The following is a 276,584-nucleotide window of genomic DNA, read 5'->3' on the forward strand; positions in this document are numbered from 1 at the left end:
CACAGTTTTGCTCGTGCTGTGTTGCGGGTCGGAGACTAATTAGAAAGTTAATTAGCGCTATCGCTTCTCGGCCTTTTGGCTAAGATCAAAGCGATAGTTCTGGTGAATTACCTGGGCATCTACCGCTGGTCCACCTCGGATCGGCGGGGATCCACCCCCCCCTGGAGCCTGGTCGACACCCCACCGAGAATCGTCCAGTTGCATGGGCTTGGGCTGCTCGCAGCCACCGCATGTTATCTGCACGTTTGCATGCGAAGTGTGATTGCCTTTTGTAAAGTGTATTGCCGCTTCCCAAACCCCCCCCCACCCTACCCGATTCCTGACCCCCCCCTCCTCCTCCCCACCCTCGGTGGCGCCTGGTTGACTCGTCTGGCCTGGGACTTCGGTTCCGGGCCAGCCTGGCGTCACTGTCCTGCCCTGTGGTCCTGAACCTGTGAAGAAAAGACTGCCCCAGCCTCGGCTGGGGTTACAACATCCTCTGGGGCCCTCGTCGGCCTCAACCACGGGAAATCATGCCTCCACCCAGGAGTAATGCCTTTACCATCAAGCTACCCGTGGGCTGCACCGCCGATGACATCATCGACGGGGTGGCCCGCATTGTCACCATACAGGAGGTGTACTGTGTTCAGCACATGGGTGCGAAAAACTACGAAGTAACGGTCAACACAAGAGCAGCTGCCACCACACTGGTACAGTTCAAGAATGTTCGTCTCGGAGATCAACTTGTCCCCCTCGTCCCCATCGGCCCGGCTTCTACCAGCATCACTTGTCTGTTCCTGCCAGCAGCCGTTACCAATGAAGCACTCATCCGTTCACTAACCCCGTACGGCGAAGTCACAGCGATCAGGAACGGCACATTTAAAGGGCAACCCACCGTCCTCACGGGCACTAGGTACGTCGAGATGAGAATGAAAGAAGACAACCCGGTACCCAACTACATCAGGGTGGCCGGGCATCGTGCTGTCTTCGACTATCCTGGTGTCCGTCGGGTGTGCCGCCGCTGCAGACAGGAGGGCCACATTTCTACCGAGTGTTCAGCCCCCTTCTGCGAGCGGTGCGGCATATTCGGCCACGAGACTGCCCCGTGTGACCTGCCGTGCCGTCGCTGTGGCCAAGCCCACGCCACCACAGCCTGCGAAGTCCCCCAGCTGTACAGCTCGGTGGCTGGAGGGTCTAGCAGCCAAGTGACGCCAAACCTCAACAACGAATCCTTCCCACCACTACAGCAAGATCAAGACCTGGCAAACAAGAACAGCCCGCCAACATCACAACCAAGCCTCACCGCAGAAGTCCAAGCCGTTCAACCCCAACCCCAAGAAAAAACCGCTCAATCACCACAGGAAGACAACCTACAGACACCCGACAAACTCCCATCTGGAACAAGCAACGCAAAAGAAAACAACACCACCCCCGACTTCCCCGAGCCAGCCACTTTGGCGGACGTCAACAGGGATCTCCTGCTCAGCGAAGAATCGGAAGAAGACATGCAGGGCATAAGTACGGAAGCCAAGAGACAAGCTTCAAGTGACGACACAAGTACATCAACGAAAAAAAAGAAAAAACCCTCCCGTTCCCCCAAGAAGAAGTAGAACTCAACATGGACAAATCCCCTACTACAAGCTTACAACGGAGCCTGGATGCAACAGAGTGCCGCACAGTACTGTACGGTCGTGTGCTGGGCGACGGTGTGCTCCACGGCGCAACGAACTCAGTGCTTCAGGACTCACTCCTAAAGATGACAGACTGGACTACAGACTACCCCATGGACCTTCCCAAAGCTTTTGTGACTGTTCAAGCTTTTGGAACAGTGCGGTGCGGTGCGGACAAAGTGTGTGTGTGCAACTTAGTGCGGCAGGACTTACACTTCTGCAAGCGACGCCAAACTGAGGACCACACCGCACGAGCCCCACCTGCAACAAAAGTAAGCGGCCAAGAGGTTTTGTTGTTGGGAGAGTACCTGGTGATAGGAAGTTGTTGTGGCCCGCGGTTTAAGGTTGCCCAGTGGGCATGCGGGTGTAGTAAGGATGCAGAATACCATAGTACTATACGTGTATTTGCATTTCCTCTTACACAGCGTCTTGTTGTCGAGCCCCCAAGTACGGTCATTCACAACCCACTTAATGAAGAATCACGGTCGGTTTCAAGAAAGGGGTAGAAGAGCAGTCATGTCACTAGCCCTCTTGCTAATGATCACTATCCTCACTCTTAATGTCCAAGGGTTTAGAAACCCGGACAAGCAGAGAGAAGTAGTGCATTTCCTACGACAAAACCGAGTGGATATAGCGTTCCTGCAGGAAGTGAACTTCTACACGTCTCAAGACGTCCTGAGTTTCCAGAAAGCGTTTAACGTATCATCGTACTTCTCCTTAGCGTCGTCGCGATCGTGTGGAGTTGGTATCTTGGTAATGAGTCAACGTGTCTGGAGTTCGGGTTTCTGTTCCGTTGACAGTGAAGGCAGGTTAATATCGTTCACAGTCAACATAGGAGACAAGCAGTTCAAATTCATAAATGTCTATGCGCCTGCCAAAGTATCAGCCTCGAACAGGTTCTTTCGGTCAACTGGTGTATATCTTCTTCATCCAGGTCCGGTCATCTTCTGTGGTGATTTCAATTGTGTGTTAGACAGCCACAGAGATGTCAGAGGCCCAGGTCAGGGCAGGCCCATATGGAATGCGGCCGAACTGGGTCTGCTGGTGAGGGATTTTGGTTTAGAAGATGTGTGGACCCTCAAACAGGGAAGCAACTTTGAGGCCACGTGGCGGCGGGGTGCCTCACAAAGCCGCATAGATAGATACTACGCCAATAACCAAGTACAACCCCATATAATAGGCATAAAGGTAGCTAACTTTCCAAGTGGTGCCGGCTACGTGTCGGACCACAAGCCAGTCATTCTTTCCCTCAACTTAGACTTGCACAACTCTTTAGGTCAAAGACATTGGCGCCTCGATACGAGAATTTTACAGGACGAGACTTCACGGATGGCAATACAACACATCCTTGAGCAGAGCGCTGAGTATCCCGTGGATGCTGCCAGCTGGGATCTGCTCAAGGAAGAGTGGAAAGCACACACACAAACACAGGCGAAGGAGAAGAAAACAAGAGACACGGCACTTTTAAATGACACTCTGACCCGAATACGCATCATAAAAAGAGGAGGCACACTTACACCCGAAATGAATGAATACCTTGAGGAGTTGAGGAGGAGGTATTTTCTGTGTTTACAGCGGCTGTCCCCGCCAGGTACGGCTTTTAATAAGCACGGGCCCTGTGGAGGAAGCAGAGAGATTAATCGTTTCCAGGCCACGCAGGAAAAGCCAACCGTAATAACAACAGTTACGCTTCCTTCAAACACACAGTCATCTGACCCACAGGACATAAGAACGTGTTTCAACGATCACTTTAATGAACTCTATAGACGGGAAGACACACAGGTAGGGGGCAGTAACAGTTTAGAGGGAACTGCCCTGCTAGGAGGTCAGCTCCCTCAGGTAGATAAAGACGTAGCAGACAATTTCCTACAACCGACAACCAGTGAAGAATTACATGGGATCTTGCAAAGCATGAAATCAGGCTCGTCCCCTGGACCCGATGGATTGCCCACAGAGTTTTACAAGGCTTTCTGGCACATAATAGGTAAACAAATAACAGAACTCATAAACCACATCTTGACAACAAATAGCATTCCACCATCGTTTAGGAGAGGAAGACTGGTACTCCTTCATAAAGAGGGGAAGGACCCCACCCTTCCTGGCTCATACAGACCCATTACCGTACTGAACAGTGACTACAAGCTATTAGTGTCCTTGATGGTGTCTAGGATCAAATGGGTATGGCCCGACTTAATCTGCCCACAGCAGACAAGCTCGGTGCCAGGTCGGAACATCTTCTCAGCCACAAACTTAACCCGAGACATCTTCCAATACACAAACACAACAGGTAACACAGGCATATTTCTTTCACTTGATCAACAAAACGCGTTTGACAGAGTATCGCATACATACCTATATTGTGTCCTAGAAGCATATGGCTTCCCAGCAGAGTTCATAAGTCTCCTGAAATCCTTATACAACGATGTGTCTAGTGATCTTGTAATCAATGGCGTTATCCAAGGCACGGTCAGGGTGGGAAGGGGAGTGAGGCAGGGGTGTCCCCTCTCACCCTTGATCTTCGTACTAACCATTGACCCGTTTATTCGGAGGCTGGCGGATAACGAAAGGATAAGAGGACTGCCTCTCCCAGGAAGTGGGTCAGTGAGGGTGTCCGCATACGCTGACGACGTGTCGGTGTTCCTTCGGAATTCGGAAGGGGTAGGAGAAGTCATCCGAGATTTTGAGTGGTACGCCTCACTGTCTGGGGCTAAGCTAAACGTAAGCAAAAGTACAGTTCTTCCAATAGGGATGGGGGTCATCGATCTTCCGTCGGCTTTTCGCCAGGTGTCCGAAGCGCGTAGTCTAGGGATTCTGTTGGACAGGAGTGGTGTTTCACCCAACATGTTTCCAATTATAGTAAGTGACGTAGAGAAGCAGATACAAAGAGCCAATTCCTTCCAATTTTCGTACAATGAGAAATGTTTCCTCATAAAATGTGTTCTTTTGCCGAAATTCTTCTACGCTGCAAGAGTGTCGCAGCCGCAGGCCCACTGCACGCAGAAGCTCACCCGCTCCATTTTTAGTTTCTTTTGGGGGGGTGGGACGGAGAGACTGGCACGGGACGCAGTCCGCCTCCCTAGGCGTCTAGGGGGCTTCGGCCTACCGTGCCTCCAGACAATGGGCGAGATTCTGGCACTAAGGGCCATTATGAGCACCTTAGATGATGTGGACGCTCCGGGCAGGGCCTTGGCCCTGTATTTTCTAGGTCAGGCCAGAAGGCTTCTGGTCCCTCATCTGTCCAATAACCTCCTCCCCAGCGCGCTAGTGATGCCGCCTGTGTATAAAGCGTCTATGGGGCTCTACAGGGAGCTCATGGGCTTAGACCCGACCACTGACGTCCGCCAAACTCAGCCGTCGAGGCTATGTGAAAATCTCGTTGTTCACAGAGCGGCGCACAGAGTAGAGCCTCCCGAGTTCCCATGGAGGGCCCTCACAGTGGGGTGCCTCCCAGAGTCGGCAAAGGACACACAGTGGGAGAGAGGTTGGCGGATCCTCCCAACGAAGGACCGCCTCAGGAGGTGGGGGGTGACGGCTGATGCCAAGTGCCCCAATTGCAGCCAAAATGAGACAACTGAGCATGTGGTGGCAGGCTGCGGGGTGGCGAAGGCTTTCTGGAGGCTGGCCCACAGGGCTGCCCCAGGGCTAAGACTAGCTCAGTACTTTGCCAGGGGTCGGTGCCCCCGAGACGCCTTCGCGAGGTTGTGCCTGGTTGTGGGTGAACTAGTGTTATGGAGGAACCGCTGTAATGCGGCGGGGCAACAAAGGAGGCTGAGGATGCAGTGGCCACTCTTGGCCAAGTTCAGACAGGAGATTAGGTCGCACCTTGAGGCCCAGCTTTTCTGGCTGGGGGAGACAGAGTTCCTGCGGCGGTGGTCCTGCGCCTTCGTCACAGTGGCGAGTGGCAAAGTTTGCGTCGAGTTGAACTTGCCCGACATGTTAGTATGAAGGTAGTCATCATATTTCAATAAGATAGAAGATCCCAGCATAATGTCCTCATATAACGTTGCATACTAATCCTTTGGATCCTCCCCTGTCCTTTGATTATAAGTTTAGAGAGTGCGCAGTGTTCGCACGAATAAGTTTAGTTGAGGCGCTAGGTTTCAGCGCCAGTTTTAGTTGTTTAGAAAGGTGCTAGAGCGCCCCTTAAGTTGGCCCACCAGCGTGTGAGCTAATAAAGGGGATGGAAACACTGCCCTGCTCTTGTAGAGCAGTGTACTAGTGTTCACTGGATGTAGTACCTGTTATTGTGATGGGAATGGCTCTTGTAGGTTTTAGTGTTTTGTTCAGTGGTTAATGGCTAACGCCCCCCGTGGGGTGAAGCTAATGATGAAGAATTGTTCGGATTCTTCTTGTCTTGCATGAATTAGTGTAGATTGATATAACTTAGCGTTACATTTTCCTGCTCATAGTTTATCCAGTGTCTCTCCTTAATGAGAGAGCGAGGGATAATGTTGTGGTGTAGAAGGGTTTGTAGTGGTTGGTGTATTGTCTAGTGGGTAAACGCCAACGCTACTCGAGGGGCTGAGCCCATGATGTTATAGGGTCTGGAAACCCCCTGTCTTGGACTCAGTAATTTAGTATGACACGGGCGGCGTCTTGTCACACTCCCTTGTCTCATAAAATATAATCTGGGTCGATAAAATATCCTGTGCCCCCCCCCAAAGAGTGGGGGAGGACTAGCGTTGAGGTGACGGAGGTAATGTAGTGTTTAGAGTAATGTTAGCGTATAATTATGTACGCTGTTTGAAGGGCTAAGCCCGTGATGACGCAATGTTATGAAACCCCATGTCGTGCACTGATTAGTGTAGGTTGACACATACAGCATCTTGTTGCAATTTCTTGTAATTTAGTTTCCTCTGCCTCCCCTACAGATAAGGGCGAGGATGAGTTTTGAGGTGACAACGGTATTAGAGGATATAGTGTGTTGTTAGCATGTAATTATGTAAGCTATTTTGAGGGGCTAAGCCCGCGATGACTCAATGCCAAGAAACCTTAAGTTTGAGCCTGATCAGTGTAGTATGACTCATGCAGAAACCTGATACACCTTCTCGTCATCTAGTATTTTATGCCTCCCAGTATAATTAAAAGGGACCACGGTATAATGTTGAGATGAAGAAGGTATTGGAGTGTTTGGTGTACGGGTAGTGTATAATTATGCACTCTAGCTGAGGGGCTATGCCCGTGATGACGCAATGGGCTAGAACCCCACGTGTTGTTGATTATACACGTACAGGGCTTGGTTACACTTACGTTGTTGCATTACTTAGAAGGTTTTGTTATGTATTCCTCCTCCCCCCTAAGAGAAAGGGCCAAGAAGAGGTTTGAGGTGACAGACTATGTTACCAATATTCATTGTATTGTTGAGTGTATAGTTGCTACTGTTACTTGAGGGGTGCGCCCCGTGATGTTACAATGTTTGGAAACCCTATGTATAGTTTCGATAAGTTCAGTTGAATGTATACTGTGTTTTGTTAAACCTGCTGTTTGCAAAGTGATTATTGTGTCTCCCCGAAATGTAAGGGTGAGGATTTATGTTCAATTGTAAGAGTGGAATCGTGGTCCAATAAATTTATCTTTACAGTATCTGTTCTTATCAGCTTAATATCTGATACGAGTCCTATTTGGACTCAAGATATTAAACTAATTTTTTGCCACTTGGCGCCGTGAAGGGGCTTGCTCCTCCGGCGCCGCGGGTTGTCCCGGCGTTGCACTGATGCCGGGTTCGGCCCACGACCCCCTTCGGGGGGCCTGTAAACAAACCCAAAATGAGAAACGAGCACTTTAGGGAAAGGCATTGAACGCTATGCATTGGATTTCATGTCTTTTTCTAGCGCTGAGTTCAAGTTTCTTGCTTGATAGCCAGTAGGTTTCTGCAGCCTATGCGCACTGTAATGTTATGTTCTGCTGCTACTTTCGTGTGCCGAGGTGTTTTTGAAGTGCCATTCTCTTTTTTTTTCGAGCAAATAAACAGTACAGTGGCGTCCAAGACAGGTGTGTCTGTGTATTCTGGAGCCTCCTAGCAGCGCGCAAAGTACCAAAACAAACCTCATTAAACCCTACACGACGGCCGCTGTCGTGTCTTGCCAAAATGCTGTGCTGCGTCCTGTACGCGAGAACGATGTCTCTCTCTCTCTCTCACACACACAAACGCACACAAGGGGGGGAGGGGGGAAGGTCCAACGCGCGCGCGGGGTTTACAGGACATGCAGAAAGCGCCAATGTTTGCACAACTGCCCGAGCTAATCGCTTTGTTTACGCCGCCCTTCATTTTTACTTTCACACTGTAAACGGAGCGCTTTCAGCTCATTTTTACCGTGATCAAGAAAATCTCCTTGCCGCCGGCTACACGCGATAGTAATGTAACTCTATGCTACGTCCCGTCGTGTTTCTGCAGTGTTTTTCGTGTTTTTTTTTTTCATTGCAATCACGGTCAGCTAGGCACCGAGGAAAGCGTGCGCGCGTACTCTGAAGCCTCCTAGCAGCGCGCAAAGTAAACACAACACTGAGCCAAGAAGACATTCCAGAGCTACCTGCTCAGGGGACGTGCGCTGCGTCTCACGTTCTCGATACGCAAACACGTACGCGCCAGCGCTCGCGCGTTCCACAGACCAAGCAAGAAACGCAAATGCTGGAGGAGTTAACTGCATAATGATTTCGTTGATTTTGGCATTGAAGTCGCTCTCCTCTGCACGGGCAGTGGTGCGCGCACCCGTCATGTGTACAAGTGGCGCGCAGAAACCGGCTCGCGAGGCATTTTCAAAGCGCCGAAAAGAGTTGTGCCGCGCCTCCGACAGATGGCGAAAGGGGCACTGCTATGCCGTGAAGCGCACCGCTCTGCAGTCGTCCTTCGGCGTCCAGCCCCGAGCCCTCGCAAATCGTTCCCCAGCAGTGTGTTGGCGGGCGCGTTACATATCGTCGGATCTCTGCGACGGCTGCCCCAATCGCGCCACGCCACTAGAAGAAACGCGCTCCCTGACTGTGCACTTTTGCTTCCGAGCCGCGTCTGCCATCGTCGTTTCGTTGAAACGCGAGTGCTAACACCCGGCGACACTGCAGGCCGCTCGTCTACATAAGCAGCTGTCTCGCTGCGAGTTTGTTTTCACTTAGTGGTTTGCCCGCGTCCCAATCTCTGTGTTTGCATGTGCGTAAGTGTTTGCATTGTACTATAGTGGTGTGTGATCATTATGTATGTATGGTGTGTTTTTTTTGCGTTTGCCGTGTGTTTACTAGCGAGAAATGCATGCTGCTGCTCGCTGCCGTATCTTGGGACGCGTTCCCGGGCTCGTTACATATCGTCGGATCTCTGCGACGGCTGCCCCAATCGTGCCACGCAACTAGAAGAAACGCGCTCCCTGACTGTGCACTTTTGCTTCCTCCGCGACCGAGTTGTTCGAGCCGCGTCTGCCATCGTCGTTTCGTTGAAACGCGAGTGCTAACACCCGGCGACACTGCAGGCCGCTCGTCTACATAAGCAGCTGTCTCGCTGCGAGTTTGTTTTCACTTAGTGGTTTGCCCGCGTCCCAATCTCTGCGTTTGCATGTGCGTAAGTGTTTGCATTGTACTATAGTGGTGTGTGATTATTATTTATGTATGGTGTGTTTTTTTTTGCGTTTGCCGTGTGTTTACTGGCGAGAAATGCGTGCTGCTGCTCGCTGCCGTATCTTGGGACGCGCCGCGTCCTTCCGCAATCTTGCGTAAGTGTGCTCGCTGAGCGAGCGCATTTCTGCTTGCGACAAGCTTTTTTGGTAATCGTTAGCTGTCGCCTGCGGGTTGAATGCAGAGAGAACATACAAACGAGTGACCGCGTGCCCTGCGGTGAAGCTGGACGCGTGGCGAAGGCCGCCGCGGGGCGAGTGCCGGCTGCCAATGTTTGGGCTCGCCTTGTGGCCACAGTTTTGCTCGTGCTGTGTTGCGGGTCGGAGACTAATTAGAAAGTTAATTAGCGCTATCGCTTCTCGGCCTTTTGGCTAAGATCAAAGTGTACTTCAGGTGTCTTATTCGGACCTAGTCGCTGGTCCTACCCGGATCGGCGACGTTCGACCTCCCCCTGGAGCCTGGACGACCCCCTCTTCGAGACCTTCGAGACCGTCCAGTTGCATGGGCACGGGCCGGCTCTGCCAGCCATCGCATGATTTTGTGCATGTTTTTGCATAAGAAAGTGTGCCTGATTTGCTGCTGAGTTGCCTGTGACGCTTGGGACCACATCCCGAACCCCTGACCCTCACCCTCGCCCCCTGGGGCGGGCGTGGGAACTGCTGTCCCTGGACCTCAGTTCCGGGTCACCCTGGCGGCCCGGGGCTTCCTGGCGTTCAGGAGCACCGCACTATCAACCAGCCCTAGCCTCGGCTAGGGGTACATCACCGGCTGGGGCCTCTGCTGGCCCCAGCACCCGTCCGGAGACATGCCGCCCCCAAGGGGCCATGCCTTCGATCTGAAGCTACCCCAGGGCTGCACTGCCGAAGAGATCATCGACAGCGTAGCCCACATCGTCACCTTGCAAGAAATCTATTGCGTCCAGCATATGGGAGCCAAGAACTACCAAGTGACAGTGAATTCACGACAAGCCGTTACCACGCTCATGCAGTTCAAGAACATCCGACTAGGAAACCAAGTCGTCCCCCTGATCCCCGTTGGCCCACCAACAACCAGTGTATCCTGCTTGTTCCTGCCTTCAAGCGTAACAGACGAGACCCTCATTTGAGCTCTGCTGCCCCACGGAAGCGTCACCGAAATTCGTCACGGCACATTCAAAGGCCAGCCGACCGTCCTTACTGGTGTACGCTACATAACCATTAGGATGAAAGACGAGAACCCAGTGCCCAACTACCTTCGTGTCGGAGGCCACCGTGTGGTGTTCGACTACCCGGGTATTAAGCGAGTGTGCCGCCGGTGCAGGGAGGAGGGGCACATTAGCGCGGACTGTACTGCAGTACTGTGCGAGAGATGCGGTATATATGGACATCAAACACCCTGCGAACTGCCTTGCCGGCGCTGTGGGCAGGCGCATGCCACTACGAGCTGCGACACACCACGGCTCTACAGCTCGGTAGCAGGCGGATCGCAGGCTGCGCTCGCTTCGTCCGGGACAGCAGACATCAGTCACAACGAGTTTCCCCCCCTACACGAAGACCAACTGACGAAGACGGGACCGAGCGATGCCAAAGGTGACTCCCCCATCGCGCCCTCGCAGCAGCCAACGGCCAACGACAGCATCTCAGCCCCGGCTGTAGGTGCTGCCAACAGTCAAAACAAGCCCCTCGAGCTATCACCTCAGCCCGGAAAGGAAAAAGACAAACAGTCAGATGCCACGGAACCAAAGGAAGTAACCAACCCAAGAGCAGACGGAAAGGTCCCCAACTCACCCGAGTGGCCTCACTGGGAGGGAGTCGATAAAGAACTCCACCTTAGTGAGGACTCGGATATGGAAGCATCAACAACCAGTGAAACAAAGCGAACACGGTCAAGCGACGACACGTTGGCAGAAGCAACAAAGAAGAAGAAAAAGGCACAGAGGTCCCCGAAGAAGAGCTCGCCTCATCATGGTGCTAAAGCTAAGGCAAACTGAACAAGCGGTGTGTGGTGTGTGCAGTGCCGACTGGTGGGGCGCGGGAGTATTGTGCGCGTGTGCGTGGAGTGCTGTGGCTTCACCAAGGGGGCCCACCACATGTACGGACCAAAGTCAGAACTTCAGCCGCCAGCAAAGACAGCCTGAACTGGTACGGTGTTACGGGAACCTGACAAACTCAACCGTGATAGTGCCCTCGGACTCACTACCTCCCGCACCGCAGCGAACTAAAGACCCCAGCCGGAAGCGACAGCACGTAAGCCAGCGCCTTCCCCTGTTAGTTTACCTAACAAAGTGTATCTTAGAACAGAGCCTACTTGAGCAGATCGTATTGGGCCCCCCCCCCCGGATGAGACTTTTTTTGGTGCATGGTCAATCGTCAGAGTACCTGTGAGTGGTGTTGTATCCGAGTTTCACTGGGATGTTTGGGGCTTGAACCGAGTGTCATGTGCACATGCTAGCTGGGTATGTCTGTTGGTGGTATAAGTCCTAGGGCAGGTGTCCTCCTTTGCCCCTTATCTTTCATCATGTTAAACATCCTATCCCTGAACGTTCAAGGGTTTAGGAACCCGGATAAACAGAGGGAAGTTGTTCACTTCCTACGAGACAACAGAGTAGATTTAGCTTTCATCCACGAAGCAAATTTCTACACCCCCCATGATGTTCATTCATTTCAATCAACACACGGTATCCCCGCCTATTTCTCATTAGCCTCGTCCCGATCATGCGGGGTAGGGGTGCTAGGTTTAAACCCAAGTCTCTGGAGAACTGGCTTCACGTCGACAGATAGCGAAGGCAGGCTCTGTATGTTTGACTTCACGAAAGGAGGGAAAAAATTCAGAATCGTTAACATCTACGCTCCGGCAAAGGCTACGGCCTCAAACCAGTTCTTCAGAAACCTAGGTCCGTACCTGTCGCGTGCTGGGCCTACTATTCTCTGCGGCGATTTTAACTGCGTCTTGGACAGTAGTAGGGATGTAAGGGGTCCAGGACAGGGCAGGCCAACCTGGAATGCAGCTGAACTTGGACTCCTGGTGAGGGACTTTCAGCTAGTAGATGCTTGGGAGGAAAAACACAAGAATGAGTTTCAGGCCACCTGGAAGCGAGGCAGTTCTGAGAGTCGACTAGATCGGTTCTATATAACACGTGATCTAGTGACGGCAGTGGCGAGTATAGGCAGGGTGAACTTCTCTGAGGGTGCCCCCTATATATCGGACCACAAGGCTGTTCTACTAGCCCTCCGTACGGCGGACGGGCTCTATGACGGGATACGACACTGGAAAATGGATTTGCGGATCATTTATGACGAGACTGCTAGGCAGGCACTCCACACGGAGTTAGCCGAGTTGGTGCAGACTGAAAGGGACCATTCCTCCTGGGATCTGCTCAAAGAGGCGTGCAGGTGCCTAGCACAACGAATGGGTAAATCCTTAAGAGGAAGACTGTCCCAAGAACTTGCAGACACTTTGTTCCGCATCAGATTGGTTAAAAGGGGCGGGCAGCTGACGGCAGTCATGGAGGAATACCTTAACGAATTAAGAGAAAGGTATCAGCTACAGTTACAAAAGGTGGTATCCCCGAACATTTCCTACAACCACAACGGGCCCTGCAACGGCAGCGGGGCAATCAAGCGTTTCTTGGACGCACGCAAACCCACAGTAAACATTACACAGGTACAGACAGCCTCAGGAAGCATGTCGGACCAACCTGAGGACATCAAGGTGGCCTTTCTAGAGGCATTCTCGAACTTATACAAAATAGACTCTCAGTTTAGTTGGGATTCCCTGGTCGACGGGATTCGGGAACTTGCCGGTGACCTCCCACAAGTAGATCCAGAGGATGAGGAAACTATACTAAGAGACACGACCAACAAAGAACTATACGAAGTTGTCAGGAATATGAAGGCGGGTTCCGCACCGGGGCCGGATGGGCTACTGACAGAGTTTTTTAAAGAGTGTTGGATAGAGATAGGCGACACACTGGTCCAGGTAATCAATAACATCTTAGTGACAAAGAAGGTACCGGCATCATTCAAGCAAGGGCGCCTCGTGCTCCTCCTTAAAGAGGGGAAAGATGCAAACCTGCCCAGTTCATACAGACCTATCACTGTCCTGAATACAGACTACAAAATCTTCATTTCCCTACTTGTTTCCAGACTCAAATGGCTCTGGCCCGACCTTGTTTGCCAACAGCAAACAAGTTCGGTACCAGGCAGGAACATTTTCAGCTCGCTGAATCTTACACGGGACATGTTTCAATATACCAATCATACAGATAATGCAGGTCTCTTTCTGTCGTTAGACCAGCAGAACGCTTTTGACCGGGTATCCCATGAATATTTATATGCGACCTTAGAAGCCTACGGGTTTCCGAAGGCTTTCATAACCCTTCTTAGAGCAGTGTATCAAGGGATATACAGCGACTTAGTAATTAACGGCCTCATCCAAGGTCAAATCAAGGTACAGCGAGGAGTAAGGCAGGGATGTCCTTTGTCGCCCATGCTCTTTGTCTTGTGCATCGATCCTTTCGTGCGACGGGTGGCGGGTAACCCCAGAATCCAGGGCCTGCCATCCCAGGGCTGGGCTCGGTAAGGGTGTCTGCTTACGCCGACGATGTCTCGGTCTTTGTTAGAAATGTAGAAAGTGTAGCGGAGGTTGTTGGAGACTTTGACGTGTATGCCCAACTTTCTGGGGCAAAGCTCAATGTGGTAAAGAGTACGGTTCTCCCAATCGGAACCAAAGAAGTTGAATTGCCACCTGATTTTCGTGTTGTGTCAGCTGTACGTTGTCTCGGGTTGCAATTTAACCAAAGGGGCATTGATACAAACCAGTTCAGAGATATAGTTGACGAAGTTGAACATGAGATTGACCGAGCCAAGACTTTCCATTTTTCACTAAACGAAAAAGTGTATCTTATCAAGTGTGTACTAGTTCCAAAGTTCTTGTACGCCGCCCGGGTGATGCCTCCGCAGGGCCAGACGACGCAGAGACTCACAAGGGCAGTCTTTGGGTTTTTCTGGGAGGGGGGTACGGAAAGACTAGCTAGGGATGCAGTTAGATTTCCGAGGCGTCTGGGGGGCATGGGTATCCCGTGTTTTGAGACAATGGGGAAGCTCCTGGCGTTGAGAACACTGTTGAGCATCATGGAAGACGTGGATGCCCCTGAGCGGGTGTTAGCGCTGTACTTCCTTGGCCCGTCGAGGCGGTTACTGGCCCCACACTTAGTCGGTAATCTTTACCCTAGTGCGGGAGTCGTTCCGCCGGTGTACAAGGGTGTTGTAGGGCTGTACCAAGAACTTTTGAGTTCTGATCCCACTGTGGACATCAAAGGTACCCAGCCCTCACGGCTATGTGAACAGTTAGCTGTTCGCAGAGCAGCCCACCGAGTAGACCCACCGGATTTTCCGTGGAGGGCCCTGACGTCAGGGCACCTCCCGGAGTCTGCTATAGACGTGCAGTGGCAACGAGGATGGAGAATCCTTCCGACGAAAGACCGCCTGCAGAGGTGGGGCGTAACTGCTGACGCGGCTTGCCCCAACTGCGGGCGGCATGAGACAGTGGATCACGCCGTAGCCAGTTGTCCCGTGGCCAGGGCCTTTTGGAGGCTGGCACACAGGGCGGCACCAGGGTTGAGAGTAGCCCAATATTACGCACGAGGCTCGTGCCCCCGAGATGCTTTCGGGAAGCTCTGTGTAGCTGTTGGGGAGTTGGTTTTATGGAGAAACCGCTGTAAAGCGGTTGCCCAGGAAAGGCGTTTACGGTTGCAGTGGCCCCTGCTTAGTCACTTTAGACGGGAGATCAGGGCAGTTCTCTCAGCCCAGCTATTCTGGCTGGGGGAAGCAGAGTTTCTGCGTCGATGGTCCTGCAACTACTTGGAGGTGGCCGACGGGCGAGTACGAATCAAGTTTGACGTCCCCGATGTGTTTACATGAGACCTAAGCTTTAGGAAGTCCTCGGGCGAGTCCGTATGTAGCCCTCTTCGGGCAAGGAGACTGACGGACCGGTAGTGGGTCCTTGTAGCCGATAGTGTTTTTTTTTTCTTTTTTTTTCCTTGTTTGTGCACTCATGTAGACGCAAGGTACTTGGTAAATTTCAATGCCCCGGAGCTACCGGTAGGTGCGTTATATGTATGTGACTGGCCACATTGAGTGTGTTTGTAGTATTGAGTAGGATTGTATCATATTGCTGTACGTGATTGATTACAGTCCAGGCAAAGCAGTTGTCGTGTCAATGTAAGGGGCACAGCCCCGTGAAGAAACCCTTGTTGCAACCCCCGTGATTTGTTCTCTTGTCTGTGTGTTGCCGAGGTTTGAATGAGGCACGCGGTTGTGTTAGTTCATGATACATAAGTGTTTTCTTAGGGACATTCCCTTGAGTCAAGGGGGGCTGGTAGCCCATATATGTAAAGTGTTCACGTAGTGAATAAAGTTGTCCTTTCAGTATCTGTTCTTATCAGCTTAATATCTGATACGAGTCCTATTTGGACTCAAGATATTAAACTAATTTTTTGCCACTTGGCGCCGTGAAGGGGCTTGCTCCTCCGGCGCCGCGGGTTGTCCCGGCGTTGCACTGATGCCGGGTTCGGCCCACGACCCCCTTCCGGGGGCCTGTAAACAAACCCAAAATGAGAAACGAGCACTTTAGGGAAAGGCATTGAACGCTATGCATTGGATTTCATGTCTTTTTCTAGCGCTGAGTTCAAGTTTCTTGCTTGATAGCCAGTAGGTTTCTGCAGCCTATACGCACTGTAATGTTATGTTCTGCTGCTACTTTCGTGTGCCGAGGTGTTTTTGAAGTGCCATTCTCTTTTTTTTCGAGCAAATAAACAGTACAGTGGCGTCCAAGACAGGTGTGTCTGTGTATTCTGGAGCCTCCTAGCAGCGCGCAAAGTACCAAAACAAACCTCATTAAACCCTACACGACGGCCGCTGTCGTGTCTTGCCAAAATGCTGTGCTGCGTCCTGTACGCGAGAACGATGTCTCTCTCTCTCTCTCACACACACAAACGCACACAAGGGGGGAGGGGGGAAGGTCCAACGCGCGCGCGGGGTTTACAGGACATGCAGAAAGCGCCAATGTTTGCACAACTGCCCGAGCTAGTCGCTTTGTTTACGCCGCCCTTCATTTTTACTTTCACACTGTAAACGGAGCGCTTTCAGCTCATTTTTACCGTGATCAAGAAAATCTCCTTGCCGCCGGCTACACGCGATAGTAATGTAACTCTATGCTACGTCCCGTCGTGTTTCTGCAGTGTTTTTCGTGTTTTTTTTTTCATTGCAATCACGGTCAGCTAGGCACCGAGGAAAGCGTGCGCGCGTACTGTGAAGCCTCCTAGCAGCGCGCAAAGTAAACACAACACTGAGCCAAGAAGACATTCCAGAGCTACCTGCTCAGGGGACGTGCGCTGCGTCTCACGTTCTCGATACGCAAACACGTACGCGCCAGCGCTCGCGCGTTCCACAGACCAAGCAAGAAACGCAAATGCTGGAGGAGTTAACTGCATAATGATTTCGTTGATTTTGGCATTGAAGTCGCTCTCCTCTGCACGGGCAGTGGTGCGCGCACCCGTCATGTGTACAAGTGGCGCGCAGAAACCGGCTCGCGAGGCATTTTCAAAGCGCCGAAAAGAGTTGTGCCGCGCCTCCGACAGATGGCGAAAGGGGCACTGCTATGCCGTGAAGCGCACCGCTCTGCAGTCGTCCTTCGGCGTCCAGCCCCGAGCCCTCGCAAATCGTTCCCCAGCAGTGTGTTGGCGGGCGCGTTACATATCGTCGGATCTCTGCGACGGCTGCCCCAATCGCGCCACGCCACTAGAAGAAACGCGCTCCCTGACTGTGCACTTTTGCTTCCGAGCCGCGTCTGCCATCGTCGTTTCGTTGAAACGCGAGTGCTAACACCCGGCGACACTGCAGGCCGCTCGTCTACATAAGCAGCTGTCTCGCTGCGAGTTTGTTTTCACTTAGTGGTTTGCCCACGTCCCAATCTCTGTTTTTGCATGTGCGTAAGTGTTTGCATTGTACTATAGTGGTGTGTGATCATTATGTATGTATGGTGTGTTTTTTTTGCGTTTGCCGTGTGTTTACTAGCGAGAAATGCATGCTGCTGCTCGCTGCCGTATCTTGGGACGCGTTCCCGGGCTCGTTACATATCGTCGGATCTCTGCGACGGCTGCCCCAATCGCGCCACGCAACTAGAAGAAACGCGCTCCCTGACTGTTCACTTTTGCTTCCTCCGCGACCGAGTTGTTCGAGCCGCGTCTGCCATCGTCGTTTCGTTGAAACGCGAGTGCTAACACCCGGCGACACTGCAGGCCGCTCGTCTACATAAGCAGCTGTCTCGCTGCGAGTTTGTTTTCACTTAGTGGTTTGCCCGCGTCCCAATCTCTGTGTTTGCATGTGCGTAAGTGTTTGCATTGTACTATAGTGGTGTGTGATCATTATGTATGTATGGTGTGTTTTTTTTTGCGTTTGCCGTGTGTTTGCTAGCGAGAAATGCATGCTGCTGCTCGCTGCCGTATCTTGGGACGCGTTCCCGGGCGCGTTACATATCGTCGGATCTCTGCGACGGCTGCCCCAATCGCGCCACGCAACTAGAAGAAACGCGCTCCCTGACTGTGCACTTTTGCTTCCGCCGCGACCGAGTTGTTCGAGCCGCGTCTGCCATCGTCGTTTCGTTGAAACGCGAGTGCTAACACCCGGCGACACTGCAGGCCGCTCGTCTACATAAGCAGCTGTCGCGCTGCGAGTTTGTTTTCACTTAGTGGTTTGCCCGCGTCCCAATCTCTGCGTTTGCATGTGCGTAAGTGTTTGCATTGTACTATAGTGGTGTGTGATTATTATTTATGTATGGTGTGTTTTTTTTTTGCGTTTGCCGTGTGTTTACTGGCGAGAAATGCGTGCTGCTGCTCGCTGCCGTATCTTGGGACGCGCCGCGTCCTTCCGCAATCTTGCGTAAGTGTGCTCGCTGAGCGAGCGCATTTCTGCTTGCGACAAGCTTTTTTGGTAATCGTTAGCTGTCGCCTGCGGGTTGAATGCACAGAGAACATACAAACGAGTGACCGCGTGCCCTGCGGTGAAGCTCGACGCGTGGCGAAGGCCGCCGCGGGGCGAGTGCCGGCTGCCAATGTTTGGGCTCGCCTTGTGGCCACAGTTTTGCTCGTGCTGTGTTGCGGGTCGGAGACTAATTAGAAAGTTAATTAGCGCTATCGCTTCTCGGCGTTTTGGCTAAGATCGTCCCGGACGCTCTGTGTAACGATTCGGACTTAGTTTTTTCTTCGAACTTTGACGACGCGACCTCAGGTCGCAGAAGAAGTCCTACTGAGCCAAAGTTGCCCCAAGCGGAGCGCAAGTGCGCTTCCCCGCACGGCGCGCTGCGCTGAGGGGAAGCCAGCTTCGCCATGAAGTTCCGACCGCCGCCTCCTAAGGAGCATTGTTTTGAGTTCAGTGCTCCTAAGGAGGCTACCATCGACGACATCATCGATGGATTTCAACGAACCGTGGGACCTGGAGGGCTTCGAGCCCTGCAGCATCAAGGATCAACAAGGTTCTGCGCAGCGGTGGCTTCGGCGGCGGCTGCGCAGAAGTTGAACTCGACCGGGGAGGTAAAAATCCTCGCAGAAATGTGCCCCATTACGTGTGTTGGGCCGCAGGTGATCTTTATGACCGCCTTGCGGCTCAAATTGTTCGTCTCCAATGATGACCTGGCTGCAGCACTCGCCCCCTTCGGACGGGTGCTCAGCGTGACCGACATGACTTTCAAGGGCCACCCGACCGTCGACAACGGCACCAGGCACGTGAAGATGGAGATGGTGAAACCAGTACCCAACTTCATGTTTGTGCGCGGCTGCAGAGTGCAGTTCGAGTATCGGGGGGTGAGGCGTGTGTGCTCCAGGTGCGGTCAGTCCGGCCACAACCGCGGAGATTGCCAAGCCCCCTGGTGCGACCACTGTCGTGCCTTCGGACACGACTCGGAAAACTGCACTGCTGAGTGCCGGAAATGTGGTGCCCAACATCCAACAGCTGACTGCCTCAAGCCCCGCACCTACGCTGCGGCACTGGAAGAGTTCCCAGCCCTCCCCAGCGGACCAGCGGAACAGCCAGACGTCAGCAGCGAGCAGGAGTTTGAGACAGAACCAGACCGCACCGAACACGACACCACCGAAGACGACCAGGCGTCGTTTACACTAGACGACGTTTCTTCGCCGCTTTCCCCCTTCGGCGACGATGACAGCGTCACGGAAGACAACGCAGAGAAACCCGCCCCCGAAGAAGCCCGTCCCACCACCCAGGAGCAACGAAACACGGCCCCGCCTACCCCACTGCCACAGAGAGGCCGCGGGGTGCCCAGCCGCGTGAGCGCCCAGGCCGCCAAGCTGGCTTTGCCCGGCGCGAGCGGTTCGGGACACCCCAAGGCCCCGCACGCCACAAACAAGTCACCGACAGCCCCCACAGTGTCCCCCGCGAGTGCGCCGCCGGACTTTCAAGCGCCAGCGGCAGCCCCAGTCAACGAGAACGACCCCCCCCAACAAGACATGGACCTATCGAAAGACCCCGCCAAGCGAGGCCCGCCTTCGTCCGGCGAGTCGGACAGCACCAAAGAAAGCAGTAAGAAGTCCCGCCCGACCTGATTCGTGTTTATTTTAAAAGAAACAAATGTCAACGCAAGTAGCGCCATATATTATTCTAATGCTTGTGCATCTTATTTCTTTGAATGCCCAAGGCTTTCGTAGCCTGGACAAGCAAAGGGAAATTATGCACTTCGCACGAGCGCAAAACGTTGACGTTATGTTTCTTCAAGAGTGTAATTTTCGTTCGCCGCTTGATGTTTCCTTGTTTCGCACCCGGTTTTCAGTTGATGCTTTTTTCTCGCTTTCCAATTCAGTTTCATGCGGCGTAGGCGTTGTATTTTTACGTGCAGCACTTCGCCAGAAAGCACATGTTATCTTTGGTTTAGACGGTCGCACTATCGCCGTCGAGTTTCTACTTGGTTCGCGGCGTGTACGCGCTATCAACGTGTATGCGCCTGCGCAGCGCAATTTGTCCTCTGATTTCTTTCGTTCCCTCGATGTTTATTTTCTTGATCCTTATCCTTCGTTTTTGGTCGGTGACTTTAACTGCGTGCTCGATCCCGTGCGCGATGTTCGCGGGCCGGGGCAAGGCAGACCTTACCGAGGTGCGCGGGCATTAAGCGAGCTGGTGGAACAGTTTAGGCTGCGGGACGCGTGGGTTCATCTCCACGGGGATGAATTCGTTGCCACCTGGTCGAGGGGGCGATCGGGGAGCAGGATAGACACGTTTTTCTTGCCGCCTGATTTAATCAGGTTCCTTGATAGTTGTCAAGTTCTAGCTTTCCCTGACGACGCTCCGCGCATTTCTGACCATGCGCCAGTGTCAGTCAGGCTGCGATGCGCGGAGCTAGGCCCCCGCCCAGAGCTGTGGCGCATGGACCCATGCCTTACAACTGATCCCACGAGCGTGGCTAATATAAAAAGCGCGTTGGCGGCAGAGGTGCGGGAGGAGAGAGGATGGGACGCGCTGAAGGGGAGCTTTCGCGAGGTGCTGGTTAGAGAAGGGCGCGAGCGTAAAGCGCGCATAACTCGCGAGCTGAACGAGACGCTCCGCAGGTTGCGCATTGTGCAGGCCGCGGAAACGCTCACCTTCGCGATGCGAGACTTCGTAGCTCTCCTGAAAGCGCGTTACGACCGCCTGCTGCGGCAGTCGTCGCGCGCCGCTAGCCGTGCTCTAGTTCTGGGCAGACCTATCTCGGACCCCGCTGTGCTTCGGCACATTCGCGCAGGTTCGATCGACGAGAATGGGCCGGCTCGCGTACCTCACGTAAGGCTGCCAGGGGGGTTGTTGAGCTCTGATCCTGACGATATCCGCGCGGCCTTTGAAGGCCACTTTTCGCGGTTGTTTACGTCCGAGGAACGGGGCACACAGGAGGCGACGCGTTTCCGAGAGGCTGTGCGAGCTTTTTGCGGGGACCTCCCATCAGTGCCAGACCACTTGGCGGAGCGGCTGACCACGCCCGCCACGTGCGAGGAGGTGTGGGAGGTACTGAGGGGATTGAACGATGCCTCCGCCCCAGGGCCGGATGGCATTCCGCTCTCCTTCTATAAGGTGTGGTTCCCCGCGCTCAAAACACAGCTTCTCGGGATGATAAACGCATTCCTCGTACACGGACGTAAACCCGACTCGTTTAGCGCGGGTCGGGTGTTCCTGATTTTGAAACAGGGCGGAGATCCTGGAGAACCTAGTTCTTACCGCCCAATTACGCTCCTCAACGCCGACTACAAACTGGTGGCATCGCTGTTGGCGAAGCGCGTCAGCGCCACCCTTCCGCATGTCATCAGTTTGTACCAGGCTTGCAGTGTGCCGGGCAGGTCAGGATTCTCCGCCCTCTCCCTAACGAGAGACCTCTTCACGTTTGCCTCGCGCACGGGCATGGCCGGGTGCTTCGTCTCGATTGACCAGGCAAAAGCCTTTGATCGAGTCGAGCACCGGTACATGTTAGCGGCGCTGGACTGCTTCGGCTTCTCGCGTCTTTTCGTAGAGAGGCTGACAGTCCTATACTCGGACTTAACTTTCAACCTATTACTGAACAACTCGTTAAGCGACACATTCGCTGTCACTCGCGGCATTCGGCAAGGCTGCCCGCTTTCGCCGTTACTGTTCGTGGTGTGTATAGACCCCTTGCTTCGGCGAGTGGCCGACTCCATCGCGATCCGCGGGTTCCCACTACCCGGCCAGGGTCAGGTAAAAGTCTCTGCCTACGCAGACGACGTGTCCCTGTTCTTGCGGGACGAAGACAGCTACGCAGCGTTTCTACGGCTGTTTTGTATGTACAGCGAGCTGTCGGGTGCCCAACTGAACAGGGGCAAGAGTAGGGCGCTGCGCTTCGGTGCGTTCGCGTCAGACCTGGCCGGGGACGTGGAGTGGGTGGCAGCAGTAAAGGTGTTGGGCGTGACATTCCACACGTCCGGGGAAGTCGCGGACGAAGGTTGGCAAGAGCTGCTAAGAAAAGCAGAAGTCAGGCTGGAGGTTGCATCGCAGTTTCGGCTCTCGTTGGCTGAGCGGAGCTTCGTCATCAAGTCGTGCGTTTCGGCCGGCTTCATGTACGTGGCTCGCGTGGCACGCCCGCCAACGAGGGTCACGCGGAGGCTAGGCTCCATGCTATGCTCGTTTTTCTGGGCGGGTAAAACCGAGCGGATTAAACGGGCGCTGCTGCGACTACCACGCAACATGGGAGGCTTCAGCATCCCGTGTTTGGAAACGCTTAGTGGGATTTTGGCTTTGCGTTGTTTTCGTGGACTTGTCGAGGACGAGAATTACCCAGGGAGACCACTGGCCGAGTACTTCCTGGGTACGGCGAGACGCGAATTCGTGGTTGATAGCGCAGGCGGCCCGATGGCGGAGCAACCGCCTGCTTTCTATCGATACCTGATCCGACGTAACCGTCAGCTGAACGAGGAGCTGCCCGACGCATGCGTCCTGACCACGAAGCCGACGGAGCTTTGCGAACAGTTGGCGGTGACGCGTCTGAGCGCCGAACAGACTCGCCGAGCGCGAGGGGCAGATTGGAAGCGCCTCACTTCCAGCGTGCTTCCCTCTGACGTTCGCGACTTCGGGTGGAGGCGCGGATGGGAGGTGCTACCTACGCGAGAACAGCTAGGCAGGTGGGGGATCACCCCAAATTCGAGATGCCCGCAGTGTGGCGACAGAGAGACCCTCGAGCATGCTCTTCGTGACTGCAGAGTAGCCAGGACGTTCTGGCGTCTTATGAGGCGAATGTTCGGGGTGTCCCTCGGTGCGCACACCCGAACGCGAGACGCGTTTACTTGCCTACTCCTGGGGCTGGGCGCGCTAGTTCTATGGAACAAGCGGGGAGTAGCGTCGCTACGAGGACGGCCGCACAGAGCCATGTACCCCTTGCTTACGAAAGTCCGCGCGCGCAGTCTACAACACCTCGAAAACGAGCTCGCCACGCTTGGGGAAGAGGCTTTCCTCAGGCGCTGGTCGACTCGTTTTATCGAGGTAGAGAATAACACACTACGTGTCAGAATCACGGACTTCTAGAGCCAACGATAACAGCGCAGAAGACTGTTTAGCCCGGTTTGTTTTGGTTTCGCCCGTCACACGCGGCTAGCGGCGGAGGAGAATGTAAACATTCCTCCCTCGCGCACTGCGCTGAATAATGCGCCCTTCTGTGAGCATAATGAGCAGCGGAGGCGGGGCCACCTGAGAGCGCGCGCGCTTTGAAGCAGGGTACGCGGCGCCGGGCTTCTACGGCGAGCCTGTATTGCAGTAGACTACGCCGTGCGTACATAGTTGTTTACGCGCACGGAAATCAGCAAGATGCCCGGTTGATGCGCCCCAACTAACAGTGTAGATTGTGCCCGTTTGTGGATGCACACAAACAACGTAAATCGCCTTGATATTTTGTTAGAGGGAAACATCGTTTCGCCTCTGGGTTGTTGTCGTGTTACCCCCAGTAGGTCAGAATGCCTGAACATTCGCGAGTTGTTCCTCTCTAAGCATTAGGGGCCACACTACACGTATCCTGTACGCCCAAGGCGCTCCTGGAGAGCGCCGAGGGCAGGGAGCTGGGAATACTTGTTCTTTTCTTTGATCAACATTGTAAACTGTAGCGCCACTCGGAGGCTAGCGGGTGTGTCGCTAGCACAGAGCGCTGGCGTGTGTGTCGCGTCGCGCCCATAGGGCGAGTGAAGTGTACATACGACATGTATAGTGTAAAGATATTTGTATGTATGTATACGAAAGTTCAAAGTCGATGTGATATGTACCGTGTAACATGTTTTGGTATGCATGTACAGCGTTTTTTAGCACTGTTTACATCATGGCGTGAGCCCCACGAATCCGACAAGGTGCAGTAGGGCTCATGAGACTTGTGGTAAATCACAACAAGACGCGCAGCGTTATCGCTACGCAAGACCGGCTCAAGACCGCGCAGCAGAAGCGCGATTTCGAGTCTGGGTTTCTAAGCAGTACGCTTGTTATTTTGTACTCGCGAGAGAGCGTGTTGTTGTTCACATAGTATAGTTGACTGTAGCAGAGTTTTTGGTCATGCACAGTATTTCCTGCGAAAGCAGACGATTGTAATACTGTGTATTTGTTACGAAGATGAATAAACTTCTCTTTTCATCTGTTCTTATCAGCTTAATATCTGATACGAGTCCTATTTGGACTCAAGATATTAAACTAATTTTTGCCATTTGGCGCCGTGAAGGGGCTTGCTCCTCCGGCGCCGCGGGTTGTCCCGGCGTTGCACTGCTGCCGGGTTCGGCCCAAGACCCCCTTCGGGGGGCTGTAATCAAATCCAAAATGAGAGAAACAACCACTATAGGGAAAAAAGCACTGCACGCTGTGCGCCGCGTTTCGCGACATTCTCTGGCGCTGTGTTCAAGTTCATTTCTCGATACACCGTCTGGTGCAGGCGACGCACTGCTGCTTTTCGGTGCCGTGGTGTGTTTGCGGTGGGTATTTGTTTTGTATACATCGTGTTATATATAAAACTCGGAAATGGCGTCCAAAACAACTACGTGCGTGCATGCGTCTGCTCGCAGCGCGCAAAGTACCACAACGGTAAATACAAAATGATCGCTGCAGTAGGCATTGCTTGCCATACATAATGCTTCGCTGCTGTGTCCTATACTCGAAAACACTCTATCTCTCTCTGTCACACACACACACACTCTCGCTCGCTCGCTCGCTTGCAGCGTCTGAAGCGCTCGCGCAGTTTAGAGGTCAAGCAAAATAAGTGCCGATGCTTGCGCAACTGCCACGGGCTGACCCCTGTACCGCACTGGCAATGGGGCCTTTCTCCGTGTTTGAGGACTACTTTTACGCGATCGAGACAATCTGTTTATACAGGTGCGGCACGCGCGCACAGAGACACACAGCTAGTTGGCCCCGCATCTTTTCCGAGTGCTACGAGTTGTGCCGCGCCTCCGCCAGATGGCGCCACGGGTCCCGCGGCCGAGAGAGAAAAGCGCCGGCCGCGTCTCGTCGCTGCCACCGCTCTCGCCTCCCCGAGCAAACCGTCCCGCACCAGTATCAGGTCGACGCCATAGAAACGCGTCGGATCTCCGCAATCGCTGCCCCGAGCGCCTTCCTCGACTAAAAGAAGCGTGCGACCTGGCTGTGCACTGCTTTTTCCGCCGCCACCAAGACCTTGCAGCCGCGTGTGCTCCGCATATCGCCGTTGGAACGCGCGTGCCAACCCGTGCCGACACCCTGGGCCGCTCGTCGACATGTTCACTCGGGTTGCGAATGTTTTCCTTTTTTTTTTTTTGTTTGTTTGTTTTTTTTTTTTTTTGCTTTCTTAATGGGTTGGCTGTTGTCGATTTTTGTGCTTTGCTCACGATAAGCGACGCGCGCTGCGCCTCTCTGTCGTGTCTTAACGACTTTCCGCAATCTCGTTTCACTGTGCACGTTCGGCGAGCGCGTTTCTGCTTGCGACAAGCTTTTTTGCCAATCGCTAGCTGTCGCGCGCGCGAGGAACGTGCAGAAACCTATAAACGCGTGCCCGCGAGCCTTGCGGTGAAGCTCGATGCGCGGCGACGGCCGCCGCGGAGCGAGTGTCGGCTCTCAATGTTTGGGCTCGCCTTGTGGCCACCATTTTGCTCGTGCTGTCTTTGCGCGTCGGAGACTAATTAGAAATTTGATTAACGTTATCGCTTCTCGGCCTTTTGGCTAAGATCAAAGTGTAGTATCTGTTCTTATCAGCTTAATATCTGATACGAGTCCTATTTGGACTCAAGATATTAAACTAATTTTTGCCATTTGGCGCCGTGAAGGGGCTTGCTCCTCCGGCGCCGCGGGTTGTCCCGGCGTTGCACTGCTGCCGGGTTCGGCCCAAGACCCCCTTCGGGGGGCTGTAATCAAATCCAAAATGAGAGAAACAACCACTATAGGGAAAAAAAGCACTGCACGCTGTGCGCCGCGTTTCGCGACATTCTCTGGCGCTGTGTTCAAGTTCATTTCTCGATACACCGCCTGGTGCAGGCGACGCACTGCTGCTTTTCGGTGCCGTGGTGTGTTTGCGGTGGGTATTTGTTTCGTATACATCGTGTTATATATAAAACTCGGAAATGGCGTCCAAAACAACTACGTGCGTGCATGCGTCTGCTCGCAGCGCGCAAAGTACCACAACGGTAAATACAAAATGATCGCTGCAGTAGGCATTGCTTGCCATACATAATGCTTCGCTGCTGTGTCCTATACTCGAAAACACTCTATCTCTCTCTGTCACACACACACACACTCTCGCTCGCTCGCTCGCTTGCAGCGTCTGAAGCGCTCGCGCAGTTTAGAGGTCAAGCAAAATAAGTGCCGATGCTTGCGCAACTGCCACGGGCTGACCCCTGTACCGCACTGGCAATGGGGCCTTTCTCCGTGTTTGAGGACTACTTTTACGCGATCGAGACAATCTGTTTATACAGGTGCGGCACGCGCGCACACAGACACACAGCTAGTTGGCCCCGCATCTTTTCCGAGTGCTACGAGTTGTGCCGCGCCTCCGCCAGATGGCGCCACGGGTCCCGCGGCCGAGAGAGAAAAGCGCCGGCCGCGTCTCGTCGCTGCCACCGCTCTCGCCTCCCCGAGCAAACCGTCCCGCACCAGTATCAGGTCGACGCCATAGAAACGCGTCGGATCTCCGCAATCGCTGCCCCGAGCGCCTTCCTCGACTAAAAGAAGCGTGCGACCTGGCTGTGCACTGCTTTTTCCGCCGCCACCAAGACCTTGCAGCCGCGTGTGCTCCGCATATCGCCGTTGGAACGCGCGTGCCAACCCGTGCCGACACCCTGGGCCGCTCGTCGACATGTTCACTCGGGTTGCGAATGTTTTCCTTTTTTTTTTTTGTTTGTTTGTTTTTTTTTTTTTTTTTGCTTTTCTTAATGGGTTGGCTGTTGTCGATTTTTGTGCTTTGCTCACGATAAGCGACGCGCGCTGCGCCTCTCTGTCGTGTCTTAACGACTTTCCGCAATCTCGTTTCACTGTGCACGTTCGGCGAGCGCGTTTCTGCTTGCGACAAGCTTTTTTGCCAATCGCTAGCTGTCGCGCGCGCGAGGAACGTGCAGAAACCTATAAACGCGTGCCCGCGAGCCTTGCGGTGAAGCTCGATGCGCGGCGACGGCCGCCGCGGAGCGAGTGTCGGCTCTCAATGTTTGGGCTCGCCTTGTGGCCACCATTTTGCTCGTGCTGTCTTTGCGCGTCGGAGACTAATTAGAAATTTGATTAACGTTATCGCTTCTCGGCCTTTTGGCTAAGATCAAAGTGTAGTCCAAGGTATATTCCCTGACCCTCGGGAGCCCCCCTGCGAGCTCCTGACCCTCGTGGACGCCTCCAACCCCTGGAAACTGGACCTGCTGCCCTCGGACCCCTCGGACCTGCTGCGCTGCTGACCGGCCGCCATCTTGGAGGCGCCGGCCGCCTGGATCGTCGCTGGGATTCTCCAGGCTGCCTCATGGACTCCTGCTGCCCTGGAGGACCTGCTGCCTGGAGGACCTGCTGTTGTTGCATGGGCTTGCCCTTTTAAAGTGTTGTGCCGCTGCATGCCTGCATCCCTGCCTGCCCTTCTTTTTGTTTTTGGCGCATAATGGAGTGTTTTGCTGCTGAAGCTAAGTAGTGCCAGCTCGCTTCCAAAGCTGAGCAGTGCCTGCTAGCCTAAAACAGCAATAATAATAATTTAAACAAGTTTGCTGCAAAAGTCAGAAGAGTGCCTGTCCACTTCTAAAGCTGAGCAGTGCTTGCTTTCTTGAACAGCAACAATGAGTTAAACAAGCGCCTCTGTCCCCCTGTCTTTTCTTTCTCTCTCTTTTTTTTTTTTTTTTCCTAGCTTCCTTTCCTATGCCAACCGCATGATTCTTCGCTCCTCCCCCCCCCCCCTTTTTTTTTTTTTTTCTTTTTTTTTTTTTTTTTGACACTTTAGCATTCCTGCTGACCAGTAATTCTGCATGATGTTCGCTTCCCCTTTCGCGTTGCCTCCCTAGGCGTTTTTTTTTTTTTTTTTTTTTTTTTTGTTCTCTCTGTTCTATCTTCTCTTCTCATGCAGGAAAGACGATGCACCAAGCCGCCATCCAACCCCAACGTAGCCAAGCTACTAAACAAGGATGGTGACTGATGAAACTGCGGAATCCAGACGACGCAGCAGCGGAATTCCAGTGCCCTCACCACGGACCGCTGGAACACCTCCTGCACCACCACAAGACGAAGGCGTACAACCACGGCGGGAGGGGGACACCCTGTTTGTCTCCTTCCCCGCCCCAAACGTCTTCAAATGCACGGAGGGAAGCTGCTCGTCGGCCTACACCGCAACGGCATGGACGGCAAAGCGTCAGTCCCTGCAGCGGCACCTCGAGGGAGACCACGGTATGCGAATTCGCCGTACGGTCAACCTCTGTGCCGTGTGTGGGGCCACGCTCGGAGCAAAACCAACCCTGCACCCCTGCCTGGCAAACGGAAGAGCTGTAGCAGCACCCACCCAACAGAGGTACCAATGCAGTGAGTGCCCGCTGTCATTTCCGTCCAAAAAAGGCCTGAACAATCACCTCCAATGGCACAGCAAGGAGGAGGCCAAACGACTGCGCGCAGAAAGTAGCAGACCGGTCACAGACCAGCTACCTGCCACACCGGCCACAGCTGCCGAAGTTGACAATGTGGAGGGGCAGCAGAATGAGACAACCCCACATTCCAACAGCCCGCAAAGCAGCTCCACCCCTAATACCACGTTCAGAGGGGAAACAGGTGAGAGCCCCCAGGCCACAGGGGTAAGCTCCCAGGATGCCTCGGCCACACCAACCCGCCTGTTCTCCCAAGAAAGTTCCGGCCAAGGAGAAGATGACCAACCGGAAAACACCGAACAGGAGGGAACGCCAGAGACATCACCAGCCGCACTCGACGACAGCAGCCTGGTCCTGGCGGAGCATACCAAGCGACTCCGACAACTCCTCAAAAGCCCACCGGACGACAACAACTGGGCGGAGTTCGAGACTACACTTGAGGATGCCATCAACGTGGTGAGCGCAACAGTGAAGCTCCCCGAAGCAACCTCGGAAGGGCGACCACGGCGGGAAATCAATCCTGAAAACGCCCAGCAAATCCAGTCCCTCTACCGCCGCAACCGACGCCGTGCAGTTCGGCTGATCACGGAGGGTCAATCGTCAATGTGCCCCATTCCACCTGGCGAGCTGGAAGCACACTTCCGCACTGTGTGGGGACCAAAGGAAGCCGACACGTCGCTCCTCACACAACGGATGCCTGCCCCTGGAGAAATGAACCTGGCAACCTTCACGGAGGACGAGGTGGCCGGGCGACTCCGAAGGTGCGAAAACACCGCTCCAGGGTGCGACCGACTCACGTACCAGCACTGGCGGACCGTGGACCCAGAAGGACACTTCCTGGCGGCAGCATTCAACTGCTGCCTGCGGCATCAACGGGTTCCTGCCTGCTGGAAGGCGTCACGCACAGTCCTGATCTACAAGAAAGGCGAGCCCGGAGACCCCACAAACTGGCGCCCCATTTCCCTTGGGAACACGATCGCCAAACTGTATGCCGGGTGCCTAGCATCCCGGCTGCAGGGGTGGTTGTGTGAACATGGGATCCTGTCGCAATGCCAAAAGGGGTTCCTGCCGCACGACGGAGTGTTCGAACACAACTTCGTGCTGCAGGAGCGCCTTGACGCGGCGCGATCAGGTGGTGGTGACCTGTGCGTGGCGTTTCTGGATTATGCAAATGCTTTCGGATCTGTTGCTCACAATGCTCTTATTGACGCAGTTCGAGGTGCCGGAGCCGGAGATGCCTTCGCCAACATCATCCGGGACCTGTACGAGGACAACACCACAGAGATCATCTGCACCGGAGGAGCAACCGAACCCATCGCCATCCAAGCAGGGATCCGGCAAGGCTGCCCCCTCAGCGGGCTGCTCTTCAACATGGTCCTCGATCCTGTGGTCCGGGCGGTGCAGGGAGGCGAACGACAACACAAGATCCTCGCCTATGCCGACGACCTCACCCCCCTCGGAAACAGCCCAACAGAGCTCCAGGTCCGCGTGAACGTGGTGGCAGCCCTATCCTCGAGGCTCGGGCTGAAGCTCAACCCGGCAAAGTGTCGGACGCTGCACATGTCGGGACAGCAACCCGTGGGCACCAGACCCACCACGTTCCACATCGGGGAATCGGCAATCCCCAACATGAAAGACTTCGAGAGCCACAACTTCCTCGGCCGCCCCGTTGGCTACCGACTGCTCTCAGACACCGCCTGTGTCGACGACGCCATCGCCTTGGGGAAACGCCTTCTGACGTCCATGCTGGCCCCCTGGCAGAGGCTAGACGCCATCAAAACCTTCCTCTACCCGGCTCTTAACTTCGCCATGAGGGTGGGAGCCGTGGGAAAGGAGGAGTGGCGCCGGCTGGACGACACCCTGCGGCCACTAATCAAACACACCCTGTATTTGCCTGCCAACTCTTCTAACAAGTATCTTTATGGCAGTGCAGGTGCAGGAGCCGCGGGGATCCCGGAAGCAGCGGACATCAGCGACGCCTGCAGGATCGATGGCGCCTTCAAGCTGCTGTCATCCCCGGACCCCGAGGTTCGTGACCTGGCCCTGCAGGCGGTGTCCAAGGTGACGGAGAAGCGGCTGAGGAGACCAGCGACTACAGAGGACGTGGAGTCCTACCTGTCCGGCGACACCGAGGGCGACTTCCGGGCCACATCAACGCAGCTCCAGTCGGTCTGGACAGAGGCCCGCAAGGCCTCCCGACGTTCCGGCGTTACCTGGGAGCTGGTGCCCGAAGGAGCCAGGATCACCTGTGGCGGCACCACCCTGTCCCCGAAGCAACGCCACAAGGTGATCCGAACGCTACGAGGCATCACCACCGCAGCACAAGACGCAGCACTGCACCAACAGCCCAGCCAGGGGAAGGCCATGGAGTGTGTCGCCGCTGACCGCGCCAGCTCTCACTTCATGCGGTCAGGGCGGTACACTCGGTTCGCCGACTGGCGGTTCGTGCACAGGGCTCGGCTCAACCTGCTGCCCCTCAACGGAGCCCGCCCGTGGGCCTCGGCCGCGGACCAGCGGTGCAGAGCGTGCGGCTACCAGCAAGAAACCTTGCCGCACGTCGTCTGCCACTGCATGGTCCAAAGCCAGGCCCTCACTCGACGTCACAACGCAATAGTGAACAGACTCAAGGCAGCTGCGACGCCCAAGTTCACAGTGACGCACGAGAACCGCCCAGTCGGCGACTCCAACCTGCGGCCAGACCTGGTGTTGGTAAGAGGGGAGGAGGCCATCATCCTCGACGTGGCCTGCCCCTTCGAGAACCGACGTGCAGCACTCCGGGAAGCGCGGCAACAAAAACTCAGCAAGTATGAACCTATCCGACAGTACTTGTGCCGCCGCTACCAGCGAGTGACTGTCGCTGCAGTGATTGTTGGTGCCCTCGGCTCGTGGGATCCGGACAATGATGCAATCCTTCGCCGGCTATGCAGCAGATCATACCTTCGACTAATGAAGAAGCTCATAGTCAGCGAGACGATTGCACATTCAAGAGACATTTACGCCAAGCACATTGCTGGCAAACGCTAAGTGTATACTGTGCCGCTAGCATTGTATAATTTCTTGCCTTCTTTTTCCCTAGCATTGTATAACTTCCCCCCTTTTTTCTTTTTTCTTTCATGTATTATTGTGTCGTGCCGCTAGCAGTGTATAATTTCTCCTAATCAAATTCCTATGTGTATTCTCTTTTTCTCGTTAGCATTGTATAATTTCTCTCCTTTTGAATTGTATAATTTCTCCAAAATATTATCTTAGCATTGTATAATTTCTAACCCCATTCTGTTATTGACTGTTGTATATCTACAACATTTCTTTGTATATGTAATCAGCATCAATAAAAACTCTGTTCTTATCAGCTTAATATCTGATACGAGTCCTATTTGGACTCAAGATATTAAACTAATTTTTGCCATTTGGCGCCGTGAAGGGGCTTGCTCCTCCGGCGCCGCGGGTTGTCCCGGCGTTGCACTGCTGCCGGGTTCGGCCCAAGACCCCCTTCGGGGGGCTGTAATCAAATCCAAAATGAGAGAAACAACCACTATAGGGAAAAAAAGCACTGCACGCTGTGCGCCGCGTTTCGCGACATTCTCTGGCGCTGTGTTCAAGTTCATTTCTCGATACACCGCCTGGTGCAGGCGACGCACTGCTGCTTTTCGGTGCCGTGGTGTGTTTGCGGTGGGTATTTGTTTCGTATACATCGTGTTATATATAAAACTCGGAAATGGCGTCCAAAACAACTACGTGCGTGCATGCGTCTGCTCGCAGCGCGCAAAGTACCACAACGGTAAATACAAAATGATCGCTGCAGTAGGCATTGCTTGCCATACATAATGCTTCGCTGCTGTGTCCTATACTCGAAAACACTCTATCTCTCTCTGTCACACACACACACACTCTCGCTCGCTCGCTCGCTTGCAGCGTCTGAAGCGCTCGCGCAGTTTAGAGGTCAAGCAAAATAAGTGCCGATGCTTGCGCAACTGCCACGGGCTGACCCCTGTACCGCACTGGCAATGGGGCCTTTCTCCGTGTTTGAGGACTACTTTTACGCGATCGAGACAATCTGTTTATACAGGTGCGGCACGCGCGCACACAGACACACAGCTAGTTGGCCCCGCATCTTTTCCGAGTGCTACGAGTTGTGCCGCGCCTCCGCCAGATGGCGCCACGGGTCCCGCGGCCGAGAGAGAAAAGCGCCGGCCGCGTCTCGTCGCTGCCACCGCTCTCGCCTCCCCGAGCAAACCGTCCCGCACCAGTATCAGGTCGACGCCATAGAAACGCGTCGGATCTCCGCAATCGCTGCCCCGAGCGCCTTCCTCGACTAAAAGAAGCGTGCGACCTGGCTGTGCACTGCTTTTTCCGCCGCCACCAAGACCTTGCAGCCGCGTGTGCTCCGCATATCGCCGTTGGAACGCGCGTGCCAACCCGTGCCGACACCCTGGGCCGCTCGTCGACATGTTCACTCGGGTTGCGAATGTTTTCCTTTTTTTTTTTTTGTTTGTTTGTTTTTTTTTTTTTTTTTTTTTGCTTTTCTTAATGGGTTGGCTGTTGTCGATTTTTGTGCTTTGCTCACGATAAGCGACGCGCGCTGCGCCTCTCTGTCGTGTCTTAACGACTTTCCGCAATCTCGTTTCACTGTGCACGTTCGGCGAGCGCGTTTCTGCTTGCGACAAGCTTTTTTGCCAATCGCTAGCTGTCGCGCGCGCGAGGAACGTGCAGAAACCTATAAACGCGTGCCCGCGAGCCTTGCGGTGAAGCTCGATGCGCGGCGACGGCCGCCGCGGAGCGAGTGTCGGCTCTCAATGTTTGGGCTCGCCTTGTGGCCACCATTTTGCTCGTGCTGTCTTTGCGCGTCGGAGACTAATTAGAAATTTGATTAACGTTATCGCTTCTCGGCCTTTTGGCTAAGATCAAAGTGTAGTATCTGTTCTTATCAGCTTAATATCTGATACGAGTCCTATTTGGACTCAAGATATTAAACTAATTTTTGCCATTTGGCGCCGTGAAGGGGCTTGCTCCTCCGGCGCCGCGGGTTGTCCCGGCGTTGCACTGCTGCCGGGTTCGGCCCAAGACCCCCTTCGGGGGGCTGTAATCAAATCCAAAATGAGAGAAACAACCACTATAGGGAAAAAAAGCACTGCACGCTGTGCGCCGCGTTTCGCGACATTCTCTGGCGCTGTGTTCAAGTTCATTTCTCGATACACCGCCTGGTGCAGGCGACGCACTGCTGCTTTTCGGTGCCGTGGTGTGTTTGCGGTGGGTATTTGTTTCGTATACATCGTGTTATATATAAAACTCGGAAATGGCGTCCAAAACAACTACGTGCGTGCATGCGTCTGCTCGCAGCGCGCAAAGTACCACAACGGTAAATACAAAATGATCGCTGCAGTAGGCATTGCTTGCCATACATAATGCTTCGCTGCTGTGTCCTATACTCGAAAACACTCTATCTCTCTCTGTCACACACACACACACTCTCGCTCGCTCGCTCGCTTGCAGCGTCTGAAGCGCTCGCGCAGTTTAGAGGTCAAGCAAAATAAGTGCCGATGCTTGCGCAACTGCCACGGGCTGACCCCTGTACCGCACTGGCAATGGGGCCTTTCTCCGTGTTTGAGGACTACTTTTACGCGATCGAGACAATCTGTTTATACAGGTGCGGCACGCGCGCACACAGACACACAGCTAGTTGGCCCCGCATCTTTTCCGAGTGCTACGAGTTGTGCCGCGCCTCCGCCAGATGGCGCCACGGGTCCCGCGGCCGAGAGAGAAAAGCGCCGGCCGCGTCTCGTCGCTGCCACCGCTCTCGCCTCCCCGAGCAAACCGTCCCGCACCAGTATCAGGTCGACGCCATAGAAACGCGTCGGATCTCCGCAATCGCTGCCCCGAGCGCCTTCCTCGACTAAAAGAAGCGTGCGACCTGGCTGTGCACTGCTTTTTCCGCCGCCACCAAGACCTTGCAGCCGCGTGTGCTCCGCATATCGCCGTTGGAACGCGCGTGCCAACCCGTGCCGACACCCTGGGCCGCTCGTCGACATGTTCACTCGGGTTGCGAATGTTTTCCTTTTTTTTTTTTTGTTTGTTTTTTTTTTTTTTGCTTTTCTTAATGGGTTGGCTGTTGTCGATTTTTGTGCTTTGCTCACGATAAGCGACGCGCGCTGCGCCTCTCTGTCGTGTCTTAACGACTTTCCGCAATCTCGTTTCACTGTGCACGTTCGGCGAGCACGTTTCTGCTTGCGACAAGCTTTTTTTGCCAATCGCTAGCTGTCGCGCGCGCGAGGAACGTGCAGAAACCTATAAACGCGTGCCCGCGAGCCTTGCGGTGAAGCTCGATGCGCGGCGACGGCCGCCGCGGAGCGAGTGTCGGCTCTCAATGTTTGGGCTCGCCTTGTGGCCACCATTTTGCTCGTGCTGTCTTTGCGCGTCGGAGACTAATTAGAAATTTGATTAACGTTATCGCTTCTCGGCCTTTTGGCTAAGATCAAAGTGTAGTATCTGTTCTTATCAGCTTAATATCTGATACGAGTCCTATTTGGACTCAAGATATTAAACTAATTTTTGCCATTTGGCGCCGTGAAGGGGCTTGCTCCTCCGGCGCCGCGGGTTGTCCCGGCGTTGCACTGCTGCCGGGTTCGGCCCAAGACCCCCTTCGGGGGGCTGTAATCAAATCCAAAATGAGAGAAACAACCACTATAGGGAAAAAAAGCACTGCACGCTGTGCGCCGCGTTTCGCGACATTCTCTGGCGCTGTGTTCAAGTTCATTTCTCGATACACCGCCTGGTGCAGGCGACGCACTGCTGCTTTTCGGTGCCGTGGTGTGTTTGCGGTGGGTATTTGTTTCGTATACATCGTGTTATATATAAAACTCGGAAATGGCGTCCAAAACAACTACGTGCGTGCATGCGTCTGCTCGCAGCGCGCAAAGTACCACAACGGTAAATACAAAATGATCGCTGCAGTAGGCATTGCTTGCCATACATAATGCTTCGCTGCTGTGTCCTATACTCGAAAACACTCTATCTCTCTCTGTCACACACACACACACTCTCGCTCGCTCGCTCGCTTGCAGCGTCTGAAGCGCTCGCGCAGTTTAGAGGTCAAGCAAAATAAGTGCCGATGCTTGCGCAACTGCCACGGGCTGACCCCTGTACCGCACTGGCAATGGGGCCTTTCTCCGTGTTTGAGGACTACTTTTACGCGATCGAGACAATCTGTTTATACAGGTGCGGCACGCGCGCACACAGACACACAGCTAGTTGGCCCCGCATCTTTTCCGAGTGCTACGAGTTGTGCCGCGCCTCCGCCAGATGGCGCCACGGGTCCCGCGGCCGAGAGAGAAAAGCGCCGGCCGCGTCTCGTCGCTGCCACCGCTCTCGCCTCCCCGAGCAAACCGTCCCGCACCAGTATCAGGTCGACGCCATAGAAACGCGTCGGATCTCCGCAATCGCTGCCCCGAGCGCCTTCCTCGACTAAAAGAAGCGTGCGACCTGGCTGTGCACTGCTTTTTCCGCCGCCACCAAGACCTTGCAGCCGCGTGTGCTCCGCATATCGCCGTTGGAACGCGCGTGCCAACCCGTGCCGACACCCTGGGCCGCTCGTCGACATGTTCACTCGGGTTGCGAATGTTTTCCTTTTTTTTTTTTTGTTTGTTTGTTTTTTTTTTTTTTTTTTTTTGCTTTTCTTAATGGGTTGGCTGTTGTCGATTTTTGTGCTTTGCTCACGATAAGCGACGCGCGCTGCGCCTCTCTGTCGTGTCTTAACGACTTTCCGCAATCTCGTTTCACTGTGCACGTTCGGCGAGCGCGTTTCTGCTTGCGACAAGCTTTTTTGCCAATCGCTAGCTGTCGCGCGCGCGAGGAACGTGCAGAAACCTATAAACGCGTGCCCGCGAGCCTTGCGGTGAAGCTCGATGCGCGGCGACGGCCGCCGCGGAGCGAGTGTCGGCTCTCAATGTTTGGGCTCGCCTTGTGGCCACCATTTTGCTCGTGCTGTCTTTGCGCGTCGGAGACTAATTAGAAATTTGATTAACGTTATCGCTTCTCGGCCTTTTGGCTAAGATCAAAGTGTAGTATCTGTTCTTATCAGCTTAATATCTGATACGAGTCCTATTTGGACTCAAGATATTAAACTAATTTTTGCCATTTGGCGCCGTGAAGGGGCTTGCTCCTCCGGCGCCGCGGGTTGTCCCGGCGTTGCACTGCTGCCGGGTTCGGCCCAAGACCCCCTTCGGGGGGCTGTAATCAAATCCAAAATGAGAGAAACAACCACTATAGGGAAAAAAAGCACTGCACGCTGTGCGCCGCGTTTCGCGACATTCTCTGGCGCTGTGTTCAAGTTCATTTCTCGATACACCGCCTGGTGCAGGCGACGCACTGCTGCTTTTCGGTGCCGTGGTGTGTTTGCGGTGGGTATTTGTTTCGTATACATCGTGTTATATATAAAACTCGGAAATGGCGTCCAAAACAACTACGTGCGTGCATGCGTCTGCTCGCAGCGCGCAAAGTACCACAACGGTAAATACAAAATGATCGCTGCAGTAGGCATTGCTTGCCATACATAATGCTTCGCTGCTGTGTCCTATACTCGAAAACACTCTATCTCTCTCTGTCACACACACACACACTCTCGCTCGCTCGCTCGCTTGCAGCGTCTGAAGCGCTCGCGCAGTTTAGAGGTCAAGCAAAATAAGTGCCGATGCTTGCGCAACTGCCACGGGCTGACCCCTGTACCGCACTGGCAATGGGGCCTTTCTCCGTGTTTGAGGACTACTTTTACGCGATCGAGACAATCTGTTTATACAGGTGCGGCACGCGCGCACACAGACACACAGCTAGTTGGCCCCGCATCTTTTCCGAGTGCTACGAGTTGTGCCGCGCCTCCGCCAGATGGCGCCACGGGTCCCGCGGCCGAGAGAGAAAAGCGCCGGCCGCGTCTCGTCGCTGCCACCGCTCTCGCCTCCCCGAGCAAACCGTCCCGCACCAGTATCAGGTCGACGCCATAGAAACGCGTCGGATCTCCGCAATCGCTGCCCCGAGCGCCTTCCTCGACTAAAAGAAGCGTGCGACCTGGCAGTGCACTGCTTTTTCCGCCGCCACCAAGACCTTGCAGCCGCGTGTGCTCCGCATATCGCCGTTGGAACGCGCGTGCCAACCCGTGCCGACACCCTGGGCCGCTCGTCGACATGTTCACTCGGGTTGCGAATGTTTTCCTTTTTTTTTTTTGTTTGTTTGTTTTTTTTTTTTTTTTTTTTTTTGCTTTTCTTAATGGGTTGGCTGTTGTCGATTTTTGTGCTTTGCTCACGATAAGCGACGCGCGCTGCGCCTCTCTGTCGTGTCTTAACGACTTTCCGCAATCTCGTTTCACTGTGCACGTTCGGCGAGCGCGTTTCTGCTTGCGACAAGCTTTTTTTGCCAATCGCTAGCTGTCGCGCGCGCGAGGAACGTGCAGAAACCTATAAACGCGTGCCCGCGAGCCTTGCGGTGAAGCTCGATGCGCGGCGACGGCCGCCGCGGAGCGAGTGTCGGCTCTCAATGTTTGGGCTCGCCTTGTGGCCACCATTTTGCTCGTGCTGTCTTTGCGCGTCGGAGACTAATTAGAAATTTGATTAACGTTATCGCTTCTCGGCCTTTTGGCTAAGATCAAAGTGTCTAAGATGCTAAGTGGCTAAGATCGCTTCTCGGCCTTTTGGCTAAGATCAAAGTGTAGTCTAGGTATATTACCTGACCCTCGGGAGCTCTTTTGGAGAGCTCCTGACATTCCTGGAACGTCTACAAGCCATGGACTCGGCCCTGCTGCCCTCGGACCCCTCGGACCTGCTGCGCTGCTGACCGGCCGCCATCTTGGAGGCACCGGCCGCCTGGATCACCACTTGGATCGCCGCCCGGATCGTCTCGGCTGCCTCTTGGATTCCTGCTGCCCTGGAGGACCTGCTGCTGTTGCATGGGCATGCTATTTTGAAGTGTTGTGCCGCTGCATGCCTGCATGGTGTTTTTGAAGTGTTGCGATGCTCTAGTCATGGATTCTAAAGTGTTGTGATGCTTCTACCTGCCCATAAGGCATGTTGTCTTGAAGTGTAGTGCTGCCACATGAAAGCATGGTTGTTTTGAGGTGTTGCGATGCTTTAGTCATGAATTCTAAAGTGTTGTAATGCCTCTACCTGCCCACATGGCGCACCCTGGCGCTTCGGCGATGCTCAGAGTGTAGTGTAAAACACACACTTTAAAGCAACCGTCGCTCGTGCCAAACTTTGCACAAACTTCTGCCCAGAGCGGCCGCTGAACCTCGGCGCTGCTCGCAACAGCTTGCTGCCTGCTCTCAGAGGCAGAATGACCAGGATCAGCAGAACCTGATGAAGCGCCACAATGGCAAGCGACAGGGCGCCAGTTGCGAGGCGCCGCAACAGCGGGATCCCGGTACCCACTCCGCGGACCCCTGAAACCCCGCCCACTCCACCGCCAGACGAGGGGCACCAACCTCGCAGAGATGGAGATACTCTCTTTATCTCCTTTCCAGCCCCTCAGCCTTTCAGGTGCACAGAGGCGGGCTGCACGTCAGCATACTCTGCTGCTGCATGGACGAACAGGCGTCAGTCACTGCAGAGGCACCTCGAAGGAGACCACGGCATGCGAATTCGCCGTACGGTCAACGTCTGTGCCCTGTGTGGGGACACGCTAGGTGCAAAGCCCACAACGCACCCCTGCCTGGCCAATGGGAGGGCTAGCGCAGCCCCCACACAACAACGATTCCAGTGCACTGACTGCACGTCGTCCTTCCCTTCTAGGAAGGGCTTGCACAACCACACGCTTTGGCACAAAAAAGAGGAGGCCAAGCGACAGCGTGCAGCCAGCTCACAGCAAAGCACCACCCCAGGAGATGACGAGGGGCAGAGTGAGGGGCAGCCGCCGGCACAAGCCACACCGGCATCAGGCAGCACTGCGAGCCGGCTGAACGCCCAAGCTCCCAGCAGCCCAGAACCAGGCCTTGGGGAGGAAAGCCAGACGCTAACCCCCCACCAAAGTAACACCCTTGCCTCGCAGGCCACCGGGGACTCCACTCCTTGCCAGTCGGACCGGTCTGCCACACCCACCCAGCTGTTCTCGCAGGAATGCCCCAGCATGGGAGGGAGTCCGCAGATCGACGACAACGCAGGAGGGGAGGAGGGTGAAGGAGACAACCCAGCAGCCGCGCTTGTCGATGACAGCTCTGTTCTGAAAGAACACACGAAAAAGCTGCAGCGCGTGCTCAAACTGGAGCCAAATGACGAGGCCTGGGACCAGTTCCTTGAGGTTCTCGAAGACGCTATGACCACAGTGGCAAGCACTGTCAAGCTGCCCACTACCACAGGGGAGGGAAGATCCCGGCGCGAGGTCAACGCCGCAAATGCACAGCAGATCCAGACTCTGTACCGTCGCAACCGCCGCCGTGCGGTCCATCTGATCGCTGAGGGCCCCTCCCAAATGTGTCCAATCCCGCCGGGGGAACTGCAGGAACACTTTTCCGCAGTATGGGGGAACAAAGAGGCAGATACAACACTGCTGACGCAGCGACTGCCAGCCCCAGGGGAGGTGAACATGACCCCACTCACAGCAACAGAAGTAGCGGCAAAACTCCGCCGCTGTGAGAACACTGCCCCCGGCAACGACCGACTTACCTACCACCATTGGAAGTCCGTCGACCCTGAAGGTTGCTTCCTGGCAGTAGTTTTCAATGTCTGCCTGCAACATCGACGAGTTCCGGACTGCTGGAAGGTGTCCCGCACGGTACTCATCTACAAGAAAGGCGAGAAGAGCGATCCCACAAATTGGCGGCCCATCTCCCTTGGAAACACTATCGCAAAACTGTACGCCGGATGCCTTGCGTCCAGGCTGCAGGGGTGGTTGTGCGACCATGGGGTCCTGTCGCAATGCCAAAAGGGGTTCCTGCCACACGACGGGGTGTTCGAGCACAACTTCGTGTTGCAGGAGCGCCTTGACGCAGCGCGTACAGGGGGGGCTGACTTATGCGTGGCGTTCCTCGACTACGCAAACGCCTTTGGGTCCGTGGCCCACAACGCCCTCGTTGAAGCGGTTCGAGGTGCAGGGGCTGGAGACGCCTTCACCAGCATTGTCCGGGACCTGTACAAGGACAACTCCACCGCCATCATAAGCGAAGGAGGTATGACGGAACCAGTCAACATCAACGCTGGTATCCGCCAAGGGTGCCCACTCAGTGGCCTCTTATTCAACATGGTACTCGACCCAGTGATCAGGGCAGTACAAGGAGGTGAGCGGCAGCATAAGATCCTGGCTTATGCAGATGACCTGACCCCGATAGGCAGCAGCCCAGCAGAACTGCAAACACGCATCAACGTGGTAGCTGCACTATCAAAGAAACTGGGGCTGGAACTCAACCCGAGGAAATGCCGCACCCTCCACATGTCTGGGCAGACCCCCGTGGGAACCAGGCCCACCACGTTCAAAGTCGGTACCGAGGAGATACCGCACATAGGCGACTTCGAGAGCCATGCTTTTCTTGGCCGCCCTGTTGGCTACAGGGTACTACCTGACACGGCCTGCGTAGATGACGCAATCGCCCTAGGGAAGCGCCTCCTCACGTCAATGCTAGCCCCCTGGCAGAGGCTGGACGCCATCAAAACATTCCTGTACCCGGCACTGAACTTTGCCATGCGAGTCGGAGCCGTGGGAAAAGAGGAATGGCGCCGCCTCGACGACTCTCTGCGACCCCTCATCAAGCAGACGCTGTACTTGCCTGCCAATGCATCAAACAAGTACCTGTACGGCAGCGCAGGTGCAGGAACTGCGGGGATTCCAGAGGCAGCCGAAATCAGTGACGCATGCCGCATCGACGGCGCGTTCAAACTGCTCTCCTCACCAGACAGCGAGGTTCGCGACCTAGCACTGCAGGCGCTGACCAAGGTGACGGAACGAAGGCTGCGGCGACCAGTGACGGAGGAGGATATGGAAGCCTACCTATCGGGCGAAACGGAAGGAGACTTCCGGGCCACAGCGACCCAAGTCCAATCAGTCTGGACGGAGGCACGCAAAGCCTCACGACGCATGGGAGTGGCCTGGGAGCTCGGACCAGAGGGGGCGCGGATCACCTGTGGAGACAAGACAATCTCGCCCAAACACAGGCACCAGGTGGTCCGCACCTTGCGAGGCATAGCCACAGCAGCCAATGACCAAGCATTGCAGGAGCAACCCAGCCAAGGCAAGGTGATGGAATGTGTCGCCGCCGACCGTGCCAGCGCACACTTTATGCGGTCCGGTAGGTACACTAGATTCGCCGACTGGCGTTTCGTCCACCGAGCCCGGCTGAACCTGCTGCCCCTCAATGGCGCGCGCCCTTGGGCCTCCGCAGCCGACCAGCGGTGCAGAGCGTGTGGCTACCAGCAAGAAACCTTGCCACACGTCGTCTGCCACTGCATGGTCCAGAGCCAGGCCCTCACACGTCGCCACAACGCCATCGTGGACCGCATCAAAGCGGCTGCCATGCCGCGGTTCACGGTGAGCCACGAGAACCGGCCGGTCGGAAACTCGAGCCTGAGACCGGACCTGGTACTGGTCCGAGGGGAGGAGGCCATCGTGATCGATGTAGCCTGCCCCTTCGACAACCGCCGAGCTGCGTTGCAGGAAGCTCGACGGGCGAAAGAGGACAAGTACGCAGGCATCAAGGAATACTTGTCCCGGCGCTTCCAGCGAGTCACGGTGGAGGCGGTCATCGTCGGTGCCCTGGGGTCCTGGGATCCAGAGAACGACCGGGTCCTGCGCCGCCTCTGCAGCAAGAGCTACCTGCGGACCATGAAGCGCCTGGTCGTCAGCGAGACCATCATGAGGAGCAGGGACATCTACGCTGCGCACATTGCTGGGAAGCGCTAGGCGCCCTCAGATAAAGGGTCTGCCCCTGATGTTTTTTTTTTTTTTTTTTTTTTTTTTTAGTGTAAATAGCTTTTGTATAAATTCTTTGACAACCCTTTATAGGCACTTATAAATTGTATAAATTCTCTGACAACCCTTTTTAGGCACTTATCTTTCTCTTTTTCCTCTTATTTTTATACTGTATACGTTTAAAACATGTATAATTTAAATCATTTGCACCATCAAATGTTATGAACATATAATAAAAACTCTGTTCTTATCAGCTTAATATCTGATACGAGTCCTATTTGGACTCAAGATATTAAACTAATTTTTGCCATTTGGCGCCGTGAAGGGGCTTGCTCCTCCGGCGCCGCGGGTTGTCCCGGCGTTGCACTGCTGCCGGGTTCGGCCCAAGACCCCCTTCGGGGGGCTGTAATCAAATCCAAAATGAGAGAAACAACCACTATAGGGAAAAAAAGCACTGCACGCTGTGCGCCGCGTTTCGCGACATTCTCTGGCGCTGTGTTCAAGTTCATTTCTCGATACACCGCCTGGTGCAGGCGACGCACTGCTGCTTTTCGGTGCCGTGGTGTGTTTGCGGTGGGTATTTGTTTCGTATACATCGTGTTATATATAAAACTCGGAAATGGCGTCCAAAACAACTACGTGCGTGCATGCGTCTGCTCGCAGCGCGCAAAGTACCACAACGGTAAATACAAAATGATCGCTGCAGTAGGCATTGCTTGCCATACATAATGCTTCGCTGCTGTGTCCTATACTCGAAAACACTCTATCTCTCTCTGTCACACACACACACACTCTCGCTCGCTCGCTCGCTTGCAGCGTCTGAAGCGCTCGCGCAGTTTAGAGGTCAAGCAAAATAAGTGCCGATGCTTGCGCAACTGCCACGGGCTGACCCCTGTACCGCACTGGCAATGGGGCCTTTCTCCGTGTTTGAGGACTACTTTTACGCGATCGAGACAATCTGTTTATACAGGTGCGGCACGCGCGCACACAGACACACAGCTAGTTGGCCCCGCATCTTTTCCGAGTGCTACGAGTTGTGCCGCGCCTCCGCCAGATGGCGCCACGGGTCCCGCGGCCGAGAGAGAAAAGCGCCGGCCGCGTCTCGTCGCTGCCACCGCTCTCGCCTCCCCGAGCAAACCGTCCCGCACCAGTATCAGGTCGACGCCATAGAAACGCGTCGGATCTCCGCAATCGCTGCCCCGAGCGCCTTCCTCGACTAAAAGAAGCGTGCGACCTGGCTGTGCACTGCTTTTTCCGCCGCCACCAAGACCTTGCAGCCGCGTGTGCTCCGCATATCGCCGTTGGAACGCGCGTGCCAACCCGTGCCGACACCCTGGGCCGCTCGTCGACATGTTCACTCGGGTTGCGAATGTTTTCCTTTTTTTTTTTTTGTTTGTTTGTTTTTTTTTTTTTTTTTTTTTTGCTTTTCTTAATGGGTTGGCTGTTGTCGATTTTTGTGCTTTGCTCACGATAAGCGATGCGCGCTGCGCCTCTCTGTCGTGTCTTAACGACTTTCCGCAATCTCGTTTCACTGTGCACGTTCGGCGAGCGCGTTTCTGCTTGCGACAAGCTTTTTTGCCAATCGCTAGCTGTCGCGCGCGCGAGGAACGTGCAGAAACCTATAAACGCGTGCCCGCGAGCCTTGCGGTGAAGCTCGATGCGCGGCGACGGCCGCCGCGGAGCGAGTGTCGGCTCTCAATGTTTGGGCTCGCCTTGTGGCCACCATTTTGCTCGTGCTGTCTTTGCGCGTCGGAGACTAATTAGAAATTTGATTAACGTTATCGCTTCTCGGCCTTTTGGCTAAGATCAAAGTGTAGTATCTGTTCTTATCAGCTTAATATCTGATACGAGTCCTATTTGGACTCAAGATATTAAACTAATTTTTGCCATTTGGCGCCGTGAAGGGGCTTGCTCCTCCGGCGCCGCGGGTTGTCCCGGCGTTGCACTGCTGCCGGGTTCGGCCCAAGACCCCCTTCGGGGGGCTGTAATCAAATCCAAAATGAGAGAAACAACCACTATAGGGAAAAAAAGCACTGCACGCTGTGCGCCGCGTTTCGCGACATTCTCTGGCGCTGTGTTCAAGTTCATTTCTCGATACACCGCCTGGTGCAGGCGACGCACTGCTGCTTTTCGGTGCCGTGGTGTGTTTGCGGTGGGTATTTGTTTCGTATACATCGTGTTATATATAAAACTCGGAAATGGCGTCCAAAACAACTACGTGCGTGCATGCGTCTGCTCGCAGCGCGCAAAGTACCACAACGGTAAATACAAAATGATCGCTGCAGTAGGCATTGCTTGCCATACATAATGCTTCGCTGCTGTGTCCTATACTCGAAAACACTCTATCTCTCTCTGTCACACACACACACACTCTCGCTCGCTCGCTCGCTTGCAGCGTCTGAAGCGCTCGCGCAGTTTAGAGGTCAAGCAAAATAAGTGCCGATGCTTGCGCAACTGCCACGGGCTGACCCCTGTACCGCACTGGCAATGGGGCCTTTCTCCGTGTTTGAGGACTACTTTTACGCGATCGAGACAATCTGTTTATACAGGTGCGGCACGCGCGCACACAGACACACAGCTAGTTGGCCCCGCATCTTTTCCGAGTGCTACGAGTTGTGCCGCGCCTCCGCCAGATGGCGCCACGGGTCCCGCGGCCGAGAGAGAAAAGCGCCGGCCGCGTCTCGTCGCTGCCACCGCTCTCGCCTCCCCGAGCAAACCGTCCCGCACCAGTATCAGGTCGACGCCATAGAAACGCGTCGGATCTCCGCAATCGCTGCCCCGAGCGCCTTCCTCGACTAAAAGAAGCGTGCGACCTGGCTGTGCACTGCTTTTTCCGCCGCCACCAAGACCTTGCAGCCGCGTGTGCTCCGCATATCGCCGTTGGAACGCGCGTGCCAACCCGTGCCGACACCCTGGGCCGCTCGTCGACATGTTCACTCGGGTTGCGAATGTTTTCCTTTTTTTTTTTTTGTTTGTTTGTTTTTTTTTTTTTTTTTTTTTTGCTTTTCTTAATGGGTTGGCTGTTGTCGATTTTTGTGCTTTGCTCACGATAAGCGATGCGCGCTGCGCCTCTCTGTCGTGTCTTAACGACTTTCCGCAATCTCGTTTCACTGTGCACGTTCGGCGAGCGCGTTTCTGCTTGCGACAAGCTTTTTTGCCAATCGCTAGCTGTCGCGCGCGCGAGGAACGTGCAGAAACCTATAAACGCGTGCCCGCGAGCCTTGCGGTGAAGCTCGATGCGCGGCGACGGCCGCCGCGGAGCGAGTGTCGGCTCTCAATGTTTGGGCTCGCCTTGTGGCCACCATTTTGCTCGTGCTGTCTTTGCGCGTCGGAGACTAATTAGAAATTTGATTAACGTTATCGCTTCTCGGCCTTTTGGCTAAGGGTGCTACATAGTCCCGGACGGTCGTCACAGCGATCCTGACTTAGTTTTTTTCTTGTGAGAGCAACGGCGCGGCCTCAGGTCGCAGTAGAAGTCGCACGAGCTACAAGTTGCCCCAAAGCGAGCGCAAGTGCGCTTCCCCGCACGGCGCGCTGCGCTGCGGGGAAGCCAACGCCGCGCAATGAAGTTCCGAGCGCCGCCTCCAAAGGAGCACTGCTTCGAGTTCAGTGCTCCTAAGGAGGCCACCATCGATGACATAATCGACGGTTTCCACCTGGCCTTGGGACCTGGAGGACTGCGAGCCCTCCAACATCAAGGTGCGACTCGATTCTGTGCAGCGGTAGCTTCGGCGGCCGCTGCAGAGAAGCTCAACACGGCCGGGGACATCACAATCCTCGGAGAGAAGTGCTCGACAACCTGTGTTGGGCCGCAGGTGGTCTTCATGACTGCCTTGCGGCTCAAACTGTTTGTAAGTAATGATGACCTGGCGGCTGCACTCGCCCCCTTCGGACGAGTCATCAGCATCACGGACCAGACTTTTAAAGGCCACCCGACCGTCGACAACGGAACCCGCAACATCAAGCTTGAAATGCACAAGCCCGTGCCGAACTTCATGTTTGTGCGCGGGTGCCGGGTGCAGTTCGAGTACCGGGGGGTTAAGCGCGTGTGTTCCAGGTGTGATCAGCCCGGCCACAACCGTGGAGAGTGCAAAGCCCCCTGGTGCGACCGCTGCCGGGCCTTCGGGCACGTCGCAGAGAGCTGCACCGCCGGGTGCCGCAAGTGTGGCGGCCACCACGCGACCGCCGACTGCATCAAGCCCCGATCGTACGCCGCCGCGCTGGAGGAGTTTCCGGCCCTTTCCGGCGGCGCAGGGGAACAGCCAGGCGCAAGCGGCAACCCGGAATTCGAGGCGGAAGACGCGGCCACCGAACAAGACGACACCGACGACGACAACGCCTCGTTCACCCTGGACGAAGTTTCCTCGCCGCTCTCGCCCTTCGGGGACAGCGACAGTGTCGCGGAGACCAGCGCGGAACACCAGGGCGACACACCCGCCGTCTCAGAGGCGCAACAACCCAACCTCGACGACCACAACACGACTAAGACGACGCCCCTGCCTCCGAGAGGACGCGGGGTAACCAGCCGCGCGAGCGCAAAGGCCGCCAAGCCGGCGTTGCCTGGCGCGAGCGGCGTGGTACGCCCCGCGGCCCCGCCCTCCACGGCCAAGCCCACGTCCCCCTCGGCGACAGCGCCCGCGAGTGCTCCGCCGGACCGTCGAGCGCCACCCCCCAGCAGCGCAGGCGACGCCGCCGACGGCGCCGTGCAGGACATGGACCTAACCAAAGACCCTTCCAAGCGAGGCCCGCCCTCGAGCAGCGACTCCGACGGTGCCAAAGAACACAGTAAGAAGTCCCGACCAACCTGAGTTGTATTTTGTTTAAGAGAAACACATGTCAATGCAAGTAGTGCCATATTTTATTATAATGCTAGTGCATCTTATTTCTTTGAATGCCCAAGGCTTCCGCGGCCTGGACAAGCAAAGGGAAATTATGCACTTCGCACGGGCGCAAAACGTTGACGTGTTGTTTCTTCAAGAGTGCAATTTTCGTTCGCCTCTTGATGTATCTTTATTTCGCTCGCGGTTTTCGGTTGATGCTTTTTTCTCGCTTTCAAACTCGGTTTCTTGCGGCGTAGGCGTTGTATTTTTGCGTGCTGCGCTTCGCCAGAAAGCGCACGTTATCTTTGGTTTAGACGGCCGCACTATCGCGGTCGAATTTGTGCTTGGCTCGCAGCGTGTGCGCGCTGTTAACGTGTACGCGCCTGCGCAGCGCAACCTTTCTTCTGACTTTTTTAGTTCACTCGATGTTTATTTTCTCGATTGTTATCCTACGTTTTTGGTCGGTGACTTCAACTGTGTGTTGGATCCTGTACGAGATGTTCGCGGGCCGGGTCAGGGCAAGCCCTATCGAGGTGCGCGCGCGTTGAGCGAGCTCGTGGGGCAGTTTAGGCTGCGGGATGCTTGGGTGCACCTTCATGGTCACGAATTCGCAGCCACCTGGTCAAGGGGGCGGTCGGGGAGCAGGCTAGACAAGTTTTTCTTGCCGCCTGAGCTAATCAGGTGCCTGGAGAGCTGTCAGGTGCTCACTTTCCCTGACGACGCGCCGCGCATTTCTGACCATGCGCCTGTGTCGGTCAGGCTTCAATGCGCGGAGCTAGGCCCCCGCCAGGACTTGTGGCGGATGGACCCCTGCCTTATGACTGACCCCACGAGCGTGGCTGGCATTAAAAGCGCGTTGGCGGCAGAGGTGGGGGAGGAGAGAGGTTGGGACGCGCTGAAGGAGAGCTTTCGAGAGGTGCTGGTCAGGGCAGGGCGCGAGCGTAAGGTCCGCATCACCCGCGAACTGAACGAGACGCTCCGCAGGTTGCGAATCGTTCAGGGCGCGGGCACGCTCACCTTCGCGATGCGCGACTACGCGGCTCTCCTGAAAGCGCGGTACGACCGCCTCTTGCGGCAGTCGTCGCGCGCTGCTAGCCGCGCTCTTGTCTTAGGCAGGCCGATCGCGGACCCCGCGGTGCTTCGGCACATTAGGGCAGGCGCGATCGACGAGGAAGGGCCAGCGCGCGTGCCTCACGTAGGGCTGCCCGACGGAAGTGTCAGCTCCGACGTGAACGACATTCGCGCGGTCTTTGCAGGCCACTTCGCGCGTTTGTTTACGTCGGAGAGTGATGTTCAGGACGGGGCGCGCCTCCCAGAAGCGGTGAGGGCATTTTGCGGGGACTTACCTTTAGTACCAGACCACTTGGCGGAGCGGCTGACCACGCCCGCCACGTGCGAGGAGGTGTGGGAGGTACTGAAGGGGATGAACGATGCCTCGGCCCCTGGGCCGGACGGCATCCCCCTATCGTTTTACAAAGTCCTCTTCCCCGCGCTCAAAGCACCGCTTCTGCGGATGGTGAACGAATTTCTTGAATGTGGACGCAGACCTGACTCGTTCACCGCGGGTCGGGTCTTCCTGATCTTGAAACCGGGCGGAGACCCTGCGGAGCCGAGCGCGTACCGGCCCATCACGCTGCTGAACGCCGACTACAGGCTGGTGGCATCGCTGTTGGCGAAGCGCGTTAGCGCCACCCTCCCGCATGTCATCAGCTTGTACCAGGCCTGCAGTGTTCCGGGCAGGACAGGGTTCTCCGCCCTCTCCCTGACCAGAGACCTTTTCACGTTTGCGACGCGCACGGGCATAGCCGGGTGTTTCGTCTCGATCGACCAGGCAAAAGCCTTTGATCGGGTCGAGCACCGGTATATGTTCGCTGCGCTGGGCTGCTTTGGCTTCCCACAGGTTTTCGTGGGGAGGCTGGCAGCCCTTTACACGAATTTGACTTCTACCCTGATTGTCAACAACGCCCTCAGCGACCCGTTCGCCGTCACGCGCGGCATAAGGCAGGGCTGCCCGCTCTCGCCCATGCTGTTCGCGATATGTATTGACCCGCTGCTTAGGCGCGTGGCAGATTCCGTCGCGATCAGGGGGTTCCCACTACCCGGCCAGGGTCAGGTGAAAGTCTCCGCCTATGCGGACGACGTGTCCCTGTTCTTGCGGGACGAAGACAGCTACGCAGCGTTTCTACGGCTGTTTGGTTTGTACAGCGAGCTGTCTGGCGCCCAATTGAACAGGGGCAAGAGTAAGGCGTTGCGTTTCGGCGCGTTCGCGTCAGACCTGGCCGGGGATGTGGAGTGGGTGGCAGCCGTGCGAGTGCTGGGCGTGACATTCCACGCGTCCGGGGAGGTCGCAGACGAGAGCTGGCGCGAGCTGCTAGGGAAGGCGGAAGTCAGGCTGGAGGTGGCTTCTCAGTTCCAGCTTTCGTTGGCGGAGCGGAGCTTCGTCATAAGGTCGTGCGTTTCCGCCGCCTTTATGTACGTTGCTCGTGTGGCACGCCCGCCGACGAGAGTGACGAGGAGGCTGGCCACCATGCTTGGCTCGTTCTTCTGGGCGGGGAAAACAGAGCGCGTCAAGCGGGCAGTGTTGCGCCTTCCACGCAACCTGGGAGGGTTCAGCATTCCCCACTTGGAGACTCTCAGCGGCATCCTCGCCTTGCGCTGCTTCCGAGGGCTGTTAGAGAACGAGGATTACCCGGGAAGGCCACTCATCGAGTACTTTCTGGGCACGTCAAGGCGCGATTTCGTTGAGGCCAGCGCAGGGGGGCCGACGGCGGAGCATCCACCTCCATTCTACAGCTACCTGTTGCGCTTCAATCGCCAGCTGAACGCGGAGCTTCCTGAGGCAAGCGTCCTGGCCACGAAGCCAACGGAGCTCTGCGAACAGTTAGCGGTCAAGCGACTGAGCGCGGAACAGCTGCAGCAAGCGCAAGGGGCAGACTGGAAGCTCCTCACTTCCAGCGCGCTCCCTCCTGACGTTCGCGACTTCGGGTGGAGGCGTGGATGGGGGGTGCTGCCCACGGGCGACCAGCTTGCCAGGTGGGGAGTTGCGCCGAACGCGAGTTGCCCGCAGTGCGGCGAACGAGAGACGTTAGGACACGCGCTGCGCGACTGTCGTGTTGCCAAGACGTTCTGGCGTCTTATGACGCGGATGTTCGGGATTTCCCTGGGCACCCACACGCGTTCACGAGACGCATTCGTCTGTTTCCTGTTGGGGGTCGGCGCACTCGTACTATGGAGCAGGCGGGGGGTAGCTTCTTTGCGAGCTCGGCCACACAGAGCCATGTACCCCATGCTGCTTAAAGTGCGAGCGCGGCTGCTGCAACACCTAGAGAATGAACTCGTAGCGCTGGGGGAGGACGCATTCCTCAGACGATGGTCCACTAGGTTTATCAGGGTGGAACACGGCCAGCTACAGGTCGAAGTAGTGGACTATTAACGTCCTCAGAGCGCAGGATAGAGCGCGTCCAGCTGTAAACACAGCACACGAAACCACGCGTATGTCAATGTAAACAAACCGACGCGGGCTGCGGAGGAGGCGAGTTAACATAGTAAGCTCCGCCCACCGCGCCTCGCGCATGCATAAGTGTGCAATCGGGTGCATAATGCGCTGCAGAGGCGGGACGCCCAGGAGCGGCGTGCCGCTTGGGGAACTTGTATATGCCATGACCGGGGCCGCTCTCGCCGTGTATTGATGGACGAATTTTGTTGTAAGTGCGTGTTGCACCGAGTGTGCAGCGCGCACAGCGTTGAAAGTTGTTTTGTGATGTTTCAAGTGTTTGAGCGAAGTACTTGGCGCTGGCCTAAAGGTCAGCAGGATTATCAGACGTGAATATTCACGGGGGGAGGGGAGTGACGTCGTTCTCTTGTGCTTTGTCACGTCGGCCGGCGTCTGCCTGGTGTGAAGTTAATTGCGCGAAAGAAAATCGCGTGTCATGACCCTTCATTTTGACGGCGCCAGGGCGCACATTTCCTTCCAGTTGATTTGTTGGCAAGGCGGTGGAGTAGAACGACAATGTTTACACCGCGCATGCCTTGTTATGAATGTGTGTATGGCTGCTGATGCGGGTTTTCGTCTGCGCGGGGGAGCGACTTGAGTGTGAAAGCCGCTCAGAGCACCCCTGGATAATTATATAGAGTTGTGTGCACAATGGGTGCTGCACAGCGAGCCTTGCGCTTGCGTGCCTGAAACAATGTTGGTTTCCAAAGGAAAAGTCATTCTGGTTGTATGTGAACCCTGTACCTTGTTTCAGAGATGAAATAAACTTCTCTTTTCATCTGTTCTTATCAGCTTAATATCTGATACGAGTCCTATTTGGACTCAAGATATTAAACTAATTTTTGCCATTTGGCGCCGTGAAGGGGCTTGCTCCTCCGGCGCCGCGGGTTGTCCCGGCGTTGCACTGCTGCCGGGTTCGGCCCAAGACCCCCTTCGGGGGGCTGTAATCAAATCCAAAATGAGAGAAACAACCACTATAGGGAAAAAAAGCACTGCACGCTGTGCGCCGCGTTTCGCGACATTCTCTGGCGCTGTGTTCAAGTTCATTTCTCGATACACCGCCTGGTGCAGGCGACGCACTGCTGCTTTTCGGTGCCGTGGTGTGTTTGCGGTGGGTATTTGTTTCGTATACATCGTGTTATATATAAAACTCGGAAATGGCGTCCAAAACAACTACGTGCGTGCATGCGTCTGCTCGCAGCGCGCAAAGTACCACAACGGTAAATACAAAATGATCGCTGCAGTAGGCATTGCTTGCCATACATAATGCTTCGCTGCTGTGTCCTATACTCGAAAACACTCTATCTCTCTCTGTCACACACACACACACTCTCGCTCGCTCGCTCGCTTGCAGCGTCTGAAGCGCTCGCGCAGTTTAGAGGTCAAGCAAAATAAGTGCCGATGCTTGCGCAACTGCCACGGGCTGACCCCTGTACCGCACTGGCAATGGGGCCTTTCTCCGTGTTTGAGGACTACTTTTACGCGATCGAGACAATCTGTTTATACAGGTGCGGCACGCGCGCACACAGACACACAGCTAGTTGGCCCCGCATCTTTTCCGAGTGCTACGAGTTGTGCCGCGCCTCCGCCAGATGGCGCCACGGGTCCCGCGGCCGAGAGAGAAAAGCGCCGGCCGCGTCTCGTCGCTGCCACCGCTCTCGCCTCCCCGAGCAAACCGTCCCGCACCAGTATCAGGTCGACGCCATAGAAACGCGTCGGATCTCCGCAATCGCTGCCCCGAGCGCCTTCCTCGACTAAAAGAAGCGTGCGACCTGGCTGTGCACTGCTTTTTCCGCCGCCACCAAGACCTTGCAGCCGCGTGTGCTCCGCATATCGCCGTTGGAACGCGCGTGCCAACCCGTGCCGACACCCTGGGCCGCTCGTCGACATGTTCACTCGGGTTGCGAATGTTTTCCTTTTTTTTTTTTTGTTTGTTTGTTTTTTTTTTTTTTTTTTTTTTGCTTTTCTTAATGGGTTGGCTGTTGTCGATTTTTGTGCTTTGCTCACGATAAGCGATGCGCGCTGCGCCTCTCTGTCGTGTCTTAACGACTTTCCGCAATCTCGTTTCACTGTGCACGTTCGGCGAGCGCGTTTCTGCTTGCGACAAGCTTTTTTGCCAATCGCTAGCTGTCGCGCGCGCGAGGAACGTGCAGAAACCTATAAACGCGTGCCCGCGAGCCTTGCGGTGAAGCTCGATGCGCGGCGACGGCCGCCGCGGAGCGAGTGTCGGCTCTCAATGTTTGGGCTCGCCTTGTGGCCACCATTTTGCTCGTGCTGTCTTTGCGCGTCGGAGACTAATTAGAAATTTGATTAACGTTATCGCTTCTCGGCCTTTTGGCTAAGATCAAAGTGTAGTATCTGTTCTTATCAGCTTAATATCTGATACGAGTCCTATTTGGACTCAAGATATTAAACTAATTTTTGCCATTTGGCGCCGTGAAGGGGCTTGCTCCTCCGGCGCCGCGGGTTGTCCCGGCGTTGCACTGCTGCCGGGTTCGGCCCAAGACCCCCTTCGGGGGGCTGTAATCAAATCCAAAATGAGAGAAACAACCACTATAGGGAAAAAAAGCACTGCACGCTGTGCGCCGCGTTTCGCGACATTCTCTGGCGCTGTGTTCAAGTTCATTTCTCGATACACCGCCTGGTGCAGGCGACGCACTGCTGCTTTTCGGTGCCGTGGTGTGTTTGCGGTGGGTATTTGTTTCGTATACATCGTGTTATATATAAAACTCGGAAATGGCGTCCAAAACAACTACGTGCGTGCATGCGTCTGCTCGCAGCGCGCAAAGTACCACAACGGTAAATACAAAATGATCGCTGCAGTAGGCATTGCTTGCCATACATAATGCTTCGCTGCTGTGTCCTATACTCGAAAACACTCTATCTCTCTCTGTCACACACACACACACTCTCGCTCGCTCGCTCGCTTGCAGCGTCTGAAGCGCTCGCGCAGTTTAGAGGTCAAGCAAAATAAGTGCCGATGCTTGCGCAACTGCCACGGGCTGACCCCTGTACCGCACTGGCAATGGGGCCTTTCTCCGTGTTTGAGGACTACTTTTACGCGATCGAGACAATCTGTTTATACAGGTGCGGCACGCGCGCACACAGACACACAGCTAGTTGGCCCCGCATCTTTTCCGAGTGCTACGAGTTGTGCCGCGCCTCCGCCAGATGGCGCCACGGGTCCCGCGGCCGAGAGAGAAAAGCGCCGGCCGCGTCTCGTCGCTGCCACCGCTCTCGCCTCCCCGAGCAAACCGTCCCGCACCAGTATCAGGTCGACGCCATAGAAACGCGTCGGATCTCCGCAATCGCTGCCCCGAGCGCCTTCCTCGACTAAAAGAAGCGTGCGACCTGGCTGTGCACTGCTTTTTCCGCCGCCACCAAGACCTTGCAGCCGCGTGTGCTCCGCATATCGCCGTTGGAACGCGCGTGCCAACCCGTGCCGACACCCTGGGCCGCTCGTCGACATGTTCACTCGGGTTGCGAATGTTTTCCTTTTTTTTTTTTTTGTTTGTTTGTTTTTTTTTTTTTTTTTTTTTTGCTTTTCTTAATGGGTTGGCTGTTGTCGATTTTTGTGCTTTGCTCACGATAAGCGATGCGCGCTGCGCCTCTCTGTCGTGTCTTAACGACTTTCCGCAATCTCGTTTCACTGTGCACGTTCGGCGAGCGCGTTTCTGCTTGCGACAAGCTTTTTTGCCAATCGCTAGCTGTCGCGCGCGCGAGGAACGTGCAGAAACCTATAAACGCGTGCCCGCGAGCCTTGCGGTGAAGCTCGATGCGCGGCGACGGCCGCCGCGGAGCGAGTGTCGGCTCTCAATGTTTGGGCTCGCCTTGTGGCCACCATTTTGCTCGTGCTGTCTTTGCGCGTCGGAGACTAATTAGAAATTTGATTAACGTTATCGCTTCTCGGCCTTTTGGCTAAGATCAAAGTGTAGTATCTGTTCTTATCAGCTTAATATCTGATACGAGTCCTATTTGGACTCAAGATATTAAACTAATTTTTGCCATTTGGCGCCGTGAAGGGGCTTGCTCCTCCGGCGCCGCGGGTTGTCCCGGCGTTGCACTGCTGCCGGGTTCGGCCCAAGACCCCCTTCGGGGGGCTGTAATCAAATCCAAAATGAGAGAAACAACCACTATAGGGAAAAAAAGCACTGCACGCTGTGCGCCGCGTTTCGCGACATTCTCTGGCGCTGTGTTCAAGTTCATTTCTCGATACACCGCCTGGTGCAGGCGACGCACTGCTGCTTTTCGGTGCCGTGGTGTGTTTGCGGTGGGTATTTGTTTCGTATACATCGTGTTATATATAAAACTCGGAAATGGCGTCCAAAACAACTACGTGCGTGCATGCGTCTGCTCGCAGCGCGCAAAGTACCACAACGGTAAATACAAAATGATCGCTGCAGTAGGCATTGCTTGCCATACATAATGCTTCGCTGCTGTGTCCTATACTCGAAAACACTCTATCTCTCTCTGTCACACACACACACACTCTCGCTCGCTCGCTCGCTTGCAGCGTCTGAAGCGCTCGCGCAGTTTAGAGGTCAAGCAAAATAAGTGCCGATGCTTGCGCAACTGCCACGGGCTGACCCCTGTACCGCACTGGCAATGGGGCCTTTCTCCGTGTTTGAGGACTACTTTTACGCGATCGAGACAATCTGTTTATACAGGTGCGGCACGCGCGCACACAGACACACAGCTAGTTGGCCCCGCATCTTTTCCGAGTGCTACGAGTTGTGCCGCGCCTCCGCCAGATGGCGCCACGGGTCCCGCGGCCGAGAGAGAAAAGCGCCGGCCGCGTCTCGTCGCTGCCACCGCTCTCGCCTCCCCGAGCAAACCGTCCCGCACCAGTATCAGGTCGACGCCATAGAAACGCGTCGGATCTCCGCAATCGCTGCCCCGAGCGCCTTCCTCGACTAAAAGAAGCGTGCGACCTGGCTGTGCACTGCTTTTTCCGCCGCCACCAAGACCTTGCAGCCGCGTGTGCTCCGCATATCGCCGTTGGAACGCGCGTGCCAACCCGTGCCGACACCCTGGGCCGCTCGTCGACATGTTCACTCGGGTTGCGAATGTTTTCCTTTTTTTTTTTTTGTTTGTTTGTTTTTTTTTTTTTTTTTTTTTTTGCTTTTCTTAATGGGTTGGCTGTTGTCGATTTTTGTGCTTTGCTCACGATAAGCGATGCGCGCTGCGCCTCTCTGTCGTGTCTTAACGACTTTCCGCAATCTCGTTTCACTGTGCACGTTCGGCGAGCGCGTTTCTGCTTGCGACAAGCTTTTTTGCCAATCGCTAGCTGTCGCGCGCGCGAGGAACGTGCAGAAACCTATAAACGCGTGCCCGCGAGCCTTGCGGTGAAGCTCGATGCGCGGCGACGGCCGCCGCGGAGCGAGTGTCGGCTCTCAATGTTTGGGCTCGCCTTGTGGCCACCATTTTGCTCGTGCTGTCTTTGCGCGTCGGAGACTAATTAGAAATTTGATTAACGTTATCGCTTCTCGGCCTTTTGGCTAAGGGTGCTACATAGTCCCGGACGGTCGTCACAGCGATCCTGACTTAGTTTTTTTCTTGTGAGAGCAACGGCGCGGCCTCAGGTCGCAGTAGAAGTCGCACGAGCTACAAGTTGCCCCAAAGCGAGCGCAAGTGCGCTTCCCCGCACGGCGCGCTGCGCTGCGGGGAAGCCAACGCCGCGCAATGAAGTTCCGAGCGCCGCCTCCAAAGGAGCACTGCTTCGAGTTCAGTGCTCCTAAGGAGGCCACCATCGATGACATAATCGACGGTTTCCACCTGGCCTTGGGACCTGGAGGACTGCGAGCCCTCCAACATCAAGGTGCGACTCGATTCTGTGCAGCGGTAGCTTCGGCGGCCGCTGCAGAGAAGCTCAACACGGCCGGGGACATCACAATCCTCGGAGAGAAGTGCTCGACAACCTGTGTTGGGCCGCAGGTGGTCTTCATGACTGCCTTGCGGCTCAAACTGTTTGTAAGTAATGATGACCTGGCGGCTGCACTCGCCCCCTTCGGACGAGTCATCAGCATCACGGACCAGACTTTTAAAGGCCACCCGACCGTCGACAACGGAACCCGCAACATCAAGCTTGAAATGCACAAGCCCGTGCCGAACTTCATGTTTGTGCGCGGGTGCCGGGTGCAGTTCGAGTACCGGGGGGTTAAGCGCGTGTGTTCCAGGTGTGATCAGCCCGGCCACAACCGTGGAGAGTGCAAAGCCCCCTGGTGCGACCGCTGCCGGGCCTTCGGGCACGTCGCAGAGAGCTGCACCGCCGGGTGCCGCAAGTGTGGCGGCCACCACGCGACCGCCGACTGCATCAAGCCCCGATCGTACGCCGCCGCGCTGGAGGAGTTTCCGGCCCTTTCCGGCGGCGCAGGGGAACAGCCAGGCGCAAGCGGCAACCCGGAATTCGAGGCGGAAGACGCGGCCACCGAACAAGACGACACCGACGACGACAACGCCTCGTTCACCCTGGACGAAGTTTCCTCGCCGCTCTCGCCCTTCGGGGACAGCGACAGTGTCGCGGAGACCAGCGCGGAACACCAGGGCGACACACCCGCCGTCTCAGAGGCGCAACAACCCAACCTCGACGACCACAACACGACTAAGACGACGCCCCTGCCTCCGAGAGGACGCGGGGTAACCAGCCGCGCGAGCGCAAAGGCCGCCAAGCCGGCGTTGCCTGGCGCGAGCGGCGTGGTACGCCCCGCGGCCCCGCCCTCCACGGCCAAGCCCACGTCCCCCTCGGCGACAGCGCCCGCGAGTGCTCCGCCGGACCGTCGAGCGCCACCCCCCAGCAGCGCAGGCGACGCCGCCGACGGCGCCGTGCAGGACATGGACCTAACCAAAGACCCTTCCAAGCGAGGCCCGCCCTCGAGCAGCGACTCCGACGGTGCCAAAGAACACAGTAAGAAGTCCCGACCAACCTGAGTTGTATTTTGTTTAAGAGAAACACATGTCAATGCAAGTAGTGCCATATTTTATTATAATGCTAGTGCATCTTATTTCTTTGAATGCCCAAGGCTTCCGCGGCCTGGACAAGCAAAGGGAAATTATGCACTTCGCACGGGCGCAAAACGTTGACGTGTTGTTTCTTCAAGAGTGCAATTTTCGTTCGCCTCTTGATGTATCTTTATTTCGCTCGCGGTTTTCGGTTGATGCTTTTTTCTCGCTTTCAAACTCGGTTTCTTGCGGCGTAGGCGTTGTATTTTTGCGTGCTGCGCTTCGCCAGAAAGCGCACGTTATCTTTGGTTTAGACGGCCGCACTATCGCGGTCGAATTTGTGCTTGGCTCGCAGCGTGTGCGCGCTGTTAACGTGTACGCGCCTGCGCAGCGCAACCTTTCTTCTGACTTTTTTAGTTCACTCGATGTTTATTTTCTCGATTGTTATCCTACGTTTTTGGTCGGTGACTTCAACTGTGTGTTGGATCCTGTACGAGATGTTCGCGGGCCGGGTCAGGGCAAGCCCTATCGAGGTGCGCGCGCGTTGAGCGAGCTCGTGGGGCAGTTTAGGCTGCGGGATGCTTGGGTGCACCTTCATGGTCACGAATTCGCAGCCACCTGGTCAAGGGGGCGGTCGGGGAGCAGGCTAGACAAGTTTTTCTTGCCGCCTGAGCTAATCAGGTGCCTGGAGAGCTGTCAGGTGCTCACTTTCCCTGACGACGCGCCGCGCATTTCTGACCATGCGCCTGTGTCGGTCAGGCTTCAATGCGCGGAGCTAGGCCCCCGCCAGGACTTGTGGCGGATGGACCCCTGCCTTATGACTGACCCCACGAGCGTGGCTGGCATTAAAAGCGCGTTGGCGGCAGAGGTGGGGGAGGAGAGAGGTTGGGACGCGCTGAAGGAGAGCTTTCGAGAGGTGCTGGTCAGGGCAGGGCGCGAGCGTAAGGTCCGCATCACCCGCGAACTGAACGAGACGCTCCGCAGGTTGCGAATCGTTCAGGGCGCGGGCACGCTCACCTTCGCGATGCGCGACTACGCGGCTCTCCTGAAAGCGCGGTACGACCGCCTCTTGCGGCAGTCGTCGCGCGCTGCTAGCCGCGCTCTTGTCTTAGGCAGGCCGATCGCGGACCCCGCGGTGCTTCGGCACATTAGGGCAGGCGCGATCGACGAGGAAGGGCCAGCGCGCGTGCCTCACGTAGGGCTGCCCGACGGAAGTGTCAGCTCCGACGTGAACGACATTCGCGCGGTCTTTGCAGGCCACTTCGCGCGTTTGTTTACGTCGGAGAGTGATGTTCAGGACGGGGCGCGCCTCCCAGAAGCGGTGAGGGCATTTTGCGGGGACTTACCTTTAGTACCAGACCACTTGGCGGAGCGGCTGACCACGCCCGCCACGTGCGAGGAGGTGTGGGAGGTACTGAAGGGGATGAACGATGCCTCGGCCCCTGGGCCGGACGGCATCCCCCTATCGTTTTACAAAGTCCTCTTCCCCGCGCTCAAAGCACCGCTTCTGCGGATGGTGAACGAATTTCTTGAATGTGGACGCAGACCTGACTCGTTCACCGCGGGTCGGGTCTTCCTGATCTTGAAACCGGGCGGAGACCCTGCGGAGCCGAGCGCGTACCGGCCCATCACGCTGCTGAACGCCGACTACAGGCTGGTGGCATCGCTGTTGGCGAAGCGCGTTAGCGCCACCCTCCCGCATGTCATCAGCTTGTACCAGGCCTGCAGTGTTCCGGGCAGGACAGGGTTCTCCGCCCTCTCCCTGACCAGAGACCTTTTCACGTTTGCGACGCGCACGGGCATAGCCGGGTGTTTCGTCTCGATCGACCAGGCAAAAGCCTTTGATCGGGTCGAGCACCGGTATATGTTCGCTGCGCTGGGCTGCTTTGGCTTCCCACAGGTTTTCGTGGGGAGGCTGGCAGCCCTTTACACGAATTTGACTTCTACCCTGATTGTCAACAACGCCCTCAGCGACCCGTTCGCCGTCACGCGCGGCATAAGGCAGGGCTGCCCGCTCTCGCCCATGCTGTTCGCGATATGTATTGACCCGCTGCTTAGGCGCGTGGCAGATTCCGTCGCGATCAGGGGGTTCCCACTACCCGGCCAGGGTCAGGTGAAAGTCTCCGCCTATGCGGACGACGTGTCCCTGTTCTTGCGGGACGAAGACAGCTACGCAGCGTTTCTACGGCTGTTTGGTTTGTACAGCGAGCTGTCTGGCGCCCAATTGAACAGGGGCAAGAGTAAGGCGTTGCGTTTCGGCGCGTTCGCGTCAGACCTGGCCGGGGATGTGGAGTGGGTGGCAGCCGTGCGAGTGCTGGGCGTGACATTCCACGCGTCCGGGGAGGTCGCAGACGAGAGCTGGCGCGAGCTGCTAGGGAAGGCGGAAGTCAGGCTGGAGGTGGCTTCTCAGTTCCAGCTTTCGTTGGCGGAGCGGAGCTTCGTCATAAGGTCGTGCGTTTCCGCCGCCTTTATGTACGTTGCTCGTGTGGCACGCCCGCCGACGAGAGTGACGAGGAGGCTGGCCACCATGCTTGGCTCGTTCTTCTGGGCGGGGAAAACAGAGCGCGTCAAGCGGGCAGTGTTGCGCCTTCCACGCAACCTGGGAGGGTTCAGCATTCCCCACTTGGAGACTCTCAGCGGCATCCTCGCCTTGCGCTGCTTCCGAGGGCTGTTAGAGAACGAGGATTACCCGGGAAGGCCACTCATCGAGTACTTTCTGGGCACGTCAAGGCGCGATTTCGTTGAGGCCAGCGCAGGGGGGCCGACGGCGGAGCATCCACCTCCATTCTACAGCTACCTGTTGCGCTTCAATCGCCAGCTGAACGCGGAGCTTCCTGAGGCAAGCGTCCTGGCCACGAAGCCAACGGAGCTCTGCGAACAGTTAGCGGTCAAGCGACTGAGCGCGGAACAGCTGCAGCAAGCGCAAGGGGCAGACTGGAAGCTCCTCACTTCCAGCGCGCTCCCTCCTGACGTTCGCGACTTCGGGTGGAGGCGTGGATGGGGGGTGCTGCCCACGGGCGACCAGCTTGCCAGGTGGGGAGTTGCGCCGAACGCGAGTTGCCCGCAGTGCGGCGAACGAGAGACGTTAGGACACGCGCTGCGCGACTGTCGTGTTGCCAAGACGTTCTGGCGTCTTATGACGCGGATGTTCGGGATTTCCCTGGGCACCCACACGCGTTCACGAGACGCATTCGTCTGTTTCCTGTTGGGGGTCGGCGCACTCGTACTATGGAGCAGGCGGGGGGTAGCTTCTTTGCGAGCTCGGCCACACAGAGCCATGTACCCCATGCTGCTTAAAGTGCGAGCGCGGCTGCTGCAACACCTAGAGAATGAACTCGTAGCGCTGGGGGAGGACGCATTCCTCAGACGATGGTCCACTAGGTTTATCAGGGTGGAACACGGCCAGCTACAGGTCGAAGTAGTGGACTATTAACGTCCTCAGAGCGCAGGATAGAGCGCGTCCAGCTGTAAACACAGCACACGAAACCACGCGTATGTCAATGTAAACAAACCGACGCGGGCTGCGGAGGAGGCGAGTTAACATAGTAAGCTCCGCCCACCGCGCCTCGCGCATGCATAAGTGTGCAATCGGGTGCATAATGCGCTGCAGAGGCGGGACGCCCAGGAGCGGCGTGCCGCTTGGGGAACTTGTATATGCCATGACCGGGGCCGCTCTCGCCGTGTATTGATGGACGAATTTTGTTGTAAGTGCGTGTTGCACCGAGTGTGCAGCGCGCACAGCGTTGAAAGTTGTTTTGTGATGTTTCAAGTGTTTGAGCGAAGTACTTGGCGCTGGCCTAAAGGTCAGCAGGATTATCAGACGTGAATATTCACGGGGGGAGGGGAGTGACGTCGTTCTCTTGTGCTTTGTCACGTCGGCCGGCGTCTGCCTGGTGTGAAGTTAATTGCGCGAAAGAAAATCGCGTGTCATGACCCTTCATTTTGACGGCGCCAGGGCGCACATTTCCTTCCAGTTGATTTGTTGGCAAGGCGGTGGAGTAGAACGACAATGTTTACACCGCGCATGCCTTGTTATGAATGTGTGTATGGCTGCTGATGCGGGTTTTCGTCTGCGCGGGGGAGCGACTTGAGTGTGAAAGCCGCTCAGAGCACCCCTGGATAATTATATAGAGTTGTGTGCACAATGGGTGCTGCACAGCGAGCCTTGCGCTTGCGTGCCTGAAACAATGTTGGTTTCCAAAGGAAAAGTCATTCTGGTTGTATGTGAACCCTGTACCTTGTTTCAGAGATGAAATAAACTTCTCTTTTCATCTGTTCTTATCAGCTTAATATCTGATACGAGTCCTATTTGGACTCAAGATATTAAACTAATTTTTGCCATTTGGCGCCGTGAAGGGGCTTGCTCCTCCGGCGCCGCGGGTTGTCCCGGCGTTGCACTGCTGCCGGGTTCGGCCCAAGACCCCCTTCGGGGGGCTGTAATCAAATCCAAAATGAGAGAAACAACCACTATAGGGAAAAAAAGCACTGCACGCTGTGCGCCGCGTTTCGCGACATTCTCTGGCGCTGTGTTCAAGTTCATTTCTCGATACACCGCCTGGTGCAGGCGACGCACTGCTGCTTTTCGGTGCCGTGGTGTGTTTGCGGTGGGTATTTGTTTCGTATACATCGTGTTATATATAAAACTCGGAAATGGCGTCCAAAACAACTACGTGCGTGCATGCGTCTGCTCGCAGCGCGCAAAGTACCACAACGGTAAATACAAAATGATCGCTGCAGTAGGCATTGCTTGCCATACATAATGCTTCGCTGCTGTGTCCTATACTCGAAAACACTCTATCTCTCTCTGTCACACACACACACACTCTCGCTCGCTCGCTCGCTTGCAGCGTCTGAAGCGCTCGCGCAGTTTAGAGGTCAAGCAAAATAAGTGCCGATGCTTGCGCAACTGCCACGGGCTGACCCCTGTACCGCACTGGCAATGGGGCCTTTCTCCGTGTTTGAGGACTACTTTTACGCGATCGAGACAATCTGTTTATACAGGTGCGGCACGCGCGCACACAGACACACAGCTAGTTGGCCCCGCATCTTTTCCGAGTGCTACGAGTTGTGCCGCGCCTCCGCCAGATGGCGCCACGGGTCCCGCGGCCGAGAGAGAAAAGCGCCGGCCGCGTCTCGTCGCTGCCACCGCTCTCGCCTCCCCGAGCAAACCGTCCCGCACCAGTATCAGGTCGACGCCATAGAAACGCGTCGGATCTCCGCAATCGCTGCCCCGAGCGCCTTCCTCGACTAAAAGAAGCGTGCGACCTGGCTGTGCACTGCTTTTTCCGCCGCCACCAAGACCTTGCAGCCGCGTGTGCTCCGCATATCGCCGTTGGAACGCGCGTGCCAACCCGTGCCGACACCCTGGGCCGCTCGTCGACATGTTCACTCGGGTTGCGAATGTTTTCCTTTTTTTTTTTTTTTGTTTGTTTGTTTTTTTTTTTTTTTTTTTGCTTTTCTTAATGGGTTGGCTGTTGTCGATTTTTGTGCTTTGCTCACGATAAGCGACGCGCGCTGCGCCTCTCTGTCGTGTCTTAACGACTTTCCGCAATCTCGTTTCACTGTGCACGTTCGGCGAGCGCGTTTCTGCTTGCGACAAGCTTTTTTGCCAATCGCTAGCTGTCGCGCGCGCGAGGAACGTGCAGAAACCTATAAACGCGTGCCCGCGAGCCTTGCGGTGAAGCTCGATGCGCGGCGACGGCCGCCGCGGAGCGAGTGTCGGCTCTCAATGTTTGGGCTCGCCTTGTGGCCACCATTTTGCTCGTGCTGTCTTTGCGCGTCGGAGACTAATTAGAAATTTGATTAACGTTATCGCTTCTCGGCCTTTTGGCTAAGATCAAAGTGTAGTCTAGGTATATTACCTGACCCTCGGGGGCTCTTTTTGAGAGCTCCTGATCTTCGTGGAGCATCTACAAGCCATGGACTCGGACCTGCTGCCCTCGGACCCCTCGGACCTCCTGCGCTGCTGACCGGCCGCCATCTTGGAAGCGCCGGCCGCCTGGATCGCCTCTTGGATCGCCGCCCAGACCCTCTTGGATTCCTGCTGCCCTGGAGGACCTGCTGCTGTTGCATGGGCATGCTATTTTGAAGTGTTGTGCCGCTGCATGCCTGCATGGTTGTTTTGAAGTGTTGCGATGCTCTAGTCATGGATTCTAAAGTGTTGTGATGCTGCTACCTGCCCATAAGGCATGTTGTTTTGAAGTGTAGTGCTGCCACATGAAAGCATGGTTGTTTTGAGGTGTTGCGATGCTTTAGTCATGACTTCTAAAGTGTTGTAATGCCTCTACCTGCCCACATGGCGCACCCTGGCGCTTCGGCGATGCTCAGAGTGTAGTGTAAAACACACACTTTAAAGCAACCGTCGCTCGTGCCAAACTTTGCACAAACTTCTGCCCAGAGCGGCCGCTGAACCTCAGCAGTGCTCGCAACAGCTTGCTGCCTACTCCCAGAGGCAGAATGACAAGTATCAGCAGAACCTGATGGAGCGCCACAATGGCAAACAACAGGGCTCCAGTTGCGAGGCGCCGCAACAGCGGGATCCCGGTACCCACTCCGCGGACCCCTGAAACCCCGCCCACTCCACCACCAGATGAGGGGCACCAACCCCGAAGAGATGGAGATACACTCTTTATCTCATTTCCAGCCCCTCAGCCATTCAGGTGCACAGAGACGGGATGCACTTCAGCATACTCAGCTGCTGCATGGACGAACAGGCGCCAGTCACTGCAGAGGCACCTCGAGGGAGACCACGGCATGCGAATTCGCCGAACGGTCAACCTCTGTGCCCTGTGTGGGGATACCCTAGGTGCAAAGCCTACAACGCACCCTTGCCTGGCCAATGGCAGGGCCAGCGCAGCCCCCACACAGCAACGATTCCAGTGCACTGAATGCACGTCGTCCTTCCCTTCCAGGAAGGGCCTGCACAATCACACGCTTTGGCACAAGAAAGAGGAGGCCAAGCGACAGCGTGCAGCCAGCTCCCAGCAAAGCACCACCCCAGGAGATGACGAGGGGCAGAATGAGGGGCAGCCGCCAACACAAGCCACACCGGCATCAGGCGGCGCTGCGAGCCGGCAGAACTCCCAAGCTCCCAGCAGCCCGGAACGTGGCGACGGAGAGGAAAGCCAACAGAGCACCCCCCGTCTAACGAACACCCCTCTCCCGCAGGCCAGCAGGCGGTCTACTCCTAGCCAGTCGGACCGGTCTGCCACACCCACCCAGCTGTTCTCGCAGGAATGCCCCAGCATGGGAGGGAGTCCGCAGGCTGACGACGATGCAGGAGGAGAGGGAGGCGATGAAGCCGTCCCAGCAGCCGCGCTAATTGACGACAGCTCTGTGCTGGCCGAGCACACCAAAAAGCTGCAGCGCGTGCTCAAACTGGAGCCAAATGAGGAGGCCTGGGACCAGTTCCTAGAAATCCTCGACGACGCAATGACCACAGTGGCAAGCACAGTCAAGCTGCCCACCACAGGGGAGGGAAGACCCCGGCGCGAGGTCAACGCCAACAATGCCCAGCAGATCCAGACGCTGTACCGACGCAACCGTCGCCGCGCAGTCCGTCTCATCGCTGAGGGCCCCTCCCAAATGTGTCCCATCCCACCAGACGAGTTGGAGGCGCACTTCTCCACAGTGTGGGGGCACAAAGAGGCAGACACAACGCTACTCACACAGCGACTGCCCGCCCCCGGGGAAATGGATCTAACCCCACTCACGGCAACTGAAGTAGCGGCAAAACTCCGCCGCTGTGAGAACACTGCCCCCGGCGGCGACCGACTTACCTACCACCATTGGAAGTCCGTCGACCCTGAAGGGTGCTTCCTGGCAGCAGTCTTCAATGTCTGCTTGCAGCACCGCCGGGTTCCTGACTGTTGGAAGGCGTCCCGCACGGTACTCATTCACAAGAAAGGTGAAAAGAGTGACCCCACCAACTGGCGCCCCATTTCCCTTGGGAACACGATTGCAAAACTGTACGCTGGGTGCCTAGCATCCCGGCTGCAGATGTGGTTGTGCAACCACGGGGTCCTGTCGCAATGCCAAAAGGGCTTCATGCCGCACGATGGAGTGTTTGAACACAACTTCGTGCTGCAGGAGCGCCTGGACGCAGCGCGCACAGGAGGGGGTGACCTCTGCGTAGCATTCCTCGATTATGCAAACGCCTTTGGGTCCGTGGCCCACAATGCCCTCGTTGAAGCGGTTCGAGGTGCAGGGGCTGGAGACGCCTTCACCAGCATTGTCCAGGACTTGTACACGGACAACTCCACCGCCATCATAAGCGAAGGAGGAACGACGGAGCCGGTCAGCATCAAGGCAGGGATACGACAAGGCTGCCCACTAAGCGGCCTCCTGTTCAACATGGTGCTGGACCCAGTGATCCGGGCGGTACAAGGAGGAGAACGCCAACACAAGATCTTGGCTTATGCGGATGACCTGACCCCACTAGGCAGCAGCCCAGCAGAGCTACAAACACGAATCAACGTGGTAGCGGCACTGTCTTCAAAGTTGGGGCTGGAGCTGAATCCCAGCAAATGTCGAACACTACACATGTCTGGGCAGACTCCCGTGGGAACCAGGCCCACCACGTTCAAAGTCGGAGGAGCAGAGATCCCCCACATCGGCGACTTCGAGAGCCACGCGTTCCTCGGCCGCCCTGTGGGCTACAGAGTCCTGCCCGACACTGCCTGTGTAGACGACGCAATCGCCTTGGGCAAGCGGCTGCTAACGTCAATGCTAGCCCCCTGGCAGAGGCTGGACGCCATCAAGACGTTCCTGTACCCGGCACTCAACTTCGCAATGCGAGTCGGGACAGTTGGAAAAGAGGAATGGCGCCGCCTCGACGACACCCTGAGACCCCTGATAAAACAGACGCTGTACTTGCCAGCCAACGCGTCAAACAAGTATTTGTATGGCAGCGCAGGTGCAGGAACTGCAGGGATCCCGGAGGCCGCTGAGATCAGCGATGCGTGCCGCATTGACGGCGCTTTCAAGCTACTCTCGTCACCGGACAGTGAGGTTCGTGACCTTGCGCTGCAGGCACTTACCAAGGTGACAGAGCGACGACTGCGGCGACCCGTGACAGAGGAGGACGTGGAGGCGTTCCTGTCCGGGGAAACTGAAGGAGACTTCCGGGCCACAGCTACCCAAGTCCAGTCGGTATGGACAGAGGCTCGCAAAGCCTCCCGACGCATGGGAGTGGCCTGGGAGCTCGGACCAGAGGGGGCGCGGATCACCTGTGGAGACAAAACAATCTCGCCCAAACACAGGCACCAGGTGGTCCGCACACTGCGAGGCATCGCCACAGCAGCCAATGACCGGGCACTGCAGGAACAACCCAGCCAGGGCAAGGTGATGGAATGCGTCGCCGCCGACCGCGCCAGTTCCCACTTCATGCGGTCTGGGCGATACACGCGATTCGCCGACTGGCGCTTCGTCCACCGAGCCCGACTGAACCTGTTGCCCCTCAATGGCGCCCGGCCTTGGGCCTCCGCAGCTGACCAGCGGTGCAGAGCGTGTGGCTACCAGCAAGAAACCCTGCCACACGTCGTCTGCCACTGCATGGTTCAGAGTCAGGCCCTCACTCGCCGCCACAATGCCATCGTGGACCGCATCAAAGCGGCAGCCACGCCGCGGTTCACGGTGAGCCACGAGAACCGGCCGGTCGGCAACTCAAATCTGAGACCGGACCTGGTACTGGTTCGAGGGGAGGAGGCCATCGTCATCGACGTAGCCTGCCCCTTTGACAACCGCCGAGTTGCACTCCAGGAAACTCGGCGGGCAAAAGAGGACAAATACAAGGGAATCAAAGAGTATTTGTCCCGGCGCTTCCAGCGTGTGACGGTGGAGGCGGTCATCGTCGGGGCCCTCGGGTCCTGGGATCCAGCAAACGACCGTGTCCTCCGCCGGCTGTGCAGCAAGACCTACCTGCGCAAGATGAAACGGCTCATTGTCAGTGAGACCGTCATGCGCAGTAGGGATATCTACGCTGCCCACATTGCTGGAAAGCGCTAGGCACCCCTCTGAAGAGGGAGTGCCCTTTTTTTTTTTTTTTTTTTCTTTTCTTTTTCCTTTTTATTTGTCTTTCTTTTTTTTTTTTCTTTTCTCTTTTCTTTTATTTTTATCGTTTTATAGTGTTGTATAATTTCTTGCTGTTGTTGTAAATAGTTTTTGTATAAAATCTTTAACAACCCTATTTGGGCGCTTATAATTGTACATATTCTTTCTTTACTATTTTTTTGTTTTTTCTCTCTTATTTTTTTCTTATTTTCTACTGTATGCAATTAAAAATGTATAATTTAAATCATTTGCGAAATCAAATGTGAAGAACATTTAATAAAAACTCTGTTCTTATCAGCTTAATATCTGATACGAGTCCTATTTGGACTCAAGATATTAAACTAATTTTTGCCATTTGGCGCCGTGAAGGGGCTTGCTCCTCCGGCGCCGCGGGTTGTCCCGGCGTTGCACTGCTGCCGGGTTCGGCCCAAGACCCCCTTCGGGGGGCTGTAATCAAATCCAAAATGAGAGAAACAACCACTATAGGGAAAAAAAGCACTGCACGCTGTGCGCCGCGTTTCGCGACATTCTCTGGCGCTGTGTTCAAGTTCATTTCTCGATACACCGCCTGGTGCAGGCGACGCACTGCTGCTTTTCGGTGCCGTGGTGTGTTTGCGGTGGGTATTTGTTTCGTATACATCGTGTTATATATAAAACTCGGAAATGGCGTCCAAAACAACTACGTGCGTGCATGCGTCTGCTCGCAGCGCGCAAAGTACCACAACGGTAAATACAAAATGATCGCTGCAGTAGGCATTGCTTGCCATACATAATGCTTCGCTGCTGTGTCCTATACTCGAAAACACTCTATCTCTCTCTGTCACACACACACACACTCTCGCTCGCTCGCTCGCTTGCAGCGTCTGAAGCGCTCGCGCAGTTTAGAGGTCAAGCAAAATAAGTGCCGATGCTTGCGCAACTGCCACGGGCTGACCCCTGTACCGCACTGGCAATGGGGCCTTTCTCCGTGTTTGAGGACTACTTTTACGCGATCGAGACAATCTGTTTATACAGGTGCGGCACGCGCGCACACAGACACACAGCTAGTTGGCCCCGCATCTTTTCCGAGTGCTACGAGTTGTGCCGCGCCTCCGCCAGATGGCGCCACGGGTCCCGCGGCCGAGAGAGAAAAGCGCCGGCCGCGTCTCGTCGCTGCCACCGCTCTCGCCTCCCCGAGCAAACCGTCCCGCACCAGTATCAGGTCGACGCCATAGAAACGCGTCGGATCTCCGCAATCGCTGCCCCGAGCGCCTTCCTCGACTAAAAGAAGCGTGCGACCTGGCTGTGCACTGCTTTTTCCGCCGCCACCAAGACCTTGCAGCCGCGTGTGCTCCGCATATCGCCGTTGGAACGCGCGTGCCAACCCGTGCCGACACCCTGGGCCGCTCGTCGACATGTTCACTCGGGTTGCGAATGTTTTCCTTTTTTTTTTTTTTGTTTGTTTGTTTTTTTTTTTTTTTTTTTTTTGCTTTTCTTAATGGGTTGGCTGTTGTCGATTTTTGTGCTTTGCTCACGATAAGCGATGCGCGCTGCGCCTCTCTGTCGTGTCTTAACGACTTTCCGCAATCTCGTTTCACTGTGCACGTTCGGCGAGCGCGTTTCTGCTTGCGACAAGCTTTTTTGCCAATCGCTAGCTGTCGCGCGCGCGAGGAACGTGCAGAAACCTATAAACGCGTGCCCGCGAGCCTTGCGGTGAAGCTCGATGCGCGGCGACGGCCGCCGCGGAGCGAGTGTCGGCTCTCAATGTTTGGGCTCGCCTTGTGGCCACCATTTTGCTCGTGCTGTCTTTGCGCGTCGGAGACTAATTAGAAATTTGATTAACGTTATCGCTTCTCGGCCTTTTGGCTAAGATCAAAGTGTAGTATCTGTTCTTATCAGCTTAATATCTGATACGAGTCCTATTTGGACTCAAGATATTAAACTAATTTTTGCCATTTGGCGCCGTGAAGGGGCTTGCTCCTCCGGCGCCGCGGGTTGTCCCGGCGTTGCACTGCTGCCGGGTTCGGCCCAAGACCCCCTTCGGGGGGCTGTAATCAAATCCAAAATGAGAGAAACAACCACTATAGGGAAAAAAAGCACTGCACGCTGTGCGCCGCGTTTCGCGACATTCTCTGGCGCTGTGTTCAAGTTCATTTCTCGATACACCGCCTGGTGCAGGCGACGCACTGCTGCTTTTCGGTGCCGTGGTGTGTTTGCGGTGGGTATTTGTTTCGTATACATCGTGTTATATATAAAACTCGGAAATGGCGTCCAAAACAACTACGTGCGTGCATGCGTCTGCTCGCAGCGCGCAAAGTACCACAACGGTAAATACAAAATGATCGCTGCAGTAGGCATTGCTTGCCATACATAATGCTTCGCTGCTGTGTCCTATACTCGAAAACACTCTATCTCTCTCTGTCACACACACACACACTCTCGCTCGCTCGCTCGCTTGCAGCGTCTGAAGCGCTCGCGCAGTTTAGAGGTCAAGCAAAATAAGTGCCGATGCTTGCGCAACTGCCACGGGCTGACCCCTGTACCGCACTGGCAATGGGGCCTTTCTCCGTGTTTGAGGACTACTTTTACGCGATCGAGACAATCTGTTTATACAGGTGCGGCACGCGCGCACACAGACACACAGCTAGTTGGCCCCGCATCTTTTCCGAGTGCTACGAGTTGTGCCGCGCCTCCGCCAGATGGCGCCACGGGTCCCGCGGCCGAGAGAGAAAAGCGCCGGCCGCGTCTCGTCGCTGCCACCGCTCTCGCCTCCCCGAGCAAACCGTCCCGCACCAGTATCAGGTCGACGCCATAGAAACGCGTCGGATCTCCGCAATCGCTGCCCCGAGCGCCTTCCTCGACTAAAAGAAGCGTGCGACCTGGCTGTGCACTGCTTTTTCCGCCGCCACCAAGACCTTGCAGCCGCGTGTGCTCCGCATATCGCCGTTGGAACGCGCGTGCCAACCCGTGCCGACACCCTGGGCCGCTCGTCGACATGTTCACTCGGGTTGCGAATGTTTTCCTTTTTTTTTTTTTTGTTTGTTTGTTTTTTTTTTTTTTTTTTTTTTGCTTTTCTTAATGGGTTGGCTGTTGTCGATTTTTGTGCTTTGCTCACGATAAGCGATGCGCGCTGCGCCTCTCTGTCGTGTCTTAACGACTTTCCGCAATCTCGTTTCACTGTGCACGTTCGGCGAGCGCGTTTCTGCTTGCGACAAGCTTTTTTGCCAATCGCTAGCTGTCGCGCGCGCGAGGAACGTGCAGAAACCTATAAACGCGTGCCCGCGAGCCTTGCGGTGAAGCTCGATGCGCGGCGACGGCCGCCGCGGAGCGAGTGTCGGCTCTCAATGTTTGGGCTCGCCTTGTGGCCACCATTTTGCTCGTGCTGTCTTTGCGCGTCGGAGACTAATTAGAAATTTGATTAACGTTATCGCTTCTCGGCCTTTTGGCTAAGATCAAAGTGTAGTATCTGTTCTTATCAGCTTAATATCTGATACGAGTCCTATTTGGACTCAAGATATTAAACTAATTTTTGCCATTTGGCGCCGTGAAGGGGCTTGCTCCTCCGGCGCCGCGGGTTGTCCCGGCGTTGCACTGCTGCCGGGTTCGGCCCAAGACCCCCTTCGGGGGGCTGTAATCAAATCCAAAATGAGAGAAACAACCACTATAGGGAAAAAAAGCACTGCACGCTGTGCGCCGCGTTTCGCGACATTCTCTGGCGCTGTGTTCAAGTTCATTTCTCGATACACCGCCTGGTGCAGGCGACGCACTGCTGCTTTTCGGTGCCGTGGTGTGTTTGCGGTGGGTATTTGTTTCGTATACATCGTGTTATATATAAAACTCGGAAATGGCGTCCAAAACAACTACGTGCGTGCATGCGTCTGCTCGCAGCGCGCAAAGTACCACAACGGTAAATACAAAATGATCGCTGCAGTAGGCATTGCTTGCCATACATAATGCTTCGCTGCTGTGTCCTATACTCGAAAACACTCTATCTCTCTCTGTCACACACACACACACTCTCGCTCGCTCGCTCGCTTGCAGCGTCTGAAGCGCTCGCGCAGTTTAGAGGTCAAGCAAAATAAGTGCCGATGCTTGCGCAACTGCCACGGGCTGACCCCTGTACCGCACTGGCAATGGGGCCTTTCTCCGTGTTTGAGGACTACTTTTACGCGATCGAGACAATCTGTTTATACAGGTGCGGCACGCGCGCACACAGACACACAGCTAGTTGGCCCCGCATCTTTTCCGAGTGCTACGAGTTGTGCCGCGCCTCCGCCAGATGGCGCCACGGGTCCCGCGGCCGAGAGAGAAAAGCGCCGGCCGCGTCTCGTCGCTGCCACCGCTCTCGCCTCCCCGAGCAAACCGTCCCGCACCAGTATCAGGTCGACGCCATAGAAACGCGTCGGATCTCCGCAATCGCTGCCCCGAGCGCCTTCCTCGACTAAAAGAAGCGTGCGACCTGGCTGTGCACTGCTTTTTCCGCCGCCACCAAGACCTTGCAGCCGCGTGTGCTCCGCATATCGCCGTTGGAACGCGCGTGCCAACCCGTGCCGACACCCTGGGCCGCTCGTCGACATGTTCACTCGGGTTGCGAATGTTTTCCTTTTTTTTTTTTTTGTTTGTTTGTTTTTTTTTTTTTTTTTTTTTTGCTTTTCTTAATGGGTTGGCTGTTGTCGATTTTTGTGCTTTGCTCACGATAAGCGATGCGCGCTGCGCCTCTCTGTCGTGTCTTAACGACTTTCCGCAATCTCGTTTCACTGTGCACGTTCGGCGAGCGCGTTTCTGCTTGCGACAAGCTTTTTTGCCAATCGCTAGCTGTCGCGCGCGCGAGGAACGTGCAGAAACCTATAAACGCGTGCCCGCGAGCCTTGCGGTGAAGCTCGATGCGCGGCGACGGCCGCCGCGGAGCGAGTGTCGGCTCTCAATGTTTGGGCTCGCCTTGTGGCCACCATTTTGCTCGTGCTGTCTTTGCGCGTCGGAGACTAATTAGAAATTTGATTAACGTTATCGCTTCTCGGCCTTTTGGCTAAGGGTGCTACATAGTCCCGGACGGTCGTCACAGCGATCCTGACTTAGTTTTTTTCTTGTGAGAGCAACGGCGCGGCCTCAGGTCGCAGTAGAAGTCGCACGAGCTACAAGTTGCCCCAAAGCGAGCGCAAGTGCGCTTCCCCGCACGGCGCGCTGCGCTGCGGGGAAGCCAACGCCGCGCAATGAAGTTCCGAGCGCCGCCTCCAAAGGAGCACTGCTTCGAGTTCAGTGCTCCTAAGGAGGCCACCATCGATGACATAATCGACGGTTTCCACCTGGCCTTGGGACCTGGAGGACTGCGAGCCCTCCAACATCAAGGTGCGACTCGATTCTGTGCAGCGGTAGCTTCGGCGGCCGCTGCAGAGAAGCTCAACACGGCCGGGGACATCACAATCCTCGGAGAGAAGTGCTCGACAACCTGTGTTGGGCCGCAGGTGGTCTTCATGACTGCCTTGCGGCTCAAACTGTTTGTAAGTAATGATGACCTGGCGGCTGCACTCGCCCCCTTCGGACGAGTCATCAGCATCACGGACCAGACTTTTAAAGGCCACCCGACCGTCGACAACGGAACCCGCAACATCAAGCTTGAAATGCACAAGCCCGTGCCGAACTTCATGTTTGTGCGCGGGTGCCGGGTGCAGTTCGAGTACCGGGGGGTTAAGCGCGTGTGTTCCAGGTGTGATCAGCCCGGCCACAACCGTGGAGAGTGCAAAGCCCCCTGGTGCGACCGCTGCCGGGCCTTCGGGCACGTCGCAGAGAGCTGCACCGCCGGGTGCCGCAAGTGTGGCGGCCACCACGCGACCGCCGACTGCATCAAGCCCCGATCGTACGCCGCCGCGCTGGAGGAGTTTCCGGCCCTTTCCGGCGGCGCAGGGGAACAGCCAGGCGCAAGCGGCAACCCGGAATTCGAGGCGGAAGACGCGGCCACCGAACAAGACGACACCGACGACGACAACGCCTCGTTCACCCTGGACGAAGTTTCCTCGCCGCTCTCGCCCTTCGGGGACAGCGACAGTGTCGCGGAGACCAGCGCGGAACACCAGGGCGACACACCCGCCGTCTCAGAGGCGCAACAACCCAACCTCGACGACCACAACACGACTAAGACGACGCCCCTGCCTCCGAGAGGACGCGGGGTAACCAGCCGCGCGAGCGCAAAGGCCGCCAAGCCGGCGTTGCCTGGCGCGAGCGGCGTGGTACGCCCCGCGGCCCCGCCCTCCACGGCCAAGCCCACGTCCCCCTCGGCGACAGCGCCCGCGAGTGCTCCGCCGGACCGTCGAGCGCCACCCCCCAGCAGCGCAGGCGACGCCGCCGACGGCGCCGTGCAGGACATGGACCTAACCAAAGACCCTTCCAAGCGAGGCCCGCCCTCGAGCAGCGACTCCGACGGTGCCAAAGAACACAGTAAGAAGTCCCGACCAACCTGAGTTGTATTTTGTTTAAGAGAAACACATGTCAATGCAAGTAGTGCCATATTTTATTATAATGCTAGTGCATCTTATTTCTTTGAATGCCCAAGGCTTCCGCGGCCTGGACAAGCAAAGGGAAATTATGCACTTCGCACGGGCGCAAAACGTTGACGTGTTGTTTCTTCAAGAGTGCAATTTTCGTTCGCCTCTTGATGTATCTTTATTTCGCTCGCGGTTTTCGGTTGATGCTTTTTTCTCGCTTTCAAACTCGGTTTCTTGCGGCGTAGGCGTTGTATTTTTGCGTGCTGCGCTTCGCCAGAAAGCGCACGTTATCTTTGGTTTAGACGGCCGCACTATCGCGGTCGAATTTGTGCTTGGCTCGCAGCGTGTGCGCGCTGTTAACGTGTACGCGCCTGCGCAGCGCAACCTTTCTTCTGACTTTTTTAGTTCACTCGATGTTTATTTTCTCGATTGTTATCCTACGTTTTTGGTCGGTGACTTCAACTGTGTGTTGGATCCTGTACGAGATGTTCGCGGGCCGGGTCAGGGCAAGCCCTATCGAGGTGCGCGCGCGTTGAGCGAGCTCGTGGGGCAGTTTAGGCTGCGGGATGCTTGGGTGCACCTTCATGGTCACGAATTCGCAGCCACCTGGTCAAGGGGGCGGTCGGGGAGCAGGCTAGACAAGTTTTTCTTGCCGCCTGAGCTAATCAGGTGCCTGGAGAGCTGTCAGGTGCTCACTTTCCCTGACGACGCGCCGCGCATTTCTGACCATGCGCCTGTGTCGGTCAGGCTTCAATGCGCGGAGCTAGGCCCCCGCCAGGACTTGTGGCGGATGGACCCCTGCCTTATGACTGACCCCACGAGCGTGGCTGGCATTAAAAGCGCGTTGGCGGCAGAGGTGGGGGAGGAGAGAGGTTGGGACGCGCTGAAGGAGAGCTTTCGAGAGGTGCTGGTCAGGGCAGGGCGCGAGCGTAAGGTCCGCATCACCCGCGAACTGAACGAGACGCTCCGCAGGTTGCGAATCGTTCAGGGCGCGGGCACGCTCACCTTCGCGATGCGCGACTACGCGGCTCTCCTGAAAGCGCGGTACGACCGCCTCTTGCGGCAGTCGTCGCGCGCTGCTAGCCGCGCTCTTGTCTTAGGCAGGCCGATCGCGGACCCCGCGGTGCTTCGGCACATTAGGGCAGGCGCGATCGACGAGGAAGGGCCAGCGCGCGTGCCTCACGTAGGGCTGCCCGACGGAAGTGTCAGCTCCGACGTGAACGACATTCGCGCGGTCTTTGCAGGCCACTTCGCGCGTTTGTTTACGTCGGAGAGTGATGTTCAGGACGGGGCGCGCCTCCCAGAAGCGGTGAGGGCATTTTGCGGGGACTTACCTTTAGTACCAGACCACTTGGCGGAGCGGCTGACCACGCCCGCCACGTGCGAGGAGGTGTGGGAGGTACTGAAGGGGATGAACGATGCCTCGGCCCCTGGGCCGGACGGCATCCCCCTATCGTTTTACAAAGTCCTCTTCCCCGCGCTCAAAGCACCGCTTCTGCGGATGGTGAACGAATTTCTTGAATGTGGACGCAGACCTGACTCGTTCACCGCGGGTCGGGTCTTCCTGATCTTGAAACCGGGCGGAGACCCTGCGGAGCCGAGCGCGTACCGGCCCATCACGCTGCTGAACGCCGACTACAGGCTGGTGGCATCGCTGTTGGCGAAGCGCGTTAGCGCCACCCTCCCGCATGTCATCAGCTTGTACCAGGCCTGCAGTGTTCCGGGCAGGACAGGGTTCTCCGCCCTCTCCCTGACCAGAGACCTTTTCACGTTTGCGACGCGCACGGGCATAGCCGGGTGTTTCGTCTCGATCGACCAGGCAAAAGCCTTTGATCGGGTCGAGCACCGGTATATGTTCGCTGCGCTGGGCTGCTTTGGCTTCCCACAGGTTTTCGTGGGGAGGCTGGCAGCCCTTTACACGAATTTGACTTCTACCCTGATTGTCAACAACGCCCTCAGCGACCCGTTCGCCGTCACGCGCGGCATAAGGCAGGGCTGCCCGCTCTCGCCCATGCTGTTCGCGATATGTATTGACCCGCTGCTTAGGCGCGTGGCAGATTCCGTCGCGATCAGGGGGTTCCCACTACCCGGCCAGGGTCAGGTGAAAGTCTCCGCCTATGCGGACGACGTGTCCCTGTTCTTGCGGGACGAAGACAGCTACGCAGCGTTTCTACGGCTGTTTGGTTTGTACAGCGAGCTGTCTGGCGCCCAATTGAACAGGGGCAAGAGTAAGGCGTTGCGTTTCGGCGCGTTCGCGTCAGACCTGGCCGGGGATGTGGAGTGGGTGGCAGCCGTGCGAGTGCTGGGCGTGACATTCCACGCGTCCGGGGAGGTCGCAGACGAGAGCTGGCGCGAGCTGCTAGGGAAGGCGGAAGTCAGGCTGGAGGTGGCTTCTCAGTTCCAGCTTTCGTTGGCGGAGCGGAGCTTCGTCATAAGGTCGTGCGTTTCCGCCGCCTTTATGTACGTTGCTCGTGTGGCACGCCCGCCGACGAGAGTGACGAGGAGGCTGGCCACCATGCTTGGCTCGTTCTTCTGGGCGGGGAAAACAGAGCGCGTCAAGCGGGCAGTGTTGCGCCTTCCACGCAACCTGGGAGGGTTCAGCATTCCCCACTTGGAGACTCTCAGCGGCATCCTCGCCTTGCGCTGCTTCCGAGGGCTGTTAGAGAACGAGGATTACCCGGGAAGGCCACTCATCGAGTACTTTCTGGGCACGTCAAGGCGCGATTTCGTTGAGGCCAGCGCAGGGGGGCCGACGGCGGAGCATCCACCTCCATTCTACAGCTACCTGTTGCGCTTCAATCGCCAGCTGAACGCGGAGCTTCCTGAGGCAAGCGTCCTGGCCACGAAGCCAACGGAGCTCTGCGAACAGTTAGCGGTCAAGCGACTGAGCGCGGAACAGCTGCAGCAAGCGCAAGGGGCAGACTGGAAGCTCCTCACTTCCAGCGCGCTCCCTCCTGACGTTCGCGACTTCGGGTGGAGGCGTGGATGGGGGGTGCTGCCCACGGGCGACCAGCTTGCCAGGTGGGGAGTTGCGCCGAACGCGAGTTGCCCGCAGTGCGGCGAACGAGAGACGTTAGGACACGCGCTGCGCGACTGTCGTGTTGCCAAGACGTTCTGGCGTCTTATGACGCGGATGTTCGGGATTTCCCTGGGCACCCACACGCGTTCACGAGACGCATTCGTCTGTTTCCTGTTGGGGGTCGGCGCACTCGTACTATGGAGCAGGCGGGGGGTAGCTTCTTTGCGAGCTCGGCCACACAGAGCCATGTACCCCATGCTGCTTAAAGTGCGAGCGCGGCTGCTGCAACACCTAGAGAATGAACTCGTAGCGCTGGGGGAGGACGCATTCCTCAGACGATGGTCCACTAGGTTTATCAGGGTGGAACACGGCCAGCTACAGGTCGAAGTAGTGGACTATTAACGTCCTCAGAGCGCAGGATAGAGCGCGTCCAGCTGTAAACACAGCACACGAAACCACGCGTATGTCAATGTAAACAAACCGACGCGGGCTGCGGAGGAGGCGAGTTAACATAGTAAGCTCCGCCCACCGCGCCTCGCGCATGCATAAGTGTGCAATCGGGTGCATAATGCGCTGCAGAGGCGGGACGCCCAGGAGCGGCGTGCCGCTTGGGGAACTTGTATATGCCATGACCGGGGCCGCTCTCGCCGTGTATTGATGGACGAATTTTGTTGTAAGTGCGTGTTGCACCGAGTGTGCAGCGCGCACAGCGTTGAAAGTTGTTTTGTGATGTTTCAAGTGTTTGAGCGAAGTACTTGGCGCTGGCCTAAAGGTCAGCAGGATTATCAGACGTGAATATTCACGGGGGGAGGGGAGTGACGTCGTTCTCTTGTGCTTTGTCACGTCGGCCGGCGTCTGCCTGGTGTGAAGTTAATTGCGCGAAAGAAAATCGCGTGTCATGACCCTTCATTTTGACGGCGCCAGGGCGCACATTTCCTTCCAGTTGATTTGTTGGCAAGGCGGTGGAGTAGAACGACAATGTTTACACCGCGCATGCCTTGTTATGAATGTGTGTATGGCTGCTGATGCGGGTTTTCGTCTGCGCGGGGGAGCGACTTGAGTGTGAAAGCCGCTCAGAGCACCCCTGGATAATTATATAGAGTTGTGTGCACAATGGGTGCTGCACAGCGAGCCTTGCGCTTGCGTGCCTGAAACAATGTTGGTTTCCAAAGGAAAAGTCATTCTGGTTGTATGTGAACCCTGTACCTTGTTTCAGAGATGAAATAAACTTCTCTTTTCATCTGTTCTTATCAGCTTAATATCTGATACGAGTCCTATTTGGACTCAAGATATTAAACTAATTTTTGCCATTTGGCGCCGTGAAGGGGCTTGCTCCTCCGGCGCCGCGGGTTGTCCCGGCGTTGCACTGCTGCCGGGTTCGGCCCAAGACCCCCTTCGGGGGGCTGTAATCAAATCCAAAATGAGAGAAACAACCACTATAGGGAAAAAAAGCACTGCACGCTGTGCGCCGCGTTTCGCGACATTCTCTGGCGCTGTGTTCAAGTTCATTTCTCGATACACCGCCTGGTGCAGGCGACGCACTGCTGCTTTTCGGTGCCGTGGTGTGTTTGCGGTGGGTATTTGTTTCGTATACATCGTGTTATATATAAAACTCGGAAATGGCGTCCAAAACAACTACGTGCGTGCATGCGTCTGCTCGCAGCGCGCAAAGTACCACAACGGTAAATACAAAATGATCGCTGCAGTAGGCATTGCTTGCCATACATAATGCTTCGCTGCTGTGTCCTATACTCGAAAACACTCTATCTCTCTCTGTCACACACACACACACTCTCGCTCGCTCGCTCGCTTGCAGCGTCTGAAGCGCTCGCGCAGTTTAGAGGTCAAGCAAAATAAGTGCCGATGCTTGCGCAACTGCCACGGGCTGACCCCTGTACCGCACTGGCAATGGGGCCTTTCTCCGTGTTTGAGGACTACTTTTACGCGATCGAGACAATCTGTTTATACAGGTGCGGCACGCGCGCACACAGACACACAGCTAGTTGGCCCCGCATCTTTTCCGAGTGCTACGAGTTGTGCCGCGCCTCCGCCAGATGGCGCCACGGGTCCCGCGGCCGAGAGAGAAAAGCGCCGGCCGCGTCTCGTCGCTGCCACCGCTCTCGCCTCCCCGAGCAAACCGTCCCGCACCAGTATCAGGTCGACGCCATAGAAACGCGTCGGATCTCCGCAATCGCTGCCCCGAGCGCCTTCCTCGACTAAAAGAAGCGTGCGACCTGGCTGTGCACTGCTTTTTCCGCCGCCACCAAGACCTTGCAGCCGCGTGTGCTCCGCATATCGCCGTTGGAACGCGCGTGCCAACCCGTGCCGACACCCTGGGCCGCTCGTCGACATGTTCACTCGGGTTGCGAATGTTTTCCTTTTTTTTTTTTTGTTTGTTTGTTTTTTTTTTTTTTTTTTTTTTGCTTTTCTTAATGGGTTGGCTGTTGTCGATTTTTGTGCTTTGCTCACGATAAGCGATGCGCGCTGCGCCTCTCTGTCGTGTCTTAACGACTTTCCGCAATCTCGTTTCACTGTGCACGTTCGGCGAGCGCGTTTCTGCTTGCGACAAGCTTTTTTGCCAATCGCTAGCTGTCGCGCGCGCGAGGAACGTGCAGAAACCTATAAACGCGTGCCCGCGAGCCTTGCGGTGAAGCTCGATGCGCGGCGACGGCCGCCGCGGAGCGAGTGTCGGCTCTCAATGTTTGGGCTCGCCTTGTGGCCACCATTTTGCTCGTGCTGTCTTTGCGCGTCGGAGACTAATTAGAAATTTGATTAACGTTATCGCTTCTCGGCCTTTTGGCTAAGATCAAAGTGTAGTATCTGTTCTTATCAGCTTAATATCTGATACGAGTCCTATTTGGACTCAAGATATTAAACTAATTTTTGCCATTTGGCGCCGTGAAGGGGCTTGCTCCTCCGGCGCCGCGGGTTGTCCCGGCGTTGCACTGCTGCCGGGTTCGGCCCAAGACCCCCTTCGGGGGGCTGTAATCAAATCCAAAATGAGAGAAACAACCACTATAGGGAAAAAAAGCACTGCACGCTGTGCGCCGCGTTTCGCGACATTCTCTGGCGCTGTGTTCAAGTTCATTTCTCGATACACCGCCTGGTGCAGGCGACGCACTGCTGCTTTTCGGTGCCGTGGTGTGTTTGCGGTGGGTATTTGTTTCGTATACATCGTGTTATATATAAAACTCGGAAATGGCGTCCAAAACAACTACGTGCGTGCATGCGTCTGCTCGCAGCGCGCAAAGTACCACAACGGTAAATACAAAATGATCGCTGCAGTAGGCATTGCTTGCCATACATAATGCTTCGCTGCTGTGTCCTATACTCGAAAACACTCTATCTCTCTCTGTCACACACACACACACTCTCGCTCGCTCGCTCGCTTGCAGCGTCTGAAGCGCTCGCGCAGTTTAGAGGTCAAGCAAAATAAGTGCCGATGCTTGCGCAACTGCCACGGGCTGACCCCTGTACCGCACTGGCAATGGGGCCTTTCTCCGTGTTTGAGGACTACTTTTACGCGATCGAGACAATCTGTTTATACAGGTGCGGCACGCGCGCACACAGACACACAGCTAGTTGGCCCCGCATCTTTTCCGAGTGCTACGAGTTGTGCCGCGCCTCCGCCAGATGGCGCCACGGGTCCCGCGGCCGAGAGAGAAAAGCGCCGGCCGCGTCTCGTCGCTGCCACCGCTCTCGCCTCCCCGAGCAAACCGTCCCGCACCAGTATCAGGTCGACGCCATAGAAACGCGTCGGATCTCCGCAATCGCTGCCCCGAGCGCCTTCCTCGACTAAAAGAAGCGTGCGACCTGGCTGTGCACTGCTTTTTCCGCCGCCACCAAGACCTTGCAGCCGCGTGTGCTCCGCATATCGCCGTTGGAACGCGCGTGCCAACCCGTGCCGACACCCTGGGCCGCTCGTCGACATGTTCACTCGGGTTGCGAATGTTTTCCTTTTTTTTTTTTTTGTTTGTTTGTTTTTTTTTTTTTTTTTTTTTTGCTTTTCTTAATGGGTTGGCTGTTGTCGATTTTTGTGCTTTGCTCACGATAAGCGATGCGCGCTGCGCCTCTCTGTCGTGTCTTAACGACTTTCCGCAATCTCGTTTCACTGTGCACGTTCGGCGAGCGCGTTTCTGCTTGCGACAAGCTTTTTTGCCAATCGCTAGCTGTCGCGCGCGCGAGGAACGTGCAGAAACCTATAAACGCGTGCCCGCGAGCCTTGCGGTGAAGCTCGATGCGCGGCGACGGCCGCCGCGGAGCGAGTGTCGGCTCTCAATGTTTGGGCTCGCCTTGTGGCCACCATTTTGCTCGTGCTGTCTTTGCGCGTCGGAGACTAATTAGAAATTTGATTAACGTTATCGCTTCTCGGCCTTTTGGCTAAGATCAAAGTGTAGTATCTGTTCTTATCAGCTTAATATCTGATACGAGTCCTATTTGGACTCAAGATATTAAACTAATTTTTGCCATTTGGCGCCGTGAAGGGGCTTGCTCCTCCGGCGCCGCGGGTTGTCCCGGCGTTGCACTGCTGCCGGGTTCGGCCCAAGACCCCCTTCGGGGGGCTGTAATCAAATCCAAAATGAGAGAAACAACCACTATAGGGAAAAAAAGCACTGCACGCTGTGCGCCGCGTTTCGCGACATTCTCTGGCGCTGTGTTCAAGTTCATTTCTCGATACACCGCCTGGTGCAGGCGACGCACTGCTGCTTTTCGGTGCCGTGGTGTGTTTGCGGTGGGTATTTGTTTCGTATACATCGTGTTATATATAAAACTCGGAAATGGCGTCCAAAACAACTACGTGCGTGCATGCGTCTGCTCGCAGCGCGCAAAGTACCACAACGGTAAATACAAAATGATCGCTGCAGTAGGCATTGCTTGCCATACATAATGCTTCGCTGCTGTGTCCTATACTCGAAAACACTCTATCTCTCTCTGTCACACACACACACACTCTCGCTCGCTCGCTCGCTTGCAGCGTCTGAAGCGCTCGCGCAGTTTAGAGGTCAAGCAAAATAAGTGCCGATGCTTGCGCAACTGCCACGGGCTGACCCCTGTACCGCACTGGCAATGGGGCCTTTCTCCGTGTTTGAGGACTACTTTTACGCGATCGAGACAATCTGTTTATACAGGTGCGGCACGCGCGCACACAGACACACAGCTAGTTGGCCCCGCATCTTTTCCGAGTGCTACGAGTTGTGCCGCGCCTCCGCCAGATGGCGCCACGGGTCCCGCGGCCGAGAGAGAAAAGCGCCGGCCGCGTCTCGTCGCTGCCACCGCTCTCGCCTCCCCGAGCAAACCGTCCCGCACCAGTATCAGGTCGACGCCATAGAAACGCGTCGGATCTCCGCAATCGCTGCCCCGAGCGCCTTCCTCGACTAAAAGAAGCGTGCGACCTGGCTGTGCACTGCTTTTTCCGCCGCCACCAAGACCTTGCAGCCGCGTGTGCTCCGCATATCGCCGTTGGAACGCGCGTGCCAACCCGTGCCGACACCCTGGGCCGCTCGTCGACATGTTCACTCGGGTTGCGAATGTTTTCCTTTTTTTTTTTTTTGTTTGTTTGTTTTTTTTTTTTTTTTTTTTTTGCTTTTCTTAATGGGTTGGCTGTTGTCGATTTTTGTGCTTTGCTCACGATAAGCGATGCGCGCTGCGCCTCTCTGTCGTGTCTTAACGACTTTCCGCAATCTCGTTTCACTGTGCACGTTCGGCGAGCGCGTTTCTGCTTGCGACAAGCTTTTTTGCCAATCGCTAGCTGTCGCGCGCGCGAGGAACGTGCAGAAACCTATAAACGCGTGCCCGCGAGCCTTGCGGTGAAGCTCGATGCGCGGCGACGGCCGCCGCGGAGCGAGTGTCGGCTCTCAATGTTTGGGCTCGCCTTGTGGCCACCATTTTGCTCGTGCTGTCTTTGCGCGTCGGAGACTAATTAGAAATTTGATTAACGTTATCGCTTCTCGGCCTTTTGGCTAAGATCAAAGTGTAGTATCTGTTCTTATCAGCTTAATATCTGATACGAGTCCTATTTGGACTCAAGATATTAAACTAATTTTTGCCATTTGGCGCCGTGAAGGGGCTTGCTCCTCCGGCGCCGCGGGTTGTCCCGGCGTTGCACTGCTGCCGGGTTCGGCCCAAGACCCCCTTCGGGGGGCTGTAATCAAATCCAAAATGAGAGAAACAACCACTATAGGGAAAAAAAGCACTGCACGCTGTGCGCCGCGTTTCGCGACATTCTCTGGCGCTGTGTTCAAGTTCATTTCTCGATACACCGCCTGGTGCAGGCGACGCACTGCTGCTTTTCGGTGCCGTGGTGTGTTTGCGGTGGGTATTTGTTTCGTATACATCGTGTTATATATAAAACTCGGAAATGGCGTCCAAAACAACTACGTGCGTGCATGCGTCTGCTCGCAGCGCGCAAAGTACCACAACGGTAAATACAAAATGATCGCTGCAGTAGGCATTGCTTGCCATACATAATGCTTCGCTGCTGTGTCCTATACTCGAAAACACTCTATCTCTCTCTGTCACACACACACACACTCTCGCTCGCTCGCTCGCTTGCAGCGTCTGAAGCGCTCGCGCAGTTTAGAGGTCAAGCAAAATAAGTGCCGATGCTTGCGCAACTGCCACGGGCTGACCCCTGTACCGCACTGGCAATGGGGCCTTTCTCCGTGTTTGAGGACTACTTTTACGCGATCGAGACAATCTGTTTATACAGGTGCGGCACGCGCGCACACAGACACACAGCTAGTTGGCCCCGCATCTTTTCCGAGTGCTACGAGTTGTGCCGCGCCTCCGCCAGATGGCGCCACGGGTCCCGCGGCCGAGAGAGAAAAGCGCCGGCCGCGTCTCGTCGCTGCCACCGCTCTCGCCTCCCCGAGCAAACCGTCCCGCACCAGTATCAGGTCGACGCCATAGAAACGCGTCGGATCTCCGCAATCGCTGCCCCGAGCGCCTTCCTCGACTAAAAGAAGCGTGCGACCTGGCTGTGCACTGCTTTTTCCGCCGCCACCAAGACCTTGCAGCCGCGTGTGCTCCGCATATCGCCGTTGGAACGCGCGTGCCAACCCGTGCCGACACCCTGGGCCGCTCGTCGACATGTTCACTCGGGTTGCGAATGTTTTCCTTTTTTTTTTTTTTGTTTGTTTGTTTTTTTTTTTTTTTTTTTTTGCTTTTCTTAATGGGTTGGCTGTTGTCGATTTTTGTGCTTTGCTCACGATAAGCGATGCGCGCTGCGCCTCTCTGTCGTGTCTTAACGACTTTCCGCAATCTCGTTTCACTGTGCACGTTCGGCGAGCGCGTTTCTGCTTGCGACAAGCTTTTTTGCCAATCGCTAGCTGTCGCGCGCGCGAGGAACGTGCAGAAACCTATAAACGCGTGCCCGCGAGCCTTGCGGTGAAGCTCGATGCGCGGCGACGGCCGCCGCGGAGCGAGTGTCGGCTCTCAATGTTTGGGCTCGCCTTGTGGCCACCATTTTGCTCGTGCTGTCTTTGCGCGTCGGAGACTAATTAGAAATTTGATTAACGTTATCGCTTCTCGGCCTTTTGGCTAAGATCAAAGTGTAGTATCTGTTCTTATCAGCTTAATATCTGATACGAGTCCTATTTGGACTCAAGATATTAAACTAATTTTTGCCATTTGGCGCCGTGAAGGGGCTTGCTCCTCCGGCGCCGCGGGTTGTCCCGGCGTTGCACTGCTGCCGGGTTCGGCCCAAGACCCCCTTCGGGGGGCTGTAATCAAATCCAAAATGAGAGAAACAACCACTATAGGGAAAAAAAGCACTGCACGCTGTGCGCCGCGTTTCGCGACATTCTCTGGCGCTGTGTTCAAGTTCATTTCTCGATACACCGCCTGGTGCAGGCGACGCACTGCTGCTTTTCGGTGCCGTGGTGTGTTTGCGGTGGGTATTTGTTTCGTATACATCGTGTTATATATAAAACTCGGAAATGGCGTCCAAAACAACTACGTGCGTGCATGCGTCTGCTCGCAGCGCGCAAAGTACCACAACGGTAAATACAAAATGATCGCTGCAGTAGGCATTGCTTGCCATACATAATGCTTCGCTGCTGTGTCCTATACTCGAAAACACTCTATCTCTCTCTGTCACACACACACACACTCTCGCTCGCTCGCTCGCTTGCAGCGTCTGAAGCGCTCGCGCAGTTTAGAGGTCAAGCAAAATAAGTGCCGATGCTTGCGCAACTGCCACGGGCTGACCCCTGTACCGCACTGGCAATGGGGCCTTTCTCCGTGTTTGAGGACTACTTTTACGCGATCGAGACAATCTGTTTATACAGGTGCGGCACGCGCGCACACAGACACACAGCTAGTTGGCCCCGCATCTTTTCCGAGTGCTACGAGTTGTGCCGCGCCTCCGCCAGATGGCGCCACGGGTCCCGCGGCCGAGAGAGAAAAGCGCCGGCCGCGTCTCGTCGCTGCCACCGCTCTCGCCTCCCCGAGCAAACCGTCCCGCACCAGTATCAGGTCGACGCCATAGAAACGCGTCGGATCTCCGCAATCGCTGCCCCGAGCGCCTTCCTCGACTAAAAGAAGCGTGCGACCTGGCTGTGCACTGCTTTTTCCGCCGCCACCAAGACCTTGCAGCCGCGTGTGCTCCGCATATCGCCGTTGGAACGCGCGTGCCAACCCGTGCCGACACCCTGGGCCGCTCGTCGACATGTTCACTCGGGTTGCGAATGTTTTCCTTTTTTTTTTTTTGTTTGTTTGTTTTTTTTTTTTTTTTTTTTTTGCTTTTCTTAATGGGTTGGCTGTTGTCGATTTTTGTGCTTTGCTCACGATAAGCGATGCGCGCTGCGCCTCTCTGTCGTGTCTTAACGACTTTCCGCAATCTCGTTTCACTGTGCACGTTCGGCGAGCGCGTTTCTGCTTGCGACAAGCTTTTTTGCCAATCGCTAGCTGTCGCGCGCGCGAGGAACGTGCAGAAACCTATAAACGCGTGCCCGCGAGCCTTGCGGTGAAGCTCGATGCGCGGCGACGGCCGCCGCGGAGCGAGTGTCGGCTCTCAATGTTTGGGCTCGCCTTGTGGCCACCATTTTGCTCGTGCTGTCTTTGCGCGTCGGAGACTAATTAGAAATTTGATTAACGTTATCGCTTCTCGGCCTTTTGGCTAAGGGTGCTACATAGTCCCGGACGGTCGTCACAGCGATCCTGACTTAGTTTTTTTCTTGTGAGAGCAACGGCGCGGCCTCAGGTCGCAGTAGAAGTCGCACGAGCTACAAGTTGCCCCAAAGCGAGCGCAAGTGCGCTTCCCCGCACGGCGCGCTGCGCTGCGGGGAAGCCAACGCCGCGCAATGAAGTTCCGAGCGCCGCCTCCAAAGGAGCACTGCTTCGAGTTCAGTGCTCCTAAGGAGGCCACCATCGATGACATAATCGACGGTTTCCACCTGGCCTTGGGACCTGGAGGACTGCGAGCCCTCCAACATCAAGGTGCGACTCGATTCTGTGCAGCGGTAGCTTCGGCGGCCGCTGCAGAGAAGCTCAACACGGCCGGGGACATCACAATCCTCGGAGAGAAGTGCTCGACAACCTGTGTTGGGCCGCAGGTGGTCTTCATGACTGCCTTGCGGCTCAAACTGTTTGTAAGTAATGATGACCTGGCGGCTGCACTCGCCCCCTTCGGACGAGTCATCAGCATCACGGACCAGACTTTTAAAGGCCACCCGACCGTCGACAACGGAACCCGCAACATCAAGCTTGAAATGCACAAGCCCGTGCCGAACTTCATGTTTGTGCGCGGGTGCCGGGTGCAGTTCGAGTACCGGGGGGTTAAGCGCGTGTGTTCCAGGTGTGATCAGCCCGGCCACAACCGTGGAGAGTGCAAAGCCCCCTGGTGCGACCGCTGCCGGGCCTTCGGGCACGTCGCAGAGAGCTGCACCGCCGGGTGCCGCAAGTGTGGCGGCCACCACGCGACCGCCGACTGCATCAAGCCCCGATCGTACGCCGCCGCGCTGGAGGAGTTTCCGGCCCTTTCCGGCGGCGCAGGGGAACAGCCAGGCGCAAGCGGCAACCCGGAATTCGAGGCGGAAGACGCGGCCACCGAACAAGACGACACCGACGACGACAACGCCTCGTTCACCCTGGACGAAGTTTCCTCGCCGCTCTCGCCCTTCGGGGACAGCGACAGTGTCGCGGAGACCAGCGCGGAACACCAGGGCGACACACCCGCCGTCTCAGAGGCGCAACAACCCAACCTCGACGACCACAACACGACTAAGACGACGCCCCTGCCTCCGAGAGGACGCGGGGTAACCAGCCGCGCGAGCGCAAAGGCCGCCAAGCCGGCGTTGCCTGGCGCGAGCGGCGTGGTACGCCCCGCGGCCCCGCCCTCCACGGCCAAGCCCACGTCCCCCTCGGCGACAGCGCCCGCGAGTGCTCCGCCGGACCGTCGAGCGCCACCCCCCAGCAGCGCAGGCGACGCCGCCGACGGCGCCGTGCAGGACATGGACCTAACCAAAGACCCTTCCAAGCGAGGCCCGCCCTCGAGCAGCGACTCCGACGGTGCCAAAGAACACAGTAAGAAGTCCCGACCAACCTGAGTTGTATTTTGTTTAAGAGAAACACATGTCAATGCAAGTAGTGCCATATTTTATTATAATGCTAGTGCATCTTATTTCTTTGAATGCCCAAGGCTTCCGCGGCCTGGACAAGCAAAGGGAAATTATGCACTTCGCACGGGCGCAAAACGTTGACGTGTTGTTTCTTCAAGAGTGCAATTTTCGTTCGCCTCTTGATGTATCTTTATTTCGCTCGCGGTTTTCGGTTGATGCTTTTTTCTCGCTTTCAAACTCGGTTTCTTGCGGCGTAGGCGTTGTATTTTTGCGTGCTGCGCTTCGCCAGAAAGCGCACGTTATCTTTGGTTTAGACGGCCGCACTATCGCGGTCGAATTTGTGCTTGGCTCGCAGCGTGTGCGCGCTGTTAACGTGTACGCGCCTGCGCAGCGCAACCTTTCTTCTGACTTTTTTAGTTCACTCGATGTTTATTTTCTCGATTGTTATCCTACGTTTTTGGTCGGTGACTTCAACTGTGTGTTGGATCCTGTACGAGATGTTCGCGGGCCGGGTCAGGGCAAGCCCTATCGAGGTGCGCGCGCGTTGAGCGAGCTCGTGGGGCAGTTTAGGCTGCGGGATGCTTGGGTGCACCTTCATGGTCACGAATTCGCAGCCACCTGGTCAAGGGGGCGGTCGGGGAGCAGGCTAGACAAGTTTTTCTTGCCGCCTGAGCTAATCAGGTGCCTGGAGAGCTGTCAGGTGCTCACTTTCCCTGACGACGCGCCGCGCATTTCTGACCATGCGCCTGTGTCGGTCAGGCTTCAATGCGCGGAGCTAGGCCCCCGCCAGGACTTGTGGCGGATGGACCCCTGCCTTATGACTGACCCCACGAGCGTGGCTGGCATTAAAAGCGCGTTGGCGGCAGAGGTGGGGGAGGAGAGAGGTTGGGACGCGCTGAAGGAGAGCTTTCGAGAGGTGCTGGTCAGGGCAGGGCGCGAGCGTAAGGTCCGCATCACCCGCGAACTGAACGAGACGCTCCGCAGGTTGCGAATCGTTCAGGGCGCGGGCACGCTCACCTTCGCGATGCGCGACTACGCGGCTCTCCTGAAAGCGCGGTACGACCGCCTCTTGCGGCAGTCGTCGCGCGCTGCTAGCCGCGCTCTTGTCTTAGGCAGGCCGATCGCGGACCCCGCGGTGCTTCGGCACATTAGGGCAGGCGCGATCGACGAGGAAGGGCCAGCGCGCGTGCCTCACGTAGGGCTGCCCGACGGAAGTGTCAGCTCCGACGTGAACGACATTCGCGCGGTCTTTGCAGGCCACTTCGCGCGTTTGTTTACGTCGGAGAGTGATGTTCAGGACGGGGCGCGCCTCCCAGAAGCGGTGAGGGCATTTTGCGGGGACTTACCTTTAGTACCAGACCACTTGGCGGAGCGGCTGACCACGCCCGCCACGTGCGAGGAGGTGTGGGAGGTACTGAAGGGGATGAACGATGCCTCGGCCCCTGGGCCGGACGGCATCCCCCTATCGTTTTACAAAGTCCTCTTCCCCGCGCTCAAAGCACCGCTTCTGCGGATGGTGAACGAATTTCTTGAATGTGGACGCAGACCTGACTCGTTCACCGCGGGTCGGGTCTTCCTGATCTTGAAACCGGGCGGAGACCCTGCGGAGCCGAGCGCGTACCGGCCCATCACGCTGCTGAACGCCGACTACAGGCTGGTGGCATCGCTGTTGGCGAAGCGCGTTAGCGCCACCCTCCCGCATGTCATCAGCTTGTACCAGGCCTGCAGTGTTCCGGGCAGGACAGGGTTCTCCGCCCTCTCCCTGACCAGAGACCTTTTCACGTTTGCGACGCGCACGGGCATAGCCGGGTGTTTCGTCTCGATCGACCAGGCAAAAGCCTTTGATCGGGTCGAGCACCGGTATATGTTCGCTGCGCTGGGCTGCTTTGGCTTCCCACAGGTTTTCGTGGGGAGGCTGGCAGCCCTTTACACGAATTTGACTTCTACCCTGATTGTCAACAACGCCCTCAGCGACCCGTTCGCCGTCACGCGCGGCATAAGGCAGGGCTGCCCGCTCTCGCCCATGCTGTTCGCGATATGTATTGACCCGCTGCTTAGGCGCGTGGCAGATTCCGTCGCGATCAGGGGGTTCCCACTACCCGGCCAGGGTCAGGTGAAAGTCTCCGCCTATGCGGACGACGTGTCCCTGTTCTTGCGGGACGAAGACAGCTACGCAGCGTTTCTACGGCTGTTTGGTTTGTACAGCGAGCTGTCTGGCGCCCAATTGAACAGGGGCAAGAGTAAGGCGTTGCGTTTCGGCGCGTTCGCGTCAGACCTGGCCGGGGATGTGGAGTGGGTGGCAGCCGTGCGAGTGCTGGGCGTGACATTCCACGCGTCCGGGGAGGTCGCAGACGAGAGCTGGCGCGAGCTGCTAGGGAAGGCGGAAGTCAGGCTGGAGGTGGCTTCTCAGTTCCAGCTTTCGTTGGCGGAGCGGAGCTTCGTCATAAGGTCGTGCGTTTCCGCCGCCTTTATGTACGTTGCTCGTGTGGCACGCCCGCCGACGAGAGTGACGAGGAGGCTGGCCACCATGCTTGGCTCGTTCTTCTGGGCGGGGAAAACAGAGCGCGTCAAGCGGGCAGTGTTGCGCCTTCCACGCAACCTGGGAGGGTTCAGCATTCCCCACTTGGAGACTCTCAGCGGCATCCTCGCCTTGCGCTGCTTCCGAGGGCTGTTAGAGAACGAGGATTACCCGGGAAGGCCACTCATCGAGTACTTTCTGGGCACGTCAAGGCGCGATTTCGTTGAGGCCAGCGCAGGGGGGCCGACGGCGGAGCATCCACCTCCATTCTACAGCTACCTGTTGCGCTTCAATCGCCAGCTGAACGCGGAGCTTCCTGAGGCAAGCGTCCTGGCCACGAAGCCAACGGAGCTCTGCGAACAGTTAGCGGTCAAGCGACTGAGCGCGGAACAGCTGCAGCAAGCGCAAGGGGCAGACTGGAAGCTCCTCACTTCCAGCGCGCTCCCTCCTGACGTTCGCGACTTCGGGTGGAGGCGTGGATGGGGGGTGCTGCCCACGGGCGACCAGCTTGCCAGGTGGGGAGTTGCGCCGAACGCGAGTTGCCCGCAGTGCGGCGAACGAGAGACGTTAGGACACGCGCTGCGCGACTGTCGTGTTGCCAAGACGTTCTGGCGTCTTATGACGCGGATGTTCGGGATTTCCCTGGGCACCCACACGCGTTCACGAGACGCATTCGTCTGTTTCCTGTTGGGGGTCGGCGCACTCGTACTATGGAGCAGGCGGGGGGTAGCTTCTTTGCGAGCTCGGCCACACAGAGCCATGTACCCCATGCTGCTTAAAGTGCGAGCGCGGCTGCTGCAACACCTAGAGAATGAACTCGTAGCGCTGGGGGAGGACGCATTCCTCAGACGATGGTCCACTAGGTTTATCAGGGTGGAACACGGCCAGCTACAGGTCGAAGTAGTGGACTATTAACGTCCTCAGAGCGCAGGATAGAGCGCGTCCAGCTGTAAACACAGCACACGAAACCACGCGTATGTCAATGTAAACAAACCGACGCGGGCTGCGGAGGAGGCGAGTTAACATAGTAAGCTCCGCCCACCGCGCCTCGCGCATGCATAAGTGTGCAATCGGGTGCATAATGCGCTGCAGAGGCGGGACGCCCAGGAGCGGCGTGCCGCTTGGGGAACTTGTATATGCCATGACCGGGGCCGCTCTCGCCGTGTATTGATGGACGAATTTTGTTGTAAGTGCGTGTTGCACCGAGTGTGCAGCGCGCACAGCGTTGAAAGTTGTTTTGTGATGTTTCAAGTGTTTGAGCGAAGTACTTGGCGCTGGCCTAAAGGTCAGCAGGATTATCAGACGTGAATATTCACGGGGGGAGGGGAGTGACGTCGTTCTCTTGTGCTTTGTCACGTCGGCCGGCGTCTGCCTGGTGTGAAGTTAATTGCGCGAAAGAAAATCGCGTGTCATGACCCTTCATTTTGACGGCGCCAGGGCGCACATTTCCTTCCAGTTGATTTGTTGGCAAGGCGGTGGAGTAGAACGACAATGTTTACACCGCGCATGCCTTGTTATGAATGTGTGTATGGCTGCTGATGCGGGTTTTCGTCTGCGCGGGGGAGCGACTTGAGTGTGAAAGCCGCTCAGAGCACCCCTGGATAATTATATAGAGTTGTGTGCACAATGGGTGCTGCACAGCGAGCCTTGCGCTTGCGTGCCTGAAACAATGTTGGTTTCCAAAGGAAAAGTCATTCTGGTTGTATGTGAACCCTGTACCTTGTTTCAGAGATGAAATAAACTTCTCTTTTCATCTGTTCTTATCAGCTTAATATCTGATACGAGTCCTATTTGGACTCAAGATATTAAACTAATTTTTGCCATTTGGCGCCGTGAAGGGGCTTGCTCCTCCGGCGCCGCGGGTTGTCCCGGCGTTGCACTGCTGCCGGGTTCGGCCCAAGACCCCCTTCGGGGGGCTGTAATCAAATCCAAAATGAGAGAAACAACCACTATAGGGAAAAAAAGCACTGCACGCTGTGCGCCGCGTTTCGCGACATTCTCTGGCGCTGTGTTCAAGTTCATTTCTCGATACACCGCCTGGTGCAGGCGACGCACTGCTGCTTTTCGGTGCCGTGGTGTGTTTGCGGTGGGTATTTGTTTCGTATACATCGTGTTATATATAAAACTCGGAAATGGCGTCCAAAACAACTACGTGCGTGCATGCGTCTGCTCGCAGCGCGCAAAGTACCACAACGGTAAATACAAAATGATCGCTGCAGTAGGCATTGCTTGCCATACATAATGCTTCGCTGCTGTGTCCTATACTCGAAAACACTCTATCTCTCTCTGTCACACACACACACACTCTCGCTCGCTCGCTCGCTTGCAGCGTCTGAAGCGCTCGCGCAGTTTAGAGGTCAAGCAAAATAAGTGCCGATGCTTGCGCAACTGCCACGGGCTGACCCCTGTACCGCACTGGCAATGGGGCCTTTCTCCGTGTTTGAGGACTACTTTTACGCGATCGAGACAATCTGTTTATACAGGTGCGGCACGCGCGCACACAGACACACAGCTAGTTGGCCCCGCATCTTTTCCGAGTGCTACGAGTTGTGCCGCGCCTCCGCCAGATGGCGCCACGGGTCCCGCGGCCGAGAGAGAAAAGCGCCGGCCGCGTCTCGTCGCTGCCACCGCTCTCGCCTCCCCGAGCAAACCGTCCCGCACCAGTATCAGGTCGACGCCATAGAAACGCGTCGGATCTCCGCAATCGCTGCCCCGAGCGCCTTCCTCGACTAAAAGAAGCGTGCGACCTGGCTGTGCACTGCTTTTTCCGCCGCCACCAAGACCTTGCAGCCGCGTGTGCTCCGCATATCGCCGTTGGAACGCGCGTGCCAACCCGTGCCGACACCCTGGGCCGCTCGTCGACATGTTCACTCGGGTTGCGAATGTTTTCCTTTTTTTTTTTTTTGTTTGTTTGTTTTTTTTTTTTTTTTTTTTTTGCTTTTCTTAATGGGTTGGCTGTTGTCGATTTTTGTGCTTTGCTCACGATAAGCGATGCGCGCTGCGCCTCTCTGTCGTGTCTTAACGACTTTCCGCAATCTCGTTTCACTGTGCACGTTCGGCGAGCGCGTTTCTGCTTGCGACAAGCTTTTTTGCCAATCGCTAGCTGTCGCGCGCGCGAGGAACGTGCAGAAACCTATAAACGCGTGCCCGCGAGCCTTGCGGTGAAGCTCGATGCGCGGCGACGGCCGCCGCGGAGCGAGTGTCGGCTCTCAATGTTTGGGCTCGCCTTGTGGCCACCATTTTGCTCGTGCTGTCTTTGCGCGTCGGAGACTAATTAGAAATTTGATTAACGTTATCGCTTCTCGGCCTTTTGGCTAAGATCAAAGTGTAGTATCTGTTCTTATCAGCTTAATATCTGATACGAGTCCTATTTGGACTCAAGATATTAAACTAATTTTTGCCATTTGGCGCCGTGAAGGGGCTTGCTCCTCCGGCGCCGCGGGTTGTCCCGGCGTTGCACTGCTGCCGGGTTCGGCCCAAGACCCCCTTCGGGGGGCTGTAATCAAATCCAAAATGAGAGAAACAACCACTATAGGGAAAAAAAGCACTGCACGCTGTGCGCCGCGTTTCGCGACATTCTCTGGCGCTGTGTTCAAGTTCATTTCTCGATACACCGCCTGGTGCAGGCGACGCACTGCTGCTTTTCGGTGCCGTGGTGTGTTTGCGGTGGGTATTTGTTTCGTATACATCGTGTTATATATAAAACTCGGAAATGGCGTCCAAAACAACTACGTGCGTGCATGCGTCTGCTCGCAGCGCGCAAAGTACCACAACGGTAAATACAAAATGATCGCTGCAGTAGGCATTGCTTGCCATACATAATGCTTCGCTGCTGTGTCCTATACTCGAAAACACTCTATCTCTCTCTGTCACACACACACACACTCTCGCTCGCTCGCTCGCTTGCAGCGTCTGAAGCGCTCGCGCAGTTTAGAGGTCAAGCAAAATAAGTGCCGATGCTTGCGCAACTGCCACGGGCTGACCCCTGTACCGCACTGGCAATGGGGCCTTTCTCCGTGTTTGAGGACTACTTTTACGCGATCGAGACAATCTGTTTATACAGGTGCGGCACGCGCGCACACAGACACACAGCTAGTTGGCCCCGCATCTTTTCCGAGTGCTACGAGTTGTGCCGCGCCTCCGCCAGATGGCGCCACGGGTCCCGCGGCCGAGAGAGAAAAGCGCCGGCCGCGTCTCGTCGCTGCCACCGCTCTCGCCTCCCCGAGCAAACCGTCCCGCACCAGTATCAGGTCGACGCCATAGAAACGCGTCGGATCTCCGCAATCGCTGCCCCGAGCGCCTTCCTCGACTAAAAGAAGCGTGCGACCTGGCTGTGCACTGCTTTTTCCGCCGCCACCAAGACCTTGCAGCCGCGTGTGCTCCGCATATCGCCGTTGGAACGCGCGTGCCAACCCGTGCCGACACCCTGGGCCGCTCGTCGACATGTTCACTCGGGTTGCGAATGTTTTCCTTTTTTTTTTTTTTGTTTGTTTGTTTTTTTTTTTTTTTTTTTTTGCTTTTCTTAATGGGTTGGCTGTTGTCGATTTTTGTGCTTTGCTCACGATAAGCGATGCGCGCTGCGCCTCTCTGTCGTGTCTTAACGACTTTCCGCAATCTCGTTTCACTGTGCACGTTCGGCGAGCGCGTTTCTGCTTGCGACAAGCTTTTTTGCCAATCGCTAGCTGTCGCGCGCGCGAGGAACGTGCAGAAACCTATAAACGCGTGCCCGCGAGCCTTGCGGTGAAGCTCGATGCGCGGCGACGGCCGCCGCGGAGCGAGTGTCGGCTCTCAATGTTTGGGCTCGCCTTGTGGCCACCATTTTGCTCGTGCTGTCTTTGCGCGTCGGAGACTAATTAGAAATTTGATTAACGTTATCGCTTCTCGGCCTTTTGGCTAAGATCAAAGTGTTTTTTTTTTTTTTTTTTTTTTTTTTTTTTTTTTTTTTTTATCCGCCTTTTTTTTTCCTTTCTTTTCTTTTTTTTATTTATTTATTTATTATTATTTTTTTTTATTGTTTTTATAGTGTTGTATAATTTCTTGCTGTTGTTGTAAATAGTTTTTGTATAAATTCTTTAACAACCCTATTTGGGCGCTTATAAATTGTACATATTCTTCTTTTTTCTATCTTCTTTTTTCCTCTTATTTTTCTACTGTATACAATTAAAACATGTATAATTTAAATCATTTGCGAAATCAAATGTGAAGAACATGCAATAAAAACTCTGTTCTTATCAGCTTAATATCTGATACGAGTCCTATTTGGACTCAAGATATTAAACTAATTTTTGCCATTTGGCGCCGTGAAGGGGCTTGCTCCTCCGGCGCCGCGGGTTGTCCCGGCGTTGCACTGCTGCCGGGTTCGGCCCAAGACCCCCTTCGGGGGGCTGTAATCAAATCCAAAATGAGAGAAACAACCACTATAGGGAAAAAAAGCACTGCACGCTGTGCGCCGCGTTTCGCGACATTCTCTGGCGCTGTGTTCAAGTTCATTTCTCGATACACCGCCTGGTGCAGGCGACGCACTGCTGCTTTTCGGTGCCGTGGTGTGTTTGCGGTGGGTATTTGTTTCGTATACATCGTGTTATATATAAAACTCGGAAATGGCGTCCAAAACAACTACGTGCGTGCATGCGTCTGCTCGCAGCGCGCAAAGTACCACAACGGTAAATACAAAATGATCGCTGCAGTAGGCATTGCTTGCCATACATAATGCTTCGCTGCTGTGTCCTATACTCGAAAACACTCTATCTCTCTCTGTCACACACACACACACTCTCGCTCGCTCGCTCGCTTGCAGCGTCTGAAGCGCTCGCGCAGTTTAGAGGTCAAGCAAAATAAGTGCCGATGCTTGCGCAACTGCCACGGGCTGACCCCTGTACCGCACTGGCAATGGGGCCTTTCTCCGTGTTTGAGGACTACTTTTACGCGATCGAGACAATCTGTTTATACAGGTGCGGCACGCGCGCACACAGACACACAGCTAGTTGGCCCCGCATCTTTTCCGAGTGCTACGAGTTGTGCCGCGCCTCCGCCAGATGGCGCCACGGGTCCCGCGGCCGAGAGAGAAAAGCGCCGGCCGCGTCTCGTCGCTGCCACCGCTCTCGCCTCCCCGAGCAAACCGTCCCGCACCAGTATCAGGTCGACGCCATAGAAACGCGTCGGATCTCCGCAATCGCTGCCCCGAGCGCCTTCCTCGACTAAAAGAAGCGTGCGACCTGGCTGTGCACTGCTTTTTCCGCCGCCACCAAGACCTTGCAGCCGCGTGTGCTCCGCATATCGCCGTTGGAACGCGCGTGCCAACCCGTGCCGACACCCTGGGCCGCTCGTCGACATGTTCACTCGGGTTGCGAATGTTTTCCTTTTTTTTTTTTTTGTTTGTTTGTTTTTTTTTTTTTTTTTTTTTTGCTTTTCTTAATGGGTTGGCTGTTGTCGATTTTTGTGCTTTGCTCACGATAAGCGATGCGCGCTGCGCCTCTCTGTCGTGTCTTAACGACTTTCCGCAATCTCGTTTCACTGTGCACGTTCGGCGAGCGCGTTTCTGCTTGCGACAAGCTTTTTTGCCAATCGCTAGCTGTCGCGCGCGCGAGGAACGTGCAGAAACCTATAAACGCGTGCCCGCGAGCCTTGCGGTGAAGCTCGATGCGCGGCGACGGCCGCCGCGGAGCGAGTGTCGGCTCTCAATGTTTGGGCTCGCCTTGTGGCCACCATTTTGCTCGTGCTGTCTTTGCGCGTCGGAGACTAATTAGAAATTTGATTAACGTTATCGCTTCTCGGCCTTTTGGCTAAGATCAAAGTGTAGTATCTGTTCTTATCAGCTTAATATCTGATACGAGTCCTATTTGGACTCAAGATATTAAACTAATTTTTGCCATTTGGCGCCGTGAAGGGGCTTGCTCCTCCGGCGCCGCGGGTTGTCCCGGCGTTGCACTGCTGCCGGGTTCGGCCCAAGACCCCCTTCGGGGGGCTGTAATCAAATCCAAAATGAGAGAAACAACCACTATAGGGAAAAAAAGCACTGCACGCTGTGCGCCGCGTTTCGCGACATTCTCTGGCGCTGTGTTCAAGTTCATTTCTCGATACACCGCCTGGTGCAGGCGACGCACTGCTGCTTTTCGGTGCCGTGGTGTGTTTGCGGTGGGTATTTGTTTCGTATACATCGTGTTATATATAAAACTCGGAAATGGCGTCCAAAACAACTACGTGCGTGCATGCGTCTGCTCGCAGCGCGCAAAGTACCACAACGGTAAATACAAAATGATCGCTGCAGTAGGCATTGCTTGCCATACATAATGCTTCGCTGCTGTGTCCTATACTCGAAAACACTCTATCTCTCTCTGTCACACACACACACACTCTCGCTCGCTCGCTCGCTTGCAGCGTCTGAAGCGCTCGCGCAGTTTAGAGGTCAAGCAAAATAAGTGCCGATGCTTGCGCAACTGCCACGGGCTGACCCCTGTACCGCACTGGCAATGGGGCCTTTCTCCGTGTTTGAGGACTACTTTTACGCGATCGAGACAATCTGTTTATACAGGTGCGGCACGCGCGCACACAGACACACAGCTAGTTGGCCCCGCATCTTTTCCGAGTGCTACGAGTTGTGCCGCGCCTCCGCCAGATGGCGCCACGGGTCCCGCGGCCGAGAGAGAAAAGCGCCGGCCGCGTCTCGTCGCTGCCACCGCTCTCGCCTCCCCGAGCAAACCGTCCCGCACCAGTATCAGGTCGACGCCATAGAAACGCGTCGGATCTCCGCAATCGCTGCCCCGAGCGCCTTCCTCGACTAAAAGAAGCGTGCGACCTGGCTGTGCACTGCTTTTTCCGCCGCCACCAAGACCTTGCAGCCGCGTGTGCTCCGCATATCGCCGTTGGAACGCGCGTGCCAACCCGTGCCGACACCCTGGGCCGCTCGTCGACATGTTCACTCGGGTTGCGAATGTTTTCCTTTTTTTTTTTTTTGTTTGTTTGTTTTTTTTTTTTTTTTTTTTTGCTTTTCTTAATGGGTTGGCTGTTGTCGATTTTTGTGCTTTGCTCACGATAAGCGATGCGCGCTGCGCCTCTCTGTCGTGTCTTAACGACTTTCCGCAATCTCGTTTCACTGTGCACGTTCGGCGAGCGCGTTTCTGCTTGCGACAAGCTTTTTTGCCAATCGCTAGCTGTCGCGCGCGCGAGGAACGTGCAGAAACCTATAAACGCGTGCCCGCGAGCCTTGCGGTGAAGCTCGATGCGCGGCGACGGCCGCCGCGGAGCGAGTGTCGGCTCTCAATGTTTGGGCTCGCCTTGTGGCCACCATTTTGCTCGTGCTGTCTTTGCGCGTCGGAGACTAATTAGAAATTTGATTAACGTTATCGCTTCTCGGCCTTTTGGCTAAGATCAAAGTGTAGTATCTGTTCTTATCAGCTTAATATCTGATACGAGTCCTATTTGGACTCAAGATATTAAACTAATTTTTGCCATTTGGCGCCGTGAAGGGGCTTGCTCCTCCGGCGCCGCGGGTTGTCCCGGCGTTGCACTGCTGCCGGGTTCGGCCCAAGACCCCCTTCGGGGGGCTGTAATCAAATCCAAAATGAGAGAAACAACCACTATAGGGAAAAAAAGCACTGCACGCTGTGCGCCGCGTTTCGCGACATTCTCTGGCGCTGTGTTCAAGTTCATTTCTCGATACACCGCCTGGTGCAGGCGACGCACTGCTGCTTTTCGGTGCCGTGGTGTGTTTGCGGTGGGTATTTGTTTCGTATACATCGTGTTATATATAAAACTCGGAAATGGCGTCCAAAACAACTACGTGCGTGCATGCGTCTGCTCGCAGCGCGCAAAGTACCACAACGGTAAATACAAAATGATCGCTGCAGTAGGCATTGCTTGCCATACATAATGCTTCGCTGCTGTGTCCTATACTCGAAAACACTCTATCTCTCTCTGTCACACACACACACACTCTCGCTCGCTCGCTCGCTTGCAGCGTCTGAAGCGCTCGCGCAGTTTAGAGGTCAAGCAAAATAAGTGCCGATGCTTGCGCAACTGCCACGGGCTGACCCCTGTACCGCACTGGCAATGGGGCCTTTCTCCGTGTTTGAGGACTACTTTTACGCGATCGAGACAATCTGTTTATACAGGTGCGGCACGCGCGCACACAGACACACAGCTAGTTGGCCCCGCATCTTTTCCGAGTGCTACGAGTTGTGCCGCGCCTCCGCCAGATGGCGCCACGGGTCCCGCGGCCGAGAGAGAAAAGCGCCGGCCGCGTCTCGTCGCTGCCACCGCTCTCGCCTCCCCGAGCAAACCGTCCCGCACCAGTATCAGGTCGACGCCATAGAAACGCGTCGGATCTCCGCAATCGCTGCCCCGAGCGCCTTCCTCGACTAAAAGAAGCGTGCGACCTGGCTGTGCACTGCTTTTTCCGCCGCCACCAAGACCTTGCAGCCGCGTGTGCTCCGCATATCGCCGTTGGAACGCGCGTGCCAACCCGTGCCGACACCCTGGGCCGCTCGTCGACATGTTCACTCGGGTTGCGAATGTTTTCCTTTTTTTTTTTTTTGTTTGTTTGTTTTTTTTTTTTTTTTTTTTTTGCTTTTCTTAATGGGTTGGCTGTTGTCGATTTTTGTGCTTTGCTCACGATAAGCGATGCGCGCTGCGCCTCTCTGTCGTGTCTTAACGACTTTCCGCAATCTCGTTTCACTGTGCACGTTCGGCGAGCGCGTTTCTGCTTGCGACAAGCTTTTTTGCCAATCGCTAGCTGTCGCGCGCGCGAGGAACGTGCAGAAACCTATAAACGCGTGCCCGCGAGCCTTGCGGTGAAGCTCGATGCGCGGCGACGGCCGCCGCGGAGCGAGTGTCGGCTCTCAATGTTTGGGCTCGCCTTGTGGCCACCATTTTGCTCGTGCTGTCTTTGCGCGTCGGAGACTAATTAGAAATTTGATTAACGTTATCGCTTCTCGGCCTTTTGGCTAAGATCAAAGTGTAGTATCTGTTCTTATCAGCTTAATATCTGATACGAGTCCTATTTGGACTCAAGATATTAAACTAATTTTTGCCATTTGGCGCCGTGAAGGGGCTTGCTCCTCCGGCGCCGCGGGTTGTCCCGGCGTTGCACTGCTGCCGGGTTCGGCCCAAGACCCCCTTCGGGGGGCTGTAATCAAATCCAAAATGAGAGAAACAACCACTATAGGGAAAAAAAGCACTGCACGCTGTGCGCCGCGTTTCGCGACATTCTCTGGCGCTGTGTTCAAGTTCATTTCTCGATACACCGCCTGGTGCAGGCGACGCACTGCTGCTTTTCGGTGCCGTGGTGTGTTTGCGGTGGGTATTTGTTTCGTATACATCGTGTTATATATAAAACTCGGAAATGGCGTCCAAAACAACTACGTGCGTGCATGCGTCTGCTCGCAGCGCGCAAAGTACCACAACGGTAAATACAAAATGATCGCTGCAGTAGGCATTGCTTGCCATACATAATGCTTCGCTGCTGTGTCCTATACTCGAAAACACTCTATCTCTCTCTGTCACACACACACACACTCTCGCTCGCTCGCTCGCTTGCAGCGTCTGAAGCGCTCGCGCAGTTTAGAGGTCAAGCAAAATAAGTGCCGATGCTTGCGCAACTGCCACGGGCTGACCCCTGTACCGCACTGGCAATGGGGCCTTTCTCCGTGTTTGAGGACTACTTTTACGCGATCGAGACAATCTGTTTATACAGGTGCGGCACGCGCGCACACAGACACACAGCTAGTTGGCCCCGCATCTTTTCCGAGTGCTACGAGTTGTGCCGCGCCTCCGCCAGATGGCGCCACGGGTCCCGCGGCCGAGAGAGAAAAGCGCCGGCCGCGTCTCGTCGCTGCCACCGCTCTCGCCTCCCCGAGCAAACCGTCCCGCACCAGTATCAGGTCGACGCCATAGAAACGCGTCGGATCTCCGCAATCGCTGCCCCGAGCGCCTTCCTCGACTAAAAGAAGCGTGCGACCTGGCTGTGCACTGCTTTTTCCGCCGCCACCAAGACCTTGCAGCCGCGTGTGCTCCGCATATCGCCGTTGGAACGCGCGTGCCAACCCGTGCCGACACCCTGGGCCGCTCGTCGACATGTTCACTCGGGTTGCGAATGTTTTCCTTTTTTTTTTTTTGTTTGTTTGTTTTTTTTTTTTTTTTTTTTTTGCTTTTCTTAATGGGTTGGCTGTTGTCGATTTTTGTGCTTTGCTCACGATAAGCGATGCGCGCTGCGCCTCTCTGTCGTGTCTTAACGACTTTCCGCAATCTCGTTTCACTGTGCACGTTCGGCGAGCGCGTTTCTGCTTGCGACAAGCTTTTTTGCCAATCGCTAGCTGTCGCGCGCGCGAGGAACGTGCAGAAACCTATAAACGCGTGCCCGCGAGCCTTGCGGTGAAGCTCGATGCGCGGCGACGGCCGCCGCGGAGCGAGTGTCGGCTCTCAATGTTTGGGCTCGCCTTGTGGCCACCATTTTGCTCGTGCTGTCTTTGCGCGTCGGAGACTAATTAGAAATTTGATTAACGTTATCGCTTCTCGGCCTTTTGGCTAAGATCAAAGTGTAGTATCTGTTCTTATCAGCTTAATATCTGATACGAGTCCTATTTGGACTCAAGATATTAAACTAATTTTTGCCATTTGGCGCCGTGAAGGGGCTTGCTCCTCCGGCGCCGCGGGTTGTCCCGGCGTTGCACTGCTGCCGGGTTCGGCCCAAGACCCCCTTCGGGGGGCTGTAATCAAATCCAAAATGAGAGAAACAACCACTATAGGGAAAAAAAGCACTGCACGCTGTGCGCCGCGTTTCGCGACATTCTCTGGCGCTGTGTTCAAGTTCATTTCTCGATACACCGCCTGGTGCAGGCGACGCACTGCTGCTTTTCGGTGCCGTGGTGTGTTTGCGGTGGGTATTTGTTTCGTATACATCGTGTTATATATAAAACTCGGAAATGGCGTCCAAAACAACTACGTGCGTGCATGCGTCTGCTCGCAGCGCGCAAAGTACCACAACGGTAAATACAAAATGATCGCTGCAGTAGGCATTGCTTGCCATACATAATGCTTCGCTGCTGTGTCCTATACTCGAAAACACTCTATCTCTCTCTGTCACACACACACACACTCTCGCTCGCTCGCTCGCTTGCAGCGTCTGAAGCGCTCGCGCAGTTTAGAGGTCAAGCAAAATAAGTGCCGATGCTTGCGCAACTGCCACGGGCTGACCCCTGTACCGCACTGGCAATGGGGCCTTTCTCCGTGTTTGAGGACTACTTTTACGCGATCGAGACAATCTGTTTATACAGGTGCGGCACGCGCGCACACAGACACACAGCTAGTTGGCCCCGCATCTTTTCCGAGTGCTACGAGTTGTGCCGCGCCTCCGCCAGATGGCGCCACGGGTCCCGCGGCCGAGAGAGAAAAGCGCCGGCCGCGTCTCGTCGCTGCCACCGCTCTCGCCTCCCCGAGCAAACCGTCCCGCACCAGTATCAGGTCGACGCCATAGAAACGCGTCGGATCTCCGCAATCGCTGCCCCGAGCGCCTTCCTCGACTAAAAGAAGCGTGCGACCTGGCTGTGCACTGCTTTTTCCGCCGCCACCAAGACCTTGCAGCCGCGTGTGCTCCGCATATCGCCGTTGGAACGCGCGTGCCAACCCGTGCCGACACCCTGGGCCGCTCGTCGACATGTTCACTCGGGTTGCGAATGTTTTCCTTTTTTTTTTTTTTGTTTGTTTGTTTTTTTTTTTTTTTTTTTTTTGCTTTTCTTAATGGGTTGGCTGTTGTCGATTTTTGTGCTTTGCTCACGATAAGCGATGCGCGCTGCGCCTCTCTGTCGTGTCTTAACGACTTTCCGCAATCTCGTTTCACTGTGCACGTTCGGCGAGCGCGTTTCTGCTTGCGACAAGCTTTTTTGCCAATCGCTAGCTGTCGCGCGCGCGAGGAACGTGCAGAAACCTATAAACGCGTGCCCGCGAGCCTTGCGGTGAAGCTCGATGCGCGGCGACGGCCGCCGCGGAGCGAGTGTCGGCTCTCAATGTTTGGGCTCGCCTTGTGGCCACCATTTTGCTCGTGCTGTCTTTGCGCGTCGGAGACTAATTAGAAATTTGATTAACGTTATCGCTTCTCGGCCTTTTGGCTAAGATCAAAGTGTAGTATCTGTTCTTATCAGCTTAATATCTGATACGAGTCCTATTTGGACTCAAGATATTAAACTAATTTTTGCCATTTGGCGCCGTGAAGGGGCTTGCTCCTCCGGCGCCGCGGGTTGTCCCGGCGTTGCACTGCTGCCGGGTTCGGCCCAAGACCCCCTTCGGGGGGCTGTAATCAAATCCAAAATGAGAGAAACAACCACTATAGGGAAAAAAAGCACTGCACGCTGTGCGCCGCGTTTCGCGACATTCTCTGGCGCTGTGTTCAAGTTCATTTCTCGATACACCGCCTGGTGCAGGCGACGCACTGCTGCTTTTCGGTGCCGTGGTGTGTTTGCGGTGGGTATTTGTTTCGTATACATCGTGTTATATATAAAACTCGGAAATGGCGTCCAAAACAACTACGTGCGTGCATGCGTCTGCTCGCAGCGCGCAAAGTACCACAACGGTAAATACAAAATGATCGCTGCAGTAGGCATTGCTTGCCATACATAATGCTTCGCTGCTGTGTCCTATACTCGAAAACACTCTATCTCTCTCTGTCACACACACACACACTCTCGCTCGCTCGCTCGCTTGCAGCGTCTGAAGCGCTCGCGCAGTTTAGAGGTCAAGCAAAATAAGTGCCGATGCTTGCGCAACTGCCACGGGCTGACCCCTGTACCGCACTGGCAATGGGGCCTTTCTCCGTGTTTGAGGACTACTTTTACGCGATCGAGACAATCTGTTTATACAGGTGCGGCACGCGCGCACACAGACACACAGCTAGTTGGCCCCGCATCTTTTCCGAGTGCTACGAGTTGTGCCGCGCCTCCGCCAGATGGCGCCACGGGTCCCGCGGCCGAGAGAGAAAAGCGCCGGCCGCGTCTCGTCGCTGCCACCGCTCTCGCCTCCCCGAGCAAACCGTCCCGCACCAGTATCAGGTCGACGCCATAGAAACGCGTCGGATCTCCGCAATCGCTGCCCCGAGCGCCTTCCTCGACTAAAAGAAGCGTGCGACCTGGCTGTGCACTGCTTTTTCCGCCGCCACCAAGACCTTGCAGCCGCGTGTGCTCCGCATATCGCCGTTGGAACGCGCGTGCCAACCCGTGCCGACACCCTGGGCCGCTCGTCGACATGTTCACTCGGGTTGCGAATGTTTTCCTTTTTTTTTTTTTGTTTGTTTGTTTTTTTTTTTTTTTTTTTTTTTGCTTTTCTTAATGGGTTGGCTGTTGTCGATTTTTGTGCTTTGCTCACGATAAGCGATGCGCGCTGCGCCTCTCTGTCGTGTCTTAACGACTTTCCGCAATCTCGTTTCACTGTGCACGTTCGGCGAGCGCGTTTCTGCTTGCGACAAGCTTTTTTGCCAATCGCTAGCTGTCGCGCGCGCGAGGAACGTGCAGAAACCTATAAACGCGTGCCCGCGAGCCTTGCGGTGAAGCTCGATGCGCGGCGACGGCCGCCGCGGAGCGAGTGTCGGCTCTCAATGTTTGGGCTCGCCTTGTGGCCACCATTTTGCTCGTGCTGTCTTTGCGCGTCGGAGACTAATTAGAAATTTGATTAACGTTATCGCTTCTCGGCCTTTTGGCTAAGATCAAAGTGTAGTATCTGTTCTTATCAGCTTAATATCTGATACGAGTCCTATTTGGACTCAAGATATTAAACTAATTTTTGCCATTTGGCGCCGTGAAGGGGCTTGCTCCTCCGGCGCCGCGGGTTGTCCCGGCGTTGCACTGCTGCCGGGTTCGGCCCAAGACCCCCTTCGGGGGGCTGTAATCAAATCCAAAATGAGAGAAACAACCACTATAGGGAAAAAAAGCACTGCACGCTGTGCGCCGCGTTTCGCGACATTCTCTGGCGCTGTGTTCAAGTTCATTTCTCGATACACCGCCTGGTGCAGGCGACGCACTGCTGCTTTTCGGTGCCGTGGTGTGTTTGCGGTGGGTATTTGTTTCGTATACATCGTGTTATATATAAAACTCGGAAATGGCGTCCAAAACAACTACGTGCGTGCATGCGTCTGCTCGCAGCGCGCAAAGTACCACAACGGTAAATACAAAATGATCGCTGCAGTAGGCATTGCTTGCCATACATAATGCTTCGCTGCTGTGTCCTATACTCGAAAACACTCTATCTCTCTCTGTCACACACACACACACTCTCGCTCGCTCGCTCGCTTGCAGCGTCTGAAGCGCTCGCGCAGTTTAGAGGTCAAGCAAAATAAGTGCCGATGCTTGCGCAACTGCCACGGGCTGACCCCTGTACCGCACTGGCAATGGGGCCTTTCTCCGTGTTTGAGGACTACTTTTACGCGATCGAGACAATCTGTTTATACAGGTGCGGCACGCGCGCACACAGACACACAGCTAGTTGGCCCCGCATCTTTTCCGAGTGCTACGAGTTGTGCCGCGCCTCCGCCAGATGGCGCCACGGGTCCCGCGGCCGAGAGAGAAAAGCGCCGGCCGCGTCTCGTCGCTGCCACCGCTCTCGCCTCCCCGAGCAAACCGTCCCGCACCAGTATCAGGTCGACGCCATAGAAACGCGTCGGATCTCCGCAATCGCTGCCCCGAGCGCCTTCCTCGACTAAAAGAAGCGTGCGACCTGGCTGTGCACTGCTTTTTCCGCCGCCACCAAGACCTTGCAGCCGCGTGTGCTCCGCATATCGCCGTTGGAACGCGCGTGCCAACCCGTGCCGACACCCTGGGCCGCTCGTCGACATGTTCACTCGGGTTGCGAATGTTTTCCTTTTTTTTTTTTTGTTTGTTTGTTTTTTTTTTTTTTTTTTTTTTTGCTTTTCTTAATGGGTTGGCTGTTGTCGATTTTTGTGCTTTGCTCACGATAAGCGATGCGCGCTGCGCCTCTCTGTCGTGTCTTAACGACTTTCCGCAATCTCGTTTCACTGTGCACGTTCGGCGAGCGCGTTTCTGCTTGCGACAAGCTTTTTTGCCAATCGCTAGCTGTCGCGCGCGCGAGGAACGTGCAGAAACCTATAAACGCGTGCCCGCGAGCCTTGCGGTGAAGCTCGATGCGCGGCGACGGCCGCCGCGGAGCGAGTGTCGGCTCTCAATGTTTGGGCTCGCCTTGTGGCCACCATTTTGCTCGTGCTGTCTTTGCGCGTCGGAGACTAATTAGAAATTTGATTAACGTTATCGCTTCTCGGCCTTTTGGCTAAGATCAAAGTGTAGTATCTGTTCTTATCAGCTTAATATCTGATACGAGTCCTATTTGGACTCAAGATATTAAACTAATTTTTGCCATTTGGCGCCGTGAAGGGGCTTGCTCCTCCGGCGCCGCGGGTTGTCCCGGCGTTGCACTGCTGCCGGGTTCGGCCCAAGACCCCCTTCGGGGGGCTGTAATCAAATCCAAAATGAGAGAAACAACCACTATAGGGAAAAAAAGCACTGCACGCTGTGCGCCGCGTTTCGCGACATTCTCTGGCGCTGTGTTCAAGTTCATTTCTCGATACACCGCCTGGTGCAGGCGACGCACTGCTGCTTTTCGGTGCCGTGGTGTGTTTGCGGTGGGTATTTGTTTCGTATACATCGTGTTATATATAAAACTCGGAAATGGCGTCCAAAACAACTACGTGCGTGCATGCGTCTGCTCGCAGCGCGCAAAGTACCACAACGGTAAATACAAAATGATCGCTGCAGTAGGCATTGCTTGCCATACATAATGCTTCGCTGCTGTGTCCTATACTCGAAAACACTCTATCTCTCTCTGTCACACACACACACACTCTCGCTCGCTCGCTCGCTTGCAGCGTCTGAAGCGCTCGCGCAGTTTAGAGGTCAAGCAAAATAAGTGCCGATGCTTGCGCAACTGCCACGGGCTGACCCCTGTACCGCACTGGCAATGGGGCCTTTCTCCGTGTTTGAGGACTACTTTTACGCGATCGAGACAATCTGTTTATACAGGTGCGGCACGCGCGCACACAGACACACAGCTAGTTGGCCCCGCATCTTTTCCGAGTGCTACGAGTTGTGCCGCGCCTCCGCCAGATGGCGCCACGGGTCCCGCGGCCGAGAGAGAAAAGCGCCGGCCGCGTCTCGTCGCTGCCACCGCTCTCGCCTCCCCGAGCAAACCGTCCCGCACCAGTATCAGGTCGACGCCATAGAAACGCGTCGGATCTCCGCAATCGCTGCCCCGAGCGCCTTCCTCGACTAAAAGAAGCGTGCGACCTGGCTGTGCACTGCTTTTTCCGCCGCCACCAAGACCTTGCAGCCGCGTGTGCTCCGCATATCGCCGTTGGAACGCGCGTGCCAACCCGTGCCGACACCCTGGGCCGCTCGTCGACATGTTCACTCGGGTTGCGAATGTTTTCCTTTTTTTTTTTTTTGTTTGTTTGTTTTTTTTTTTTTTTTTTTTGCTTTTCTTAATGGGTTGGCTGTTGTCGATTTTTGTGCTTTGCTCACGATAAGCGATGCGCGCTGCGCCTCTCTGTCGTGTCTTAACGACTTTCCGCAATCTCGTTTCACTGTGCACGTTCGGCGAGCGCGTTTCTGCTTGCGACAAGCTTTTTTGCCAATCGCTAGCTGTCGCGCGCGCGAGGAACGTGCAGAAACCTATAAACGCGTGCCCGCGAGCCTTGCGGTGAAGCTCGATGCGCGGCGACGGCCGCCGCGGAGCGAGTGTCGGCTCTCAATGTTTGGGCTCGCCTTGTGGCCACCATTTTGCTCGTGCTGTCTTTGCGCGTCGGAGACTAATTAGAAATTTGATTAACGTTATCGCTTCTCGGCCTTTTGGCTAAGATCAAAGTGTAGTATCTGTTCTTATCAGCTTAATATCTGATACGAGTCCTATTTGGACTCAAGATATTAAACTAATTTTTGCCATTTGGCGCCGTGAAGGGGCTTGCTCCTCCGGCGCCGCGGGTTGTCCCGGCGTTGCACTGCTGCCGGGTTCGGCCCAAGACCCCCTTCGGGGGGCTGTAATCAAATCCAAAATGAGAGAAACAACCACTATAGGGAAAAAAAGCACTGCACGCTGTGCGCCGCGTTTCGCGACATTCTCTGGCGCTGTGTTCAAGTTCATTTCTCGATACACCGCCTGGTGCAGGCGACGCACTGCTGCTTTTCGGTGCCGTGGTGTGTTTGCGGTGGGTATTTGTTTCGTATACATCGTGTTATATATAAAACTCGGAAATGGCGTCCAAAACAACTACGTGCGTGCATGCGTCTGCTCGCAGCGCGCAAAGTACCACAACGGTAAATACAAAATGATCGCTGCAGTAGGCATTGCTTGCCATACATAATGCTTCGCTGCTGTGTCCTATACTCGAAAACACTCTATCTCTCTCTGTCACACACACACACACTCTCGCTCGCTCGCTCGCTTGCAGCGTCTGAAGCGCTCGCGCAGTTTAGAGGTCAAGCAAAATAAGTGCCGATGCTTGCGCAACTGCCACGGGCTGACCCCTGTACCGCACTGGCAATGGGGCCTTTCTCCGTGTTTGAGGACTACTTTTACGCGATCGAGACAATCTGTTTATACAGGTGCGGCACGCGCGCACACAGACACACAGCTAGTTGGCCCCGCATCTTTTCCGAGTGCTACGAGTTGTGCCGCGCCTCCGCCAGATGGCGCCACGGGTCCCGCGGCCGAGAGAGAAAAGCGCCGGCCGCGTCTCGTCGCTGCCACCGCTCTCGCCTCCCCGAGCAAACCGTCCCGCACCAGTATCAGGTCGACGCCATAGAAACGCGTCGGATCTCCGCAATCGCTGCCCCGAGCGCCTTCCTCGACTAAAAGAAGCGTGCGACCTGGCTGTGCACTGCTTTTTCCGCCGCCACCAAGACCTTGCAGCCGCGTGTGCTCCGCATATCGCCGTTGGAACGCGCGTGCCAACCCGTGCCGACACCCTGGGCCGCTCGTCGACATGTTCACTCGGGTTGCGAATGTTTTCCTTTTTTTTTTTTTGTTTGTTTGTTTTTTTTTTTTTTTTTTTTTTGCTTTTCTTAATGGGTTGGCTGTTGTCGATTTTTGTGCTTTGCTCACGATAAGCGATGCGCGCTGCGCCTCTCTGTCGTGTCTTAACGACTTTCCGCAATCTCGTTTCACTGTGCACGTTCGGCGAGCGCGTTTCTGCTTGCGACAAGCTTTTTTGCCAATCGCTAGCTGTCGCGCGCGCGAGGAACGTGCAGAAACCTATAAACGCGTGCCCGCGAGCCTTGCGGTGAAGCTCGATGCGCGGCGACGGCCGCCGCGGAGCGAGTGTCGGCTCTCAATGTTTGGGCTCGCCTTGTGGCCACCATTTTGCTCGTGCTGTCTTTGCGCGTCGGAGACTAATTAGAAATTTGATTAACGTTATCGCTTCTCGGCCTTTTGGCTAAGATCAAAGTGTAGTATCTGTTCTTATCAGCTTAATATCTGATACGAGTCCTATTTGGACTCAAGATATTAAACTAATTTTTGCCATTTGGCGCCGTGAAGGGGCTTGCTCCTCCGGCGCCGCGGGTTGTCCCGGCGTTGCACTGCTGCCGGGTTCGGCCCAAGACCCCCTTCGGGGGGCTGTAATCAAATCCAAAATGAGAGAAACAACCACTATAGGGAAAAAAAGCACTGCACGCTGTGCGCCGCGTTTCGCGACATTCTCTGGCGCTGTGTTCAAGTTCATTTCTCGATACACCGCCTGGTGCAGGCGACGCACTGCTGCTTTTCGGTGCCGTGGTGTGTTTGCGGTGGGTATTTGTTTCGTATACATCGTGTTATATATAAAACTCGGAAATGGCGTCCAAAACAACTACGTGCGTGCATGCGTCTGCTCGCAGCGCGCAAAGTACCACAACGGTAAATACAAAATGATCGCTGCAGTAGGCATTGCTTGCCATACATAATGCTTCGCTGCTGTGTCCTATACTCGAAAACACTCTATCTCTCTCTGTCACACACACACACACTCTCGCTCGCTCGCTCGCTTGCAGCGTCTGAAGCGCTCGCGCAGTTTAGAGGTCAAGCAAAATAAGTGCCGATGCTTGCGCAACTGCCACGGGCTGACCCCTGTACCGCACTGGCAATGGGGCCTTTCTCCGTGTTTGAGGACTACTTTTACGCGATCGAGACAATCTGTTTATACAGGTGCGGCACGCGCGCACACAGACACACAGCTAGTTGGCCCCGCATCTTTTCCGAGTGCTACGAGTTGTGCCGCGCCTCCGCCAGATGGCGCCACGGGTCCCGCGGCCGAGAGAGAAAAGCGCCGGCCGCGTCTCGTCGCTGCCACCGCTCTCGCCTCCCCGAGCAAACCGTCCCGCACCAGTATCAGGTCGACGCCATAGAAACGCGTCGGATCTCCGCAATCGCTGCCCCGAGCGCCTTCCTCGACTAAAAGAAGCGTGCGACCTGGCTGTGCACTGCTTTTTCCGCCGCCACCAAGACCTTGCAGCCGCGTGTGCTCCGCATATCGCCGTTGGAACGCGCGTGCCAACCCGTGCCGACACCCTGGGCCGCTCGTCGACATGTTCACTCGGGTTGCGAATGTTTTCCTTTTTTTTTTTTTGTTTGTTTGTTTTTTTTTTTTTTTTTTTTTTTGCTTTTCTTAATGGGTTGGCTGTTGTCGATTTTTGTGCTTTGCTCACGATAAGCGACGCGCGCTGCGCCTCTCTGTCGTGTCTTAACGACTTTCCGCAATCTCGTTTCACTGTGCACGTTCGGCGAGCGCGTTTCTGCTTGCGACAAGCTTTTTTGCCAATCGCTAGCTGTCGCGCGCGCGAGGAACGTGCAGAAACCTATAAACGCGTGCCCGCGAGCCTTGCGGTGAAGCTCGATGCGCGGCGACGGCCGCCGCGGAGCGAGTGTCGGCTCTCAATGTTTGGGCTCGCCTTGTGGCCACCATTTTGCTCGTGCTGTCTTTGCGCGTCGGAGACTAATTAGAAATTTGATTAACGTTATCGCTTCTCGGCCTTTTGGCTAAGATCAAAGTGTAGTATCTGTTCTTATCAGCTTAATATCTGATACGAGTCCTATTTGGACTCAAGATATTAAACTAATTTTTGCCATTTGGCGCCGTGAAGGGGCTTGCTCCTCCGGCGCCGCGGGTTGTCCCGGCGTTGCACTGCTGCCGGGTTCGGCCCAAGACCCCCTTCGGGGGGCTGTAATCAAATCCAAAATGAGAGAAACAACCACTATAGGGAAAAAAAGCACTGCACGCTGTGCGCCGCGTTTCGCGACATTCTCTGGCGCTGTGTTCAAGTTCATTTCTCGATACACCGCCTGGTGCAGGCGACGCACTGCTGCTTTTCGGTGCCGTGGTGTGTTTGCGGTGGGTATTTGTTTCGTATACATCGTGTTATATATAAAACTCGGAAATGGCGTCCAAAACAACTACGTGCGTGCATGCGTCTGCTCGCAGCGCGCAAAGTACCACAACGGTAAATACAAAATGATCGCTGCAGTAGGCATTGCTTGCCATACATAATGCTTCGCTGCTGTGTCCTATACTCGAAAACACTCTATCTCTCTCTGTCACACACACACACACTCTCGCTCGCTCGCTCGCTTGCAGCGTCTGAAGCGCTCGCGCAGTTTAGAGGTCAAGCAAAATAAGTGCCGATGCTTGCGCAACTGCCACGGGCTGACCCCTGTACCGCACTGGCAATGGGGCCTTTCTCCGTGTTTGAGGACTACTTTTACGCGATCGAGACAATCTGTTTATACAGGTGCGGCACGCGCGCACACAGACACACAGCTAGTTGGCCCCGCATCTTTTCCGAGTGCTACGAGTTGTGCCGCGCCTCCGCCAGATGGCGCCACGGGTCCCGCGGCCGAGAGAGAAAAGCGCCGGCCGCGTCTCGTCGCTGCCACCGCTCTCGCCTCCCCGAGCAAACCGTCCCGCACCAGTATCAGGTCGACGCCATAGAAACGCGTCGGATCTCCGCAATCGCTGCCCCGAGCGCCTTCCTCGACTAAAAGAAGCGTGCGACCTGGCTGTGCACTGCTTTTTCCGCCGCCACCAAGACCTTGCAGCCGCGTGTGCTCCGCATATCGCCGTTGGAACGCGCGTGCCAACCCGTGCCGACACCCTGGGCCGCTCGTCGACATGTTCACTCGGGTTGCGAATGTTTTCCTTTTTTTTTTTTTGTTTGTTTGTTTTTTTTTTTTTTTTTTTTTTTTGCTTTTCTTAATGGGTTGGCTGTTGTCGATTTTTGTGCTTTGCTCACGATAAGCGACGCGCGCTGCGCCTCTCTGTCGTGTCTTAACGACTTTCCGCAATCTCGTTTCACTGTGCACGTTCGGCGAGCGCGTTTCTGCTTGCGACAAGCTTTTTTGCCAATCGCTAGCTGTCGCGCGCGCGAGGAACGTGCAGAAACCTATAAACGCGTGCCCGCGAGCCTTGCGGTGAAGCTCGATGCGCGGCGACGGCCGCCGCGGAGCGAGTGTCGGCTCTCAATGTTTGGGCTCGCCTTGTGGCCACCATTTTGCTCGTGCTGTCTTTGCGCGTCGGAGACTAATTAGAAATTTGATTAACGTTATCGCTTCTCGGCCTTTTGGCTAAGATCAAAGTGTAGTATCTGTTCTTATCAGCTTAATATCTGATACGAGTCCTATTTGGACTCAAGATATTAAACTAATTTTTGCCATTTGGCGCCGTGAAGGGGCTTGCTCCTCCGGCGCCGCGGGTTGTCCCGGCGTTGCACTGCTGCCGGGTTCGGCCCAAGACCCCCTTCGGGGGGCTGTAATCAAATCCAAAATGAGAGAAACAACCACTATAGGGAAAAAAAGCACTGCACGCTGTGCGCCGCGTTTCGCGACATTCTCTGGCGCTGTGTTCAAGTTCATTTCTCGATACACCGCCTGGTGCAGGCGACGCACTGCTGCTTTTCGGTGCCGTGGTGTGTTTGCGGTGGGTATTTGTTTCGTATACATCGTGTTATATATAAAACTCGGAAATGGCGTCCAAAACAACTACGTGCGTGCATGCGTCTGCTCGCAGCGCGCAAAGTACCACAACGGTAAATACAAAATGATCGCTGCAGTAGGCATTGCTTGCCATACATAATGCTTCGCTGCTGTGTCCTATACTCGAAAACACTCTATCTCTCTCTGTCACACACACACACACTCTCGCTCGCTCGCTCGCTTGCAGCGTCTGAAGCGCTCGCGCAGTTTAGAGGTCAAGCAAAATAAGTGCCGATGCTTGCGCAACTGCCACGGGCTGACCCCTGTACCGCACTGGCAATGGGGCCTTTCTCCGTGTTTGAGGACTACTTTTACGCGATCGAGACAATCTGTTTATACAGGTGCGGCACGCGCGCACACAGACACACAGCTAGTTGGCCCCGCATCTTTTCCGAGTGCTACGAGTTGTGCCGCGCCTCCGCCAGATGGCGCCACGGGTCCCGCGGCCGAGAGAGAAAAGCGCCGGCCGCGTCTCGTCGCTGCCACCGCTCTCGCCTCCCCGAGCAAACCGTCCCGCACCAGTATCAGGTCGACGCCATAGAAACGCGTCGGATCTCCGCAATCGCTGCCCCGAGCGCCTTCCTCGACTAAAAGAAGCGTGCGACCTGGCTGTGCACTGCTTTTTCCGCCGCCACCAAGACCTTGCAGCCGCGTGTGCTCCGCATATCGCCGTTGGAACGCGCGTGCCAACCCGTGCCGACACCCTGGGCCGCTCGTCGACATGTTCACTCGGGTTGCGAATGTTTTCCTTTTTTTTTTTTTTTGTTTGTTTGTTTTTTTTTTTTTTTTTTTGCTTTTCTTAATGGGTTGGCTGTTGTCGATTTTTGTGCTTTGCTCACGATAAGCGACGCGCGCTGCGCCTCTCTGTCGTGTCTTAACGACTTTCCGCAATCTCGTTTCACTGTGCACGTTCGGCGAGCGCGTTTCTGCTTGCGACAAGCTTTTTTGCCAATCGCTAGCTGTCGCGCGCGCGAGGAACGTGCAGAAACCTATAAACGCGTGCCCGCGAGCCTTGCGGTGAAGCTCGATGCGCGGCGACGGCCGCCGCGGAGCGAGTGTCGGCTCTCAATGTTTGGGCTCGCCTTGTGGCCACCATTTTGCTCGTGCTGTCTTTGCGCGTCGGAGACTAATTAGAAATTTGATTAACGTTATCGCTTCTCGGCCTTTTGGCTAAGATCAAAGTGTAGTCTAGGTATATTACCTGACCCTCGGGGGCTCTTTTGGGAGCTCCTGATCTTCGTGGACCATCTACAAGCCCTGGACATGGACCTGCTGCCCTGGGACCCCTCGGACCTGCTGCGCTGCTGACCGGCCGCCATCTTGGAGGCGCCGGCCGCCTGGATCACCGCTTGGATCGCCGCCCGGATCGTCTTGGCTGCCTCTTGGATTCCTGCTGCCCTGGAGGACCTGCTGCTGTTGCATGGGCATGCTATTTTGAAGTGTTGTGCCGCTGCATGCCTGCATGGTTGTTTTGAAGTGCTGCGATGCTTTAGTCATGGATTCTAAAGTGTTGTGATGCTTCCACCTGCCCATAAGGCATGTTGTTTTGAAGTGTAGTGCTGCCACATGAATGCATGGTTGTTCTGAAGTGTTGCGATGCTCTAGTCATGAATTCTAAAGTGTTGTAATGCTTCTACCTGCCCACATGGCGCACACTGGCGCTTCGGCGATGCTCAGAGTGTAGTGTCAAACACGCACTTTGAAGCAACCGTCGCTGGTGCCAATCTTCGCACCACTTCTGCCCAGAGCGGCCGCCAAACCTCGGCGCTGCTCGCAACAGCTTGCTGCCTGCTCTCAGAGGCAGAATGACCAGGATCAGCAGAACCTGATGAAGCGCCACAATGGCAAGCGACAGGGCGCCAGTTGCGAGGCGCCGCAACAGCGGGATCCCGGTACCCACTCCGCGGACCCCTGAAACCCCGCCCACTCCACCGCCAGATGAGGGGCACCAACCTCGCAGAGATGGAGATACTCTCTTTATCTCCTTTCCAGCCCCTCAGCCTTTCAGGTGCACAGAGGCGGGCTGCACGTCAGCATACTCTGCTGCTGCATGGACGAACAGGCGTCAGTCACTGCAGAGGCACCTCGAAGGAGACCACGGCATGCGAATTCGCCGTACGGTCAACGTCTGTGCCCTGTGTGGGGACACGCTAGGTGCAAAGCCCACAACGCACCCCTGCCTGGCCAATGGGAGGGCTAGCGCAGCCCCCACACAACAACGATTCCAGTGCACTGACTGCACGTCGTCCTTCCCTTCTAGGAAGGGCTTGCACAACCACACGCTTTGGCACAAAAAAGAGGAGGCCAAGCGACAGCGTGCGGCCAGCTCACAGCAAAGCACCACCCCAGGAGATGACGAGGGGCAGCCGCCGGCACAAGCCACACCGGCATCAGGCAGCACTGCGAGCCGGCTGAACGCACAAGCTCCCAGCAGCCCAGAACCAGGCCTTGGGGAGGAAAGCCAGACGCTAACCCCCCACCAAAGCAACACCCTTGCCTCGCAGGCCACCGGGGACTCCACTCCTTGCCAGTCGGACCGGTCTGCCACACCCACCCAGCTGTTCTCGCAGGAATGCCCCAGCATGGGAGGGAGTCCGCGGATCGACGACGACGCAGGAGGGGAGGAGGGTGAAGGAGACAACCCAGCAGCCGCGCTTGTCGATGACAGCTCTGTTCTGAAAGAACACACGAAAAAACTGCAGCGCGTGCTCAAACTGGAGCCAAATGACGAGGCCTGGGACCAGTTCCTTGAGGTTCTCGATGACGCTATGACCACAGTGGCAAGCACTGTCAAGCTGCCCACTACCACAGGGGAGGGAAGATCCCGGCGCGAGGTCAACGCCGCAAATGCACAGCAGATCCAGACTCTGTACCGTCGCAACCGCCGCCGTGCGGTCCGTCTGATCGCTGAGGGCCCCTCCCAAATGTGTCCAATCCCGCCGGGGGAACTGCAGGAACACTTTTCCGCAGTATGGGGGAACAAAGAGGCAGATACAACACTGCTGACGCAGCGACTGCCAGCCCCAGGGGAGGTGAACATGACCCCACTCACAGCAACAGAAGTAGCGGCAAAACTCCGCCGCTGTGAGAACACTGCCCCCGGCAACGACCGACTTACCTACCACCATTGGAAGTCCGTCGACCCTGAAGGTTGCTTCCTGGCAGTAGTTTTCAATGTCTGCCTGCAACATCGTCGAGTTCCGGACTGCTGGAAAGTGTCCCGCACGGTACTCATCTACAAGAAAGGCGAGAAGAGCGATCCCACAAATTGGCGGCCCATCTCCCTTGGAAACACTATCGCAAAACTGTACGCCGGATGCCTTGCGTCCAGGCTGCAGGGGTGGTTGTGCGACCATGGGGTCCTGTCGCAATGCCAAAAGGGGTTCCTGCCACACGACGGGGTGTTCGAGCACAACTTCGTGTTGCAGGAGCGCCTTGACGCAGCGCGTACGGGGGGGGCTGACCTATGCGTGGCGTTCCTCGACTACGCAAACGCCTTTGGGTCCGTGGCCCACAACGCCCTCGTTGAAGCGGTTCGAGGCGCAGGGGCTGGAGACGCCTTCACCAGCATTGTCCAGGACCTCTACAAAGACAACTCCACCGCCATCATAAGCGAAGGAGGAATGACGGAACCAGTCAACATCAACGCTGGTATCCGCCAAGGGTGCCCACTCAGTGGCCTCTTATTCAACATGGTACTCGACCCAGTGATCAGGGCAGTACAGGGAGGTGAGCGGCAGCATAAGATCCTGGCTTATGCAGACGACCTGACCCCGATAGGCAGCAGCCCAGCAGAACTACAAACACGCATCAACGTGGTAGCTGCACTATCAAAGAAACTGGGGCTGGAACTCAACCCGAGGAAATGCCGCACCCTCCACATGTCTGGGCAGACCCCCGTGGGAACCAGGCCCACCACGTTCAAAGTCGGTACCGAGGAGATACCGCACATAGGCGACTTCGAGAGCCATGCTTTTCTTGGCCGCCCTGTTGGCTACAGGGTACTACCTGACACGGCCTGCGTAGATGACGCAATCGCCCTAGGGAAGCGCCTCCTCACGTCAATGCTAGCCCCCTGGCAGAGGCTGGACGCCATCAAAACATTCCTGTACCCGGCACTGAACTTTGCCATGCGAGTCGGAGCCGTGGGAAAAGAGGAATGGCGCCGCCTCGACGACACTCTGCGACCCCTCATCAAGCAGACGCTGTACTTGCCTGCCAATGCATCAAACAAGTACCTGTACGGCAGCGCAGGTGCAGGAACTGCGGGGATTCCAGAGGCAGCCGAAATCAGTGACGCATGCCGCATCGACGGCGCGTTCAAACTGCTCTCCTCACCAGACAGCGAGGTTCGCGACCTAGCACTGCAGGCGCTGACCAAGGTGACGGAACGAAGGCTGCGGCGACCAGTGACGGAGGAGGATATGGAAGCCTACCTATCGGGCGAAACGGAAGGAGACTTCCGGGCCACAGCGACCCAAGTCCAATCAGTCTGGACGGAGGCACGCAAAGCCTCACGACGCATGGGAGTGGCCTGGGAGCTCGGACCAGAGGGGGCGCGGATCACCTGTGGAGACAAGACAATCTCGCCCAAACACAGGCACCAGGTGGTCCGCACCTTGCGAGGCATAGCAACAGCAGCCAATGACCGAGCATTGCAGGAGCAACCCAGCCAAGGCAAGGTGATGGAATGTGTCGCCGCCGACCGTGCCAGTGCACACTTTATGCGGTCCGGTAGGTACACTAGATTCGCCGACTGGCGTTTCGTCCACCGAGCCCGGCTGAACCTGCTGCCCCTCAACGGCGCGCGCCCTTGGGCCTCCGCAGCCGACCAGCGGTGCAGAGCGTGTGGCTACCAGCAAGAAACCTTGCCACACGTCGTCTGCCACTGCATGGTCCAGAGCCAGGCCCTCACACGTCGCCACAACGCCATCGTGGACCGCATCAAAGCGGCTGCCATGCCGCGGTTCACGGTGAGCCACGAGAACCGGCCGGTCGGAAACTCGAGCCTGAGACCGGACCTGGTACTGGTTCGAGGGGAGGAGGCCATCGTCATCGATGTAGCCTGCCCCTTCGACAACCGCCGAGCTGCGTTTCAGGAAGCTCGACGGGCGAAGGAGGATAAGTACGCAGGCATCAAGGAGTACTTGTCCCGGCGCTTCCAGCGAGTCACGGTGGAGGCGGTCATCGTCGGTGCCCTGGGGTCCTGGGATCCAGAGAACGACCGGGTCCTGCGCCGCCTCTGCAGCAAGAGCTACCTGCGGACCATGAAGCGCCTGGTCGTCAGCGAGACCATCATGAGGAGCAGGGACGTCTACGCGGCACATATTGCTGGGAAGCGCTAGGCGCCTCAAAAAATTTTTTTTTTTTTTTTTTTTTTTTTTGTATTGTGGATAGTGTAAATAGCTTTTGTATAAACTCTTTGACAACCCTTTATAGGCACTTATAAATTGTATAAATTCTTTGACAACCCTTTATAGGCACTTATCTTTCTATTTTTTTTTTTTTTTTTTTTATTTCCTCTTATTTTTATACTGTATACGTTTTAAACATGTATAATTTAAATCATTTGCACCATCAAATGTTATGAACATATAATAAAAACTCTGTTCTTATCAGCTTAATATCTGATACGAGTCCTATTTGGACTCAAGATATTAAACTAATTTTTGCCATTTGGCGCCGTGAAGGGGCTTGCTCCTCCGGCGCCGCGGGTTGTCCCGGCGTTGCACTGCTGCCGGGTTCGACCCAAGACCCCCTTCGGGGGGCTGTAATCAAATCCAAAATGAGAGAAACAACCACTATAGGGAAAAAAAGCACTGCACGCTGTGCGCCGCGTTTCGCGACATTCTCTGGCGCTGTGTTCAAGTTCATTTCTCGATACACCGCCTGGTGCAGGCGACGCACTGCTGCTTTTCGGTGCCGTGGTGTGTTTGCGGTGGGTATTTGTTTCGTATACATCGTGTTATATATAAAACTCGGAAATGGCGTCCAAAACAACTACGTGCGTGCATGCGTCTGCTCGCAGCGCGCAAAGTACCACAACGGTAAATACAAAATGATCGCTGCAGTAGGCATTGCTTGCCATACATAATGCTTCGCTGCTGTGTCCTATACTCGAAAACACTCTATCTCTCTCTGTCACACACACACACACTCTCGCTCGCTCGCTCGCTTGCAGCGTCTGAAGCGCTCGCGCAGTTTAGAGGTCAAGCAAAATAAGTGCCTATGCTTGCGCAACTGCCACGGGCTGACCCCTGTACCGCACTGGCAATGGGGCCTTTCTCCGTGTTTGAGGACTACTTTTACGCGATCGAGACAATCTGTTTATACAGGTGCGGCACGCGCGCACACAGACACACAGCTAGTTGGCCCCGCATCTTTTCCGAGTGCTACGAGTTGTGCCGCGCCTCCGCCAGATGGCGCCACGGGTCCCGCGGCCGAGAGAGAAAAGCGCCGGCCGCGTCTCGTCGCTGCCACCGCTCTCGCCTCCCCGAGCAAACCGTCCCGCACCAGTATCAGGTCGACGCCATAGAAACGCGTCGGATCTCCGCAATCGCTGCCCCGAGCGCCTTCCTCGACTAAAAGAAGCGTGCGACCTGGCTGTGCACTGCTTTTTCCGCCGCCACCAAGACCTTGCAGCCGCGTGTGCTCCGCATATCGCCGTTGGAACGCGCGTGCCAACCCGTGCCGACACCCTGGGCCGCTCGTCGACATGTTCACTCGGGTTGCGAATGTTTTCCTTTTTTTTTTTTTTTGTTTGTTTGTTTTTTTTTTTTTTTTTTTGCTTTTCTTAATGGGTTGGCTGTTGTCGATTTTTGTGCTTTGCTCACGATAAGCGACGCGCGCTGCGCCTCTCTGTCGTGTCTTAACGACTTTCCGCAATCTCGTTTCACTGTGCACGTTCGGCGAGCGCGTTTCTGCTTGCGACAAGCTTTTTTGCCAATCGCTAGCTGTCGCGCGCGCGAGGAACGTGCAGAAACCTATAAACGCGTGCCCGCGAGCCTTGCGGTGAAGCTCGATGCGCGGCGACGGCCGCCGCGGAGCGAGTGTCGGCTCTCAATGTTTGGGCTCGCCTTGTGGCCACCATTTTGCTCGTGCTGTCTTTGCGCGTCGGAGACTAATTAGAAATTTGATTAACGTTATCGCTTCTCGGCCTTTTGGCTAAGATCAAAGTGTAGTATCTGTTCTTATCAGCTTAATATCTGATACGAGTCCTATTTGGACTCAAGATATTAAACTAATTTTTGCCATTTGGCGCCGTGAAGGGGCTTGCTCCTCCGGCGCCGCGGGTTGTCCCGGCGTTGCACTGCTGCCGGGTTCGGCCCAAGACCCCCTTCGGGGGGCTGTAATCAAATCCAAAATGAGAGAAACAACCACTATAGGGAAAAAAAGCACTGCACGCTGTGCGCCGCGTTTCGCGACATTCTCTGGCGCTGTGTTCAAGTTCATTTCTCGATACACCGCCTGGTGCAGGCGACGCACTGCTGCTTTTCGGTGCCGTGGTGTGTTTGCGGTGGGTATTTGTTTCGTATACATCGTGTTATATATAAAACTCGGAAATGGCGTCCAAAACAACTACGTGCGTGCATGCGTCTGCTCGCAGCGCGCAAAGTACCACAACGGTAAATACAAAATGATCGCTGCAGTAGGCATTGCTTGCCATACATAATGCTTCGCTGCTGTGTCCTATACTCGAAAACACTCTATCTCTCTCTGTCACACACACACACACTCTCGCTCGCTCGCTCGCTTGCAGCGTCTGAAGCGCTCGCGCAGTTTAGAGGTCAAGCAAAATAAGTGCCCATGCTTGCGCAACTGCCACGGGCTGACCCCTGTACCGCACTGGCAATGGGGCCTTTCTCCGTGTTTGAGGACTACTTTTACGCGATCGAGACAATCTGTTTATACAGGTGCGGCACGCGCGCACACAGACACACAGCTAGTTGGCCCCGCATCTTTTCCGAGTGCTACGAGTTGTGCCGCGCCTCCGCCAGATGGCGCCACGGGTCCCGCGGCCGAGAGAGAAAAGCGCCGGCCGCGTCTCGTCGCTGCCACCGCTCTCGCCTCCCCGAGCAAACCGTCCCGCACCAGTATCAGGTCGACGCCATAGAAACGCGTCGGATCTCCGCAATCGCTGCCCCGAGCGCCTTCCTCGACTAAAAGAAGCGTGCGACCTGGCTGTGCACTGCTTTTTCCGCCGCCACCAAGACCTTGCAGCCGCGTGTGCTCCGCATATCGCCGTTGGAACGCGCGTGCCAACCCGTGCCGACACCCTGGGCCGCTCGTCGACATGTTCACTCGGGTTGCGAATGTTTTCCTTTTTTTTTTTTTTTGTTTGTTTGTTTTTTTTTTTTTTTTTTTGCTTTTCTTAATGGGTTGGCTGTTGTCGATTTTTGTGCTTTGCTCACGATAAGCGACGCGCGCTGCGCCTCTCTGTCGTGTCTTAACGACTTTCCGCAATCTCGTTTCACTGTGCACGTTCGGCGAGCGCGTTTCTGCTTGCGACAAGCTTTTTTGCCAATCGCTAGCTGTCGCGCGCGCGAGGAACGTGCAGAAACCTATAAACGCGTGCCCGCGAGCCTTGCGGTGAAGCTCGATGCGCGGCGACGGCCGCCGCGGAGCGAGTGTCGGCTCTCAATGTTTGGGCTCGCCTTGTGGCCACCATTTTGCTCGTGCTGTCTTTGCGCGTCGGAGACTAATTAGAAATTTGATTAACGTTATCGCTTCTCGGCCTTTTGGCTAAGATCAAAGTGTAGTATCTGTTCTTATCAGCTTAATATCTGATACGAGTCCTATTTGGACTCAAGATATTAAACTAATTTTTGCCATTTGGCGCCGTGAAGGGGCTTGCTCCTCCGGCGCCGCGGGTTGTCCCGGCGTTGCACTGCTGCCGGGTTCGGCCCAAGACCCCCTTCGGGGGGCTGTAATCAAATCCAAAATGAGAGAAACAACCACTATAGGGAAAAAAAGCACTGCACGCTGTGCGCCGCGTTTCGCGACATTCTCTGGCGCTGTGTTCAAGTTCATTTCTCGATACACCGCCTGGTGCAGGCGACGCACTGCTGCTTTTCGGTGCCGTGGTGTGTTTGCGGTGGGTATTTGTTTCGTATACATCGTGTTATATATAAAACTCGGAAATGGCGTCCAAAACAACTACGTGCGTGCATGCGTCTGCTCGCAGCGCGCAAAGTACCACAACGGTAAATACAAAATGATCGCTGCAGTAGGCATTGCTTGCCATACATAATGCTTCGCTGCTGTGTCCTATACTCGAAAACACTCTATCTCTCTCTGTCACACACACACACACTCTCGCTCGCTCGCTCGCTTGCAGCGTCTGAAGCGCTCGCGCAGTTTAGAGGTCAAGCAAAATAAGTGCCCATGCTTGCGCAACTGCCACGGGCTGACCCCTGTACCGCACTGGCAATGGGGCCTTTCTCCGTGTTTGAGGACTACTTTTACGCGATCGAGACAATCTGTTTATACAGGTGCGGCACGCGCGCACACAGACACACAGCTAGTTGGCCCCGCATCTTTTCCGAGTGCTACGAGTTGTGCCGCGCCTCCGCCAGATGGCGCCACGGGTCCCGCGGCCGAGAGAGAAAAGCGCCGGCCGCGTCTCGTCGCTGCCACCGCTCTCGCCTCCCCGAGCAAACCGTCCCGCACCAGTATCAGGTCGACGCCATAGAAACGCGTCGGATCTCCGCAATCGCTGCCCCGAGCGCCTTCCTCGACTAAAAGAAGCGTGCGACCTGGCTGTGCACTGCTTTTTCCGCCGCCACCAAGACCTTGCAGCCGCGTGTGCTCCGCATATCGCCGTTGGAACGCGCGTGCCAACCCGTGCCGACACCCTGGGCCGCTCGTCGACATGTTCACTCGGGTTGCGAATGTTTTCCTTTTTTTTTTTTTTTGTTTGTTTGTTTTTTTTTTTTTTTTTTTGCTTTTCTTAATGGGTTGGCTGTTGTCGATTTTTGTGCTTTGCTCACGATAAGCGACGCGCGCTGCGCCTCTCTGTCGTGTCTTAACGACTTTCCGCAATCTCGTTTCACTGTGCACGTTCGGCGAGCGCGTTTCTGCTTGCGACAAGCTTTTTTGCCAATCGCTAGCTGTCGCGCGCGCGAGGAACGTGCAGAAACCTATAAACGCGTGCCCGCGAGCCTTGCGGTGAAGCTCGATGCGCGGCGACGGCCGCCGCGGAGCGAGTGTCGGCTCTCAATGTTTGGGCTCGCCTTGTGGCCACCATTTTGCTCGTGCTGTCTTTGCGCGTCGGAGACTAATTAGAAATTTGATTAACGTTATCGCTTCTCGGCCTTTTGGCTAAGATCAAAGTGTAGTATCTGTTCTTATCAGCTTAATATCTGATACGAGTCCTATTTGGACTCAAGATATTAAACTAATTTTTGCCATTTGGCGCCGTGAAGGGGCTTGCTCCTCCGGCGCCGCGGGTTGTCCCGGCGTTGCACTGCTGCCGGGTTCGGCCCAAGACCCCCTTCGGGGGGCTGTAATCAAATCCAAAATGAGAGAAACAACCACTATAGGGAAAAAAAGCACTGCACGCTGTGCGCCGCGTTTCGCGACATTCTCTGGCGCTGTGTTCAAGTTCATTTCTCGATACACCGCCTGGTGCAGGCGACGCACTGCTGCTTTTCGGTGCCGTGGTGTGTTTGCGGTGGGTATTTGTTTCGTATACATCGTGTTATATATAAAACTCGGAAATGGCGTCCAAAACAACTACGTGCGTGCATGCGTCTGCTCGCAGCGCGCAAAGTACCACAACGGTAAATACAAAATGATCGCTGCAGTAGGCATTGCTTGCCATACATAATGCTTCGCTGCTGTGTCCTATACTCGAAAACACTCTATCTCTCTCTGTCACACACACACACACTCTCGCTCGCTCGCTCGCTTGCAGCGTCTGAAGCGCTCGCGCAGTTTAGAGGTCAAGCAAAATAAGTGCCGATGCTTGCGCAACTGCCACGGGCTGACCCCTGTACCGCACTGGCAATGGGGCCTTTCTCCGTGTTTGAGGACTACTTTTACGCGATCGAGACAATCTGTTTATACAGGTGCGGCACGCGCGCACACAGACACACAGCTAGTTGGCCCCGCATCTTTTCCGAGTGCTACGAGTTGTGCCGCGCCTCCGCCAGATGGCGCCACGGGTCCCGCGGCCGAGAGAGAAAAGCGCCGGCCGCGTCTCGTCGCTGCCACCGCTCTCGCCTCCCCGAGCAAACCGTCCCGCACCAGTATCAGGTCGACGCCATAGAAACGCGTCGGATCTCCGCAATCGCTGCCCCGAGCGCCTTCCTCGACTAAAAGAAGCGTGCGACCTGGCTGTGCACTGCTTTTTCCGCCGCCACCAAGACCTTGCAGCCGCGTGTGCTCCGCATATCGCCGTTGGAACGCGCGTGCCAACCCGTGCCGACACCCTGGGCCGCTCGTCGACATGTTCACTCGGGTTGCGAATGTTTTCCTTTTTTTTTTTTTTTGTTTGTTTGTTTTTTTTTTTTTTTTTTTGCTTTTCTTAATGGGTTGGCTGTTGTCGATTTTTGTGCTTTGCTCACGATAAGCGACGCGCGCTGCGCCTCTCTGTCGTGTCTTAACGACTTTCCGCAATCTCGTTTCACTGTGCACGTTCGGCGAGCGCGTTTCTGCTTGCGACAAGCTTTTTTGCCAATCGCTAGCTGTCGCGCGCGCGAGGAACGTGCAGAAACCTATAAACGCGTGCCCGCGAGCCTTGCGGTGAAGCTCGATGCGCGGCGACGGCCGCCGCGGAGCGAGTGTCGGCTCTCAATGTTTGGGCTCGCCTTGTGGCCACCATTTTGCTCGTGCTGTCTTTGCGCGTCGGAGACTAATTAGAAATTTGATTAACGTTATCGCTTCTCGGCCTTTTGGCTAAGATCAAAGTGTAGTATCTGTTCTTATCAGCTTAATATCTGATACGAGTCCTATTTGGACTCAAGATATTAAACTAATTTTTGCCATTTGGCGCCGTGAAGGGGCTTGCTCCTCCGGCGCCGCGGGTTGTCCCGGCGTTGCACTGCTGCCGGGTTCGGCCCAAGACCCCCTTCGGGGGGCTGTAATCAAATCCAAAATGAGAGAAACAACCACTATAGGGAAAAAAAGCACTGCACGCTGTGCGCCGCGTTTCGCGACATTCTCTGGCGCTGTGTTCAAGTTCATTTCTCGATACACCGCCTGGTGCAGGCGACGCACTGCTGCTTTTCGGTGCCGTGGTGTGTTTGCGGTGGGTATTTGTTTCGTATACATCGTGTTATATATAAAACTCGGAAATGGCGTCCAAAACAACTACGTGCGTGCATGCGTCTGCTCGCAGCGCGCAAAGTACCACAACGGTAAATACAAAATGATCGCTGCAGTAGGCATTGCTTGCCATACATAATGCTTCGCTGCTGTGTCCTATACTCGAAAACACTCTATCTCTCTCTGTCACACACACACACACTCTCGCTCGCTCGCTCGCTTGCAGCGTCTGAAGCGCTCGCGCAGTTTAGAGGTCAAGCAAAATAAGTGCCGATGCTTGCGCAACTGCCACGGGCTGACCCCTGTACCGCACTGGCAATGGGGCCTTTCTCCGTGTTTGAGGACTACTTTTACGCGATCGAGACAATCTGTTTATACAGGTGCGGCACGCGCGCACACAGACACACAGCTAGTTGGCCCCGCATCTTTTCCGAGTGCTACGAGTTGTGCCGCGCCTCCGCCAGATGGCGCCACGGGTCCCGCGGCCGAGAGAGAAAAGCGCCGGCCGCGTCTCGTCGCTGCCACCGCTCTCGCCTCCCCGAGCAAACCGTCCCGCACCAGTATCAGGTCGACGCCATAGAAACGCGTCGGATCTCCGCAATCGCTGCCCCGAGCGCCTTCCTCGACTAAAAGAAGCGTGCGACCTGGCTGTGCACTGCTTTTTCCGCCGCCACCAAGACCTTGCAGCCGCGTGTGCTCCGCATATCGCCGTTGGAACGCGCGTGCCAACCCGTGCCGACACCCTGGGCCGCTCGTCGACATGTTCACTCGGGTTGCGAATGTTTTCCTTTTTTTTTTTTTTTGTTTGTTTGTTTTTTTTTTTTTTTTTTTGCTTTTCTTAATGGGTTGGCTGTTGTCGATTTTTGTGCTTTGCTCACGATAAGCGACGCGCGCTGCGCCTCTCTGTCGTGTCTTAACGACTTTCCGCAATCTCGTTTCACTGTGCACGTTCGGCGAGCGCGTTTCTGCTTGCGACAAGCTTTTTTGCCAATCGCTAGCTGTCGCGCGCGCGAGGAACGTGCAGAAACCTATAAACGCGTGCCCGCGAGCCTTGCGGTGAAGCTCGATGCGCGGCGACGGCCGCCGCGGAGCGAGTGTCGGCTCTCAATGTTTGGGCTCGCCTTGTGGCCACCATTTTGCTCGTGCTGTCTTTGCGCGTCGGAGACTAATTAGAAATTTGATTAACGTTATCGCTTCTCGGCCTTTTGGCTAAGGGTGCTACATAGTCCCGGACGGTCGTCACAGCGATCCTGACTTAGTTTTTTTCTTGTGAGAGCAACGGCGCGGCCTCAGGTCGCAGTAGAAGTCGCACGAGCTACAAGTTGCCCCAAAGCGAGCGCAAGTGCGCTTCCCCGCACGGCGCGCTGCGCTGCGGGGAAGCCAACGCCGCGCAATGAAGTTCCGAGCGCCGCCTCCAAAGGAGCACTGCTTCGAGTTCAGTGCTCCTAAGGAGGCCACCATCGATGACATAATCGACGGTTTCCACCTGGCCTTGGGACCTGGAGGACTGCGAGCCCTCCAACATCAAGGTGCGACTCGATTCTGTGCAGCGGTAGCTTCGGCGGCCGCTGCAGAGAAGCTCAACACGGCCGGGGACATCACAATCCTCGGAGAGAAGTGCTCGACAACCTGTGTTGGGCCGCAGGTGGTCTTCATGACTGCCTTGCGGCTCAAACTGTTTGTAAGTAATGATGACCTGGCGGCTGCACTCGCCCCCTTCGGACGAGTCATCAGCATCACGGACCAGACTTTTAAAGGCCACCCGACCGTCGACAACGGAACCCGCAACATCAAGCTTGAAATGCACAAGCCCGTGCCGAACTTCATGTTTGTGCGCGGGTGCCGGGTGCAGTTCGAGTACCGGGGGGTTAAGCGCGTGTGTTCCAGGTGTGATCAGCCCGGCCACAACCGTGGAGAGTGCAAAGCCCCCTGGTGCGACCGCTGCCGGGCCTTCGGGCACGTCGCAGAGAGCTGCACCGCCGGGTGCCGCAAGTGTGGCGGCCACCACGCGACCGCCGACTGCATCAAGCCCCGATCGTACGCCGCCGCGCTGGAGGAGTTTCCGGCCCTTTCCGGCGGCGCAGGGGAACAGCCAGGCGCAAGCGGCAACCCGGAATTCGAGGCGGAAGACGCGGCCACCGAACAAGACGACACCGACGACGACAACGCCTCGTTCACCCTGGACGAAGTTTCCTCGCCGCTCTCGCCCTTCGGGGACAGCGACAGTGTCGCGGAGACCAGCGCGGAACACCAGGGCGACACACCCGCCGTCTCAGAGGCGCAACAACCCAACCTCGACGACCACAACACGACTAAGACGACGCCCCTGCCTCCGAGAGGACGCGGGGTAACCAGCCGCGCGAGCGCAAAGGCCGCCAAGCCGGCGTTGCCTGGCGCGAGCGGCGTGGTACGCCCCGCGGCCCCGCCCTCCACGGCCAAGCCCACGTCCCCCTCGGCGACAGCGCCCGCGAGTGCTCCGCCGGACCGTCGAGCGCCACCCCCCAGCAGCGCAGGCGACGCCGCCGACGGCGCCGTGCAGGACATGGACCTAACCAAAGACCCTTCCAAGCGAGGCCCGCCCTCGAGCAGCGACTCCGACGGTGCCAAAGAACACAGTAAGAAGTCCCGACCAACCTGAGTTGTATTTTGTTTAAGAGAAACACATGTCAATGCAAGTAGTGCCATATTTTATTATAATGCTAGTGCATCTTATTTCTTTGAATGCCCAAGGCTTCCGCGGCCTGGACAAGCAAAGGGAAATTATGCACTTCGCACGGGCGCAAAACGTTGACGTGTTGTTTCTTCAAGAGTGCAATTTTCGTTCGCCTCTTGATGTATCTTTATTTCGCTCGCGGTTTTCGGTTGATGCTTTTTTCTCGCTTTCAAACTCGGTTTCTTGCGGCGTAGGCGTTGTATTTTTGCGTGCTGCGCTTCGCCAGAAAGCGCACGTTATCTTTGGTTTAGACGGCCGCACTATCGCGGTCGAATTTGTGCTTGGCTCGCAGCGTGTGCGCGCTGTTAACGTGTACGCGCCTGCGCAGCGCAACCTTTCTTCTGACTTTTTTAGTTCACTCGATGTTTATTTTCTCGATTGTTATCCTACGTTTTTGGTCGGTGACTTCAACTGTGTGTTGGATCCTGTACGAGATGTTCGCGGGCCGGGTCAGGGCAAGCCCTATCGAGGTGCGCGCGCGTTGAGCGAGCTCGTGGGGCAGTTTAGGCTGCGGGATGCTTGGGTGCACCTTCATGGTCACGAATTCGCAGCCACCTGGTCAAGGGGGCGGTCGGGGAGCAGGCTAGACAAGTTTTTCTTGCCGCCTGAGCTAATCAGGTGCCTGGAGAGCTGTCAGGTGCTCACTTTCCCTGACGACGCGCCGCGCATTTCTGACCATGCGCCTGTGTCGGTCAGGCTTCAATGCGCGGAGCTAGGCCCCCGCCAGGACTTGTGGCGGATGGACCCCTGCCTTATGACTGACCCCACGAGCGTGGCTGGCATTAAAAGCGCGTTGGCGGCAGAGGTGGGGGAGGAGAGAGGTTGGGACGCGCTGAAGGAGAGCTTTCGAGAGGTGCTGGTCAGGGCAGGGCGCGAGCGTAAGGTCCGCATCACCCGCGAACTGAACGAGACGCTCCGCAGGTTGCGAATCGTTCAGGGCGCGGGCACGCTCACCTTCGCGATGCGCGACTACGCGGCTCTCCTGAAAGCGCGGTACGACCGCCTCTTGCGGCAGTCGTCGCGCGCTGCTAGCCGCGCTCTTGTCTTAGGCAGGCCGATCGCGGACCCCGCGGTGCTTCGGCACATTAGGGCAGGCGCGATCGACGAGGAAGGGCCAGCGCGCGTGCCTCACGTAGGGCTGCCCGACGGAAGTGTCAGCTCCGACGTGAACGACATTCGCGCGGTCTTTGCAGGCCACTTCGCGCGTTTGTTTACGTCGGAGAGTGATGTTCAGGACGGGGCGCGCCTCCCAGAAGCGGTGAGGGCATTTTGCGGGGACTTACCTTTAGTACCAGACCACTTGGCGGAGCGGCTGACCACGCCCGCCACGTGCGAGGAGGTGTGGGAGGTACTGAAGGGGATGAACGATGCCTCGGCCCCTGGGCCGGACGGCATCCCCCTATCGTTTTACAAAGTCCTCTTCCCCGCGCTCAAAGCACCGCTTCTGCGGATGGTGAACGAATTTCTTGAATGTGGACGCAGACCTGACTCGTTCACCGCGGGTCGGGTCTTCCTGATCTTGAAACCGGGCGGAGACCCTGCGGAGCCGAGCGCGTACCGGCCCATCACGCTGCTGAACGCCGACTACAGGCTGGTGGCATCGCTGTTGGCGAAGCGCGTTAGCGCCACCCTCCCGCATGTCATCAGCTTGTACCAGGCCTGCAGTGTTCCGGGCAGGACAGGGTTCTCCGCCCTCTCCCTGACCAGAGACCTTTTCACGTTTGCGACGCGCACGGGCATAGCCGGGTGTTTCGTCTCGATCGACCAGGCAAAAGCCTTTGATCGGGTCGAGCACCGGTATATGTTCGCTGCGCTGGGCTGCTTTGGCTTCCCACAGGTTTTCGTGGGGAGGCTGGCAGCCCTTTACACGAATTTGACTTCTACCCTGATTGTCAACAACGCCCTCAGCGACCCGTTCGCCGTCACGCGCGGCATAAGGCAGGGCTGCCCGCTCTCGCCCATGCTGTTCGCGATATGTATTGACCCGCTGCTTAGGCGCGTGGCAGATTCCGTCGCGATCAGGGGGTTCCCACTACCCGGCCAGGGTCAGGTGAAAGTCTCCGCCTATGCGGACGACGTGTCCCTGTTCTTGCGGGACGAAGACAGCTACGCAGCGTTTCTACGGCTGTTTGGTTTGTACAGCGAGCTGTCTGGCGCCCAATTGAACAGGGGCAAGAGTAAGGCGTTGCGTTTCGGCGCGTTCGCGTCAGACCTGGCCGGGGATGTGGAGTGGGTGGCAGCCGTGCGAGTGCTGGGCGTGACATTCCACGCGTCCGGGGAGGTCGCAGACGAGAGCTGGCGCGAGCTGCTAGGGAAGGCGGAAGTCAGGCTGGAGGTGGCTTCTCAGTTCCAGCTTTCGTTGGCGGAGCGGAGCTTCGTCATAAGGTCGTGCGTTTCCGCCGCCTTTATGTACGTTGCTCGTGTGGCACGCCCGCCGACGAGAGTGACGAGGAGGCTGGCCACCATGCTTGGCTCGTTCTTCTGGGCGGGGAAAACAGAGCGCGTCAAGCGGGCAGTGTTGCGCCTTCCACGCAACCTGGGAGGGTTCAGCATTCCCCACTTGGAGACTCTCAGCGGCATCCTCGCCTTGCGCTGCTTCCGAGGGCTGTTAGAGAACGAGGATTACCCGGGAAGGCCACTCATCGAGTACTTTCTGGGCACGTCAAGGCGCGATTTCGTTGAGGCCAGCGCAGGGGGGCCGACGGCGGAGCATCCACCTCCATTCTACAGCTACCTGTTGCGCTTCAATCGCCAGCTGAACGCGGAGCTTCCTGAGGCAAGCGTCCTGGCCACGAAGCCAACGGAGCTCTGCGAACAGTTAGCGGTCAAGCGACTGAGCGCGGAACAGCTGCAGCAAGCGCAAGGGGCAGACTGGAAGCTCCTCACTTCCAGCGCGCTCCCTCCTGACGTTCGCGACTTCGGGTGGAGGCGTGGATGGGGGGTGCTGCCCACGGGCGACCAGCTTGCCAGGTGGGGAGTTGCGCCGAACGCGAGTTGCCCGCAGTGCGGCGAACGAGAGACGTTAGGACACGCGCTGCGCGACTGTCGTGTTGCCAAGACGTTCTGGCGTCTTATGACGCGGATGTTCGGGATTTCCCTGGGCACCCACACGCGTTCACGAGACGCATTCGTCTGTTTCCTGTTGGGGGTCGGCGCACTCGTACTATGGAGCAGGCGGGGGGTAGCTTCTTTGCGAGCTCGGCCACACAGAGCCATGTACCCCATGCTGCTTAAAGTGCGAGCGCGGCTGCTGCAACACCTAGAGAATGAACTCGTAGCGCTGGGGGAGGACGCATTCCTCAGACGATGGTCCACTAGGTTTATCAGGGTGGAACACGGCCAGCTACAGGTCGAAGTAGTGGACTATTAACGTCCTCAGAGCGCAGGATAGAGCGCGTCCAGCTGTAAACACAGCACACGAAACCACGCGTATGTCAATGTAAACAAACCGACGCGGGCTGCGGAGGAGGCGAGTTAACATAGTAAGCTCCGCCCACCGCGCCTCGCGCATGCATAAGTGTGCAATCGGGTGCATAATGCGCTGCAGAGGCGGGACGCCCAGGAGCGGCGTGCCGCTTGGGGAACTTGTATATGCCATGACCGGGGCCGCTCTCGCCGTGTATTGATGGACGAATTTTGTTGTAAGTGCGTGTTGCACCGAGTGTGCAGCGCGCACAGCGTTGAAAGTTGTTTTGTGATGTTTCAAGTGTTTGAGCGAAGTACTTGGCGCTGGCCTAAAGGTCAGCAGGATTATCAGACGTGAATATTCACGGGGGGAGGGGAGTGACGTCGTTCTCTTGTGCTTTGTCACGTCGGCCGGCGTCTGCCTGGTGTGAAGTTAATTGCGCGAAAGAAAATCGCGTGTCATGACCCTTCATTTTGACGGCGCCAGGGCGCACATTTCCTTCCAGTTGATTTGTTGGCAAGGCGGTGGAGTAGAACGACAATGTTTACACCGCGCATGCCTTGTTATGAATGTGTGTATGGCTGCTGATGCGGGTTTTCGTCTGCGCGGGGGAGCGACTTGAGTGTGAAAGCCGCTCAGAGCACCCCTGGATAATTATATAGAGTTGTGTGCACAATGGGTGCTGCACAGCGAGCCTTGCGCTTGCGTGCCTGAAACAATGTTGGTTTCCAAAGGAAAAGTCATTCTGGTTGTATGTGAACCCTGTACCTTGTTTCAGAGATGAAATAAACTTCTCTTTTCATCTGTTCTTATCAGCTTAATATCTGATACGAGTCCTATTTGGACTCAAGATATTAAACTAATTTTTGCCATTTGGCGCCGTGAAGGGGCTTGCTCCTCCGGCGCCGCGGGTTGTCCCGGCGTTGCACTGCTGCCGGGTTCGGCCCAAGACCCCCTTCGGGGGGCTGTAATCAAATCCAAAATGAGAGAAACAACCACTATAGGGAAAAAAAGCACTGCACGCTGTGCGCCGCGTTTCGCGACATTCTCTGGCGCTGTGTTCAAGTTCATTTCTCGATACACCGCCTGGTGCAGGCGACGCACTGCTGCTTTTCGGTGCCGTGGTGTGTTTGCGGTGGGTATTTGTTTCGTATACATCGTGTTATATATAAAACTCGGAAATGGCGTCCAAAACAACTACGTGCGTGCATGCGTCTGCTCGCAGCGCGCAAAGTACCACAACGGTAAATACAAAATGATCGCTGCAGTAGGCATTGCTTGCCATACATAATGCTTCGCTGCTGTGTCCTATACTCGAAAACACTCTATCTCTCTCTGTCACACACACACACACTCTCGCTCGCTCGCTCGCTTGCAGCGTCTGAAGCGCTCGCGCAGTTTAGAGGTCAAGCAAAATAAGTGCCGATGCTTGCGCAACTGCCACGGGCTGACCCCTGTACCGCACTGGCAATGGGGCCTTTCTCCGTGTTTGAGGACTACTTTTACGCGATCGAGACAATCTGTTTATACAGGTGCGGCACGCGCGCACACAGACACACAGCTAGTTGGCCCCGCATCTTTTCCGAGTGCTACGAGTTGTGCCGCGCCTCCGCCAGATGGCGCCACGGGTCCCGCGGCCGAGAGAGAAAAGCGCCGGCCGCGTCTCGTCGCTGCCACCGCTCTCGCCTCCCCGAGCAAACCGTCCCGCACCAGTATCAGGTCGACGCCATAGAAACGCGTCGGATCTCCGCAATCGCTGCCCCGAGCGCCTTCCTCGACTAAAAGAAGCGTGCGACCTGGCTGTGCACTGCTTTTTCCGCCGCCACCAAGACCTTGCAGCCGCGTGTGCTCCGCATATCGCCGTTGGAACGCGCGTGCCAACCCGTGCCGACACCCTGGGCCGCTCGTCGACATGTTCACTCGGGTTGCGAATGTTTTCCTTTTTTTTTTTTTTTGTTTGTTTGTTTTTTTTTTTTTTTTTTTTGCTTTTCTTAATGGGTTGGCTGTTGTCGATTTTTGTGCTTTGCTCACGATAAGCGACGCGCGCTGCGCCTCTCTGTCGTGTCTTAACGACTTTCCGCAATCTCGTTTCACTGTGCACGTTCGGCGAGCGCGTTTCTGCTTGCGACAAGCTTTTTTGCCAATCGCTAGCTGTCGCGCGCGCGAGGAACGTGCAGAAACCTATAAACGCGTGCCCGCGAGCCTTGCGGTGAAGCTCGATGCGCGGCGACGGCCGCCGCGGAGCGAGTGTCGGCTCTCAATGTTTGGGCTCGCCTTGTGGCCACCATTTTGCTCGTGCTGTCTTTGCGCGTCGGAGACTAATTAGAAATTTGATTAACGTTATCGCTTCTCGGCCTTTTGGCTAAGATCGAAGTGTAGTATCTGTTCTTATCAGCTTAATATCTGATACGAGTCCTATTTGGACTCAAGATATTAAACTAATTTTTGCCATTTGGCGCCGTGAAGGGGCTTGCTCCTCCGGCGCCGCGGGTTGTCCCGGCGTTGCACTGCTGCCGGGTTCGGCCCAAGACCCCCTTCGGGGGGCTGTAATCAAATCCAAAATGAGAGAAACAACCACTATAGGGAAAAAAAGCACTGCACGCTGTGCGCCGCGTTTCGCGACATTCTCTGGCGCTGTGTTCAAGTTCATTTCTCGATACACCGCCTGGTGCAGGCGACGCACTGCTGCTTTTCGGTGCCGTGGTGTGTTTGCGGTGGGTATTTGTTTCGTATACATCGTGTTATATATAAAACTCGGAAATGGCGTCCAAAACAACTACGTGCGTGCATGCGTCTGCTCGCAGCGCGCAAAGTACCACAACGGTAAATACAAAATGATCGCTGCAGTAGGCATTGCTTGCCATACATAATGCTTCGCTGCTGTGTCCTATACTCGAAAACACTCTATCTCTCTCTGTCACACACACACACACTCTCGCTCGCTCGCTCGCTTGCAGCGTCTGAAGCGCTCGCGCAGTTTAGAGGTCAAGCAAAATAAGTGCCGATGCTTGCGCAACTGCCACGGGCTGACCCCTGTACCGCACTGGCAATGGGGCCTTTCTCCGTGTTTGAGGACTACTTTTACGCGATCGAGACAATCTGTTTATACAGGTGCGGCACGCGCGCACACAGACACACAGCTAGTTGGCCCCGCATCTTTTCCGAGTGCTACGAGTTGTGCCGCGCCTCCGCCAGATGGCGCCACGGGTCCCGCGGCCGAGAGAGAAAAGCGCCGGCCGCGTCTCGTCGCTGCCACCGCTCTCGCCTCCCCGAGCAAACCGTCCCGCACCAGTATCAGGTCGACGCCATAGAAACGCGTCGGATCTCCGCAATCGCTGCCCCGAGCGCCTTCCTCGACTAAAAGAAGCGTGCGACCTGGCTGTGCACTGCTTTTTCCGCCGCCACCAAGACCTTGCAGCCGCGTGTGCTCCGCATATCGCCGTTGGAACGCGCGTGCCAACCCGTGCCGACACCCTGGGCCGCTCGTCGACATGTTCACTCGGGTTGCGAATGTTTTCCTTTTTTTTTTTTTTGTTTGTTTGTTTTTTTTTTTTTTTTTTTTTTGCTTTTCTTAATGGGTTGGCTGTTGTCGATTTTTGTGCTTTGCTCACGATAAGCGATGCGCGCTGCGCCTCTCTGTCGTGTCTTAACGACTTTCCGCAATCTCGTTTCACTGTGCACGTTCGGCGAGCGCGTTTCTGCTTGCGACAAGCTTTTTTGCCAATCGCTAGCTGTCGCGCGCGCGAGGAACGTGCAGAAACCTATAAACGCGTGCCCGCGAGCCTTGCGGTGAAGCTCGATGCGCGGCGACGGCCGCCGCGGAGCGAGTGTCGGCTCTCAATGTTTGGGCTCGCCTTGTGGCCACCATTTTGCTCGTGCTGTCTTTGCGCGTCGGAGACTAATTAGAAATTTGATTAACGTTATCGCTTCTCGGCCTTTTGGCTAAGATCAAAGTGTAGTATCTGTTCTTATCAGCTTAATATCTGATACGAGTCCTATTTGGACTCAAGATATTAAACTAATTTTTGCCATTTGGCGCCGTGAAGGGGCTTGCTCCTCCGGCGCCGCGGGTTGTCCCGGCGTTGCACTGCTGCCGGGTTCGGCCCAAGACCCCCTTCGGGGGGCTGTAATCAAATCCAAAATGAGAGAAACAACCACTATAGGGAAAAAAAGCACTGCACGCTGTGCGCCGCGTTTCGCGACATTCTCTGGCGCTGTGTTCAAGTTCATTTCTCGATACACCGCCTGGTGCAGGCGACGCACTGCTGCTTTTCGGTGCCGTGGTGTGTTTGCGGTGGGTATTTGTTTCGTATACATCGTGTTATATATAAAACTCGGAAATGGCGTCCAAAACAACTACGTGCGTGCATGCGTCTGCTCGCAGCGCGCAAAGTACCACAACGGTAAATACAAAATGATCGCTGCAGTAGGCATTGCTTGCCATACATAATGCTTCGCTGCTGTGTCCTATACTCGAAAACACTCTATCTCTCTCTGTCACACACACACACACTCTCGCTCGCTCGCTCGCTTGCAGCGTCTGAAGCGCTCGCGCAGTTTAGAGGTCAAGCAAAATAAGTGCCGATGCTTGCGCAACTGCCACGGGCTGACCCCTGTACCGCACTGGCAATGGGGCCTTTCTCCGTGTTTGAGGACTACTTTTACGCGATCGAGACAATCTGTTTATACAGGTGCGGCACGCGCGCACACAGACACACAGCTAGTTGGCCCCGCATCTTTTCCGAGTGCTACGAGTTGTGCCGCGCCTCCGCCAGATGGCGCCACGGGTCCCGCGGCCGAGAGAGAAAAGCGCCGGCCGCGTCTCGTCGCTGCCACCGCTCTCGCCTCCCCGAGCAAACCGTCCCGCACCAGTATCAGGTCGACGCCATAGAAACGCGTCGGATCTCCGCAATCGCTGCCCCGAGCGCCTTCCTCGACTAAAAGAAGCGTGCGACCTGGCTGTGCACTGCTTTTTCCGCCGCCACCAAGACCTTGCAGCCGCGTGTGCTCCGCATATCGCCGTTGGAACGCGCGTGCCAACCCGTGCCGACACCCTGGGCCGCTCGTCGACATGTTCACTCGGGTTGCGAATGTTTTCCTTTTTTTTTTTTTTTGTTTGTTTGTTTTTTTTTTTTTTTTTTTGCTTTTCTTAATGGGTTGGCTGTTGTCGATTTTTGTGCTTTGCTCACGATAAGCGACGCGCGCTGCGCCTCTCTGTCGTGTCTTAACGACTTTCCGCAATCTCGTTTCACTGTGCACGTTCGGCGAGCGCGTTTCTGCTTGCGACAAGCTTTTTTGCCAATCGCTAGCTGTCGCGCGCGCGAGGAACGTGCAGAAACCTATAAACGCGTGCCCGCGAGCCTTGCGGTGAAGCTCGATGCGCGGCGACGGCCGCCGCGGAGCGAGTGTCGGCTCTCAATGTTTGGGCTCGCCTTGTGGCCACCATTTTGCTCGTGCTGTCTTTGCGCGTCGGAGACTAATTAGAAATTTGATTAACGTTATCGCTTCTCGGCCTTTTGGCTAAGATCAAAGTGTAGTATCTGTTCTTATCAGCTTAATATCTGATACGAGTCCTATTTGGACTCAAGATATTAAACTAATTTTTGCCATTTGGCGCCGTGAAGGGGCTTGCTCCTCCGGCGCCGCGGGTTGTCCCGGCGTTGCACTGCTGCCGGGTTCGGCCCAAGACCCCCTTCGGGGGGCTGTAATCAAATCCAAAATGAGAGAAACAACCACTATAGGGAAAAAAAGCACTGCACGCTGTGCGCCGCGTTTCGCGACATTCTCTGGCGCTGTGTTCAAGTTCATTTCTCGATACACCGCCTGGTGCAGGCGACGCACTGCTGCTTTTCGGTGCCGTGGTGTGTTTGCGGTGGGTATTTGTTTCGTATACATCGTGTTATATATAAAACTCGGAAATGGCGTCCAAAACAACTACGTGCGTGCATGCGTCTGCTCGCAGCGCGCAAAGTACCACAACGGTAAATACAAAATGATCGCTGCAGTAGGCATTGCTTGCCATACATAATGCTTCGCTGCTGTGTCCTATACTCGAAAACACTCTATCTCTCTCTGTCACACACACACACACTCTCGCTCGCTCGCTCGCTTGCAGCGTCTGAAGCGCTCGCGCAGTTTAGAGGTCAAGCAAAATAAGTGCCGATGCTTGCGCAACTGCCACGGGCTGACCCCTGTACCGCACTGGCAATGGGGCCTTTCTCCGTGTTTGAGGACTACTTTTACGCGATCGAGACAATCTGTTTATACAGGTGCGGCACGCGCGCACACAGACACACAGCTAGTTGGCCCCGCATCTTTTCCGAGTGCTACGAGTTGTGCCGCGCCTCCGCCAGATGGCGCCACGGGTCCCGCGGCCGAGAGAGAAAAGCGCCGGCCGCGTCTCGTCGCTGCCACCGCTCTCGCCTCCCCGAGCAAACCGTCCCGCACCAGTATCAGGTCGACGCCATAGAAACGCGTCGGATCTCCGCAATCGCTGCCCCGAGCGCCTTCCTCGACTAAAAGAAGCGTGCGACCTGGCTGTGCACTGCTTTTTCCGCCGCCACCAAGACCTTGCAGCCGCGTGTGCTCCGCATATCGCCGTTGGAACGCGCGTGCCAACCCGTGCCGACACCCTGGGCCGCTCGTCGACATGTTCACTCGGGTTGCGAATGTTTTCCTTTTTTTTTTTTTTTGTTTGTTTGTTTTTTTTTTTTTTTTTTTGCTTTTCTTAATGGGTTGGCTGTTGTCGATTTTTGTGCTTTGCTCACGATAAGCGACGCGCGCTGCGCCTCTCTGTCGTGTCTTAACGACTTTCCGCAATCTCGTTTCACTGTGCACGTTCGGCGAGCGCGTTTCTGCTTGCGACAAGCTTTTTTGCCAATCGCTAGCTGTCGCGCGCGCGAGGAACGTGCAGAAACCTATAAACGCGTGCCCGCGAGCCTTGCGGTGAAGCTCGATGCGCGGCGACGGCCGCCGCGGAGCGAGTGTCGGCTCTCAATGTTTGGGCTCGCCTTGTGGCCACCATTTTGCTCGTGCTGTCTTTGCGCGTCGGAGACTAATTAGAAATTTGATTAACGTTATCGCTTCTCGGCCTTTTGGCTAAGATCAAAGTGTAGTCTAGGTATATTACCTGACCCTCGGGGGCTCTTTTGAGAGCTCCTGACCCTCCTGGACGAGCTACAACGCCTGGAAATGGACCTGCTGCCCTCGGACCCCTCGGACCTGCTGCGCTGCTGACCGGCCGCCATCTTGGAAGCGCCGGCCGCCTGGATCGCCTCTTGGATCGCCGCCCGGACCCTCTTGGATTCCTGCTGCCCTGGAGGACCTGCTGCTGTTGCATGGGCATGCTATTTTGAAGTGTTGTGCCGCTGCATGCCTGCATGGTTGTTTTGAAGTGTCGCGATGCTCTAGTCATGGATTCTAAAGTGTTGTGATGCTTCTACCTGCCCATAAGGCATGTTGTTTTGAAGTGTAGTGCTGCCACATGAATGCATGGTTGTTCTGAAGTGTTGCGATGCTTTAGTCATGAATTCTAAAGTGTTGTAATGCTTCCACCTGCCCACATGGCGCACCCTGGCGCTTCGGCGATGCTCAGAGTGTAGTGTCAAACACACACTTTGAAGCAACCGTCGCTGGTGCCAGTCTTCGCACCACTTCTGCCCAGAGCGGCCGCCGAACCTCGGCACTGCTCGCAACAGCTTGCTGCCTGCTCTCAGAGGCAGAATGACCAGGATCAGCAGAACCTGATGAAGCGCCACAATGGCAAGCGACAGGGCGCCAGTTGCGAGGCGCCGCAACAGCGGGATCCCGGTACCCACTCCGCGGACCCCTGAAACCCCGCCCACTCCACCGCCAGATGAGGGGCACCAACCTCGCAGAGATGGAGATACTCTCTTTATCTCCTTTCCAGCCCCTCAGCCTTTCAGGTGCACAGAGGCGGGCTGCACGTCAGCATACTCTGCTGCTGCATGGACGAACAGGCGTCAGTCACTGCAGAGGCACCTGGAAGGAGACCACGGCATGCGAATTCGCCGTACGGTCAACGTCTGTGCCCTGTGTGGGGACACGCTAGGTGCAAAGCCCACAACGCACCCCTGCCTGGCCAATGGGAGGGCTAGCGCAGCCCCCACACAACAACGATTCCAGTGCACTGACTGCACGTCGTCCTTCCCTTCTAGGAAGGGCTTGCACAACCACACGCTTTGGCACAAAAAAGAGGAGGCCAAGCGACAGCGTGCAGCCAACTCACAGCAAAGCACCACCCCAGGAGATGACGAGGGGCAGCCGCCGGCACAAGCCACACCGGCATCAGGCAGCACTGCGAGCCGGCTGAACGCCCAAGCTCCCAGCAGCCCAGAACCAGGCCTTGGGGAGGAAAGCCAGACGCTAACCCCCCACCAAAGTAACACCCTTGCCTCGCAGGCCACCGGGGACTCCACTCCTTGCCAGTCGGACCGGTCTGCCACACCCACCCAGCTGTTCTCGCAGGAATGCCCCAGCATGGGAGGGAGTCCGCAGATCGACGACAACGCAGGAGGGGAGGAGGGTGAAGGAGACAACCCAGCAGCCGCGCTTGTCGATGACAGCTCTGTTCTGAAAGAACACACGAAAAAGCTGCAGCGCGTGCTCAAACTGGAGCCAAATGACGAGGCCTGGGACCAGTTCCTTGAGGTTCTCGAAGACGCTATGACCACAGTGGCAAGCACTGTCAAGCTGCCCACTACCACAGGGGAGGGAAGATCCCGGCGCGAGGTCAACGCCGCAAATGCACAGCAGATCCAGACTCTGTACCGTCGCAACCGCCGCCGTGCGGTCCGTCTGATCGCTGAGGGCCCCTCCCAAATGTGTCCAATCCCGCCGGGGGAACTGCAGGAACACTTTTCCGCAGTATGGGGGAACAAAGAGGCAGATACAACACTGCTGACGCAGCGACTGCCAGCCCCAGGGGAGGTGAACATGACCCCACTCACAGCAACAGAAGTAGCGGCAAAACTCCGCCGCTGTGAGAACACTGCCCCCGGCAACGACCGACTTACCTACCACCATTGGAAGTCCGTCGACCCTGAAGGTTGCTTCCTGGCAGTAGTTTTCAATGTCTGCCTGCAACATCGTCGAGTTCCGGACTGCTGGAAGGTGTCCCGCACGGTACTCATCTACAAGAAAGGCGAGAAGAGCGATCCCACAAATTGGCGGCCCATCTCCCTTGGAAACACTATCGCAAAACTGTACGCCGGATGCCTTGCGTCCAGGCTGCAGGGGTGGTTGTGCGACCATGGGGTCCTGTCGCAATGCCAAAAGGGGTTCCTGCCACACGACGGGGTGTTCGAGCACAACTTCGTGTTGCAGGAGCGCCTTGACGCAGCGCGTACGGGGGGGGCTGACCTATGCGTGGCGTTCCTCGACTACGCAAACGCCTTTGGGTCCGTGGCCCACAACGCCCTCGTTGAAGCGGTTCGAGGCGCAGGGGCTGGAGACGCCTTCACCAGCATTGTCCAGGACCTGTACAAGGACAACTCCACCGCCATCATAAGCGAAGGAGGAATGACGGAACCAGTCAACATCAACGCTGGTATCCGCCAAGGGTGCCCACTCAGTGGCCTCTTATTCAACATGGTACTCGACCCAGTGATCAGGGCAGTACAGGGAGGTGAGCGGCAGCATAAGATCCTGGCTTATGCAGATGACCTGACCCCGATAGGCAGCAGCCCAGCAGAACTGCAAACACGCATCAACGTGGTAGCTGCACTATCTAAAAAGCTGGGGCTGGAACTCAACCCGAGGAAATGCCGCACCCTCCACATGTCTGGGCAGACCCCCGTGGGAACCAGGCCCACCACGTTCAAAGTCGGTACCGAGGAGATACCGCACATAGGCGACTTTGAGAGCCATGCTTTTCTTGGCCGCCCTGTTGGCTACAGGGTACTACCTGACACGGCCTGCGTAGATGACGCAATCGCCCTAGGGAAGCGCCTCCTCACGTCAATGCTAGCCCCCTGGCAGAGGCTGGACGCCATCAAAACATTCCTGTACCCGGCACTGAACTTTGCCATGCGAGTCGGAGCCGTGGGAAAAGAGGAATGGCGTCGCCTCGACGACACTCTGCGACCCCTCATCAAGCAGACGCTGTATTTGCCTGCCAATGCATCAAACAAGTACCTGTACGGCAGCGCAGGTGCAGGAACTGCGGGGATTCCAGAGGCAGCCGAAATCAGTGACGCATGCCGCATCGACGGCGCGTTCAAACTGCTCTCCTCACCAGACAGCGAGGTTCGCGACCTAGCACTGCAGGCGCTGACCAAGGTGACGGAACGAAGGCTGCGGCGACCAGTGACGGAGGAGGATATGGAAGCCTACCTATCGGGCGAAACGGAAGGAGACTTCCGGGCCACAGCGACCCAAGTCCAATCAGTCTGGACGGAGGCACGCAAAGCCTCACGACGCATGGGAGTGGCCTGGGAGCTCGGACCAGAGGGGGCGCGGATCACCTGTGGAGACAAGACAATCTCGCCCAAACACAGGCACCAGGTGGTCCGCACCTTGCGAGGCATAGCAACAGCAGCCAATGACCGAGCATTGCAGGAGCAACCCAGCCAAGGCAAGGTGATGGAATGTGTCGCCGCCGACCGTGCCAGCGCACACTTTATGCGGTCCGGTAGGTACACTAGATTCGCCGACTGGCGTTTCGTCCACCGAGCCCGGCTGAACCTGCTGCCCCTCAACGGCGCGCGCCCTTGGGCCTCCGCAGCCGACCAGCGGTGCAGAGCGTGTGGCTACCAGCAAGAAACCTTGCCACACGTCGTCTGCCACTGCATGGTCCAGAGCCAGGCCCTCACACGTCGCCACAACGCCATCGTGGACCGCATCAAAGCGGCCGCCATGCCGCGGTTCACGGTGAGCCACGAGAACCGGCCGGTCGGAAACTCGAGCCTGAGACCGGACCTGGTACTGGTTCGAGGGGAGGAGGCCATCGTCATCGATGTAGCCTGCCCCTTCGACAACCGCCGAGCTGCGTTTCAGGAAGCTCGACGGGCGAAGGAGGATAAGTACGCAGGCATCAAGGAGTACTTGTCCCGGCGCTTCCAGCGAGTCACGGTGGAGGCGGTCATCGTCGGTGCCCTGGGGTCCTGGGATCCAGAGAACGACCGGGTCCTGCGCCGCCTCTGCAGCAAGAGCTACCTGCGGACCATGAAGCGCCTGGTCGTCAGCGAGACCATCATGAGGAGCAGGGACGTCTACGCGGCACATATTGCTGGGAAGCGCTAGGCGCCTCATTTTTTTTTTTTTTTTTTTTTTTTTTTTTTTGTATTGTAGATAGTGTAAATAGCTTTTGTATAAACTCTTTGACAACCCTTTATAGGCACTTATAAATTGTATAAATTCTTTGACAACCCTTTATAGGCACTTATCTTTCTATTTTTTTATTTCCTCTTATTTTTATACTGTATACGTTTTAAACATGTATAATTTAAATCATTTGCACCATCAAATGCTATGAACATATAATAAAAACTCTGTTCTTATCAGCTTAATATCTGATACGAGTCCTATTTGGACTCAAGATATTAAACTAATTTTTGCCATTTGGCGCCGTGAAGGGGCTTGCTCCTCCGGCGCCGCGGGTTGTCCCGGCGTTGCACTGCTGCCGGGTTCGGCCCAAGACCCCCTTCGGGGGGCTGTAATCAAATCCAAAATGAGAGAAACAACCACTATAGGGAAAAAAAGCACTGCACGCTGTGCGCCGCGTTTCGCGACATTCTCTGGCGCTGTGTTCAAGTTCATTTCTCGATACACCGCCTGGTGCAGGCGACGCACTGCTGCTTTTCGGTGCCGTGGTGTGTTTGCGGTGGGTATTTGTTTCGTATACATCGTGTTATATATAAAACTCGGAAATGGCGTCCAAAACAACTACGTGCGTGCATGCGTCTGCTCGCAGCGCGCAAAGTACCACAACGGTAAATACAAAATGATCGCTGCAGTAGGCATTGCTTGCCATACATAATGCTTCGCTGCTGTGTCCTATACTCGAAAACACTCTATCTCTCTCTGTCACACACACACACACTCTCGCTCGCTCGCTCGCTTGCAGCGTCTGAAGCGCTCGCGCAGTTTAGAGGTCAAGCAAAATAAGTGCCGATGCTTGCGCAACTGCCACGGGCTGACCCCTGTACCGCACTGGCAATGGGGCCTTTCTCCGTGTTTGAGGACTACTTTTACGCGATCGAGACAATCTGTTTATACAGGTGCGGCACGCGCGCACACAGACACACAGCTAGTTGGCCCCGCATCTTTTCCGAGTGCTACGAGTTGTGCCGCGCCTCCGCCAGATGGCGCCACGGGTCCCGCGGCCGAGAGAGAAAAGCGCCGGCCGCGTCTCGTCGCTGCCACCGCTCTCGCCTCCCCGAGCAAACCGTCCCGCACCAGTATCAGGTCGACGCCATAGAAACGCGTCGGATCTCCGCAATCGCTGCCCCGAGCGCCTTCCTCGACTAAAAGAAGCGTGCGACCTGGCTGTGCACTGCTTTTTCCGCCGCCACCAAGACCTTGCAGCCGCGTGTGCTCCGCATATCGCCGTTGGAACGCGCGTGCCAACCCGTGCCGACACCCTGGGCCGCTCGTCGACATGTTCACTCGGGTTGCGAATGTTTTCCTTTTTTTTTTTTTTTGTTTGTTTGTTTTTTTTTTTTTTTTTTTGCTTTTCTTAATGGGTTGGCTGTTGTCGATTTTTGTGCTTTGCTCACGATAAGCGACGCGCGCTGCGCCTCTCTGTCGTGTCTTAACGACTTTCCGCAATCTCGTTTCACTGTGCACGTTCGGCGAGCGCGTTTCTGCTTGCGACAAGCTTTTTTGCCAATCGCTAGCTGTCGCGCGCGCGAGGAACGTGCAGAAACCTATAAACGCGTGCCCGCGAGCCTTGCGGTGAAGCTCGATGCGCGGCGACGGCCGCCGCGGAGCGAGTGTCGGCTCTCAATGTTTGGGCTCGCCTTGTGGCCACCATTTTGCTCGTGCTGTCTTTGCGCGTCGGAGACTAATTAGAAATTTGATTAACGTTATCGCTTCTCGGCCTTTTGGCTAAGATCAAAGTGTAGTATCTGTTCTTATCAGCTTAATATCTGATACGAGTCCTATTTGGACTCAAGATATTAAACTAATTTTTGCCATTTGGCGCCGTGAAGGGGCTTGCTCCTCCGGCGCCGCGGGTTGTCCCGGCGTTGCACTGCTGCCGGGTTCGGCCCAAGACCCCCTTCGGGGGGCTGTAATCAAATCCAAAATGAGAGAAACAACCACTATAGGGAAAAAAAGCACTGCACGCTGTGCGCCGCGTTTCGCGACATTCTCTGGCGCTGTGTTCAAGTTCATTTCTCGATACACCGCCTGGTGCAGGCGACGCACTGCTGCTTTTCGGTGCCGTGGTGTGTTTGCGGTGGGTATTTGTTTCGTATACATCGTGTTATATATAAAACTCGGAAATGGCGTCCAAAACAACTACGTGCGTGCATGCGTCTGCTCGCAGCGCGCAAAGTACCACAACGGTAAATACAAAATGATCGCTGCAGTAGGCATTGCTTGCCATACATAATGCTTCGCTGCTGTGTCCTATACTCGAAAACACTCTATCTCTCTCTGTCACACACACACACACTCTCGCTCGCTCGCTCGCTTGCAGCGTCTGAAGCGCTCGCGCAGTTTAGAGGTCAAGCAAAATAAGTGCCGATGCTTGCGCAACTGCCACGGGCTGACCCCTGTACCGCACTGGCAATGGGGCCTTTCTCCGTGTTTGAGGACTACTTTTACGCGATCGAGACAATCTGTTTATACAGGTGCGGCACGCGCGCACACAGACACACAGCTAGTTGGCCCCGCATCTTTTCCGAGTGCTACGAGTTGTGCCGCGCCTCCGCCAGATGGCGCCACGGGTCCCGCGGCCGAGAGAGAAAAGCGCCGGCCGCGTCTCGTCGCTGCCACCGCTCTCGCCTCCCCGAGCAAACCGTCCCGCACCAGTATCAGGTCGACGCCATAGAAACGCGTCGGATCTCCGCAATCGCTGCCCCGAGCGCCTTCCTCGACTAAAAGAAGCGTGCGACCTGGCTGTGCACTGCTTTTTCCGCCGCCACCAAGACCTTGCAGCCGCGTGTGCTCCGCATATCGCCGTTGGAACGCGCGTGCCAACCCGTGCCGACACCCTGGGCCGCTCGTCGACATGTTCACTCGGGTTGCGAATGTTTTCCTTTTTTTTTTTTTTTGTTTGTTTGTTTTTTTTTTTTTTTTTTTGCTTTTCTTAATGGGTTGGCTGTTGTCGATTTTTGTGCTTTGCTCACGATAAGCGACGCGCGCTGCGCCTCTCTGTCGTGTCTTAACGACTTTCCGCAATCTCGTTTCACTGTGCACGTTCGGCGAGCGCGTTTCTGCTTGCGACAAGCTTTTTTGCCAATCGCTAGCTGTCGCGCGCGCGAGGAACGTGCAGAAACCTATAAACGCGTGCCCGCGAGCCTTGCGGTGAAGCTCGATGCGCGGCGACGGCCGCCGCGGAGCGAGTGTCGGCTCTCAATGTTTGGGCTCGCCTTGTGGCCACCATTTTGCTCGTGCTGTCTTTGCGCGTCGGAGACTAATTAGAAATTTGATTAACGTTATCGCTTCTCGGCCTTTTGGCTAAGATCAAAGTGTAGTATCTGTTCTTATCAGCTTAATATCTGATACGAGTCCTATTTGGACTCAAGATATTAAACTAATTTTTGCCATTTGGCGCCGTGAAGGGGCTTGCTCCTCCGGCGCCGCGGGTTGTCCCGGCGTTGCACTGCTGCCGGGTTCGGCCCAAGACCCCCTTCGGGGGGCTGTAATCAAATCCAAAATGAGAGAAACAACCACTATAGGGAAAAAAAGCACTGCACGCTGTGCGCCGCGTTTCGCGACATTCTCTGGCGCTGTGTTCAAGTTCATTTCTCGATACACCGCCTGGTGCAGGCGACGCACTGCTGCTTTTCGGTGCCGTGGTGTGTTTGCGGTGGGTATTTGTTTCGTATACATCGTGTTATATATAAAACTCGGAAATGGCGTCCAAAACAACTACGTGCGTGCATGCGTCTGCTCGCAGCGCGCAAAGTACCACAACGGTAAATACAAAATGATCGCTGCAGTAGGCATTGCTTGCCATACATAATGCTTCGCTGCTGTGTCCTATACTCGAAAACACTCTATCTCTCTCTGTCACACACACACACACTCTCGCTCGCTCGCTCGCTTGCAGCGTCTGAAGCGCTCGCGCAGTTTAGAGGTCAAGCAAAATAAGTGCCGATGCTTGCGCAACTGCCACGGGCTGACCCCTGTACCGCACTGGCAATGGGGCCTTTCTCCGTGTTTGAGGACTACTTTTACGCGATCGAGACAATCTGTTTATACAGGTGCGGCACGCGCGCACACAGACACACAGCTAGTTGGCCCCGCATCTTTTCCGAGTGCTACGAGTTGTGCCGCGCCTCCGCCAGATGGCGCCACGGGTCCCGCGGCCGAGAGAGAAAAGCGCCGGCCGCGTCTCGTCGCTGCCACCGCTCTCGCCTCCCCGAGCAAACCGTCCCGCACCAGTATCAGGTCGACGCCATAGAAACGCGTCGGATCTCCGCAATCGCTGCCCCGAGCGCCTTCCTCGACTAAAAGAAGCGTGCGACCTGGCTGTGCACTGCTTTTTCCGCCGCCACCAAGACCTTGCAGCCGCGTGTGCTCCGCATATCGCCGTTGGAACGCGCGTGCCAACCCGTGCCGACACCCTGGGCCGCTCGTCGACATGTTCACTCGGGTTGCGAATGTTTTCCTTTTTTTTTTTTTTTGTTTGTTTGTTTTTTTTTTTTTTTTTTTGCTTTTCTTAATGGGTTGGCTGTTGTCGATTTTTGTGCTTTGCTCACGATAAGCGACGCGCGCTGCGCCTCTCTGTCGTGTCTTAACGACTTTCCGCAATCTCGTTTCACTGTGCACGTTCGGCGAGCGCGTTTCTGCTTGCGACAAGCTTTTTTGCCAATCGCTAGCTGTCGCGCGCGCGAGGAACGTGCAGAAACCTATAAACGCGTGCCCGCGAGCCTTGCGGTGAAGCTCGATGCGCGGCGACGGCCGCCGCGGAGCGAGTGTCGGCTCTCAATGTTTGGGCTCGCCTTGTGGCCACCATTTTGCTCGTGCTGTCTTTGCGCGTCGGAGACTAATTAGAAATTTGATTAACGTTATCGCTTCTCGGCCTTTTGGCTAAGATCAAAGTGTAGTATCTGTTCTTATCAGCTTAATATCTGATACGAGTCCTATTTGGACTCAAGATATTAAACTAATTTTTGCCATTTGGCGCCGTGAAGGGGCTTGCTCCTCCGGCGCCGCGGGTTGTCCCGGCGTTGCACTGCTGCCGGGTTCGGCCCAAGACCCCCTTCGGGGGGCTGTAATCAAATCCAAAATGAGAGAAACAACCACTATAGGGAAAAAAAGCACTGCACGCTGTGCGCCGCGTTTCGCGACATTCTCTGGCGCTGTGTTCAAGTTCATTTCTCGATACACCGCCTGGTGCAGGCGACGCACTGCTGCTTTTCGGTGCCGTGGTGTGTTTGCGGTGGGTATTTGTTTCGTATACATCGTGTTATATATAAAACTCGGAAATGGCGTCCAAAACAACTACGTGCGTGCATGCGTCTGCTCGCAGCGCGCAAAGTACCACAACGGTAAATACAAAATGATCGCTGCAGTAGGCATTGCTTGCCATACATAATGCTTCGCTGCTGTGTCCTATACTCGAAAACACTCTATCTCTCTCTGTCACACACACACACACTCTCGCTCGCTCGCTCGCTTGCAGCGTCTGAAGCGCTCGCGCAGTTTAGAGGTCAAGCAAAATAAGTGCCTATGCTTGCGCAACTGCCACGGGCTGACCCCTGTACCGCACTGGCAATGGGGCCTTTCTCCGTGTTTGAGGACTACTTTTACGCGATCGAGACAATCTGTTTATACAGGTGCGGCACGCGCGCACACAGACACACAGCTAGTTGGCCCCGCATCTTTTCCGAGTGCTACGAGTTGTGCCGCGCCTCCGCCAGATGGCGCCACGGGTCCCGCGGCCGAGAGAGAAAAGCGCCGGCCGCGTCTCGTCGCTGCCACCGCTCTCGCCTCCCCGAGCAAACCGTCCCGCACCAGTATCAGGTCGACGCCATAGAAACGCGTCGGATCTCCGCAATCGCTGCCCCGAGCGCCTTCCTCGACTAAAAGAAGCGTGCGACCTGGCTGTGCACTGCTTTTTCCGCCGCCACCAAGACCTTGCAGCCGCGTGTGCTCCGCATATCGCCGTTGGAACGCGCGTGCCAACCCGTGCCGACACCCTGGGCCGCTCGTCGACATGTTCACTCGGGTTGCGAATGTTTTCCTTTTTTTTTTTTTTTGTTTGTTTGTTTTTTTTTTTTTTTTTTTGCTTTTCTTAATGGGTTGGCTGTTGTCGATTTTTGTGCTTTGCTCACGATAAGCGACGCGCGCTGCGCCTCTCTGTCGTGTCTTAACGACTTTCCGCAATCTCGTTTCACTGTGCACGTTCGGCGAGCGCGTTTCTGCTTGCGACAAGCTTTTTTGCCAATCGCTAGCTGTCGCGCGCGCGAGGAACGTGCAGAAACCTATAAACGCGTGCCCGCGAGCCTTGCGGTGAAGCTCGATGCGCGGCGACGGCCGCCGCGGAGCGAGTGTCGGCTCTCAATGTTTGGGCTCGCCTTGTGGCCACCATTTTGCTCGTGCTGTCTTTGCGCGTCGGAGACTAATTAGAAATTTGATTAACGTTATCGCTTCTCGGCCTTTTGGCTAAGATCAAAGTGTAGTATCTGTTCTTATCAGCTTAATATCTGATACGAGTCCTATTTGGACTCAAGATATTAAACTAATTTTTGCCATTTGGCGCCGTGAAGGGGCTTGCTCCTCCGGCGCCGCGGGTTGTCCCGGCGTTGCACTGCTGCCGGGTTCGGCCCAAGACCCCCTTCGGGGGGCTGTAATCAAATCCAAAATGAGAGAAACAACCACTATAGGGAAAAAAAGCACTGCACGCTGTGCGCCGCGTTTCGCGACATTCTCTGGCGCTGTGTTCAAGTTCATTTCTCGATACACCGCCTGGTGCAGGCGACGCACTGCTGCTTTTCGGTGCCGTGGTGTGTTTGCGGTGGGTATTTGTTTCGTATACATCGTGTTATATATAAAACTCGGAAATGGCGTCCAAAACAACTACGTGCGTGCATGCGTCTGCTCGCAGCGCGCAAAGTACCACAACGGTAAATACAAAATGATCGCTGCAGTAGGCATTGCTTGCCATACATAATGCTTCGCTGCTGTGTCCTATACTCGAAAACACTCTATCTCTCTCTGTCACACACACACACACTCTCGCTCGCTCGCTCGCTTGCAGCGTCTGAAGCGCTCGCGCAGTTTAGAGGTCAAGCAAAATAAGTGCCTATGCTTGCGCAACTGCCACGGGCTGACCCCTGTACCGCACTGGCAATGGGGCCTTTCTCCGTGTTTGAGGACTACTTTTACGCGATCGAGACAATCTGTTTATACAGGTGCGGCACGCGCGCACACAGACACACAGCTAGTTGGCCCCGCATCTTTTCCGAGTGCTACGAGTTGTGCCGCGCCTCCGCCAGATGGCGCCACGGGTCCCGCGGCCGAGAGAGAAAAGCGCCGGCCGCGTCTCGTCGCTGCCACCGCTCTCGCCTCCCCGAGCAAACCGTCCCGCACCAGTATCAGGTCGACGCCATAGAAACGCGTCGGATCTCCGCAATCGCTGCCCCGAGCGCCTTCCTCGACTAAAAGAAGCGTGCGACCTGGCTGTGCACTGCTTTTTCCGCCGCCACCAAGACCTTGCAGCCGCGTGTGCTCCGCATATCGCCGTTGGAACGCGCGTGCCAACCCGTGCCGACACCCTGGGCCGCTCGTCGACATGTTCACTCGGGTTGCGAATGTTTTCCTTTTTTTTTTTTTTTGTTTGTTTGTTTTTTTTTTTTTTTTTTTGCTTTTCTTAATGGGTTGGCTGTTGTCGATTTTTGTGCTTTGCTCACGATAAGCGACGCGCGCTGCGCCTCTCTGTCGTGTCTTAACGACTTTCCGCAATCTCGTTTCACTGTGCACGTTCGGCGAGCGCGTTTCTGCTTGCGACAAGCTTTTTTGCCAATCGCTAGCTGTCGCGCGCGCGAGGAACGTGCAGAAACCTATAAACGCGTGCCCGCGAGCCTTGCGGTGAAGCTCGATGCGCGGCGACGGCCGCCGCGGAGCGAGTGTCGGCTCTCAATGTTTGGGCTCGCCTTGTGGCCACCATTTTGCTCGTGCTGTCTTTGCGCGTCGGAGACTAATTAGAAATTTGATTAACGTTATCGCTTCTCGGCCTTTTGGCTAAGATCAAAGTGTAGTATCTGTTCTTATCAGCTTAATATCTGATACGAGTCCTATTTGGACTCAAGATATTAAACTAATTTTTGCCATTTGGCGCCGTGAAGGGGCTTGCTCCTCCGGCGCCGCGGGTTGTCCCGGCGTTGCACTGCTGCCGGGTTCGGCCCAAGACCCCCTTCGGGGGGCTGTAATCAAATCCAAAATGAGAGAAACAACCACTATAGGGAAAAAAAGCACTGCACGCTGTGCGCCGCGTTTCGCGACATTCTCTGGCGCTGTGTTCAAGTTCATTTCTCGATACACCGCCTGGTGCAGGCGACGCACTGCTGCTTTTCGGTGCCGTGGTGTGTTTGCGGTGGGTATTTGTTTCGTATACATCGTGTTATATATAAAACTCGGAAATGGCGTCCAAAACAACTACGTGCGTGCATGCGTCTGCTCGCAGCGCGCAAAGTACCACAACGGTAAATACAAAATGATCGCTGCAGTAGGCATTGCTTGCCATACATAATGCTTCGCTGCTGTGTCCTATACTCGAAAACACTCTATCTCTCTCTGTCACACACACACACACTCTCGCTCGCTCGCTCGCTTGCAGCGTCTGAAGCGCTCGCGCAGTTTAGAGGTCAAGCAAAATAAGTGCCGATGCTTGCGCAACTGCCACGGGCTGACCCCTGTACCGCACTGGCAATGGGGCCTTTCTCCGTGTTTGAGGACTACTTTTACGCGATCGAGACAATCTGTTTATACAGGTGCGGCACGCGCGCACACAGACACACAGCTAGTTGGCCCCGCATCTTTTCCGAGTGCTACGAGTTGTGCCGCGCCTCCGCCAGATGGCGCCACGGGTCCCGCGGCCGAGAGAGAAAAGCGCCGGCCGCGTCTCGTCGCTGCCACCGCTCTCGCCTCCCCGAGCAAACCGTCCCGCACCAGTATCAGGTCGACGCCATAGAAACGCGTCGGATCTCCGCAATCGCTGCCCCGAGCGCCTTCCTCGACTAAAAGAAGCGTGCGACCTGGCTGTGCACTGCTTTTTCCGCCGCCACCAAGACCTTGCAGCCGCGTGTGCTCCGCATATCGCCGTTGGAACGCGCGTGCCAACCCGTGCCGACACCCTGGGCCGCTCGTCGACATGTTCACTCGGGTTGCGAATGTTTTCCTTTTTTTTTTTTTTTGTTTGTTTGTTTTTTTTTTTTTTTTTTTGCTTTTCTTAATGGGTTGGCTGTTGTCGATTTTTGTGCTTTGCTCACGATAAGCGACGCGCGCTGCGCCTCTCTGTCGTGTCTTAACGACTTTCCGCAATCTCGTTTCACTGTGCACGTTCGGCGAGCGCGTTTCTGCTTGCGACAAGCTTTTTTGCCAATCGCTAGCTGTCGCGCGCGCGAGGAACGTGCAGAAACCTATAAACGCGTGCCCGCGAGCCTTGCGGTGAAGCTCGATGCGCGGCGACGGCCGCCGCGGAGCGAGTGTCGGCTCTCAATGTTTGGGCTCGCCTTGTGGCCACCATTTTGCTCGTGCTGTCTTTGCGCGTCGGAGACTAATTAGAAATTTGATTAACGTTATCGCTTCTCGGCCTTTTGGCTAAGATCAAAGTGTAGTATCTGTTCTTATCAGCTTAATATCTGATACGAGTCCTATTTGGACTCAAGATATTAAACTAATTTTTGCCATTTGGCGCCGTGAAGGGGCTTGCTCCTCCGGCGCCGCGGGTTGTCCCGGCGTTGCACTGCTGCCGGGTTCGGCCCAAGACCCCCTTCGGGGGGCTGTAATCAAATCCAAAATGAGAGAAACAACCACTATAGGGAAAAAAAGCACTGCACGCTGTGCGCCGCGTTTCGCGACATTCTCTGGCGCTGTGTTCAAGTTCATTTCTCGATACACCGCCTGGTGCAGGCGACGCACTGCTGCTTTTCGGTGCCGTGGTGTGTTTGCGGTGGGTATTTGTTTCGTATACATCGTGTTATATATAAAACTCGGAAATGGCGTCCAAAACAACTACGTGCGTGCATGCGTCTGCTCGCAGCGCGCAAAGTACCACAACGGTAAATACAAAATGATCGCTGCAGTAGGCATTGCTTGCCATACATAATGCTTCGCTGCTGTGTCCTATACTCGAAAACACTCTATCTCTCTCTGTCACACACACACACACTCTCGCTCGCTCGCTCGCTTGCAGCGTCTGAAGCGCTCGCGCAGTTTAGAGGTCAAGCAAAATAAGTGCCGATGCTTGCGCAACTGCCACGGGCTGACCCCTGTACCGCACTGGCAATGGGGCCTTTCTCCGTGTTTGAGGACTACTTTTACGCGATCGAGACAATCTGTTTATACAGGTGCGGCACGCGCGCACACAGACACACAGCTAGTTGGCCCCGCATCTTTTCCGAGTGCTACGAGTTGTGCCGCGCCTCCGCCAGATGGCGCCACGGGTCCCGCGGCCGAGAGAGAAAAGCGCCGGCCGCGTCTCGTCGCTGCCACCGCTCTCGCCTCCCCGAGCAAACCGTCCCGCACCAGTATCAGGTCGACGCCATAGAAACGCGTCGGATCTCCGCAATCGCTGCCCCGAGCGCCTTCCTCGACTAAAAGAAGCGTGCGACCTGGCTGTGCACTGCTTTTTCCGCCGCCACCAAGACCTTGCAGCCGCGTGTGCTCCGCATATCGCCGTTGGAACGCGCGTGCCAACCCGTGCCGACACCCTGGGCCGCTCGTCGACATGTTCACTCGGGTTGCGAATGTTTTCCTTTTTTTTTTTTTGTTTGTTTGTTTTTTTTTTTTTTTTTTTTTTGCTTTTCTTAATGGGTTGGCTGTTGTCGATTTTTGTGCTTTGCTCACGATAAGCGACGCGCGCTGCGCCTCTCTGTCGTGTCTTAACGACTTTCCGCAATCTCGTTTCACTGTGCACGTTCGGCGAGCGCGTTTCTGCTTGCGACAAGCTTTTTTGCCAATCGCTAGCTGTCGCGCGCGCGAGGAACGTGCAGAAACCTATAAACGCGTGCCCGCGAGCCTTGCGGTGAAGCTCGATGCGCGGCGACGGCCGCCGCGGAGCGAGTGTCGGCTCTCAATGTTTGGGCTCGCCTTGTGGCCACCATTTTGCTCGTGCTGTCTTTGCGCGTCGGAGACTAATTAGAAATTTGATTAACGTTATCGCTTCTCGGCCTTTTGGCTAAGATCAAAGTGTAGTATCTGTTCTTATCAGCTTAATATCTGATACGAGTCCTATTTGGACTCAAGATATTAAACTAATTTTTGCCATTTGGCGCCGTGAAGGGGCTTGCTCCTCCGGCGCCGCGGGTTGTCCCGGCGTTGCACTGCTGCCGGGTTCGGCCCAAGACCCCCTTCGGGGGGCTGTAATCAAATCCAAAATGAGAGAAACAACCACTATAGGGAAAAAAAGCACTGCACGCTGTGCGCCGCGTTTCGCGACATTCTCTGGCGCTGTGTTCAAGTTCATTTCTCGATACACCGCCTGGTGCAGGCGACGCACTGCTGCTTTTCGGTGCCGTGGTGTGTTTGCGGTGGGTATTTGTTTCGTATACATCGTGTTATATATAAAACTCGGAAATGGCGTCCAAAACAACTACGTGCGTGCATGCGTCTGCTCGCAGCGCGCAAAGTACCACAACGGTAAATACAAAATGATCGCTGCAGTAGGCATTGCTTGCCATACATAATGCTTCGCTGCTGTGTCCTATACTCGAAAACACTCTATCTCTCTCTGTCACACACACACACACTCTCGCTCGCTCGCTCGCTTGCAGCGTCTGAAGCGCTCGCGCAGTTTAGAGGTCAAGCAAAATAAGTGCCGATGCTTGCGCAACTGCCACGGGCTGACCCCTGTACCGCACTGGCAATGGGGCCTTTCTCCGTGTTTGAGGACTACTTTTACGCGATCGAGACAATCTGTTTATACAGGTGCGGCACGCGCGCACACAGACACACAGCTAGTTGGCCCCGCATCTTTTCCGAGTGCTACGAGTTGTGCCGCGCCTCCGCCAGATGGCGCCACGGGTCCCGCGGCCGAGAGAGAAAAGCGCCGGCCGCGTCTCGTCGCTGCCACCGCTCTCGCCTCCCCGAGCAAACCGTCCCGCACCAGTATCAGGTCGACGCCATAGAAACGCGTCGGATCTCCGCAATCGCTGCCCCGAGCGCCTTCCTCGACTAAAAGAAGCGTGCGACCTGGCTGTGCACTGCTTTTTCCGCCGCCACCAAGACCTTGCAGCCGCGTGTGCTCCGCATATCGCCGTTGGAACGCGCGTGCCAACCCGTGCCGACACCCTGGGCCGCTCGTCGACATGTTCACTCGGGTTGCGAATGTTTTCCTTTTTTTTTTTTTTTGTTTGTTTGTTTTTTTTTTTTTTTTTTTGCTTTTCTTAATGGGTTGGCTGTTGTCGATTTTTGTGCTTTGCTCACGATAAGCGACGCGCGCTGCGCCTCTCTGTCGTGTCTTAACGACTTTCCGCAATCTCGTTTCACTGTGCACGTTCGGCGAGCGCGTTTCTGCTTGCGACAAGCTTTTTTGCCAATCGCTAGCTGTCGCGCGCGCGAGGAACGTGCAGAAACCTATAAACGCGTGCCCGCGAGCCTTGCGGTGAAGCTCGATGCGCGGCGACGGCCGCCGCGGAGCGAGTGTCGGCTCTCAATGTTTGGGCTCGCCTTGTGGCCACCATTTTGCTCGTGCTGTCTTTGCGCGTCGGAGACTAATTAGAAATTTGATTAACGTTATCGCTTCTCGGCCTTTTGGCTAAGATCAAAGTGTAGTATCTGTTCTTATCAGCTTAATATCTGATACGAGTCCTATTTGGACTCAAGATATTAAACTAATTTTTGCCATTTGGCGCCGTGAAGGGGCTTGCTCCTCCGGCGCCGCGGGTTGTCCCGGCGTTGCACTGCTGCCGGGTTCGGCCCAAGACCCCCTTCGGGGGGCTGTAATCAAATCCAAAATGAGAGAAACAACCACTATAGGGAAAAAAAGCACTGCACGCTGTGCGCCGCGTTTCGCGACATTCTCTGGCGCTGTGTTCAAGTTCATTTCTCGATACACCGCCTGGTGCAGGCGACGCACTGCTGCTTTTCGGTGCCGTGGTGTGTTTGCGGTGGGTATTTGTTTCGTATACATCGTGTTATATATAAAACTCGGAAATGGCGTCCAAAACAACTACGTGCGTGCATGCGTCTGCTCGCAGCGCGCAAAGTACCACAACGGTAAATACAAAATGATCGCTGCAGTAGGCATTGCTTGCCATACATAATGCTTCGCTGCTGTGTCCTATACTCGAAAACACTCTATCTCTCTCTGTCACACACACACACACTCTCGCTCGCTCGCTCGCTTGCAGCGTCTGAAGCGCTCGCGCAGTTTAGAGGTCAAGCAAAATAAGTGCCGATGCTTGCGCAACTGCCACGGGCTGACCCCTGTACCGCACTGGCAATGGGGCCTTTCTCCGTGTTTGAGGACTACTTTTACGCGATCGAGACAATCTGTTTATACAGGTGCGGCACGCGCGCACACAGACACACAGCTAGTTGGCCCCGCATCTTTTCCGAGTGCTACGAGTTGTGCCGCGCCTCCGCCAGATGGCGCCACGGGTCCCGCGGCCGAGAGAGAAAAGCGCCGGCCGCGTCTCGTCGCTGCCACCGCTCTCGCCTCCCCGAGCAAACCGTCCCGCACCAGTATCAGGTCGACGCCATAGAAACGCGTCGGATCTCCGCAATCGCTGCCCCGAGCGCCTTCCTCGACTAAAAGAAGCGTGCGACCTGGCTGTGCACTGCTTTTTCCGCCGCCACCAAGACCTTGCAGCCGCGTGTGCTCCGCATATCGCCGTTGGAACGCGCGTGCCAACCCGTGCCGACACCCTGGGCCGCTCGTCGACATGTTCACTCGGGTTGCGAATGTTTTCCTTTTTTTTTTTTTTTGTTTGTTTGTTTTTTTTTTTTTTTTTTTGCTTTTCTTAATGGGTTGGCTGTTGTCGATTTTTGTGCTTTGCTCACGATAAGCGACGCGCGCTGCGCCTCTCTGTCGTGTCTTAACGACTTTCCGCAATCTCGTTTCACTGTGCACGTTCGGCGAGCGCGTTTCTGCTTGCGACAAGCTTTTTTGCCAATCGCTAGCTGTCGCGCGCGCGAGGAACGTGCAGAAACCTATAAACGCGTGCCCGCGAGCCTTGCGGTGAAGCTCGATGCGCGGCGACGGCCGCCGCGGAGCGAGTGTCGGCTCTCAATGTTTGGGCTCGCCTTGTGGCCACCATTTTGCTCGTGCTGTCTTTGCGCGTCGGAGACTAATTAGAAATTTGATTAACGTTATCGCTTCTCGGCCTTTTGGCTAAGATCAAAGTGTAGTATCTGTTCTTATCAGCTTAATATCTGATACGAGTCCTATTTGGACTCAAGATATTAAACTAATTTTTGCCATTTGGCGCCGTGAAGGGGCTTGCTCCTCCGGCGCCGCGGGTTGTCCCGGCGTTGCACTGCTGCCGGGTTCGGCCCAAGACCCCCTTCGGGGGGCTGTAATCAAATCCAAAATGAGAGAAACAACCACTATAGGGAAAAAAAGCACTGCACGCTGTGCGCCGCGTTTCGCGACATTCTCTGGCGCTGTGTTCAAGTTCATTTCTCGATACACCGCCTGGTGCAGGCGACGCACTGCTGCTTTTCGGTGCCGTGGTGTGTTTGCGGTGGGTATTTGTTTCGTATACATCGTGTTATATATAAAACTCGGAAATGGCGTCCAAAACAACTACGTGCGTGCATGCGTCTGCTCGCAGCGCGCAAAGTACCACAACGGTAAATACAAAATGATCGCTGCAGTAGGCATTGCTTGCCATACATAATGCTTCGCTGCTGTGTCCTATACTCGAAAACACTCTATCTCTCTCTGTCACACACACACACACTCTCGCTCGCTCGCTCGCTTGCAGCGTCTGAAGCGCTCGCGCAGTTTAGAGGTCAAGCAAAATAAGTGCCGATGCTTGCGCAACTGCCACGGGCTGACCCCTGTACCGCACTGGCAATGGGGCCTTTCTCCGTGTTTGAGGACTACTTTTACGCGATCGAGACAATCTGTTTATACAGGTGCGGCACGCGCGCACACAGACACACAGCTAGTTGGCCCCGCATCTTTTCCGAGTGCTACGAGTTGTGCCGCGCCTCCGCCAGATGGCGCCACGGGTCCCGCGGCCGAGAGAGAAAAGCGCCGGCCGCGTCTCGTCGCTGCCACCGCTCTCGCCTCCCCGAGCAAACCGTCCCGCACCAGTATCAGGTCGACGCCATAGAAACGCGTCGGATCTCCGCAATCGCTGCCCCGAGCGCCTTCCTCGACTAAAAGAAGCGTGCGACCTGGCTGTGCACTGCTTTTTCCGCCGCCACCAAGACCTTGCAGCCGCGTGTGCTCCGCATATCGCCGTTGGAACGCGCGTGCCAACCCGTGCCGACACCCTGGGCCGCTCGTCGACATGTTCACTCGGGTTGCGAATGTTTTCCTTTTTTTTTTTTTTTGTTTGTTTGTTTTTTTTTTTTTTTTTTGCTTTTCTTAATGGGTTGGCTGTTGTCGATTTTTGTGCTTTGCTCACGATAAGCGACGCGCGCTGCGCCTCTCTGTCGTGTCTTAACGACTTTCCGCAATCTCGTTTCACTGTGCACGTTCGGCGAGCGCGTTTCTGCTTGCGACAAGCTTTTTTGCCAATCGCTAGCTGTCGCGCGCGCGAGGAACGTGCAGAAACCTATAAACGCGTGCCCGCGAGCCTTGCGGTGAAGCTCGATGCGCGGCGACGGCCGCCGCGGAGCGAGTGTCGGCTCTCAATGTTTGGGCTCGCCTTGTGGCCACCATTTTGCTCGTGCTGTCTTTGCGCGTCGGAGACTAATTAGAAATTTGATTAACGTTATCGCTTCTCGGCCTTTTGGCTAAGATCAAAGTGTAGTATCTGTTCTTATCAGCTTAATATCTGATACGAGTCCTATTTGGACTCAAGATATTAAACTAATTTTTGCCATTTGGCGCCGTGAAGGGGCTTGCTCCTCCGGCGCCGCGGGTTGTCCCGGCGTTGCACTGCTGCCGGGTTCGGCCCAAGACCCCCTTCGGGGGGCTGTAATCAAATCCAAAATGAGAGAAACAACCACTATAGGGAAAAAAAGCACTGCACGCTGTGCGCCGCGTTTCGCGACATTCTCTGGCGCTGTGTTCAAGTTCATTTCTCGATACACCGCCTGGTGCAGGCGACGCACTGCTGCTTTTCGGTGCCGTGGTGTGTTTGCGGTGGGTATTTGTTTCGTATACATCGTGTTATATATAAAACTCGGAAATGGCGTCCAAAACAACTACGTGCGTGCATGCGTCTGCTCGCAGCGCGCAAAGTACCACAACGGTAAATACAAAATGATCGCTGCAGTAGGCATTGCTTGCCATACATAATGCTTCGCTGCTGTGTCCTATACTCGAAAACACTCTATCTCTCTCTGTCACACACACACACACTCTCGCTCGCTCGCTCGCTTGCAGCGTCTGAAGCGCTCGCGCAGTTTAGAGGTCAAGCAAAATAAGTGCCGATGCTTGCGCAACTGCCACGGGCTGACCCCTGTACCGCACTGGCAATGGGGCCTTTCTCCGTGTTTGAGGACTACTTTTACGCGATCGAGACAATCTGTTTATACAGGTGCGGCACGCGCGCACACAGACACACAGCTAGTTGGCCCCGCATCTTTTCCGAGTGCTACGAGTTGTGCCGCGCCTCCGCCAGATGGCGCCACGGGTCCCGCGGCCGAGAGAGAAAAGCGCCGGCCGCGTCTCGTCGCTGCCACCGCTCTCGCCTCCCCGAGCAAACCGTCCCGCACCAGTATCAGGTCGACGCCATAGAAACGCGTCGGATCTCCGCAATCGCTGCCCCGAGCGCCTTCCTCGACTAAAAGAAGCGTGCGACCTGGCTGTGCACTGCTTTTTCCGCCGCCACCAAGACCTTGCAGCCGCGTGTGCTCCGCATATCGCCGTTGGAACGCGCGTGCCAACCCGTGCCGACACCCTGGGCCGCTCGTCGACATGTTCACTCGGGTTGCGAATGTTTTCCTTTTTTTTTTTTTTTGTTTGTTTGTTTTTTTTTTTTTTTTTTTGCTTTTCTTAATGGGTTGGCTGTTGTCGATTTTTGTGCTTTGCTCACGATAAGCGACGCGCGCTGCGCCTCTCTGTCGTGTCTTAACGACTTTCCGCAATCTCGTTTCACTGTGCACGTTCGGCGAGCGCGTTTCTGCTTGCGACAAGCTTTTTTGCCAATCGCTAGCTGTCGCGCGCGCGAGGAACGTGCAGAAACCTATAAACGCGTGCCCGCGAGCCTTGCGGTGAAGCTCGATGCGCGGCGACGGCCGCCGCGGAGCGAGTGTCGGCTCTCAATGTTTGGGCTCGCCTTGTGGCCACCATTTTGCTCGTGCTGTCTTTGCGCGTCGGAGACTAATTAGAAATTTGATTAACGTTATCGCTTCTCGGCCTTTTGGCTAAGATCAAAGTGTAGTATCTGTTCTTATCAGCTTAATATCTGATACGAGTCCTATTTGGACTCAAGATATTAAACTAATTTTTGCCATTTGGCGCCGTGAAGGGGCTTGCTCCTCCGGCGCCGCGGGTTGTCCCGGCGTTGCACTGCTGCCGGGTTCGGCCCAAGACCCCCTTCGGGGGGCTGTAATCAAATCCAAAATGAGAGAAACAACCACTATAGGGAAAAAAAGCACTGCACGCTGTGCGCCGCGTTTCGCGACATTCTCTGGCGCTGTGTTCAAGTTCATTTCTCGATACACCGCCTGGTGCAGGCGACGCACTGCTGCTTTTCGGTGCCGTGGTGTGTTTGCGGTGGGTATTTGTTTCGTATACATCGTGTTATATATAAAACTCGGAAATGGCGTCCAAAACAACTACGTGCGTGCATGCGTCTGCTCGCAGCGCGCAAAGTACCACAACGGTAAATACAAAATGATCGCTGCAGTAGGCATTGCTTGCCATACATAATGCTTCGCTGCTGTGTCCTATACTCGAAAACACTCTATCTCTCTCTGTCACACACACACACACTCTCGCTCGCTCGCTCGCTTGCAGCGTCTGAAGCGCTCGCGCAGTTTAGAGGTCAAGCAAAATAAGTGCCGATGCTTGCGCAACTGCCACGGGCTGACCCCTGTACCGCACTGGCAATGGGGCCTTTCTCCGTGTTTGAGGACTACTTTTACGCGATCGAGACAATCTGTTTATACAGGTGCGGCACGCGCGCACACAGACACACAGCTAGTTGGCCCCGCATCTTTTCCGAGTGCTACGAGTTGTGCCGCGCCTCCGCCAGATGGCGCCACGGGTCCCGCGGCCGAGAGAGAAAAGCGCCGGCCGCGTCTCGTCGCTGCCACCGCTCTCGCCTCCCCGAGCAAACCGTCCCGCACCAGTATCAGGTCGACGCCATAGAAACGCGTCGGATCTCCGCAATCGCTGCCCCGAGCGCCTTCCTCGACTAAAAGAAGCGTGCGACCTGGCTGTGCACTGCTTTTTCCGCCGCCACCAAGACCTTGCAGCCGCGTGTGCTCCGCATATCGCCGTTGGAACGCGCGTGCCAACCCGTGCCGACACCCTGGGCCGCTCGTCGACATGTTCACTCGGGTTGCGAATGTTTTCCTTTTTTTTTTTTTGTTTGTTTGTTTTTTTTTTTTTTTTTTTTGCTTTTCTTAATGGGTTGGCTGTTGTCGATTTTTGTGCTTTGCTCACGATAAGCGACGCGCGCTGCGCCTCTCTGTCGTGTCTTAACGACTTTCCGCAATCTCGTTTCACTGTGCACGTTCGGCGAGCGCGTTTCTGCTTGCGACAAGCTTTTTTGCCAATCGCTAGCTGTCGCGCGCGCGAGGAACGTGCAGAAACCTATAAACGCGTGCCCGCGAGCCTTGCGGTGAAGCTCGATGCGCGGCGACGGCCGCCGCGGAGCGAGTGTCGGCTCTCAATGTTTGGGCTCGCCTTGTGGCCACCATTTTGCTCGTGCTGTCTTTGCGCGTCGGAGACTAATTAGAAATTTGATTAACGTTATCGCTTCTCGGCCTTTTGGCTAAGATCAAAGTGTAGTATCTGTTCTTATCAGCTTAATATCTGATACGAGTCCTATTTGGACTCAAGATATTAAACTAATTTTTGCCATTTGGCGCCGTGAAGGGGCTTGCTCCTCCGGCGCCGCGGGTTGTCCCGGCGTTGCACTGCTGCCGGGTTCGGCCCAAGACCCCCTTCGGGGGGCTGTAATCAAATCCAAAATGAGAGAAACAACCACTATAGGGAAAAAAAGCACTGCACGCTGTGCGCCGCGTTTCGCGACATTCTCTGGCGCTGTGTTCAAGTTCATTTCTCGATACACCGCCTGGTGCAGGCGACGCACTGCTGCTTTTCGGTGCCGTGGTGTGTTTGCGGTGGGTATTTGTTTCGTATACATCGTGTTATATATAAAACTCGGAAATGGCGTCCAAAACAACTACGTGCGTGCATGCGTCTGCTCGCAGCGCGCAAAGTACCACAACGGTAAATACAAAATGATCGCTGCAGTAGGCATTGCTTGCCATACATAATGCTTCGCTGCTGTGTCCTATACTCGAAAACACTCTATCTCTCTCTGTCACACACACACACACTCTCGCTCGCTCGCTCGCTTGCAGCGTCTGAAGCGCTCGCGCAGTTTAGAGGTCAAGCAAAATAAGTGCCGATGCTTGCGCAACTGCCACGGGCTGACCCCTGTACCGCACTGGCAATGGGGCCTTTCTCCGTGTTTGAGGACTACTTTTACGCGATCGAGACAATCTGTTTATACAGGTGCGGCACGCGCGCACACAGACACACAGCTAGTTGGCCCCGCATCTTTTCCGAGTGCTACGAGTTGTGCCGCGCCTCCGCCAGATGGCGCCACGGGTCCCGCGGCCGAGAGAGAAAAGCGCCGGCCGCGTCTCGTCGCTGCCACCGCTCTCGCCTCCCCGAGCAAACCGTCCCGCACCAGTATCAGGTCGACGCCATAGAAACGCGTCGGATCTCCGCAATCGCTGCCCCGAGCGCCTTCCTCGACTAAAAGAAGCGTTCGAGATGGCTAAGTTCGAGAAGTTCGAGATGGCTAAACCGGTCCCCAACTTCGTCAGTGTGAAGGGGGAAAGGGTACAATGTGAGTATAAGGGTGTGCGGCGGGTCTGTTCGCGGTGCGGGCAGCAGGGCCACAGCGGAGTTGACTGCAAGGTGCCCTGGTGTGTGAGGTGTGGTGTGTTTGGCCACAGCGCTGGAGAGTGCACGGAGCGGTGTCGGCGGTGCCAGGGCGACCACGCTACGGCCGACTGTTTGCGACCGCGGTCCTACGCGGCCGCACTCCACGACTTCCCAGCTCTACCGAACAGCGCAGCGGCGGCTACGGGTGCGAACGCGGTGGTGGACAGCAAGGTGGAGCGGAAGGTACAGCCTGACGAGAACGACGGAGACTCCGACGACGGAGCGAGCTCGTTTGTGTTTGGTGAGGCACCCTCCCCGCTTTCCCCATTCGGAGACAGTGACGACGACCTTGCTTCGAGTAGCGAGAGCCAGCGAAGGGACCTAGCTGCTGCTTCAACCTCGGAGGCCACGACGAGCTCGTCGTCAGAGCCAGCAAGCGCCCGGGAGACCTCGAAGGAGGTACCGGCGCCGCCCCTACCAGCCCGCGGCCGCGCAAACCCCTTGCGTGGTAACAGTAAGCCGGCGAAAGCAGTCAAGCCGGGCGGAGCGGCCGCAGCCACTCCTGCAGCAACACCGCCCCCGGCTGCCTCGCAGACGACGCCCGGAACCGCCCCCAAGGACCCCAGCACGACCGACGACCTGCCCCTCGATTCCCAAATGGACACCACGAACAATACCCGCATCGACCCAACGAAACGCGCCCTGCCCTCGTCCGCCGACTCGGACAGCGCCGGCGAAAATAGTAAGAAGTTGCGAGTCCCTGACCAGTCTGTTTAGTTTATCTTCGGTTGTGAAAAGAAAAGTATGTCAACGATAAGTAGCGCATTAATTATTCAAATGCTGGTGCACCTTCTTTCTTTGAATGCCCAAGGCTTTCGAAGCGCGGACAAGCAAAGAGAGATTATGCACTTCGCAAGGGCGCAAAACGTTGACGTTCTTTTCTTGCAGGAGTGCAATTTTCGCACTTCTCGCGATGTTTCCTTGTTTAAAGAGCGCTTTTCAGTTGATGCTTTCTTTACGTTATCAGACTCAGTTGCTTCGGGTGTTGGCGTCGTTTTTATGCGCTCGAGCATGCGCACCCGAGCCCACTGTATCTTTGGTTTCGACGGCCGCACTTTGGCTGTTGATTTTTATCTGTTTTCGCGTCGCGTTCGCGCAGTTGTTGTGTACGCGCCTGCGCAGCGCAACCTTTCTTCTAGTTTCTTTAGTTCGCTCGATATGTTTATGTTGGAGAGTTACCCTTGTTTTTTGGTCGGGGATTTTAACTGTGTGCTGGACCCGCAACGAGATGTGCGCGGGCCGGGCCAGGGCAGGCCGTATCGTGGTGCTCGTGAACTTTGTGAGCTAGTATCGAACTTTCGCCTTCGAGACGCGTGGGTGCACTTGCACGGTAGCCAGTTCGCGGCGACGTGGGCGAGGGGGATAGCGGGTAGCCGGCTGGATAAGTTTTATTTTCCCCCCGAGCTCACGAGCTGTCTGGTTAGCTGCGAGGTGCTCGCGTTCCCGCAGGGGACTCCGCGCGTGTCGGATCACTTTCCGCTCTCGTGCAGGCTACAGTGCGCCGCCAGCGTACCTCGCCACGACATGTGGCGCATGGACCTGGCCTTGTTGACGGACCCCCTAAGTGTAGCGAGCCTCAGCGCCTCGTTGGCGGCTCAGAACGCATCCGAGGCGAGCAGCGAAGGGTGGGACGCTCGAAAGGTCAGGTGGCGCGAGTTGCTGGTAGGCGCGGGCCGGGAGAGGAAGGCGCGCATTACGGAGGAGCTCAACACCACGCTGAGGAGGCTGCGTATCGTAAAGGGCGGGGGCAACCTCACCTTCGCCATGCGCGATTACGTCGGTCTCCTTCAGGCAAGGTACGAGCGACTCCTGCGGCAGTCCTCGCAGGCAGCTAGCCACGCGTACGTGCAGGGAAGGCCTGTGTCGGACCCAGCGGTCCTTAGACATGTCAAGGTGGCTGCTACAGATAGACAGGGCCATGCGCGCGTGCCCCACGTAAAACTCGAAGGCGGAGAGTTGAGTGAGTCGAGCGAAGACATTACGCGAGTGTTCGAGGGCTACTTCCGAGGTTTGTTTACGTCAGGAGCGTCAGCGCTTGACGACGCAGATTTCGAATGTGGGTTGCGAGACTTCCTCGGGGATCTCCCGCGTGTACCGCAGGAATCGCTGGCCCAGCTCGTAGCGCCGGTCTCGGCAGCTGAGCTATGGGAGGCGGTCAGCAGCGCAAACGCGGCTTCCGCGCCGGGCCCAGATGGAATCCCGGTTGGTTTTTACAGGGAGTTTTTCCCAGTAGTGCGCGACCCACTCCTGGAGATGATAAACAGGCTAATGACGGAGGGCACGAAACCTGGCAGCTTTAGCGAAGGGAGGGTTATTCTACTCGCTAAGGAGGGTGGGGATCCGGCAAGCCCCAGCGGCTACCGGCCGATTAGTCTACTAAACGCGGACTATAAGCTGGTGGCCGCAATCTTAGCAAGGCGTGTCAGTTTCGTCTTGCCCGAGGTTGTTAGCCTGGCCCAAACGGGCAACGTTCCTGGCAGGACAGTCTTTGCGTCCCTGGCTCTCACGAGGGATTTGTTTGAGTTTGCAACGCGTTGCGGCATCGCCGGTTGCTTCGTGTCGGTCGATCAGGCGAAAGCCTTCGACCGGGTGGAGCACCGGTACTTGCTGGGCGTGCTGCGCGCGTTTGGTTTCCCTCGTGAGACAGTGGCACTGATAGGACTGTTGTATTCGAATCTGACCTCCAGGCTGCTCTTAAATGGGCAGCTGGGCTCCCGTTTACAGGTTACTCGAGGCATTCGGCAGGGCTGCCCTCTGTCTCCTCTCCTGTTTGTGCTCTGCATCGACCCACTACTTAGACGCGTTTCGGACAGCGCGGACATCCGCGGCTTCCCCCTGCCCGGCCAGGGCCAGGTCAAGGTGTCAGCCTATGCGGACGACGTGTCCCTGTTCTTGCGGGACGAGGACAGCTTCGCAGCGTTTTTACGGCTGTTTGTGAAGTACAGCGAGCTGTCGGGTGCCCAGCTGAACAGGGGCAAGAGCAAGGCGCTACGCTTTGGCTCGTTCGCGTCCGACCTGCCTGGCGGGGTCGAATGGGTGGCAGGCGTTCGAGTTTTGGGGGTGGTGTTCCACGCGTCAGGTGAGGTGGCGGGGCATTTCTGGAGGGAGATGTTGGCGGCCGCCGAGAAGAAACTGAGTGTAGCCTCGGAGTTTTCGTTATGCCTGTCCGAACGGGCTTACATAATTAACTCGGCAGTAGCGGCGGCGTTCTTCTATGTCGCTCGGGTGGCCCGACCTCCTACGCGAGTGGCAAGGAAGCTCGCCAAGCTGTTCGGGTCGTTTTTCTGGGCAGGGAAGACCGAGCGCGTCAAACGCGCTCTCCTTCGTCTCCCTCGCAAGATGGGAGGCTTCGGGATTCCCTGCCTACACACGATGTTTAAGGTACTGGCTCTGCGTGGTTTCGCCGATTTGGTGGACGACGCAGAATTTCGAGGCAGGGCTCTCCTGCAGTATTTCCTGGGCACGGCGCGGCGCGACTTCTTTGGGGACAGGGCAGTTGGCCCCATGGCAGAGGAATCGCCGGCCTTCTATAAACACGTCATCAGCGCCTTCAGGATGCTGCAGGAGAGCGCCCCGGAACTAGATTGGAGGGTGTTGCGGCCCACAAAACTATGCGAAGAGCTAGCGGTAAAGTCTCTCGCGGAAGGGGAGGCCGAGAGGGCCGGAAGAATTAACTGGCGACAGTTAACCTCTCAGGTTTTGCCCCCTGAGGTGAGGGACTTCGGTTGGAAGCGAGGGTGGGGGGTTCTCCCAACCGGAGACACATTGGCTGCATGGGGAGTAACCCGAAATGCCCGGTGTCCGCAATGCGGTCAGACGGAGAACCTGGGTCACGCCCTCCAGGACTGTCGCGTGGCCAAAACCTTTTGGCGGCTGTTGAAACGAATGTTCGGGGTGACGGTAAGCGCCGACACGCGTTCCCGCGACGCCTTCACACTGTTTTTGGCATGTGTGGGGGCGTACGTCATCTGGACAAGAAGGGGGGTAGCGTCGCTCCGCGCACAACCACAGCGCGCTATGTTTCCGCTGTTGTGGAAAGTCCGAACGCAACTGATCCGGCACCTTGAAACGGAGTTCGCCACGCTCGGGGAAGAAGCCTTCCTCAGGCGTTGGTCGACCCGTTTCATCCAGGTTACGGACAACCAGTTGCGAGTAACAGTTGCGCCCTACTAACGCTAGCAGAACGTAGAAAGGCGCGCTAGCGAACGTAAACATAGCGCGCCGAGCAGAGCAAGAGAATGTAAACAAACCGGCGTGGTCTGCGACGGCCAGGGCAACGCGCATGCATAAGTGCAGCAAAGCGTGCATAATGAGCGGCGGAGGCGGGGCTTTGGACAGGGCGCGCGGTTTGAAGCGGCTACATCCACGCGGCTCAGTAACGAGTTCAGCGTGCTTCGGTAGCGTGTTTTGGTGGTGTGTTATCGAATTCTCCACCATACGAGTCGGCTGCGCGTGCTAAAACCTGCGCGCAGTATTGGGGGGGCAAGCATTGGCGGTTGACAGTGTGTGAGCACTGAATGGGAGGTGGTCGACAGACCGAAATGTATGTGTAATCTGTTGGAATGCACGGCAGAACCGGCTGGTTTGCCGGCGCGAAGTAGCGTGGGCCAGCGACCGTCAGGCTTTTAAACCGGACAGTCGCTGGCCGAACGTGGCTCAAATGGAAATAGAAACCAGAACGTAATGTTTATTGCGTGGAAAGAATTGTACACCGTGGATCGTCAGTTAGTTGACGCCACGGCGCTCACTTGCCTTGTTTATTTACATATGATTTGTACAGTGAGCTACGTACGAACGGCGCATTACTGAGTTGTTTCGTGCGCACAATGCGATATGTTTTTTCCTCAGTGTGCTTTGATGCGCAGCTCTGCGTTAAGAGCGGTGCTGAGTAAGCCTTTGGAAACCGAGCTGTTTTAGTTGTGAGCTGCTATTGCGCTCGGAATCTCTTGCTTCAGTTGCTAAAGCAATGTTGTGTTTAAAAGGAAAAGTTACCCTTGTGACTCGAAGTATGTCAATCTTGTATTTGTATTTGAAACAAGGATGTAATAAATTCTCTTTACATCTGTTCTTATCAGCTTAATATCTGATACGAGTCCTATTTGGACTCAAGATATTAAACTAATTTTTGCCATTTGGCGCCGTGAAGGGGCTTGCTCCTCCGGCGCCGCGGGTTGTCCCGGCGTTGCACTGCTGCCGGGTTCGGCCCAAGACCCCCTTCGGGGGGCTGTAATCAAATCCAAAATGAGAGAAACAACCACTATAGGGAAAAAAAGCACTGCACGCTGTGCGCCGCGTTTCGCGACATTCTCTGGCGCTGTGTTCAAGTTCATTTCTCGATACACCGCCTGGTGCAGGCGACGCACTGCTGCTTTTCGGTGCCGTGGTGTGTTTGCGGTGGGTATTTGTTTCGTATACATCGTGTTATATATAAAACTCGGAAATGGCGTCCAAAACAACTACGTGCGTGCATGCGTCTGCTCGCAGCGCGCAAAGTACCACAACGGTAAATACAAAATGATCGCTGCAGTAGGCATTGCTTGCCATACATAATGCTTCGCTGCTGTGTCCTATACTCGAAAACACTATCTCTCTCTGTCACACACACACACACTCTCGCTCGCTCGCTCGCTTGCAGCGTCTGAAGCGCTCGCGCAGTTTAGAGGTCAAGCAAAATAAGTGCCGATGCTTGCGCAACTGCCACGGGCTGACCCCTGTACCGCACTGGCAATGGGGCCTTTCTCCGTGTTTGAGGACTACTTTTACGCGATCGAGACAATCTGTTTATACAGGTGCGGCACGCGCGCACACAGACACACAGCTAGTTGGCCCCGCATCTTTTCCGAGTGCTACGAGTTGTGCCGCGCCTCCGCCAGATGGCGCCACGGGTCCCGCGGCCGAGAGAGAAAAGCGCCGGCCGCGTCTCGTCGCTGCCACCGCTCTCGCCTCCCCGAGCAAACCGTCCCGCACCAGTATCAGGTCGACGCCATAGAAACGCGTCGGATCTCCGCAATCGCTGCCCCGAGCGCCTTCCTCGACTAAAAGAAGCGTGCGACCTGGCTGTGCACTGCTTTTTCCGCCGCCACCAAGACCTTGCAGCCGCGTGTGCTCCGCATATCGCCGTTGGAACGCGCGTGCCAACCCGTGCCGACACCCTGGGCCGCTCGTCGACATGTTCACTCGGGTTGCGAATGTTTTCCTTTTTTTTTTTTTGTTTGTTTGTTTTTTTTTTTTTTTTTTGCTTTTCTTAATGGGTTGGCTGTTGTCGATTTTTGTGCTTTGCTCACGATAAGCGACGCGCGCTGCGCCTCTCTGTCGTGTCTTAACGACTTTCCGCAATCTCGTTTCACTGTGCACGTTCGGCGAGCGCGTTTCTGCTTGCGACAAGCTTTTTTGCCAATCGCTAGCTGTCGCGCGCGCGAGGAACGTGCAGAAACCTATAAACGCGTGCCCGCGAGCCTTGCGGTGAAGCTCGATGCGCGGCGACGGCCGCCGCGGAGCGAGTGTCGGCTCTCAATGTTTGGGCTCGCCTTGTGGCCACCATTTTGCTCGTGCTGTCTTTGCGCGTCGGAGACTAATTAGAAATTTGATTAACGTTATCGCTTCTCGGCCTTTTGGCTAAGATCAAAGTGTAGTATCTGTTCTTATCAGCTTAATATCTGATACGAGTCCTATTTGGACTCAAGATATTAAACTAATTTTTGCCATTTGGCGCCGTGAAGGGGCTTGCTCCTCCGGCGCCGCGGGTTGTCCCGGCGTTGCACTGCTGCCGGGTTCGGCCCAAGACCCCCTTCGGGGGGCTGTAATCAAATCCAAAATGAGAGAAACAACCACTATAGGGAAAAAAAGCACTGCACGCTGTGCGCCGCGTTTCGCGACATTCTCTGGCGCTGTGTTCAAGTTCATTTCTCGATACACCGCCTGGTGCAGGCGACGCACTGCTGCTTTTCGGTGCCGTGGTGTGTTTGCGGTGGGTATTTGTTTCGTATACATCGTGTTATATATAAAACTCGGAAATGGCGTCCAAAACAACTACGTGCGTGCATGCGTCTGCTCGCAGCGCGCAAAGTACCACAACGGTAAATACAAAATGATCGCTGCAGTAGGCATTGCTTGCCATACATAATGCTTCGCTGCTGTGTCCTATACTCGAAAACACTCTATCTCTCTCTGTCACACACACACACACTCTCGCTCGCTCGCTCGCTTGCAGCGTCTGAAGCGCTCGCGCAGTTTAGAGGTCAAGCAAAATAAGTGCCGATGCTTGCGCAACTGCCACGGGCTGACCCCTGTACCGCACTGGCAATGGGGCCTTTCTCCGTGTTTGAGGACTACTTTTACGCGATCGAGACAATCTGTTTATACAGGTGCGGCACGCGCGCACACAGACACACAGCTAGTTGGCCCCGCATCTTTTCCGAGTGCTACGAGTTGTGCCGCGCCTCCGCCAGATGGCGCCACGGGTCCCGCGGCCGAGAGAGAAAAGCGCCGGCCGCGTCTCGTCGCTGCCACCGCTCTCGCCTCCCCGAGCAAACCGTCCCGCACCAGTATCAGGTCGACGCCATAGAAACGCGTCGGATCTCCGCAATCGCTGCCCCGAGCGCCTTCCTCGACTAAAAGAAGCGTTCGAGATGGCTAAGTTCGAGAAGTTCGAGATGGCTAAACCGGTCCCCAACTTCGTCAGTGTGAAGGGGGAAAGGGTACAATGTGAGTATAAGGGTGTGCGGCGGGTCTGTTCGCGGTGCGGGCAGCAGGGCCACAGCGGAGTTGACTGCAAGGTGCCCTGGTGTGTGAGGTGTGGTGTGTTTGGCCACAGCGCTGAAGAGTGCACGGAGCGGTGTCGGCGGTGCCAGGGCGACCACGCTACGGCCGACTGTTTGCGACCGCGGTCCTACGCGGCCGCACTCCACGACTTCCCAGCTCTACCGAACAGCGCAGCGGCGGCTACGGGTGCGAACGCGGTGGTGGACAGCAAGGTGGAGCGGAAGGTACAGCCTGACGAGAACGACGGAGACTCCGACGACGGAGCGAGCTCGTTTGTGTTTGGTGAGGCACCCTCCCCGCTTTCCCCATTCGGAGACAGTGACGACGACCTTGCTTCGAGTAGCGAGAGCCAGCGAAGGGACCTAGCTGCTGCTTCAACCTCGGAGGCCACGACGAGCTCGTCGTCAGAGCCAGCAAGCGCCCGGGAGACCTCGAAGGAGGTACCGGCGCCGCCCCTACCAGCCCGCGGCCGCGCAAACCCCTTGCGTGGTAACAGTAAGCCGGCGAAAGCAGTCAAGCCGGGCGGAGCGGCCGCAGCCACTCCTGCAGCAACACCGCCCCCGGCTGCCTCGCAGACGACGCCCGGAACCGCCCCCAAGGACCCCAGCACGACCGACGACCTGCCCCTCGATTCCCAAATGGACACCACGAACAATACCCGCATCGACCCAACGAAACGCGCCCTGCCCTCGTCCGCCGACTCGGACAGCGCCGGCGAAAATAGTAAGAAGTTGCGAGTCCCTGACCAGTCTGTTTAGTTTATCTTCGGTTGTGAAAAGAAAAGTATGTCAACGATAAGTAGCGCATTAATTATTCAAATGCTGGTGCACCTTCTTTCTTTGAATGCCCAAGGCTTTCGAAGCGCGGACAAGCAAAGAGAGATTATGCACTTCGCAAGGGCGCAAAACGTTGACGTTCTTTTCTTGCAGGAGTGCAATTTTCGCACTTCTCGCGATGTTTCCTTGTTTAAAGAGCGCTTTTCAGTTGATGCTTTCTTTACGTTATCAGACTCAGTTGCTTCGGGTGTTGGCGTCGTTTTTATGCGCTCGAGCATGCGCACCCGAGCCCACTGTATCTTTGGTTTCGACGGCCGCACTTTGGCTGTTGATTTTTATCTGTTTTCGCGTCGCGTTCGCGCAGTTGTTGTGTACGCGCCTGCGCAGCGCAACCTTTCTTCTAGTTTCTTTAGTTCGCTCGATATGTTTATGTTGGAGAGTTACCCTTGTTTTTTGGTCGGGGATTTTAACTGTGTGCTGGACCCGCAACGAGATGTGCGCGGGCCGGGCCAGGGCAGGCCGTATCGTGGTGCTCGTGAACTTTGTGAGCTAGTATCGAACTTTCGCCTTCGAGACGCGTGGGTGCACTTGCACGGTAGCCAGTTCGCGGCGACGTGGGCGAGGGGGATAGCGGGTAGCCGGCTGGATAAGTTTTATTTTCCCCCCGAGCTCACGAGCTGTCTGGTTAGCTGCGAGGTGCTCGCGTTCCCGCAGGGGACTCCGCGCGTGTCGGATCACTTTCCGCTCTCGTGCAGGCTACAGTGCGCCGCCAGCGTACCTCGCCACGACATGTGGCGCATGGACCTGGCCTTGTTGACGGACCCCCTAAGTGTAGCGAGCCTCAGCGCCTCGTTGGCGGCTCAGAACGCATCCGAGGCGAGCAGCGAAGGGTGGGACGCTCGAAAGGTCAGGTGGCGCGAGTTGCTGGTAGGCGCGGGCCGGGAGAGGAAGGCGCGCATTACGGAGGAGCTCAACACCACGCTGAGGAGGCTGCGTATCGTAAAGGGCGGGGGCAACCTCACCTTCGCCATGCGCGATTACGTCGGTCTCCTTCAGGCAAGGTACGAGCGACTCCTGCGGCAGTCCTCGCAGGCAGCTAGCCACGCGTACGTGCAGGGAAGGCCTGTGTCGGACCCAGCGGTCCTTAGACATGTCAAGGTGGCTGCTACAGATAGACAGGGCCATGCGCGCGTGCCCCACGTAAAACTCGAAGGCGGAGAGTTGAGTGAGTCGAGCGAAGACATTACGCGAGTGTTCGAGGGCTACTTCCGAGGTTTGTTTACGTCAGGAGCGTCAGCGCTTGACGACGCAGATTTCGAATGTGGGTTGCGAGACTTCCTCGGGGATCTCCCGCGTGTACCGCAGGAATCGCTGGCCCAGCTCGTAGCGCCGGTCTCGGCAGCTGAGCTATGGGAGGCGGTCAGCAGCGCAAACGCGGCTTCCGCGCCGGGCCCAGATGGAATCCCGGTTGGTTTTTACAGGGAGTTTTTCCCAGTAGTGCGCGACCCACTCCTGGAGATGATAAACAGGCTAATGACGGAGGGCACGAAACCTGGCAGCTTTAGCGAAGGGAGGGTTATTCTACTCGCTAAGGAGGGTGGGGATCCGGCAAGCCCCAGCGGCTACCGGCCGATTAGTCTACTAAACGCGGACTATAAGCTGGTGGCCGCAATCTTAGCAAGGCGTGTCAGTTTCGTCTTGCCCGAGGTTGTTAGCCTGGCCCAAACGGGCAACGTTCCTGGCAGGACAGTCTTTGCGTCCCTGGCTCTCACGAGGGATTTGTTTGAGTTTGCAACGCGTTGCGGCATCGCCGGTTGCTTCGTGTCGGTCGATCAGGCGAAAGCCTTCGACCGGGTGGAGCACCGGTACTTGCTGGGCGTGCTGCGCGCGTTTGGTTTCCCTCGTGAGACAGTGGCACTGATAGGACTGTTGTATTCGAATCTGACCTCCAGGCTGCTCTTAAATGGGCAGCTGGGCTCCCGTTTACAGGTTACTCGAGGCATTCGGCAGGGCTGCCCTCTGTCTCCTCTCCTGTTTGTGCTCTGCATCGACCCACTACTTAGACGCGTTTCGGACAGCGCGGACATCCGCGGCTTCCCCCTGCCCGGCCAGGGCCAGGTCAAGGTGTCAGCCTATGCGGACGACGTGTCCCTGTTCTTGCGGGACGAGGACAGCTTCGCAGCGTTTTTACGGCTGTTTGTGAAGTACAGCGAGCTGTCGGGTGCCCAGCTGAACAGGGGCAAGAGCAAGGCGCTACGCTTTGGCTCGTTCGCGTCCGACCTGCCTGGCGGGGTCGAATGGGTGGCAGGCGTTCGAGTTTTGGGGGTGGTGTTCCACGCGTCAGGTGAGGTGGCGGGGCATTTCTGGAGGGAGATGTTGGCGGCCGCCGAGAAGAAACTGAGTGTAGCCTCGGAGTTTTCGTTATGCCTGTCCGAACGGGCTTACATAATTAACTCGGCAGTAGCGGCGGCGTTCTTCTATGTCGCTCGGGTGGCCCGACCTCCTACGCGAGTGGCAAGGAAGCTCGCCAAGCTGTTCGGGTCGTTTTTCTGGGCAGGGAAGACCGAGCGCGTCAAACGCGCTCTCCTTCGTCTCCCTCGCAAGATGGGAGGCTTCGGGATTCCCTGCCTACACACGATGTTTAAGGTACTGGCTCTGCGTGGTTTCGCCGATTTGGTGGACGACGCAGAATTTCGAGGCAGGGCTCTCCTGCAGTATTTCCTGGGCACGGCGCGGCGCGACTTCTTTGGGGACAGGGCAGTTGGCCCCATGGCAGAGGAATCGCCGGCCTTCTATAAACACGTCATCAGCGCCTTCAGGATGCTGCAGGAGAGCGCCCCGGAACTAGATTGGAGGGTGTTGCGGCCCACAAAACTATGCGAAGAGCTAGCGGTAAAGTCTCTCGCGGAAGGGGAGGCCGAGAGGGCCGGAAGAATTAACTGGCGACAGTTAACCTCTCAGGTTTTGCCCCCTGAGGTGAGGGACTTCGGTTGGAAGCGAGGGTGGGGGGTTCTCCCAACCGGAGACACATTGGCTGCATGGGGAGTAACCCGAAATGCCCGGTGTCCGCAATGCGGTCAGACGGAGAACCTGGGTCACGCCCTCCAGGACTGTCGCGTGGCCAAAACCTTTTGGCGGCTGTTGAAACGAATGTTCGGGGTGACGGTAAGCGCCGACACGCGTTCCCGCGACGCCTTCACACTGTTTTTGGCATGTGTGGGGGCGTACGTCATCTGGACAAGAAGGGGGGTAGCGTCGCTCCGCGCACAACCACAGCGCGCTATGTTTCCGCTGTTGTGGAAAGTCCGAACGCAACTGATCCGGCACCTTGAAACGGAGTTCGCCACGCTCGGGGAAGAAGCCTTCCTCAGGCGTTGGTCGACCCGTTTCATCCAGGTTACGGACAACCAGTTGCGAGTAACAGTTGCGCCCTACTAACGCTAGCAGAACGTAGAAAGGCGCGCTAGCGAACGTAAACATAGCGCGCCGAGCAGAGCAAGAGAATGTAAACAAACCGGCGTGGTCTGCGACGGCCAGGGCAACGCGCATGCATAAGTGCAGCAAAGCGTGCATAATGAGCGGCGGAGGCGGGGCTTTGGACAGGGCGCGCGGTTTGAAGCGGCTACATCCACGCGGCTCAGTAACGAGTTCAGCGTGCTTCGGTAGCGTGTTTTGGTGGTGTGTTATCGAATTCTCCACCATACGAGTCGGCTGCGCGTGCTAAAACCTGCGCGCAGTATTGGGGGGGCAAGCATTGGCGGTTGACAGTGTGTGAGCACTGAATGGGAGGTGGTCGACAGACCGAAATGTATGTGTAATCTGTTGGAATGCACGGCAGAACCGGCTGGTTTGCCGGCGCGAAGTAGCGTGGGCCAGCGACCGTCAGGCTTTTAAACCGGACAGTCGCTGGCCGAACGTGGCTCAAATGGAAATAGAAACCAGAACGTAATGTTTATTGCGTGGAAAGAATTGTACACCGTGGATCGTCAGTTAGTTGACGCCACGGCGCTCACTTGCCTTGTTTATTTACATATGATTTGTACAGTGAGCTACGTACGAACGGCGCATTACTGAGTTGTTTCGTGCGCACAATGCGATATGTTTTTTCCTCAGTGTGCTTTGATGCGCAGCTCTGCGTTAAGAGCGGTGCTGAGTAAGCCTTTGGAAACCGAGCTGTTTTAGTTGTGAGCTGCTATTGCGCTCGGAATCTCTTGCTTCAGTTGCTAAAGCAATGTTGTGTTTAAAAGGAAAAGTTACCCTTGTGACTCGAAGTATGTCAATCTTGTATTTGTATTTGAAACAAGGATGTAATAAATTCTCTTTACATCTGTTCTTATCAGCTTAATATCTGATACGAGTCCTATTTGGACTCAAGATATTAAACTAATTTTTGCCATTTGGCGCCGTGAAGGGGCTTGCTCCTCCGGCGCCGCGGGTTGTCCCGGCGTTGCACTGCTGCCGGGTTCGGCCCAAGACCCCCTTCGGGGGGCTGTAATCAAATCCAAAATGAGAGAAACAACCACTATAGGGAAAAAAAGCACTGCACGCTGTGCGCCGCGTTTCGCGACATTCTCTGGCGCTGTGTTCAAGTTCATTTCTCGATACACCGCCTGGTGCAGGCGACGCACTGCTGCTTTTCGGTGCCGTGGTGTGTTTGCGGTGGGTATTTGTTTCGTATACATCGTGTTATATATAAAACTCGGAAATGGCGTCCAAAACAACTACGTGCGTGCATGCGTCTGCTCGCAGCGCGCAAAGTACCACAACGGTAAATACAAAATGATCGCTGCAGTAGGCATTGCTTGCCATACATAATGCTTCGCTGCTGTGTCCTATACTCGAAAACACTCTATCTCTCTCTGTCACACACACACACACTCTCGCTCGCTCGCTCGCTTGCAGCGTCTGAAGCGCTCGCGCAGTTTAGAGGTCAAGCAAAATAAGTGCCGATGCTTGCGCAACTGCCACGGGCTGACCCCTGTACCGCACTGGCAATGGGGCCTTTCTCCGTGTTTGAGGACTACTTTTACGCGATCGAGACAATCTGTTTATACAGGTGCGGCACGCGCGCACACAGACACACAGCTAGTTGGCCCCGCATCTTTTCCGAGTGCTACGAGTTGTGCCGCGCCTCCGCCAGATGGCGCCACGGGTCCCGCGGCCGAGAGAGAAAAGCGCCGGCCGCGTCTCGTCGCTGCCACCGCTCTCGCCTCCCCGAGCAAACCGTCCCGCACCAGTATCAGGTCGACGCCATAGAAACGCGTCGGATCTCCGCAATCGCTGCCCCGAGCGCCTTCCTCGACTAAAAGAAGCGTGCGACCTGGCTGTGCACTGCTTTTTCCGCCGCCACCAAGACCTTGCAGCCGCGTGTGCTCCGCATATCGCCGTTGGAACGCGCGTGCCAACCCGTGCCGACACCCTGGGCCGCTCGTCGACATGTTCACTCGGGTTGCGAATGTTTTCCTTTTTTTTTTTTGTTTGTTTGTTTTTTTTTTTTTTTTTTTTTGCTTTTCTTAATGGGTTGGCTGTTGTCGATTTTTGTGCTTTGCTCACGATAAGCGACGCGCGCTGCGCCTCTCTGTCGTGTCTTAACGACTTTCCGCAATCTCGTTTCACTGTGCACGTTCGGCGAGCGCGTTTCTGCTTGCGACAAGCTTTTTTGCCAATCGCTAGCTGTCGCGCGCGCGAGGAACGTGCAGAAACCTATAAACGCGTGCCCGCGAGCCTTGCGGTGAAGCTCGATGCGCGGCGACGGCCGCCGCGGAGCGAGTGTCGGCTCTCAATGTTTGGGCTCGCCTTGTGGCCACCATTTTGCTCGTGCTGTCTTTGCGCGTCGGAGACTAATTAGAAATTTGATTAACGTTATCGCTTCTCGGCCTTTTGGCTAAGATCAAAGTGTAGTCTAGGTATATTACCTGACCCTCGGGGGCTCTTTTTGAGAGCTCCTGATCTTGGTGGACCATCTACAAGCCATGGACTCGGACCTGCTGCCCTCGGACCCCTCGGACCTGCTGCGCTGCTGACCGGCCGCCATCTTGGAGGCGCCGGCCGCCTGGATCACCGCTTGGATCGCCACCCGGATCGTCTTGGCTGCCTCTTGGATTCCTGCTGCCCTGGAGGACCTGCTGCTGTTGCATGGGCATGCTATTTTGAAGTGTTGTGCCGCTGCATGCCTGCATGGTTGTTTTGAAGTGTTGCGATGCTCTAGTCATGGATTCTAAAGTGTTGTGATGCTTCTACCTGCCCATAAGGCATGTTGTTTTGAAGTGTAGTGCTGCCACATAAAAGCATGGTTGTTTTGAGGTGTTGCGATGCTTTGGTCATGAATTCTAAAGTGTTGTAATGCCTCTACCTGCCCACATGGCGCACCCTGGCGCTTCGGCGATGCTCAGGGTGTAGTGTCAAACACACATTTTGAAGCAACCGTCGCTGGTGCCAATCTTCGCACCACTTCTGCCCAGAGCGGCCGCCAAACCTCGGCGCTGCTCGCAACAGCTTGCTGCCTGCTCTCAGAGGCAGAATGACCAGGATCAGCAGAACCTGATGAAGCGCCACAATGGCAAGCGACAGGGCGCCAGTTGCGAGGCGCCGCAACAGCGGGATCCCGGTACCCACTCCGCGGACCCCTGAAACCCCGCCCACTCCACCGCCAGATGAGGGGCACCAACCTCGCAGAGATGGAGATACTCTCTTTATCTCCTTTCCAGCCCCTCAGCCTTTCAGGTGCACAGAGGCGGGCTGCACGTCAGCATACTCTGCTGCTGCATGGACGAACAGGCGTCAGTCACTGCAGAGGCACCTCGAAGGAGACCACGGCATGCGAATTCGCCGTACGGTCAACGTCTGTGCCCTGTGTGGGGACACGCTAGGTGCAAAGCCCACAACGCACCCCTGCCTGGCCAATGGGAGGGCTAGCGCAGCCCCCACACAACAACGATTCCAGTGCACTGAATGCACGTCGTCCTTCCCTTCTAGAAAGGGTTTGCACAACCACACGCTTTGGCACAAAAAAGAGGAGGCCAAGCGACAGCGTGCAGCCAGCTCCCAGCAAAGCACCACCCCAGGAGATGACGAGGGGCAGAATGAGGGGCAGCTGCCAACACAAGCCACACCGGCATCAGGCGGCACTGCGAGCCGGCAGAACTCCCAAGCTCCCAGCAGCCCGGAACGTGGCGACGGAGAGGAAAGCCAACAGAGCACCCCCCGTCTAACAAACACCCCTCTCCCGCAGGCCAGCAGGCGGTCTACTCCTAGCCAGTCGGACCGGTCTGCCACACCCACCCAGCTGTTCTCGCAAGAATGCCCCAGCATGGGAGGGAGTCCGCAGGCTGACGACGATGCAGGAGGAGAGGAGGGCGATGAAGCCGTCCCAGCAGCCGCGCTAATTGACGACAGCTCTGTGCTGGCCGAGCACACCAAAAAGCTGCAGCGCGTGCTCAAGCTGGAGCCAAATGAGGAGGCCTGGGACCAGTTCCTAGAAATCCTAGACGACGCAATGACCACAGTGGCAAGCACAGTCAAGCTGCCCACCACAGGGGAGGGAAGACCCCGGCGCGAGGTCAACGCCAACAATGCCCAGCAGATCCAGACGCTGTACCGACGCAACCGTCGCCGCGCAGTCCGTCTCATCGCTGAGGGCCCCTCCCAAATGTGTCCCATCCCACCAGACGAGTTGGAAGCGCACTTCTCCACAGTGTGGGGGCACAAAGAGGCAGACACAACGCTACTCACACAGCGACTGCCCGCCCCCGGGGAAATGGATCTAACCCCACTCACGGCCACTGAAGTAGCGGCAAAACTCCGCCGCTGTGAGAACACTGCCCCCGGCGGCGACCGACTTACCTACCACCATTGGAAGTCCGTCGACCCTGAAGGGTGCTTCCTGGCAGCAGTCTTCAATGTCTGCTTGCAGCACCGCCGGGTTCCTGACTGTTGGAAGGCGTCCCGCACGGTACTCATTCACAAGAAAGGTGAAAAGAGTGACCCCACCAACTGGCGCCCCATTTGCCTTGGGAACACGATTGCAAAACTGTACGCTAGGTGCCTAGCATCCCGGCTGCAGATGTGGTTGTGCAACCACGGGGTCCTGTCGCAATGCCAAAAGGGCTTCATGCCGCACGATGGAGTGTTTGAACACAACTTCGTGCTGCAGGAGCGCCTGGACGCAGCGCGCACAGGAGGGGGTGACCTCTGCGTAGCATTCCTCGATTATGCAAACGCCTTTGGGTCCGTGGCCCACAATGCCCTCGTTGAAGCGGTTCGAGGTGCAGGGGCTGGAGACGCCTTCACCAGCATTGTCCAGGACTTGTACACGGACAACTCCACCGCCATCATAAGCGAAGGAGGAACGACGGAGCCGGTCAGCATCAAGGCAGGGATACGACAAGGCTGCCCACTAAGCGGCCTCCTGTTCAACATGGTGCTAGACCCAGTGATCCGGGCGGTACAAGGAGGAGAACGCCAACACAAGATCTTGGCTTATGCGGATGACCTGACCCCACTAGGCAGCAGCCCAGCAGAGCTACAAACACGAATCAACGTGGTAGCGGCACTGTCTTCAAAGTTGGGGCTGGAGCTGAATCCCAGCAAATGTCGAACACTACACATGTCTGGGCAGACTCCCGTGGGAACCAGGCCCACCACGTTCAAAGTCGGAGGAACAGAGATCCCCCACATCGGCGACTTCGAGAGCCACGCATTCCTCGGCCGCCCTGTGGGCTACAGAGTCCTGCCCGACACTGCCTGTGTAGACGACGCAATCGCCTTGGGCAAGCGGCTGCTAACGTCAATGCTAGCCCCCTGGCAGAGGCTGGACGCCATCAAGACGTTCCTGTACCCAGCACTCAACTTCGCAATGCGAGTCGGGACAGTTGGAAAAGAGGAATGGCGCCGCCTCGACGACACCCTGAGACCCCTGATAAAACAGACGCTGTACTTGCCAGCCAACGCGTCAAACAAGTATTTGTATGGCAGCGCAGGTGCAGGAACTGCAGGGATCCCGGAGGCCGCTGAGATCAGCGATGCGTGCCGCATTGACGGCGCTTTCAAGCTACTCTCGTCACCGGACAGTGAGGTTCGTGACCTTGCGCTGCAGGCACTTACCAAGGTGACAGAGCGACGACTGCGGCGACCCGTGACAGAGGAGGACGTGGAGGCGTTCCTGTCCGGGGAAACTGAAGGAGACTTCCGGGCCACAGCTACCCAAGTCCAGTCGGTATGGACAGAGGCTCGCAAAGCCTCCCGACGCATGGGAGTGGCCTGGGAGCTCGGACCAGAGGGGGCGCGGATCACCTGTGGAGACAAAACAATCTCGCCCAAACACAGGCACCAGGTGGTCCGCACACTGCGAGGCATCGCCACAGCAGCCAATGACCGGGCACTGCAGGAACAACCCAGCCAGGGCAAGGTGATGGAATGCGTCGCCGCCGACCGCGCCAGTTCCCACTTCATGCGGTCTGGGCGATACACGCGATTCGCCGACTGGCGCTTCGTCCACCGAGCCCGACTGAACCTGTTGCCCCTCAATGGCGCACGGCCTTGGGCCTCCGCAGCTGACCAGCGGTGCAGAGCGTGTGGCTACCAGCAAGAAACCCTGCCACACGTCGTCTGCCACTGCATGGTTCAGAGTCAGGCCCTCACTCGCCGCCACAATGCCATCGTGGACCGCATCAAAGCGGCAGCCACGCCGCGGTTCACGGTGAGCCATGAGAACCGGCCGGTCGGCAACTCAAATCTGAGACCGGACCTGGTCCTGGTTCGAGGGGAGGAGGCCATCGTTATTGATGTAGCCTGCCCCTTTGACAACCGCCGAGTTGCACTCCAGGAAGCTCGGCGGGCAAAAGAGGACAAATACAAGGGCATCAAAGAGTATTTGTCCCGGCGCTTCCAGCGTGTGACGGTGGAGGCGGTCATCGTCGGGGCCCTCGGGTCCTGGGATCCAGGAAACGACCGTGTCCTCCGCCGGCTGTGCAGCAAGACCTACCTGCGCAAGATGAAACGGCTCATTGTCAGTGAGACCGTCATGCGCAGTAGGGATATCTACGCTGCCCACATTGCTGGAAAGCGCTAGGCACCCCTCTGAAGAGGGAGTGCTTTTTTTTTTTTTTTTTTCTTCTCTTTTTTTTTCTCTTCTTCTTTTCTTTTTTTTTTGTTTGTTTATTTTATTGTTTTTATAGTGTTGTATAATTTCTTGCTGTTGTTGTAAATAGTTTTTGTATAAATTCTTTAACAACCCTATTTGGGCGCTTATAAATTGTATATATTCTTCTTTTTTTTCCCTATCTTCTTCATTTTACTCTTATTTTTCTACTGTATACAATTAAAAAACATGTATAATTTAAATCATTTGCGAAATCAAATGTGAAGAACATGCAATAAAAACTCTGTTCTTATCAGCTTAATATCTGATACGAGTCCTATTTGGACTCAAGATATTAAACTAATTTTTGCCATTTGGCGCCGTGAAGGGGCTTGCTCCTCCGGCGCCGCGGGTTGTCCCGGCGTTGCACTGCTGCCGGGTTCGGCCCAAGACCCCCTTCGGGGGGCTGTAATCAAATCCAAAATGAGAGAAACAACCACTATAGGGAAAAAAAGCACTGCACGCTGTGCGCCGCGTTTCGCGACATTCTCTGGCGCTGTGTTCAAGTTCATTTCTCGATACACCGCCTGGTGCAGGCGACGCACTGCTGCTTTTCGGTGCCGTGGTGTGTTTGCGGTGGGTATTTGTTTCGTATACATCGTGTTATATATAAAACTCGGAAATGGCGTCCAAAACAACTACGTGCGTGCATGCGTCTGCTCGCAGCGCGCAAAGTACCACAACGGTAAATACAAAATGATCGCTGCAGTAGGCATTGCTTGCCATACATAATGCTTCGCTGCTGTGTCCTATACTCGAAAACACTCTATCTCTCTCTGTCACACACACACACACTCTCGCTCGCTCGCTCGCTTGCAGCGTCTGAAGCGCTCGCGCAGTTTAGAGGTCAAGCAAAATAAGTGCCGATGCTTGCGCAACTGCCACGGGCTGACCCCTGTACCGCACTGGCAATGGGGCCTTTCTCCGTGTTTGAGGACTACTTTTACGCGATCGAGACAATCTGTTTATACAGGTGCGGCACGCGCGCACACAGACACACAGCTAGTTGGCCCCGCATCTTTTCCGAGTGCTACGAGTTGTGCCGCGCCTCCGCCAGATGGCGCCACGGGTCCCGCGGCCGAGAGAGAAAAGCGCCGGCCGCGTCTCGTCGCTGCCACCGCTCTCGCCTCCCCGAGCAAACCGTCCCGCACCAGTATGTTTTCCTTTTTTTTTTTTTGTTTGTTTTTTTTTTTTTTTTTGCTTTTCTTAATGGGTTGGCTGTTGTCGATTTTTGTGCTTTGCTCACGATAAGCGACGCGCGCTGCGCCTCTCTGTCGTGTCTTAACGACTTTCCGCAATCTCGTTTCACTGTGCACGTTCGGCGAGCGCGTTTCTGCTTGCGACAAGCTTTTTTGCCAATCGCTAGCTGTCGCGCGCGCGAGGAACGTGCAGAAACCTATAAACGCGTGCCCGCGAGCCTTGCGGTGAAGCTCGATGCGCGGCGACGGCCGCCGCGGAGCGAGTGTCGGCTCTCAATGTTTGGGCTCGCCTTGTGGCCACCATTTTGCTCGTGCTGTCTTTGCGCGTCGGAGACTAATTAGAAATTTGATTAACGTTATCGCTTCTCGGCCTTTTGGCTAAGATCAAAGCGATAGTGCTGGTAAATTACCTGGGCATCTACCGCTGGTCCACCTTGGATCGGCGGGGATTCAACCCCCCCCCCTGGAGCCTGGTCGACACCCCACCCAGAATCGTCCAGTTGCATGGGCTTGGGCTGCTCGCAGCCACTGCATGTTATCTGCACGTCTTGCATGCGAAGTGTGATTGCTTTTTGTGAAGTGTATTGCCGCATCCCAACCCCCCCCCCTCCCTACCCGATTCCTGACCCCCCTCCTCCTCCCCACCCTTGGAGGCGCTTGGTTGACTCATCTGGCCTGGGACTTCGGTTCCGGGCCAGCCTGGCGTCACTATCCTGCCCGGTGGGCCTGAACCTGTGAAGGAAGGACTGCCCCAGCCTCGGCTGGGGTTACAACATCCTCTGGGGCCCTCGTCGGCCTCAACAACGGGAAGTCATGCCTCCACCCAGGAGTAATGCCTTTACCATCAAGTTACCCGTGGGCTGCACCGCCGATGACATCATCGACGGGGTGGCCCGCATTGTCACAATCCAAGAAGTGTACTGTGTTCAACACATGGGAGCCCGAAACTATGAAGTTACAGTTAACACAAGAGCAGCTGCCACCACACTTGTACAGTTCAAGAACGTTCGTCTTGGCGACCAACTTGTCCCCCTCGTCCCCATCGGCCCGGCTTCAACCAGCATCACTTGTTTGTTCTTGCCTGCAGCCATCACCAATGAAGCACTCATCCGATCACTATCCCCGTACGGCGAAGTCACAGCGATCCGGAACGGCACTTTCAAAGGTCAACCTACCGTCCTCACGGGCACTAGGTACGTCGAGATGAGAATGAAAGAAGACAACCCGGTACCCAACTACATCAGGGTGGCCGGGCATCGTGCTGTCTTCGACTATCCTGGTGTCCGTCGGGTGTGCCGCCGCTGCAGACAGGAGGGCCACATTTCCACCGAGTGTTCAGCCCCCTTCTGCGAGCGGTGCGGCATATTCGGCCACGAGACTGCCCCGTGTGACCTGCCGTGCCGTCGCTGCGGACAAGCCCACGCCACCACAGCCTGCGAGGTTCCCCAGCTGTACAGCTCGGTGGCTGGAGGGTCTAGCAGCCAAGTGACGTCAAACCTCAACAACGAATCCTTCCCGCTACTACAGCCAGGCCAAGACCTGGCAAACAGGAACAGCGCGCCATCACAACCAAGCCACACCGCAGAAGTCCAAGCCGTTCAACCCCAACCCCAAGAAAAAACCGTTCAATCACCACAGGAAGACAACCTACAGACACCCGACAAGCTCCCACCTGAAACAAGCAATGCAAAAGAAAACAACACCACCTCCGACTTCCCTGAGCCAGCCACATTGGCGGACGTCAACAGGGATCTCCAGCTCAGCGAAGAATGGGAAGAAGACATGCAGGGCATAAGTACGGATTCCAAGAGACAAGCTTCAAGTGACGACACAAGCACATCGATGAAAAAAAAGAAAAAACCCTCCCGTTCCCCCAAGAAGAAGTAGAACACAACATGGACAAATTCCCTACTACACGCCTACAATGGAGCCTGGATGCAACAGAGTGCCGCGCAGTACTATACGGTTGTGTGCTGGGCGGCGGTGTGCTCCAAGGCGCAACGAACTCAGTGCTTCAGGACTCACTCCTAAAGATGACAGACTGGACTACAGACTACCCCATGGACCTTCCCAAAGCTTTTGTGACTGTTCAAGCTTTTGGAACAGTGCGGTGCGGACAAGGTGTGTGTGTGCAACTTAGTGCGGCAGGACTTACACTTCTGCAAGCGACGCCACACTGAGGACCACACCGCACGAGCCCCACCTGCAACAAAAGTAAGCGGCCAAGAGTTTTTGTTGTTAGGAGAGTACCTGGTGATAGGATGTTGTTGTGGCCCGCGGTCTAAGGTTGCCCATTGGGCATGCGGGTGTAGTAAGGGTGTACAATGTCATAGTAGGATACGTGTATTTGCATTTCCTCTTACACAGCGTCTTGTTGTCGAGCCCCCAAGTACGGTCATTCACAACCCACATAATGAAGAGTCACGGTCGGTTTCAAGAAAGGGGTAGAAGAGTAGTCATGTCACTAGCCCTCTTGCTAAGGATCACTATCCTCACTCTTAATGTCCAAGGGTTTAGAAACCCGGACAAGCAGAGAGAAGTAGTGCACTGCCGAAGAGATCATCGACAGCGTAGCACACATCGTCACCTTACAAAAGATCTATTGCGTCCAGCACATGGGAGCCAAGAATTGCCAAGTAACAGTGAATTCACGACAAGCCGTTACCACGCTCATGCAGTTCAAGAACATCCGACTAGGAAACCAAGTCGTCCCCCTGATCCCCGTTGGCCCACCAACAACCAGTGTATCCTGCTTGTTCCTGCCTTCAAGCGTAACAGACGAGACCCTCATCCGAGCTCTCCTGCCCCACGGAAGCGTCACCGAAATTCGTCACGGCACATTCAAAGGCCAGCCGGCCGTCCTTACTGGTGTACGCTACATAACCATTAGGATGAAAGATGAGAACCCAGTGCCCAACTACCTTCGTGTCGGAGAACACCGTGTGGAGTTCGACTACCCGGGTATTAAGCGAGTGTGCCGCCGGTGCAGGGAGGAGGGGCACATTAGCGCGGACTGTACTGCAGTCCTGTGCGAGAGATGCGGTATATATGGATATCAAACGCCCTGCGAACTGCCTTGCCGGCGCTGTGGGCAGGCGCATGCCACTACGAGCTGCGACACACCATGGCTCTACAGCTACGAGTGTACCGCCCTGACCGCATGAAGTGAGAGCTGGCGCGGTCAGCGGCGACACACTCCATTGCCTTCCCCTGGCTGGGCTGTTGGTGCAGTGCCGCGTCTTGTGCTGCGGTGGTGATGCCTCGTAGCGTTCGGATCACCTTGTGGCGCTGCTTCGGGGACAGGGTGGTGCCGCCACAGGTGATCCTGGCTCCTTCGGGCACCAGCTCCCAGGTAACGCCGGAACGTCGGGAGGCCTTGCGGGCCTCTGCCCAGACCGACTGGAGCTGCGTTGATGTGGCCCGGAAGTCGCCCTCGGTGTCGCCGGACAGGTAGGACTCCACGTCTTCTGTAGTCACTGGTCTCCTCAGCCGCTTCTCCGTCACCTTGGACACCGCCTGCAGGGCCAGGTCACGAACCTCGGGGTCCAGCGATGAGAGCAGCTTGAAGGCGCCATCGATTCTGCAGGCGTCGCTGATGTCCGCTGCTTCCGGGATCCCCGCGGCTCCTGCACCTGCACTGCCATAAAGATACTTGTTAGAAGAGTTGGCAGGCAGATGCAGGGTGTCTTTGATGAGTGGCCGCAGGGTGTCGTCCAGCCGGCGCCACTCCTTTCCCACGGCTCCCACCCTCAAGGCGAAGTTAAGAGCCGGGTAGAGGAAGTTTTTATTGCATCTAGCCCCTCCCATACGGCCACCATGCACCTCAGAAGGCGTTTCCCTAAGGTGATGGCGACGTAGACACGGGCGGTGTCCGAGAGCAGTCGGTAGCCAACGGGGCGGCCGAGGAAGTTGTGGCTCTCAAAGTCTTTCATGTTTGGGATTGCCGATTGCCCGATGTGGAACGTGGTGGGTCTGGTTCCCACGGGTTGCTTCCTCGGCACGTGCAGTGTCTGACACTTTCCTGGGTTGAGTCTCAGCCCGAGCCTTGAGGATAGGGCCGCCACCACGTTCACGCGGACCTGGAGTTAAGTTGGGCTGTTTCCGAGAGGGATGAGGTCGTCGGCGTAGGCGAGGATCTTGTGTTGTCGTTCGCCTCCCTGCACCGCCCGGACCACAGGATCGAGGACCATGTTGAAGAGCAGCCCGCTGAGTGGGCAGCCTTGCCGGATCTCCGCTTGGATGGCGATGGGCTCGGTTGCTCCTCCGGTGCAGATGATCTCTGTGGTGTTGCCCTCGTACAGGTCCCGGATGATGTTGGCGAAGGCATCTCCGGCTCCGGCACCTCAAACTGCGTCAATAAGAGCATTGTGAGCAACAGATCCGAAAGCGTTTGCATAATCCAGAAACGCCACGCACAGGTCACCACCACCTGATCGCGCTGCATCAAGGCGTTCCTGCAGCACGAAGTTGTGTTCGAAGACTCCGTCGTGCGGCAGGAACCCCTTTTGGCATTGCGACAGGATCCCGTGTTCACACAACCACCCCTGCAGCCGGGATGCTAGGCGTCCAGCGTACAGTTTGGCGATCGTGTTACCAAGGGAAATGGGGCGCCAGTTTGTGGGGTCGCTGGGCTCGCCTTTCTTGTAGATCAGGACTGTGTGTGATGCCTTCCAGCAGGCAGGAACCCGTTGATGCCGGAGGCAGCAGTTGAACGCTGCCGCCAGGAAGTGTCCCTCTGGGTCCACGGCGCGCCAGTGCTGGTACGTGAGTCGGTCGCACCCTGAAGCGGTGTTTTCGCACCTTCGGAGTCGTCCGGCTACCTCGTCCTCCGTGAAGGTTGCCAGGTTCATTTCACCAGGAGCAGGCATCCGTTGTGTGAGGAGCGACGTGTCGGCTTCCTTTGGTCCCCACACAGTGCTGAAGTGTTCTTCAAGCTCGCCAGGTAGAATGGGGCACATTGTCGATTGACCCTCCGTGATCAGCCGAACTGCACGGCGTCGGTTGCGGCGGTAGAGGGACTGGATTTGCTGGGCGTTTTCAGGATTGATTTCCTGCCGTGGTCGCCCTTCTGAGGTTGCTTCGGGTAGCTTTACTGTTGCGCTCACCACGTTGATAGCATCCTCAAGTGTAGCCTCGAACTCTGCCCAGTTGTTGTCGTCCGGTGGGCTTTTGAGGAGTTGTCGGAGTCGCTTGGTGTGCTCTGCCAGGACCAGGCTGCTGTCTTCGAGTGCAGCTGGTGGAGTTTCTGGCGTTCCCTCCTGTTGGGTGCTTTCCGGTTGATCGTCTTCACCTTGGCCGGAACATTCTTGGGAGAACAGGCGGGTTGGTGTGGCAGAGGCATCCTGGGAGCTTACTACTGTGGCCTGGGGGCTCTCACCTGGTTCCCCTCTGAACGTGGTATTAGGGGTGGAGCTGCTTTGCGGGCTCATGGGATGAGGGTTTGCCTCGTTCTGTTGCCCCTCCACATTGTCCCCTTCGGCAGCTGTCGCCGGCGTGGCCGGTAGCTGGTCTGTGACCGGTCTGCTACTTTCTGCGCGCAGTCGTTTGGCCTCCTCCTTGCTGTGCCATTGGAGGCGATTGTTCAGGCCTTTTTTGGACGGAAATGACTGCGGGCACTCACTGCACTGGTACCGTTGTTGGGTGGGTGCTGCTACAGCTCTCCCGTTTGCCAGGCAGGGGTGCAGGGTTGGCTTTGCTCCGAGCGTGGCCCCACACACGGCACAGAGGTTGACCGTACAGCGAATTCGCATACTGTGGTCTCCCTCGAGGTGCCGCTGCAGGGACTGACGCTTTGCCGTCCATGCGGTTGCGGTGTAGGCCGACGAGCAGCAGTAGGCCGACGAACCTCAGTGGATGCAGAAGTACGAACAATGGCACTCCAAGCGCTGTCGGACGTCGTCTCACGGAGGCTTAGACGACCAGCCGAAAAAGAAGACATGGAAGCTTATCTGACCGGCGACACAGAGAGTGACTTTCGGGCGACCTCAAGCCAAGCTACCACGGTATGGGCGGAGGCAAGGAAGGCGTCGAGACGACTGGGAGTACAATGGGAGCTGCATCCTAACGGCGCCCGAATCACCACCAGTGGAACGTCGCTTGCACCCAAACATCGATCCAAAGTAATGAAGATGATACGCAGCCACCTGCAATCGGAACACGATGCCTCTCTCCATTCCAAGCCGAATGAAGGAAAGGTACTCCAGTGTGTCACGGCGGATCGTGCGAGCTTGCATTTCATGCGCACCGGTAACTACACACGATTTACGGACTGGAGGTTTATCCACAAAGCGCGCCTCAACCTCTTGCCCCTGAACGCAGCGCGGCCTTGGAACACCACCAGCGACAAAACCTGCAGGGTATGCGGAAGACAACAGGAAACCCTCCCACACGTAATTTGTCACTGCATGACCAGCACAGCTACGACCGACAGGCACAACCGAATTGTCAACAGAGTGAAAAACGCGGCAAAGAACAAGTTCACGGTGACGCCCGAGGCCCTCCTCAAGGCCAGAGAACACAAGGTCGAGAAATATGAACCGCTACGCAGATGGCTCCTGCGAAGGTACCAGCAAGTAACGGTGAGTGCGGTAGTGGTTGGGGCCCTTGGCTCATGGGACCCGGCCAATGACCGCATTCTACGCCGGTTCTGGAGTTGCTCATATCTGAAGACGATGAAGAAGCTTGCAGTGAGCGGAACTGTGGCCTGTTCACGGAACCTATACGCAATGCACGTAACTGGGAAGCGACAAACTCTCGACCTGCCAACGAGAGGAGGTTCTGATGACCGCTTCTACCCAGCAACGGGATAGAAGCAATGCTTTTCCTCCTTTTCTTTTTTTCTTTGTCATTTGTTGTTGTAATTGTTTTTGTTATTGTAATTGTTACAATTATTACTTTACTGCCAGTTACATTGTTAAGTGGATGATTTACTAATATCGCGTTATTTGCTTGTATTTGCGTTGTCCTAATTTCTACCCCGTTGTGTATTGTTTGAAGCATTTGAATAAACTCTGTTCTTATCAGCTTAATATCTGATACCATCTGATAATATCGCACCAGAACCAGTGGATACCGCAAGATTTACACAGGAAGAAGTAGCAACGCGACCACGCCGATACGAGAGTACTGCCCCTGGTAGTGACCGGCTCACTTACAACCACTGGAGAACAATTGATCCTGAGGGAGCGTTCCTGTCCGCGGTGCTCAATGTCTGTCTCAAATTCCGCCGCACACCTGCTGCCTGGAAGGAGTCACGCACCATACTGATATATAAGAAGGGCGACCCACAGGATCCAGCAAACTACCGCCCGATTACGTTAGCAGCACCATTGCAAAATTGTACGCTGGCTGCCTGGCGTCCAGACTACAGGAATGGCTAGAATGTCATGCAGTGCTATCCAGATGTCAAAAAGGGTTCATGCCATGCCCATGCCAGTTCATTCATGCCAGGGTTCAGGGTTCATGCCAGGGTTCATGCCATGCCATGCCAGTTCATTCATGCCCACAGAACCAATCAAGATCGCATCTGGCATCCGCCAGGGGTGCCCTCTGGGTGGCCTGCTGTTTAACCTGGTAGTGGACCCCGTAATAAGAGCGCTACAAGGAGGCAGCGGTGAGCATAACATCTTGGCCTATGCCGACAATCTCACCCCCCTTGCGGACAATCCAGCGGCTTTGCAGCAACGCATCAGAACAGTTGAGTCACTTGCTGGGCAGCTTGGCATAGTACTTAAGCCGTCCAAATGCAAGAGCATACACCTATCCGGCAAAGCTCCCGTCGGAACGAGACAGACCACCTTCAATGCGAACGGTGAAGCCATACAAACCCTCACGGACTACGAGGATCACCACTTCCTTGGACGGCCCGTGGGGTACCGTGTGGTCAGCGACGGAGGGACAGTAAAAGAGGCCATCAAAACCGGCCAGAAGCTGCTGAAGTCAATGCTGGCGCCGTGGCAGCGACTGGATGCTATCAAAACGTTTCTGTTCCCGGCCCTCAACTTTGCAATGAGAATGGGCACCTGCGGAAAGGACGAGTGGAAGAGGCTGGATGAGGCCCTCCGCCCCCTTCTCAAAAAGACACTCTATCTTCCGGCAAACGCGACGAACGACTACATATACAGCTGCAGCAAAGGGGGAGCGGCTGGGATGCCAAACGCAGCCGAGACAAGTGATGCCTGTCGCATAGACGCAGTTTTCAAACTGCTGTCTTCAATCGACCAAGAAGTCCGCGACATGGCAGTGACAGCATTGAAAGATGCTGTGACAGAACGACTAAGACGCCCGGCAGAACAAGCAGATATTGAGGCGTTTCTGAACGGAGATACGGAGGACGGTACATCTGTGTGGGCAGAAGCACGGAAGGCGTCCCGTAGTATCCGGGTGGAGTGGGAGCTCCACCCAGATGGTGCACGGATAACGACGAATGGGACTTCCCTCTCCCCCAAACACCGATCCAAGATCATGAAGATGCTGCGTGGCCACCAGCAGGTGAACTTCGATGCCTCCCTCATCAACAGACCAAACCAGGGAAAGGTGTTGGAGCGCGTCGCAGCAGACCGCGCAAGCTCTCATTTCATGAGGACGGGGCAGTAGTACACCAGTTTCGTTGATTGGCGCTTCATTCACAAGGCACGTTTCTATCTGCTCCCACTCAACACAGCCGGGCCCTGGAACCACTCAGGCGACCAGCGGTGCAGGGTGTGCGGCGATCAGCCCGAAACCCTTCCACACGTCCTGTGCCACTGTATGAAGCATAGCCCGGAGATGACAGCCCGCCACAACAGAATAGTCACCTGCATGAAAATAGCAGCAAGGAGCAAGTTCACCATCATATACGACACCACACTACGCCCCGACCTAGTGATGGCGCGAGGGGAGGAGGCCATTGTGGTAGACGTGTGTTGTACATTCGACAATCGCCTCAGTGCCCTGCATGAAGCCCGAGAACATAAGATTGCTAAGTATAAACCGGTGCGACAATGGCTCTAAGGCGATACCAGAACTTGATGGTTGACGCAGCTGTTGTCGGAGCGCTGGGATCGTGGGACCCTGCCAATGACCGAGTCCTGCGGCGGTTCTGCAGTAGGTCATATCGGCGAGTAATGAAACAGTTAGCAGTAAGCGAAACGGTTGCATCGTCAAGGAATATCTACGCATCCCACGTGACCGGACAACGACAAACACTTGAACTGCCAGCCTTAACTTGATGAATTTTTTTGTTGTTGTTTTTATGCTGCTATGTTTCGTTACAGGGTGCACACAGGTCCTTGAAAACCTTGAATACCCTTGAATTCCAGAAGTCTGTTTTCAAGGCCCTTGAAAACCTTGAATTTTTTACAAGTCCTTGAAAAGTCTTGAATTTCTTGAATTCTAGATTTAATTTAGTAATTGTCATCAAGAAAACGGACTTTGTTGCTGAACTTTTGTTCTTGTTTAATCATTCTGAACCGCAGTCAAGAAAACACCGGTTTTTATACCTCTGTAGCCGATTCTGTTAGGCAGCTGGCAACACTGAAGACAACGAGCCGTTTCCATCCCCATCGCTATCGCATCGCTACCTCGCCATCACTCGCTGAGTCATACGGCCGCGTCCGTGCGCTAGTATTCGTCTAATCGTGATTTCAGCGCTTTTTGAACGTGGCTTCTTCGGTTCAGTGAAAGTGATGTGTTGATATGTGAGACAATGCCCGGGAAAAGCAAGTTTCAGACTACGTGGCTCCACCATGACGACTACAAGCAGTGGATTGCACCGGACACAACAAGTCCGCATCGGGCTAAGTGCAAGCTTTGCTGCAAAACCTTTGATGTGACTGCCATGGGTGAATCGGCTTTGAAAAGCCACATGAAAAGTGCCAAGCATATTGCTGCAGTGAATATAACGCAAGGTCGCGTGTTGGACAGCCATCTCACTGCTGTCGCGAGAGAGACAGGGCAGTCCGCTACCACGGCTCCGTTGCCGTCACCAAGCCTAAACGACGCTTGCAAAACGCACGAGCTTGTTACTGACGCTGAAATTATTTGGACTCTGAAAGTCGTCACATCCCACATGTCGTACCGGATGTCATCGCAAGCAGGGGAGTTATTTCAGCGCATGTTCCCGGACAGTGAAGTGGCAAAGGCGTTTTCGTGTGGTGAAAAGAAATGCGCCTATGTGACATGTCATGGTCTGAGGCCTTTCTTTCTCTCAGCTTTGCAGCGAGAGATAGAACAGTGTGAAGTTTTTGTGGTACTTTTCGTTGAGTCGGCAAATGACTGTCTCCAAAGCAAGCAAATGGATGTGCACGTGAGGTGTTGGGACTCCGCTCAGAAAGTGACGACGAGGTATTATACCTCCGTTTTTCTGGGGCATTCTACAGCTGATGACATCCAGGAGAAGTTGCTGAGTGCCCTTGAGCCATTGCCCCTTGCAAAAGTTCTTCAGATATCTATGGATGGTCCAAATGTTAATCTGAAGTTCTTTAGGCACATCCAAGTGCACTTGCAACAAAATTACCAGGTTCAATGTGTGGACTTAGGCACTTGCGGCCTTCACACAGTGCACAACGCTTACAGGGCAGGAGTTTCAGCAACTAAATGGGGACTTGATTGCCTGTTGTCTAGTCTGAATGCACTTTTTGAAGATGCCCCAGCACGGAGAGAGGACTTTTCTGCAGTCACCGGCCAGCACACTTTTCCTCTCAAGTTTGTCGCCCACCGGTGGTTAGAGAATGTCCCTGTAATTGAGCGAGCGTTGTTGGTGTGGTCTGACATCAACAAGTACATTGAGGCTGCTAGAAAAAAAGCTCTCAACCTGCCTAAATGTGCCTCGTTTAACAACTTGTTGGAGTTCAGCTGTGATGCTTTGCTCCCAGCAAAGTTGAATTTTGCATTGTGTGTGGCAAATGCACTGAAGCCTTTTTTGGTAGAGTACCAGACAGACAAAGCAATGGCCTTTTTCCTCGCAAGGGATTTAGAGACTGTTCTAAGGAAGCTGTTCACAAAGTTTCTGAAATGTTCAGTCCTGTCTGCCAAAGGAATCGTGGGCCTGCTGAAGGTCGACCTTGAGAATGCTGAGAACCATATTCCACTAGAAAAGGTGGATATAGGCTACAAGGCAGAGCAAATCATCAAGAATTCTCATGCAAGCGCAAAGGATGTGTTTCAGTTCCGGATGGAATGTAAACAGTTCTTGATCTATGCCACAAAGAAGGTTCTAGAGAGAAGCCCCCTGAAGTTTGCATTTGTTAGGGGCCTTTCTTCACTGGACCCAAGACAGATGTGTACAAAGCCAGACGAATGCCTTCCTCTTTTCAGAAAAGTGTTGGATACCCTCATCACTGTGGGTAGAATGGCTGACCATGTTCGAGACACAGTGTTGGCTGAGTACACGGAGCTCCTGCATGAGCAAAAACATAAACTTAGACAATTTGACAAGGGCACTGATAGGCTGGATGAATTCTATGCTGACCTCTTGAAGTTCAATTCAACCTACTCGGCGTTCTGGAGCATTGTGAAACTTCTGCTTGTCCTCAGTCACGGCCAAGCAACAGTTGAACGTGGATTCAGTGTGAACCGGCAGGTGTGCGTAGAGAACTTGAAGGAGCTTTCATACGTGTCGCAACGGGTTGTGTGTGATGCGGTTGAGAAGGCAGGTGGTGTCCTACAAATTCCAATCACTAAGGAACTGAGGATTGCTGTGTCGGCAGCTAGGCAGAGGTACGGAGCATACCTGGAAGCCCAGAAAAAGCAGGACCTTGATGCTTCAAAGCAGAGGAAAAAGCACTGCATAGAGGAAGAGCTTGACGCAATGAAAAGAAAGAAACAAAAGCTGGAAGCCACAATTGATGACCTCGTGGCTTCTGCAGATGCCTATGCGGAAAAAGCAGAGGCAGAAAATGATGTGACACACACTGTCAAGTCAAATAGCCTCAGGAAGACGGCAAAGGACAAGACAGCTGAGCTTCACTCGATCAAGGTCCAAATTCAGCAAAAGCGACTGGAGCTCCCCTGAAGAGGGTGGCTAGGAGGAGCTGCTTAATTGTTTTTTGCTTTGTGCAGTTAATGCTATTTGGGGCAATAGAACAATTTTCTATTGTGTGTGACATGAACAAATCTGCATTGTGATATATGATAAACCTATTCTTATTTTTTCTGTTCAGTGCAAGCAAATTTGCATTGTGAGATTTTTTTCTTTGTGCAATAAATATGTCGGGCCTTTTGAAAGCCTTGTCTGCAGATCTTTGATGTAAAAAAATCAAAATAACCTCGCGCAGAGGGCCTTGAAAAATCCTCCCACAGGGGCTTGAAAGTCCTTGAAAACCCTTGAATTTTTCTCTTCGAAACCTGTACGAACCCTGCGTTAGTACCTCTTTCTTTTACTTACATTACTTACAGTGTTCGATGTGATTTTCTTGTGTACTATTATTGTTTATTCGTTTTTTTTTTTTGCAGTGTTCGCCATTATGTGCCCTTTTTTGCGTTGTCACTTTACTACCCCTTTTTGTATTGTGCAAAGCATTTATAAAAATCACTTCTCGGCCTTTTGGCTAAGATCAAAGTGCATACCTGACCCTCGGGGGCTTCTCTCCGAGCTCCTGACCCTCCTCGACGCCTTCAACCCCTGGAACCTGGACGTGCTGCCCTCGGACCTGCTGTGCTGCTGACCAACCACCATCTTAGAGGCACCGGCCGCCTCAATCGCCGCCCGGATCGTCTTGGCTGCCTCCTGGATTCCTGCTGCCCTGGAGGACCTGCTACCTGGAGGACCTGCTGTTGTTGCATGGGCATGCCTGCATCCCTGCCTGCCATCTTTCCTTTTCTGCTAATACCATAATGCATCGCTACCAGGAAGTAACCCCCTTTCCCCCCCCCCCCCCATTTTTTGTCTTTGTTTCTTCTTTCACCATGGGGTCAAACCACTGTTTCGCATTGCTGCAGGCGCTGCGCGGACGATCAGGCCTGGAATGTCCAGGGTGGCCCTCTACCAAGCCCTAGACCTGCTGGCCTGCCTGCCAGAGGAAAATGACGCCAGAGCAGCCGCCTGGAACGAGACAACGCAGTGGCATCCGTGTCTGGACACCGCAGACGCCAACGTTGGCTGAACCTCCAACACCACCACAGCCATTACCTTCTGATGGAAAGCAGCCGCGCCGGGAGGGGGATACGCTTTTCGTCTCCTTTCTGGCCCCCCACGTCTTCAGATGCACGGAGGAAGGTTGAACGTCCGCCTACTCTGCGGCAGCCTGGACTGCAAAGAGGCAATCGCTCCAAAGGCACCTGGAACATGACCACGGTATGCGAATTCGCCGTACAGTCAACCAGTGCCAGCTGTGTGGGGAAACACTTGGATACAGACCAACGTTGCAACCCTGCCTGGTGAATGGACGAACATCTGCAGCACCTAGCCAGCAGTGCACAAAATGCCAGCTCTCCTTCACGACGAAGGGGCTGCACAACCATCTGATGTGGCACAACAAAGAAGAGGCAACCACCCAAGCTCCCCAACGCACAGCCGGCCAACCACCTGCAGACCATTATTGGTACCCCGCACTGCGGAACCACGAGCCGAGACCCCTGCCAGGGACACCACGGTCAGCAGGGAGCCAGTGCCATCTGACCAAGATCAAATAGCGACACCCGAAGCAGCCAACACCAAGCAAGAGATTAGCGGCACCACCAGCCAAGAGACCAACCTGCGGCCAGCTCCCAAGCTGCCGAGGACGGCCCTGAGAACAACATGCAAGAGGGACCAGAAAACTCCCCAGCACGCGAGGTAATCAACGACAAACGTGTCCTCGCCGACCACACAGACGCCTCTGCCAGCTAAGAACGGAGCCCGCATCCCCAGAGGCCTGGGACCAGTTCACCAGCATCCTGAGTGACGCCATCGACGTTGCAGCCCGGACAGTCAAACTTGCTCAGGCTGCACCTGAGGGGGGCTCTCGTCATGAGAACGCGGAAAAACCAAGGCATATCCAGGCCCTGTACCGGAGGAACCGGCGGCGTGCAGTGCGGTTGATTGTGGAGGGGCCCTCTTCCCTCGCCCGATACCCATCTCCACAGTGGAGGCACACTTCACAGCGACATGGGCAGCCAGAGAGGTGGACACCAGTATCTCCCGCCACCGAAGTCAGGCCTCAAGCGAGGTAAGCCTTACCGCCTTGACTGCAGATGAGGCCCTAGCACGCCTCCAGAAATGCGAAGACACGGCACCCGGGACTGACTGCCTGACTTGCCAACACTGGCGGACGGTCGACCCCGAGGGAGCTTTCCTGGCTGCCGTGTTCAACCCGTGCCTCCACCATCGCCGGGTCCCAGACACCTAGAGGGCCTCCAAAACTGTCCTTATCCACAAGAAGGGCAGCAAGGACGAACCAGGCCACTGGCGGCCTATCGCACTAGGCTGCACAATAGCCAAGCTCTACACTCGCTGCATGCATGCAGCAATGGTTATGTGACGAGGAAGTCCTTTGCTGCTGCCAAAGGGCTTCCTCCCCCATGATGGTGTCTTCAAGCATAACTTTGTTTTGCAGGAGCGCCTAGATGGAGCCCAAACGAGCGGCGGAGACCTGTGCGTGGCCTTCATGGACTTCCGAGTGAAAAAAAACAGCGCTAAAAAGACAGGACAAGAAAGGACACAGGACCACGGCGCTGTGTCCTTTCTTGTCCTGTCTTTTTAGCGCAGTTGTTTTCACTCGTAATCATGAACTAACCAGCCCAAATGCGTACCTTATTGCAGTTCATGGACTTCGCCAACGCCTTCGGGTCCGTCGCTCACAATGCCGTGGTCGAAGCAGCCCGCAGCGCAGGTGCCGGTGACACCTTCAGCGAAATAATCCGGGACCTGTACCGCAGCAACACCACATCCATCTTGGTGGAAGAGGGCTTGACGGCCCCGATTCACTTGGCTGCAGGCATTGGGCAGGGCTGCCCACTGAGTGGGTTGCTCTTTAACCTGGTCATCGATCCGGTCGTTCAAGCTGCCCAGGGTGGGGGCCGGCGCCATGCTGTCCTGGCCTACGCTGATGACCTGAACCCCCTGGCCGACGATCCAGACACCCTCCAGACCAGGATCAACACAGTCGGAACCCTAGCAGGAAGGCTAGGGCTTCACCTCAATCCTGCCAAGTGCAGGTCACTCCACCTGTCGGGTACAACCCCGGTGGGGACCCGCCCTACCACCTTCCACATCGGGGGCCAGCCGATCCCACACATCGAGGACTTCGCCAGCCACGACTTCCTGGGGCGCCCGGTGGGCTACCGCGTCCTGACCGAAGAAGCCACTGTAGACGACTCCATCACCCTGGGCAAGCGGCTTCTCACCTCCATGCTGGCCACATGGCAGAGGATTGATGCAGTGAAAACGTTCCTCTTTCCTGCGTTGAACTTTGTCATGCGGGCTGGCACACTGGGGAAAGAGCAGTGGAAACGCCTCAATGATGCCTTCCGGCCGCTTCTCAAGCGGACGCTTTACCTGCTTGGGAACGCGGCCAACGGATACTTGTACGGGAGCACCACAACTGGAGCGGTGGTGATCCCCATCGCAGCCGAGACAAGCGACGCCTGCAGGGTCGACAATCTTCAAGCTACTCTCCACTACCGACCTGGAGGTGAGGGACCTGGCGCTGCAGGCCGTCATGGGGGTGGTGCCCAAGAGGCTCCGGCACCCGGCATCCACCGACGACATCGGAGCCTACCTCTCCGGGGAGACCGAGGGCGACTGCGAGTAATGCTGGAATATCGGGGCATGAAGCGGGTATGTGCCAAGTGCGGGCCTGAAGGGCATATGGTGGCCGGATGCAAGACTACTCCGTGCCTGCGGTGTGCGATCTTTGGCCACGCTACCGAAGATTGCCAGGAGAAATGCAGGAAATGTCAAGGTGATCACGCCACCGTCAACTGTACACTGCCGCGCTCATACACCATGGGAGTGTACCCTCCCGATGAGACACCACCCCCGGAAAACAGCGAGGCCGCAGCAGCGGCAGCCACAGACTTGTCACCACGAGTAGACCTAACCAGCAACAAAGAGGAAAACCCAAGTCACACTGAGCTCCACCACGATACTGCGTCACACACAGAAGAAGCACCATCAAGTGGCGCGCTGCCCACACCAGGCCAACGGACACCACATCAGCCCAAAGCCCTGCAGCAGCACACCCCCGGGCTAAAGAATCCGATTAACCAGGTTGCGGATCTTCTGCCACTAGCCTACGAAGCCGCAGAAGTACGCTTTAGTCAGGAAGACAGCAGCGGCAACGGCATGCGGGCTGGTCCCAGCAACAAACTCTCAAGACCCGACGCGAACAAAAGAGCCCTGACTACGACCGACAGCACATCTCCCCGATCTTCCAAGAAAACATCGAAGAAAAAGAAAAGGCTCCCAGGAGAACTGGAAAAACAGATGGAAATCGTATCTTCAACAGACTCGGAATACTAAATGGACGCTCATCGGATCCTCCTCCCTTCGCTAGCGGTTGACCTCATGGCTGGCTCTCGTCGGTGTGTAGTGTGCAAGAGTGTGTGGTGTGTGTCCAACGCGTGCGGCCAGCATGTGAGGTGTGGGGTGGTGCTGGCCTGCGCACGGCAACCGACACCGGACAGACAACAGCTACATCACTGCAACACCGGCCAGTGTGTGAGTGCGTGTTTTGAACACCATCTAAGTGAACCCAGGCAACTAGATGGTGTGAATCTCGTGTGGAACAATCTAGGACGTTGTGTGCCCAACCCTACAGTCGTTTTGGGAGGAAGTGGGACGGATATAAACGCCAAGGTCACCGAGATTAACAATGCACCTACTCTCCTGGGCAGTGAGGTTGGACACCAGTATTGTGTACGAACTAAAACCTCGCCAGCCCTCAACACAGCCACCTTAACGATTACAGCCACTTAACGATCACTTAAACGATTGCTATGGATAAAGTGCTCCTTTTTTTGTATATGTTTCTTAACAACCTTACATTGAACGTGCAAGGTTTTCGTAGTGTACACAAGCAACGTGAAGTTGTGCAATTTGCTCGTAAACTGAGAATAGACATACTATTCTTGTAGGAGGTTAACTTCCAGCACATGAGTGAAGTACGGTCTTTTAACAACTTTTCAGTGAACAGTTTCTCTTCACTAAGCCCGGCTAGAAGTCGGGGTGTGGGTGTTGTCTTGAGGAAAAGCCTACTTCACAATATTCATTGTATTTTTGACCCAGAAGGAAGGGTGATAACGTTTGATTTCTATTTAGGGGAGCAAAAGATGCGGCTGACGAATGTGTACGCGCCAGCCGATCACTCTGAGACGAATAATTTCTTTTGCACACTTAGCACCGTTTTTGTTATATGACCAACCACTGATCCTGGTCGGGGACTTCAATTGCGTCCTGGACCTGGATAGGGATAGCAGGGGGGAAGGCCGCAGGAGGACAGTCAAACACGCAGAGGAGCTCCGTCGGATCATTCTGGAATATGACTTAACTGATGCCTGGTGCGCACTCAGAGGCGAGCAAAATGGACCAACCCGCTATGGACGTCGAAGTTCAAGCCGTCTAGATCGAATTTCTGTATTTCGAGCAGTTCAGGTGCAATTAAGCCAATGTCAGGTATATGACTTAGAAGTAGAAGCGGGACATGTATCTGACCATAGACCGGTCACTGTAATGCTCTCTTTCGAAGGTTGTCCAGGAGAGAGGACAAGCAGCTGGCGCGTAGATGTTTCCATACTTCAGGACGACCAAGCCTTACGAGAAGTCCAGGAAGCAGTAACTGGCTCGCTAGAACAACCACAGGCGTGCGAAGCCTGGGACGGAGTTAAGGCGAAGTGGAAGGAGGCGTGCATCCATGCAGGAAGACGGAAAAAAGAAAGAGAGGCAGTGGAAATCAACGAATGCGCATGGCGCATGCGTATAGTCGGAGCGGGCGGCTCCAAAACCCCCTTAATGCAGACGTAACTCAAGTACCAGTGTGAGCGGTACTCTCGCCTACTCACGGCTTCCTCCAAGATGGCAGCAAGGAACGCACTCATGGAAGAACCAACTCTGGAACCAGAGGAGCTCCGACTGGCCCAACACGTACATCACCTGAACAAACGAAGACAAAGCGTACAACGGGTTTTGACAGAAGAAGGAGTAGAAAGTGACAATAGTCGAGACATTGAAAGAATCTTCTATAATTATTTTGCAAACATTTATGCGAGTAAGACGGAGTGGGAAGATCTGCAATGAGTGCAAGAGACGCAATGTCCCTAGATAAACCGGTTACTCTGGAGGAACTTGAGTTGGTGATCAAGGGTATGAACAATGGGGCAACACCGGGAGTGGACGAACTGCTGGTGGAGTTTTATTGGGCATGTTGGCCACAATTGAAGTCCGCCAAGACCTCTTTAATGAAATTATGAGTCGACAGTTCCTCCCACACTTTTGTTCAGAAGGGCGCGTGAAACTCCTGGCCAAGGAAGGACAGGACTTACGTCGGCCTGCATGACGGAGGCGGATCAGATTACTGAATAGGGATTACAAGACATTCACCGCACTTTCGACGCGCCGGTTGCAAAGAGTACTGCCTCACTTGATTTCTGGGCATCAATTTTGCTCGGTGCCGGAACGAAGCATCTTTGCTCCTTTGAACTTGACACGAGACCTAATCGAATATACTAACGGCAGAAGGGCCCAGGGGATCATCATTAACATGGAAAAGAAGGAATTCAAACGCCTAAAACACAGATACATCATGGAGGTCCTGAGAAGCCACGGCATTCCACAGACCTTTATACAACTGTTGACGTTCTTATACCAAGGCATGAAATAAGACTTATTAATCAACGGACACACAACCCCACGCTTCGCAGTGACAAGGGGGTGAAACAGGGCTGTGCTCTCTCGCCAGCCCTTTTCGTAATGGCGATCGACCCGCTTCTGTGGCAGATAGATCACTGCCCATGGCTGAGGGGACTCGCATTGCCTGGGAGTAATGAGGTTAAGGTGATGGCGTACGCAGACGATGTCACGCTATTCACCCGCAACACTGAAGACCTGATTGCCTTGCACGACTTGTACAACCAGTAGCCCGTATTTCGGGAGCCAAACTCAATGTGGGCAAGTGCAAAGCACTGGTGCTGGGAGAGTTGGATGCCCAGATCCCAGAAAACATTGCAGTAATGGAATCAACCAGGATTGTGGGCATAATTTTAAAGGCAAGAGGGGTCTCCCCAACAACATGGATCGAAACATAACTCAAGCCAAAGAGCTTGAGTCTTCCCGCAATCTTGTGTTACTGTGCACATTCGGAGAGCGCATTTCTGCTTGCGACAAGCCTTTTTGCTAAGCGTTAGCTGTCGCCCGAAACGAGGAATGTACAGCCATATAAACGCGTGCCCGTGAGCCTTCCGGTAAAGCTCAATGCGTGGCGAAGGCCGCCGCGGAGCGAGTGTCGGCTCGCAATGTTTGGGCTCGCCTTGTGGCCACTGTTTTGCTCGTGTTGTCTTTGTGCGTCGGATACTAATTAGAAAGTTGATTAACGTTATCGCTTCTCGGCCTTTTGGCTTAGTTCAGCAATAAGTTGGGGTATATTACCTGGACTGTTGTCACTCTGTCTACCCCTGACGGAGCGGCACTGTCACCCTCGGCACCAATCAGGCCTGGACCTGGATCTGCTGGGACCAGCTGCTGTTGCACGGGCATGCGATTGACTCGCTCAATGACCGCATGTCTCAGCCTGTTTGCATGCTAGTGTACTAACCTGCCTTCCCTCGAATAACTTGCCGCCCCACCTGGAGTACTTGGACCCGGGCTTGGACTGCCTCGTGACGTCCGAGGACCTGGTGTTGGGGCACCCACCCTGGCATCAACCTGGTGTTCCGGGACCCCTTTGGCGTTCGAGTGCTTGGGCCTGGACCCCAGGATTTCCCCTGCTGACGGCAACAAGCCTGGGCCCCTGCCTGGCGCCGGTGCCCATTGGGCACCCCCGTCGTCAGGCATGCCTCCACCTCGGAGCCACGCTTTCGACTTAAAATTACCAGCGGGTTCAATGGCGGATGACATCATCACCAGCGTGGCCCGCATTGTCAACCTCAACGAGATCTACAGTGTGCAACATATGGGTTCAAACAACTTTCAAGTCACATTAACTCCAGAGCAGCAGCAACCACCCTTGTGCAGTTCAAGTCCATCCACCTCGGAGATCAAATAGTTCCCCTTGTTATAGTCGGCCCCCTTGCAACCAACGTCACCTGCCTCTTCTTGCCGTCCAGCGTACCTGACGAAGCCCTCACCCAAGCTCTCCGCAACCATGGCACCATCACGGAAATGAGGCACGGAACTTTCAAGTCACAACCGTCTGTTCGCACCGGCTCCCACTACGTGATGATGAGGATGAAAGAGGAAAACCCGGTTCCTAACTACGTCCGCGTCGGCAGCCACCGGGCAGTCTTTGATTACTAGGGGGTCAAGAGGGTGTGCCGACATTGTAAACAAGGCCACATCGGTGCTGAGTGCGCGGCCCCCTTTTGTGAGCGGTGTGGTATTTACGGTCACCCAACGGAACCCTGCGATCTCCCTTGCCGGTGATGCTCCGAGCCCCATGCCACATTGACTTGTCAGACACGCCCCCTGTACAGCGAGGTGGCCGGTGGCTCGGAGGGCAGGGTTCAGCCAGCCACACTCGGCAGCACAGACTCCTTCCCCCCCTTGGTAACAGCGAAACTCACCGACACCGGAAAACTTCCCAGCAGCCCCCCAGTTAACCCACAAGAAGCAGCAAAAGGTCATGCTGATGTCCCATCCTCTGGAGCCCCAGCAACGCCTCCACAGCAAAAAGAAAATCAAGAACAGCACCTCGTGAAAGATGACGATGACAACAAGCCCAGCAAGCCAAGTTCTCTGCCGGCACCTGTCTCCCGACATCCAGGTCCTAGTAAGGAACTTGGAACATTGCACAGGAATTCTTAAGGAAGCAGACGGCAAGGGATCACCACCGAACTGACCGGGTTGGCCACGATGGGAGGGCTCCAGCGAGGAAGAACAGTTCGAGGAGGAGATGACGGACATGGAATCCGAAGTGCCTACAATTGAAGGGAAAAGGACACGTTCAAGCGACGACGGCACTGTACTTTCCTCGGCCAGTGCAGCAGCAGCAGCCCCTAAGAAGAAAAACAACCGAACAACGGGAAAGAAAAAGTGATTGAATAATGAACCTTCCTCTCAATAACAAGATAAAAGCCCTGCGGACTGAGTGTGTGTGGTGTAGTGAACATGCAATGTGCGAGTGCCGCACCGAACTCTTGACTCCACCCCCTGGTCCGTTGCTTCGGGCTGTGGACTCCACTGCTGGATGGCATACCAGATGCTATACAACAGCAGACGACGAGCCTAAACGAACCAGGTCCTCTGATGATACCTCATCCACTCCATCTACGAAGAAATAGAAGCCCACCGAAAACCACCTAAGTAAAGTCACCTGCAACATGTCCAACAACTACACGAACATTACGCAGAATGAGAAATGTGAATTCGTGATGTGCAGTGCAAATCATGAGTGCGATGGGAAGTGCCCCAACCAGAACGCAACGAACCGCAACGTGAACAACGTGAACCATTACCCCGGCCCGCCCTGCGGAGAAACTACCATGATTGAATACCGCGCACCCCCTCCCAAGGCGCACTGTTTCAACTTCGTTGCTCCAGCGAACTCGACCGTCGACAGCATCGTCGATGGATTTGACGCGGTCCTCGGACCCAAGCAACTCGACACCCTGCAACACCAGGGCGGCATGCGCTTCTGCGTGGTAGTGGTTTCGGCTGCTGCTGCCGCAAAGCTCAACGCCGCAGGCTGCGTCACCCTGAGCGGCGTGAAGACGCCCGTCCAATGCATCGGCCCGAAGGTGATAGTCGTCAGCGTCCTGCGACTGCTGCCTTTCATCAGCGAGGCGGACCTAGGAACTGCCCTGTCGGCCTACGGCAGGGTAATGTCGATTCAATACCCGACGTTCAAGGGGTTCTCCTTCCTGAAGAACGGCCAGCACATCGTGAAGATCGAGATGCGCAAGCCCATTCCCAACTTCCTTGAGGTCCGTGGAGTACGTGTACGGTGCAAATATCGCGGGGTCAAGCGGGTGTGTGCACGTTGTAACAAGCCTGGACACAACGGGAACGAGTGCAAGGCGTTGTGGTGCGCTCGGTGCCTAAGCTTTGGCCACGAAGACTAGGCATGCGAGGCTGGCCGTAGAAGATGCGGAGGTCGGCATCCCACTGCTGTCTACTTGCGGCCGCGCTCCTACGCAGCGGCCGTGGCCCTGCGTAGGAGTCCTCCGTTTCCCTACTCTGGCATTAGCTTCGGAGGTAGTGCGCCGACCATCGATACACCACCGGAAAATAAACAGCCAACGCCTGAACAGGTCCCGCCTATAACAGAGTCGTTGGACGAAAGTAGCTCCTTCGACATCGAGGACGCACCGTCTCCGCTTTCGCCTTTCGGCGACAAGGACGAAGTATTCACCAGTTCCATCTCAGAGATGCCTTCGGAGCCGGAGACCGTCGCGGCGCCCGCTAAAGAGACGCCTCCTGCGCCCCTCCCTTCCCGCGGACGTGCGGGACGGAGCTGCAAAGGAGGAAAAACAACAAGAGTGACGTGACGGCGGCCAACCCAGCTGCCGCTGCGCCAATCCCTGCCCCTTCGACGTCGATCCGAAACGCCCCCAAGGACTCCTGTGCTGTGAACAATTCCACCACACTCTCGACGACTTACCGGCCCGCCCCCACGGACTACTTCCCCACCGACGACGAGCTCGCAATGGACACTTCGGGCCCAGCCCGAATGGACCCAGCCAAGTGCGGCCTCCACTCGTCTGGCGAATCGGACAGCGCCGCCGAAATAAGTAAGAAGGCACGGGTCCCCAGCCAGTCTCTGTAGGTTCACTCAATCGGTTGAAAGGAAAAGCAGATCAATGATAAGTAGCGCATTTATTATTATAATGCTTGTGCATTTTTTGTCTTTGAATAGTCAAGGCTTTTGTAACTTGAATAAGCAAAGAGAGATTATGCACTTCGCTAGGGCACAAAACATTGATGTGCTTTTCCTGCAAGAATGTAATTTCCGCACCCCTCGAGATGTTAGTCTATTCCAAGATCGGTTTTCTGTTCAGGCTTTCTTTTCGTTGTCCATTTTGGCCTCCTCGGGGGTTGGTGTAGCATTTCTGCGCCCCTCTGAGCGCGAGAGCGCACGCGCAACTTTTGGTTTAGATGGCCGAGTCATTGTAGTAGATTTTTATTTGTTCTCTCAACGGGTGCGCACTGTTAATCTGTATGCGCCAGCAGAGTGCCAACATTCGGCTGATTTCTTTAATGCGCTTGATATGTATTTGCTAAATTCATACCCTTCTTTCCTGGTGGGGGGACTTACACTGTGTTACAGATCCTGTGCGTAATGGTCGTGGGCCCGGGCAAGGTCGCCCGTATCATGGGGCCTTTCTAAGGACGTTCTTGGCGATTATAGAGTTCCTGAGTGTATACATACACATATATGTTACTGTGTGGGTATTTCTGCTGCCTGTTCCTGTTCTTCTGTCCCCCACCTTGCTCAGGACCAAAATGGACCAGCTCGGACTGTCGACCCAACAGGACGAGGACACTGACCCTGGGCATGAGGTTGGGGAACCCCTTCCTGAGGGCAGACAGCCCCTACGGAACGAAAACACGCTGACGGTCTTCTTCCCTGCTCCTTCGACGTTCAACTGCACGGAGGCTGGATACAGCGCCAGCTACTCCCCCGCAGTTTGGACTCGAAAGAGAGCACAACCTCGGCATTGGTGAGACCATCAACCGCTCCTCACTCTGCGATTTGACACTGGGGATGCGACCTACCATGCACAATTGCCATGCCGGAGGCACATTACACGCTAGACCAACTAGACAGCGTCATGGTTGCGAACAATGCCCCATGCCTTTTCCATCCCGCAAGGGGCTCGACAACCATGTTCAATGGCATCGTCGAGAGCACGCTAAACAAATGCGCTCCGCGCAACATCACCAATCGCAGCAGGAAGAGCTGCCCGCCCCACGTGTTCACACACAAGTTCAACAAGGCTCCCACCACCGAGAGCTTCCCCAGCAAGAAAATGGTGACACCTCCCGCTCTTGCTCCCCCGACGGGCATGATAGCCAGCCAGCATTGACATGTTCGACAAGCAACCAAGAAGCAATAGAAGCGATGCACCTGGCAGAAAGTCCGCCTCATTTGGAGGGCCCAAGAACGTCCACTCCAAGCCGCTATACACCAGACATTCCACCACAGTCTAACAGACCAGACAGCCCACAAGATGGCCGCAGTACAGAAGATAGTGAAGGGACACGGGACAGCTACTCCGGCTCATCCCGCTCAACAGCCACCACCTGAGTGAATGATCAGCAGGGCACAAGGCAAATAGAAGAGTCCAAAGAGACACCGGAAACTTCAGTGAGCATACTTCAGGGTTCGTACAGAATATTTGACTGAAAATTCAAGGACTTTTCAAGGATTTCAAGGATGAAAATGGGCAAAATTCAAAAAGTGTTAGCAAAATTTTATTTGCTTACAAGACTTATGAAAGCAGTGCAGTTTTCGCATGGATTTCTTTTTCCACAGAAGCTGTTTGCCTTGACTAAGTAGGTGAGGTTGTTTTTCGCTTCAGCTTCTTCCGAAAAACGGTCCGCGGATTCCAGCAGGCACTTGAGAGTTTTTTGAAGCTTTGACTTCCTCCCTTGCACCTTATCGAGCTCTTGCTCGAGCTCTTTCCTCTTTGAAGTTGCCTGCCGTGACAGTGCTTGTTTCTTTTGTTTGTCTAGGTATGCAGCATACCTATGCCGGGCTTGGCGCACTGACGCCTTCAACTCTTTTGGAATTGGAACATTCAGCAGGCCGCCATGGTTTTTCACAGCCTCGCAGATAACTCGTTGAGAAATATACGACAGCTCTGCCAAATTCTCGACCGCAACCTGCTTGTTGATGCTGAAGCCTCTTTCCACTGAGGCCTGCCCATGTCTCAGGAGGAGAAGAAGTTTCATCACAGCCCATAACTCTCGTAACTCCCGTGCTCCGTATTATTTTTGGACTGAAACTTGCACTTTCCGCCTGGCATCCTGTCAAAGTAAAGTCAGACCGAGTACCGACCGTATGGTGTCTGGAAGACACATACCGACCGACCGTTGATGCCACTTACGTTGGATTGGATTGGATTTCTGGCTCGCATTTGTTGCGAGACGACGCAGGCGCTGCCGGTTTCGAAACTGAAACTTGCTGCTATTGCTCTTCTGTCAAGACTACTTGTTTTCGCTGTCATTCCTCAGTAAACGCATTTTTGAAATCAGTACAACTTGCGGAAATACGTCGTTCATTTGCTTTACTGGAACAAAGTCCACTAAATTTTCAAGTATTACAAGGAGCTCACTTATATTTAAGGAGTTTCAAGGGCCCTTGAATTAATGTTATCAAATTCAAGGATATTCAAGGATTTCAAGGGTCTGTGCGAACCCTGATACTTCTGCAAGAAAACCAAGAGGCGCCACTCCACGAACACACGAAAAAGCTCTGCCAAATTGCCAGCGGGCCGGTAAACGACCAAACGAGGAAAGAAGCAATGACGATCATAGATGACGCATTCACCATGGAACAAAAGACAGTAAAGATAAAACCAACGGACGGCGACAGGCCATGACGGAAACAGATCAACCTGGAATGCGTTAAGGACATCCACAAGTTTTATATAAACGCAACCGTCGCCAGGCAGTCCGGCTCATCTTAGAAGGCCCTCCAACACCATGCCCCATCCCCCCCATGAAGTTACAAGAGCAGTTTGAGGAGGTCTGGGCCGAGAGGACCGCCAACACGTCACTACTGACAACAAGGCTCCCAGCATCTGAGGCCGTTGATACACAACGGTTCCTCGATCAGGACGTGGGAGAAAGGCTTATGAGTTGCAAGAGAACGACACCGGGGGCAGATAGGTTGACAAACCAACACTGGAAGACCGTGGACCCGGAAGGGGCATTTCTTGCCGCCACGTTCAACGTCTGCCTCCGCTTCCGCTGAACACTGGCCTCCTGGAGAAACTGTCGAACAATATTACTGCCAAACAAGGGAGACCCCGCTGACCCTGCAAAATACAGACCGATAAGCCTTGGAAACACAATTGCCAAGCTTTATGCGGCATGTTTGGCAGGATGGCTACAGGAATGAATTTCGACAGACACCATTCTTTCCCGCTGCCAGAAGGGATTTCTAGTATACGATGGGGTCTTCGAACATAATTTCGTGCTGACAGAGAGACTGGACGCCGTGCAAAAAGGCAACCAAGGCGAAAAATCAATTCAGAAAACGCCCAAAAATCCAGGCCCTCTATTGCCGCAAGCGACACCGCGCAGTTCAGCTAATCATGGAGGGTCAATCGACAATGTGCCCCATTCCACCTGGCGAACTGGAAGCGCACTTCAGCACTGTGTGGGGACCAAAGGACGCCGACACGTCGCTCCTCACACAACGGATGCCTGCCCCTGGAGAACTGAACCTGGCAACCTTCACGGAGGACGAGGTAGCCGGGCGACTCTGAAGGTGCAAAAACACCGCTCCAGGGTGCGACCGACTCACTTATCAGCACTGGCGGACCGTGGACCCGGAGGGATACTTCCTGGCGGCAGCGTTCAACTGCTGCCTGCGGCATTACAAGTTCCTGCCTGCTGGAAGGCGTCCCGCACAGTCCTCATCTTCAAGAAAGGCGAGCCCGGTGACCCCACAAAGTGGCGCCCCATTTCCCTTGGGAACACGATCGCCAAACTCTTGATCCCATTCTCGATCCTATGGTCCGGGCGGTGCAGGGAGGCGAGCGGCAACACAAGATCCTCGTTTACGCCGACGACCTCACCCCCCTCGGAAACAGCCCAACTTAGCTCCAGGTCCGCGTGAACAGGGTGGCGGCCCTATCCTCGAGGCTCGGGCTGAAGCTCAACCCGACAAAGTGTCGGACACTGCACGTGTCGGGGCAGCAACCCGTGGGCACCAGACCCACCACGTTCCATATCGGGGAATTGGCAATCCCCAACATGAAAGACTTGGAGAGCCACAACTTCCTCGGCCGCCTCGTTGGCTACCGACTGCTCTCGGACACCGCCTGTGTCTACGTCGCCATCACCTTAGGGAAACGCCTTCTGAGGTGCATGGTGGCCGTATGGGAGGGGCTAGATGCAATAAAAACTTCCTCTACCCGGCTCTTAACTTCGCCATGAGGGTGGGAGCCGTGGGAAAGGAGGAGTGGCGCCGGCTGGACGACACCCTGCGGCCACTCATCAAACACACCCTGTATCTGCCTGCCACCTCTTCTAACAAGTATCTTTATGGTAGTGCAGGTGCAGGAGCCGCGGGGATCCCGGAAGGAGCGGACAAGAGCGACGCCTGCAGAATCGATGGCGCCTTCAAGCTGCTGTCATCGCCGGACCCCGAGGTTCGTGACCTGGCCCTGCAGGCGGTGTCCAAGGTGACAGAGAAGCGGCTGAGGAGACGAGCGAGTGGAGAGGACGTGGAGACAGCATTAATGCTCTAGTCCAAGACCTCACACATTATGCACAACTGTCAGGTGGAAAGCTAAACATGGATAAAGTACCCTTCAACCCCTTGAATCAGAGAAGCACCACACCCCACTGGTTTCGGCCGGGTAGCACAAAGATTCTTGGTCTGTGGTTCGACCGAGAGGGTACCTCTCCTAACCAGTTTCACGAGCTGGTTGAAGAGGTATGCAAGAAAGTTGAGCGGGCCAATTCCTTTCCCTTCTCATGCAGTGAAGAGGCATACCTAGTAAAATGTATTTTGTTCCCAAAGTTTCTCTATGTAGTCCGAGTCGCACTTCCTGCAGAACCCATAGTCAACAAATTGACTCGGTTGATGTTCCGGGTTGGCCCGAGACGCGGTCCACCTGCCGAGGCGTCTAGGGAGCTTCGTTTTGCCCTGTATCGATACCACAGCCCGGCTACTGACGTCCGCCAAACTCAGCCTTCGAGGCTGTGTGAACAACTCGTTGTACACAGAGCGGCGCATAGGGTAGAGCCTCCCGAGTTCCCGTGGAGGGCCCTAGCAATAGGGTACCTCCCAGAGTCGGCGAAAGATATACAGTGGGAGAGAGGATGGCGCATCCTTCCCACGAAGGACCGCCTCAAGAGGTGGGGGGTGACGGCTAATGCCGATTGCCCCAACTGCGGACAGCATGAGACCACCGAGCACGCAGTGGCCAGCTGCGGAGTGGCAAAAGCCTTTTGGAGGCTGGTCCACAGGGCTGCCCCAGGGCTTGGACTGGCTCAATACTTTGCAAGGGGCAGGTGCCCCCGAGACGCCTTCGCGAGGCTGTGCCTAGTAGTAGGAGAGGAGGTTTTATGGAGGAACCGATGTAACGCGGCGGGGCAGCAAAGGAGGCTTAGGTTGCTGTGGCCACTCCTGGCCAGGTATAGACAAGAAATAAAATCACATCTTGAGGCCCAGTTTTTTTGGCTGGGAGAAACTGAGTTTCTGCTGCGGTGGGCTAGCGCCTACGTCAAAGTGGCGGATGGCAAGGTCCACATAGCGTTGGAACTTCCAGACATGCTAGTGTGATTAGAAACATCATAACGCGACGAGATCGAGGTACACTGTCCACTCTTCCTATGTCATCTGAGGACAAGTCGTTGGTTCTTCTCCCTGTCGTATGTTTTGAGTTCAGGGAGCGCAGGTTTGCGCGACCTGGTTGGTTTTGAGGTGCGAAGGTACAGCGCTCGTTTTAGTTAGTCGCAGAGGAAGCGAGTGTATCTGTTAAGTTAGCTCACCGACAAGTGAGCTTAATAAGGGGGAGAGCAAACGTACCATGCTCGCATAGAGCAGTGTCCAAGCGTGTGTAGGAGGAAGTAGGAGGTGGCGAGAAGAAATGGTATTGGAGGTCCAGGCTTGTGGAGTTTAGTATGGCACTTTGTGTCTCCTCCTCCCTAGCCCCACCCCTACCAAAGGTGTGGTTTAGTGTTGAGGGGCTGACGATTGTGCAATGCTTAAGGTAGTGACATATAATCGCTAAATGTCAACTAAGGGGCTAAAACTGTGACCATGCATAGTCTGTATAACACATGCCTTGTATTGGAATACTGTTGTACGTGTGGGGGCATCTTTTGAATCTGGTAATTCTTGGCGTGTATACAGTTCCCAGAGTCTCCCTGGATGAAAGGGAGGGTTGTTGAGGTGAAGAAGATGGTAGTAGTGTGGTGAGATGAAGGTGTTGAGGAGAAGAAGGTGGTAGTAGATGTAGAGGCGAAGAAGGTTGCAGTATTGTGTTGAAGTGAGGGCGTTGAGGCGAAGAAGGTAGTAGGAGTGTCTATAGTAGCAGCTAAGCGGCCTCCTCCCCAGCGCGCTAGTGATGCCGCCAGTATATAAAGCCGCTATGGGGCTCTACAGGGAGCTAACGAGCTTGGACCTGGCCTTGAGGGTGCTCATGAATATAATACACGATTCCAGCTCTCCTGCTAGAACCCTTGCTGTTTTCTTTCTTGGTCCGTCGAGGCGGCTTTTTGCCCCTCATTTAGGCGGCAACTTGTTCCCCAGTGCGGGTAGTCGGCCACCCATGTATAAGGCCGTGATAGAGGTCCATAAAGAGCTTTTGGCTATGGACCCGACCTCTGATGCACAGGAGACCCAACCGGCCCGACTTGGGGAAGCACTGGTAATGAGGAGAGCGAGGCAAAGGGTGGACCCGCCCGAGTTTCCGTGGGGGGCCCTCACGGCAGGTAACCTCCCTGAACGGGCGAAAGACATCCAGTGGCAGCGGGCATGGAGGGTCTTACCCACGAAGGACCGGCTTCGCCACTGGGGCATTAGAGGAAACAATCGCCCCGATGTGGTCACCCAGAAACGACTGAGCATGCTGTGTCCGGCTGCGCGGTGGCGAAATGTTTTTGGCGGTTGATCCACCGAGCATCCCCGGGGCTGGGGCTGGGCAAGTACTGTGCGGGGGGCCGGTGTCCCCGAGACTCTTTCGCCAGGCTGTGCATCGTCCTGGGCGAACAGGTCCTGTGGCAGAATAGGTGTAAAGCAGTGGCACAGGACAGGCGCCTTCGGCTCCAGTGGCCACTTATTGCTCACTTTAGAAGAGAGGTAACATCTTTCCTGGGTAGACAGCTGTTCCGACTGGGTGAGGAGGAATTTTTGCATTACTGGTCGTGCCCCTTCATCGGAGTACAGTCTGGGTACATAAAACTTGGCTTACAGTTTCCCAATGTTTTTGTGTGAGCCACCGGTTATAGGTGCCAAGTTCACTTCTGCCAGCCTGGCAGAAGTGCATTTGGACCTACACCTGAGCGAGGAATCGGAGGAGGACATGCAAGCTGTCGCCTCCGATGCAAAGAGGACAATTCCAAGCGACGATGCACCGCATCTTCGAAGAAAAATAAAAAACCTTCCCGATCCCCCAAGAAAAAGACTTAACACCAACATGAACAGCGACCTTAATTCAAGCCTTTTAAACATAGTCTTCGTGTGACAGTGTGCTGGAAAGTTCTGTGCTGCGCAGAGATGTGCGGTGGAGTAGCGATGCAAAGAAAACAGTGGTGCAGGACTGAAAGCTCAACACCGCAGACTGGCCTAAAGACTGCGTCATGCACTACCCCAAAACCTACTCGAGTTTGAGACTGCGAGGGACAGTGTGGAGCGGTGCAAACATAGTGTGCGTGTCAAACTCAGTTCTGCAGGACTTTCCACTAAGCAAGCAACGCCGGAGTGAGGACTGCACCACACAGCCCGTGCTCAGAGGAAACGTAAGCAGACAACGACAGTTTTTGACTTTAGCAAAGTGCGATGTCGTAGAATGTAGCTTTTTTTGGCCTGGGGTCGGGAGTATCCCCGAGGGCGAGTGCTCGTGGTAGGATTGTGCAATACAGGTGTCTGGTACGAGGTTATGTCACTTCCTTAGCATTGTGTCTTTTTTTCCTAAGCCACCTAATGAACATCTGGAAGGGTTGTTGTTGGAACGGAGAAAGGCGTAGAGGAGCAGGGCAGTTTCTTACTCCCCTGTTGACGTTCAACATCCTTTCACTCAACGTCCAAGGGTTTAGAAACCCGGAAAGAGGGAAGTGGTCCATTTTTTGCGGCAAAACAGAGTGGATATAGCGTTCCTGCAGGAAGTTAATTTTTATACAACTCAGGATGTACGGTGTTTTGAAAGGGCGTTCAGCATTGCCTCTTACTTTTCCTTAGGGTCGTCTAGGTCGTGCGGGGTGGGGTTCTGGCGTTGAATCCAAACATTTGGAGTTCAGGGTTCTCCTCTGTAGACAGCGAAGGCAGGCTGTTATCCTTCACCTTCAACCAAGGTGGCACTCAGTACAAAATCATAAACATATATGCGGCAGCCAAAACATCAGCGTCCAATAGCTTCTTTCGTTAAATAGGGGTCTATCTTCTCCACTCACGTCCAGTCATTTTCTGCAGAGACTAACTGTGTTCTAGACAGCTACAGAGACGTTAGAGGGCCAGGTCAGGGCAGACCTACATGCAATGCGGCCGAACTGAGTCTGTTGGTGAGAGACTTTGGTCTAGAGGATGCATGGGTTTTAGGACAGGGAAACACCTTCGAGGCCACTTGGCGGCGGAGCACCTCGCAAAGCCGCCTTGATAGGTTCTACATAAATAATCAGGCAAAGACACACATAACAGATATTGAAGTAGTCAGTTTTCCAAGTGATGCAGGCTACGCGTCAGATCACAGGCCGATCATTCTTTCCCTCAGTGCAGACTTAAACCACCTTTCAAGGCAGGGGCACTGGCGCCTAGACACGAGAATCCTACAGGACGAGATAGCCCGCACTTCATTAGGCAGCATCCTTGAGCTGACCGCTGAGAATCACATAGATTCTTGTAGCTGGGATCAGCTTAAACAAGAGTGGAAGACGCGTACAGGCAGAGGCGAAGGAGAAAAAAGGAAGAGACACTACACACCTGAACGACACACTCACCCCAATACGGATCGTAAAGAGAGGAGGCTCCTTCTCGCCAGAAATGACCGAGTACCTGGAGGAGCTGAGGAGACGGTATTTCCTCTGCCTACAACGTCTGTCCCCACCTGGAACTGCCTTTAATAGGCACGGGCCGTGTGGGGGGAGCAGGGAAATAAACCGCTTCCAGGCAACCAAGGAAAAACTGACTGTGATTACCGATGTGACACTGCCAACAAACACTGTGTGTCCTCATCCAGACGACATCAAGACATGGTTTACCAATTTTTTCAATGAACTTTAGAGGCAGGACCCCACACAGTTAGAAGAGAACAGCCCATTAGAGGGAATCGCCACTCTTGGGGGGGCAACTCCCCCAGGTAGACAGGGAAATAAGTGAAAACTTCTTACGTCCAACAACAAATGAAGAGCTATATGACATTCTGAAAAATATGAAACCAGGTTCCTCCCCTGGGCCTGATGGCCTGCCCACAGAGTTCTATAGGACATTTTGGCACATTATAGGAAACCAAATAGTTGAACTTGTGAACAATATCCTAACAACCAACAACATCCCACAATCTTTTAGGAGAAGACGCCTGGTTTTCCTTCACAAAGAAGGAAAAGACCGAAACTTCCATGCTCGTATAGGCCTATCACAGTTCTAAATAGTGACTACAAGTTATTCGTGTCTCTCTAATACCCCAGCCACACGACAAATTCAATGTCATTCCCATCGAATGTCATTTGTTTAAAACGACATTTGCTGCCACACGAGAAAATGTAATGACATTCGATCAAAATGAATTTGCGGAATTTATTCCACTGCATTCTGCCAGGAAATGTTTTATCTCGACACCAGAGACTCAGTGGGAATGTTGACACAAAACAGCCACTAAAGCGTCATTACCATTATATTATACTTACATGCGTATAATTTTTAATCATTTATTTATTTATATGAAAGAAGCCAAATAGTGTAGCAAAAAGAAAACTGCTGGCCTCGCTAGCAGGGCAGCCTCAGGCGGTGTTTGTTTATATGTTTCATGCTGTTGTGACGGCAGTGTTTAGTCGTGTTCACTAAATTGCTGCAACTGTGCATAAAGTGCATTCAAAGCTGCAGTAAAGGTGCTTAAGCTCTTCTCGCTCAGTATTCGCAAGTATTGAAGCACTTACAAACAATGAGTGCAGCGGTCGTTTTGTATTTACCGTGTTGGTACTTTGCACGCTGCGAGGAGGCTTCAGAGTAGATGCATATACGCACAGAGTTGTTCTACGCAGATTTTGCAGTAGGTCCTACTTACGAATCATGAAAAAGTTGGCCGTGAGTGAGACCTTGGCAGCCTCGCGAAATATCTAAACGACACACGTAACTGGCCAGCGTGAGACTCTCGAATTGCCGACATAAGCTCGAGGGAAAAGAGGCACGTTCCTCTTCTCCAAAGTTGTTGTTGCCGATTCTTTGTTGCTTTATTTGTTTTTTTTCCTTGTCTTTTTTCATTGTATTTAAACTTAGTGTTCTGAATAATTGTATTTGCTTAACCTTGCCTATTACCATTGTGTTTATTTTGCACTGTTCGCCTTTTCTTGCGTTTATTTGCCTTGTCAGTTTGTACTACCCCAATCTGTATTGTTCAAAGCATTTTAATAAACACACTTCTGGGCCTTTTGGCTAAGAGTTGTGCCACATCCCGGACACTCTCTTTGGCCATTTTTTCTAGGTAGGAGTGACGGCACTGCGACAGGTAGCGGGAAGGTCTCACCAGCCGAGAAGTTACCCCAAGCCAGGCGCAAGTGCGCTTCCCCGCACGATGCGCTGCACGCCGGGAAGCCCACGCAGCAGTATGAAGTTCCGGGCGCCGCCTTCGAAGGAGCACTGCTTCGAATTTAGTGCTCTTAAGGAGGCAACTGTTGACGACATTATTGATGGAATTTACCTGACCGTTGGACCTGGAGGGCTCCAAGCTCTTCAGCACCAAGGTGCTACCCGGTTCTGCGCAGCGGTGGCTTTGGCGGCGGCTGCGGAGAAGTTGAACACGCCCAGGGAGTTAAAAATCCCAGAGAAAATGTGCCCGATAACTTGTGTAGGGCTGCAGATGGTTTTAGTGACTGCCTTGCAGCTCAAACTTTTCTGGTAATAGCGAGGACGCGGCCACAGGTCGCAGTAGAAGTTCAAGTGCGCCGAAGTTGCCCCAAGCGGAGCACAAGTGCGCTTCCCCGCACGGCACGCTGCGCTGCGGGGAAGCCAGCTCCGCTATGAAGTTTAGACCGCCGCCTCGAAAGGAGCACTGCTTTGAGTTTAGCGCTCCTAAGGAGGCAACCATCGACGACATCATCGACGGTTTTCACCTGGCCTTGGGACCTGGAGGACTGCGAGCCCTCCAACACCAAGGCGCGACTCGACTCTGTGCAGCGGTAGCTTCGGCGGCCGCTGCAGAGAAGCTCAACATGGCCGGGGACATCACAATCCTCGGAGAGAAGTGCTCGACGATGTGTGTTGGCCCGCAGGTGGTCTTCATGACTGCCTTGCGGCTCAAACTGTTTGTAAGCAACGACGACCTGGCTGCTGCACTCGCCCCCTTCGGACGAGTGCTAAGCGTGACAAGACATGACCCGAAAAATGACTAGGCTTCGTTCAAGTTGGACGACGTTTCGTTGCCGCTCTCGCCCTTCGGCCATAGCGACAGCGTCACAGAGGACAGCGCGGAGAAACAACCGGACACACTCGCCCCTCCAGAAGCCTGCCCCATCATCCAAGAGCAGCAAAAACAGTTTCGACAACCCCACTACCACCGATAGGACGTGGGGCGCCCAGTCGTGTAAGCGCAAAGGCCACCAAGCTGGCCTGCCTGGAGGACCTACTGCTGTTGCATGGGATTGATATTTTGAAGGGTTGTGTCGCCGCATGCCTGCATGTTGGCTTTGGTGTTGCTATGCTCTAGTTGTGCATTATAAAATGTAGTGATGCTGTTGCCTGCCTGCATGGCGCTCGCTGCCACTTTGGATTTGCTCAGAGTGTAGTTTCACACACGCGTTGTGAAGCGATTGTCGTTTTGTGCCGAACTTCGCTCCGCTTCTGCCCCGGACGCCTGCTCACCCTCGGCGCTGCTCGGACCAACTGCCGGCCCGCTCCTCTCTCACCTACTTGCTTTAGTTCTGCTCTAACCTTTCCCTCATAATGGGTTCCAAAACCGCACTGCTCGTGCTTGCTTAAAAGCTATCACAATGTAAACAAACCGCCACCTGCTCGCTAGCTGTTTTTTTCCTGTGCATTCTCTCTTCATTCTTCTACCTCTCCCCAGCATAACAATGCACAAACTGCCCGAAACAAAACCTCGCCCACATGTAGGGGTTGTGTCTGCAAACACCCACCTACACGCTTGGTTCTTTGCTGCACCCCGCACTTTCTTTCTTGCTTCGCTGTTGTTCTGTTGTGTGTAGGAGCAGAATGACCAGGCCTAGCGCAACCTCACACACCGCCACAATGGCAAGCGACAGGGCTCCAGTCGCCAGGCGGCGCAAAAGCGGAATTCCGGTGCCCCCACTGCGGACACCTGAAACTCCAACCACTCCGCCACCAAATGAGGGGCACCAACCCCGCAGAGATGGATATTCACTGTTTATCTCTTTTCCAGCCCCTCACGTCTTCAGGTGCACAGAGACGGGCTGCACGTCAGCCTTATCTGCTGCTGCATGGACGAACAGGCATCAGTCACTGCAGAGGCACCTCGAGGGAGACCACGGCATGCGAATTCGCCGTACGGTCAACCTCTGTGCCCTGTGTGGGGATACGCTAGGTGCAAAGCCCACAACGCACCCTTGCCTGGCCAATGGCAGGGCCACCGCAGCTCCCACACAGCAACGGTTCCAGTGCACTGACTGCCCGTCATCCTTCCCTTCCAGGAAGGGCCTGCACAATCACACGCTTTGGCACAAGAAAGAGGAGGCCAAGCGACAGCGTGCAGCCAGCTCCCAGCAAAGCACCACCCCAGGAGATGACGAGGGGCAGAATGAGGGGCAGCCGCCAACACAAGCCACACCGGCATCAGGCGGCGCTGCGAGCCGGCAGAACACCCAAGCTCCCAGCAGCCCAGAATGTGGCGACGGAGAGGAGAGCAGACAGCGCACCCCCCCGTCTAACGAATACCCCTTTCCCGCAGGCTAGCGGGCGCTCAACTCCTAGCCAGTCGGACCAGTCTGCCACACCCTCACGCCTGTTCTCGCAGGATGGCCCCAGCCAGGGAGGGAGTCCGCAGGCTGACGACGATGCAGGAGGAGAGGAGGGCGATGAAGCTGTGCCAGCAGCCGCGCTAATCGATGAGAGCTCTGTGATGGCCGAGCACACCAAAAAGCTGCAGCACGTGCTAAAGCTGGCACCAAATGCAGAGGCCTGGGACCAGTTCCTGGAGATCCTTGACGACGCAATGACCACAGTGGCAAGCACAGTCAACCTGCCCACCCCAGGGGAGGGAAGACCCCGGCGCGAGGTCAACGGAGCCAATGCCCAGCAGATCCAGACGCTGTACCGACGCAACCGTCGCCGAGCAGTCCATCTCATCGCTGAGGACCCCTCCCAAATATGTTCCATCCCACCAGAGGAGTTGGAGGCGCACTTCTCCGCAGTGTGGGGGCACAAAGAGGCAGAACAAAGCTACTCACACAGGGACTGCCCGCCCCCGGGGAGATGGATCTGACCCCACTCACAGGAACTGAAGTAGCGGCAAAACTCCGCCGCTGTGAGAACACTGCCCCCGGCGGCGACTGATTTACCTACCAAAATTGGAAGTCCGTCGACCCTGAAGGTTGCTTCCTCGCAGCAGTCTTCAATGTCTGCTTGCAGCACCGCCGGGTTCCCGACTCCTTGAATGTGTCCGTAGCCCACAATGCCCTCGTTGAAGCGGTTCGAGGTGCAGGGGCTGGAGATGCCTTCACCAGTATTGTGCAGCATTTGTACGAGGGCAACTCCATCGCCATCATTAGGGAAGGAGAAATAATGAAGCCGGACGCGTCCAACACAGATTAGAAAGTTGATTTACGTTACTGCTTCTCGGAATTGTGGCCAAGACCGGTTTTGTTCGGCCTCCAGGCTATGAATGGCACCATGCCCCGGACAATGGTAGTCGCGATTTTAGACCCGCAACGACAGCGCGAACTCCTGTGCACAGCAGGGCCCGCGCCGCGATTACTTGACCCAAGCCGAGCGCAAGTGTGCTTTCACGCATAGCGCGCCTGCCGTGAGGCAAGCGCGCTATGCAGCATGGACTTTCGTGCCCCCCCACCGAAGGCCCATTGCTTCGACTTGGAAGCCCCGGCCAATGCCACAATCCACGAGCTTATAACCAGAATTGAGGCTACTGTAGGCCACCGTGGCCTGAAGACCCTGCAGCACCAGGGCGGAATGAAGTCCTGAATTGTTGTCGCCACCCCAAGGGCGGCCGCAAAGCTGAACGAGCTGGGAGAAGTTACGATCCGAGGGAAGAAGACGCGGCGGAGTGTGTTGGGCCTCAGGTGGTGTATATCACTGTTCTGAGGCTGAAACCATTCATCGGCAACGTCGACCTGGGCGTGGCCCTGGCCCCCTGCGGGAGGGTGCTGGGCATCAGCCTGCCCACTTTCAAAGGGTTGACGCACGTGGAGTCGGGTCACCGCCTCGTCCGCATGGAGATGGTGCGTCCGGTGCCAAATTTCCCAAGTGTTTGAGGTGCGAGGGTGCAGGGTGAATACCGCGGAGTGAAACGCGTGTGCTCGCGCTGCGACCAGCAAGGGCACAATGGAAAAGAGTGTGTGACACCCTGGTGTGCCCGCTGTCAGAGTTTCGGCCACGACACTGACACCTGCAGCGAGCCATGCCGACGATGCAGCGGAAATCACGCCACAGCGGACTGAGGGAGGCCGCGCTGCTACGTGGTCGCCGTTGAGGACTTGCCCGCACTGCCCGGGTGCCGAGTGGAGCAGCTGCCAGTGCATCACACGGCGGAGAACCGCCCCCGTGCCGCCGAAACCACCGGACGAAGCGGCAGAGGAAAACACCCATCTCAACAACACCGAGGCGTTGCCGGAGCTGGAGAGCAACTCGGAGGCGTCGTTTTTTGACATTTCCTCCTTGCTGTCCCCCTTCTGCTCCAGCAACGGCGGCAGAGACAGTGGCTCGGAGAACACCACGCCTGAGCCTGCTTTCGAGACTCAGAAGCAAAAGCTGGAGGCTACTACGACTGCCGGAAGCTCGACCAGCAACGAAAACAACACCACGACGAGCGACGACCCCGACGGTGCCACTCCACGCTCCCCACTGGGACGCGGAGGCAGACGCAGGCATGCCAAGCCCTCAAAGCCAGCAGCGGCACCTGGTACGAGCGCCTCGGGGAAACCTGCGGCTACGCCCGCCAACGTCCCTCAAACGACGACCAAGACGAGCCCCAGGAAACAGCCTGCCGCCGCCCCTGATCGCCTTGCCGACACCGCAGACGCCATGGACCAGACAAGCAACGCCCACCTCGACCCCACGAAACAAGGCCTGCCGTCGTCTTCAGACTTGGACGAAGCTGGTGAGGCCGTCAAAAAGCTTTGTGTCCTCAAGCAAAACCGCTAAGTGTGTTGTTTATTGTTTATTTTCCGCTCGATGAAGATAATGTCAACGATAAGTAGCGCATTAATTATTCTAATGCTTGTGTATCTTCTTTCTTTGAATGCCCAGGGCTTTCGAAGCGTGGACAAGCAAAGAGAGATCATGTACTTCGCAAGGGCGCAAAACGTGGACGTTTCGTTTCTTCAAGAGTGTAATTTTCCTTTGCCACTTGATGTTTCCTTGTTTCGCGAGCGCTTTTCAGTTGATGCTTTTTTCTCGCTTTCTAACTCGGTTTCATGTGGCGTAGGTGTTGTATTTTTGCGTGCCGAACTTCAGCGGAAAGCGCATGTTATCCTTGGTTTGGACGGCCGCATTATCGCGGTCGAGTTTTTGCTTGGTTCGCAGCGCGTGCGCGCTGTTACCATGTATGCGCCTGCGCAGCGCAACCTGTTGTCTGACTTCTTTAGTTCGCTTGATGTTTATTTACTTGATTCTTATCCTTCGGTTTTGGTCGGGGACTTCAACTGTAATGTTCACGGGCTTGGGCAAGGCAGGCCATACCGAGGTGCGCGCGCATTGAGCGAGCTCGTGGGGCAGTTTCGGTTGCGGGACGCACGGGTGCACCTGCACGGCAACGAATTTGCGGCCACCTGGTCAAGGGGGCGATCGGGCAGCAGACTTGACAAGTTCTTCCTGCCGCCTGAGCTAATCAGGTGTCTGGAGAGCTGTCAAGTACTCGTTTTTCCTGATGACGCACCGCGCATCTCTGACCATGCGCCTGTGTCAGTCAGGCTTCGATGCGCGGAGTTGGGCCCTCGCCAGGACTTGTGGCGCATGGACCCGTGCATGTTAACTGACCCTGCGAGCGTGGTTGGCCTTAAAAGCGCGTTGGCGGCCGAGGTGCAAGAGGAGCGTGAATGGGATGCGCTGAAGAGGCGCTTTCGCGAGGTGTTGGTGAGGGCAGGGCGCGAGCGCAAGGCTCGCATTACCTGCGAGCTGAACGACTCGCTCCGCAGGCTGCGCATCATTCAGGCCGTGGAGACAACAATCTTCAGGATGTGCGACTACATAGCGCTCCTCAAGGTGCGCTACGATCGCATCTTGCTGCAGTCGTCGTGCGCTGATAGCCGCGCTCTCGCTCTGGGCAGGCCAATCGCCGATCCCGCTGTGCTTCGGCACATTAGGGCAGGCGCGATTGACGAGGAGGGGCCAGCGCGCGCACCTCAGGTTACGCTGCCAGACGGGGGTGTCAGCTCCGACGCGGACGACATTCGCATGGTGTTTACAAACCATTTTGCGCGGTTGTTTACGTCGGAGCGGGACGGCGACGAGGCGGCCTCCCAGAGGCGGTGCGAGCCTTTTGTCGGGCCTTGATTTTGATTGATTGTGGGGTTTAACGCGCCGACGCAACGCAGGCGATGAGGCGCGCAGTAGTGGAGGGCTCCGGATTAATTTTGACCACCTGGGGATCTTTAACGTGCACCGCTTTTGTCGGGCCTTGCCGCTAGTGCCAGAGCACTTGGCAGAGCGGCTGACCACGCAGGCCACGTGCGAGGAGGTTTGGGAAGTTCTGTGGGGGATGAATAATGCCTTGACCCCAGGGCCAGATGGCATCCCTTTATCTTTCTATAAAGACCTGTTCCTACTGCTCAAAGCACCGCTTCTGGGGTTGGTGAATGGGTTTCTGGAAAATGGTCACAGGCCTGGCTCGTTTACCGTGGGCCGGGTCTTCCTAATTTTGAAACCAGGTGGAGACCCTGGGGAACCGAGCGCGTATCGGCCCATCACGCTGCTCAACGCCGACTACAAGCTGGTGGCATCGCTGTTGGCGAAGCGCGTCAGCGCCACCCTTCCGCACGTCATCAGCTTGTACCAGGCTTGTAGTGTTCCGGGCAGGTCATGGTTTTCAGCCCTCTCCCTGACTAGACACTTGTTTACATACGCGACACGCACGGGCATAGCCGGCTGTTTCGTCTCGATCGACCAGGCAAAAGCCTTTGATCGGGTCGAGCACCGGTATATGTTCGCGGCGCTAGGCTGCTTCGGCTTCCCACGGGTTTTCGTGGAGAGGCTGGCAGCCCTTTACACGAATTTGACTTCCACCCTTATTGTCAATAACGTCCTCAGCGACTCGTTAGCCGTCACTCGCGGCATAAGGCACGGCTGTCCGCTCTCGCCCATGCTGTTCGCGATATGTATCGACCCGCTGCTTAGGCGCGTGGCAGATTCCGTCGCGATCAGGGGGTTCCCACTACCCGGCCAGGGTCAGGTGAAAGTCTCCGCCTATGCGGACGACGTGTCCCTGTTCTTGCGGGACGAAGACAGCTACGCAGCGTTCCTATGGCTGTTTTGTTTGTACAGCGAGCTGTTGGGTGCGCAATTGAACAGGGGCAAGAGTAAGGCGTTGCGCTTCGGCGCGTTCACGTCAGACCTGGCCGGAGACGTGGAGTGGGTGGCTGCGGTAAAAGTGTTGGGCATCACTTTCCACGCGTCCGGGGAAGTCGCGGACGAGTGCTGGCGCGAGCTGCTGGGAAAGGCGGAAGTTCGGCTAGAGGTTGCGTCGCACTTTCGGCTCTCGTTGGCAGAGCAGAGCTTCATCATCAAGTCGTGCGTGGCTGCCGGCTTCGTGTACGTAGCTCGCGTGGCACGCCCGCCAACGAGGGGGACGAGGAGGCTAGGCTCCCTGCTAAGCTCGTTTTTCTGGGCGGGCAAAACAGAGCAGATCAAACAGAGCAGGAGTGGAATTTTTGCTCTTATCGCGATGTTTCCTTGTTTAAGGAGCGCTTTTCAGTTGATGCTTTCTTTACGTCATCAGATTCAGTTGCTTCGGTTGTTAGCGTCATGTTTTTGCACTCGAGCATGCGCACATGAGCTCATTGTATCTTTGGTTTTGACGGCCGCACTTTGGCTGTTGATTTTTATCTGTTTTCACTCCACGTTCACGTAGTTGTGTACGCGCCTGCGCAGCGCAACCTTTCAGTTAGTTTCTTTAGTTCACTTATGGACAACACTTGCGTGACATGAATAAGTCTGGTGTCTTGTACTCGGTGCAGGAGATTCGGTTCCGGGCCAGCCTGGCGTCTCAGGCTTCCCTGGAGAGCCTGATCTGGTGAAGAGAAGTCTGCGCCAGCCCGGGCAAGGGTCTCAGCGACCGCTGGGGCCTTCGTCAGGCATGCCTTCGCCCTTCATCGGACACCCTAGGCATGCCTCTGCCCAGGAGTCACGCCTTCGACTTGAAACTCCCCACGGGCTGCACTGGAGATGATATCATCGACAGCGGGGCTCGCCATTTCACACTTCAAGAAATCTATGTGGGCGCAAAGAACTACCAAGTAATACTAAACACCCCATTCGCTGTCACTACCTCGTTGCAGTTCAAGGACATTCGGCTGGGAGACCAGCTTGTTCCCCTCGTTCCTTTTGGCCCCGCAACTACGAACGTCACCTGCTTGTTCTTTCCTGCCTCAATCACGAACGACACCCTGATCTGAGCCCTTCTACCTGTACGGCCAAGTTGGTGAAGTCCGAAATGGCACAATCAAGGGGCAGCCCTCTGTTCTCAGTGGCACCAGATACACCCAGATACGCATGAAGGAAGACACCCCAGTGCCCAACTACATTCATGTGGGTGGACACCGGGCTGTGTTCAACTACCCTGGGGTTCGTAGTGCGTGCCGCCGCTGCGGAGAAGAGGGTCACATCTCTTCAGAGTGCTCCGCTTCCTTCGGTGAGTGCTGTGGCTTTACGCTCATGAAACTACACCTTGTCTGTTGCCATGTCAACGCTGTGGGCAGAGCCGCACGCCACTACAACCTGCAAGGCGCCTCGCCTGTACAGCTGGGTGGCGGGTGGCTCTCAGGCTGCCGGGCAGGCATCAGCGGAACTTGACCACGAGTCCCCCCACCACCTAAACAAGCAGGAACGAGTGAAGTCGGCAACGGACACCACCAAAGGCGACTCCCCCAGTTCGACCTCGCCACAGGCAAACGCCAGCAGCGAGGACAACCCAGCCCCAAGAACAAACATGTCCAACAGCCAAGACAAGTCTCTTAATGCACAGCATCAGCCGAAGAATGATATCCAGAACCAGCAGACCACCACAGCTCACAAGGAACTTAATGAACTGAAAGAAGGAACAGCCCCCGGCTCACCTGATTGGCCCAGCTGGGAGGGGGTCGACGACGAACTGCACCTCAGCGAGGACTCAGATATGGAAACAACGGCAACCAGCAAAGCAAAACAGACCCGATCCAGCGATGACACCTCGATAACACCAACTTTGGAAAAAAGAAGACACCACAACAGTCACCCAAGAAAAGCCCTCCACAACATGGAAGGTAACCACAGAGCCAACACCCAGACAGAACAATATGTGGACGTAAAGTGCAGTGCTACATGTGTGTGTGCATGGGTGTGAGTGGCATTACCGCAACAGATCATACCACACGACTAACCCGACTGAAGACTCTACCACAAACACCGTGTGGTGCTGTGCTAACCATCTGTGTGGGTGTGAGGACTTTCCGAGACTCATCAGGCCACAAGACCAGCTGGACCAAGCACTTCACCACAAGCACAGAGGCCACAACAAGCGTGAGCGACCAATTCCTTTGCCCACACTCGATCCAATGCTATCCCAGGAGTGGTGCATTAGGAAGGTTAGAACACAGTGTTTGCAAAACACCTCAGACCATAAGATTCTTGCGGGGACAGTGTGTGTTTTGGTTGCTGGTGCTTTGATGTGTAGTAATGGCTACAGCTGTGCTGGGCAGTGCTCGTGTTGTTGGGGGTGGTGGAAGGTATGCATGCATTGCCTGTGCTGCCCGACTATAGCACATGCAGAGGTGTGTACACAGTCTTTGCTTCGTATGGGACAAACAGTTGGCACTAGTGCAGCATGGACTTAGTCGTTCTCACGTACAGGAATGGGCAGATATTGGTGGGTTAGATTACCACTTCTCATGCTTAAGGTCCAACCCTCAATGTACAAGGGTTCCGGAACACCAACAAGCCGAGGGAGGTTGTTCATTTCTTGTGCAGAACAGCGTAGACATTGCCTTCCTTCAGGAAGCTAATTTCTACACTGCACATGATGCCCAGACGTTTCATACAACCTTTGGTATTCCATCCTATTTTTCATTAGCCTCGCCTCAGTCGTGTGGAGTCTGGGTGCTGTGTTTGCACCCAAGCGCGTGGAGAGCAGGGTTCACCTCCACGGACAGTGAAGGCAGGCTCTGTGCGTTTAACTTCAACAAGGGAGGCACGCGTTTTAGAATAGTGAATATTTGTGCACTGGCCAAATATTTGTGCACTGGCCAATAGACAGCAATAGGAATGTTAGGGGTCCCGGCCAAGGCAGACCAATTCGGAATGCTGCTGAGTTGGGGCACCTGGTCAGGGACTTCCAGTTGGTGTATTATGCGTGGGTCCTAAAGCATAGAGACGAGTTCCAGGCTACCTGGCGCCGGGGCAGCTCGGAGAGCCGGTTAGACCACTTTTATAAAACTCGCGATCTGGTGGTGGCAGTGGCGGGCATAGATGTGGTCATGTTCCCAGACAATGCCCCCAATGTGTCCGACCACAAGGCAGTACTACTGGCCTTCCGCACAGCGGATGGCCGATACGATGGCACAGGCACTGGAAAATGGACACCAGAATCTTTCAAGATGAGACGGCTAGACGGGTACTCCAAAGAAAGGCGAAGTGGGGTTGGCCAAAAGGGTGCGTCCCTTCTCGGATGTGCTTAAAGGAGCATGCAGGCGCCTGGCTCAGCGAGCTGGCAAGACACTAAGAGAAAGACTCACCCAAGAGCTCAATGACACTTTGGCCCGCATTAGACTGGACAAAAGGGGAGGGCAGTTGTCACCAGTGATGGACGAATACCTAAGTGTCTTAAGAGAAAGGTACCAGTTACAACTACGTCGGTTAGTGTCGCCGGGCATGGCCTTCAACTACAATGGGCCTTGCAATGGCAGTAGCACAATTAAAAGGTATTTGGACGCAAGCAAATCCACTCTAAGTGTAACAAAGGTGCAGAAAGCCCCAAGGATCACCTCTGACCAACCTAACGATATCAAGGTTGCTTCCCTAGAGGCATTTTCGAACCTCTGCAAGATAGTGTTCGAAGGGATTTTAAGGAGCTTGGGGGTCATCTCCCACAAGTCGACCCTGAGGTAGGGGACTCCATAAGAAACGACTAATGAAGAACTATACGAGGTAGTAAGAAATATGAAGACGGGGTCGGCACCCGGGCCTGATGGGCTGCCGACTGAGTTTTATAAAGCGTGTTGGCTGGAGCTAGGCGATACATTGGTTCGGGTAGTCAGTGAGATGCTAGCAACTAAGAAGGTCCCAGCATCCTTAAAAACAAGGATGCCTGATACTCCTCCTTGAAGAAGGGAAAGACGCAACCCTCCCGAGCTCGTATCGACCCATTACTGTCGTAAATGCCATCCATAAAACTTTTATACTCCTACTAGTGTCCAGACTGACATGGCTCTGGCCCAACAGCAAACCAGTTCGGTGCCAGGCAGAAACATATTCAGCGCAGTGACCTTACAAGAGACATTTCCCAGTACACGAACCATACACACAATACAGGACTGTTTCTATCACTAGAGCAACAGAACGCATTTGATCGTGTCTCTCATGAGACCTGTATGCGACTCTAGAAGCGTATGGGTTCCCGACAGGATTCATAACCCTACTTAGAGCAGTTTACCAGGATATAAGTAGCGGACCAATCAATGGCCTAATCCAAGGCAATATTAACGTAAAACGAGGAGTCAGACATGGGTGTCCCTTATCCGCAATGCTCTTTGTCTTGTGCATTGCCCTTTGTAAGACGAGTAGCTGGTAACCCCTCCCATCCCAGAGATATGCTCTGCGAGTGTATGTGTTTATGCTGATGACGTCAGTGTTTGTTAGGAACACAGAAAGTGTAGCATGGGTCATTAAGGACTTTGACAGGTATGCCCTACTTTCAGGGGCAAAGTTGAACATTGCGAAGAGTGCGGTTCTCCCAGTGGGAACTAAAGATGTGAAATTTTCACCCAATTTTTGTGTTGCCTCAAAAGCTCAGCGTCTCGGGTTGCAGTTTAACCGAATGGGTATTGAAACAGAGCTGTTCCGAGACATAGTGGACGAAGTGAAAATGAAATTGCCCGTGCCAAATCGTACCAATTTTCACTAAATGATAAAGTATTTAATGAAATGTATCTTGCTGCCTAAGTTCTTGTACGCTGCCCGTCCGACAACTCCGCAGGGCCAGATAACACAGACGCCAACCAGGTTGGTCTTCGGGTTTTTCTGGGGGGGATGGAACTGAAAGGTTAGCTAGAGATGCAGTGAGGCTCCCGTAGTGTCTTGGGGGCATGGGCATTCATTCCGCGCATAGAGACTATGGGGAAGCTGCTGGCACTAAATGCTTTGCTAAACATCATGGAGGACGTTGACCCCAGAGCGGGTGCTAGCTCTTTACTTCCTCAGTCTGTCGAGGCGATTGCTGGCCCCGCACCTAACAGGTAACCTTTACCCAAATGTGGGCGTTATACCCCCGGTGTACAAAGGCACTAAGGGTTGTACCAAGAACTGCTGAGTGTAGATCCCACAGTGGATGTTAAAGGAACCCAGCCGTCAAGGCTGTCTGTTGGTAGTCCACAAAAAGGCTCACAGAGTCGAGCCACTCGATTTTCCGTGGCGAGCCCTTACATTTCTGCATCTCCCGGAGACCGCGTGGACGTTCAGTGGCAGCGAGGGTGGACAATCCTCCCAACCAAAGTCTGCCTGCAGAGGTGGGGCGTAACGGCCGACGCTGCTTGCTCAAAATGTGGGTGACAAGAGATGATAGAGCATGCCGTAGCCAGCTGTGGGGTGGCCAAGGCCTTCTGGAGGCTGGTGCACAGGGCAGCACTGGGGTTGTGGGTGGTGCAGTATTACACACGAAACACGTGCCCCCGGGATGCTTTTGGAAGGCTCTGCGTAGTGGTAGGAGAGTGTTTCATGGAGAAACCGCTGCAAAGCAGTTGCACAGGACGGGCGGCTACGGCTTCAGCCCGTTACGTCATTTTCGACAGGAGCTCAGATTGGTTCTGTCAGGCCAGCTATTTTGGCTGGGGGAGGCCGCCTGGATCGCCACCGGGATCGCCTTGGCTGCCTGGAGGACGTGCTGTTGTTGAATGGGCATGCTATTTTGAAGGATTGTGCCTCCGCATGTTTGCATGGCTTTTAGAGCTGCTTGATTTCTTTTTGCCTGCATAAGCTATGTTGAAGTTCTGTGTTGCCGTATGGTTTCTTTTTGAGCTGCTCTCTTCATTTCTTTTTGCCTGCCCGAGTTATTATGAAGTTCTGTGCCGCCGCATGCTTGCATGGTTTTGTTGAGTTGCTCCTTTGATTTGTTTTTGCCTTTCTGAAGTGTTTTGCTCCCGCGTACCTGCATGGCTGTCATGCGTTTTCCTCCTGCTTGGCTTCTATCTTTAACTTTCGTGCCTCTGTTCTGAACGGGCTCACATGCCTTCAGCTTATCTGCTGGCAGGTATGTAGTGGCTCTTCTCAACAGCGGCACTGGTGCAAGCTCTCCTGTCTTGCCCCTTTCTGTATTTGTTTAAATTGCTTGCTGTTTTCACCCCCATGCCTCCCTTCCACTAATAGTCTGCTCTGCCCTGCAGATTGCCTATAGCTTTGAACCTGGCTTGCTCCTGTATTTCCGTGTTCAGTTTGCTTTGTTCGTTTTCTTTTCGTTGTTAGTTTTACCCCCTACTTTCTAACTACCCAAAACCCTGCCTGCTGCTGATGTCATAATGCACCACTAGCAGTAACTAACCCCCTTTCCCCCATTTTTTTATTTTTTAAATTTCCAACATGAGGTCGAACCACCACTCTTTAGCATTGCTGCAGGTGCTGGCTGGGTACAACCCATGCCTGGGGCAATGATAGAGCTTGGAATGTCCAGGATAGCCCTTAACCCAGCCCCAGACCTGCTGGCCTGCCTGCCATGATCATGACCACGGTATGCGAATTCGCCGTACAGTCAACCAGTGCCAGCTGTGTGGGGAAACGCTTGGATACAGACCGACGTCGCATCGCTGCCTGGCGAACGGACGGGCAGCCGCAGCACCCACCCAGCAGCGCCACCAGTGCACGAAATGCCAGCACTCCTTCACGACAAAGAAGGGGCTGCACAACCATCTGATGTGGCACACCAAAGAAGAGGCAAAGGCAGCAAGGGAAGCCGCCACCCAGCAGCCAAGCTCCCCGACGCACAGCCGGCCAACCACCTCCACACCATTGGTACCCCGCACTGCGGAACCAAGAGCAGAGACCCCTGCCAGGGACACCACGGTCAGCAGGGAACCAGCGCCATCTGACCAAGTTCAAATGGCGACACCCGAAGCGACCAACACCAACCAAGACATCAGCGGCACCACCAGCCAAGAGACCAACCTTGACTCCTTTGGCGGTGATGTACCTGCGGCCAGCTCCCAAGTTGCCGAGGACGGCCCTGAAAACAACATGCAAGAGGGACCAGAAACCTCCCCAGCACGCGAGGTAATCAACGACAAACGTGTTCTCGCAGACCAGACAAGACGACTCCGCCAGCTAAGAATGGGGCCCGCATCCCCAGAGGCCTGGGACCAGTTCACCAGCATCCTGAGTGACGCCATTGACGTTGCAGCCCGGACAGTCAAACTTCCTGAGGCTGCAGCTGAGGGGGGCTCTCGTCGTGAGGAGAACGCGGAAAACCCAAAGCAGATCCAGGCCCTGTACTGGAGGAACCGGCGGCGTGCAGTGCGGTTGATCGTGGAGGGGCCCTCTTCCCTCTGCCCGATACCCATCTCCACAGTGGAGGCACACTTCACAGCGACAAGGGCAGCCAGAGAGGCAGACACCAGCATCTTCCGTCACCGAAGCCAGGCCTCAAGTGAGGTAAGCCTTGCCGCCTTCACTGCAGATGAGGTCCTGGCACGCCTCCAAAAATGTGAAAACACGGCACCCGGGACCGACCGCCTGACTTACCAACACTGGCGGACGGTCGACCCCGAGGGAGCTATCCTGGCTGCCGTATTCAACTTGTGCCTGCACCACCGCTGGGTTCCAGGCACCTGGAGCTCCTCCAGAACAGTCCTGATCCACAAGGGCAAAAGGAGGATGCAGGCAACTGGCGGCCTATCGCACTAGGCTACACGATAGCCAAGCTATACGCTGGCTGTCAGGCTGCAAGCATGCAGCAATGGTTGTGTGATGAGGAAATCCTATGCCACTGCCAAAAGGGCTTCCTCCCCCATGAAAGACACCTGCGTCGCGTTTCGCATCTTTCTCTATTACAGTGTTAAATGTTTCTTCTTCGATAGACTGTCTGCTGCAGGCTACACACGTCAACGTGTCACGTTCTGCTGCTTTTCGGCGCTGTGGTGTGTTTTTGCAGAGGGTTTTCTTAAATTGTTCATAAACAGTAAAATGGCATCCGAAACAACTGTGTGCGTGTACTCTGAAGCGTCCTAGCAGCGCGCAAAGCACCAAAACAAAGCTCAGTAAACATAACATGACTGCCACAGTCATTGCATGCAAAATGCTGCGCTGCATCCTATACTTGAAAACACTCTCACACTCACTCACTTACTGCAAAGCCACGTAAGTGCGAGAACACGGCACCAGGAAGTGACCGCCTAAGGAAGTGACCGCCTAAGCCTGGATGACGCCCTGCGCCCGCTGATCAAATAGACACTGTACCTCCCGGGGAATGCCTCCAATGACTACCTCTATGGAAGTGCAGTGGCCGGTGCGGTGGGCGTACCCATGGCTGCGGAACTCAGTGACGCATGCCGTGTGGATGGCGCATTTAAGCTGCTCAGCTCTGCCGATGCTGTGGTGCGCGACATGACGCTGAGGGCAGTAACCCAGGTCATCACGAAAGACTGAGACGGCCGGCCCGCGCTGAAGACATAGAGGCATACCTCGCAGGCGAGACGGAGGGGGACTTTCGTGCCACAGCCACCCAGCTCCAATCAGTATGGACTGAGGCACGGAAGGCCTCTAGACGTCTCGGCATCACATGGGAACGAACAGGGTGGGGCCCGCATCTCATGTGGGGCAACACACTGGCACCCAAAGAGCGGACGAAAGTGTTGCACACAAGGATGGCCGCTGCGCGTGACAGGTCCCTACAAGAAAAACCCAGCGAGGGCAAAGCAATGGAATGTGTGGCCACTGATGCAAGCAGCTCGCACTTCATGAGATCTGGGCGCTACACCGGGTTTGCTGACTGGCAGTTTGTGCATCCTGTGCGCGTGAACCTTGTTCCCCTTAACGGACCACGGCCGTGGGTGCCTGGCTCCTCGGACCAGCGGTGCAGGGTATGTGGCTACCAACAAGAAACACTGCCACATGTCCTGTGCAACTGTCTTCTTCCAGCAGCAAATGCTGCTCCGCTTGATGATGCATTCTTTAAACACATACCTAGTAACACTTCTTCATTAAAATGTCTTGGTGTAACCCTACACAGCATCTCTCATCTAGATGCTTACTGAGATATTGGAACAATGCATAATGCAAAAAAAGAGAAGTTGTTTAACCTTTAAAATGCCCTCTTTGCTTTTATTGTTTTGAGAGCGAAAAGGGAGCTTCTCGACGCACTACCTCCAGGCCGGTGCTAATGTGGTAACAAAATTGTATGCTGGTTTTTACCATGGGACTGGCTTAAAAGACGCATGTGGAAGTGTTGACCAAAGCACAATAACGCTAAACAAGAATTATGCCAGTATCAAGTTTCCTACATTGGAGATGACAAGATGTGGCACATGCAGCACAGCACATCTGGCAACACCAGGCACATGCCTCCCATGAGTCTATTTGTTCATATCGCATATGATCAGATGCCTAAGTGAAGGTTACATGCCATCAGGAACCACCCTGCCCTTGGTACCGTACAGACGAGAAATGCCAGCTGTGGTAAATATCGAAGCATCCACCTTTCATGTAAGAAGTACACTTTTTTACAGAAGTATATGTTGCAGTACTCTGAACCATCCAGTGAATGGAACAAGAAAAAGACACAACCACTGGTGCCGTATTTATTCCCGGCCCAGTTTTTTACACAGTAGCTTCCCAACAGAGTTTGTTTACACATTGCAAATGTACTAAGTATTGCTGCATGTACAGAACCATTATTCTCTCAATTTTGAAGTACTGCGAGCACAAGGGTCATTTTGTTTCTGCAAGTAAGAAATGAGTTGCGACTCATGAGCTCGAAAGAGCGCCATGGGAAGCCCCATTCTATGGTGGAAGTATCTGGCACCCTCTCGGAAGTCATGAGGAAATAAAATGAAAGCTGGACTGGGCATATCTCCAGTAAGAGATATCTCCAAGAGATGACTTTTGCAAAGGCCGATAAGCAGACTAGCGCTACATTATGCTGAACTGCAGAACGTTTTCAGTCTAGGCTTTCTTTTCACTTTCTGATTCGACTTGTTTGGGTGCCTGATGATGATGTTAGGTTTTCTTGGCGCAAGGGCATCAAGGCCAAAGAGCGCCAGTACTATGGTGAGGATTATTGAAGTACGAATATAAAGTGCAAAATAATTTGTTAAAAAAACAATTGGGGTATACGGCCAAGTAAAAATAATTGTCACTATGACAGGAATTTTCTACATGCACCCCTTGCCACCGTCTTTGCGGTAGCAGTGAGAGTCCCTACCGGGTTCTAGCGTGCGATGGTGGCTGGGCTCACAGGTGATATGACACATACCTAAAAAAATCTACGTCTGAGAGGTACTTAAAAACACGATTAACCGAGAAAAGTGGCTCATCTGATAAAAACAGCAATGTGTGTTGAGGGATCATGCATCAATTCTGGAAAATGAAGCTTTCTTTGCAGTTCAAGTAGTTTGCATTCTACCAGTACGCGAATGACTGATAGCAACCCTCCACACCTCAAGCAGCGTGGCTGTTTGTTCCTTTCAATAGGTACGCATGTGTAGCATGGGTATGGCCTATAACAAGTCTACAGAGAGTAACCTCTGTGATCCTGTCCCATTTCTCAGGGATCGATCTACCTAACTTGGGTTTTACCATGTGCAATTTGTTTGCTGTTTGCCCATTCCAATCTTCCTGCCATTGGTCGCGCAGCCTCTTACCTACGTCCGCTTTAAAATCCCTGTACGGGACGCTTTGAATATCTAGGTCACTCCGAAGAGCTGCAGTTACAGCATTCCTGTCTGCTAGCTCATTTCCGGCTATGCCGCAGCGACCTGGGACCCAGCAGACTGTGATTTCAAGTTTTCGTTTGTGGGCTGAGCACAGTAGTTTTAGCAACTGATTAAAGACTGGATTTTTTTGTAACTTTCCTGACGCTAAAGCCTGCACAGCACTTTGAGAATCAGTGAATATCACTGACTTTTGGACATTGTTCTCAATAATATATTCTACAGCCAATACAACGCCGTGTGTTTCAGCAGTGAATATAGATGTGACTTAAGGCATAGTCTTTGATGTGAAAAAGTTTGGACCATGTGCAGCACATGGTACTGCACCAGCTGACTTGGAAGAATGTGAGTAGAACTCAGATGCTCTGTACTTGTTCTGCAAAAAGCAAAAAATGCTGCATACAGTGGAATCTCGATGATACGATTCGGGATGATACGAATTTCTGAAAAGTCCCGGCAAAATTTCGATGATACGAACGGACCTGCGTAGCTCGGCGGATGATACGAATGACCCGGCGAGGAGCTGACTTCCGAGCGAGGCTTGGCCGGCTCGGGGAGCAAGTGACGGCGCCATACGGGGTGGTACGGGCTGCCCCTTCTGCCTCTTTTTCTCTCCTCTTTGTCGCTCTTTCTCCGGGAACGGGCGGGCTGTTGTAGTGCGAGCGCGCTTGGCCAGCTCTGTGGCGCACAGAGTCTACCGCGGCGCGGCCGGCGCGGCCAAGCCGCTGGGGAGAGAACGCCTTGATGGCCTTGGGCGGCTCGACGTCACCTGACGTCACTCAGTTGCTTGCGTCTCTTTGGTCTTGCGTGGGTGTGGCCGAGGCCGCACCTCCGGAATGCGGGACCTGCTCCTCGTCGTTGCCGCGTGTGCTCACGGACCGGTGGAGATTGTGTTGCGGAGACGTGTTCGAGGGTTTCTCTGCCAGCGGACTTCTCTCAACGAAATCAGCCAGGCTGTCAGCTATGTCGCGCAAAAGGAAAGCCCTTTCATTCAAAGAGAAGCTGGAGATTTTGAACAGAGTCGACAGGGAGCCTAAAAGGAAGCGCAGCGACTTGGCAAAAGAGCTCGGCCTGCCGCTGTCGACGTTGTGCACCATTGTTTGGCAACGGGACGCCATTTTGAAAAACGTGCAGCTCGTCGGCGTGAACGTCAAGCAGGCCAAAACAGCCCAGCATGTCAAGCTCAAAGACATTCTCCTGACGTGGTTCAAGGAAATAACTGCGGCTGGAGTAAACATCGACGGGAAAGTGCTCCGGGAGGAAGCCGACGACGTCGCCCTTTCGCTTGGAATTGAGAACTTTAAGGCCTCCGGCGGGTGGGTTCATCGTTTCAAGCAGCGGCACGGCCTTGTGTACAAAACCGTGTGTGGCGAAGGGAAGAAGGTGGATGACTCGGTGGTGAGCGACTGGATGACCGACACTCTGCCAGCGCTTCTATCCGAGTACGAAGCACGGGAAGTGGTTAACGCAGATGAGGCGGGACTTTTTTTTAATTTGCAACGCAACAAAAGCTTGTGCTTCAGAGGCGAAGCTTGTCAAGGTGGACAAAACAGCAAGCAGCAAGTAACTGTGCTCTTCTGCTGTAACGCCGACGGGTCAGAGAAGCTGAAGCTAACAGTTATCGGGCGGTCGCAAAAGCCGAGATGCTTTAAAAACGCGGGTAGTTTGCCTTGCGTGTACAAGGCGAACAAAAAGGCGTGGATTAACGGCGAATTCTTCAGGGAATTTCTCACGCAGTTGGATCACAAGATGGCGAGTAAAAACAGAAAGGTATTGCTGTTCATTGACCAGTGCTCTGCTCACCCGAAAGAGGTAGTTCTGCCTCATGTGAAAGTGGTATTTTTACCGGCTAATACCACCAGCCGCCTGCAACCACTTGATGCTGGAATCATAAAAAAACATAAAGCATCACTTCAAAGGCATGCTGATGCGACGGTTGCTGGCGAAAATAGAAGAACTTCAGATCAGTCTGCTGGACGCTGTGCACTTCCTTGCCATGTCGTGGGACCGAGTTACTGCGGACACGATCGCAAACTGCTTCCGCAAGTGTGGCTTTTTCAGCCCCGCAATGAATGACAGTGTCTCCAGAGCCAGAAGAGCCACCGGCTATTGAAGAGTGGGACGAGCTCGGCGTGGAATGCTCGTCGCACGATTTCATCACCGTCGACGATGACCTCGCCACTTGCGGTACCCGGACGATCGAAGACATCGTCGACGAGATGCAGGAGGAGCTGGAGCAGCAGTCGGACAGTGACAGCGAGGACTGCGGTGGAAGTGAAGCACCACCATCGACGAGCGAAACACTGCATGCCCTTGACGTGTTGCGGCGTGCAGTGAGCTTTGGCGCCGTGAGTGAGGAGACGAGCGCCAAGTTTTACGCGCTCCAGAAAGGACTGCTCGGCGACATAGAAGTAAAAAAAAGGCAGAAAACCATCACGGATTTCTTCACGCAAAAGTAAGCAAAGAAATAAATGAACTTTTTTTTGTGCTCAATTTTTTGGTCTGTGTTGGTTCATACGAATTCCGGATGATACGAATATTTTTCGCGGTCCCGCGAGATTCATATCATCGAGATTCCACTGTAATTAATTCCTTTGGAGCGGTTCTTTTGTCAATCTTCATAAAAGAGATCACAAGAGATAGTGAAGAGATCCTATGGAGGGACAAAGTCAGCAAAGCTGGTTTTCTGAGCGTCAGTGAAGGATATTCCCAGGACTGTGGCCAGTGCCCTCACCGACAGAAGAAATGGCTCAGCCATGGCAGGTCACTTTTCAAAAAGCTTGATTGCCTGGTTACCTAGAGTGCTGTTCGGGTGTCCGGTCAAGGATGTCACTTTTAGAGCATAATTCAACCCAGTGTACTTCCGCTATTCGGAAAGCGCCTGTAGCCAGACAAAGGCCAAGAAGGCTTTCCGCGCTCAATGCTCACTGGCGTGACTGAGGCTTTGCTTCGCAAAACAAAAACTGCCTTGAAAAAAGCTCACTCAGAACCTTTGCACAAGAAAACACGACCTGAGGTTATACCTTACGCGCACCAAGTCGCGCATATCTAAAGAAGGTCGCCACGAGGTATGAGGTCCCAGTCGTGTTTTCAGCACTGCTTAAACTTGGCACGCTATGCGCACGAACCGACCGTGCAAGGAAACCTCCCAAAACATATGAAAAGATGCATGCTAAACCTTTTGTAAATTGCATTGAAGGTGTTGTGTATCAGATACCGTTGGATTGTGGCAAAGTATACATCGGCCAAACTGGTCGATGTGTGAATGAGCGACTACGAGAGCACGCCCTTTCCATGAAAAATGGGACGGGATCACACTTGCCGTCCCACTGCAAGGAATGTCACTGTGTACCCAATTTTGACAAAACAAAAATTTTGAAACGAAGTCGGGACGTAAAGGCACGTGAAGTAGAAGAAGCCTGCTACATCAAGCGAAAGGGAGATAACTGCGTGAGCATGATATCGATGCTAATCTATGCAAAAGAATGTGCGTTCTTGGATAACTTTCTTGATGCTTGTTGATATGTGCCCTCACCGGATGCCTGTTAAAAAAAATTTTTTTTAATTTTAAACCATGTGTGTGATTACGCCGAAAGTATATATGCATGTCGTCTTTTCAGTAAAAACCAGTTGCGAGTTAGGGCCCGTCCCGTCCTTTTCACCGTCCGTGTCTTTCGCTGCGCTAAATCTTATTTCTGTAATATGAACCAACTCGCCCAGCAACACGTCTTACCAAAAAACACTACCTCTTTCATTATGAGTTTCAAATCCAAAAAAGCATCCTGGCTGCCGAATGGCTCGCGGGCCACTGCCGCCCCAATCGAGCGCCCGTGCAAAGGCCTTAAATTGTCTAGGTGGTGTTGCCACAATGCCCTCACTGACGCGGTTCCTTGTGCAGGGGTTGGGGAGGACAAGTCCACTGCCATCACCATCAAGGAACGGCTGATGTTGTCAGAGCCAGTAAACGTAAAATAAACGCTGATATCCGCCAAGACTGCCCACTCAGTGGTCTGCTGGTCAACCTAGTACTGGACCCATTGGTCTGGGCCGTGCAGGGTGGAGAGCGCCAACACAAGATCCAGGCATATGCAGATGACCTCACCCAGATAGTAACCGTCCGGCCGAACTCCAGACGAGGATCGATGTTGTGGCTATGCTGTCCCCCAATCTGGGGTCGGAGCTCAACCCAAGAAACTGCCGGACCCTTCACATGTCCGGGCAGACTCGTGCAGGAGGCAGGCACACTACGTTCCACGTCAGTACGAAAGAGATTCCCCACAAGGAGACATTGAGAGCCGTGCCTTCCTCAGCCGCCCTGGGGGCTACAGGGCCCTGCTGCACAACACAGCTTGCGTGGACAACGCAATTGCCCTGGGAAAACGCCTCCTGACTGCAATGCGCACACCGTGGCAGAGGCTGGACGCCATCAAGACGTTGCTCTACCTAGCACTGAACTTTGCCATGCAAGTCGAGGCAGTGGGTAAGGAAGAATGGCGCCTCATCGACAACACCCTGCGACCACTCATAAAGCACGCCCTGTACTTCCCTGCACATGCTTCAAACAAATATCTCAATGGAACTGCAGGTGCAGGAACTGCAGGGATATGCAGGACAGCCGTTCTAAGAAGCTCCAAAGAGACCAGCCACTCACTATACTATGTACTACCTCTCTCTGCTTATCGGTACTTCGAAACCCTTGCACGTTGAGGGTTAGGACCTTAACCACTGCTTTCCAGATTCAAACAGAAAACGTATACCTTTGTGGCATGAAAACTCCCAAAATGCAGGGCAGGAAGAAGCAGAATGTGGCACGGAACCTTTTTCGAAAAAGTACCTCCCCTACATTTGAAAACTACACCTACTACAAACGCGTCAAATCACAATCAAGACGCATCAGGCAGTTAGCTGAAAAAAGTCAAAGCTCAAGGGATTCCTAGGGCGCGTCAACTCTTCAGTGACCAAAAGAAGGCATGGAACAGGATATGAGAATTGCTAGGTCAGCAAACCTCCGTTCAACCTTTACTTGACAATGTCAGTAATGCTTTGCAAGATCAAGCAGACGCACTCGGCTCGTACTTTGAATCGTTATCACGTGCAGCTAACCGCTCTAGTAGGATTTCTGAACTTCAAGCACAGGAAAGAAAACCTAGAACTTCGCCGAAAACCATCGTCAAATAAACCACACAACAGTTCTTATTGTGCTGCTGAACCAGTTGCAAATCCAAGGGGGGGGGGGAGGGGGGCGGTGAGGCGATCGCCCCCCCCAAAGCCATTAACAACCCCCCCCCCACCCCCCCCCCGTTACACCCCCATGGACACCAATTTTTCGGCACGTCTAATTTTTTAGACCATGGAGGGGGACGCGAGGGCCATCGCTGTCCGCGGCGAGAGCAAAGCACCCCTTGCTTCTAACTTTTTGTTGGGTGTATAGTAAGGACGCGTGCCCTCGGCTGTGATTTGCCTTGCGCTAGCGAGCTCAAAGGGTGTGGAGAGCAAGCTGGTTCCCCGACAGGGAGCGTGTGCCGACGGCGTTTTGCTGCACCGAAATGAGTGTTTTCTTGTCTGTCCGTGGTTGTCCCCTCAAAGGAGAATCATGACGGGGCTGCGGTGTTCCGGCTCGCCCGGGAAGCTTGCTTTCGCGAAAGCAACGCCAGCGGGCCAGGAGGAACCGCAACTATCCAGCACGGGCCGCCGCCTGCTCGATTCTGGGAAGGCGACATCAGTGGGAGACAGGAGTGAGGGAACGGCAGCTGTCCCGGCCGCACGCGCGCGTTGTTTTGAGGGGTGACGTCGAGAGCAAGAGAAAAGGTCCAATGGGGTCAAAGCGAACGAGAATCGAGTAGCCACGCCCGGCCATCTGGGTAAGAGGGGGTCCATCCTTGGCATTGAAATAAAGTTGTACCACCACCACGGTGGCACCACCACCTCTGAGGGGTCTTCTTAAGAAAGCGCGAGCAGTAGCTATGGGCAGTCGGATCGCACAATGTGCAAGTCGCTTCCTGATGTCCAATGTCCGATGCTAGGTTAGCGGCGGCGTGTTAAGCCTCGTCTCCGGGATCGTGTGTGTCGTCATGGACTTCAAGGCCACCTTGGACTCTGCACCCCGGACCCCGAAAAACGTAAGCGAATGCCCCGGCGAGGCCGTCGTTGTTGAACTTACCGTTAAGGCTAGCCACGCCTAGGTTTAGGATGTTGGCCTCCTCCTACAGTACGATTTTTTTCGTAGTTCCCATTTTGTGTATTTGTTGTGTTTTTGCATGTGTAGTTAACACCTTGCGTTAGCCGCCTATCGCGCACATGCTCCCATTGCACTGCGTCCCGCGCGTAGTGCCTGCGCACGTGTACCTATGTCCGCGCGTTTTTTTTTGTTTTTTTGGTTAAGCATTGTCTGTCCCTCTGCAGTCTGGTCTGGTGTCATGCTTCTGTAGTAAATCCCTGTTTAAACCACGGCCAGCTTTGTAGATAGCGTACTGCCCACGCTCGTCAATTCCGCGGGCCAACTTTGGTATTGCTTGTCTGGCTTTTTAAAATTTTTTTCCGACGCCAGTGCAAGGGCTGACGCTAAATTTAATCCCAATTTCTCCACTGTGTACGCGCTGGCTCTGCCTGCCATCGTTGTTATTTCGTCTTTTTCTCGTCTCGTTGTGCCTAATGTTGTGCCTAAAGACCATCGTCTTTCTAGCGTCTTTTCCGAGTTCGGCACGAAATAAAAAAATAAAGGAATATAGCTGTGTGCGCCGTTTTCACTCAGCGCAGCAACGGAGCTAAATAACGCTCGCGTGAGCGGTCGGCGCACGCAGAGGGAAGACAAACCAAAATGGTCACACGCCGACCGACGATCATTCATACCAAGGGTGCACACGTATAACTTGTTCGTAGTACTTCGTACTGCACATACGCGCTTTTCGCCAGGATGTGCGGCATGTACTGAAAGCCATGCGATCCGTTGTTCGTATTTCTGTGTACCACGATAGTAGATGTGAGAATTCTGAGTAGCTCCAGCGACTTCGGCGCATGTGCATACGCACGGGACTACCTCCCTGCAAAAATAAATGCCTACGTCGTGTCTTGTTTGAGCGAACAGGCAAGGGGGTTGTGACAGTCATCCTCGCAAATGTGCTTGCCACAAACGACTGCGTAGATGTTCCTAGTCACTATTTCTCAGCGAGGCGCCGCTTTTTCACTGTAGTGATAACAAGCTCATTGCTGCCTTTATGAGGTATATTGAACGCTGAGGGACATAGCGCACCCCTCTAGTCTGCGCATTTCATCTGCACTTCACGTGCGAAATAGACACAACGCGAGCCCATAGCCATTCGCGCGCTTCCATCAGCGGAGCACCCGAACTAGTAGTCTCGCGGTGAAGACTAGGAGAGATGCTAATGCGCGACAACTTTCGCACCATCGTAACACGTCAGAAAGAGCTCAAATTTTTCGTAGGTGTTTTGATCATTGATACCGATAAAGCTGTGCAAACTGCCCAAACGTGGGTACAATGGTACGTGCTGGTACCTGTCTGCTGCGAGCTGTACTCAAACTGCACCCGTAAATCGAGTTTTCAAATTGTGTCTTAATTTTTTTTGTACCCATTGCTTGCTCAAATTTTGTAACGTTGCATGCGAGCAGACCTCGGATAGAAAGCCATTTGTGCTACATGGGTAATGTCTACGTTTGCTGAGACTCATGGGTACCGTTTTTCTAAGCTTCTGAAACCATTTCAAACAAAACGTTGATTGGATTCGTACCTCTTTTAAGTGCGATTCGTACCTCTTTTTTCTGCCTCGTTACAGCCTACTGTGAAGCATGAAGCGAACGAGTTCTAGAACTATCGACAGTTTTTTTCAGTCCACTGACCAAGAAGGCCTTCCAAGTTGCCGTTCAAGACAGCCAACCCGAGACATCATTTCCAGCCTCTTCTTTGTTACACCTCGATGAGAATGATGCGAATTCCGAGTGCGCGTGGAATGCCGAACACAAAAGGGAAATACCGCGCGCCACGCTGTTAACAGACAGTGCAAGCGGAGGCACTTCATTAGTGGCGGGTTCATTGGACATTGGAAACTTTGCAGACAAGCAAGTTGACGACTTCTCTATGAGTCGTTTGCTAGAGTCCCATTGGCAGTTGCCAGAAAATTATAGTTTCCCACACTCCGTCCACAATAAAGGCGGCAAAAAAGAGAAGAGATACTTGAGCCACTCACACTTGTTAAAATTCAATTGGCTTGTTCTGTCGGACAGTCAGAGAGGTCTCTATACGCCCCGAGCTTCGCGATTGCTGCGCCGCCTGCCGCCGCTTCTGCGCGGCGTTGATGGGATGTGCGCTGCGTGGCTGATAGGGGTTCGTGCAGTGTTTTGGTTCTGTTTCGCTTCTTTTCGCCTTTCCGTGCCCTACAAAACCTTGTTATGATGACGTTTATAAGCAAAGAGTACGTTTAGGTCACTTAAAAAGCAGCTGCGTCTTCGTAGAGCACGCGATCGCCTGCAAGAGCCACCCGCGGGGACGCGGTTCTGCGCGCATCGTCACCGCTTTTCGGGGCGTCGGCGACGGTGGCAGCATATCACCCCTGTCACCTCCAAATACGTCAGCCACAAATGAATTCTACTGTCGCCTCGTTTAGACCTGATACTGGCACGGGGAGAGGTTGGCTTCATTTTGCAGCGTAGACAACGAATGCGGCTTCGTTTCGCATATATAAGTCGCAGAAAAATATGTTTTGGGGATGTGATTAACCATTCCCAGACAATAACTTATACCTTTTATAAGAATATAAACCATGCGAAAATGTTAAGTATATTCTAATCCTGTAAGTTGGTAAATATGTGCCCACACACGCCTTATAGCAAGAACCAAGGCAATCAATATAAAACCACGGAAAAATACATGCTCTGCAAGTGCGGAAGAAATATAATAGCTCTAATGGAAATGAAAAAAAGAAACACAGTGCAGCTTCTGACATGCTAAAGACGTCCGTCGAAACTTAAGCCACGTAGGACTCACCAGACCAACTATACGCGAAATGCACTGCTATTTCGCGAGACATAGGGGGGGGGGGGGGGGGGTAGGGGAGGGGGACGCTGTGTACAAATGCAGAGCGGAATCAAGCAATGAACGTTTTAGTAATCACACATACAAATCTCGCGTTCAAAGTCGTTTTGTTTTTCGACTTCAATGAACAGCTGATCGTTAGGCGGACGCATTTTTGGAAGTATACAGGGTAGGCAGTTCACAAGCGATGAAAGGTGTCGTTGGAAGAGTGTGGTATGTGGTAAGGCCCTCTGATTTCAGTTTCTCTTTTATTTTGCAGTCTCCCTGTGCCATGTGACGATATTTCGAAGAAGCGTTTAGTCGCGGACGCTGATTATATTCTAAGCCTGTCTGCGCGCTGCTCGAAGAGGTGAATGTTTGCGGGCGCTCACCTCACGACAAGGTGACTCTTTGTCGTGTGCTGATCGCCGAGTATAATCTGCATTGTCCGTCGTACTTACGTTCAATATTCCCCAAATTAACACACACTGGCTTGTAAATAGTGGTGATCAATATATGAGGTATGATATTGGCAAACGTAACTGGCGTGCCGTCAGGTATCAGTGTTCCGATAAATATGTAAGCGCACAAAACTGATTTACATCGTAGTGTATATCCGTAGCATGAACATCTGAGGAACCGGTGGTTACGGAGACGCTGCCAGTAAATTCACGGTAATGTAACTACAATCAGGTTCATGCATACACCGGTTCGGCGACGCTGGCCTGTGACACACGCCTGGCGCTTATGCAGACCGAATTTACCACACTAAGGTCGCGTCAGAAACCTTTACACTCTCGTAAACATACCCCATTTGAGAACAGAGTGACTTCTCAACATAAACATGGATTTCCAACGCCCGCAAACAATAAATCTCAGTCGTGAACATGCCGCAAAAGCAGCGGAGACAGTGTGGAGCGGGACGGAGACTCCCGCGCCTGCTTTCGAAACGGGTCGCTAGGGGGATTTCAGTGGCGCCCCTACAGGCCGCGCTCGAGGCGTATTGCAAATACTGCGCATTGTTCACAACGGGAAGCGTAGGAGGCTACCAAAAAAACGTTCGTCTTCAAAAACTCGTGACGAGGCCGCTCATAAAATTTGCGTGGCTACTAGGCAAAGATGGGGATCTTCCTCTGCATGAGGCCACAAGATACCGCAAGGAAGCAGTGGAGGCCGGGAAAAACAACTTTCTTGCGTGTGCTGATGCACCAGAAAAAAATGTCGCCAACCAAGTTTCCAACCAGCAACTTCTCCAAGTGACTGAGAACAGAAACCGCCTGCTACCTATCGTGGAATCCATCATATTTCTAGGACGTCAAGGCATACCGCTGTGTGGACACAGAGACGATGGCATGCTCCTCAACAGCTCACAAGAGGCTTCGCCAGTCGCTAACGAGGGCAATTTTCGTGAACTTTTGCGCTTCCGGGTCTCCAGTGGTAACAAGGAACTTGAGAAGCATCTAGTAAGCACGTCATCTCGGGCCACTTATATCAGCAAAACGACTCAGAATGAGCGGATCAAGTGCTGTGGGGAGGAAATCCTTGCTAGGATCATTCAATGGGTACAAGAAGCCGGCATGTACAGTGTAATGTTCGCTGAAACCACTGACGCAGCCCGTTTGCCACAGTTATGTCTTGCTCTGTGAAATGTCCACAACAACGTGGTTCGGGAGGACTTTTTGCAGTTTCTAGACATTCGTAGTGACATAGGTGGCCCGGATGTCGGAACCGGTATAAGTGAGCCTGTTTTGACAGGAAGGGTGCTCGGAGGACCGGTTATTAAGGCTCTGAAGGCGTTAGGACTTGATCTTGAAAAGTGCGTTGGTATAGGTACGGATGGCTGCAGTGTCATGGTCTCTAAGGTTGGTGGCGCTGTATCTGAAATTAAGTGTTCTGCACCCAATGCTGTGCACTGTCCTTGCTTCAACCATGCGCTTAACTTGTCGTCAAAATCATCAAGGGTCCAGTCCATTAGGAACGCTGTTGGTGTTATGAAGGAGGTAATTTCCTTCTTCACAGCGTCCCCTAAACGGAATGTCGTTCTGAAGAGCGTTCTTGGTAGCCAACTTAAAGGCCTCTGTGAAACAAGATGGGTGGAACGACACGACAGCATAATCCGGTTTCGAGATTCACTCGGGAGTGTGGCGAAAGCTCTGGATATCATTTCCGGCTGGACAGAAATGCACAGCTCTGCGAAAGCTACGACACTGCGAGCAGCTATCAGCTACGGCGAATTCCTGGTTGCAGTTACTTGCTTGGCAGATATGCTTACCCATACACTTACGCTTAGTCGCCTGTTCCAAAAAGAGTGCGGTGACGTCTGGACTGCTAGGACTGCGTTGGTAGACACCATTGCGGTTCTTGATAACGGAAGAATGAACTCTGCCGAAGCATTTTTCAAGCTCTACAAAGACGCCGTCGATTTGGCAGATTATCTGGAAACTGAGATTCGGTCCCCACGTATAAATAAAAGACAGACGCACAGGTGCAACGCGCCTACGCTAGACACAGAGAGCTATTACAGAACGGCCGTGTACATTCAATTACTCGACAATGTGCTGACCGACTTGAAAGCGCGATTCACAGTCGAGGCGGAAAGTGCTTATGAACTGTTCATGTTTGTGCCATCACAGACACGCACTACAAAAGATGACGACAAAAAATCTCTTGCAACTATGGCTGAGAGATATTCCGCGTTTTTTGCGACAAATGCTGATGCATCAATGACCGCAAAGATAGGCCACACTGAGCTGCGTTTATGGCACCGGAAATTCCAACTACTGCTGTTGGGGCACTGAGCGTGTGCGACAGGGAAGTCTTTCCCTTAATATATACCTTCCTGCAGATACTGACCACCTTGCCTGTGAGTGTTGCCAGTGCCGAAAGGTCTTTCTCCGCTTTACGCCGTTTGAAGACCTGGATGTGCTCTCAAATGGGCGAAGGGCGCTTGACTGGACTGGCATAGCTACACACTCATAGGGACATTTTCATTGACACGACCAAAATAATTGAGCGGTTCGCAACCAAAGACAGCAGACGATGGAGGTTAGAATTTGTTATCTAGGGAGCTTATACATATAGTGCTGCGAAGCAGCTTGTCTGCTTGTTCAATTATGTGTTTTGTTTTGATCGTCCAGCTGCGCCCGGCTATGTTGTCTGTTTTGCAAATGGAACGCGCGTTTCTGTATCTTTCTTTTTGTATGCCGCGCCGGCTATCTAATTTGATAGGAAGAGTGTAGCGCCGTCTTAACTGAAATAGAATGTTCTTCTTTAATCGCCGATCTTCGAGATGTAAATCAATGGTTCTCGAAGGATTAATGCCAAGGTATAAACGTTAGCCCGGAGAACACCGCGGCATTCGATTCACTGACACCCGTCTGCGCATGGTCACTTTGTTGACTCCTGTATCGCCGCTTGTGTATTCTTTCAGTTCGTAGGGGAGCACAGGGTTGCTCCAATAAAGCTTTGTTTTTGTTAAGGAGCCTGCGTCGTCCTTGGCCACGTGACAATATGTTGGGTATTTACAGGTTAATTACGAAGATGCCAGCCCTGATGTTTGTATAACAAACCTTTGAACCTTGTTATCGCAAATGAACATTTTTTCACAGTTTGTAGAAATACTGTCTTTTGTAGTGCTGCGTTTTTCAATTTTTCTGTGCTCGTTGGTTAAGGTTGTCGCCTGTTTTCATATAGTTCTTCGTTTCTTTTAGAAGACGTCACGTTATTTTAGTCGTTTTGCTTTTCTACATATCTGTTTGATGTCATAGTGTTTACGTGTTCTCCATGGCTATGAGTTACCCTACTTCCCTACAGGCACAGCTTGGCATGGCTGTTATGGAAAACGAAGAAATCGTCGCACTGCGCTGGTGAACGCTGCTTGTATAGCTCTAATTTCCCATTGTGTTTTTGTAGCCGGTATTAGGATTCCTGTATGAAAAGTGTGTTTTAGCGTTTAGGGCTAGTACAACGTTTCGCCTTGCCTACTGGCGTAAATAAATTGTTTTCGAACTGGTCACATGGTTGTCTCAAAGATGTTGATAAAAAAAAAGCACTAGGTGTGCAACTGAAGACAAATGGACAAATTTTGGACAAATTTGGTCGGATGCGCCCCCCATCCCATTAGCATTATGGAACCGCCCCTCCTAAAGTGGGCACCTGGATCCGCCCCTGACTCTGCCCGTCACTTACGAGTCGAACTCAAAAGCTTGGATGCCCAAGCCCTCTTCAGCAAATGGCTGCTCGCCGAGGATGCGCGATTTTCGCGGCAAAACAGGAAAGTCCTTTTCCTCGTTGACAACTGCCCTGGACATGGGACTGTAACAGGACTGAAGTCGATTCACTTGGAGTTCCTCCCAGCTAACACCACAGCACTGTTGCAGCCCATGGATCAGGGAGTTATCCAAGCCCTCAAGTCACGCTTCCGCAAGGGTCTCTTGCAGAGGATGCTCTTGTGCATGAGCCAGGATAAAGAGTACAAGGTGGACGTTCTTGGCGCCATTCTCCTCATTGCCGATGCCTGGAGGCAGCTGACTCCCACTAGCATAGCAAATGGCTTCAGGCATGCAGGATTTTCTTCAAGCGATCTGACATCTGACTTGGAGGACTTTGAATGCGACAGCGAAGATGCCCTTGAAAGGCAGGAGGTACTACGAGCGTGTGCTTTAAAGGGACACTGAAGTGAATTTGTCAAGCTCCCGTTTTTGCTTGCACTGTGTAGACTGGCCCAAATTAGCACACTTTTCATCGTTTATCCGGTTGACAAATCGGTAATTATTTTACAAAGCGCGAAAGAAGAAAAACTACCATGCGCGGTTTGTGGCGGCCGCACAAACTAAGCTGTGACGTTAGGAGGAGGGCGCGCCGTGATTGGACGATGCCCAAGGTTAGCAATCAAACAAGTTTCGGTTTCGGTCTGTAAAACAACATGTTTGACATTCGATGGCGTCGTTGGATGGGCATTCTCAATATCCCAGTTATCGTAGTACCGTGCTTCTGCCATGTTGTCGGCTGTAAAATGCATAAGATAAGCCTCCCAGGACGGCTTGGAATCGAAGCATTCACTATCTGAGGCCTACGCAGTGCATGAACGCCCTCCGCGTCCCCGCAGACGCTCAAATGCATGCGCTTTTCCCCCATATTTGGAGCTTGCCTCGCTCATGCCTGTATCGTAAAAAGCGTGTTCGCACCAGGCCAAGGGTCTGTTGATTCTGGGCTGTGCCCACTGCCCGCAAGCAGTCGGTGCTTATGGCAACAGCACGCCAACGAGAACTCGCTAGCGCGCCAGTGCCAGCCTGCGCGAGTTCTGTGGACTAGTTCGTGGAGCAATGAACGTTGCGGCCCAAAAAAAGGTGAACTCAGTATAGAAAACATCGGCGAAAAACGAAAAAGTTAACTCATAAAAAAAAAAAAAAAAGCATGTACCCGCGGCGATTCGAACTTGTGACTGGCAAAACACTAGGGTTGACATACCTAGACCTAGCGCTCCAGACGACTAGGCCACGGAGGGCCGCTGGCGGCAATGGAAAATATAAGGTATATAATGTATAACCAGTTTACACTTTTATTTCATTTTAGTATTTCAAGCAGCTTAGGTGACTATTTGTTGTATTACGCTCGTGCAGTAAGCGTCGCCCGAGTTTCCACAATAGCTCACGTCTAGCAATTGCATTTCGTAGACGGGAAAGCGTTCGCAGATGCGTAGTCGTGCTGCTGACCGCTCTGCTTGTTCGCCCAGCGCAAAAAAGTGCTTCCCGCACCCTAGTTTTACGCTGTACGGCAAAAATATCAGTTGATTTTATTTCCTTAGTACCTATATTGACTTCGCTCACTCTTCCCCCCCTTCAAGAGGCCTTATATTTTCCTACTGGCGTACCAGTCAGCGAAGCGTCGCATGTGCGCTTTTGCAGCGCTTGAGTGAAGCGACCTTGACTTGGAGCTAGATACAGAGTACAAACTAACGAAGTAAAGAAAGGCGCATTCTTCCATTCCCAAACGTGTTGTGGCTTAGTTTCAACTGATCGAGCGAATTGCGACAACCCGTCGGCGGCCGGCGGACTAAACGGTGGGCCGACTGACTCGGTCGCGGAAGGTCGGCGAGCCGTGCAGTAGCGCAGCCAATTGTCAGCTCCTGTCCTGCTGACGTCACACGAAAACGCCACAGAAAATGGGCGAGCGTAAAGAGAGGAGGACAGCATTTTCGAATTGATTTTTCTACTAAATAAATTCGCGTAAACGCGCACAGAGTGGTCGAAACAGGGCCCAGGGACTCCGGACTACAGTTTGCACTCGTAATCCCGCATTGTTTACAAATCACTTCAGTGTCCCTTTAAGAGAGATCACACTGGACTTCGAGGAATACGTGCAAGTTGACAGCGGCTTTGCAACTTGCCCCGACAACACTGTGCTGACGAAGTATGCGATGAGGAGGAGAAGGAGGAGCTGGAAGAAGACTCTGAAGAGGTAGCTGCCACAGAAGTTACCACACTTCATGGGGCAGAGTCTGCTGTGCTGTCCCTAAGGAATTTTTTTCTTAAGGAGCCAGAATCGGAAGTGTTTCTCCAAAGCCTAAGTGACACGGAGAAAAGGATTCTGAAGATGAAGATGCAAGGACTCAAACAAAAAAAAATTGATGCACTTTTCAGTCGACAGTGATTCATTGCTGCCTAATAAACTTGTGAATGCAATGTAAAAACCTCATGTAGTTTCCTTGCTTTCTAAAAAACTGTGAGTTACATTCACCTCATAGTGTTTAGACATCCATAAAATAGTAATTAAGACAGTGTGCACACATAAATCGGCACTTTTTTATACATCTATCTCAGTAAACGGAACTCCTGTTAAACGGAACTAATTTTTCCGGTCCCTTGAAGTTCAGTTTATTAAGAGTCTACTGTAGTGTATAAAGACTGACTTGAAATAATCGGGATGTCCGTTATGCCAGTGTGCCCCACAGATCCCCACATGAGGGATAGACTGGCCGGTGCCTCAATAAAAGGCTGCACCAACACAAAACCAATGTTCCCAACGTAAAAAGCAGGCCTCTAAGCGCAAACTGCTAGTGCTACGGCTGTACACCACAGTTCGAACAGTGAACCGTCATTGACCGGGACAGAAATCAAACCCGCAGGATTACAGAAGCAGCTGAGCTACTCAGATCAGGAGACCAATGAATTAGTGCTCCATCTGTGACGCTGTCATAAGAGCTGTGCTGCCTGCCGGCTCGTGCCTAATACAAGCAGTGTATGTATCAGCGTCTGATATCTCATTTCGCAAAGGCCGTCCACCCGACGCCTTCCCACATTGAGTTTTCCGTCGCCATGCTGCGGTCTACCGTAAGTTCACGCTTTGCTTCACTTCTGTTCGTTCTTATGTTTCATACAGCCTGTATACTGCGTATCTGCAAGCCTGCGCTTCCTTATTTTGTAGTGAATACTTTGACTGTCGGTGTTTCAACGTGGAGTCCAACCTGTATTTCTGTGAATTTCGGAACGGGAAGGCCAGAAATCAAATGGCAAATCTACAATGGAAGGTGTGTGGTGTAGTAGGGCATTAATAGAGTGAATGACAACCCGTGCGAAGACATGACCTGGCAGAATACTCGGCCACATTCGAAGTTAAGATGTGGGTGCCCGAAAAGGAGCAAATCGAAGCAACTTTTTTTTTTTTTTTTTTCGTTTTTGGATTACCCTCTCCCATTGCCACCGCCATCCACAGCCTTGTTGGCGTGCCCTAGCCCCGGTAAAAGGTATGGATGCTGACACAGCACAGAGCTTCCACCAGTGCAGTAGAGCTTCCAGAGCTTCCACTTGCCACAAAGCGGCCAAAGGTCAGGAGGAAGCTTTCCATCGACATATCGCTTACTACCTGCGGGCGCACACAGCCGGACCCAGAGTGACCTCATCTGAGGGCGGGGGGGGGGGGGGTATGGTGACTAAAGAAAGTTACAGGGTTCGTGCAGGTCCTTGAAATCCTTGAACACCCTTGAAACCCTTGAATTCAGAAGTAGCACTTTCAAGGGCCTAGACAGTCCTTGAATTTCTAGGACTGTTCTTCTAGGTCCTTGAAAACCCTTCAATTTGAAGCAAAATTAAGAAGACGACTACTCTGCGTACGAAGAAATGTATTCCTACTCTGTAAATTTCCGCCACGTTTTTAGAGAAAACTTTTGCGTTTCAATTCTCAAACAGAATGCACTTAGCAGATAATTTTAAACGCCTGGCCGCGCTGAAATCAGTTTCGGTTTTTAAGGGCCTGGCTGCACTGATATCAGTTTCGGTTTCAGAGGGTCTAGGCGGATCCATATCCAATCCACCTCTTCATGTTTCTTTAGGGAGTTGCGTTGGTCGCTCTCATAGCTCGAACGCTCGGCGTGGTTTGTGCGGCGTGTAACGTGTGGTGTCGAAATTAGTGCATGCAGTAACTGTGAGTTAAGATAATGTCTGATAAATCTAAGTTTCAATGCTCGTGGCTGAAAAACAACAGTTTTGCATTGGACCTGGCTTGCATTGGACCCGGCGAGTCCACATCGGGTGAAATGCAAGCCTTCCATGAAAACGTTTGACATCGCTGCTATGGGAGAGTCGGCGCTGAAAAGTCATGCGAAAAGCTCCAATCATGACGGGAACGTGAAGGCAGCAGTGAGTAGCACCATGAAGAACTTTTTGGTGCCCTCGCAAAGCGAGCAGTCCGTGGACCCACCGCCTTCACCGTGAAGCGGGCGAAATGGCACTGCGGTGCACTGGCAGCAGGGCGCAAAGTGCCCAGCAAAACGATGGGGGGGCAGCGCGTGTCGCTTTGCGCCCTGCTGCCGGTGCACCGCAGTGCCATTTTGCCTGCTTTCTCGCCCCTCAAAGCAACAGCCCCAACCCCTGGAACTCATGCACTTGCATGGCTCTGCCTAGTCATTTCAAAGCGACGGCCCGTCGTTTTAAAGAATTGGGCCCGCTAATGTACTTTTACTATGTAAAGTGAGAAACCTCTTTCTTGTGCAATAAATAATAGATCTTCCCCGCAGGGGCACCTTGTACGTTCAAGGTGACGGTAGTGGCGATACCGCACACGCCGAGCCCATGTGGGTTGGACCCACCCACGCTTTAGGCTGTGCGTGGCTTAGCCGTATCCAGGGAAAAGGGGATCCTGGTGGCTGAGCCGACACCGAGGTTGTTGTGGTCCTTAGGGCCCCTTGGTGGAGGCAACACGCCACTCTGGCCCTCGCTTCTTCTAGACGGCACCCCCGGACTGACCCGGCCGAGGGGGAATCAGCCACTCGCCCTTTCCTGTCCCCCTCTCCACTCTTTCGCTTTCCTGTCTTCTTTCTCCATATTTCCTGTCCTCTATTTTTTCTGCTTTCCGATCTCCTCTTCCAGGTGGCGAGGGTTAACCCTGTGTGAATGGCCACCCTAGGTTTCTTTAAGCAGGGTTATACAGTCAAACCCGTTTATAGCGAATTGCAATATTCACCGTGATTAGTTCGATATAGCCGAACCCGCCTATAACGAACTTATTGTTACAAGTTCGCAATCCACGGGAGCCCCCCTCCCCTCCCCCTCCCTAACCTCACCATCCCCGCATGCAGAAACGAACACAGTGAAGTAGCCATTACCGTACCCGAAGTAATCCATTTATTGCAAATAATAAAGCTACTTTCCACCTGAACGGCGTACTTTGCAAAGAAAAAAAGCGGTGATTTTTGTTTTCACTTTCGTTTTGACGGCTTCAACTAGCATAGCATTCTCTACACGGAACATTGTTTGCACCAGTTTGAGTCCGCGTCCTCCAAAATCTAAGAAGCATTGGCGGAGCACATCGACTGCCGAAAGCGCTTCATTATAAGCGTCGGACGGATTTCACTCGCGACATCATCGGAAACGTGGGGGATCTCTTCCCACAGTACACCGATGATGCTGTCTTGGTCCGGACTCGCTGACTGTGCGGGTTCCGTCGTGAGTCCCGCGCGTCGGAAACAGTTACGGAAAGTGTGGGGTGTCACGTCGCTCCATGCGAGGCGCAATGACTTAGCCGCAACTCTTGCTCCGTGGTCGCGGCCAATCCACATCTAAATCGCCACTCCGAGGCCATGCATTTCGACGGCCATTCTAGGCGCGCAGAGTTCGATATATCGGATGTGAACTTCGTTATAAGGAATATGTTTCCCATGTATTTCCGTAACTGAATTATTTTTGTTCGATATACAGAAAATTCGCTCTATCCGGGTTCGTTATAGCTGGGTTTGACTGTAGTGGCCACGCATGGCTAACGCAAGTTTGTGTTCCCGTGTTGGGCTCCGAGGTGGGTGGCTAGCATGGCTGCTGAATGTTTATTTGCTAGTCTATGACTACGACGAAACCTCCTCATGATCGGGCTCGGAAACGAGTTCGCACCGCAGTAAGCTACCCTGTGTCAAGGGCCCCATTCCAACTAAAAGAACAAAGCTTTCCAAGATTTCTTGTTATCGAATCCACCGACAGCCAGTGCCCCCTACGAAAGGCCTCGCCATTCATAGTCGCTAAAGAACTGGAAGCTGTCCTCGGCGGTAAATGCAAAGCTACAAAGACGTCCTCTGGAGGTATCCTCATTGAATGCGAAAACAAAGTCCAGGCTGATGCAGTGTTTGCAATGCAAAGGTTAGCAAAAAGTATCGGCTCACCGAAGCTTTCTTCTTTGGTGGGGTTTTTTGGCGCAAGGGCATCTAAGGCCAAGAGCGCCATTGCTACGATGAGGTAAAAATGTGCTAATGAAATGAGTGCAAATAGTGCATAAAATTACTTCGGTGTAAAGGGCCGGATCCAAAAGATGAGTGAGGAGTGTGATGAGGCATGGAATGAGCTAACGGTGTATAGGGCCATGGTAAATAGAACCCTACGGATGAACAAGGTAATGAGGTGGACGAGAATGCTACTTTCTAAAACAAACCTGCTTTAAAAAACCAATATCATCAAGGTATTCTAAAACTCTGCTGAACTCGAACACAGGACAGTCTGATAAAAACATTGCAATGTGCCGTGGCATATTCTTACGGTACATTTCCGGGAAATAGCGTCTCCTTTCTGGTTCCATGGCCGAGCACTCAACCAAAACATGGAGGACTGAAAGACCCTCGCCACATCTGGCACAGTTTGGCGGCTGGTCACCAGTCAGGAGGTAGGAATGCGTGCCATGTGTGTGTCCTATTCGTAGTCTGCATCGCCAGACCTCAAAGGCCCTGTTTTTTTCCCTGGCAGCTGATCGGCCAATTATAGGTTGTACCAAGTGAAGCTTGTTGTTTACTTCTCCGTCCCATTCTTTCTGCCAGAGCTGAAGGAGTATGTGTTTTACTGCTGGTTTCATATCCAGGTAAGGTACTTGCGTACTTCAGATCCTGACCTCGCAGACCTCACGGAGGATGAAATCCTAGAGGGCCTGCAAGAGGAGAATGTTACTGCTGTCAGGCGTATCGACGTAACGACATTGACATCCCCACTAATCACCTTGTCTTGACTTTCAACTCCACCAAGCTTCCTGAATTCCTGAAACTTGGCTATGTAGTCCATCGAGTCCGTCCATACATCCTAAACCCACGCCGGTGCTTTAAGTGCCAGAGGTTTGGTCACACACTGCAAAGCTGTCGGGGCAAAGAGACGTGCGCCAAGTGCGCGAGTACTGATCATTACGCGAACTCCGGCGCAGCGCAGGAAGCAAAGTGTGTCAATTGTGCAGGGCCACACCCTGCGTACTCACAGAAATTCCAAGATGAAAAAGAAATAATGTCTATCAAGGTAAAAGAAGGTCTGTCAATTCAAGAAGCGCGAAGACGCTTCTCATTTGTGCAAAAAGGCACTTTCGCCGAGGCGGCGCGCCAGGGGGCCGGGCCGCCTCAGGCATCGGTAGGGATGCAGTTTAGCTCTGCTGACCTTGCCCTTGCCCAGTCTCCCCCCCATGCAGCAGCCAGCACAGCCACAGCCGAGGCTGTGCAACCACCGGCCCTCTCTACTCCGGCTGAGGAGGCCATGGACGTTGTTCCCTCCACTTCGTCCCTTTCAGGGCCCCAAAGGGGCACTGGAAGACACTCAACATCTCTCCTACCCGTGCCTTCTAAAGGTAATGGGAAGAACGCATCCAACACCCCTGCAAGGAGTGAACCTCCTGCAAGGAAACCACCTGACAAAAAGTAAAAAAAAAAAGTAATTGTACCTTCTCCAAAAAACTAAAATGCCGGTTCCCTTCATGCACTGGAACTGTAGAGGTCTGATTCACAACATTGACGATATACACAAGTTAATAGAGTCTTCTTCCCCAAATCTGCCATGGCATAAGGCTTGCAAAGCTATCAGTGGGTCATAATCGGCAAGCCTCAATGCCTAAATAGCAAGCATTTGGGTTGAAAAACGGCAACACAGTTTTTCCTGTTCAAAAACGGCAACACATCTATGGAATAAGGAGCAATTCATTAATAAAAAATCAAGCATTGTGGGTGGCTTAACCTACTGCTGAAACTGTGTGCCGCTGGTGCTGTGCAAAAATTTTGTGCCAACACACTGCCATAATATGAGTGAGGGAAGTCCACTTATAGGTTGCAACCAGTTTTCCTGCGGTTATGTGTTGCACTTTGCATTTCTAAATCTACGCACAAAATGCTTTTCCTGACTTTTTTATCATTAAATGGCTGAAAAGGAGCAAGAGCTCCATGACTTCGGCACAGGAGATGAGCGGTGAGCCCACCCTTGTTTCCTCTGGGCTTTTTCCATACTGCATGGGCAGTAGCGTAGTGACTAAAGGCAGTAGTGTAGTAACACCAGGGATTATACGAATGAAGCAGACAAAATGCAGCTACAAACTTCAGTTGGGTAAATTTGCTCCAGGGCTCCTTTGTTCAACCGTCCCATGCAAAAGTTTTCAGACCCACACGAATGGAAAAAAATGGTTGAGGATGCAGTGGCAGTGTGAGCGCTCACTTGCACACCATAGATTGAGGTACACAACAATGCTGTGCGTGGTGACAGCCGTTCCTATCGTGCCATCCAGGACGCACGAGTGTATGGGTTCGTTGAGTCAAAAAAGAAGACTGCATTAACCACGTGCAGAAAAGAATGGGCACAGCACTGCGCAACCTGGGTCTCAAGCACAAGCGTGAAGGGGGTGTGAGCGTCAGTGGTAAGGGGCGCTAACAGGTGACATAATAACCAAACTTACCAACTACTATGGCTGAGCCCTTAAGTATCGTGTTGGAAATGTGAAAGACATGCACCGAGCGTCATGGCCACATACCACCACATAACGTCCACACCAGAAAACCCAAACCACAGCTTCTGTCCAAGTGGCCCAAACTCTTGGTGCAAGACCAACGCGGCAACTGCAAAAGGGGAGCCGGAACGAAAGCTTCACTACAACCTCCCAGACGATGTGAAGCAAGCGCTGATGCCCGTGTACAAGCGGCTTGCCGACAAGGAACTGCTACTCCGCTGCCATATGGGGAAAACACAGAATGCGAACGAGTCCCTGCACTCTGTGGTTTCGTCGCTGATACCAAAAGAAAAGCATGCATCTCTAATTGCTGTTGAGACAGCAGTTGCTGAAGCAGTCATGCGCTTCAATGCTGGTGTGAGGGAGTCGTCCTCACGGATCCTTCGCAAACTCCAGATGGAGCAAAACTGCAAGAGCGTACAGAGGGCACGCGAAAAAGGCTCAATTCGGGTCGCAAGCTCGGAGTGCAAGCGCTCTGCCTCCACTTCATTTTTGCGCACGGCAAAGTGCCGGCAGCAGCGAGATACTGCTAACTACGCTGCTGGAGCCCTTCTGAGCAATAAATTACCTGGAAGGCCATCTTTACAGGCTTAGGAAGCAATGAAAACAACGAGTCATCGTTTTTTGCGAATTTCTCCATTCGAATTTTTTGCCATTTTAGCATTTTCTGACAGAATTATCTCAGGTTCTACCCGACAGATTTGAATAATTTTTGTGTTTGGTTGCTGAATGACCACTTATTGCAATAAGACTAAGAAACAAAGATTTGAAAGTCCATAGCTTTTTCCAAAGCTGTTCAAATTTCGCGTAGCAATGTTCACCAGCGAAGCTGAACGACTCACTCCAGATTAAATATGACGCTGCTTTCGAAATCCTGGTCCGGGAGCTGCCCGACACATGTGGTGATAAATTCTGAGCAACGTTGACAGAGCTCCGAAAACGTGCTGGAAAGCCCAAGCTAGTTGTACCAGACAAACCAGAAAAAACAAACCTCGTCTGGCGCCTCTGAACAAGGAGGAGGAATAAACATTTAATTGAGCAGTCAATGTTGTTGGGTTGAACAAGAACATGAAAAAAAGGCCATTCTGACGAGCTCCAAGAAACCAGCCACTTGTATATCACAAAGGGGGAAGCTGCGTAGCCATAGCTTGTGCCCTAAGAACCAGAAGCAGGCATCAATATTATTCCCACTGTGTTTGCCCGCACGACCAGTGATGTTTAGAAACACTTTGGTGACCGTGTCTGCGTGAAGGACGATAAACAAAAGACGATTGGAGGCCAGCAGTTCTGCATGCCAGGCCTGGAGGCTGCGAGGAACAAGCATGAGGAGACACCATTTCAGGAGCAAGTACGTTTCTTTTTCTTTTTTTTTTTTTTCACTTTGCTCCTTACATACATATTGGTGGCGTGTCCATGCTCTTTGACGTTGTTCGAATCCGTACCACCCACTGCCACTGGGAGTCAAGGATATGCAAATCCTATTATGATATACTAGAAATTTCTGTAAAAATTATATGTAAAGCAAAGCAACACCCATTGATTGTTTATGCTGACAGTGATGTGCTGTGATGGGAATCTAATTTTCTTTTCGCTTCGCAGATGCTGCATGAAACATTACACTGCTGGGGTGAGCACCTACCACCTGAAGAGGCATCTAGCAGAGGCCCACATGGTCCACATCAAAAAGCTGTAGGGTAACGACTGGAAAAAGTTTCTCTCTCCACGGCCAAGGCCCCATGCTCAAGCAACAAAAGCCCACTAGCCAGAGATTTTGTTCTTTGGCTTGGTCCCATTCAGCCTCGTGGACGGAGCCAGATAACAGATAATGGGAACCGTTCCACCGAAGCTACTTTTTACACTTGCGTGGCGCCCATATCGGTGTAAGAAATCCTGCTACAAAAAAACGAATCAACCTGCACAGGGTGGTTTGGATATATTTATACCTCGTGGGACTTTGTTTCTTTGCATGCACATTAATGAATTCAGTACTGCAGTTTAAACTTCCCATTCCCACACATACTGCCTCTCACCGTTTATCAGTTATCTTTCTGATTGTTCATGTTGCAACATAAGCTAAATTTGAGCAGTTAGTGCCGTACATTTGCATCGTATATGCCCCCCCCTGGAATCACAGAAGTGAAGGCCCAGCACCACCAACCATCGCACGCCCCAGGAGGAGCCCCACAACCCAGCATCGCTGCAGCAAAACGTGGAAGACCCAAACAAGAACAACCTGAAAAGCAAAACCGTCACTACCAGTCAAAACAAGTCTCCTGAGGCCCGACCCCACTGAGAAAATGGAAAACCCAACCAGAAAACCACCAGGAACTCCAAGGAAGCAGAAGACCCAGAAGAAGAAGGAAAGGTCCCTGACTCAATGGAGTAGCCCCATTGGGAACTTCCAATAGTTTCTTCCATGCAGTCGGTGTCTACTTATTACACTCAGGTCCAATCATCTTTTGCGGGAATTTCCATTGCGTGCTAGATAGCTTCAGGAATGTAAGGCGGCCTGGCCGGGGCAGACAAAGATGGAATGCTGCTGAGCGGAGACTACTAGTTAGGGATTTCGGGCTAGAAGATGCGTGGCTTTTAAAGCAACAAAATAACTTTGAGGCCACATGGCGGCGGGGAACCTCCCAAAGCCGGTTAGACAGGTTTTGCATAAACGACGGGTTAAAGACAGCCATAACAGATATAAGGGTAGCAAGCTTCCCACGTGACGCAGCTATGTTTCCGACCACAAACCAGTAATCCTCAGCCTCCGTGTAGGCGACAGTCACTTTACGTTGAGGAGGCACTGGTGTATGAACATTAGGATGCCAGACGAAGAGGCAGCCAGAACTTCCTCAGCTGCCATCCTGGAGCAGACCACAGAAAGCCCGGTAGACCCTTGCAACTGGGATCAGCTCAAAGTTTACTGCAGGTGGCATGCACACACACAGGCTGGGAAAAAACGCAAGGGACACCGCACAACTGAACAGCACACTCACCCGAATATGCATAGTAAACAGAGGCGGTTCCCTCTATCCAGAGATGAGCGAGTAAACCCAAGAGCTCAGGAGGTGGTATTTTCTCTACATGCAACGCTTATCCCCCACACGGAACTGCAAATAATAGGCACGGTCCTTGTGAAGGGAGCAGGAAGATAAACCACCTTCAGGCGACTCAATACAAACCCACAGTAATTAACGGTGTAACAATGCCGCTTACTACGGTGTCCACACAGATGACATTAGAACGATTTTCACTGAGTTTATTTCTAAGCTCTATAGGCAGGATCCAGGACAGCTAGATGAAAACTGCCCACTGGAGGGAATTGTCTCCTTAGGGAAGGGGAGGGGGGGAGGGGGCGAAGGGGGCAACTCCCACAGGTCGAAAAAGAAATAGGCGAAAATAGGCTCTTCGTCCGCAATGATGACCTGGCGGCAGCACTCACGCCTTCCGGACGGGTGTTGTTTGTACAAAATCAGACTCGTAAAGGACACCCGAAGATAGACAACGGCACCCGCAGCATCAAGATGGAGATGAAGAAACCCGTGCTGAACTACATCTTCGTGCGCGAGTGCAAAGTACAGATCGAGTACCGGGGGGTGAAGTGGGTGTGCTCCCGGTGCGGACAACCAGGGGCCACAACCGGGGCGACTGCCAAGCCCCCATGGTGCGACTGCTGCCTGGCCTACGGGCATGACACGATGAGCTGCACCGCCGTTTGTCGCAAGTGGGGCGGTAAACACGCCACCGTGGACTGCTTTCGGCCTCGCACGTACGCTGTAGCGCTGGATGAATTTCCGGCACTCCCCAGCAGAGTAACGGAGCCGCCAGTCGTGAGCAGCGACCACGAGAACGAGGCGGAAGACGCAGAGACCAACCACGGGATGCCCGAGGAAGACGGCGACTCCTTCACCCTTGACGACGTGGCGGCGCCGCTGTGCCCGTTCGGGGAGAGTGACAGCGTCGCGACGAGCAGCGCCGAGCACCCGGAAGAGTCGTCGTCAACCTCGGAGGCGACGCCAACCTGCCAGCCCCTTCGCAACTTGGACCCAACAAAGCCCCTGCTAGCGCGAGGACGCGCGGTGCCCAACCGCGTGAGCGCAAAGGCCGCCAGGCTGGCGTTGCCTGGCGCGAGCAGTGAAGGACGTCCCTCGGCCCCGCCCACCACGAACAAGTCGCCTGCCACCCCCCCGATGCCAGCCCCAGCCAGTGCGGACGACGCTGCCGACGCTGCCGTGCAAAGCATGGACCTTACCAAGGACCCTGCCAAGCGTGGGGCACCGTTGTCTAGCGAGTCCGACAGCGCCAAAGACACCAGTAAGAAGTCCCGACCAACCTCAGTTTTTTTTTCTTGTGTTGAAAAGAAACAAATGTCAGCACAAGTAGCGCCATATATTATTATAATGCTGGTGCATCTTGTTTCTTTGAATGCCAAGGGTTTTCGAAGCACGGAGAAGCAAAGAGAGATTATGCACTTTGCAAGGGCGCAAAACGTTGACGTTTTGTTTCTTCAAGAGTGTAATTTTCGTTCGCCACTCGATGTTTATTTATTTCGCTCTCGGTTTTCTGTTCCGGCTTATTTTACGCTTTCCGATTCAGTTGGCTCACACGTGGGTATTGTGTTTGTGCGTGCCAGTCTACGCGATAAGGCTTACGTAACCCTCGCGGTCGACAGGCACGCTATCGCGGTTGATTTTTATTTGTTTGCTCGCAGATTGCGCGCAAATAATCTGCATGTGCCTGCAGAGCGCAACCTTTCGCCTGAGTTTTTTGCTTCGCTTGATGAGTTTATGGTGGACAGCTATCCTACGTTTTTGGTTGGCTTGTCGAGGCAGGCCGTGAACATAAGGCTCGCATCTCACGCGAACTTGACGAGATCCTGCGCAGGCTAAGAGTAACTAAGAGCGAGCAGATGACTGCGCTGATGCACGATTACCAAAGCCTGCTGCGCGTGCACTATGAGAGGCTTCTACGCCAATCTTGCAGCGTGGCATGCAGGGCGGCGGTACGGGGTAGGCCACTTTCCGACCTAGCAGCGTTGCGGCACATTAAGGCTGGAACTGTTGAGGCAATCAGGCCAGCACATGTGCCTCACGTGTTGCTGCCTGATGGAAGCAACAGTTCCAGGCCCGAGGAAATAAGGGTGGTCTTTGCAACATACTTCAGTGGTTTATTTAGGGCGGCAGGGGAGTGAGAGCCCACGCAGGAGGTCGAGGAGAAAGTGAGGGAGTTCTGCGGTAAGCTTCCCCGGCTCCCCACGGAGCTGGTAAGCGCCCTTACTGCTCCGGTGACAGGCGAGGAGTTGTGGGAAGCGATCGGGGGTATGAACGCGGCCTCGGCCCCAGGCCAGACGGCATACCCCTGGCTTTCTACAAGGCATTCTTTCCTGCACTAAGAGAACCCATGTTGAACATGATCAACGAATTCCTGCAGCATGGAGCTCAGCCCGACTCGTTCGGCGAGGGTCATATTGTCCTCATTGCCAAGGCAGGGGGGGGGGGGGGGGGGGGGACCCATCGGAGCCGAGCGCATACCGCCTGTTACGAATCGGCCAGCGCCACCGTACTGTCCCGCATCCCTCCTCGGCTGTGCAGCGAAGCCACTCGTGCGCCTTTGAAAACACGCGCCACCATGTCGGCAACAAGTTGCGACAAGCCGCGTCAGACGCTTTGCTCTCGGCGCATTTCAGAACTTCGGCGGCTGCCTGTGAGGCTCGTCTCCACGCTCTTCAAGGACACAGAGGCCCCGTCAATCGCAACGGAGTCCTCCTCTTTCCCCTCTCTCGGACCCAACGTGCCCGAGGCTATGAACGGCTTACGAACTCTGGAAAGAGTGTTGTGTGTGTCTGTGACGTTCTTGGCGTGTTCCCGCTTTTTGCGTTTGACCGTTATCGCTTTTGGGTATAAATAGAGCTGCCCAAGCGTTGTAAACCATTTCCTGTTTGAGCAGCGAATCGATGTTGTCGCTCTGCTCGAGTCCTGTATTGTAACCTCGCCCGTCGGGGCATTGTTCTTTGGCTTCAGCTCACCTCTCGCTATGAAGTAAACAGTTACGTTAGCCTACGGCTTCTGGACTTCTTCACGGCTGCAACAGCGGCTGGCCGTTCGCATCATACACGCTACCACTCGTATGTCGGAGGCCACGGAGCTCGGATCGGGTGCCCCCGCCCGGTTGCAACAACTGGTTGGCAGCGGTCGGATGGCAACTTCGTAACACCTGGAGCCAGCGGTGCGAGACCCAACACCACGGACGTCAAGGCGGCTTCGGGCTTCGCAGAATTCACGGCGGTCAAGGGTGAGTGCGGGACTTTTCTTCACTGAGTTTTACCAGGCTTCTGAGGATAGCTGGTAGGGCGTGTGTTTTTGTCGCGTGGGTTATTCGTGCAAAACATTTTTGGAGCAGTGAAAAAGCAGTACTCTAGAACGGCCATGAATTTGAAAGCGTTGAAAAAACCGCAGTTGTTGGAGCTTGCAAAAGAGTTGCGCTTGGATGTTACGGACGCGCTGAGAAAGCCAGAGCTGATACAGGCTATACTCGCTGTCGGGGCTGACGATGAGGAGCTGTCGGAATGCATTGAGCTGATCAATGGCAGGGAGACCGCTAAACGTCAGGCTGCAGACGTAGAACGTGAGGAGAAAAAGCGAGAACAGGAACGCGAGGAGAAAAAACAAGAACAGGAATGCGAGGATAGAAGGCGAGAACAGGAGCGACAGCATGAGCTGGAAATGAAATGTCTAGACATCGAGGCATCTCGACCTAGGCGTGAGAGTGACAGCAGTGCGCCAAGCGTGCAGTCTGCGGCGACTGAGCGACCTACGTTGCGAATGTGTGACCTAATGCGACCCTACAAGGTAGGAGAAGACATCGGTCTTTTTTTGGTCAACTTCCGAGCGTACGTGTGAGAGGGCCCAGTTTAGCCGAGACTCATGGCCGCAAAAGCTGCTTACGCTTTTGCCAGGTGAGGCATCCGACGTGATGGCCCGCTTGCCAAAGGAGGAGGCGGAGGACTATGAGAAAGTCAAGTCTAGCCTCCTGCGTAAGTACAGGCTGTCAGCAGAAGCGTTTCGCCAGAAGTTCCGTGAAGCCGAGAAAGCTAGAGGCGAGTCGTACTCTGAGTTCGCCTACAAGCTGAGGGCAAACATGGAAGAGTGGCTCAAAGAGGCAAAGGCTTTCGGAGAGCACGACAAGGTAGTTGAGTGCTTCGGTCTTGAGCAGTTTTACCGCCGTCGACCAGAAAACCTGACACTCTGGGTGCAAGATAGGCCAGGGGTAAATACTGTGGATAAGGCAGCTCAACTAGCCGACGAGTTCATCGCACGTCGAGGTGCGCAGGGGCCGAAAGACGGCCAAAACAAGTTCAGGCCGAGGCCTGATAAGTTAGGGCCGAAAGGCAGAGCTCCCTACGAAAAGAGCGGAGCAAAAGTGACTGAATCCGCGAATAATGAAACAGGCTTGGAAAACGAAAAGAGCGCAAACGCAGAGGCACAGCGCCAAAAAAAGGCTTTCGAAGCGCGCAAGCAGTCCGTGTGCTACAAATGTGGCGAGACAGGGCATTTCGCAGCTAGTTGCAAAAAGGGCAAGCTTGTCTTTCACATAAATAGTAGACCAGGATGAGGAGAGCAGACAACTTTTAGAGCCCTACGTACGCGAGCTTGCAGTTAACGGCAAACCGTGCCGAGTTCTTCGCGATTCCGCAGCAACAATGGACGTGGTCCACCCGTCCTATGTCCAACCGCACCAATTCACGGGCGATTGCGCGTGGATAAAGCAGGCCGTAGAAGCGCAAAGCGTGTGTCTTCCGATCGCTAGGATAACCATCGATGGTCCCTTCGGAAAGCTCGAAACTGAGGCCGCTGTCTCTCCCAGCCTTCCGGCGCAGTATCCGTATCTTTCCTCGAACAGGTCCGATCAGCTGCAGCGCGAAAGGGGACTCGTTTTCGGGGAAGGGATAGTGTTCGCGCTGACGCGCTCGAGGGCTCGCGAACTCGGAGCGAAGGCGGCAGTTGAAAGCAGGAACGATTCGCGAAGAGAGGAGGTGGGGAAGCTTGCTGCGACTAGCGCCGACGTTGCTTCCGAACGCGGCCAGTCGGCCTCCTTGCAGGTTCAGATCGCGGGTGTCGAGCAGCAGCAGCAGCCCGCCGAAACAGATGATTCTCTGGCAGACCTTTTTGTAGCACCTACGTCGGAAAGTTTAGAGCGGTTGCTGCACGTCGGTAGTACGGCACTGAGCGCGGAGCAAAGAAAAGATCACACGCTGGAAAAGTTACTGGATAAGGTAACTGAAGGGGTTGCGAAAAAGAACGTAAGGTTCCAGGCGAGGGAGGAGATACTTTACCGCAAGTATTGAGACCGGAGAGGGGTGGAGTATGACCAATTAGTTGTCCCGCAGGTCTATCGTCAGGATTTGTTGCGTCTCGCACACGGCAACTCGTGGTCAGGGCACCTAGGCATACGAAAAACAAAAGACCGCCTATTGCAGGAGTACTACTGGCCAGGATGCTTTCGCGACGTCGAAAACTTTGTGCGCACTTGCGATGTGTGCCAGAGAGTGGGCAAGCCAGGAGACAAAACCAAAGCGCCCATTACCGTAATTACCCGATTCTAACGCGCCCCCGATTCTAACGCGCACCCGATTTTCCTGGCAAAAAAACCGAAAAAATTTGCACCTCCGATTGTAACGCGCACGGAACTTTGTGAGCAAGAAAAACGAATGCGAGAGAAACGGGCGATTTATTTCTCGAAATAATCTCACTCATCTCACTCCTCGTCGCTCTCCGCTGACCACAACATCTCGTTCTTGGTGCCATCAAGCGCGTTCGCGATGCCATACTTCATAACGAACGTTCAACCAAGATGGATGGGATCGTGGCCCATGCTTCGCACGCCCATCCTGCGAGCTCCTCCAGAGGCGCGCGCTTCAGCCGACCGCTCGTTTTGAACGCGTGAGAGCCGCACCGCCATTGCTGTTATCAAGCCCGCAAGTGGAACGATTTGACGATTTGTGTGAACGCCGATAGAAAAGCCTAGGCGCCTATGCTATAGTGCCTAGAATATTCTAGGCACTATACCTATGCTTCCTGCGTCTGAAAAATCGTTGCTAAAAGCTTTGGCGCCTGCTTGAGATGGCGATGGTGATGGGCGGGACGAAATTTCCGTTGTTTCGGCAGTTTCGGTTTCGTATCCGATTCTAACGCGCATGCGATTTTTCGACCTATTTTTCCGGAAAAAAAGCGCGCGTTAGAATCGGGTAATTACGGTAAACTTGTGCCGGTTATCACGGAGCCTTTTCGCCGTCTCGTGATCGACACGGTTGGCTCACTGCCCGTGACGACCTCTGGCTACCGCCACATCTTGACAGTACTCTGTCCTGCTACTAAGTTCCCCGAGGCCGTGCCCTTGAAGGAGTTGAGCTCAGTGGAAATTGTGAACGCCCTACTGTCAGTGTTCGCCAGGGTTGGCTTCCCGGCGGAAATACAGTCAGACCAGGGTACAGTTTTTACGAGCGCACTAACGACGACGTGTCTCGAGAAGTGCGGAGTAAAACTCATTAATAGTTCCGTGTACCATCCTCAGTCGAACTCTGTCGAGAAGCTTCACTCAGTAATGAAGCGCGTTCTCAGAGCCATGTGCTACGAACGAAAGACTGACTGGGAGCTGTGTTTGCCGGCCGCTATGTTTTCTTTGAGAACGGCTCCTCACGAGACGACCGGGTTCACGCCAGCGGAACTTGTTTAAGGGCGCTCGTTACGTTCCCCCCTCCGCATCCTCCGGGAATCATGGGAAGGTAGGGGCGAAGACCCGATGGTTGTAGAATACGTACTCTCGCTGATGGACCGCCTGCATAGGGCACAGCAGCTAGCGGGCACCGCAATGAGCACAGCGCAGAAAAAGTCAAAGCCCTACTACGACAAGGGAGCCAGGGCACGTCAGTTTGAGGTGGGAGACCAGGTAATGATTTTGCGGCCGTCTCAACGCCACAAACTAGAAGTTCAGTGGGAGGGCCCGGCAAAGATCCTTCAAAAATTGTCTGAAACTAACTACGTTGTGAACGTACCTGGAAAGCGCAAGCTCCAACAAGTATACCACAGCAACCTACTAAAGCCCTACAGGCAGCGGGAAGCGGTGGTGCAGATGCTAGTTAACATACCCTAGGAGATGCCCCCCCGAGATTCCGGAATTGGGTCCGCTTACCCATGACGGCACAAATAGACTCGTTAACGACCTAGTAACGAAGGCGGAGCTGGAGCCTGACCAAAAACGCGAGTTGGAGGCACTGTTAGAAGAGTTCTCGGACCGGTTTTCGGATAAGCCCGGCAGAACTTCCCTCTTAACGCATGACATCGAGCTTAGGTCTTCCCAGCCCGTGCGTTCAAAGGCGTATCTAGTGTCGTCGCGACAGCGCGAAATTCTGGATACTGAAATCCAGAAAATGTTGGCTCTGGATGTGATAGAGGCTTGCGAAAGCGACTATACTTCACCCCTTGTTGTACTTCACCCCTGATACTGGTTGAAGTTCCTGGCAAGGATCCGCGATCATGTGTAGACTATAGGAAGTTAAACCTTATCACCAGAGACCAAACCTACCCGATACCGAACATAGAGGAACGTATCGAGAAAGCAAGCAGCGCTTGCTTCATTTCCACTTTTGACTTAGTGCGGGGATACTGGCAGGTTCCGCTGACGAAGGAAGCTAGCCGTTACGCGGCGTTTATTTCACCCATGGGGACCTTCCGACCAGAGGTTTTGAGTTTTGGGCTGAAAAACGCGCCATACTGTTTTTCAAGTCTCATGGACAAAGTGTTACGGGGGTTCGACGACTTTGCGTTGCCCTATTTCGACGACGTGGCTATCTATTCCGCCTCGTGGCCGGAGCATCTGGAACACCTGCGCTCCGTGCTTTCACGATTGCGTGAGGCTGGCTTAACGATCAAGGCACCTAAATGTCCAATGGCACGCACGGAAGTCACTTACCTTAGTCACGTTATAGGTAGTGGTCATCGCCGACCTTCTGAAGTTAAGGTAGTGGCAATCCGAGACTTCCCGCAGCCCCGAACCAAGACAGACATTAGGTCGTTCTTGGGAATCGCAGGTTACTATCAGAGGTACATTCCGAGGTACTCTGAGCTGGCTAGCCCTCTAACCGACGCGCTTCGTAAAAACGAACTGCTAACAGTCGCATGGGACGAAACAAAAGAGCAGGCGTTCGCCGACCTGAAAAATGCTCCAACTAGCCACCCTGTACTGAACTCGCCAGACTACACAAAGCCCTTCGTGGCCCAGTGCGATGCTAGTGACCGTGGGATGGGCGTAGTTTTGTGTCAGAAAGCTGACGACAATGAGGAGCACCCAGTATTGTACGCAAGTCGTAAGCTGACAATTCGTGAAGACGCGTACAGCGCCTCTCAAAAGGAGTGTGCGTGTCTCGTCTGGGCGGTGCAAAAACTGGCCTGCTACCTCGCCGGCACAAAGTTTATAGTAGAGACCGACCACTGCCCTCTCACGTGGCTGCACACGATGTCCCCAAAGAACGGTCGCCTCCTACGCTGGAGTCTGGCTCTGCAGCAGTATACGTTTGAAGTGCGGTACAAAAAGGGGAAACTGAATGGCAATGCTGATGGCTTAAGTCGGAGTCCCTCAGGCAAGAAATGGCCTGTAGACGCCTGACTTTCTCAATTTCATTATTTTTCCTGACGCAGGTTTCGCCCTTTACAATTACATTTTTTTTGTGTGTGGGACATTTCCAATCACGCGAAATGTCACCTTTCAGGTTTGTTCACTTGTCTAAAGCACTGCTGGGCAAAAATATAACTAGAGTAGTTAGTTATTCACGAAATTTTCATCTCAACTAAAAGCCTGGTAAAGCTTCAGTGTGGATTTGTCTTCGCACTTGCCGGCGATGCGGTTATGTCTTCCTGTGTTGTTCTGTTGCTTGCCTGACCAAGCCAGAGATGTTCTTGGGGAGCCACTACTCGTCCCGTGACCGGCCCGGTGAAGCTCCAGCACAGTGTCGTACAGCGCAGGCCTGGAGTCGAGAGTCTGCCGAGCACTTCACTTCGACGGCATCCCTCCGGACAACGGTTGAAGACCCTTATCCATCGGGATCTCGGACCCCCGGTGGAGAAGCTGTTACGAATCGGCCAGTACCGCCGTACTGTCCCGCATCCCTCCTCGGCTGTGCAGCGAAGCCACTCGTGCGCCTTTGAAAACACACGCCACCATGTCGGCAACAAGTTGCGACAAGCCGCGTCAGACGCTTTGCTCTCGGCGCATTTCAAAACTTCGGCGGCTGCCTGCGAGGCTCGTCTCCACGCTCTTCAAGGACACAGAGGCCCCGTCGATCGCAACAGAGCCCTCCTCTCTCCCCTCTCTCGGACCCAACGTGCCCGAGGCTATGAACGGCTTACGAACTCTGGAAAGAGTGTTGTGTGTGTCTGCGACGTTCTTGGCGTGTTCCCGCTTGTTGCGTTTGACCGTTATCGCTTTTGGGCATAAATAGAGCTGCCCAAGCGTTGTAAACCATTTCCTGTTTGAGCAGCGAATCGATGTTGTCGCTCTGCTCGAGTCCTGTATTGTAACCTCGCCCGTCGGGGCATTGTTCTTTGGCTTCGGCTCACCTCTCGGGGGAAGTTGAGTGGATAGCGGCAGTGAAGGTGCTCGCCGTGACCTTTCACGCATCGAGGGAGGTGGGTGTGGAACGTGGAGGGCCGTTCTAGACAAGGCTGAGAAGTGCCTTGAGGTAGCACAACACTTCAAGTTGTCCCTCAATGAGCGAGCCTATGTGATAAAGGCGTCTGTAGCCACAGCTCTTTATTACGTAGCGCGGATCGCTCGCCCACCCCGTCACCTCATACGTGAACTGGAGACTAGGATGTTCACATTTTTTTGTGGTGGCAAGACGGAGAGAGTCGCACGCGCCTTTCTCCGCCTGCCAGCCTACCTAGCGTGGCCATGATGAGTGAGGTGATGGCCTTGCGGGGTTTTCTGGACCTCACAAGGGATGGGGAATATGCAGGCGCGAAGCTCGTCCAATACTTTTTGGGTACGACGCAGGCTTTGTTTTTCAACGATGTCTATACGGGCCCGTCGGCGGAGAAGCCCCCGTTGTTTTACGTGTATGTAGCTCGTACTCTTAGAAACTTGCGCGAACGCGTGCCTGCCATGCAAGAACACAGCGTACCCCCAAGTAGTATCTGTGAGGTCCTAGCTCAGTCAGACCTCTCGGTGGAACGGGCGGACAGGTGCGGGCGGGTGCGATGGCGACAGCTGACGGCAAAGGTGCTCCCGCCGGAGGTCAGAGACTTTGGTTGGGAGCGAGGCTGGGGCGTGCTGTCCACTGGGGATCGCATCGCGGCTTGGGGGGTGGCACCCTTGGCCCGGTGTCCTTAGTGCGGCCAGCGCGAAACAGCGGAGCATGCGTTCTACACCTGCCGCACTGCGCGCACATTTTGGCGGCTACTGAGTAGGATGTTCGGGATTCGACTCACACAGCACTCGAGGACGCGCGATGCGCTCGCACTATTTCTGTTGGGGGTGGGTGCATTGGTGCTGTGGCGGCGCCGCGGAGTAGCCTCGCTTCATGGGCGGGCCCACACCGCAATGTACCCGCTGCTGTGGCGAGTACGAGAAATGTTGATGGTGCACCTTGAATCGGAACTGGCCACCCTTGGGATAGAAGCCTTCCTCCCACGGTGGTCGTGCCGGTTCATCACGGTACGTGACGGCCGTGTGGCAATCCGAGTTGACGAAAGGTCAACGTAAACAAGTTTGTACAGGCGCCGAGAAGCGGCACCGAGCGCAAGCCGAGGTGCGATTCCTTGCGCCTAAACTTCTGGAGAAGTTCTGTAATGACAAGGCTTTTTTCTATGCTAATATACATGGCAACCGCCACCTGAGCAGTTTGTTTTGATTCGGCGGCAGCCGCTCGCCGAGCGGCAACCAGTCAATGGAAACCAACTGGTTGAGGACGGCATCGTCATCGATGTAGACTGCCCCTTCGACAACCACCGGGCTGCACTCTAGGAAGCTCGGCGGGCAAAAGAGGACAAGTACAAAGGAATCAAGGAGTACTTGTCCTGGCACTTCCAGCGGGTGAGGGTGGAGACGGTCATCCGCGGGGCCTTTGGGTCCTGGCATCCAGAGAACGATCGTGTCCTCCGCCGGCTGTGCAGCAAGACCCACTGGCGCAAGATGAGGCGGCTCATTGTCAGTGAGACCGTCATGCGCAGTAGGGACATCTACACTGCATACATCACTGGAAATCGCTAGGCACCCTAAAAAAGGGACTGCCTTTTTCTGTTTTTTTAGTTGGGTTTATTTTTGTACATAGTGGAGATAGTGTATATAATACTGTATTACTTCTAGCTGCTTTTGTATATAGTTTTATATAAATTCTTTAGCAACTGTACATAGGAACGTGTAACGTGTATACAGTTAAACCTCGATATAACGAAGTCGTACTTGGGGCCGCAAATTTCGTTAAATCGAGAATTTCGTAAAATCGAGGTTTCGATTTTACAGTTCATTTAACCAGTTATTGGGGTTTTAACACTTTGGCCCTCGCCAGGCAACAACTGCTATGTAGTTACCTCTCCAATTAAAGCGAAATTTGTACTAAAACTGGCCGCGAAAATTGTGTGAATTAAGAGTTTCAACACTTGGGCAATGGAATACGGATAGCCGACGGTAGTTCATGTGTCATCGTAAAACCGGTGCTTTTTCCGCAACGCCTCATTAAATATGATAGCAGACTAGGTTTCCACTTTTTCTTTTTTCATTTCGGTCACTACTAAATGCCGCTGTTAGTCAATTGAACCCGCGTCCATGTCCCGTGAACTTCACCCCGCCGAGGTGCTCGTTCGAAGTTACGCCTCTTTTCGTCCATTCAGTGGTAGGCTTAGGCGCGGCGGGCCAATAGCGGAAGGCTGCTATGAAACTTTCGAAAGACTTTTTTCATGTACAAGGGCTCCGCAGTATGGGCGCGTGATTCAACCACAACACTCGAGATAAAACCATGATTGCGAGTTGAGCGGAGTACACGCGGACCGCTTCACTGTGTGGAGCAGCGCTTACGTGATCCGGAAAGCGGAAAGCTTACATTAAAAATCTTCCGGCCAAATTCGATTAAGCAATTACTTTTATGCCCACTGAGCCCTTACGAAACTGATTTCTCCGCACCGCAGCTGTCTAATGAACGCAGGTGAAACGAAGATGACCACGTTCAAAGAGAGCAATTTATTGCCACCAGCACTCGATGTTCAAGCCGTAGTGAAGAAGTCCGTAAGCAGTGCTTGGCGTTTCTTGACCAGGGCGGGCTTTACGTGACGCTCGTATGCTGACAGCGCTAACAAGGTCTTAAACATTCGTGTGCACCTGCGTGCCTCCGCAGAACATCGATGGCATCCATCACACTTCGGTGGCTGTCAGTTTCACCGAGCTTCCTCAGGCTCTTGTTCGGAACACTTTTCTTTCTCTTGGAGTGCTCATGCTGCTTACAAGACTCACCTAACGATGCACGAACAAAATATTAATTTGGTTATCAGCGAGCACAACCTAGCGCAGCAGCACCGTGAGCAATGACGCGTAGAAAAAAAAAAAGCTTGAAGTAGGCTTCGGTAGCCTAAGCATAGAGGGCGCTGGCGTAGGCAACGATGGAGACGTCAAAATAGTAGGTGCACTATTAAACCGTCTATCAGGGTTCGTACAGAATATTTGACTGAAAATTCAAGGACTTTTCAAGGATTTCAAGGATGAAAATGGGCAAAATTCAAGGAGTGTTAGCCAAATTTTATATGCTTACAAGACTTATGAAAGCAGGGCAGTTTTCGCATGGATTCCGTTTTCCGCAGAAGCTATCTCCAGCTCCTTTTCTTTAGCAGTTCGACGGAAGCTGTTTGCCTTGACTAAGTAGGCGAGGTCGTTTTTCGCTTCAGCTTCTTCCGAAAAACAGTCCGCGGATTCCAGCAGGCACTTGAGTTTTTTGAAGCTTTGACTTCCTCCCTTGCATCTTATCAAGCTCTTGCTCGAGCTCTTTCCCCTTTGAAGTTGCCTGCCGTGACAGTGCTTGTTTCTTTTGTTCGTCTAGGTATGCAGCATACCTATGCCGGGCTTGGTGCATTGACGCCTCCAACTCTTTTGAAATTGGAACGTTCAGCAGGCCGCCATGGTTTTTCACAGCCTTGCAGATAACTCGTTGAGAAATATACGACAGCTCTGCCAAATTCTCGACCGCAACCTGCTTGTTGATGCTGAAGCTCGATAAATGCTGAAGCTCGATAAGTGTCGCTTGTCTCCGGCCTCACCCAGTGACGATATTCGCTGCGCTCCAGCCACGCAGACTGAAACTTGCACTTTCCAACTGGCATCCTGTCAAAGTAAAGTTGCAGGCATTGCACTCAGCACAAACGCAAACTTTCGCCGAGAAATGACGCGCGAGGCCGACGCATGGACAGAGTACCGACCGATCGTTGATATAACTTGCGTTGGATTGCATTGGATTTCTGGCTCCCATTTGTTGCCAGACGATGCAGGCGCTGCCGATTTCAAAACCGAAACTTGCTGCTGTTGCTCTTCTGTCAAGGCTACTTGTTTTCGCGGTCATTCCTCAGTAAACGCGTTTTTGAAATCAGTGGGACTTACGGAAATACGTCGTTCATTTGCTCTATTGAAACAAAGTCCACTAAATTTTCAAGGATTACAAGGAGCTCACTTATATTTAAGGAGTTTCAAGGGCCCTTGAATGAATGTTATCAAATTCAAGGATATTCAAGGATTTCAAGGGGCTGTGCGAACCCTGCCGTCTATGACCGCTAGCGGTTTGTGCAGCTTCGTTCTTCGCTTTTAATTGTTGTTAACCGTAGATTTCACCGCTTTTCTTTCATTTTAGCCTTCAAGAGTCAATTTGAGTACTGAATTTTTTCAATGTAGGGCCTGAGAGGCAAAATAAAACGTGCCTCGACCGGAATTTCGTTCTTCCTTTCTTGCCGTGACTTCGTTAAATCGAAAGCGCCGCACAAAATTACTTCGTAAAATCGAGACAAAAATACATGCATTTAGCAAAATTTTGTTAGAAAACTTGAAAAAATTCGTTATATCGCGAATTTCGTTAAATCGAGGTTCGTTATATCGAGGTTCAAGTGTATAGCATTGTACATATTCTTCATTTAGACATTCTTTTATTTCTTTAAAAAATGAGTAAAGTACCTGATACGAGTCCTATTTGGACTCAAGATATTGAGGAACTAAGTTGAGTGACTAAATTGAGGAACTAAGTTCATGCGTATGATCTAAAACCCCGGATTTGAACCCTAGCATGGTCGAATGCTACTGATTGTTTTTTTTTTCTGTGGGTGGGTTTGCTGAGCGGTTCGTCCTTAGTTTGTAATATTGCCGGTGCTGATTTGCAACTTGGGAATGTGTATTCTGCCTTTGTTGCTTTGCACTCAGATCGATTCACAGATACACACGCCATGGATTCAGACGCGCAGCCTGAACCCAGCCCCGAGCAACCGCAACTACCTCGTGAGGGCGAACAATGCAGGCATGAAGGAAACACCCTGCTCATCTTGTTCCCAGCGCCATCAACATTTCAATGCATGGAGGATGGATGTGCAGCCAGCTACTCCCAAGCAGCTTGGACAGCCCGGCGTCAGTCACTCCAGCGACACCTCGAGGTGAAGCATGGCCAACGCATTGATAAGACGACCAATCTTTGCTCGCACTGTGGGGACACACTTGGTTTGCGACCAACACAACATGTGTGTCCGACGGGCAAGCCAATAACTGCTATGCCGACACACGAGAAGCACAAATGCCAACTATGCCCCATGACCTTCCCAAGAAGGAAAGGATTAGACAACCATAAACAGTGGGACACGCGGGAAACGGCAAACCAGACATGGGCACAAGCTGCGCAGCCACAGCACGTCCCGAGACAGGACTCACCCAGACAGGGAGCTGAATCTGACACCACGTCATTGAGAGGACAAGATTCACAGATTGATGCCGGCCAGCTTGAGCGTGTGGCAATGCTTCAGAGCATGGCAACAGTGCCCCCGACCACACCGATATCATGCTCAAGTCCTGCCGTAGCACTAACTGGTAGTAGTAGAGGCACACCAGGCACACCTGTGCAAGGGATGGAACACGACGCTGATCAACCAGATAGGATGATGAATAAAATAGCAGACAGCCCGGTTGAGCTCACCACAACCAAGCCGATCCGCTAACGTCACATCGCAGATCACGCCTAACAATCCAGCATCCACCACAGTGGCATCCACGCACGCGGCGCTACCTGAACCGCCAAATAGCTATCATGATGACAGTGATTCTCCGCCGCTGTCACTGGAAAGTGCTGGGGCGGAAGAGATTAACGTTATCGCTCCTCGGCCTTTTGGCTAAGGCAGCGATAGTTCAGGTGACTTAGCCGGAACCTAGCCACTGGTCCACCCCGGATCGGCGGCAATCCACTCCCATCCTGGAGCCTGTGTGATCCCCCTGCCAGATCGTCCAGTCACATGGGCATGGGCAGACTTTGCCAGCCATTGCATGATTTCTGCATGTGTGCATGACGAAGTGCGCCTGAACCTAGCATGGATAGTGCTTTGAAGTGCTGTGGCGCTCTTGTCCAGTCTCGAACCCCTCTGACTCGGACCCCGACCCCATACTAACACCCGCCCCCGGCTGCTTCCGGATGACTTTTCTGGCCTGGGACTTCGGTTCCGGGCCAGCCTGGCGTCTCAGGCATCCCTGGAGAGCCTGACCCGGTGAAAAGAAGTTCGCCCCAGATCCGGCTGGGCTCTCGACGACCGCTGGGGCCCTCGTCGGCCCACAACCCCAAGCCAAGGCATCCCTCCGCCCAGGAGCCACGCCTTCGATTTGAAGCTGCCCGAGGGCTGCAACGGCGATGACATCATTGATCGAGTGACCCACATTGTCACCCTACAAGAAGTCTACTGCAACCAGCCCATGTGCGCCCGCAACTATCAAGTCACCGTGAACACCCGAGCAGCCGTAACCACATTGTTGCAATTCAAGAACATTCGCCTTGGAGATCGTGCCCCTCGTTCCGGTTGGCCCCGCATCAACAAGTGTCACCTGCCTGTTTCTACCGGCGTCAGTCACAAACGAGACCCTCATCCGTACCCTCACCCCGTACGACCAAGTTACAAGTGAGAAATGGAACGTTCAAGGGCCTTCTGTCCTCACGGGAACACGTTACATCCAGATTCGCATGAAAGAAGACAAGCTGGTGCCCAACTACACCCGGGTGGGCGGACAC

The 276,584-nt window shown here is 54.6% G+C and overlaps 6 protein-coding genes, 49 non-coding genes and 13 pseudogenes across 55 annotated transcripts; 67 read left to right on the forward strand and 1 right to left on the reverse strand.

The window, feature by feature from the left end:
- Positions 1-7,212: 7,212 nt before the first annotated feature.
- Positions 7,213-7,385, forward strand: LOC144150299 (U2 spliceosomal RNA; annotated as a pseudogene).
- Positions 7,386-15,637: 8,252 nt separating this feature from the next.
- On the forward strand, positions 15,638-15,808 carry LOC144150302 (U2 spliceosomal RNA; annotated as a pseudogene).
- Positions 15,809-24,362: 8,554 nt separating this feature from the next.
- Positions 24,363-24,525, forward strand: LOC144150306 (U2 spliceosomal RNA; annotated as a pseudogene).
- Positions 24,526-25,904: 1,379 nt separating this feature from the next.
- Positions 25,905-26,095, forward strand: LOC144150395 (U2 spliceosomal RNA). Its single transcript, XR_013318545.1, has one exon. It is a non-coding gene; the product is annotated as a U2 spliceosomal RNA (small nuclear RNA).
- Positions 26,096-32,095: 6,000 nt separating this feature from the next.
- On the forward strand, positions 32,096-32,282 carry LOC144150298 (U2 spliceosomal RNA). The gene has a single exon (XR_013318493.1). It is a non-coding gene; the product is annotated as a U2 spliceosomal RNA (small nuclear RNA).
- A 1,387-nt stretch (positions 32,283-33,669) lies between these two features.
- Positions 33,670-33,860, forward strand: LOC144150396 (U2 spliceosomal RNA). Its single transcript, XR_013318546.1, has one exon. It is a non-coding gene; the product is annotated as a U2 spliceosomal RNA (small nuclear RNA).
- Positions 33,861-35,237: 1,377 nt separating this feature from the next.
- LOC144150397 (U2 spliceosomal RNA) lies at positions 35,238-35,428 on the forward strand. The gene has a single exon (XR_013318547.1). It is a non-coding gene; the product is annotated as a U2 spliceosomal RNA (small nuclear RNA).
- A 1,387-nt stretch (positions 35,429-36,815) lies between these two features.
- On the forward strand, positions 36,816-37,006 carry LOC144150398 (U2 spliceosomal RNA). The gene has a single exon (XR_013318548.1). It is a non-coding gene; the product is annotated as a U2 spliceosomal RNA (small nuclear RNA).
- A 1,944-nt stretch (positions 37,007-38,950) lies between these two features.
- Positions 38,951-40,067, forward strand: LOC144148324 (uncharacterized). The gene is made up of 2 exons (XM_077679875.1): positions 38,951-39,943; positions 40,060-40,067. Exons 1-2 carry the CDS (start codon positions 39,145-39,147, stop codon positions 40,065-40,067), a joined length of 807 nt encoding a protein of 268 aa, XP_077536001.1. The 5' UTR covers positions 38,951-39,144.
- Positions 40,068-42,880: 2,813 nt separating this feature from the next.
- LOC144150313 (U2 spliceosomal RNA) lies at positions 42,881-43,061 on the forward strand (annotated as a pseudogene).
- A 1,388-nt stretch (positions 43,062-44,449) lies between these two features.
- LOC144150399 (U2 spliceosomal RNA) lies at positions 44,450-44,640 on the forward strand. Its single transcript, XR_013318549.1, has one exon. It is a non-coding gene; the product is annotated as a U2 spliceosomal RNA (small nuclear RNA).
- Positions 44,641-51,749: 7,109 nt separating this feature from the next.
- On the forward strand, positions 51,750-51,912 carry LOC144150307 (U2 spliceosomal RNA; annotated as a pseudogene).
- A 1,388-nt stretch (positions 51,913-53,300) lies between these two features.
- LOC144150401 (U2 spliceosomal RNA) lies at positions 53,301-53,491 on the forward strand. Its single transcript, XR_013318551.1, has one exon. It is a non-coding gene; the product is annotated as a U2 spliceosomal RNA (small nuclear RNA).
- A 1,389-nt stretch (positions 53,492-54,880) lies between these two features.
- On the forward strand, positions 54,881-55,071 carry LOC144150402 (U2 spliceosomal RNA). The gene has a single exon (XR_013318552.1). It is a non-coding gene; the product is annotated as a U2 spliceosomal RNA (small nuclear RNA).
- Positions 55,072-62,181: 7,110 nt separating this feature from the next.
- On the forward strand, positions 62,182-62,344 carry LOC144150308 (U2 spliceosomal RNA; annotated as a pseudogene).
- A 5,882-nt stretch (positions 62,345-68,226) lies between these two features.
- Positions 68,227-68,407, forward strand: LOC144150318 (U2 spliceosomal RNA; annotated as a pseudogene).
- A 1,389-nt stretch (positions 68,408-69,796) lies between these two features.
- LOC144150403 (U2 spliceosomal RNA) lies at positions 69,797-69,987 on the forward strand. Its single transcript, XR_013318553.1, has one exon. It is a non-coding gene; the product is annotated as a U2 spliceosomal RNA (small nuclear RNA).
- Positions 69,988-71,376: 1,389 nt separating this feature from the next.
- On the forward strand, positions 71,377-71,567 carry LOC144150404 (U2 spliceosomal RNA). Its single transcript, XR_013318554.1, has one exon. It is a non-coding gene; the product is annotated as a U2 spliceosomal RNA (small nuclear RNA).
- Positions 71,568-78,677: 7,110 nt separating this feature from the next.
- LOC144150309 (U2 spliceosomal RNA) lies at positions 78,678-78,840 on the forward strand (annotated as a pseudogene).
- A 1,388-nt stretch (positions 78,841-80,228) lies between these two features.
- On the forward strand, positions 80,229-80,419 carry LOC144150405 (U2 spliceosomal RNA). The gene has a single exon (XR_013318555.1). It is a non-coding gene; the product is annotated as a U2 spliceosomal RNA (small nuclear RNA).
- Positions 80,420-81,808: 1,389 nt separating this feature from the next.
- Positions 81,809-81,999, forward strand: LOC144150406 (U2 spliceosomal RNA). Its single transcript, XR_013318556.1, has one exon. It is a non-coding gene; the product is annotated as a U2 spliceosomal RNA (small nuclear RNA).
- A 1,389-nt stretch (positions 82,000-83,388) lies between these two features.
- On the forward strand, positions 83,389-83,579 carry LOC144150407 (U2 spliceosomal RNA). The gene has a single exon (XR_013318557.1). It is a non-coding gene; the product is annotated as a U2 spliceosomal RNA (small nuclear RNA).
- A 1,388-nt stretch (positions 83,580-84,967) lies between these two features.
- Positions 84,968-85,158, forward strand: LOC144150408 (U2 spliceosomal RNA). The gene has a single exon (XR_013318558.1). It is a non-coding gene; the product is annotated as a U2 spliceosomal RNA (small nuclear RNA).
- A 7,109-nt stretch (positions 85,159-92,267) lies between these two features.
- LOC144150310 (U2 spliceosomal RNA) lies at positions 92,268-92,430 on the forward strand (annotated as a pseudogene).
- A 1,389-nt stretch (positions 92,431-93,819) lies between these two features.
- Positions 93,820-94,010, forward strand: LOC144150409 (U2 spliceosomal RNA). The gene has a single exon (XR_013318559.1). It is a non-coding gene; the product is annotated as a U2 spliceosomal RNA (small nuclear RNA).
- A 1,695-nt stretch (positions 94,011-95,705) lies between these two features.
- Positions 95,706-95,898, forward strand: LOC144150320 (U2 spliceosomal RNA). The gene has a single exon (XR_013318498.1). It is a non-coding gene; the product is annotated as a U2 spliceosomal RNA (small nuclear RNA).
- Positions 95,899-97,287: 1,389 nt separating this feature from the next.
- Positions 97,288-97,478, forward strand: LOC144150410 (U2 spliceosomal RNA). The gene has a single exon (XR_013318560.1). It is a non-coding gene; the product is annotated as a U2 spliceosomal RNA (small nuclear RNA).
- Positions 97,479-98,866: 1,388 nt separating this feature from the next.
- Positions 98,867-99,057, forward strand: LOC144150412 (U2 spliceosomal RNA). The gene has a single exon (XR_013318562.1). It is a non-coding gene; the product is annotated as a U2 spliceosomal RNA (small nuclear RNA).
- A 1,389-nt stretch (positions 99,058-100,446) lies between these two features.
- On the forward strand, positions 100,447-100,637 carry LOC144150413 (U2 spliceosomal RNA). The gene has a single exon (XR_013318563.1). It is a non-coding gene; the product is annotated as a U2 spliceosomal RNA (small nuclear RNA).
- Positions 100,638-102,025: 1,388 nt separating this feature from the next.
- Positions 102,026-102,216, forward strand: LOC144150414 (U2 spliceosomal RNA). Its single transcript, XR_013318564.1, has one exon. It is a non-coding gene; the product is annotated as a U2 spliceosomal RNA (small nuclear RNA).
- Positions 102,217-103,605: 1,389 nt separating this feature from the next.
- Positions 103,606-103,796, forward strand: LOC144150415 (U2 spliceosomal RNA). Its single transcript, XR_013318565.1, has one exon. It is a non-coding gene; the product is annotated as a U2 spliceosomal RNA (small nuclear RNA).
- Positions 103,797-105,185: 1,389 nt separating this feature from the next.
- LOC144150416 (U2 spliceosomal RNA) lies at positions 105,186-105,376 on the forward strand. Its single transcript, XR_013318566.1, has one exon. It is a non-coding gene; the product is annotated as a U2 spliceosomal RNA (small nuclear RNA).
- Positions 105,377-106,765: 1,389 nt separating this feature from the next.
- On the forward strand, positions 106,766-106,956 carry LOC144150417 (U2 spliceosomal RNA). Its single transcript, XR_013318567.1, has one exon. It is a non-coding gene; the product is annotated as a U2 spliceosomal RNA (small nuclear RNA).
- Positions 106,957-108,343: 1,387 nt separating this feature from the next.
- Positions 108,344-108,534, forward strand: LOC144150418 (U2 spliceosomal RNA). The gene has a single exon (XR_013318568.1). It is a non-coding gene; the product is annotated as a U2 spliceosomal RNA (small nuclear RNA).
- A 1,388-nt stretch (positions 108,535-109,922) lies between these two features.
- LOC144150419 (U2 spliceosomal RNA) lies at positions 109,923-110,113 on the forward strand. Its single transcript, XR_013318569.1, has one exon. It is a non-coding gene; the product is annotated as a U2 spliceosomal RNA (small nuclear RNA).
- A 1,389-nt stretch (positions 110,114-111,502) lies between these two features.
- LOC144150420 (U2 spliceosomal RNA) lies at positions 111,503-111,693 on the forward strand. The gene has a single exon (XR_013318570.1). It is a non-coding gene; the product is annotated as a U2 spliceosomal RNA (small nuclear RNA).
- Positions 111,694-113,083: 1,390 nt separating this feature from the next.
- Positions 113,084-113,274, forward strand: LOC144150421 (U2 spliceosomal RNA). The gene has a single exon (XR_013318571.1). It is a non-coding gene; the product is annotated as a U2 spliceosomal RNA (small nuclear RNA).
- Positions 113,275-119,087: 5,813 nt separating this feature from the next.
- LOC144150314 (U2 spliceosomal RNA) lies at positions 119,088-119,268 on the forward strand (annotated as a pseudogene).
- A 1,387-nt stretch (positions 119,269-120,655) lies between these two features.
- On the forward strand, positions 120,656-120,846 carry LOC144150423 (U2 spliceosomal RNA). The gene has a single exon (XR_013318573.1). It is a non-coding gene; the product is annotated as a U2 spliceosomal RNA (small nuclear RNA).
- A 1,387-nt stretch (positions 120,847-122,233) lies between these two features.
- LOC144150424 (U2 spliceosomal RNA) lies at positions 122,234-122,424 on the forward strand. The gene has a single exon (XR_013318574.1). It is a non-coding gene; the product is annotated as a U2 spliceosomal RNA (small nuclear RNA).
- Positions 122,425-123,811: 1,387 nt separating this feature from the next.
- Positions 123,812-124,002, forward strand: LOC144150425 (U2 spliceosomal RNA). The gene has a single exon (XR_013318575.1). It is a non-coding gene; the product is annotated as a U2 spliceosomal RNA (small nuclear RNA).
- A 1,387-nt stretch (positions 124,003-125,389) lies between these two features.
- On the forward strand, positions 125,390-125,580 carry LOC144150426 (U2 spliceosomal RNA). The gene has a single exon (XR_013318576.1). It is a non-coding gene; the product is annotated as a U2 spliceosomal RNA (small nuclear RNA).
- Positions 125,581-132,688: 7,108 nt separating this feature from the next.
- LOC144150311 (U2 spliceosomal RNA) lies at positions 132,689-132,851 on the forward strand (annotated as a pseudogene).
- Positions 132,852-134,239: 1,388 nt separating this feature from the next.
- On the forward strand, positions 134,240-134,430 carry LOC144150292 (U2 spliceosomal RNA). The gene has a single exon (XR_013318487.1). It is a non-coding gene; the product is annotated as a U2 spliceosomal RNA (small nuclear RNA).
- Positions 134,431-135,819: 1,389 nt separating this feature from the next.
- Positions 135,820-136,010, forward strand: LOC144150427 (U2 spliceosomal RNA). Its single transcript, XR_013318577.1, has one exon. It is a non-coding gene; the product is annotated as a U2 spliceosomal RNA (small nuclear RNA).
- A 1,387-nt stretch (positions 136,011-137,397) lies between these two features.
- Positions 137,398-137,588, forward strand: LOC144150277 (U2 spliceosomal RNA). The gene has a single exon (XR_013318472.1). It is a non-coding gene; the product is annotated as a U2 spliceosomal RNA (small nuclear RNA).
- Positions 137,589-139,082: 1,494 nt separating this feature from the next.
- Positions 139,083-140,446, forward strand: LOC144148326 (uncharacterized). The gene is made up of 2 exons (XM_077679877.1): positions 139,083-140,353; positions 140,431-140,446. The coding sequence occupies exons 1-2, from the start codon at positions 139,656-139,658 to the stop codon at positions 140,444-140,446; spliced, it is 714 nt and encodes a 237-aa protein (XP_077536003.1). The 5' UTR covers positions 139,083-139,655.
- A 2,913-nt stretch (positions 140,447-143,359) lies between these two features.
- On the forward strand, positions 143,360-143,558 carry LOC144150312 (U2 spliceosomal RNA). The gene has a single exon (XR_013318496.1). It is a non-coding gene; the product is annotated as a U2 spliceosomal RNA (small nuclear RNA).
- Positions 143,559-144,945: 1,387 nt separating this feature from the next.
- On the forward strand, positions 144,946-145,136 carry LOC144150278 (U2 spliceosomal RNA). Its single transcript, XR_013318473.1, has one exon. It is a non-coding gene; the product is annotated as a U2 spliceosomal RNA (small nuclear RNA).
- A 1,387-nt stretch (positions 145,137-146,523) lies between these two features.
- Positions 146,524-146,714, forward strand: LOC144150279 (U2 spliceosomal RNA). The gene has a single exon (XR_013318474.1). It is a non-coding gene; the product is annotated as a U2 spliceosomal RNA (small nuclear RNA).
- Positions 146,715-148,101: 1,387 nt separating this feature from the next.
- LOC144150280 (U2 spliceosomal RNA) lies at positions 148,102-148,292 on the forward strand. Its single transcript, XR_013318475.1, has one exon. It is a non-coding gene; the product is annotated as a U2 spliceosomal RNA (small nuclear RNA).
- A 1,387-nt stretch (positions 148,293-149,679) lies between these two features.
- Positions 149,680-149,870, forward strand: LOC144150281 (U2 spliceosomal RNA). The gene has a single exon (XR_013318476.1). It is a non-coding gene; the product is annotated as a U2 spliceosomal RNA (small nuclear RNA).
- Positions 149,871-151,257: 1,387 nt separating this feature from the next.
- Positions 151,258-151,448, forward strand: LOC144150283 (U2 spliceosomal RNA). The gene has a single exon (XR_013318478.1). It is a non-coding gene; the product is annotated as a U2 spliceosomal RNA (small nuclear RNA).
- Positions 151,449-152,835: 1,387 nt separating this feature from the next.
- LOC144150284 (U2 spliceosomal RNA) lies at positions 152,836-153,026 on the forward strand. Its single transcript, XR_013318479.1, has one exon. It is a non-coding gene; the product is annotated as a U2 spliceosomal RNA (small nuclear RNA).
- Positions 153,027-154,414: 1,388 nt separating this feature from the next.
- LOC144150285 (U2 spliceosomal RNA) lies at positions 154,415-154,605 on the forward strand. The gene has a single exon (XR_013318480.1). It is a non-coding gene; the product is annotated as a U2 spliceosomal RNA (small nuclear RNA).
- A 1,387-nt stretch (positions 154,606-155,992) lies between these two features.
- LOC144150286 (U2 spliceosomal RNA) lies at positions 155,993-156,183 on the forward strand. The gene has a single exon (XR_013318481.1). It is a non-coding gene; the product is annotated as a U2 spliceosomal RNA (small nuclear RNA).
- A 1,387-nt stretch (positions 156,184-157,570) lies between these two features.
- Positions 157,571-157,761, forward strand: LOC144150287 (U2 spliceosomal RNA). Its single transcript, XR_013318482.1, has one exon. It is a non-coding gene; the product is annotated as a U2 spliceosomal RNA (small nuclear RNA).
- Positions 157,762-159,147: 1,386 nt separating this feature from the next.
- Positions 159,148-159,338, forward strand: LOC144150288 (U2 spliceosomal RNA). Its single transcript, XR_013318483.1, has one exon. It is a non-coding gene; the product is annotated as a U2 spliceosomal RNA (small nuclear RNA).
- Positions 159,339-160,725: 1,387 nt separating this feature from the next.
- On the forward strand, positions 160,726-160,916 carry LOC144150289 (U2 spliceosomal RNA). Its single transcript, XR_013318484.1, has one exon. It is a non-coding gene; the product is annotated as a U2 spliceosomal RNA (small nuclear RNA).
- Positions 160,917-162,302: 1,386 nt separating this feature from the next.
- LOC144150290 (U2 spliceosomal RNA) lies at positions 162,303-162,493 on the forward strand. Its single transcript, XR_013318485.1, has one exon. It is a non-coding gene; the product is annotated as a U2 spliceosomal RNA (small nuclear RNA).
- A 6,061-nt stretch (positions 162,494-168,554) lies between these two features.
- On the forward strand, positions 168,555-168,722 carry LOC144150303 (U2 spliceosomal RNA; annotated as a pseudogene).
- Positions 168,723-170,104: 1,382 nt separating this feature from the next.
- LOC144150291 (U2 spliceosomal RNA) lies at positions 170,105-170,295 on the forward strand. The gene has a single exon (XR_013318486.1). It is a non-coding gene; the product is annotated as a U2 spliceosomal RNA (small nuclear RNA).
- A 6,061-nt stretch (positions 170,296-176,356) lies between these two features.
- Positions 176,357-176,524, forward strand: LOC144150305 (U2 spliceosomal RNA; annotated as a pseudogene).
- A 4,310-nt stretch (positions 176,525-180,834) lies between these two features.
- Positions 180,835-182,128, forward strand: LOC144149422 (uncharacterized). Its single transcript, XM_077680984.1, has one exon. It carries the CDS (start codon positions 180,835-180,837, stop codon positions 182,113-182,115), a length of 1,281 nt encoding a protein of 426 aa, XP_077537110.1. The 3' UTR covers positions 182,116-182,128.
- Positions 182,129-182,386: 258 nt separating this feature from the next.
- LOC144150321 (U2 spliceosomal RNA) lies at positions 182,387-182,579 on the forward strand. Its single transcript, XR_013318499.1, has one exon. It is a non-coding gene; the product is annotated as a U2 spliceosomal RNA (small nuclear RNA).
- A 5,129-nt stretch (positions 182,580-187,708) lies between these two features.
- LOC144149377 (uncharacterized) lies at positions 187,709-190,801 on the reverse strand. Its single transcript, XM_077680943.1, has one exon. The coding sequence runs from the start codon at positions 189,131-189,133 to the stop codon at positions 187,727-187,729; it is 1,407 nt and encodes a 468-aa protein (XP_077537069.1). The 5' UTR covers positions 189,134-190,801; the 3' UTR covers positions 187,709-187,726.
- Positions 190,802-193,633: 2,832 nt separating this feature from the next.
- Positions 193,634-195,714, forward strand: LOC144149376 (uncharacterized). The gene has a single exon (XM_077680942.1). The coding sequence runs from the start codon at positions 193,657-193,659 to the stop codon at positions 195,373-195,375; it is 1,719 nt and encodes a 572-aa protein (XP_077537068.1). The 5' UTR covers positions 193,634-193,656; the 3' UTR covers positions 195,376-195,714.
- Positions 195,715-209,877: 14,163 nt separating this feature from the next.
- Positions 209,878-210,948, forward strand: LOC144149381 (uncharacterized). The gene has a single exon (XM_077680946.1). It carries the CDS (start codon positions 210,543-210,545, stop codon positions 210,912-210,914), a length of 372 nt encoding a protein of 123 aa, XP_077537072.1. The 5' UTR covers positions 209,878-210,542; the 3' UTR covers positions 210,915-210,948.
- The last annotated feature ends 65,636 nt before the right edge of the window (positions 210,949-276,584 follow it).

This window comes from Haemaphysalis longicornis, unplaced genomic scaffold, assembly GCF_048455015.1.
Source record: "Haemaphysalis longicornis isolate Haplotype H1 unplaced genomic scaffold, Haemaphysalis longicornis Haplotype H1 scaffold_8, whole genome shotgun sequence".
Lineage (NCBI taxonomy): Eukaryota > Metazoa > Arthropoda > Arachnida > Ixodida > Ixodidae > Haemaphysalis > Haemaphysalis longicornis.

Bases quoted from the DNA above. Each gene is read 5' to 3' on its own strand.
- LOC144149422 (XM_077680984.1), top strand. From the start codon at position 180,835: ATGCTAGCCCCCTGGCAGAGGCTGGACGCCATCAAGACGTTCCTGTAC.
- LOC144148326 (XM_077679877.1), top strand. From the start codon at position 139,656: ATGGCAAGCGACAGGGCGCCAGTTGCGAGGCGCCGCAACAGCGGGATC.
- LOC144149381 (XM_077680946.1), top strand. From the start codon at position 210,543: ATGGGAGGGGCTAGATGCAATAAAAACTTCCTCTACCCGGCTCTTAAC.
- LOC144148324 (XM_077679875.1), top strand. From the start codon at position 39,145: ATGGCAAGCGACAGGGCGCCAGTTGCGAGGCGCCGCAACAGCGGGATC.
- LOC144149376 (XM_077680942.1), top strand. From the start codon at position 193,657: ATGGATGTGCACGTGAGGTGTTGGGACTCCGCTCAGAAAGTGACGACG.
- LOC144149377 (XM_077680943.1), bottom strand. From the start codon at position 189,133: ATGCGAATTCGCTGTACGGTCAACCTCTGTGCCGTGTGTGGGGCCACG.